General features: G+C 37.3%; 4 protein-coding genes across 17 annotated transcripts; 3 read left to right on the forward strand and 1 right to left on the reverse strand.

The window, feature by feature from the left end:
* Window positions 1-4417: 4417 nt before the first annotated feature.
* On the forward strand, window positions 4418-25770 carry ANXA10 (annexin A10). Its single transcript, XM_036382603.1, is given in 13 exon segments — window positions 4418-4435; window positions 9862-9871; window positions 9874-9942; window positions 11830-11924; window positions 15910-16023; window positions 18201-18291; window positions 18667-18746; window positions 21442-21495; window positions 21623-21716; window positions 23087-23182; window positions 23818-23876; window positions 24790-24912; window positions 25702-25770. Coding segments are annotated over 13 exon segments (972 nt in total).
* Window positions 25771-27689: 1919 nt separating this feature from the next.
* On the forward strand, window positions 27690-40679 carry LOC118686432 (uncharacterized). Its single transcript, XM_036382660.2, has 8 exons — window positions 27690-28384; window positions 30155-30238; window positions 30416-30649; window positions 31955-31977; window positions 32783-32928; window positions 33490-33581; window positions 33674-33769; window positions 34859-40679. The coding sequence occupies exons 1-8, from the start codon at window positions 27836-27838 to the stop codon at window positions 36497-36499; spliced, it is 2865 nt and encodes a 954-aa protein (XP_036238553.2). The 5' UTR covers window positions 27690-27835; the 3' UTR covers window positions 36500-40679.
* Window positions 40680-52858: 12179 nt separating this feature from the next.
* Window positions 52859-240581, forward strand: PALLD (palladin, cytoskeletal associated protein). 10 transcript variants are annotated; one of them, XM_036382775.2, is made up of 22 exons: window positions 52859-52992; window positions 58633-59679; window positions 114097-114275; window positions 116576-116642; window positions 117214-117319; window positions 118251-118346; window positions 120873-121014; window positions 122595-122618; window positions 131042-131161; window positions 131928-132246; window positions 200952-201644; window positions 215625-215760; window positions 218130-218231; window positions 218791-218841; window positions 220225-220446; window positions 225330-225479; window positions 229295-229389; window positions 234366-234498; window positions 235480-235687; window positions 236411-236576; window positions 237364-237497; window positions 238470-240581. In XM_036382775.2, the coding sequence occupies exons 2-22, from the start codon at window positions 58634-58636 to the stop codon at window positions 238640-238642; spliced, it is 4362 nt and encodes a 1453-aa protein (XP_036238668.1). In that variant the 5' UTR covers window positions 52859-52992; window position 58633; the 3' UTR covers window positions 238643-240581. The 10 variants fall into 10 exon arrangements, with proteins under 10 accessions (XP_036238668.1, XP_036238672.1, XP_036238671.1 ...); XM_036382779.2 differs by having other exon boundaries at window positions 131973-132246; XM_036382778.1 differs by having other exon boundaries at window positions 118272-118346.
* Window positions 240582-246132: 5551 nt separating this feature from the next.
* CBR4 (carbonyl reductase 4) lies at window positions 246133-256252 on the reverse strand. Of its 5 annotated transcripts, XM_036382786.2 has the most exons (7): window positions 256174-256228; window positions 255570-255680; window positions 254100-254260; window positions 253460-253580; window positions 252853-252989; window positions 252113-252247; window positions 246133-250744 (listed from the first exon to the last, which is right to left on the reverse strand). In XM_036382786.2, exons 2-7 carry the CDS (start codon window positions 255665-255667, stop codon window positions 250566-250568), a joined length of 831 nt encoding a protein of 276 aa, XP_036238679.1. In that variant the 5' UTR covers window positions 255668-255680; window positions 256174-256228; the 3' UTR covers window positions 246133-250565. The 5 variants fall into 5 exon arrangements, with proteins under 5 accessions (XP_036238679.1, XP_036238682.1, XP_036238681.1 ...); XM_036382789.2 differs by lacking the exon at window positions 255570-255680 and having other exon boundaries at window positions 254100-254241; window positions 256174-256252; XM_036382788.1 differs by lacking the exon at window positions 255570-255680 and having other exon boundaries at window positions 256174-256229.
* Window positions 256253-268885: the final 12633 nt, after the last annotated feature.

Below are 268885 nucleotides of genomic sequence, written 5' to 3' on the forward strand. Positions count from 1 at the left end.
GACTCACTATGTAACTTCCTGAAACATCATAGATATATTCTGCATATGCTATAATTTCCCATTTGTTTAAGGTAAAAATAATTCTCTCCAAAATAAACTAACTCTCCTGCCCAACCAACCTACGAACAGCTAGCCATCATTTTAAGAAGTCACTAAAGAAATAGTTCATATAGTGCTAGACTACAGCCAGTTTCTCTATGTCAGCAGAAATCTTAGTTCATACAAATATTTCCTTTTTATGGTGAATATATTTAATTCCAGATAGTCAAAAACATCAGTGCAAGTTTAGCATAATTCCCCAGTATCCAATTCTGTGACATTCAGGATTAAGAAGCACTCTGTAGGCCCAAGGTTTTTTTCCACTCGTGAAAACCACAGAAATTAGAAAATCCCGCAAACCCAGAAAACGCAATTCTAAATTATATTGGCACAACAGTGAAACCAGAATTTTACAGCCACAAAGTCATTGTGCTTCTACTGTTCCTATAAAGCTACACCCACCACTACCTCTCATTACCCACTGTCTCATTCAAACCCTTTTCTCTTCTTCAATAGTCTGTATCACCTCATGTGGTCAGCACTCTGTCAAAGGCTATATGCCAAAGGGGAGCTGGCAGTCACCTTCCCAAGGCACAGCATAACAGCACCACAGCCCTCACAGTTCCTTTCAGGAGAGGAAATGAAATCTTGAAAACAGAAAGGAAAGCCTGACAAACACACTGGAAAGGAGATATGATCAAATAAAATGCAACTGAACAAAAAAAAGAAAATTAGCAAATTTAGTAACTACAATCAAATGGACCAGGATGAAATGAGGTGCAGTGAAAAGGGCAAAAACACACCAAAACTAACCTCACAGATGTTGCAAAATCGGCAGAAAAAAAGAAAACATGAAGACAGAACACTGAGGGGAAGATATGAATGAAATGGCATGGATACTGAAAAAAAGATCTTCACTGAAGGGAAAACCATCAAAAGGCATGGGATGCCATGAAGTGCAGGGATATGGACCAAAGCTTGCCAAATTGACCCTCATCAAAATTTCAAGATTTCATTTCCTTTCCTGAAAGGACCTCAAATTACCTCCTGTGTACACATATCATGCTCAGAGCTCTTCTCAGAGAGAAGGCAGAACTTGGCCCTTGCAACCCTAAGGGGAATTTACAGATAGATAAGCATCCAGGTTCTTTTAGTAATATAAAGACTTGGGAGTTGCAAAAGGTAAAATTTGAGTCATAGGCCCTACAGGGATTTACTGCATTATGGTATTTGGCATCAAACATTCATTTAATCATGATGAGTAACATGCCCCACACATTCTACAAAGCTCCCCGAGACATTTTTCAAATGTCCAAGGCTGTAACTGCCACACTAGAGCTAGAGACTACCTTTTCACCCTTCCTTCTTGGCCTCTGTGCCATGCTCACACATTCTGTGCTCTGGTGAGAGCTAGAAATTACACCAGCTCCAGTCAGATTCAGATTTTCTTTCCACCACAGAAACTACATGCTCAGCAGCATGAAGTCCCATATTTTACTGCTTGCAGCTGTAGTAATACTGAACAAACATTTCAATTATTTTTCTACTCCAGAGCAATACCTGAAGATTATTATACCAATAATGTGAATTTTGTTTTTAATTTATATGCAACTGATATACTGGAAGCTAATTTTCAGGGAAAACAAAGGGAATAATTTCATATTCAATAATATTTACTTCTCACTTTAAATACATAATCATTTTTAGATTGATCGCTAATAAAAATTGATTATATTTCATTATTTTTACTCAAAACTTCCATTAAAACAACATTGAAATGGTCAGTTGCAATGTTTAAGCCTAAGCATATCAATGAGCAGGACAGGGAATGTTTGAGGAAGAAACTTTAGCACACATGAGAAATTCCATTGGTTGTAGGGACTTGAAGAGGAACCAGCCTCTTCATGCTTCAAGAAAATAATTAAGACTGTCCAAAAAAGAAGAACAGGTAACAAAGTGAGGGAGGAGAAAATTAACTAAGCATAGCAACAGGAAAAAGAGGAAGGAAAGCAAGCAAGCAGCCAGAACACTAATGAAAATCTCACTTGGCAACTGTGAGAGAATTGCAGAGATTAAATAGAGGTGAAACAGAAAAATAGGCTTTAATTTGTCCAGTTCATTTTGAACTCCAAGACTTTTTTTTACCTTCCCCTTGCAAGGTCTTTTATTTTCTCCAACTTTCCATAGTCTCCTGCAAACCAAGTGTTTCCTGTCTTTCCACATAAGTAATTATTGCTACTCTCTTCTGCTGTATTTTCAAGTAGTCTTTTGTTTTCCTTTTTCCCAAAAGTGAGATTGCCAAAACCTCTGGGAACACAACTTCTTTGGCTTTCCCCTAAAACAGGATAAGCTCCTCCCCTAGAAGTAACTCACACCTCTGACCTACTGAGTCTTGAAGAAAATGTGAAGGTGTGGCTCACTCCAAACACTGGGTCCATTCTGCTGAGCATTACATGGACAAATATATTATTCATTTCCTTGTTGGTAAGCCCTGCCTCTCACCTTGGGGGAGAGATGGCAGGAAAGTACAGCCAAAGGCCATTCAAAGGGATAAGGAGGTTGAAACATTTCTCCTGTTTCCTCTAGACTCTCTCACAGCTTTTCTCTAAAAGCTTAATTAAAACCAGAATCTAGTTCAGCAAACAATTAAGTGCTTTCATCACACTATATGCCAGGGATGAATATTTCATAGAACAAAAGGCTTTGAGTATTTATTTACACCCTATTGTTCTTAAAGATTTGGGCACTTGCAGACCAAAACAATCCTGTAAACTCAATCTGTTTCCTGTTGGACTGAAGGTTAACTGCATTACATTTTAATCACAGCAAGAAAATAGACACAAAATTAAGAGCCTGTAAAAAAGATAGGCTTAAATTATTCTTTCATTCATATAACTGCTTTAAAATATGTATCATCAGGAGACTGAAGCATACTCTATGTACCACCTTCAACACCTCTAACCGAGCCAGACCAGATTCTTTATGGATAACTTTTCTTACCTGTACAGTAGAACTGCATTCCCCAGCCACCCTCAAAGAGCACTCAAGATACAGAGATAAAGTATGTACTTGGTACAATTACAATAAAGTAAAATACCTACCACAGCCCCAAGGAAAAAAAGAGAAAGTAAAGGCATGCCACTGTGAAGCCTATGTTTTACATGTTTCTTTTTGAAAATCTTCCATTTCTAAGGTTGTAGCCTTTACACAACATGAGCTGACATGAAAAAGCTTATACCCAAATCACTACTGCTGTGTTTACACAAGTCCAGAGATAGCTTTAAATAATTAGAAGATCTGCTAAGGTATTACAGCTACAAAAAAAAAAAGTTTTTTTAATTCTTTCTAAAGTCTTCCTAAATGATAAGGAAAAAAATCTCCAAGCATGTTTTAATAAGTACTCCAAAGTCTGTGATGGATACATTAAGAAAACCAAGAAAGTTTGGAGTGATTTAATTCTGAGCTACAGTCACTGTACAACTACTGGAAAACATTACCCCTCTAGACTGGACTCAGTCAGCATAACAGTAGCCCATCCTTCCATTCAAGTTGCAGGACAGGATACAGACTGATTTGGCACCTCTATTTTTATGTTCCTCTATTTTATATTCCTTTTGTGGGGGTGTGTGTGAGAAAACTTCATGTTTTTGCAATGGTTTATTACAATAATACTTATTATAAGCAGATCACTATGGTATTAGCCATGAAGAATTAGTTTACTGTCAGTTGGATAGTTAGGATTCTGTGTAAGTCCTTGGATAAAGCAACAGTAGAGGATTTTTGATTTTGATTTTTGCAGGATTTTGCAAGTTGTAACTTGCATAAAAAGATGCTCATTTACAGAGCTCCACTAAGCCTACCTGATTACTCTGGGAGACATACAAGGGCTATAAAGCATCTTCCTCTGCATGCCACCTACAAATAGATACTAGAGCAAGTGATGAGCTGAGCAATTTCAGCACAAGGATGAAAAAAGGAACTAGGCCAGATCCAATCTGAAAAGTAAATCATTAACACAAGCACTTTTGGTGAATGCTTCATCCTATGACTAGCTGAGTTCTGATTCCTAAAATCAACACAGCAGAATAGAGGGTGTTGGGCTAATGACTCTGTTTACTTACATTATAATCACACTTATTCAATGAATGGTTAATGACTAATCACACAGTATATCCATAAAGCCCAAGGACACAAGGTACCAAGGTTCTGCTTCATTGTTACTTTGGAGCCTAATGTACTTGGTGTCAATTTGATTGGATGGCTTCTCACAAATCTCCAAAGCAGAACAAGATTTAACCAAAACAACTGTATTTTCTCTTGCTTTAAGTCTAGGGAAGATACTACTCCATCTCAACAGAACTTGAAGACTCATAGCAAAATGTATTGTGGAGATTATGTGAGTATAATTATTTGTTCTCTAAATCTTCCAAACTTTTTCATTCCTCTTGAGTTGTTGTCACATGTTGGTATCCATTTCCCTTCACTGGTAGAAATTAATCTTAGGGGAAGATAATTTATCTGTGATTTGGGTCTAATGCTGGTGAGATATATATATATGAAGTGTCAGAAACAAAAACTAAAAAGAAGAATTATCAGTTCCCATCTTCTAATTCCAGACCTTTCAAGAAAAAGCAATGCAAGCCTTCTTGTGAGGTCATTTAGGTGGGTTTGCACCTAACTGCTAAACAAGAAGCTAAATTACATACTATCACCCAACTGTATTAAAGATACAGACGTGAATTTTTCAGAAGATAGCTATTTCTGGCACTGTTTGGGGGGTATAATTTGACAAGGCCATCTATAGCCGCATAAAGTAACTAAATAACTTAATCACTTCTGAAAATTTGTTTTGTTCATAGCATGAAAAATATTTTAAAGTAAAAAAATACTACCTCTACAAGAGCCACAACACAGGAAGAGTTATCAGCAATTGTTCCCCATCAAAAAGCTGTACAATATATTAAATGGCCTCACTAGAGCTCTTTGAGGAAAAAAGGTTATAATGAAACTTTAAATCTCCATTCTGGAAACTGTTGGAGTTACTATTTCATGACAGCAAAATATGAAATTTCTCTCTGTACCTAGCATACTGATAATCATGTTCTCTAAGGATTTTCTTTCAATTATTACTGACATGAAAAATGATTTGTTCCTTTCAAAGGCTTTTTACATGTACATTCCCAACCAACTTAGAAATCAATATGGAACTTTCTAAAGGATAAATATTTTTCCCTTTCTTATTTTAATATAAAGTATAATTGACTAATTATTCCAATCTTTCCAGGAAAGTATTTATTCTGATGAAATTATATACATAAAGCATATATTTGCTTTTCTAAAGTGATTGCTATTTAATCAGGATTAGTAATATGGTTGGTTTTCTGCAATTTGGGATCTTGCATCCTTGACTAGACAGTTAAGAACTTAAAAGAGAATTTCTTCTTAGTTTCTTTTTTTCCTCTTTTAGTTACAGTGATTTTGTAATCTATTCCTGGTAATTTAAGAATGACAGAAAGAATACTACATCTTAAAAAGGTAGTAGATCAGATTCTGTTGGAGAAGAAATACAGTTTCTTTTCTTCTACTGATTTACTGCAACCAATTATATTTAAATAATTGACACTGCATCTGCATAGAATATGTTGCCTAAAACTAATGGCAGTACCTTCTAAAATAACTTACAGAAGAAATATTTTAAAGCCATTACAATCGGCAATTATTATATTTGCAATAACAATGCAGTATTTTGATAGCATCATAAAGAAAATCTAATAGATAAGAATTTAACTGCAGCAGATGTTTACAATGTTATGAAGCTTAATATAATGCAACTATTACATATTAGCCTAATGAACTACTTGAGAAGAGGGGATACAAGTTTCTAATTCTGATACACTGAATTATATCAAAATACTCAGAAAAAATGGTTTTAATATCAACTCTTTATTCCCTCTTCTTCTAAACACAAAAAGGCACACTGATAAACCCTTTTTTTTTATCATCACAGAAACAAAAGAGCAGAGAAGCAACTGTAGACAATGGGGAACTTATCAGTCCCAGGAAAGTCAGAAAAACCCGACTCCAGGCTTTCTCTGAAAAGTATTGGGATTGGCTCCCAGGTTAGGTGAATTTTTACTGTTTATTCCACTTTCCATGTGTTATGGAATGGAAAGAGAGAGAAATTAGGTATCTTCGTGAGCTAGATCACTGGATCCTAGGAACAGACTTCCCTACTGAGGCATCCAGACAGAATGAGGACATGTAAGGCAGAGCTGCATGTAAACATTCTCCCCTGAATGCTGCTGGCATTTCAATAGCAATTTGGTCATGGAGCAGTGGCAGTTTTCTTTAAAGAGACTCAGCAACAAAAGAGCAGAAAAATCACTCTAGCAAACCTCAATCAAGAAAACAGGGCTTCTACAGGACTGAGTGGTGAGACATAGCATTAATTTCTTCTCTACTCTTCCTAAACACTATCCTAGATTGCAAAAAAAGTCCTAGAAGTACACTTTGGACTTAGAGATATTTTTCAAGGAATTCCAGAATTTTGAATATACCATTAATTCAGAAGCATAAGAAAAATTTAGAAAAAAAATCAGAAGTATTACTTTCAAGATGTGCTTTGTTCTTTAAGATGATCTTTATATTTTATGCTTTCATATCCATAATTACATACATTATCTGTGAACCGTCAGATAGGATGGAGTCCTTCAAGATCAACAATGAGATGTACAAACTATTAATAGCAGCAGTCCTGCCAGATTCAGCAATTCAAGACATCATCCTTATCAGAGATTACACACAAAAAACACCCTATAATCATTTCCACAGGCAAAACTACCAGAAAGTAGACAAGATGACATCTATGACCTCTGAAATACATATACAGAGAGATAGAAGGCTTTGGAGAATGAATTTGCTATGCTTAGACGTATCCCTTCAACTACTGTATCATATATAATTGAAATTAAATGAAACACATAGAATAAACTCAAACCAAAATACTAATGAAATGTTTATTAAATAAAGTTTCACTCAAACGATATCTTTGCAAAAGTATAGCTAGCTCATAGCATGTGGTTAGCTAATAAAGAAAACATTTTATTTTAGTAGACATCCCCTATGGGAAATATTCAAAGGAGTATGACTTCAATTGCTTGTTATCAGCAGAATGACTTACTGAACAAATATTATTAGAAGGTTGTTCGTACTTCAGAATGCTTTTCCATCACAAGACTGAATTGCCTGAAGTTTGCACATCATAATTTGATAAAAGCAGCCTCACCTTTTACTGATACTTTTGTTGAACTGCTTATGACTTTGTAAAAAAAAGCTGTTACTTGCTTGCTTTTGCACAGAAGGAAGGTGAATTGCAAGTATTATTTTCCAGAACCACTATAAATTCTTCAGACTGTTCCAATCTTTTTCATTGTTCTGATTCATTCCACCAACACCACACAAACCTGTCTGATCAGCTTAATTTGGAATCACTTTCTTACAGGAAAGTTAAAAGAACATATGCAAAGCCAGAGATATGTATAGAGTGCCCACCTGGGCTACCTCTGTAGAGACAGATCTGCAGTTTTGAATGTGAGGGTATCCTGAGATTAGAGAGAGGAATAAATATCTTAATTAAAAAAAAACACTGAATCACTTTTGGAGATAGACTTGCCTTATAAAGTGCTTTGACACTTTGTGAGGAAAAAAGCAAGATGTTTTTTATTCTTTCCTCCTGAAAAACAGAGATCCTCTTCACTAGGATGCTGCAGAGGAAAGACAGCATGAAAACCATTTTTCCATGTTCACATACAGCAGTTTGTCTAAACTAACTCACAAAAAGGCTAAATTGCTCTTGGAAATTACTTTCCTCTGATGCTTTTTTGAAGAGATTTTCTTTGTCATGCTGAATTCTAATTTTGCAATGAGAGCTCCAGAAAAATGATTAACATGTTGTGAGTATGCTAGAATCCAGATATCAAAATTAAATTGTACAATTCTTCACATCCTTTCAGTGACTGCCCCCATTTCCAGAACAGACATTTCCCCCATTTTCTTCAGAAAATTTGTCTTTGTGTATATTCATCAATCAACCTGTTCCTAGCTGTAAGTTTGAACTTTATAATGAATTTGAATCATATTGGTAGAGGACTGCAATCTCTTATGAAGTTCTGTGGAAACACTGTTCACACAGTGAACAGTGGGGGGGGTGAGGAAACTGAATTCTATTACCAATTAAAAAAATCCAGCAGTTGAAACTCAATAGTCATTTATTCCATTGCCCTGGCATTAGCCAAATAATACATTCAGACTTTGGACTCAGTCATGTGACTGAGTCATATTTTATTTAGCCAGTGGTTGTCTCAGAAAGGACCCCATGGCTTGTTCCTAGATGGAACAAGGTGAGGAAACAAACTGCAAGTACATAGTGAAACAGAGACAAAAGAACCAGGAAAAAAACCCCAGTTGTTTTTATCTGCAGTGTTCACAGAACGAGTCAACACCCAGAGCATAATGCAAGTTCCTTTATCACTCAATCCCACATTACTGAGACTAATGGTTGTTTGATAATGTTTACTTATTTTAAAACATTTTTATTGGAGACATTGCTGTTAATTTCTTTATTAGAAAAAAATTATAGAATTATTAGATTGAATAGAGAGTCAGTAGGCCACCTACCCCAGTCTTTGCTCATTAAGGGTAGGAACCAAAAGCTCCCTGAAATCAATAAAAATACTTTCATTTATACTTTCTGTGAAATTAGGATAAAGCTCTCATAGTAAGAATATTAAAGAGGGCAAAAATGTCCCTGCTCTTCTCAACTTAAAAGAAGATTCCTGTTACTTGGTCACAATTTGTTTTACTTGTGTGGATGGGTTGGAGAGCACTGTATTTAGAGAAATTATATTCAGTGAACATAAACTTCTTCTGAAAAGAAGAAAACCACAATGCAATTTTCACTTCTGTGGATTTAACTTTGCCATGAAGAGCAATTTCTGCTCATCCCTGTAGTGAGCCATCTTAAGGCATGAAGAAGAGAAATCATGAGATCATACTGGTATTTTTCCTATCCCTTCCAGAGCTTAGGGAAGCAGAAGATGTTGCAGAAGTACAACAGAAATGGCCATAGACTAAAAACTGGTCATCCTGAGTCAGAGTCCAGTACTCTCACTAGGTTCTTTCAGTATCTGTCAACCGCAGTTATTTTCTTCTGTTTGTATTGGTCTGTGATCCTATCAAAGTTATTCACAAATTTCTTAGAATAAGAAAAAAATATATGAAATAAACTATCACTGAGAATGAGCTGACAATAATTAAATCAGTTACAAAGCAACTAGAAAAATTGCATTGTCTTCTACATGTCAAGCTCAAAACTATCTCACTTGGCAGTGAGGTAACATCACTGCTTTAATAAATCACCAGGTTTGTGAGCAACTTATGGATCTCATTCATCATTTCCTCATTAGTCCTTTCAAATTAGAAATACCATGAGGAATACTGAAGACTGTCATGGATACCACAGATTAACATTGAAATATAAAATAATACTTTTTAAATGGGTTTGCAAAAGGATTTACATTTTAAGGTAAATCCTCACCTTTTACTATTGAGGCCTTACTGATGCTAGGGGTAACTTCCTCCAATATGGTCTGTCTTCCTATGGTCACCTGCAAGTTTAAGTTCTGTTTCAGAAATCAAAAACCACACATCCTGCTCCCCATGAAGCAAAGACAATTTAAAGTTATGGTTATTGGTTTGCAGCAGAATTAGGTATATCATATTAAGAATGTTAAACACCTCAAAGTCTGCTTTTTCCTTTTGTAGACACAAGGAACAATCTTCCTGCTCCAAATTTTAACCCTGTAATGGATGCCCAGTTGCTAGGAGGAGCCCTACAGGGAATTTGTGAGTATCTTGACTGATTCGAATGCAAATTCTCTCTTTTTCAGAAAGCTCTCATAAAGCATTAGGCAAAATATAAACTCAAAATTGTCACCGCTTATCTGCAGAGTCTTCAAGGAACCACAATAAGACACACTGATGATGTCCAAATAAATAGTTCACATTTACAGGAACTAAGAGTTGATCAAGATTAATCTAAAATCCATACCAACACTTAGACTAATGAACACTTCATTGAGAAAACAAGAAAAACAGAATTCTGTGTTGCATCACTAGAGTGAGGGCTAAGAAATTAAAGGATTTTAGTTGTAACTTCAACAACTAAGTGTTACCAAGATCTGCTAAGTCTCTTATTCAGTCACAAGAAATAAAAACAGATGGAGTACAAAGTTTAAAGAATTCATTACCTTCTCAGTTTTTGTTTTCAGTGTTAGTTCCAAAAATCTTTTGTTCACAAAAGGATTTTGCTCAGTTCTGATTTTTTTCTTTACCTATTGAACTTTGTTTGTATTGCTGAGGGTCAAAATATTGATTTTTTTTTTAAGTCTTAAATGTCTTCTTCACTTGAAAACTGTTCTCTGTATCAGCTTTTATACCCCTTGGGCTTTTCACAAGATTGTACAGCACCAAATCTCACATGCTGTTTTCAATTTCTTTAATGAAAATGTGAGGACTCAGATTTAATGTCAAGTGAACCACAATAAGCATTATTCATCAAGGGGAATCTAAAGTATCTTTATGACCAAATTGGCTACAGATGAAAAGTTTTAAACATCTTCCTACACTTCAAAGAGTACTTCTAAGATAACATTGATAAAATATGAAATATTTTAATGTTGCTAATATATGAAAATATAGAGATTATATTCTTCATCTAATACTCTAAGTACAAGTACATCAACCTTAATTTTAACCTTCCTATCAAAGTACATGGAACAAAGTTGTAATTTAAAGGACAACTGAAAAAATAAATAGTTCATCTTCAGAGAAGGTAAAGTCACCATATACTTTACAGGCACTGACATTGACCCTTAATCCTGCAAATGGCATTCATACTTATGAGGATGTTCAGTCACCCTCTGCTGATACTACACAAGTTGTATATTTATATTTTATAATATTCCCTATATCTGGACCATTCTCAGTTTTTTACTAGAGAGACCATATAAGCTGTAAAGACTCCTAGTGATTATTTTCTGAAATGCAAAAAGAAAACATTATGTACCGTATCCCAACCCTTTGGATGCAAAAACAATTTTAAAACTCAAAAATAGGTTTCAGAATATGCTAATAATATTTTTAAGCAATAATACTGATTTCATTATAGAAGTGTACTAGTAAGTTCTACCTATCAAGCAAACCATCATAGGTAACCGTCAATAAAATGCTCTTTTTTAAATGGAGCAAGATATCATTTTTAAAACTTTATACAGTTCCTCTGAAATTATAACTGAGTTTATCAACAAATGGTTCAACAAATTTATCATCCTCATAAAACAGATCCCTAATTCTTAAATGACAATTTAATCAATATCAACAGAACACACCAGTAAGACTTCCAAGGCTCAGCCACAAATCCTGCTACTGGGCCTAGATTTGAATCCTTGAAAGCCTCTTTTATTGATGCTTTCAAACCCACTGAGCTGGTGAGAGGTGATGACACATCTAGTAATAACAGACTGCTTCACCTTCTAATGGTATTACATCAGCAAGTGCAAGACACACAAGTACAGTAATATAACTGATGTTAGTAAATATTAGTGGGATATTAGTCTATTGATCAGCTTTTCTAAAATTAGTATAATGTTCTTAAACAAAACAAGAACAATCACAAATATAAGTAATTAACACCAGTTTGTTAATTTAGAGCCTGTGTCATTTCCTTTTCAGGTTGTGAAAAGGATGTGTTGATTGAAATCCTAACTCAGCGTTGCAACTCCCAGCGGCTCATGATTGCCGAGGCATACAGAGACACGTATGGCAGGGTACGACAGAAACGCTTGGTGCTTTTATTACTTCTTTCTGTCCTGTGCAGCTGTCAGCCCTTCTCTCAGGTCACTCACTGGAACCCCAAGCCTGTCAGACAGCTGGCTGGCACAACAGGTTGGCACACAACTTGCTCATTGGCTATTGATACCTCTGAGGGTATCACCTTGTCATTTCTACAGCAGAAGTGCTGTCTGCCATGCAGTTAGAAAAGAGCAGGAGAAGTTCCTTCTTCTACAGGCCATTCTTCTCTATTGACAAAGCTAAAATATCTGAACAGACTTTCTTCCTTTATGTGCTTTTTTGGAATAAATAATAAAATAGTATTGAAACCAAAGAAAAACACCATACACAAGAGTTATAGGCTCTTTACCTTACTCACGTAATGATTAATGTTCACATCTCAAGCACTGACAGTCTCACACCTCATTCCATATAGTCCCATGTGTACATTAAGCACAATAGTCATCTGACCTGCTTTAAAGGTATGATCTTTAAAAACTGATTAAAATTTTTTAAGACAAAAAGTTATCTTTAAAAACTGTATTTTACCTATATTTACTGTATATAACAATGGAATTTTTGCTATCTGAGTTCTTAAACATACATAGAGATATATATCCTCATTCTATTTCCAGATCTATTGTTGCTAACCAAATAACTTTGGGTAAGTTGCAGTGCCTGCATTTTCCTTAGTTGCTACAGCTATACAAGGACAAAAATAATAGTAACATCCCTTGCAAAATTCTTGTGAAAGTCATGAAAAGTACAATGTAAAACTAGATACTATTTGATTAAGTTGACTAGACATGCCCTTCCCCTGAAAGAAAGCAGACAAACACTTAGAAGAAAATCCATTTTCTTCATTTCCTGAAGCCTGTAAAACCAAGGGTTCACTGGAAAATTCCTTGCAGGCCAGTGTCTGCTTGTCATTGAATCAATCAGCATGAGTGAGAACAATGAGTTTGCACAAATGCTACCACAGAGCCATTTCCCTTAATTAGGGTTAACTAGAAATGGTTCATTCAAAAACTCCACATTTTATGGTGCTTTTACACCTCCAATTCATTAACCAGCAGAATACATTTGGGTGGTCAAGTTTTCTAGAGACAACCTTTGTACCAACTCTACACTAAAAAAACCTCAAAACCACTGACCCTTGAATAAGCTCAAACACCCATTTACTGTCCTAGAACTGGAGGAAAAAGAGCTGGGTTTAATCAGTGTAATGGGTTGATTTTGTATTGTTACTCATCTCCAGGAGATCAGTGACTTTATTTGGACTGTTAAAAGAAATGAAACACACAATAATTGCGATGTTTTAGACATAGCCTTGAATGAATAAGTATATTTTATAGAGACCATAAAAGAACAATAACTGACAATCACAGCTATGCACCTTCCAGAGACCATGACAATGATAGAAATCAGCACCTAAACTATTAAACCTGTTTTTTCTATTATGTGATATTTATTAGATTACCATCACACATGCAATCCATACAAGTTCAGTGTTAAGTCATGCAATATTCCTAGGTTTTAATGTTACTTATAGCAAACTAAAGTATGTCAAGCTACCCAAAGGTGCCTGTGACATGAAGCACCCAAGCCCATTCTTCCCAAGTGTTCATTTATCTCCACCACTGGACAGTCCTTCTCTACTCCATCCATAGCAGCTGGCTGGTTTCTTTTAACCTTTTCTCTACAGTGTTTCAACAGGACCTATCACTTTAACAAGGGAAAATATTTAAAAACTTTGTATCATGTTTTTCTCCTTAATTTCTATTATCTGATACATGATGATCTAGAAATAATACAGTACCACAGTAAAGACTTGGAAATGTCCTTCGGGAACACAGTTATTTCATATTCAGAGAACAATAATTGATTTGCTCACCACTAGTCTAACTGGCTCTTCTTTTCAAAACAAAAATATAAAAAAATCAGTAAGTGCCTATGAAAACATATCACCTTTAAATTCATACCTCTTTCAGCCATATGAGTTAACAGGAAGTGCTATAAAGGCAGTGGACACAGATCTAATGACCTAGAAGAAAGAAAAAAGCCAAAGATGTCAGATGTCCTTTTTAAGAATCAGTGTCTAAATCTATGAACAATAATAGAAGGGATAGGCAAGAAAAGAGTTTTCATATTCTAGCAATGGGCTACAGAATACTCTAAAAAACATGGAACATACTCCAATACACCCACAATTTTAATTCAAATGAATTCATTAGGCACTGGGTACACTTCACAGTGCAAGATTCATCATGATACTCTTGACAGTTCCTTAAAAAACCCTACCAGGAATGTGATGTATCTTACATCAAGTTGGGCCAGTTTGCACTTTGAAAGAATTTAGCACACATGGCACTTCCCTGGCTGCAATTTGTCCCGCTGGTCATATTGAATTGAACAAATGCACCATTAGGCAAGCCCAGTTTATGAGTGGTAAACATCACAGGACAGAGAAGAGATGTGGCATGGCAACAGTAGTTTTAACCTTCTCAGTTCAATATATGGTAAACCTGTTGGTCCCATCCTTCCCCTCTTTATTTCACTTCAGTCTGCTCAATATGGCAGCCACCATGCCCATTCATTAGACAAATGTAAACTGAGACACATAAGGAAAGAAATATTAAAATTAAAAAGACCTGAACTAGCTGCATGATTCAGACATACAGAGAAGTTTTAAGATTCCTTCTTACAATTAGGCTCAAAGGATTTCTTGTAGCAAAGATGATTAGGAAATTAAAATAGTGACAACTTAGAGCTGTCTTTTATTTTTTCCAATACTTCCCTTAGTTCTGATTTCCGGAGTAATTTTTAAGTAGTATCCATTTGTATTATTAATTCATTTTCCCACAGGCATGTTGTCAGAAGTAAAATGTCTTAATGAATTAATTTCTACTCCATGCATGATTTAGTTGCTGTCAAATGAATCTAAAGTGCATTCACCAAAGACTGTGTATGTTTCTTCATCATAAATTTAATTTTTAAAATGCATATGTCTTCCTTCATTGCTACTCTAGCTATTAAATTAATTATATTCAGAAATATATTAATATCAAAGTACAGGCCTGAAAAAAAATACAGCTCTGGAAATATACTAGTTTATATAATGGGAACTGTTTCTGGCATGCCTTTCAATTCAGGGAGACTAGAACATCTTACAGGTGTCTAGTGCTGCACACACATTAAAAAAGACCACGCAAGTGTCCTTGATCAAAACCAGTAACTAATTGTAAGTTAACAAGCTTTTGGCATTTGCAGTGTTTTGAAGAATGCTACAAGGAATGGGGAGGACAAGGAGGAAACTCTACTCCATTACTTAGCTATCTGGCAAGAAAGAACTGAGAAACATGAGCAGGAGGAAAAAGGGGGTCCCATGTTATTAATCCAGTATCTATCAAAAGTAGTGAACTAATTTAGAATGTAAAATATAACTGAATTGAAGTACATAACCTTCCAGCTATCCAAAGCTGATATTTTCATGTACTAGGAGCAATACAGATGATTTTTTCTTAAATTATTCACATGGTAACATTACAAAAAAAAAAATCAAAAGAAACCACCTGTGTTTTATGAGCTTGATCTTCCAAAGGTGCTTACACCTCTCAGATTCACACAGGGAATAAATTAAGGGAAGCTGCAGAGGCTCTGATGTGATATTCAGTTTTCTAAGACTTGAAGTAATAATTGCACTTAAACATCTACATTTTCTTCTCTGTTCTAAGAACTGAAAGCAACAATCCATTGTGGCCTACTGGCTTGTGCACCTATTCTCATCTTGCTCATACTAGTAAAATAAGCATGTACTACTTGAACAACTTTTTTTTATTTTACTTAATCTTTGCCAAAATTAATCTTTAACAGTTCATCCTAAATCATTTAGGGAGAAAACCATAATAGTTTTTTAAGCTGTCTTAGTAAAGTGTGACTATAGAGATAATCCTGTGTGTGCACTTTCTTTTTCTTTTCAAGGATTTGATAACAGACCTAAAAGAGAATCTCTCTCATCACTTTAAAGAAGTTATGGTTGGCTTGATGTATCCACCTGCATCCTATGATGCCCATGAGCTTTGGCATGCCTTGAAGGTAATTTTTATATTCAGAATTGCTTAGAGTAGCAGTCATTAATTAGAGTGCTGAACACATATGATTTTTTTTTTTTTTACATTTCATTGGTTGATAAACTACTGAAAGTTAGTACACTGGAGTAGTATACTACCACTTAGTCCACTAGTCAACAGAAATGCAGTGCTATTTCAAGTTTATCCATCAGTGTGCTAAAACCAGCATAAATAATATTTTTGTCACAGAACATACAAAGCCCATTTAACACCCATGGTAAACTCAGAAAATGAATAAAGATTTATACAGGGAACCATAAGGTGCTGGGTTTTGCAAGCATTTACGTATGCTACAAACCAAATTTATTTCCACAGCCAGTGCCATGCACTCAAGCACCACCTCTCTGACAACCAATACTGCTTTAGCAGAAGATGCCTCTGTAGAAACGCTTACAAATTACTCTGTGACAAAGTGTCAGAGCATACTGCACAGTCAAGAGGGCCACGATACACAGAGTATCACCATACAAGTTCAGAAGGCTTTAAGCATTCACCCAGAGTAACACCATACCTCATCTGAGGGCTTCTAGCATCTGCCCATACACAGTAACACCATTCCACTTCAGAAGGTTGCAAGTATGTGCCCTTTCTGTTTTTTAGCCCAACCTTTTATACCCTCATGTTCATGCATTGCACCTGTGTTCCCTCTGCTCCCTTTGGTGGTTGGTCAGTGCCCCTGGGCACTCCATGGCTCATTGCTGTCAATGCTGCTCACCTGCTGCTCACAGCTGCAGCCCCCTGGGGATGAGGCTCAGCCCACTCCCAATGACCACAAGCTGTGTGCAGTTCTGTTTCAGTATAGTAACTCCACTGAAACAGAAATGATTTCCCATTTAGAAGGAAATGTTTCCTTTTCTTCCCTGGATCTGAGACTGCAATCCTCACACAACTGAAGTTTGTGAAAAAAAAAACAACATTTTTTCAAACATTAGGTTATTTAATGGTGAAATTCATTCCTACAGGGCATTGTGAAGACCAAAACCAATACTTACTTCATAGAGGACTTCAATATATTCTTTGAAACCAGGTTGATTGCTGGCTATTGAAAATAATTCTTCTAAGGAAATTCCTGAATTACCAACTCCTAAAAGACAGGAAGGCATATCAGAGTTCAACACTGTTTTCCTTTTCTTTCCATGGATGTTTGCTACTGTCTGCTGTCACAAGCAAGACAGAGATTACAAGACTTTGGGCAAGATGATTTATCTTGCCAATTTTGAGAATTCTGCCCCCCCCCCCCCCAAAAAAAAAAAGTTACTAGTTTTTTCTTGTTCTTCAGATACTTAAATAAATTTTTAGAAGTACTGGTATGTCTTTATTATAGTTGGCTTCAAAAAGATTGTGAACTATCATTGCTAAAAAAGGAATCATATCTTTCATTAACATTATTGACAAAATTGAAAGTTATTTTTTCCTGAATGTGGGTCAAACTTAAACTTTTTTACAGTACTCTCTTTTGGCCTGGATCCATATGGCCAAGGTAAAAAAAAAACAACCCATGTGTATCTATGGGCTCTAATGCTCTTCCTTTATCCCAAATGCAAAATATTCATTAACATTATCCATGTGTATGTCAAAAGCAGCATATGCACCACATCTTATGTCAATTGAAGTTTATAAAATTAATTCAAACTCTGTGGGAAAATACAGTGATTTGCAGCACTGCATGTACTCCATGATGCTTTCCTTTAATACCAAGTTCCATGCTAGATATTGTGCACTATAGTATTCCTAAATAAACTATTAAAAAAAAAAATGATGATAAGAAGAGAGAAGACCAACATAATAACTATGCTTATGTCTACTTCAGATTTCCTAACACTTGCTAGGGATGTATGCTCAATCTTTGCATCTGATTTCTTTCAGCAAACAACAATTCTTACTAAAATTCTAAAATTATTCCCGTTATGTTTCTGTCAACACTAGTGTTGCTTCATTTCCCACTTGCTAAGGTACATGCTGAAATTCAGATTTAGAAATATATTTGAAATATTTTAAAGTAATTTGAACGGGTAGGTTATGCAAAAGTACTACAGAAACTGCTATTATTTTGTTATTTCTAATAAGGACATCACTGCTTTCTCCTAAAAATTGGGGTTTCTACTACACATCATCTTTTCATATTTACTTCTTTCCATACAGGGAGTAGACACAGAAGAAAAATGTCTAATTGACATATTAGCCTCAAGATCAAATATGGAGATCTTCCAGATGAAAGAAGCCTACCTAATGCGTAAGCTTTTTTACCAAGTGCAGAGTAGCAGTTGTACTATGTGTGTTCTGGAGGTATTAGCACACACAAAGGAACAGAACTACAAAAATACAGTACAGACCAGTACAGCCTGGTTCCCTCTCCACATCCTCTCCCACACCTACATACAAAAGGCTGAGGCAATGTGGGGGGTGGGCAGGCCAGTGGGGACAGTGGCTGAGGGCCCCCAGCAGGGCCAGATGGATTTGCCAGCCCCACAGCCAGGTCCTTGTAGAACCTGCCCAGGCAACACTGGAATAGAGTAAGCCTATTTATCCTTTATTTGATAATCTTCATTTGTACTATTCAGAACATGTTCATTTGTGATTAAGATTATATGGTTTTGGTTTAACCTAGAATATAATTCTGATCTTCAACAAGATATCGATTCTGACACTTCGGGTCACTTCAGAGATACACTCATGAACCTTGCTCAGGTACTGTAAAAACAAGAACTGTGACTTTCATTTCTAAAAGATTCATAATTACTTTCAATAATATTTGATAAGTTTTACATTTTAAGGTGACTGTGATTAAAGATAGTTCAATAGGGCTGCACTTTTAAACAAGAAACAGGAGGGAAGATGATGAAGAGAAACTGAATTCCTTCATCTACTCTGACTTAGACTTTGGATATCAGATGGAAGCAAAGGTAAACAGATTATTTTATAAATTCCTATTGGTATTCACCTGCCGACACTTTGCTCCATCTGTCTCATCTCAAAATGTGTCTACTTGAATGTACAAATGTGATTGTCATTTTTAAAAGCATATGTTTTCTCCATTATCAGAAAACATCATAAACCAGTCAAACATTATGTGAAAATAGAGATATATTCACATTTGACTAAGAAATAAAGAATTAAAGAGTTCACTGTTTAAAATATAGTGCTCTTTGTGCTATTGCATGTGGTAAATCACAAAATGCTAGCACAGAAGAAAAGGAAGTATCACTTTTACATACCAACTTATGCAGTTTTACCAGTCCATAGTTTATACAAGAGAGTGGTCATCCTTGTCATTCTCATTGCAGTCACTGTGCTCATTATCTTTAAAATTTTTTGTAAACCAGACTAACAAATAATAAAGGACTGCCATGGGATAACAGCATACATAAGGTGTATCTGTACTTTTAAATACGTGCATGTCTGGGGAAAAACTGCTTACACAAATTTGAAATAACAGTAGGCTTCAATGAAGTTAAAAAGACAGAAGTTTCAAAAGTAGAAGCTATAAACAGGAAATATTTTTTGCTCATGCTGGATGTTTTTCCCCTAATAATGAAAACTTTTCCTTGCTTAAAAATGAAGAGCAACCTTACTTAAGCAACCTCACTTCTCATAATTATTAAAACCATGGGACATATTTACCTGTCAAATGAACCAAATTTAAAAGAATCTCTGATTATATATTACTACTCCTAATTTTCTTAAACTCTAGGTATTGATAAAGAAGCCTAAAATCAGAAATTTCATGTCTAACAAAATCTGCTATTTCACTCAAGATAAGAAGAGTTGTAGGAAATTTCAAGTTGACTCAGTTATGAAGATTGTTAGTCAAATCACTCATGCTTGCATACCATCTTATATTAGTACTCAGTGATATTCCATTAAAACCCTTTCTAATTCTATAACCATGGAACATTTCCCGTGCATCCTTTAATGCTTTTTTTCAGAAAACCTCTGCTTTGATTTCTATTAAATCAAACTACTGAGACAAGTAAACATGCTCCACATATGCAGAGCTAACTATTGAATTGCTATAGTATTGTATTTATGGTTTTCATGTCCAGCCTGAGGCAGATTAGATTATAATAACCATATAGGTTATGGTCCTTTCTACAAAATTAACAGAGATAAAAGAGTTTCAAATTCAGGCTAACTAATATTCTAGTCTAAAACAAACAGATTTTATTATAATTCTCTTTTTTTGGGTATTAACTAAAATATGATAATTTTCTACAATTTAAAACATAATTACACAAATGTTACTGGAGAAATCAGGCATTTGACTCATGTAGAGTATTATTACAGTTATCTTGTTGTATACTGCCCTGTCTTTATTCCCTTGTTTTCTTGTGTATGTAATTTTATGCAGCCATTTCATCAAATTCACTTCAGATAATTTATCCTACTACTAGAAATTTCACTGAGTGAAATTCTCACCATTTAATTAACATGTAAATTAACATTTTTAACAAAAAAGAACTATAAATAAATCATTCTACAAGCTGACAGCCAATACCTAATTTTAATCCTTCCCTTCATATATAAGATAACGCGACTGTAAATTTTAAACAAAATTTCTTCAAGCACATGTTATTAAGGCAGAAAATACATGAGCTCCAGATTTTTCTGAGTTCTGCAGACAAGGCTGATTTGTATCTTTACAAGATGACTATGGTTATAAAAGCAATTCCACAAGTAGCATGTTCTTCTCTTTTTCTGACTATATAATTCAGAACTTAGTGTGTTTACTAAAGAATTTAGCTTGGTTTGTGTAACTGAAAAGCTAGTGAATGTATGGGAATTTTAGAAATATTCTTTTAGGGTTTATGTATCAAAGGTGTCAAACCATTTTCTAGCTCTGGATCTTAATTTTCGACAATCATGAGCAAGCAAAATATCTATTATTTTATGAGCTTGATCTATGGTTTGTGCAGGAAGAAAAATACATTGAGAAAAGATTTTTCTGGTAATATGAATATTGATAAGAACTAATCAGTATGGCAAATGTTACTCCTATCCTTATTTTCCCCTCAGAGTTGCATATTAGAGTAACAATATAACATCCATAATTCTGAAAATGATGGTGAGATTGTGGTGGTCAGGTAAAAGATTTAAAATAGGACTAAAAATGGGATAGGTTTATCTACCTTCCCCACTTTTCCATCTCACAAGACTGTTTTTTAGTCCAGAATTCCTCTCATTAAAGAAAATTAAGACATAATGGGACAACTTGAAGATATTATCCACATTTGCAAATTCAACCACGCAAAACACTGATCCAACCTAAAGGCCTATATATGTTACCTCAAGAAATTCAACACAGCTTCATACACAGAGAACTTTATATTCCTACAGTGGTTTAGGATTTAACTTTTGAAGAATATGTATCTCTTTTTTCCCTCAGGGAACAAGGATGGAAGGATATGCAGACCCTTCTACAGCTGCTCAGGATGCAATGGTAAATATGCTCAGATCTGATGTTCTCAAACATTAAAAAAAAAACAGAAAACAAATGTTGAAAAGTGATTAAGGATTTACTTTAAATATTTTGCTTTTTTGTTTTTTCCATTTTTCTGATTTATTAGATTCTGTGGGAAGCATGCCAGCAGAAGACAGGCGAACACAAAAACATGCTGCAAATGATTCTCTGCAACAGGAGTCAGCAGCAATTGTGGATGGGTAATCCAGCAGTTCAGCTGTTTGAATACAGAGTGTAAAGGAAAAATGTGACTTGCTAAGAAAGCCATGCTTTGCATACCAAGACAGTCAGTGTGCAGCAGGACATTAGCCTGAAACCAAGTGTGAACTGTTGCAGCTCTCAGACTTGCACTGATGTGAATGGGAATTTGGAAGTAATGCAAAACTGAACTTTGCCTGATGACTACTGACAGCTGTAGACAGAACAGGCAGGCATCAGGATGCCTAAAAACCCAGAGAAGAATGCATGACCAAAGAAAGGCAAATGTTACAGCTGCACTGAGTCTACACATGATACAATAGGATGAGGGAGATTTTTCTTAACTATTTTATCCATTTTTCTTAAGCAACTCTTATGAGGGAAAACACTTAGGGAGAGCTGGAAAACATTTCAACAAATGTTTGCATATGAAAACTAGAATGTGTGGAAGCTTTTCCCCAGAAGTTTCATAGAAATTTTTGATGGGAGCACTTCAGTGTTCACATCTGCTCTCCGGTAATGAACATAAACACATAACAAAAGGGCCATTTTTATTAATAGGAAATCAGACATAGCTACAGATTGCAGGAAATTTATGTGAGCTTATCCAAATCTTCCATTGTAGAAAATAAACCCATTTCACCTGGTGGCAAGTTTGAGTTTCTGCTCTGCAGTAGAAAAACAGTCTGTCTGCTGACAAGTTTATCACTGTGCAGCCAGCTGTATTTCTTACGTCAGCTTCCCACAGTAGCTTAGGACTACTTTGCTATCACAGATCAACAAATTCATTCAGCTGATGATGACAGGATTAACACACCTGCTCTATGTTCTGCTCTCTTCCTGAGATCTGAGGGCCCTGCCTATACTGCAGTGCTCCGTAAGTTCTATAGTCAGCAGAAAAAGAATTTTCCTCCTTCCATAATGGAGAAAGCACAGCCTGGATATTTGTGTGTGTGCATATCTGCAGCGAGCATGCGCGTCACGCGACTCCTGGCTCCTTGCCACCATCCACGAGCCTTGCCAGCTTTAGCCAAGCCAAGCAAGGAAGTGTCTTACTAGCAGGATGTTCTTACCAGTGTCATAAACAGATGTTGCTAGATATGTGGCATGCACTCATTTTATACTCTAGGCTGAAGAATCCAAGGGGGAATGGCCTAGAAGCCAAGTTTCAAGCTACTCATTTAGGTTGCCTGACCTGGGCAATATAAACATAATGAAACACTGAGAATAATAAAGGTAAAAAATAAACTCAATAGTTATAGTACTGGGGAGAAGCAAGGAAAAAAAAAAAAACATAAAAAGCAAGTTGATTGTTATTAATGAGCTAGAATAAAACAAGATCTTTTTTCCACCCTAACCCTTCCCCCCCAAGTTTTCCAGGAGTTCCAAAATATCTCTGGGCAAGACATAGTAGATGCCATTAATGAATGTTACGATGGATACTTTCAAGAACTACTGGTTGCAATAGGTAATGTAAAGGTATTATTTTTACTAGCAGCAATCTCTTAATAAATTCTAGTATATTATCTCTTGTGCATTAAGAATATTATTTTTCTGATATTTTATCCACTTTAATCTCCTATATTATGCAATTAAATTTTCAGAGAAAATTAGGAAAGAATATTTTAACTACTTTCCCCTGTTAGTGTAAATCTAAAAATGTATCTATGGAGCACTAGCTTCTGACTGAGCAGAACTAGTATCTACTTTATTTGATAATAAATTTTGTGAGATAACTGCATTTGCAACTGATTGTACATATATTAAATAACCAGCTATGTTTTCAGGACTTTGGTGGTATATAAATTAGTTTCAAGCTTTATGTACATTTATCTTTCATTTATAGAGTAAGGATAGAAATATTCCTACAAATAGAACATGTGAGTATATTCACTGATATTTAATAGGCCCTTTGAAGCAACAGCAATGAGGACCCACCACCAGACTTTCAAAATTATAAATATGGTTGTACTAATGAATATAGCTTAATTTAACCTGAGGCATGGACAGCACTACCCAGATTTTTATTTCAAGGAGCCCAAAGCCTAAAGAAAGTATATTATAATAATCTTCTGTTTACCTGTTGCAATTCTTCCCTTCTAGTTCTCTGCATTCGTGACAAGCCTTCCTACTTTGCTTACAGGCTTTATAATGCAATTCATGTAAGTAGTCATTCTACCTCACATTTGCTAAACATAAGATTCCCTTTTTTTGTTGTTTTTGTTTCTTTGATTGATTATTCTAAAACCAGTACTTACAAATCAGTCTCTTTAATCTTTAGGTGTGACTGTGTTTTAAAACTGCACCTACGTAAATTTCAAAGCAGTAGTGCCTAAGCAACTAAGCAGCAGAAGTGCCTAAGCAGTAGAAGTACAAGTTTAAGTTCTCAGACACCTTAAAAATGATCTATCTGGTAACTGTTGATTTTTTTTAATTGAAGACTTTTTTTCTTTGCATGGAAACTCCCCCTGCTGTGCAGAACTCAATGTGCATTATTCTTACTATATAAGTCTTTGTCTGTAGAGATTTAATAAGTATGGCTAAAACTTAAATTAATGTTACATGAAGACAAATGCTTATATTTCTTTGTAGGACTTCATGCAGATTATTTTTTGTGTAAGCGCTAACTTCTTTTGACGTTTTATTGCCACTAGATGTCCCCATTCCTCACAGAATTATATTATGAAAATTTATTTAGAAACAGTTAAAATAAAACACATCTGAACAAAACCTATGTAAATTCTAAAGCTATGGTTAAAAATCTCGCAGAATTCACATGAGGCAGCAGTTTTTGTGAAATTGATTACTGGCCTCATTATAGTTTGAGTGGACTCTACAACAACAGTCAACTGCTACTCAAAAACTGAATTCCTAGGAATACTGACAAAAGTTTGTCATATTTTCCTTTTTTAAAAATTTCAGTGCATGGATAAACCACTGGCATTGAGGGACCCCTTGTTACTCAGTTACATGAATTCTGTTATTTGAGTATATGAAAACTCAGTAGAATAAAACCCTAGACTCTTTTAACATCTAGGATATCTTTATGGGTATTTTCTTCTTTTTTCACTTTAGGACTTTGGGTTTCACAATAAAACAGTTATTAGGATTCTCATTGCCAGGAGTGAGATAGACTTGATGAACATACGCCAGCGATACAAAGAGAGATATGGGAAATCACTCTTCCATGACATTAAAGTAGGTTTTTACAAACTTCTGCATATATTCAGCACTGGTATCACACAGACTGTAGCATTCTGTTTAACCATTTGGTTTAAAACAAAACAAACAAAAAAGCAAGGTGTAAAAACAATAACACATTTTCAGTGCCTCAGTTTGATTTGAGTAAGTGCGAAATTAATTCTCAACTCACTCTCTGTGATTTTATCCCTCTCCAATGCAAGATGTTTATAAACAGGGCATGGCAGTGTGTGCTGAGCAAGAGTTTGTATGAATGGTTTCCACACTAATTGAGAACATCTTATCTCATGTTGATCTGTAAGGCTAGGCTGGTACCACTTTGGTGCAAAACTGAAGTAAATATCTGGTTTTATCCTTGTGCTTAGGTAGTACCTTCACAAACCCTGTTCCTCTTGTACTCCTGGTCTGCATCTTAAAAAAAACAAACTTTGAATGTTTTAATTTTACAAAAAATGTCTCATGCTAAGACACTACATTTTTATGTCACTATAATCCAACTGCAAGATGTGCAGCAACTTTATGAAATGGGTCATGAATTTTGGTATTGAACTTGAGAATTAATAAACAAATTTGATCAGCCTTTCAAAGATAGATGGTTTCTAGGTGCCCAAGCAAGCAAAGGCCATGGCAAGTGAAATTTAAAAAAATCTCAGCCTAGATTTCTTATGAAAACAATGTAATGTTTTACAAGACCTCATCATAGTCTAGTTCTTGTGACACAGCAAAAAAAGAAAAATTCAGAAAATGTATAGTCACCGAAATATCGATTTTTTTTTTTCTTTGCAGCATTTTGCTTCAGGGCATTACGAGAGTGCTTTACTTGCTATCTGTGCTGGTGATACAGAAGATTATTAAGAAGATGCACTCTGAAGGCTGTGCAAACCTATTTTAAATAGAAATTGAAGCTATATGCAATGCGCTAACTGTAAGAGATCCCTATTTCATATAACAGAACAGCAAAATTAGTAATGTACATTTGCTAATATTAAATCTTTCTTGAGACAAGAAAAACTGTTGGCAGGAACATGGTTTTATCCCTAATTCTAATTAATATTTCTGATTTTATGATTAATGTAAATTAATGCAACAAGTGGCAAAATGACTCAGTGCAGGCATTTGTTTATCATTTAGTGTCACAACATCCCAAACATTCATCAACAGGCTCTGGAAGAATTTATTCACTTCCACACTAGAGAGAAGAAAATATTTTGCTTTATTTACTTTTAGCAAGATGATTTCTTTCTTTAAGGATTTTTTTCTTTTCTTTCCTACTTCTTAATGCCTCGCATTTTCTGCTCTTGAACATTATTGTTTTAGTTACAACCACACTAAGCATCTGCCCCATCTATTATCAGTCACTCATCAGAGTGCTTTTGTATTCTCTTTTACTTTGCTCACATACTTAATGACCTTTCGCTTATTCTGCTTGAAACAAAAGTAAAAATTAGAATCAAGTACTCCATCCATTCCAGTGCCATGAACTGGGAAACCTGGAAGACGAAGCGCTACTTAACTTCAAGCAGGAAAATTCCAGAGGATTATAATCTCTATTCCATTTTTACCCATCTCATTTTAACCATTGACCTTCAGAGCATGGAGGTATATCCAGGATGCCCTAGGCGGCACAAATCAAGAATTGATTTATCGTGGGTAACTTTGCACCTCCTAGAGAGGCCGAAGGATGCGGCGTTCTCTGGAGCACCCGCGAACAATCTGACACAGCAACGAAGGGAAGGAAGGTGGCAGAGCCCGGCCTCGAGTCCTCGCCCCACGGAAAAACGTGACACTGCTTTAAATTCCCCGGGGCTGTTCAGGGCATCCTATCCTGGGCCTCCGTACCTCCTGCCAGCCTCTTAATCAGGAGTGAGGGGAAGTACCACACTTTTTAGTGCTCACTAAAATATCTGCCCGTGGCTATTCCTCCGCCGCCACAAGGTGTCCAACTGGACACAGACCCTCTGGATGTTCTTAGAGAGGTACTTTCTGCAGGTGCAGCCCGTGTGACTGAATAAAGCACTGCTACAGAAAGGCACAGATGCCTGGTTGCTTTTGTGCCGTTTGCGCCTGTCGCTTCCTTCAGCCTCTGGACATAACACTAATTACAGCGCGTCTGCCTTCTTTGCAAATACTGACATCGTGTTGCTAACATGTTGATTTATAATAAACTTAAAATTTCTTTCGAATCTCTCTTGAGTTTGACTCATTTTTCCAAGCACTTCGGCCGGATAATAAACTTGTTAGGTTAGAACTTTGGGGCGAACGTGGCTGGGAGTACAATAAAAAAAAGGGGGCGGGGGAAGGAGACTGAGCTGAGCTCTGCGCCAGTTGCTCAGCACTAACATCATTCTAAACCGAAGTTATGTTCTGACTTTGCAACCTGTAGCTGGAGGTAGCTCCCAACAGCCGTACCTCGGCGTTGCGGAGTCACTTGGTTTCATCTCTGCAGGTTTGCAGAAAGGAACAAGGACACTTCCCGGCAGGGCAAACGCCCTGAGCTCCCAGCGCTTCCCGAGCTCCCGTTCCAGCACGTGAGGACGGAGCTCCGCCCACAGCCCGTCACAAAATGGCGGAGGCGGCGCTAGGACCGCGCGGGCGCCACGGCGCGCCGGGTAGGAGGCGGGTCCCAAAAACTTCTGTCCCGCCCCCTTGGCCTCGCCTGCTTTTATTGGACAAGGGTGATGTCAATCTCAGGCCTCCGCCTATCGCCAACGCTCATCTTCAGGTCCCGCCTCCCACAGTCGGGCGCCACTTCTTGGGACGTTGACGGTTGGAAGCGGCGTTTGGAGCCTGGTGCTCCCGGGTTCTTTGGCAGCCCGGCCGGCAGCCCCCCTGGTGCCGTCGACCTGGAACTGGAGGGGCACTTGTACGAGTGGAGCCCGAAGAGCAGGAGCGGCGGCCGCTCGACCCCTCGCCGCCGCCGATGGAGGCGAGCCTGACTTGCGCCGTGTGCCTGTCGCTGTTGGAGGAGCCGGTGACGCTGCCGCTGTGCTCGCACAACTTCTGCCGGGGCTGCGTGCTGGAGTGCCTGGCCTCGGCCGAGGCCGCCCGCCTGCAGCAGCTGCAGCGGAACCCGGGCCGGGCCCGTCTCGGCCGCGGGGCGCCGGGCCCGGGCCCGGGCCCGTCCTGCGCCCGGGTGCCTTGTCCTCTGTGCAGGAAGCTGTGCCTGCTGCCCCGCGGCGGCGTGGCCGCCCTGCCCGTCAACACCACCCTGGCCGAGGTGGTCAAGCTCTACCGGTCCGGCGCGGCGGGCGCCGCCACGGCCGGGGAGGCGGCGCTGGGGTCGAAGCCGGGATCTGACCCGCTCTCCCTGCAGGCGTTTGGGGGAAGCTGCCAGAAACATCCGAGCCGGCCGGTGCAGCTCTACTGCCGCATGTGCCGGCAGGCGGGGTGCGGGCAGTGCGTCTCCGAGGAGCACCAGGGCATCTTCCACTCCGTCAACCTCATAGACACGGTGTACCAGGAAGAAAAAGTAAGTGCGGCGCTTCTCCTCCGCTCTGGGGCCTGGCTGGGAGGTTGGGCCGTCCCCCACCGGGCGCGGGTTTTTACTCAAAAACACGGGAAAAGCCAGGCGTGCTGAGCAGGAGAGAGGCTTGTGCTGCTTTGGGGCAGTAAGGAGTTGTTGGTGACCCGCCGGGTTGTGCCTTTCCCGGCTGCCGTCAGACGGCATCCGACGCACACGGGACCAGGCAGTATTACAGGAGCAACAGATCTGAACCCAATCTACCAAAGGACCTGGAGAGTTATTTTGGAGTGATGTCGGAGTTTTTTTTTGATTCGGGGGGGAGGAGTGTTGATGTTCGGGTCGGTTATTGTTTTTCCAAGTGCAGGAAGATCCAACAACTCCAAAAAAACACCCACAGGTGTTTTGTTTATAGGCTCTCTAGCTGTGATAGGTAATTTGGGTCACAGATAATTGCATATTTAGGGATAGATAGTTTGAGTGAGTAATAATAAATGTATAAGCAAGATGCTTTGCAGTTTGCATAAGAAGGGAGCTGCCTGCCATAATGGTTGGTTGCCTGGTTGTAGAAGTTGTGATTTTTAACAAAATAGGGACTGTTTAGGTAGAATGAGCTTTCCATGCCCTGTGCAAGTTGAGATGCAGGGTGGCAGTTCTGTTGCGCAGTAATTGAAACAACTACAGGGCAGTGATGAGAAGTACAAGTATAAAAGTTTAAATACAGCACTGACTATTATTTAAGACAAAAGTTGCTTTTACAGTGATTTTCTTCCTGCCTTTCACCTTACCAATTGTATGTCACAAGTGGGAACCAGGGAAAAGCAGACTTTGCACTAAACATATTTAGTAAATAATGTAAAGTAGTGATTCTGTAAAAATGTAGCGATTCTGAGAAATAAAGGAGGAAGACTCAGTGATAATATTAGTTTAAACTCAAACTGAAATGTATTGATTATGAACAGCTTTCTGCTTTAGCAATGTGAGGCATAAAAAGAAAAAGCGTGTATCACACAGCTTTTTGCCAAACTGGAATAACACCATTAAAACTCATATTGTGATAAATGTATGGGAGGGGTTAAAAAAGCCTGAGAAAAATAATGTTATGGCTATGAAGTAGTCATTCTATCAGTATGCACTGTAGGTGAGCTTAAGAACATTACTTTGAGAAACAGCAGAAGAAGGTTTGTGTACTGATCCAGGGAAGATTTAAATGTTATTAAATGATGTTCTGAATCACAAGCTTTTTTATTATATTGTTCAGAATATCACAGAATTGATAGGGTTGTAAGAACCTCCGGAGATCATCCAGGCCAAACCCCTGCCAAGCCAGGGTCACCTGGAGCAGGTGACACACAATTGTGACTAGGTGGGGTTTGAATGTCTCTGGAGAGAGAGAGTCCACTACCTCCTTAGGCAGCCTGTTGCAGTGCTCTGCCACCCTCATTGTAAAGACGTTCTTCCTCGTGTTGAGGTGAAACTTCTTGTGGTTTAGTTTATGGCCACTGTTCCTATCTTCTCAGTGGGCACCACTGAAAAGGTCTGGCACCCTCCTTTTGGCACCTGCCTTTGAGATACTTGTTCTCCAGACTAAACAGGCCCAAGCTCCTGCAGTCTCTCCTCATAAAGCAGATGCTCCAGACTCCTGGTCATCCTTGTGGTCATCCACTGGACCCTTTCCAGTAGCTCCTTGTTTGTCTTGATCTGATTCTAGATAAGCACTGAAAGTATTTATGTTAAGGAATGGATAAAGTTGTAATAAATGTTTCAATTATCTTGCAGTTAACCTTCTTTAGCACTCTGAAACAAATGAGGATAATGAATGAGAAGCTGCTGAATGAGATCTCAAAACCGAATGATGCAGATGTGAGTTACAAATGCTGGATATTCTCTGTGGGTCTTTGATTCTCTTCTCGTGGTAGTTTATTCACAACCTGGAGCATACAGGTGCTCCTTGTGGCATAGATGTGCTCTGAGCTTACTTAGAGAAGTGACTGTGTGTGGACATTGCTATTGCATTTACATCTGTTCTTGTGCTTCTAGATGACATTGAAAAACGATGTGGAGATAATTGAGCTGAAATTTGGAGAAATTTTCAAAACTCTAGAAGTGAAAAAACAGCAATTACTAGAAGATGCTGGAAATCAAAGAAGTAAAAAAGAGAAGGAATTTCAGATTTGGAAGAAAATGAAAGAAACTCACAAGAAGACCATTGATAATTTTTTGAAGGATTGTGAAAAGCTTGTCCATGAGTGTGATCCTCAGTGTTTCCTAGAGGTGATGGCATTTTGGTTTTGATAGCATTTGCCTAAAGAACTCAAATAGAGCCTGCTGTATTGTAGATAAGATTATAATTAATCAGGAAAAACAAAGTCAACAAATGAAAAGCATAGATTAAAATTATTTAACACTTCATACTTTTTTGTAACAATGTTTTTCACTTTTAGAAAAGTTTGAAAAAGTTTTATATGCTGCTTATCAGTGATTTTTACTCTTTGCTTTCCTAAGAAGCTGCATATTGCTGATTTCTGCAATATTTTGATTTCTTTGGTGCCTCCAGATAAATGGGGCATTAAGAAAGTATAGAGTTTGACTAAGTGTCTGGTAAAGGACTTGTAAAGGAAAATGTAACTTTTACTTGAAGTAAAAGTAACTCTCAATTTGGAAAAAATACTGTGATTCCGGTGATTATTATGTCACTAATCACTGCCACATCTCTCTTTCTCAGCTTACTCCTTTTCTTCCTGTTGTTCCTCCTCCCCCTCTTTTCTTGTTATTCCCCATCCTGTTCTCATCTTCTTTCTCCTATGTCTCCTGGTTTGATTCATATTCTGCCTGTTTCTTCTGTTTCTCTTTTGCTTTCTGTTCTTCCTCCACTTTTGCCTTTGATTCTTTCTTAACTTCCTCATCTTTTTCCTCCCATTCCTCCTGTTAATCTATTTCCTCTTTCTGCTGTTTGTTTTCTTTCACTTTCACTTAGCACCTCCCTACCTGCCCTCCGTAACAGTGCGTTGGGTTTTTTGGTGTAAAGATCCAGTACAGTGAGATCACCAGGTTTTATAGGGAAGCAGCTCTAATCCTGTCAGGTCTTTTCATTACATGTTTTTTGGGAAGTCTCATGTGACCAGAAGAAGTGCACTGCACTTCTTGCCACCATGATCTGCCTGATTTAAAACTAGAAAACAGCATTTTTAGTAGTATAATAGCATATTGAGAGCACATAGCAGAGCCTTTCCTCTCCAAGAAATAGAAAATAGTCCTTCATTTGAATGTTTACAAGTATTTGAACTTCTGAAACTGCCCAGGTGACAATATTGGCCATAATTTGAATGTCTTCATTTGGCTCTGAAGGAGTTTTTTTTGTATTTATCACAAGATATTACAAGATAAAAAATTGTCATAGACATACTTGTTTAGGTTGGGTTTTTTATGTCTGGTTGGTTTTTTAATATTATCAGCATTATTTTCTATAGTTCTGTGAAATAAAGACATACTTTAGTCTCTGAAGTATTTTGATAAAGCAATAATTTCCTGATAGTTGGAGAAATGCTCATGTCTTACAAATTCTCATTTTATTTATAGGTTGCCTGTGGCTTGAATTCAAGGTATATTTTTTCATGTTTTGTTAGTTCTCTAGTTTTCTTCTAGATTTTTAAGATTAAAAACTAAAAAAATAGCTATATTTGATATCTTAAGCAATTTTAAATGAAAATAGTATTGAGTAATTAAGAGATTATAATACTTTCAGATTTTTGGATGCCCAATATTACAAATTTTAGGGAATGTGTCAAGAATTTGAGTGACATACTATCTGAGATTAGAGATAATCAAGCTTTTGAATTATCTCTCTAAGAAAAAGCAAATATAGAAATTCATTAATAGTTGGGGATTAGATATTTTCAGATATCTTATTTGAACTCAGGAACACTGAAGCATGCTTGAAACTTACAGAAATCTTTCGGTGTAAGAGAGTGTGTAGAGTTTCTGCAGTACCTTTGGTTTTGTGTTGGTAGTGCACATACCCATAATGTCTTCTAAGAGTTCTTAATTACATTTCTGAGAACCTTTTAACCTCTATTTAAGGAAGAATATTGGAAATGGTGTTCTTTAAAATACATTGTGTTTCAGACTAAAATTAACAATGCCCTCTGAAAAAGGAGTATAATTCAGATTCAGACAGTGTACACTAAAGAAAGTGGAGGGTGTAACTTTTCACTGACCTATCAGCACTACTTCTTGCAGTTTTCATTGATTATGAAACCTAATTCAAGTGAACAAGTTCTAAGAAAAAAAAACTAGAGAACTTGAGATTTTTTTATGTGAGGCAGGTATAATTTAGCTAGCATGTAAGCATGAAGAAAAATGTTCAAATTGCATTTTTGCAACATTAGGTTTTTTTTTCTTTTCCAGAATGAAAACTCAGCTTGATGTGATGAATATAGCATCCAACTGGGAAAAACCACCAGTGTATATACCAAAGAAGATAGATATCAAGTCTGTGGTTAATGAAATCTTAGCATTGGAGTTAACACCTGTTGATGCAGGCATTGTTCAAGGTTAGGAAGAAGGACTTAATTAAGACAAGATTTGGCAAGTCTAGAAATCTGGAACTTGTGGATCCAATTGCTGATAAACAACCTGCATGGCAAACACATGCAAGAAAGCATCTGAGCAAATGAAATAGATGCTGAATTCATGGGGGGTTTTTAAATGGGTGTTATGAATGTACTTTCTGTAGCAGGTTTCTAGTCTGTGTGTTTGCAGCCTGCAGTACTTTGGATACCCAGCCAGCAGTGCCGCTGTCAGGAGTGTGTTGCTGAACTAGCCAGGCGTTTGTTGTGGTGTCATGCCAATGTTGGCTATGCTCACATTAGGTGCCTTTGCCTCCCAGGAGTAGGTGTTATGTTTTCTGTAAGGCTAGGCATTTCCAACATTTAAAAAATGTATTAGACAGGCTTCTTGCTGTATATCACAGAAAATTCAGCAAGGACTGGGGTCTCACTTAGGGCACTATGTTTTTATTCTTAAATGGAATCCATTTAGGTGCATAGGAACATTTCAGTGTTTTCTATATTTAATATGTTGTTCATCACTATCCTTGTGTTTTTTTCTAATAGAGCTACCTTATGAAGGAAATGAGACCTCAACTCTATTTAACGATACCTTAAAGCAATGGCAGGACCAGAAGAATATACCCAACACATTTCTTGTAAGTTATTGGCTATGTGTTCTTCAGCATGGTACTATTTTGTCTGTTTTGGCTTATCAAATGAAATATGTCTGCTGCAAAATATTTTTCAGCCTGTAACAGGACAGGATGAAGCAGACGGTAGCAGGATCCCTACTCGCTTTATGTCAATATCAGAAATGTCAGCATTTCAAAATATGAGCCATGAGGTATGATTGAACATCAGTTGTAAGTATGGCTAAGTTACTATTTGTTGTGATGTAACTTTCTAAATAAGCTTCTAACATGTTTTTCAGTTTCCTCAGTAGAAAGTTACCCTTGCAATTCTAGAATGAAATCTTACTAGGTATTAAAGATGTCAGAATTGTACCTTTTTTTTGCCTTTAGAAAGCTGAAACTTAATCTTACTACTGACTTCAAATACTTACTTTTATATTTAATGTGGCTTTTTGAGTCACATCTGTAGCTTTCTAATCCAAATAAACTTCTCTAGTGTCTATTTGAAGAGGCAGTTATTTGCCTGTATTCTGTTTCCTAAAGAATAGAGTTCCATCTTGTAAGAACACATAATCATTTGACATGAAACTGAATTCAATCTCTTTTTTGTTTCATTTCAAATGATGCGGTTATGCAACTAGATTTTTAATTTTTTTTTTTTTTTTACTTACTAGCAGCTCCATGTGGGTGGCTCAGTATTGTTCTGCAGAGAATGATTCCAGTTACAGTTAGTGAAACATGGCTGGCAGTGAATCACATTATGCATGTTGTGAGAATACGAGCGGCAGATGAGTGCATTTAAAAGTTGCTTAGGTCCTTTAAATATAGAAAATTTTTTTCTGCATTGTTTTTGAAAATACCTATTTTCTATTGCTATTAAGAATGCAATTATATATAATAACAAAAGAACAAAACCCCCACCATCTAACTTAATTTCAGATGGCTATTTTTCATGAGAATTTGATTGAGAATTTGTTGATTAATATCTAAGTTAGTGTTTTATATACTTTTGGTTTTGATTGTGACTTTAAATACAGTTTTCTGTAGTCTCCTCTTTCAAAACCTACTTTGTCATCAGGATTCTATGTGTATCTTGTTCAATTGTCTTTAAAGCACTTTTTTCTGTAAGGACTTGTGTCCTGTTGCCTTCCAGTAGCAATGGAAAAATACATTAGAATTCTCTAGAATATAGGAAAACTTTTCACTTTTCTTCAGTCTTAGTCATACATGAGTTTTATAACCTCTGAATCCACAAATACCATGTTGGATAATGTGATTTTTTTTTTTTTCTGTAATTCTAGGAGCTACGTTACAAATACTATATGGAACTTCAGAAGCTCACCAATGTGTTTAAGACTCAAAAATTCCCTGCAAACAAAAAGTATAAATTTGTAACTGCTGAGGCCTTCAAGGATAAGTCCTCAGGAACTTCTTTTGTATCTTCACCTACCAAAGCAAATAAGACAGATAAAATAAAAATGGGAGCCCTGCAAAGAGGAGGTGGCTTTGACAAAGGAAATTCTTCTGGAAGCACTGCTCACAGCATCCCATCCACAAGTAATGGTGGCTTAAAATTATTTCATGAGGGAAGTGGCCAGGAAGTATCTGGTGTAGCCTTGTCAGAAGCCTCTCCAGACTTGTTAACTAAAGAAAAATGGCCAAGACAGGCATCAGCAGGTACTGTTTCCAAGGAAATGAATGCAAATTCTGGCACTTTATTGGACTTAAAACCAGCAGCAACTGTGGCTGTTACTGTTTCAACTTCAGAATCTGTAGATGTTTCAGCAGAGAGACCTTCAGGTGTACCTTTTACTTTCAGTGCATCTAACAACTCATTACGAAGAATTAGTAAAGAGAGAGGTACATTTTCCTTTAAAAAGCAAGACAAGAGATGTACTTTCCCTCAGTTTTATTTAGGGAAATGTGATAAGCTGGATAAGACAAATAACCAGGATAAATATGGTCCTGAAGCCAAAAACGTAGTTTGTGATGCTCCAACAAGTCCTAATTTAGTCTCACCAGAAAGTGAGAAGCCACACTTGTTGTTTCCCTTTGGCAATTCAGAAAGAGATTGGTTTGCAGGATCGGAAGCTAGCAATTCATGTAAGGTGTTACCATCATCCTCATTTTTCACCCAATCTGAGAAGCCATCTGACAAAACATTATCTCACATGAGGGAAAAAACACCTAGTGCAAAGGAACCTGGAGGATGTGGTACACAGAAACCATCTGTCTTAAGGGAGCAAAAACCTCACACCTCAGAATCCAGCACAACTGTAGCTTGTGGTACTTCAGACACCAGCACCGGAGCTGGGGTGAATGACGTCTCCAAGACCCCTCTTCTCACCAATAATTGTGCATTTCCTTTCAAAAGTAACTTTCCATTGCCTTCATCAGTATTTTCATTTGGAGGCATTCTCAGAAATACCTCTGATTTGCTGACTTCTTCTGTGTTTTTTTCTGGAAACAGAACAGAAAAAATTGATAAGGAGAAGATTAAATCTGACAAAACACTTCTAAATCTAGGGAAACCTGTAACTTCAGATTGTGCAGAGCCTGCGTCTCTTCAGAGTCATCCAAAATGTGAAGGCTCATGTTTGCCTATGAACTCATCTGAAAACACTGAAAGTGCAGAAAGGCTTGGTGATGGTAACACTTCTTGTCAGCCTTTATGTTCAGGAGCCCTTCCTGTTGAATATGAGAATGCGTCTTCCACTCAACTCCCTGAAGCAACACAGCAACAAAAAATGGTAAAGGATGAAGAAGCTGTTGCTGAAAACAACTGTTTGTGTCCTAGAAAGGAGGATGAACCTGAGCCTGTACAGTTTCAGAGCACAGCTTGTTCTGTTCCTGGCACGTGTAATGATCCATCTTTAGGAGGTTCTGTGCTTGCAGTAAGTGAGACAGGAGAAATGCTAAGAGACAGCACTTCTGACACTTAAGAGCTAAGTCAAACATCTGTCTCTACTGATACCAGCCATGCATCAGAATATTTTTCTGTTGCTGAAGACAAAATGTCAGGTAGAACAAAATCAGATGTGAAGAGAGACTGAAAAGGAAAATAAGCTGGAATGAAATAAATGTTACTTAACACATTAAAAGGTGGGCATAGTTGTGATTTTACAGCTGTTCTACCCACTTCTCACCAATCAAGGTGTATCTGTGTCAGAAACATAACTGCTTATGAGCAGTACAATGCAATGAAGTGACTTTTATAGTATAGTCGTTATCTCAAGAAACAACCAAAAATGTCATGTCCTGCTCAAGACCAAAGCATAGCCATAGATGTTGCATCTTGAAGAATGCAAACCTTCTGGGGTATGTTTGGGGGATGGGGAGCTGAGGTGTCCCAGAAGGTGAGCTGGGGGAAGCCTCAGTGGCAGGAGGCAGTTAATTGCTGTCTCTGTGCAGTACACTTGCACTTAAATGGGTAAGAGAACAGCCAAGAGCATTCACCTCACAGGCAGGGGAGGGAGGAGAGCCGCAAAAATAAAGGATATTGAAGGTGTTACTAAAAATTGTTTTACTTATCTCCCCTTGGCTGTTCCTTTTTCTGTGATGTGTTTAATGTATGTTGAAGGTGTAAGTTCAAGTGTAATTTCAATAATTTCTCTTGTGCTTTTGAAATGGAAGCATCATATCAGTGTTCTTGTTACACATTGCAGAAGGGTGTTGGCTACACTTCTGAAGTGCTGCTTTCAGGAAAAAGAAACATCACAATTGAATTTCAGCTCTTTTTGGCAACAGTTTGGGGATACTTGGACAGATTAACTTGCTGGTTTATTGAAAGCTTTTGGAGAACCCAGCTTTTAAACCACAAAAACTTTATTTTGACATCTGTGTGTAATAATAAGAAAAAAGGAAAACAGCATTTCTTACTGTATATTAATGATTTGGAATTCATGGAGTTTTTTGTCTGAAAATCAATCAATCAAAAGTAAGGATAAAAAGACCACCTTTTCTACTTTGCTGGCTATCTTGTTGCATCCAAGAGATAACTGCTTTAGTTATTGGAATCACAGACAGAAGCACTGTTTCAGAATAAAGGTCTATTTTGTTTACTGTTCATGCTTCAGCAAAAGATGCTGCTAGGCTTTAAAGAAATTAATTGTGTATTAGATAGATATGTCAACTGGCAGTATTAAATCAAAATGCAGAATGTTTAATATTCCTTCAGAAATTTTCACTGGCAACTAGAAAAATCAATTTGCAAATTACCTCTGTAACTCTGTAAGAAAAATATTACTTAAATTCAAATCTCTGCAGTGTTTACTAATATACTTACTGTAACATAAAACTTAGAGAAACCATTCTTTCAGGAAATTTTGACCTAATTTCATTTGTGTTCAGTTCTTGGCCTCAATTTTTCTGTGGCAGTGCATTCCTTTATTAAATGTGCTTAAAATTATTAAATATTTCTGCTATTTATCACAATAATACAACTTTTTTGTCTGCATTATAATAAGGAAGGTGGTGAAAATTCTCTTTATGCTTAGTCTTTTAGTTCTTGATGTTCACCTCTTAAATCTTACTGTCTTTCAATTTCTCCTAAGATTGTTTTTCTGCTGTTATCTCTAGACATTCCTGTCATGTTCTGCATGTGTAAGAGAGAAATGTTAATTCAAATCACTGGAAGACAAATGCTGAGCAAGATGATAATGGCAGTGTCACAGGTGGCAGTTGGTCTTACTCTAAGAAAAGCAAGAGAAATTGAACAATTTTAGAGTCAGACGAGGCCACCTGTAAAATTCAGTGCCAGAAAGTTGCAGAAAATGTTTTCTTCTACACTGACAAAAAAATTCCTAATGAACAAGGGTTAATCAGAAACTATAAAAAGTTTCTGAAGCTTAACATATTTTCCACCTGTCTTCTGTTAATTTCTGTTATTTCATGAGAGTTTGATAAAGTCCTTCTTTTGAGAGTTTGACAAAGTCTATCTTCCATGCGGATACTTTGTCTCTTAGTGAAAAGACACTCATAAAGCAAATACTTCTATATACTACTTTGAAAGTAAAAGTTGTGGGTGTGGGGGTTTGCTCCAGTTCTGGGGCTGCTTTTCAAGCATTGCTGTCCAAGTGCCTTCCAGCGCAGCATTCAGGTTTTACAGGGCAGATCTGATTCGCGTAGAAACAAACAAGAAGATCCTTGCCCACTCCCTGGGCCATACTATGCTGACCCAGAAGGGAGCCCTTCCCCTGTTCTCTGAAAATGCTGTGAGGTGCAGAATAACCTCTGGGTCTTAGGCTTGCCTCCTCCTGACTACTGTAAAAATTAACCCTTTCCTGGATGGAAGCAGGACAATCAGTGATCTTGGGCGAACCAGAGCTAATTCAAAGAAATGGGATTCAGAGTTGTCCCTAATGCATATTTGGCTTTTTATCCATAGAGAATAACTTATACCACTGTCTTGGTCATCATTATAAAATTCTGTGTAGCAGTGAGGACTGATGTCAAAGCCTCACTTTCCTAGGTTATCTAAACTTAGGTATGTATGTATATTTTTTTCAGATTACAGGTAAACAAATAGGCAGTGTTAAAGTGAAGCATTTGTCTGAAAATACTACTGAGAAATTTGCCCTTGCTGGGAAAAAAACCCAAAAACAGACAAAGATTTAAAAAAAAAACAAAACCAAAAAACCCCCAAAGCACCAAGGAAATAGCATATTTTTCTAAACTCAGTAATTTGTTTTACACAATTCTGTATCTTTCTGATTCCTTAAAATACAGGGGATGAAAAATAAAGCAATTCTACATGTGGTTGAAAAATTTTATTCATCAAGCTTTGCAATATTGTTATGAAGCTCTCTATGTATTTCAGATTTTGTAAACTAAATCTGCAGGCCAGTTTGAAAGCTTTTTTAGTGGTTCATGACTATACTACTTGATGATTTAATAGAAACCTTGGAAAGCAATTAAAACAGTTTATTTTATTATGATAGCTAAAGTACTTGTTGAACATGCTTCAAGTCTCTAGTGCTGTCCTACTGAGGCTAACCTCTCCAGCTGTCAGAAATGTGATGTTTGCTCAATATATGTCTGAGAGCTATAATAACATATAATAACATATAATAATATATATGTCACTGCCTGGATAAAAGGTGCAACTGAAAGATCAAGTACAACTATTTGGTTTTGTAACTATTAAAAAAAATAAAATTTATTAAAAACAATTGTTTAGTTGACAGTAGAGCTGCTTAAATGTCAATATTTAAAGGTTAACTTTCTAAAGCAAACTTTGCATTATTTTGTATTTTTTGGTTTATTATTTTATTATTGGTTATTAACTAAGGCTTTATTCTGAAATTGTATTTGATAACTCAGATCTAGTAACTTTCTAACATAAAGACTGATGGTCTGTGTGGTAAGACTGTTTTAAGTACTGGTGCTTTGGTTAGTTTTCGTTCTTCAGGTAACATACTTCAGTTTCCCTTTATAGTTTTCTTCCAGCTGTTTAAATGGCAGTAGAACATTCTTATTTGGACCATCACAGTTCACTTAGACTTATTTTGGTTTAATAAAAACAAAGGAGCATTGTTTCCTTTTAAGTTTCTTTAAAAGTGAAGTATATATTGTATTCTAAAAAATTTATTACACCCAATAGATTTAATAAGCAGTGAAAAATCCTTGAGTGCATAGTAAGCATGTTTAACCTGAAGAAAGAAAAAAATCATTCATCATTTACCCTGAAGAAAGAAAAAAGCAAATAGATATGCACTGGAACTGTTTCATTGTTAATAAAGCCTGGTGTGTAGGTAGAGTAAGGATGAAGAGAGCATTTGGCATGACCTCAAATACTGACACAGTAGTTCCCTGGGATCACTGCAGAGCAGCTATAAGCTTAAACTAATAATGCTGCAGAGGCTCATGTTTCTATAATTATATTGAGCATATAAGACTCATCAGTAGTATTAGAAAAGATAATTTATTAATATTATATTGAGAACATGGTATCAACTGTTTGAATAACCTGTTGCAAAGCTAAACTGGAACACTGCCGACAAATTTGCTAGCTAAATTGAGCAGGAGATTGTGTGAGCTTTCTATCAATGATGAAGACCCTATGTTTTGCAAAAAGGACCCCTAATTACTGAAAAGTAACTTAATAAACTCAGTTCCTTGTAATTAAGAATGCCACGTGGAGTTTTTTTTTTTAATACAGGCAATAGTTTGTTGAAATACTGGAAACATAGAAGATTTTGGACTGGAAAGGATGTTAAGGGCCATGTAGTCAGTCACCTGGGTTGGTGCAGTCTAAGGCACAAATCCAGGCTGAGCAAAAACTGGATTGAGCCCTGCAGAGAAGCACTTGGGGGGTGATGGTTGATGAAAAACTCGACACAAGCCAGCAATGTTCATTCACAGCCCAGAAAGCCAACAGAATCCTGGGCTGCATCAAGAGACGTGTAGCCAGCAGGTCAAGGGAGCTGATTCTCCTCTTCAACTCTGTTCTTGTGACTCCCCACCTACCGTAGAGCATCCAGCTCTGGTATCCCCAATAGGAGAAGGACATGGAACTGTTGGAGCGAATCCAAAGAAGGGCCATGAAGTTGTTAAGTGGAGGGGATCACCTGCCCTCTAAAGACAGGCTGAGAAAGGTGGGTCTGCTCAGCCTAGAGAAGAGACAGTCATGTGGACACCCCACAGCAACCTTCCAGTATCTGAAGGAGGCCCACAGGGAAGCTGGAGAGGGACACTGTCAGGAAATGCAGTCATGGGACCAGGGGAATGGCTTCAAACTGCAATAGTTGGCTTTGATTAGGGAGAAATGCATTACTGTGAGGGTGGTGAAGCACTGGAACAGGATGTCCAAAGAAGTGGAGGATGCCCAGTCCCTTGAAAGTCTTCAAGGCTAGGTTGGATGGGACTTTGAGCAACCTGTTCTAGTGGGAAGTGTCCCTGCTTATGGCAGGGGGTTGAAAAAACATAATCTTTTAGGTCCCTTTCAAGCCAGGCCATTACAGAATTCTATAGTCTCAACTCCCCTGCTGTGGGCATGGACATCTTTCACTAGGCCAGTTCAAGGGGTGTCTCTCAGGGCTCTGCCTTGGGACTGGGGCCTGACAGTGCCTTTAGCAACGACACCCAGGGGCACTGAGCACCCCCACATTTGCAGGGGACAGGAGCTGAGCAGGGCAGGGGCACCATGGAATGAAGGCATCATCCAGAGGCACCTGGACAAGCTTAAGTGGAACGAGAACCTCATGAGGTTCCACAAGGCCAGGTGCCAAGTGCTGCACCTGGGTCCGTGCAATCCCTGAGTCACAGATTTTTCCAGATCAGAAGAGACTTCCAAGTCCCTCATTTTAGTGCTCCCACCATCTCCAGAACCAGCACTTGGTTGGCCCTTGGGGCTTTCCCGTGCCCTTGCCCACTTCCAGGAGTGCTGGCCAGAGGGGAGCACACACAGCCTGTGCCTCCTCCACAGCCCTTGTGGGCAGCGTGTCCAGCCGCTGTGCATGGGCTCCACTGGCGAATGTCTTTCCAGAACAAAGAAATCAACAGCTGTAGCAATTATAGCAATCTATACTTCTGTGATGCCTTGGCCAGTTTTTCCTGACTTCTACCATTGTGTAATAAGAATTTCTTCTGGTGTTAAAGCTAGGTCTGAAGGGGAGTCATATTTTCAGTGTAGTGTTCCAAACAAAAAAATGTGAGGACTTTTTGCTCCATCCTGGGTCACTGAACAATACAGAATTTAATATAAGTGGCCAAAAGGATAGGGTTATTTTCAGCCTGGAGCATGCCAGTGTTCCATCCATATAGTTATGTACCAATATAGGCATCAGTACAGCTACATTTACACTTGCAGCTGATGAGCAGCAGAGGGAGGAAGAGCTGCAATCTATAAGCTGTTTAGTTTTCCCTGTTCAGTCTAACACTGTAAGTATTATCTACTTTGTTGGTATTTTCTGTTTTCTCCTTCTTTTCTTTGAAATCTGACAGTAAATTGGAGATTTCTTCTTTCCTCTCAGCATGTTCCCATTATCTCTTTACTGTAGTAACAATCTAAAAAAATAGAATACAAGACATTGTATTAGTTTTCTAGATTTAATATAGCTATACAACCTTGGAAACCTCTTCAAAATAGCAACAAGAACTAGTGCTGAATCTACAGGTCAAAGGGTGATGTAATGTCACTGAGAAACACAATTTTTATTTCCATTTGTCTAACAGCCATTGGGCAGCAGATTAATAGTATGTAAATGGCCTGCTATGGACCAAAGAGTTTTCATCATTTATGTAGTTTGTGTCCAACTCCTTGCCCTGTGCAGGACACTCCATGAATCACACCATGTGCCTGAGAGCATTGTCCAGATGCTTCTGTACTCAGACAAGGCTTGGTGCTGTGACCCCTTCCCTGAGAAGCCTGTTCCAGTGCCCAGCCACTTCCAGCTGTGGAACCTTTTTCTGATATCCAGCCTAAACTTAGGTATGTGTGTATATCAGTCAGCTGCCCTGACTCAGCTTCCTGCTGTTTCCTTGAATCCTGTCCCTGGTCACCACAGAGAAGACATCAGTGCCTGCCCCTTCACAAGGAAGCTGAATGCTGCAATGGGGTCTCCCCTCAATCTCCTCTCCTCCAGGCTGAACAGACCAATTGATCTCAGTTTCTCAGTTACTCCACATACAGCTTCCCTTCCAGACCCTTCAACATCTTGTTCCATCCTCTGACTTTCTCTAATAGCTTAATGTCTTTTTTATATTGTGGCACCCAAAACTGCACACAGTGCTCAAGGTAAGGCTGTACAGAGCAGGACAATCCCCTCCCTTGCCTGGCTGGTGATGCTGTGTCTGATGCACCCCAGGACAGCGATGGCCTCCTGGCTGCCAGGGCACCATGACTCAGGTTCAATTTACCATCGACCAGGACCCCCCAAGGTCTCTTTCCACAGTGCTGCTCTCCAGGCTCTCATTCCTCAGCAATCACAAAATAGCAATGCATCACCTGCAGCAGGTCCTGCACTCCTTGGCTGCCACTGCTGAGGGGCATTACTGAGCAGCAGAGGCCATCACACCCAGTGGATGCATACCTCAATCAGGGACCTTTTTACACCTTACTGTTCATCCTGTGAAGAATGCATGTTCATCATCATTGCTAGGAATTTAATAGAAAGAGAATGTACTGAGATGTGAGAGCTTGACATAGTAAGTACACCCTCAAAAAGCACAATATGGGTCTATTGTGTACCTTAGCATGTTGAAGCATTCTTTCCTCTTCTGCTACTCAGCTGGCCCAACATAATCTACAATATACCTATTGAGAAAAATAACTTCTCACAAGTCTCAGCTGATGCCAAGCTGATGAATTGCTGTTATGCCTAGAAAACTCCTCAGATACAGAATATGCCTCTTTCACAAACTAATTTCATTGAAGTGATCTGAGTTGCACACAAAACTCTTAGTATGGAAACATTACCATTATAGTAGGCAAAGTTTATTAGTATGTTCCTCTCTATCTTCACAGAGTTAATTCCACCCCCCCCAAGAAACCACAAAAATATGGACATTTAGCTTTATCTATAGATTGTTCTTTCCACAGCTGAAACCAGACATTTCTGCAGTACATTTTACAGAATTACTTTGGCATGTTTCCAGGAAAACCTTTACCTTATTTATTGCAGACCGAAAATTGTGTTTATTTTGGTTGTCAATGCAAAGCTTCTTCAATTGTTTCCACTTTTTTTCCCCTATTCATCTTTTATCCTTTTCTGATTTTGTTCAAGGATTTTGCTTTTGAATTCTATTGATTGATCAAATTACATATTAATTATTTATGCAATTTTAGCTGAGAAATGCTAAATGTCTTCCATAAATTCCAAGTTCATTGCTTTATAAACCTGATTTATGTTTTCCATTTTCTCTCACATAAGATATTTACAAAACAAATCATAGTAAGTGCATATAGCACCAGCAGTAACCCAGTGGTACTGAAACATATCAAAACACCATGAAGAAAACATGTCCAAGGGTGAAATTACATTAAGGCTTTGAGAACTCTTGATTTTTGAGTAAAAGGATACAAATGTACTTTACCAGACAAGTAGGTTAATAAAAAACCCACACAAAGCAGCAGAGATAGTAAACTGATTACATCATATATTCAGTCTAAAATACTTTTTCTATTGTGTTTTTCAAAGTTTTATAAACAAATTTATGTTTTCACTCTGTATCAGCTACTATAAAAATATGACATTTACAACAAACAACCATTTGAAAAGAAAAAGATTAATCACTCATTTGCAAATTAATAATGATGATGATGATGATGATGATGATACCTAAAACGCTGATTCCCTCGTATGCATTTGCCATTCCTCTGTCCTGTCCCATTTTGTGAGTATTACCCAAGAAGCAAAGTACTCGAAGTTCTACCTACATAATTGTGTAAACAACCCCACCTTTAGGCCTCTATTCCCATAAGAAATGCTCTGAAAAGATGTGAGGGCTGCCAGCTCAGTAAAGGGCCAATACTGACCCTTTGTTATCACTATATCAGACAAGTGTTAATACACAAGCCATTGTTCTATTTGCCCTTGCTTTTTCTACAGTTTAAATAATTTTTCTGCTTTAGCTCTACTCACAGTTCTGCTGTATCTGAGGCTTGCCTTTTGCAGCTTTCCCTAAAACCCTCTAATTTTCCTTCTAATTTTGTAGATTCTCCCACATGCATCACTAAACAAACACCAGATTGAAGAGATTTATGATGAAGGCTTGTTAACATTTTGAACTGTACTTCTGAGGAAATGTGTGTCTGGATGTATTAAATAACAATCATTCAGATGCCAGTGTACAAGGCAGAACTTAAAAACCAAATTAAACTTACACAGAGAGATCACATGATGAAACACTAGTTCGTGGAACATACATCGTGCAATTTAACAAAAAGTTAAATTTCAAAAAGGCTTAGCAAACTATCCATATAATCATGTCCAAGTATATCTTTATTCCATCTTTATTCATGCAAGGTACAGGAATAATATTAAGGCTGTGAAATCAAACATTCAGAAATCAAATAATGATGAAGGGAAAGGCTTTGTCATGTAAACCTTATGCAGCCTCTACGAGACCTTCGCAGTGAGGCAGACGTCCAGTCTGTACAACCATGAGTCTGAACAAATGTACAGTCTGCTTTCAAAGCTGTTACATTTAGGAGCTTGAAAGACTTGTGGAAGGACTGAAGCGTGTACTAGAAAGGCGTTAGCTTCTACTCGACTTAAAACTGACCAAAATTTCAAGTATTTAGTTAAAAACATTTTCAAAGTTACCAAAACAATAGCAAAGTATCAAAACAATGATGTCTACTCTAATAATAGTGAAATACTTAGAATAAAAGCTCTATATTAAACATTAACAAAAAAAAAAAAAAGAGTTTAGATGAAAGAACTTTCCTCAAACCGTTTCAAAGTTTGATACAGACAAAAGAGAATCAGCTTCTTTCCTGGATTTCTGATGGGACATTTTTGGTGAAACTCACTTACTGTCAATAACTGCTCTATTTCCTCTCCAAGAAAATTTATTAGAAAATTCTCTGCACTTTTATTTTCTCCTTGATTTTCAAAATATACTAATTTTTCTTACAACTTTAAACTGTGAGATTGTCCTTATCATTTCCTTTTTGAAAACAAACTGTAGATGCCATCACTGTCACCTCTCAGTTCATGTAGGATTTTTAGGAGGGGTGATTTATCTCCACATATTACATTTTGTGTATATTTGTAAGGAAAAATCTTATGAGCTTTATTATTTTATAATTATTTATGATTTTATTTATTATTTTAAATAACTTTATACATTAAGTCAATGAACTTTGAAAGATGGCAGCTAACTATTCTTAAAAGTTTTGTCACATTATATTTACTAATTTACTTCATAAGGGTTTGAAGTCAATGGATAGCAACAACCCTAAGCATAGTCTCTGACATCTCCTCTGTGCGATTCCCAAAACTGCAAACTCACTCTCACTCTCACCAGTACAAGTGCACAGAAAAATGAAGAGCATCAAACATGGCTATGCAGAAAACCCTTGGGGCTGGAACCCCTTCACTGCTTGTTGGAATACTGCACCATCCATTCAATTTGTAGAACAAAGGTAAGGAAAGAGTTCTTGGTCAAACGCAGCTAAATGTTTTCAAAGGAGAGGTGCTAACTTCTATGGGATCTTGAGGTAACCAATTCTTATGTTTAAAAACTCACAGACAGCATTTCCCAAGGCAAAGCTTTAGATGTTGATGATTCCTGAGAGTCACTCACAAGACTGGTTTCAATTTAGGATTTAAAATGCATACTGCAGGAAAATGCTATGAAAAACAGAGATAAGAATGTTGTATTGGTTTGTTTATATAGATGCTATATATTAACTGATCACAAAATTATGCAAGATATTCTCATACAGTAAGTACAACTATGTCAAAATAATACCATTTTTATGTTTTCTAATTCCTGAATACAGTGTATTTACATATTGTAGCTGTAATATAATTTTTCAATTATATTATATATATAATTATTACATATTTAATCCATGTATTATATAGTAATTATTATTCCAGTTCCATATAAAATATATCTAACACCTCTTCTAAACCTGCTTATATCAACACAAACTTTACCTCTCCAGACTGTTTGGATCTGAGAGTGGAAACAAAGGGAATTAAACAGCTTGTTGTTTGGTTTGTTTTGGTTAGATCACCCTTCCTTCTCTCTTGTTATATAAAGAAAAACCTGGATTGGTTGGCTCTGTTGGATCCTAATCTTGCCCACCAGATATGCCTGTATTTCTATCTGTACCACATGTGCAACCATACAGTCAATGCTTTTGCAAAATGTTTTTCAGTAACAGATTTATTGCCTAAATTCTCTGGGTTATAGCCAGGTTTTACCATTGCCCAAATTTCAAAGCAAATAATATATGTACTAGATTGCTCATATGGCATCTTAGAATTTTAGAGTCTTTTGGGGTATTATTACAAAAAATCTCCTCTTTCATCTGCCAGGTTCTTTGGATTTAGTCAGGTTTTGATGACAAAGCCAGAAATTGTATTCCAAACAGTCTGAAAGTGGTGTTTCCAGTAATCCTTTTGGATGAATCATTGTTTCAGTGGCTCTCTCAGTTATCTCACTCATGCTTTTAACTCTCAAATGTGTACTTGCATCATCATTAAAGGGTGATTGTCTTGGTTCTCTAGGCTGCTTCGTCACAAATCTGCATTCTTTCTCTGACTCAGTGAATATTTTGCATGATTATCAGGGACATTTCACTTTTTAAAGAGAATTCATTAGTTCACTGGTCCATCAGTCTGACTCCCTTTTCTAGACTAATACCACCAGGCTCATGTAAGGACCAGAAAATTGCTGTGTGAAGAACCACTGAAATTCAAATGACATCTCATTCATCAACTATGAAATACATTAAGTTAAAATTAATTTTTCCCACTTTGATACAAAAAAACCCAATACAAGGTCCACACCTGATGCTGGAGAATTTAAAGCACGTAAAAACATATCTTTAAATAACTGCATACTTTGACTCTTTATCTTGATTCTAATCAAGATATCAAACAGGACAGAAAGGGGGTGTGCACATCTTATCATGCACTTTTCATGTTTGATGGCAAGTAGAAATTATCATGTTTTCTCTGAAATGTATTTTTTAATGATTTTTCATCACTGCCTTCTAAATGTATCAATTTGCCGCTGCAATTTATTTTTTTTCACCAGAAATAATCACCTTTTAAGAAAAAGAAAAAGCTGGATCCTGTCTAAACAGAGATGGTGTTTGACAGCTTGTTTAACTTAAAAAAATTTTGACTGTCAATTTTTCCAATCTGTCAATGCCAAAGTACCAGGATTGTACCCCATCAATGTTTAGTCACTGGCTCTGAAGCTATAATGCCTAGTGAGAGATGGACTTATCAGTACAAGATCAGTACTCTGTCAAAATTCTAATTTTTGCTTTTGACAGAACCAGTGGATTCAATTTTGAGGTCCAAGCTCTAGAAATTGAATCCAAAATGAAGACATATAAGCATTCTCAGTGCTGTCACACAAGTTGTCCTTGCCACTGAAAGGCTCCTTCTTCTCTCACAAGCTTGGAGGCCTACTTTGTGTCATTCCTAAAAGCACCTATTTTTAAAAACAGTTTGTTTGCTACATGATTTCTATCTAAAAGGAAATTTTTAATATATAATGCAATAATACATTTCTGTTTGAAGGACACAGACTCTTTAAACACAAGAAAACCCACCTGGTTTTAGTTTTAAGGTGTTAAACATTTGCTATGGTAGAACACACCCCTCCCAAACTCTAAATGCAGGCAATTGTATTTTCAACCAACATGAATCAGTTCTTTGTCTGATCTCTTTTCATTTCACAACAGAAAGAGAGAAAGGAAAAATTCTGTTATATTTTTACATGGTATACCCTATCATAAAACAAGAAGTAAGTTGCTGTTGCTTGTCTGTGTGTTATTCACCACGTCTGCAATATTTCTGCCACCACCTTTTTCAGCACCTGTCTGTTGGCCAATCAGAAAAAAGCAAAAGGCCTGAAGTCTCTCCAACTCCAGGGAAACTCTTTCCAAAAATATCCCCAAGCTAAGTGTCTCCCTAATAGGAGCTACTGACTGACAAATCTCTCAGCAGTTCATTCTAAATAGCCAGCTGTGTTTTAACTTTTTTTTTTTTTTTAATTTAGTCCTACTGAAGCTAACAGTGGAAGTAATCAGCTGTTCCATGTTCCTCCTTCAGCATTCATTCCTCTTTCCAGACATATGGATGTCACATTCCTGCACATTTGTCTTTGTTAGTGCTGTGACTCTGGCAGCAATACACAGCTGTCTACCCCTGTCTGGCATCAGACATGTTTTTTGGTGGCAGGTGGAGTCTTCCTACAGCAATACATTTGGCATAATCAAAAGACAGCATGCAATAGCTGCTACAAAGGTAAAGCAATGTAAAGTTGCATTATGAAAAAAGGAGAAAGAAGTAAATATTTATTTTCCTACAGATCAGCATCTCACATTTTGTTGAAAGGAGCACATTCCATTTTCAAAGTTAATCCCCTTGTAAAGAAAGAAGCTTTTATCTGGTATTGAACTTCAGCTCTGTCTGTGCCTGCTCAGATCAAACACATTTCACATGCTAAGAAGGAATCCAAATACATGACTGGCTGTGAATATAAACATGTAAAATATGCACTGTAGGCTTGCAGCTAAAATTGATCTAATAGAGATCATTTTCCTCACGAAGAGGAAAGTCTAAATCTTAGCACATACAACATAAAAGGATGACGTGATGCTATAAAGCATTTTTCTCACTGCCCAGCTATGGGAATTTTATGATATGCATAAGTGCAAGTAGTTCTTATATAAAAGAAAAAATCAGCTCTGTTTGAAATATAATCTTCACAGAGGTAGGGGTAATATCGAATGTGAATAGGACTGCAGCACTTAGAATTAAGCAGTTCTATACTAGAGGGATGAGTAACTCTTCAGATACAGCACAGGTAGTTATAACATATGTAATTAATTTTAAAATAAAAGAATTGGTAAAGTCATAATGAATATGACTAATATGTACAGCATACAGGACAAAATCAACTCAGAGAAGAGTAACACTTAAAGCATTTAAGTTAAACAAAACTGGGCAGAATTAGAACTAAGGTCTGTATATGGACTACTTAAAAGAAAATTTTAAGAAAGAGACTAGTGTTAACTCTGCTTTGCAGAGTCAGGACAAAAATTAACTATTTAACATTAACAGGTTGCTTTTCTTCTTTCAAACAGCTTGTTTAAGTTAGAGCATTACTTTTGTGACACAGATTTTCCACTAGAGTGTTTTAACTCTAATTTATTTCCCTTCTTTTATTTAGAAAATTATGTAATACTACAATTATGTAATACTACACTAAGCTGATATAGCTTAGATTTCTTAAACTTATCATATAATTTGAAATCTTTACTTGCTCTTTACTTGTACTATACAATCTTATATTGCCATGTGCTACACTGACAAATTCTATCCTTGCTTTCTCTATCCTTATGAGATTGCATTAGTGCTGCCTTCTTTAACCTTCACTCATTTCCCTCTTGCTTCTTAATTCAACATGAAATTGATTTAAGTTTTTGTACTAAAATCAGCTGTAACACATGCTTGCTTAAATTCTTATTTGTATACATTCCCAAATGCTAAAATCTGGAATGGCCTTTGTACTTGAACCACAGAAGACTGCCAATTCAGAGTTTGCTGACACCTCATTTCTTTTCTTTGACACCACTAGATAACACGCTTTAAATATTTTAATACAACCGGGCAGTGGGAAGGCCTTCTCCAGGCCATGGCACAGCGGTGAGCTCCGCCGGTGCAGTGAGGCCTTAGCTCCATGGCATGGCTGTGAGCTCCGCGGCTGCGGTGTGGCCGCGGCTCCATGGCACGGCTGTGGGCCAGCGGCTGCGGTGAGGCCGCAGCTCCATGGCACGGCGGTGAGTTCCGCCGATGCGGTGCGGCCGCAGCTCCACGGTACTCTGCACAGCAACACATCCCGCAGGCCGAGCTCGGCCCGTGGGCACCCGGTGCCGCCACAGCCGCACAGAGCGGCAGGCTCCACGCTCCCTGTCCCTCACCACAGAGCCTCACCCTGCCTGCCCCGCCTGAGCAGCCGCTCTCAGCAGCACCTCTTCACCGCCAGCACCGTCGCCATTCAGCGGCGCCCAGTAGCTCCTCCAAACCCGGAGCCCGTCCGCGTTTTCTCCTCAGCGCCTCACGCAGCAGAGCGTGTGCGGGGCTGCGAGTGAAGGGTCTGGCCAGGCAGCGAGGCAGGCTCAGGAACCAGCGTGTCATGGTGACACGGCCCTGAAGGAGTCTGATGAACACAGAGCCTGGCAAGAGGCAGTCAGGAACCAGCGTGTCATGGTGACACGGCCGTGAAGGAGTCAGATGAACACAGAGCCTGGCAAGAGGCAGTCAGGAACCAGCGTGTCATGGTGACACGGCCCTGAAGGAGTCTGATGAACACAGGGCCTGGCAAGAGGCAGTCAGGAACCAGCGTGTCATGGTGACACGGCCCTGAAGGAGTCTGATGAACACAGAGCCTGGCAAGAGGCAGGCTCGGACAGCACCGCCTTTCGCAGGGCACCGCCCGCTCCGCGGTAACGTGCACAGAGACATTTCTACCCTGGGCACCGAGTTCGTAGGCAAAGATCAAACAGCTTTGCCCTACGTGTCTTCACCTTTGTGATAAATCCGTGAGGGCACAATGTGCTTCACAGCCGCAGATGCAAAAGTGAATTAATCACAGCGCACAGGGATGCAAACTCCTGACATTTTAAAATTCCTTTGACATTTTAAGGGATGCTGGGGGCACTCACCAGTCAAGTAGCTGTTTGTGCATGTGCTCCATTATTACCTGTTGGGCTAATAAAGAGACAGAATGATCATCTTGAGACAGAATGATATTCCAAGTGTTCTAGTAGTCTTGAGATAAGGGAAGCAGAATGACAAGTTTCTCTTGAGGTAGTTTGCCTCATCAAGACCTTAGATAGACTATAGATCCTGGACTGAGAAGTGTTCATCTCTTTCCCAGTTTACAGAATGGAATTAGTTCTTTGTGAGTTACTTAGCCTTCCTTTCTGTTTTATGGTTTCCTTTCCTATTCGCAGCTGTGGTAATTCTAGCAAGTTGTACTATTTTCAAAGTTTATTGATGTGTTGTTACTTGCAGCCCCTCAATCTCTTTGTTGATGAAATATTCTGTAAAAGAAGGCTGGGTGTTATTATTACTGTTCTGTTATTAGTTTAATTTGAAAAATTGCTGTATTTCTTCCAGACTGATTACCATACAACTACTAGGAAAAGCTGAAGGCATATAAGCTTTCCCACTGCACTCCCAAGATTCTCAGAGAAACTTGGAAAAATTTTATTTGAATATCATTGACACTGCTTGCTACATTTGACACTTCCATACATATATGACAGGTAGATACTTCCAACACACTCTATGAAAACATAGATTAGCTCTAGCTATGTAAAAAAATCCGTTTACTATGTATTTACAAGCATAATTAAATGTTTTTTGCATACTGAAGGAAAACTAAAGAACAAAGCTATGTATGGCATCGAACTACAGCAAGACATTGACCCAGTCTGTTTAAGCACAGGCAACCAGATTATTTTTTTGCTCTTTCAGAGGTGGAAAAAAATGTCTGTTAGTAACTCAAAATAACTGGAGGTTTCTGTGGCAACTGGTAAAGGAGGTTGTATCTCTCCCTGCTGCTTAAAGTAGAAGCAGTTCTGAGAGATTTCTATTTGAAGTTTGCATACTGGTGTTTGACTTCAGGTCTTGGAAAGGAGATTGCTTATCTACTTGTATTTTATCTTGTTGCTATTTAGAGTAAGAAACAAATTAACAGGGACCATAACAGAGGCGCTCTGCTTTCTCAGGTAAGTACATTAATCATTTGAGCATTATATATTATTATATTTTTTATTTTGGTTTTATACAATTAACGATGAAAATCTTTTGCATTATGTAACATCTTCATCAGATCAAATGATAAGCTTGTACAACCAGAATAGTTTTATGGGTTTTGGGATGGGATTTGGAAGGACTTGAGCTGACTAGTGTTAGAAACTATTATTAAGGTTTCAGGGAAACTGCAGCTGCATTCCATCAAATATATTGGTAGTGAAAACTGTTATCTCTGTGGAGTTCTGTTCATCAGCTGAATTTTCCATAATACTGCAATAGGAATGGAGTGAGCATATTAGCTATATATCTCTAATCTTGCTTGATGCTATTATTAATTTTAAAATATTATATGCAAATGCTAAATTGTTACGTCATTACATATTAAAGTGTGTTTATCTTACAAAATGTGTAGCTGTTCCAAAGTTTTAGTCTGTTTGCCATTTGTTTATAGTGATTTACTGCCTTTACTGTGTTTATAAAGGAGAGCACACATTGTTTTTGCAATAAAAATGGAAGATCTTGATTCTGAAATATTCAGTACACATCAAAAAATATAAGCATTCCCTAAATCATAGAAGAAGAATGTTGGGAAACTTTATTCATGGCTTAATAGAGCTTTAATAAACCTTGCCCTATTTTCAGGTTATGAAGACTATTTCATTAACTGTTGAAGAGGAATTAATTGAACACTAATCTTTCACTTTCTGGGCAAATGTTTCTATCATGCTGTACAAAAAGTATTTGGCATACTTCATTTACAAAAAATAATACTTTATTTGTATTCAGAAAGCTAAATTTCTTTTCAAATATCTCTGCAGATATCTACAGGCAGATATATTTTCTTCCCAGAAGTGAAAATTTAAACACATAATTGCACGAACCAGGATTTCTTCCACCCACTCCCTGTAGAAAATGCTGAAGATAGCCCAAGGCAGCTTGTTGCTGTTTATATGCAGGCTATTTTTGACTCCCATTCCAAGGTGGCAAAGTTTTGGTTATTTAGTGGAGATTCTGGGTGCCTGAAAAAGGACATTGATTTTACTTTGTGGGGTGACCGCTTAAAAATTAGGCGTACAGTGGTTAACTCTTGGATAACCAGCTCCTTCTTTGTGCACAGTTTTCAGCTTGAAATTTTTAGAATCATGGTTCTGTTCTTATTTGACACGCTGAAATCACTGTAAAATTACCTGGAAAAAAATCCTTTTAACTAATTTCACTACAACATGGTAAGGATCTCAAGCTGCAAAAATGGGGTTTGTATAAATTGTGAAGCATTCCCAGTCCAGCAGTGAGTCTGTTCAAGCTGTGATTAGGGGACAGAAATTGCCTGTATGAAGATGCCAAGATGCTCTATCAAGCACTGAAATAGGATGTGTGGTACTGGCACTTGTTAGTACATAAAGATGGTCTGGATCCTGTAGGGAGCTCTGAGTCTCTTGAGCTCTTCTGTCACAAGAGTACATCTACTGCACATTGTTGCCAAGGAACAAATTTGAGTAAAAAATGCAAGGCAGTATCTAGAAGACCTTGAGCTAAGAGCAAATGCCAGTGTACAAAATGATTTCAAATCCGAGAGCAGATATAATGGATGCTGGCAGAAGGGACGGAGGTCTGTAGCATCTCTTTGGAGCTATAATTTCTTCTCTCCACTCTGGAGCATGTGACTCCCAATAGGTTGCAATCTGGCAGAAACCACATTGCCCACACATTGCTTTTATTTCTGGAAACTATGTGATAAAGTCTCTAGATTAAACTAACAGTCTTCATGTTTACTTCTTCCTTTCACTGAGTTTTAACAGAAATTATGTGCTTGAAAAAGTGCTTTTGGACAGGTTTTTTTTTTCCTTTTTCCTAGGACTAAATTCTCACAGGAGTTTTAATGAGGTGAAAGTACTTCCTTAACAGAATTGACTCTGTTACTCATTATGCTCTACAACTCTATAGAAACCAAAAATGTACTTTGATTGTTGCAGTGTTAATACGTGTGTCAGAGTTGTGGGGTATTTTTAAAGCATACATGTTTTCCAGGGATTTTTTGTGCCTTTTCTGAAGGAGATACTTCTTTTCTTTTATTATTTCACTTGAGATGTGAAAATTCAGTAGGTTAATTTCTTTATACAGTGTATTATATGGTTACAAATTATTTATCAATTATTACAAAAAGTTTCTGTATTTCTACTCATAAATCCAAAAATGTTAAGGGTCTTTTCCAACCTAAATTATTCTAATTTTTTCTTTTCTACAAGATTTTAAGGTACACAAGAAGCTATTGATTTTAAACTATTCTTAGCAGAAAAAGGCAATTATTTTATTTATTATAATGAAAATAATGCTGTTGAAAAAAATTAAAAATCTATTACCATAAAATGGTGAAGAAAATGGAATGGCTAACTTCTCTGAATTTCTGAGTAGTAAGCACAGAGAACTTTGTGCCACTTCCAGGCCTAACGTCGCTTCTGCTGGAATTCCAGATAGTGGCAGTCTGCTGAAACATGAGTTCAGTTACCAAATATAGATGAGGGGGGTACGAATTTCATGGGCACAGAGGACGGATGTAACGCACAGGCCACAGTCTCCTCGACTAAGGACCAAGCAAGCTTCAGTGAAGAGCTGGAGCGACTTTAAGCCTATTCTGATAGAGAAGGAGAAAAACAACTTTACCTACTATTAATTATACTTGAACTCTTCATATTGGCCTGCTTATTGTAAGATCTGTTTTATATTTTCTGCTGATCGTGATTGTTGTGTTTGTGGAGTAATTTTGCAGGATTTCAAAATTCAGAGAAAAAGTATGTGCCTTTTTTGTTTTAAAAGATCTTACTAGATACATTTCATCCTTCGTACGATTCTTTTGAAGAGATGGGTCCTGTTAAGTAATAATTGGGTCATGTTAAATCATATTTTCTTATTTGGCAGGTTCTGCAAATTCAGGATGTTTATTTTTTTTAAATGAGTCCTTTATTTTTCTATGTTTTTCCATATTTTACTGTATAAACCTACAAAACTTTAATTTGATTAGTTACTCTTTTTTTTTTCTGAAATTATTGTAATCCAATACATTTCAATTTCAATATTTACCATATGATTCTTTAGAGCATCTGTATTGGGTTTTGAATAGGTATTTAAACTGCATGATAAAAAATGTGGGTTTTACTTGGGCTTAATTTTGAAATATTTACAAATAGGACCCCATAAGTAGTCTGTATGTAATAATGTTGATCTGCATGCAACATTGTAATTTATGCTTGTGTCTTTAAATGATACAGTATATGGCTTTGCAGGTTACCTAATGAGTGTGATGATGAAAACTGTTATAAATACATTGTAGTCCAACTTGGAGAAGCTAGAAATAGCATTCAAAATTTCTAATTATGATCTTATAAGCTACTTGATAGGGTTAGTGATACTTCACCTCCAGTTCACTGTGATTACAAGTTGCTCTAAAAGAATAGTGAGTTTATGTATTACAGTATGGCTGAAAAAAGTCTTTCTGCTGGAAGCTTCCATTCAGCTCCCTAAAGCTAGACATATGAATCCATTTTCAGGAACCTTCTCACCAAGAAGGCTTATCAGCATTAGAAATTGCCAATAAATCAGCACGTTTAAATCCATCAACTTTATCTAAATATCCAGGTATAGGCTATTCACTTAATTTAGACACCAGGCTTTGAAAATTACTATATATGTAGCCATTGTATTTTTCTAATGACAAAGCTGAGTATTGGGAAGAAATATGTGAATTCATAATACTCTAATTTTAATCATCCTGTTGGGTGGATAACAATAAGTAAAATTGTCCTCCTACCCATGAAACAGCCCATTGAAACATTAGAGCAGCTCAGTGTTGGAAGTCAGGGAAGTTTATCTGAGTATGTAATGTGTCACTTTGAGATGTGAACAAGCTAGGAACCCACATGTGTCAGATTTAAATAAAGATATAATTTGAAGCACAGATATTTACATGTTGTCTGAATAGCACCTTTGTTCATTGGAATACAAAGGTTTTTTTTTTAAATCTAAGATTAAGGAGGAAGAAACTCTGCAGTTTTAACTCTTGTTTCCCTGGCATTCCTCCAGTTTATGCCTGAACAGCTGAGCCTCTAGACCAACTGTTTGCTGGGCTTCTCAGATTCTTTCTTTAAAGCTGCTATGTGGTAGTCAGTTATACTGTATATACTTTTTTAGATTTTGTTGACAAGAGATTGGCATGGTTGCTAAATTTGTTGCCCTGTAAGCACAGATAACAGGAAAGGAAAACGTAATCCCAGCAAATAATAAACTTATCACTGAATTCTATAAAAACATTTCTCAAACTCTAAATGCTTTGGGTTTCTTAGACTTCTCTTTTATGCATTGAGTTGTAATCTGTTGGCAAGACAAACAGGCATATCAAGAGATACATATGCTAAGCCAAGAATTCCAATCATCTATCAGTCACTTAATGACTACATGCTGGGTAAGCCCTGGTTTAGTGACTACAGGTAATTGGAGCCTGCACAAGCTGATGTAAAATACATCCGAGTGCATCGCATGACTGTCAAGCCATTTCTTCACTATCAGTAGAGAATTAAAGGAAATTTTCTCTTTTTAAATCTTACGTAAAATTTTTTATTGTAGAAATTATCATTAGAATAAGAGAATTTTTCAGGGTAATTAAAACCACTGATGTTCAATTCAATTAGATGCTCTGCAGAAACAATAATTATGTTTCAGATCTCATCAGCCACAATCTAGTGACCAGGTAGACAAATACATTTCAGCAAGGAGATTTTCAGGCCAGTCCTTCCCCTGGGGAAAGCGTGGTTTCCCTGATGTCTTGTTTCTTGTTGACTTTAAAGAGAATGCTCATTCTAATTCTGAAGTCATGTTGGGAAACTGGAGAGGTATAAATGCTTCTCTGCTTTGTGAAACTGGTACAAAATATACATTAAACACTTCCATTGAGCAGGATGATATATAGGTTGCGAAATCTATTTCTTCAGTGCTTTACTTCTAGCATATGGTAATTTTTCAGTGTTGAGGAAAGTGCTACTAAATTGGTAACAAGTTAAAAGTGTTAGCACAATAAGTAAAATAATATCAAACACATTATCAACATTAAACAGAAAGGATAATTTGGAATTTCTAATCCAAATATCCTTGTGTGTATCCTCATAATGGTTTCAAGTTGAACACTTCTCGCAGAATTTGATGGTTTAATGTCTGGAAGGCAATGTTATGGGAAAGAGAAAAGTAAATATATTCCCAAAATCTTCACAAGGCTAAAACCAGGAAAAAAAAAAAAAGAAACATAATAGAATTGATGCAAAATAACCAATCAGATGTGAAATAACAACATATATCATATTGATCCAGTGGAATCAATGTTGTGCTAGGCAATATACAGGCAAAGGATATCTTCATACTTCTGAGGGAAGGTTCATAAGAAAAATTACTCCTAAGTGCTCTCATTTCCATCTAGACAATTTGCAGTCCTGGCTCATTCTAATAGAAAACAAGGTTTATGGTATGTCATACACCATTATGTTCTGCTTATCTTACAGCTTTGTGTCTAGCTTGTGGGAACTAGGATATAACTTTTTTCATTAAGGAATTGTTCTTGTGTCTTCCAGGATGCAAGACAGAGGCTGTGGCCGGGCATTGCCTCTTTCTTTAATGCTGAAGGAGACTTACTCTCCAGAAAGAGACAGCAGTAAGGGATATCCTGAAAATATGTCAGAAGCTTCATCTTACCATGACTTTTTCTGTGATTCCCTGTCAGACACACAGAATGGTGAATTTTCAAATGAACTTTCTGCCTTCCTTACCCAGGAGGAGATAAGTAAGAGCCTTGACATAGCTCGAGAAGCCATTGCCAATTCCATGGAGGAAGATGAGAACACAGTACCAGACTTTACTCATTATCTCAACACCCCTCTTTCAAGCCCTTCAGAAACCCCTTCTTTCAGGGACACCGACCTGCATGAGCAAGACACTGTAGAGACACCTCAAGCAAGCAGTTGGACTTCATCTGCTGCAAGTCATGCTCTCCCAAGGAATCAGAATGAGCAATCCGCTGCACCTCAGACAGAGGATAGTTTTGTCACAGTTTCTAGGGGACAAGCAAGCACCTCACCTTTTCTACCTGCTAGTCCCAGCTTTGTCAGAAGCCTGAAATTTTCAGAGAAAGGTGGTGCATGTATGCCTAAGACAAGCCCGAACTCTGAATCAACATTGCAGGGAGAAGCTCCTTTCAGGAACAAGCTGTGTGACAAAGCTGCCACATTCATAGAGGAGTTATCATCTATATTTAGACAGGCAGCAAAGACAAGAGGCCGTAGTCCCGATGGGGACTCTTCTTCTCCAGACAGTGGATACCTGTCACCTAACAAGAAACAACCAGCTTTAAGTACCTTGGTGAACCAGGAGTTTGACAAACCACATCAAGAGACTGAGCCTGAGGAAAAATTACCTGGACTTCATCTGAATGGAGAACACTATTCTGGAAGGAGGAGCATCATGGAGAGCAAAATGGTCCTGTGCCGTCCCTTCATCAACATGGAAGAGCATGAACTTTCACCACCTCTATTCACTCAGAAGCTCCGGAGCCAGGAAGTTGCCGAAGGAAACAAAGTATTGCTGGAGTGCAGAGTTGCTGGCAACCCAGTCCCTGATGTCAGGTAGGTGCTAAGTCACCAGATAGCGTCACCTGATTGTGGAAGATACCTAAGGACAGGTATGACACTGACTTGCTTAGAGGCAGTCACAGAAGAGCAGTTAATCATGTAATTTTACAAAGCACAAAGAATAACATATTCTAGTGTCTTTATTTCACTAGAATGTTTCAGTCTGTTTGCTTAGAAAATTAAATTCTTCTTGATTTAAGAGCCACATGGCAAAATTAGAAATAGAATTGGCTCTAGCAACATTCTATGTGATTGTTACTTCATCAATCTGGGTAAAAGAAGAGACAGCTTGCTCCTAAAGAGCATATCTCAAGAAGGTGATACAGTTTTTACTGCTGATTAATTAGAATGTCTCCAAGAGCCATGTAAACTGGTTTTTTTAATTTTAACTCAGGCAGAATCATAAAATAAGAAGGCTTTTAATGACTGAGGAAATGAGTAATGAGAAACATTGCTGACATAAGAGTTGGTTATTGTAAAATCAAGTATACTTTCAAGTAATCACATCAGCATAAATTAATTTGTAACTTCTGTCTTGTTTCCCTTTTGACACACATAATTGTGCTATGTTAGCAGCCTGTAGATACAGCCATTACTGCATTGTGGCAAATATGATTCATGCTAATTTTTGGGCTCTTGCAAAGCTCCCTGACAGTCAAATTAATACACTTTCATGGTCCATTCCCAAATTGGTTTTATTAAATAATTATTAATAATTCTCCATCTGGCAATTGAAAGAACTTACTAATAAAAATTACTTTTTCAAAGTTTCCATTGAAAACAAATTTCCCCCTTCATCTCTATTTCATTATGGATCCTCAAGAGAGGAAAAATACGGCAGCTGCACCTCAAAAACTACTAATTTCGGAAGTCGATGCACTTCTTCTGCATGTCCTTTCTGTAGTGGCAGCGACTTGGCTGAAGAGGTCACTCACACACAGCACGGGCGGCACAGAGCCCTCAAGTGAGCGCTGCTGTGGAGCCAAGAGAGCAAAACCAAGGCTCGTTCAGGGGTTAAGAGACAGCAAACACTTGAGCGATGTTTGGGGGAGACTCCAAAGTCTGAATCTTGGGGAAAGGAGGGGGTTCTTTCCAGATGAGAAAGCATGCAGAAAAATATGTTATGGATTTTTATCTATAAAAGCATTACTGGGAACTGATAAACAGTTTCATAGTATCATCTAGGCGCATCACTGTCCTTCTTCTTGGATATGAAAAGGAGTTTCATGGTGTATCCTATATATATCCAGTAAATAGTTAATTTGCTGCAGTGGAAAAAGACAAGCCTATTTAAAACCACCCACATATTGCAGAGCAAGTGAAGAATGTCTGTGCTACTTTCAGAAGTATTTTCTGCAAATGGGAGTTTTATATGGTTTAAAAATAAAGCAAAACATCAGTGATACAATAATAGTTGACCATTCTCTTGTATTTTGGTAATGAAAATAATCCAGTTTTCTAAAGCACTTTACTTAGACTATTGTTTCATTAGACTGGGTTTCTGGGTTTGTAATATATGTGGAAAACAATCTTCAGACCATAATCATATGAATTCAAAATATTTACAGTTTACTGAAGAAACGGGCCAGAAAAATAAATGTGTAAAAGATATTAAGCTCTTTGTGAAGGTTTCTGAATAGGAAGAAGGTAGAAATGGATATTAGGAAAGCATTGTATTGCATTGCCAAAAGAATGGAACAAGCTGAACAGTTCCCTGGTGTGAGAAGTGTAAGAGCGAGCCTTTTGGCACATGCAAAATCTGATCAACAGGGGATGCAGACAAGGGCATGAGCCAGGGCAGCCACAGGCTGTACATTTGCATATAGCAATAAATCTGTAGAAACCAAGCTTCAGCTCTTCTGGTTTTCCCCAGAAAACCCAGTTTCAATAACATAGCCACTGTAAAGGCTGGTTTTGGAACTTTGTGTAATAAGTGTGATTAAAGCAGAAAGCAGTTGGGATTTTTGTGGGTTTTTTTTTTTTTCAGTTTTATTTTTGCCTCAGCTGGGAAGAAAACTGGAAGCCACATTTCCTAAAGTCATAAGGAAGTAACAATAGTTTAATGATGACAAGAAACTCACTAAATTCTTATTTCATGAAGCACTCAAAAAGTTGCCCAGTGTAATAATGAATACAGCTGATATTTAAGCAGCATCAAGCACTGGCAACTATGAAATCATCCAATTGACACCAGAGCAAAAGGCCTTCAAAGGAATCTACATAGGCTTTTCTGGTCTTTTAGCATGTTACTGCTTTGCTATGCCTCATATTTTAGCCTGGACCCAAGTAATCTTTATAACTGGTTCTCTTCCCTTTTCATAGCTTTTTTGTAGCTAAACTTTCTTAGTCCTCAGCCTATACAAAGTTAAGCTAGAATCCTTCTCTATCCAGATACTTTTCTTATGAAGATAAACATAACAATGTTGCAGAACCTTAGTATAATTGAAGAAAACATCAAATGTAGTGTAACGACCACGTGTATATTTGAAGGTTATTTGGTTAGGAAAACCTCTTAAAATTTAAGTTCCTTAGATGTTCATAGCCATACACAGCTGAAAGTGAAACAGTAAGTGTTTATGTTATGAGTGACAAAACTTGACCATAGTAGCTTTGTACTACAAATAGAGAAAAAGTATATTTTGACAGGAGAACTTACAACTAGAATCTTGGTGTTGAAATCCAAAAGAAAATAATCAGTTACATTTCAAGTATCATTAATGGTTTTTTTCAAAGTTCAATGTCTAACTTACTAGTTCTACTAGCAGAAAATCAGATTTTTTTAAATGAATATTTTGTCACTGGTCAGAAGAATTATTATATTTCTGTAAGATTTCAGATTCCAGCCTAAGACCTAGGAAGGTACATAGTGATTTGAAAAGTTTTAGGACATCTGCCTTCTAAAGAAAGTCTAAAACACGTGAAATATAAGTTGAAACAAAATATCTGTTACTCTCAAAACCAATTTATCAGTCAGTAACTGTCCTTCAAAGTGCATCAGCAATGCTGTGTTTAAAATACTCACATTAGCCTTGAGCTAGCTAAAGCAAATCCCAGCTGGGTGTGACTTAGACCTCTTCAGCATTCGCCTCACCACCTGAATATTTCATTGCTTCAAAGCCTGGAGCTGTAAGCCATGATTAATGTATTTTCTGAGGTCTACCTTGAGCTGTAAGCTGTGATTAAAATATTTACAGATATTCACCCAGCTTCTGTAGCATAAGAGGTATTGGAATTTTTGTACAAAATATATTCCTTTTTCCACAGCAAATTGATGCAAAAAAAAATCCAAATCAAAGCAAAAAATAAGTCACTTTCCACATATTACATGACAAGAATGAGGTTTCTTTGCTTTAAGGAAATAATTTGCTCTCATTATAATCCTTTTCTTCTCATAAGTTCTGTTTGCCTAGATTTGACTGTAACAATACCCAAAATCCCCACCTAGAACCATTACTTGCATGTAACACAGAACCATTCTTAGAAAATACAGAAACAAATGTAAAGTACAATTTAAATTTATAATAAAACCAAATTGTGTTGACTTCTATAGCTTCAAAATCTTACCCAGTTTTATGGTCTTTAAAGGCCTTGAAGCCTAAAAACGCACAATAAACTGTGGCACCACCATGCTCCACCCATCAGGCACATATGCAAAGAAAATTCAACATCAGATTAAGTCATGCTTAACACAAATCTACACAGCTGTGTAAAAACCCAAGTGTACAGGGTTTTAGTTTAGTGATTAAACTACCTACACAGTAGTTGGTAGTTTTAAGTCTTGGAAATTTGGTAGTTTTAAGTCTTGGTAAGAGGTGTCCCAGATGTAGTTTCTGCTTCTTTGCTGGACTTGATTTGAGGTAGGAAAATCTGTGGTTTAGAGATAGAATTTAGTTGTATTTTTTGAAGTCTCTTATGAGTAGTTTTTGTAGTTGTAGTGAAACACCAGTGGCTTGGTGGGGGATAGAGATGTTCTACTAATGCTATAGTGGCAAGGCTTTAGTAGTACTTATTTTTATCAAATGTGAATAGTTATTTATGTATGTGTGGTAATGGGAAACACTTGACCATTCTAGGTATCCTTAGTTAAAAACAAAACCAGTTTCATGAGTGAGAAATTTTAATGAAGATATTTTATGATGAATTTGTTTAAAATATTTGATAATTCCATTCTTGTTTGCTTGACCCAGACCAAAATTTATTTCTGAACAATGAAATGCCTAATGTGTCTTAAAACCAGAGTTTAGTAGATTACAAGCATTATGTTAGCTACAGTGATTGCAGAAATAATTCATAACACATAAAAAAGATTAGGATATATTCTGCGTGGGAGGAGAGGGCTCTTGTGACTTGAAAATCAGTAACAACTATATGTATTATTCTTATACAATAAAAAAATCAAGTCCTGTACTGAGCTTTGAGGTGATTTTACCTGAGCCCCAAAATGTCATATTTTGCTGTTAGAATTCATCAAAAATACTTCCACAATTTATGCAATTGTTTCTGCTCCATTATTTCAGTGTTGTTATAAGTCTTTATTAGTATCTAGGACAGTGCAACAAGAAATAGTGGCTTTTTTATTACGCAACCTTTTGTAAATAATTAGTGTCTCCAGAATATCTTGCATTTATTTCCTAAGGGTGATAATTCATGAAGTTAGTTGTCAAATTGCTCACAAATATAAACACAAATTTTTCTTATATTCTCCCCATATTTTTCTCTATTAAAATGTTTTCCCAATAAACATACTTTTTTACACAAATCTCCCATAGTCCTCTATTAATCTTTTCAGAGCAGAATCCTGCTAATCTGTCTTCTTACTAGCCCTTTCCAAACAGAGGGTGCTTGTTAAGAATGGAAGAATATTCTTGTAACCAGGGAGTTCCTTGGGTCAAAAATGTTCTGTTTGCAGATCTGGATGTTTTTCTGTGTATGGAGGGAGCATTGACAACCATCTGAAAGTATTAACAGCATTCTTATTGCTGAAATTAAATAAAAAAATGATGTTAGCCACTTTAATCTGGCAGTACACTCTTTTAAGAAATCTTCTCAACAGTAATATGTTGTCATTTAGAATTTTATTTACACTCAATGAAGATAAAATATCTTCAATATCATTCCCTTTCATATCAATATGAAAATTATATTTCTGCATCCTCAATGTTTTTCTGTCACAATAGTTTTTTTATTTCTCTTTATCAAAAATGTCTTCTTTACTTTTGTTGGACTTTTTTCTTCATTTGCAAGTCAACATAATAGCTATATACAGTTGACCTCATTATTCTTTTAGCCCTTCTTCCCTTCTCATTTATTTCCTTTTATATTCTTTTATTATTTGAGCATACCACGCTATTCTTGTGTCTTTTGTTTGTTTGCTTTTGCTGATTTTCAGGTAAGGCCTAGCCATTACCAGGCATCCCTGGAGTTTGAATTTTATTTCAGAGCAGATCTGGAATGTAGTGTTGAAAGTCACCTCAGTGACTTGTGAAACTGCTCCTTAATTCTTAATTTTTAGAACAGTGTTCTGGACTAGTGGGCTTTGCTGGGGAATCGGGGGTTAATAACCCAGCACAAATGGTAAAGTTATTGCAGGAGCTGCCCATAGGGATTTGTGGCCTGCAGGTATTGGGTAGGTAGCGTGCATCTTTCAGATATTTCCTTTTCCATTCTCCATTCATTTTATGGCAATTAGAGGCCACACTCTCAGGATTTTCTGCATCTGGGGAAAACACACAGTGAAGTTAAGGCCTGTGTAGGTCATGTACCCACCTGCTTTAAAAAACAGTGTGGCCTATCTGATCAACGCTAGTATGCATCAGTTTTCATTACTTGTAAGTAATAGCTCTTTTACCTTAGAACCACTTGGAAAGAAGATTTGCCATGGTGCTCGTTAAGAACAGCATTTGGGAGACTCCTATTGTATATGATTGTCTGGTTGCAGAGAGGGGCAGAGCTTAGTGCCATGTCGGTGTAGCCAGGTTGTTACTCTATAGGAGTGACTGGTTACAGTCATTGCCTGGTTGTTACTCCATAGGAGTGACTGGTTACAGTCATTGCTTGCTCTGTTCGTGGATGTGCCCATATGCACTGCTGGCCAAGGTGCTTTTCCAAGCAGGGAGAGGTATTAGGACTGCTTTGTTGATGTACCACATGATACTGGTTTCTGACATGGTAGTGTCAAGGGCAGTGAGGGTCATTAGGGATGTGCACTTCAGTGTTGGTCATTTGGCCTGGTCTTGTCCGATACCTCTGGGCATTCATCAATAGTCATACCCAGCCTATAGGAGGAACAGAGGAGGAGGATTTTCTCCAGCCTACCACTCCCTTTCCACTCCTCTTTCAGGACTGCTATAAAAGATTTTGAAAATTTAGGATTCTCTTCAGATGTTAAGGAAACCATCTTTCACTAAATTGTTATGTCAACCCATAGGCTCTGCTTTTGTCCCTCCCTCGCCAGAAGGGGCAGGGGAAAGGGGAGTGGCTTATTTCGAGTTTAATTTCCTCCTGGAGTTAACCCACAATAATGATAACCAAATGTTTTGTTTGAGAGGGTGAGGTTTTTTCCCTTGCTTGCCTGTCTAACACCATAGAGTACAATATTTAAAACAGGTACCTGGAATGAATGCATGGCTCTTTCCTATGTGACATGATCTTTACAAAGTTCAGACTGTGATAACAGGATAATTTATATGGGTCTTATTAAATAAACAAATTGCTAGAAAACAGGCAGAGTAATCCACTGATCCTTTACAAAATGAGTATTCAAAGATCAAAAAGAATGTGTGGATGTGGTTGGGAAGGTGGCCTATGGGGACAGAAACTCTTTATTTGCTGGGTTTTGTAAAAGCCCCAGGGAGGATCTGTAGATTCTGGACACTGGGGTTATTCTTATGTTTCATTTATATATTGTCTCTCTAGAATAGTTTTGACTACATGATGTAAGCATTTCCTCATCTTTGTTATACAGGCTCTGTGGATCACCAGGCTCTCTTTCTTTGGAACTGTCATTTTTCATGAATGTAGAAATAGCTCTTGTAAATTTTGGGGTTTGAAAGTTTCATGCTTTTGTTTTGGTTTTTGTGCATGGTTTTTTTCATCCTGAAATTGGAAGAGTAAAGCTTGTTAGGTGCATAAAGACAAGTGCTGCAAGAGGCAGTTGCAAAATCAAAGGGATAGTTATTGGAACTAGAATTATTCTCTTAAACTGAAATTAGGAGAATTCCAGCTCAAGTACTTTATTTTTCTCTGTTTGTGAATGCCAGTGTCTCTGGTTTAGTTTTTCTGATTGCATTAGTGAGATTTTAAAAACATCTCAGTTCACTTTTTTATTCTTTTTATTCTTCTTTTTCTGCCTCTCAGTAAAAGAATGCAGATCTAAAATTCCTTGGTAATGCCCCCAAAATAAATAAAGTATGGACTGGTATTTATAAAAAGACTCAAAGATTGGATGAAAATGTTATCAAAATACTTGATGGCTAACATGAAAAGCTTTAAAGTAAAGTAATAAAAATTATGCTGCTATCTAAATAGTAGAAAAAACATAAAGGACTCTTGCCATGTATTTACATAGGAATAGGATGAGACTTGGATGAACTTTAAAACAATGTGGCACCACATGTCTTCAGAAAGCTCTTTCACTACACAAGCTTTGTCCATGTTAAACATTTTTAGTTTAAAAACAAAATTTAATTGAAGTAGTTTTAAAATACAGATTTTCCAGAAAAGTGGGGCTGAAACGGTGCCAGAAGCAGAATTCCAAGAGGCTGCTTTTACTTCATGTTTCAGAATTTATTTGTATAAATCTTATATGCTGTCTTAGGGCCTTTCCAGTATTGTGCAAAGCATCAACAGTCAAGAAGTCTGGCAGTGAGGAAATACATTAGCAATCTGCTTGTCATGGACTAATTGAAAGTGATCTGTGAAAATTAAAACTAAATGTAGCGGCTAAGTAGAACAGAGGCAGGATTGAACTGACATGATTTAGGCCTATTTTACTAGTACTGAAAGAGAAGAAAAGAGTAGTGAGGCTTTTCACAGAGAAGTGTTTGAAGTAAGTAATTCTGGCATCGTTACATATCAGTGTTCAACAGGTATGAAGTGCCATTCCAAATACCATTTAAAATATCATGCTTAATACACTTTGACATGCTTGCTGATTAGCCTAAAGGCAATACCACATCTTGGGTGGTTTAAACCTTCTTAAGGGCAACTATAGCAGTTTATTAATATTACTTAAACAGGACATATCTTTTTAAAACACAATACATTGTTTTATAAATATAAATTAAGTAAATACAAGTATAACTTTGAAACTTGATTATTTAAAAATTCTTTCTAATAAAAAACTGTCATGTCTGAAATACGCTGTGTAAATGCATTCTTGGCAATGTGAAAGCTACCTTTAAAGACATGGATAATGAAATTGAACAAATAGGATTTCTCTGCAAAATTCATAGCTGAAAATGTTAAACTTCGGTTTGGGCTATTAGAGCTGGCAGGGCTTTGAGGGAGGTAGGAAAGGCTATGGACTAAAAGCTTATAATAGAACAATCATAGAAGAAAAATCATTAAACAGCAGTGGATAATGAGCTTATTTTATTGGTTCTGGAACCCATGTGGAAAGTGTGTTTTTTCTAACAAGTGTTATAGTTTGATAGGGCTCTGTTAAGTGGGCTGGAACTGTGGTTCATTTACTAGTAAATGGACTTGCCTTTCCAGCCCATGCAATGGTGAAAGTGGGAGTAAAGGAAATTCCCTTGTCCTACTATTCCCTGTAACATAGGAAAATAAACAAGTAAGTCATGGAATTATAGGATATCCTGATTTGGAAGGGACCCACAAGGATCTTCCAAGTTCAAGTCCTTCTCATAGTATCCATATTTCCTTCCCTGAGCAAAAAGATATAAAGAAAGCAGGAAAGTTAAAGAGTTAGCTATGGAGGTTTTTATACCTTGTACAATTTTGCTCACATTTGGAGTGTGTGGTGGGGAAAGAACATCAAGTAGCCTTTTATGTTGTCATGAGTTTTCACATTCCACATGCTTTAGAAAAAAAGTAACAATTAAAAGATTATTTGGGATTTTTACACTTTGGGATATTTAAAATGATGTAGTTATGTAGTGAAGAGATAGAATTTCCTGTAAGATAGCAGAACAAACAAAATTTGGAAGATTAGCTTTGTACAGAAGAAATCTTTACTAAGATATCTTCCCCTTAGAGATTTAAGTGTTTCTTAGCTTTTGTCATCAAGAAAAATTTTCACATGTATTAATTTAAGAAATGTGCTTAATTTCTATTTCTGTGCCTCTGTAAGTTGCCGTATCTGAGGTGACTCACAAAAGGGAAACTGATCAGTAGGAATAGGAAAAAACTGCAAACAGCTGAAACACTGAGGGATTTGTTTAAGTATTGAAAACTTGAATCAATATCCATATGATGTCTTTCTATAAATCAGGAAATTAGCATACTTCTTAAATAAGTAGCTAATCTGGATAGAGAAAAGGTGCTGTTTTATTTAATATATCAAGAGGAATAATTCAACTAGATAATTTCACCTGTATTTACAAAGGGAAAGTTTCAGAAGGACTGAATGCCTGTACTGCATGTTCAAAGTGTGTGTTACTGCCCTGTCTCCAAGAACCTCACTCCTTCAAGTAGTGTGCTACCAGTTGGTGTGATGCTACTCAGCATAGATGAGTACACAGCTCAGGACTGGGAGTAGTATGAATTTGAATAGATCTGACTTCCTGTGGGAAAGGGAAATAAGTTAAAATGCCTGGGGATTGGAGGGAATTAACAGATAGAATGACTCCTAAAATACTGAGGTTCTTTTTTTTTCCAGCTACCTGCAGGTCAAAACAGAGGCTAGGATATTTAGGATTAGAATCAGGATAGATTTTAGGAGACTAACATTTTTCTGCCACAAATCTGTTATGAAGACATATCTGTTATGTTTCCTTTAGTCTAATGCTAATATGCTGCTTGAAATCAAAGTGATTCATTGTTTCATGTTATTAATATTATGTACTTGCAATTCATGCATACATTAGCATTATAAAAATAGCTTACTTTGCAGTTATGAAGTGCCTTTCACGTGAGCATTGCAGTGCTTTATAAAAACAGTTTGCATAATATGTGAACAGCTTTTCTTTATCTCCTCTTATGTGATAAAGTTGTGCTTTTCAAGTGGCCAAGGAAAAAAGTTTAGACAAATAGAATCCATCTCTCATTTATAGTACAATTGATGGGCACCTATTACTAACTGTAAACTCTTTTAATATCACAGAGAATTGCTCTTAGAGCAAGTTATTCAATCTAGACTACTCGTTCCCCATTTTCAAGTGAGAATTTATCCCCATCTTTGTGAAAACCAAATTCAGTTCTGTTTTTTTGTGAAAGGCCCTTATTTAGGTAATTTTTATGGGACATGTTATGAATATCCTATGAACTGGAGGGAATTCACTTTTCCAACTGAAACACATTACCTGATAAATCTATTATTGACTCTGTTTTGTACAGAACCTTGCCAGATCTCCTTACCCTCCACCATCAATGAAACTAGCACTTGCAGTAATCTCAGTAGACCTAAGTATGTTTCTTTTTTTATTTTTTTTTCTTAAAAAAAATTAATCTTACTAATCTTAACATTTGCATCAGGGATTATTACAACCTGAAACCCAACTCAGTGTTGTAATAGGGTTTATACAGCTGCAAGAACAATCATGGGACAAACAAAAGCATAGCAGTCTAGAAACAGAAGTCCTCACTTAAGTTCAAGTTCTGTTTACACCCAGTTTACATGGTGTTCTATTAAGTTTGCTTTCCAGTCCACAGGAGTTTTGTGAAACAAGCTGAAGGCAAAACCATTGTTCTGGTGAATAGGTTGCCCTTTTCTGCCTCAAGAATTATAGGACTAGTACCAAGGTACGTAGATTGGAGTAATTTATCCATCTTACTGCAATTCAAAGTGAAATGTCTGCTTTTTTTTACTGAAATTTGCATAGTGCTGGCTGGCAACACTGTAGCTGCACTTTTGGCAGCTATCTGTGCTTACCCATGCAATAGCTTCATTAGATAAGGAATGTCAGAGACAAAATAAGCAACTCCTGATTCCTTAGAAAGGCTCTCCACACAGCTAATAAAGATTCTTGGAATGCAAATGTCTGACAGTGGGAGATACGAGGAACCACAGACCCTATGTGTGGCTCTTCCCATATATGACTAAGGCATTCTGTGAATTGGCAGTGCCAGAAAACTGCACTGCATGCAAATGAAATGAAAGAACTGAAGAAACAGCCAGTGCTTTGGAATGCTAGAGAGAGGCCTAAGGCACAGCCTTTACTGGAACTTGTTCTTTGCTGGTACAATCTGGTTTTGATATCTCTCTTAGGACTCCCACTGCTATCATCAAAAATCTTACCTCCTGCTCATAAGTGATGAAGCTGAGGTTATTTGGAGCAGATTTAGAAGGAATACTACAATCTGACTCCTTTTCTGCCAGTCACATTGTCTTTCAATAGAAATATCCTTTACTTGTTTCCACTAATTAAACCTCAAGTTGAACATTATAAAAATACATAAACATAGAACAGAAAAGATGAAGTTCCTAGTGTTTTACTGTATACTTTCTGTCTATATTACTAATGGAGTATTCTGCTTTAGAAATTGATTTTAGTAATTTACAAAAAAAAAAGAGATACTTTTTTTTTGTGGTAAAGCATTTAATGCTACTATCTGTGCCTATCCTTTTTTTGCTTTTCCTAAAACCTGTATTTCAAGTAATAGCAATTTATTTTCTCAGAAGGGCAATTATCTCTGAGAAATAAAGTGCCTTCATAACCCTTTATGTCGTTCTACCAAGAGTCTTCATCTCTCCCTACTGATTCCTTAGGTGTTCAGTAAATTTTCTCTTTCACAGTATAAAGTTCCACTCATACATAGGATACAGAATCTAAATCTAGGGATATTTCTTCCTCAGATTAGGTCTGGTTTTCAAATATAATTTTGGAGATTGAAGCAGGCTATGGAAACTCAGCTGCAGGTGTGTTGATTAGAACAAGGAAGCTCCATCATGTCTTGCAAGGTATTTTACTAAGATGCTAATTCTGCTCCCACTAGAATACAATTAAGACTTTCAAGTAGTTGTACCTGTACTTTAGCCTCTTGCTGTCTTTTTGTTTCTTTTTAACTGCCTCAGCTGAGCTAGTACATTTAGATACATGGAACGTGGGCTGTCCTCCATTTCCAAAGAGTGATGCTGATTTTTCTTGTCTTCCCACAAATAGAACAAGTCCGCCCTCAATATGAAGTTCTTGATATGTGAAATGTGTTAAGACTTTCATCAAAATGCTGTTCTGTTGTTCTTAAGAAGAACTGTTTCTTTTAGTTGCTTAGTAAGTTTTCAACCTTTGAATTCTTTTTTGGTTCCTGTTGAGTGAGTAGTGCACAGGGCATAGCTTCACACCATTTTATTTTTGCCTTGTATATTATATTGGTTCTATTTTCTTACTTGCTCATTTACTCCTAGTAAGCAGCACAAATACAGTTTCTTAGTACCTTTCCCTGTACTCAAAATGGAAACCATCTAGTTAGTTATATAATCTCACTCAAAATAGTTGGTCATATAGGAGGCATCTAATAATAGTCTTTGAACAGAAATGCTTTTTTCCCTCATTGGTCATTAAAAAACTGTGACTAAATTCATGGCTGACTTAAAAATAAGTAAAGATTACAAGATCCATGTGGACATTAAGAATGGAAGCATCCAAAACTTTGAATATGTGAAATCAATTCTGAAAGAAACTGGAGCATGGGAGCTAGTGGGGGGTTTTTAACACTATTCCATTACCCATTCTGTGTATATTACATGTATATCTTAGGTGTAAACATGGCATTGAACTTTTCATTCCAGTCTTGAAAAGTGTAATGATAATTCTTAACACCCACTATCTGAAGTAGAAGGGATTTCAGTGGCGACTTAACACACATGTAATCTTTGCTATAAAATAATTGTTTGCACCTTTGTTTAGAGTGACAGTAGGCTATTTAAAATGTGGAGTTTCTTTTTTGGTTCTTTGTTCTGCAGTGTATCAAGGGCTAACATAATCGTCTCAGGGGGAAGACACATGACTGTCAATCTCATGGAAAGTCACTTATTTTACCATAAAGAACTGTGCTTTGCTTTTCCTTTAATAAAAATAAAAACAGCAACAACAAAGCACCAAAACAAAAGAAAACCCAACCAGCCAAATAAAAAACCAACAAAACCCAGCAACAATGGAGCAAATTGCATGGTATATTGAAGATTACTGAAACAAACATGATGGAAATTAAAACGAAGGAGTAGTGGTTGACATACATGAGCATATTTCTAATTCATTTTAAGAAGATGCTATTTATTCAGTTTTAAGCATAGATGTTTCTGTGAGGACTTTAATTAGTCATTTTCCATGTTTATTTCAGTGAATGTAGGTTTCATATTGTGCTTAGTGTATCACCAGTATTATTTGAACTGTATGGCCCCAAAACAAAATATATGAATAAGTGCAAATGAGATTGTCATCTATTTGAAATCCTATGAGGCAGTTTAAAGAACTACTGTGTTGGTTTTGTTTTTTTTTTTTATAAAAACAAAACTATTTAACACACAGTATCAAATATTCAATCTGGCACATATCATCTTGACTTCCTAGAAAACCTTGTATTGTGGGCCAAAGGGAAAAAAGGAGGAGGAGAACTTCTGAGGCTTCTACAACGCTGCAGGCAGCTGGTATTCTAAAATTAATCTTTCTTGCATAAGCTGAAGCAGGGTAGCTTCAGCTATAAGATCAATTATATCAAATGTTCTGCTAGGTTTATTTAGTGAATCTTACAGAATAAAACTGAACCTTTTCTCAGCTTGCTGAAGTACGGAATGACAAAATCTGTGAGATTGACCATTTAGGCTGGAGGGAGATTAATTTTTGATAGATGCAGTTCTTCTACATAATAGCTCTGGGAAAGTTTTAAATTATTCCTGCTAGTTATACTGCTAGTTATTCACAGTTTGGCAGGGAGGGGAGGAAAGCACTATTTTAGTTCTGCCTTTAATGCAAGCTCTTGCACTAAAGAGTTCTCTTAAACCCAAGGTCCTGAATAAATAGAAAAGCATAATATGTAAAAAAGGACTCCATTGCAAAGGGTCTTGTTTCAGGCTCATGATGAGTCTGCAGTCATATTTTGCAATGGCTTGGAAGTGTCCACTTTTCATTTGGTAGTTAAGTAAAGCAAGAGGAATTTGCATGGGCATGGTAGATTGACTTTGAAGCCTGTCAGTGTTTAAAGAGAGCAAGCAAGAGACAGGAAGGTTCCTGACTGTTAGTTCAGTATTCTAACAATCTTTCATACTTTAAAGCTTCAACAAAGCAAGCATGTTGCACTATTAGTTCCAATTTCAAAATGCCCTTTATCATAAACACTGTGCTATAAGCAGAAAGCTAGGAGACTGGTTTCAAGGATCTTAGAGATTTACAGGTCTTACAGGTACTTTCCACTTATTTCTCAAGTCTTAAACTCTTGTAATGAAACATGGGCACTAGTGAGAAATAAATGTGGAGCAGGGCAAGCTAGTGAACAGAAAAGAGCTTTGCCTTCTTCCTGATATAATGAGCTTACAGAACTAAAGAAATCTGTAGAACAACAGACCTCATGGTCCCTCAGTTACTGACTCTCCTAATAGACCACAAAGATATCACACAATGCAAAAAAGGCAAGTATCACTCAGGCCTGTAGGGCATAGCTGGTTAGATGGAGCTTGCGGTTTGCATTATTATTATTATTATTATTATTATTATTATTATTATTATTATTATTATTACTATTACTATTATTAATATTATTAACTACTACTTCTCTAATCTTGTGAGAGTGTAGCCATTTTCACTAGACTTGAGTTTTACTGCATTTTTGTATCTCTACTGCACCCTAACTATAGCCACCTCTCATCTGGGATACAGAATTTCATGAAGTCACTCTGTTGTAGAGAATGACTATGACAAGGCTGTGGTGGTTGTCACCAGAGCATCAAGTCCCATTCCAGAGCTACCATTAGAGTTTAGAACTCCTGATCCCTTTATTCTGTCTTTGTTAACAAATCTGCCTGTGCCTGCTGAAGTCTGTCCCACACATACAGACGTTGTTGTGAAAAGATGGTAGTCTACCATGCTTTCACAATACACCATGTCTCTCATGCAAACCTCTCTATTGGCCCCTTGACGTTTAAAAAACCCAATTTCTTCCAGGAAGACAAATCAGAGATGCTCTGTGTAATTTCACTAAATCCAGCAAGTTCTGTAGAGAGTCTCTTGTCTTGGTTTGAAAACAAAACTGGTTTTTTTTGTTGCTTTTCTGCAGGAACCAGGGAAGGAACTTGATGTGAGAAAAACAAATTACAATTGTTGCAAGTTTTTTAAAATGTATCTGAATGGTTTTTCTTATTTGCATGTGGTTATATTATTTCTAGATTTTGGATTTAGAGAAATAAAACTATCCTTTTGCTTAATATTTGAATCCATTTCACTTTTCTAATTTTATGTTTCATGAAACCTTATAGCCTGAGAACCCTTTGAGAGCAGTCATCATAGATCTAACAGAATACTTTTGATATTTATCACAGCGTGAAGGCAAAATGAAGAAATGCTGAGATTTAATGATGTTTTTCTTCAGACCAGCTACTAAAAAATACCAATGGAAAAAATGTTGATCTGTGTTAGGGCCAAATATTGGCTAGAAAGGAAGTGTTTTGATTACATTGTAGTAGTATGAAATATTGCCTAAATAATGAAAGGCAAAAGGCCTCTTACTAAATAATCTCTTTGGCCATCAGCCAGAACAGGAAATTTTCTCTGGGAGAGTGAAGGTATCGAGTAACTTGAAAAGTAATATATTTTTAAAGACACTAACTTCATTTCACACTGCTTTCTAGAATTAGATTGTCACCTTAAAGAAGAGAACTTCTTGTTTGAAAAGTCGACTGCAGTCTAACTATTTTTTTGGTATTTATTTAAAATATGCTTTAATTGGATAGGGAAGAGGGGGGAAACTACAGAATACCATTGTTTTAGTAAGAGCCTTTATTACTAGTGAATAACAGTATACTGGGAAATATACCAGAGAACAGCATATATTATTCATGACTGTAGCAAAAATGCGTCACCATAAAGTCAAACACTCCAATACCATATTTGCAGTATTTCACTTAACAGAACTGACACTTGGCACAGTCAATGTCAGCAATAAATCCTGAAAAGTTCAGTGATGGGTCCTGCAATTATAGTCTGCTTCTCCTGTTTATTCTACCAAGTGAGTTTGTTCACTGTTTTGAAAGTCTTTGTGGCAAGACCATTGCATGAATGAATCTATACAGGACTAAGGCAGGAGAAGAAGCAGGAATGAAGGGCGAAGGCTGTAGATGGTTGGAGGGATTACAAATCAGTCTTGAAAGGATTTTGGTTACTGATTGAACCTTTAAAAGAACTGTTATTTATTGTACAGAAAACTTCATCCTGCTAAAATTTGAGCAGTGAAAAAGGGTTTTGCCCAAGACAGTTGGAAATTGTTGTCTACTATTCTACCTGTGGGGACAAACCTACCACAATATGTTATTATGTACTAAAAAACGTCTGTTTCAGGAAGCACACCAGTTTAAAATGCTTTTGAAATGTTTGAAATCACTACCTGTACTACATTTGTTATATGAATTGTGATGGTGATTATTTCTTGTCTCAGTGAATAATTGAACAATCACAATATCCATGTAGTTCATGGTGAAGTAGAGGGAGTTAAGACTTATACAAAAACATTCTATTTCATCAAGGCAGCTTGATTCCCTCTCTTGCTCAAGTAGGATGGATGTTGCAACAGAAAGTGTCTTGGAGGAAATGTGAGATTCCTTCTTCTTTATCAGTCTTGTGCAGGAGTTCTACCATGGGTAACATGGCAGAATCAACATCAGTCCTGCTAGTTATGCATGCATTCTGGTTCATAATGCCAGATACTGGAATGACATCACATCATAAATTATTTCTTTGGGGGCATCCACACCTCCCTTAATTATTTCTATCCTTTGAAGACTTGCTGATTACAGCTTCATTATCCCTTAACTTCAAAAGTCCCAACCCATTAAAAGGTTCTGGGAAGGATTTTGTGACTGCTAAGGGTGTGGGATTTTTAGGTATTTTCTTTTTAAGAGAGGAATGAGCAGAAAATTGGGTGTTTCGTTTGCCTGAATTAAAAGAAAATGGTGCCTGGTAATATATATATTTTCCTGCCAGTTCTTTAGGGCATATTTTGAAATTTGATACAGGGCAACCTTTGTGCTAGAGATGTGCCTTTTGCCACTCCTATGAAAATCCACTCAGAGCTGGCCAAGTTGCAACCTGCAGTTCTTTCTGGATTTGTATGTAGTTCCATGATTGAGGAATTTTGCCCTAAAGCAAAGATTATGTACAGTATTTGCTATGTTCATCTCAGAACCCAATCCAAGAAGCATAAACCTTTACAGGGTGGTGGATTTCTGTGCTCTCCATTACGCTGGGACAGTTTGAAGAGAAGCCTTGAACAGGAGTATAGGGTGCACTGAATGACAAGAGGCCACTGTCAGGAGCTGTGAACAAGCTGGGAACTGACCAGATAAAAGCTCTTGAAAACCAGGGCGAGAGGGAAGGACAGAGTGCCTGGTTAAGAATGTTGGAATTGCAGTCCAGTAAGGATAAATGGAAGGAGATGAAAAACAGAGAAAACTGAATGAGAGGTCAGGAGGCTGTGCTAGGAAATGTGAAGTACATGGTTTAGGGCTACCTATACAAAAAGATAGAGCCATATAAAGGATGGGACCAGGATGGGTGGGGACAAAAACATTCAACTCTCACTTGCTGTTTAATAAGAATTTCTCATGGTAGATCAAAACATCCTGATGTGATTTCATGCCTTTTGTAATACTGTATGATAGAACTTACCTTGTTGGCTTGTTCCAAGAAGCATAAAATTGTCTTGAGTTCTAAATAATTATTGAAGTTATAAAGTTAATGACTCAAAATGTAGAAAACCAAGTTTCACTCAAACAGTACACTGCATGATGTAGTTATATAACCACATTCCTCCCTGCGTCCCCTTCCCTGCATGGTCTTATTCAGCAGATACAGTAGAGGGGTAAAATCAAGAAAGGAATTGTATGGGATTCATAGGTTTTTTTGTTTCTGGAGCTGGAAAACTAGGTATTGAATGAATATGCATAGTTATTGAACGAATACTGAAGATTACACATGTTATTCTAGGTAATGAGGTCAGTGTTTTCAGCTGCAACTGAAACAAATAGAAATTCTGCTCTAAATACATTCTGCATTATTTTCTCTCTGAATAAACCAGCTCCTAAATATTTCATATTGAATTTTGCAATCCCCTTTGCTAAGCACTGATAACACTTTTTATATCATTGTTTATTCTGAAAAGGAGTTGCTTATGAATTGTTCGTGTAGAGGGAAATAAAAAGACAACAAATACTTATAATAGTTTTTAAAGTAGGTAGACATTATGTAGCAAAGAAGTCCAAATGTTGTTTGATGAAATCAAGGTTCTGAAGGAGATAGAACAGGAATAGACATGGAATATAAAGTTAAGGAAAATGGAGAGAGAGAGAACAGGCTCCTTTCAGTCTCTCAGATCTTTAGTCTTGCCCCTCCTGTGCTATTAGTATATGTTGGAAAAAACCTGGTAATGAACAGTCCCATCCTTTCCTCTCCCAAACACCATTATCTGCTCAGCTGATTCTCTCGAGTATGTGTTTGCTATTTGGCATTTCCTAGCATCTGAGTGCTTAACCTCTTAGCAATGCTTTTTAATGCACTAGGCTTGTATGCAATGCCTTTTCTTTCCAAATATAATACCAAGAGCTCAGAACCCTCTGTCAGTCATTACTCATGAGATGCAAAGTCAGCTTGTCAGATATACAGCTGCTCCAGCTGACTTTTTAAAAAAAGCCAATAAACTGTAAAATTATTTTTAGAATGATTGTTTAACCTGTGGTTGGAAAAGATTAAAATACACTACAAATTCGATGTGCCTTTTGAAAAAATATGAGGTATCATTCCTCCAAATCTGCTAAAAAGAAAGGCCAACAACAATGGTATGGAAATAAGTTTCTACTAAATGCGTGGTTGCGAGGCATGAGTTGAACATTCTCCAAGTACATAAAAATGACCAGTTTTACCTGTGGGGAGTATTTTATCCACACATTTTATTCAAACAATACCCGTTCTTATCAACCAAAACCAGGTTCAGTCTTGCTAATGGGATGAATTGGCAATGACTCCTGTCTACATAGCAACCAGCAAATATTGTTCCAGTGGTCCAGAGCAGGCAGTGAGAGGCGGGGCACTCTGGGGCAGCTTTACTCATGCCCATAGCGCTGTGCTGCAATTCCTCCTCCTGACAACCCCCTTCCCACTTCAAGGATGTGAACATTTTTGAGTATGATCTCATCTGGAAATCTCAAATACTTGGCAGTTTTATGACAGGAAAGTATTACAAAGTGCTGAGGTTTGCTTCATGAAGAATTTAGGTAGGAAGCAATTTTAATTTTCTGTTGTTAATGACTTACAAATATTTACCGAAAAGCATAATTATGCTAACTTATTCCTAATTTCAGTAAGAGTTTGTGTGTGCAGTATTTAAAGTTTGCAAGTCCTCATTGTCCTTAGGGCCTCTTAGTGGAAGTGCACTCAGCTACTTTTTATTGTTCATAAACAGGCAGTGACTAGGAAAAAAAGAAATCTTTTCACAAGTATTGTTTATTAGATTTTAAGATCTGCCACCTAGTAACACATCTTCCATTTTGTTTGGAAATTCTTCATTTTGTTCCTGAAATGCCCTACTTCACTCTGGATAGAAGAATAAACTGTGAAATACTATATTGCCTCCTTTTCCTTTTATCTTTTCTTACTATGGAATATACTTCTTTATAAAGAAAATACTTAATGTATCCAAAGAGGTGAACCATATAAGTCAGCAAGTATTGGGACATTTAACATGGGTGGTTTTTATAGGTTTTCAATCATTTAATGGTGTTTTTTGTATAAAAACCAATTTCTGTTCTAGAGACTTCCATCTTCATTTTAGTTTAAACCCAGTATTTGAGTTTTTTGAGTAGAAGTTTTAATAGGTATATATTGCACCAGTGAATAGGATAAATAATAATATCTCAAACTTTTTGCACATATGGTAGGGAATCTAGGTTTTAAGTCCTTTGGGGCCAATAGGGAAAATGCTACCTTTACTTTTGGTTTAATTTTTCTTTTAGAAATACAGTTATTTTTTGGTTTGGATACTCTTTCTGACTTGAGGAGAGAGGTGAAATTACATTGTATATGCCAATAGTAGAAACAAAGGTCCAAAAATATCAAAAATACAAAAGTAGTTTTTCTTCCAAATTCTAAACTCAAATTTTAAGCTGAGATATTTTGAATCGAAAGAGTTACTTGAAGTTTAATTTTTTTATCATTCTGTGTAGGTGTCTGACTTCAAATTCATGAAATAAAACCTGCCACTTTTCATACATGACTCCAAACCAGTAGGATTACATTCTCGAAAGCTGTCTGCTGTGGCCCACTTTCAATCAGTACTGTGGAGGTATAGTCTATCAGGTGTTTTCTCTTGAAGTCAGAAAGAACAGTTGTTTAAATCTGCAGTGTCCATACAAAGTTTAGCGCTTATGCAAATTTTTAATACAAAATAATTTCCTATGCCGTAAAGTCATTCATTGTGTGTAGAGCATGTCCTTGTTCTGATTCTTGCTGATTGTACAGATTTCCTAGTGATTTTAATAGGTCACTTAAAAGGATCGGTCAACTTCATCTGAAGACCAGAAAGATCAGTGATATAATGGTTTCTGCTCAGTCCTTAAACATGAGTTGCATAGTTAAATTTAAAATTGGTTGGGATCTAAAAGTCTAAAACTTCAATGTCCACGCTGTACTGCTGACAAAGAATATTAAACAGATTTTTCAGTAGAAAATGTTTCTAAGCATAGGGATATATTGATTTTACTTAAATCTCTTGCCTTGAATACTTCCCTGAAGTTTTGTCTTTACACTATGCTTTCTGCCTCTGTTGGTTCTACTCTTGAATTTAAAGTGAGTTAGTGTTTACCCTATCCAGAAGACTTTTTGTTGAAGGGCTTGCCAGCATTATGTGTTCTATGTAAGAGAAGATCATAGATTGAAGCATTTTTGGATGCTTTTAGAGAAAACTAAGCTGGCATAAAATTTAGGGTGTTTAAGTTCTAATATTTATGCTTGCTATTTATGACATTATCATAAATATTTATCATTCATCATTAGACATTAGTTCTCTAACATAAGTTTCCCCATGACGATCTTGACTTTGTGGAGACAAAGGAGTAAAATGAGTGTTTAAAGACTATGAAAATTAAGAATATGTAGAAAAGAAATCAGTAAGCTTCCTTGCAGGTAGAGTAAAAACAGTAGTCACAAAGCATTTTGTTTTCATGTTCTTTCTTGGAGGAACTCAACCCCGTAAGGGTCATCATACTTACTTGTACCAGAATTGCATAAATATGGTCTTCATAAGACAAATTTGGTTTGAAATATTTCAGATTAGGACACAAGGAAGCTCTTGTGGTAGCAAGAAAGCAAGAGCTTCCTTTCATATGAAATGTGTGTCATCTTACGGCAGTAATTCTTCCCCTCTTCACTATGGCAACACCAAAATGATGTCGTTATATATTGCATTTATACATGTTTGATCTTGACCTTCCCATAGAACACTTAGAGAAATTCAAGCCCTGAATTGTATGGCTTCCTTTGGATCCAAACGGAATTGTGTTATTTTAATTAACATTTGTAGTCTCTGATTTCCACATCTTGATGACAGAGTAGCATACCAGCAGAGTGATAAAATAAGATTAAAAGGTAGACAAACTTCTGTTTTTATTAAGCTTGAATGTTACAAAAGAAGAAAGGAATTTGATCATGGAATGTTCTTAGATTAAAGATCTTAATAACAAACTTCCACAGTATTTCTTTTACGATATTAATTGTTTACCTCTGGATTTGGATGTATTAGGAACTTAGATTTTTGACTTGTGAACCATTTTAGCTTCATAGCTGCAGAAACCTTGAGTGCTACCAAAACTAAAAAAGGCAAGTGTGATTGCATACCTAAATATTTCACCTAAAGACTTCTTTCTTTCCTTTTTTTTTAGTCAAAACATTCTTATCTGCTTTTTTTCTAAGCTCCAAAGGCATAGATAGGGTTTGCAGAACTGCATCATGAAAAGTTGATTCAGCTTTTTAATAGGTAGTTATCTATTATAAAGTAACATCTACCCTAGGCTCAGGAGAAACAATTTCAGTCTTGGGAAAGGTGTACAAAATGAAAATTCTGTAGTAAGCAGTTAAGTCTTTGGCTTTTTTTTTTTCTTCACTTTCTGACTACAACTATTTGTATTATATGCAATAGCATCTCAGATTAAATGTTTATATTTTTTAAGCTAATTCAGTGAAACTGATTGCAGTAAATAATTTCAGCATGCTTGAATTCAACTTGTCTTTTGGAGTTGCGGGCATTTCAATGATTTGAGTACATATCACACTGCCATATTTGAAAATGCAGGGGAAGCACTTTTTGGGCTTGAAAGAAAATTGGCAGATAGCTCTTATTATTCCTGGATATTCCCTCTAAATTAGAGTGTTAGAAGGTGCTAGTGAGCTCCCATGATCTTATTCCTAGAAGAACCTACATTTATTTGGGAGGAGGTGCAATCAACATCAGTAACCTCTACTGAATATTATCTATTTTGTATTTAGCTTTTCCAAAGTAGCAATGTGCACTCCATGAATACATCCCTCTTTTTCCAGAGAGTATTGGAAGTCCTGGGCCTGAGGGACTGCTTAAAGTTCTGCCTTCAGAAAGCCATCAAGGAGGAAAGGCCATGTCACATTCTGTAGGAGTACAGGGTGTAAGGCAGAGTGCTGAATTGGTAAGCAGGAACTGGGCAGGAGTTACTTTTGCATTATGTATTAATAATAAACTGGGTGCTTCTTTGTATGGATATATCTATAGTCTGGTCTGGTAAGTACTTTAATGTACAGTAAGTTGTCACTAGGGATATCTGTTATATTCCTGATCCCGCCCTGGCAATGAAGGCTAGAAGTGTTTTCAAAACATACTGCACAGACTGGTTGGGAAACTTATCAGTCAGCAGTAACCATACCCATAGGATTTTGAAAGCAAATTTTGTTTTTGTTTTTTGCCAATCCTACAAGGCAAAGCCCTATGCAATATAGCACTGGGATCTTCTCACAGGGTAGGAGATAGTAGGGACTTGGCATTATCAGTATGGAAATAACTTTTCTAGAGACTCATATGAAATTTTAAGATTGCTATGAATGAAGCATGAGTAAAAATGCATATATAAGCACCAGAAGAAACAGCCTAAGTGTTAAAAGGATGGCCTCAAAAGATAGTAAAGAAGATAATTCCCAGCCGATCATATGAAATGCTGTCTTACTTGTATCATAACCCAAAAAAGCCTCAATAGGTCTTTAGCATTTTGTCAGTGGAAGACTCTGCATTTTGACAACAGAAGGATGGAAACAAGATTGTAGTATGTGCTTTTTCTTTTTCTGTTAGCCCAAAAAATAAGAAATCTTATAGCAAAAGACTTTCTATAACAAAAAAAAAAAAAAAATGCTGCTGAGCAAGAAGAAACTTCACAAAAACACAAGAGCTTGATAGCCAGCATCCCTTGTTTTTCATGTTGCATAAGAGTGATCCTGGCCAGACCACTAAACACATGTTTTGCTTCTTGTAAATACGTGGGTGTGAGAGTATATGTTCAATCAAGAGTGGATGAAAGCTACAAGGGAATGACTGTGTCGGTAAAATCAAATTACCTGGAGACACTGCAAATGCTATTTTATCTTCCATAAGATTTTGCATAGAGATTTGTTATACCAGTTTTCTACACATCTACCTAAAATTATGAGGGAAGCATTTAATTTTAGGTAGGCACAGCTGAGAAAATCATACTGAAATTTCATCTCATGAAAAATAGAATCCTGAAAAAAAGTGTTAATTTGATGCACTTTGTTCTGCAGGAATAGTCTTGGAGTAAAGGAAAAAAACGCAAACATCTGACTGTACCACCAAGTCCATGGTACACACCACTGCAGCCAGGGAGAGCAAATGCTATACAACTTTTAGGATGGTCAGTGTTCCAAACACTTGAAAGTGATATCTTAGAGTCTCATTTTATGAAGAGTGTTTACACTGGGGACAAATTAGCATTTTTGGTATAAGAACAAGAGATGCATGTAGCATTCCGATTTAGAGCTAAATAATTTGTTAGCCAAGTCTTTCTCAATGGTCGCATCTTTAGCTGACTACATATTGACACTAGCAAGCCTCAGATTGCTACTCTTTCTTAAACATTCCAGCATCCATTTTAAGGAGCACTTCAAGGATGCTGGAGGAAGTTGTTGGTGTTTAGTCCAGATGTTAAACTGAAACTTGTACAATATACTAATTAATAGATATCAGTTCCATCACCTTTTATTGTGGGGAAGAATTATGTAATGTCACATTTTATGTGGCTGTCCTTCTAGCTGGTGTGGTATCAGCCTGTCTTCTCTGGTGATAACTGAAAACTGATAGTCCAGTCTCCAGCATTATCACTGCCATTAGGTAATGTTATGTAAACACACATTCTTAGAAAGGAAAGCTGCAAGCAGGTGTACTTCAAGTGTAGCTCAATTCCTGGTTTTATCCTCCTGTGTGTTAATTTGTATTCATTCCTAAATGTGGTGGGCAAAACTGTAACCAAAAAAATGGAAATGTCAGATTATATTTTTTTAGCCAATTGCAGGACGTCTCATCGTGGATGCTTTTAAAAGGATGTCTTTGGCAGAAAGATTGTCAGCCCTTTGCAGATTACTTATGCTCCTACAGCCTGGATTTTGTGTCCTGTGTAATATATCTGTAAGCATACTGTTGTTTATACCTAATCCCCTTTTAAAATTTCACTTGACTTGACTTTCAGAGCCTTGTTGATACCATTTTGCCAGATGAAAGTACTCGAAGTGTAGCACCTTCATTCCACGCTGTCCTTGTCAGCAGCAGGACAGGCTCCCTCAGACGCCTCTCTACTGCACTCTAGTGTATTGCCCGGAGATTTCCCCCATCCTGTGCTAGCACACAGTACTTCCAAAATTCTCATGACTTTTGGGTGTCTAAAGGTATTTTTTCCCCCTCTTCGTTTTCCATACAAAATAACAAACATTAAAGCAAAATGTAATATTCTGTGTTTTGCTTCCTCCATTGAGATTTGCCATCTATTGAGAAGACTTTTTAGTGACCGTATGTTAATGATTGGTACTTCAAACTGCCTGCTTTCACTTGTGTTCTGATGCTTTCAGAGATCTAATGCAGCTTTTCAGAATGAGTCACCTGAAAGAAGATTTCGATATTTCCCTGCTTAACTTTGAGTTAGTGTTACCAGTACTTAGGTGCTTAAAAAGATCTGACCTTTGGGTAGCTTATCATTGCATTTCTTTGACTAGGGAGTGGTGCCAATGGTGCTAGATATGGTTTGTGGTGGCATTGAGCTGGGATAGCCAGAACATTTGCATGAGAATCCATATTACATAAGGGGTGCAAAATCTAAAGAAAAGTAATCTCTTCAGATGGAGACAGTTTTGTGCGTGTCCACAGCCTGTGTCAGTCATTCAGGCTCCTGTGTATGTAACCAAATTCTGTCTGAATACAAATAGCTGTTAAAAAAGTAAACTGAATCCTAATTAAACCTGTCTTTTTCTCTAGTGAAAACTTCAGAACATACACTTCCGTGTTCTAACTAATTATTTTTTTCAGGTAGCAAAGGCGGGATTGCAAAAGGGGAAAAGCTGAAATTCTCAGCAGAAAAAGTCTTTAAGCTTCGTTTCTGAAAAGCACTATGAACAGAAAGAAAATAACTTTTATTTCTTATATATATTTCAATCTTATGTGCAGTTTAAAAATATATGCATATATCTAAAGGAAAAGTCTTGCTCTCCTTTTAAAAAGCAGTGCAGCGTTAACTATGAGCTGCTACCAGGAATTTGCTATAGAGAAGCAAGTTCTTGAACCTCTGACTGCATGATATGAGTTTAATAATGGATGTGGACTATTTATCTTACCTATTGGCTGGCATCTGTTTTTGGGTTTTTTCTCTCTTTTCAGATCTGATAAGCATGGAAAGGAAGCCAGAAAACTTTCTTGGTTTTGAATGCATATTTACAGAGAAGGTCTTCAATATTTTAGTACAGAGATAATATAATGCTGGCAAAATTGAAACTGTGCAGTTTGAGGTGCTTTACATTAATCATATCATGAGCTCTAAGTAGCTCAAAGTCTCCATAGTCTTGTCCAGTACTTCAGTTGTACAAGATACTACTCTCATATTTTTAGTCAATGTTGTATTTTGAAATACATGCATTTTAATATAAATTATTTTAGATATGTACTAGCAATTTTAATGAAAATATTGTTCATGCTTGTGTGTATTGATCTGCTTCCTCTTTATATTAGAATATTATTTCATATCCCCAGTAACTTGTATTTGGAGCAACATTCGCTTTACTCTCCTTGTCATTCAGCAGCTTGCTACTCTTCCAAAAAGCAGTAAAATAAGAGGGAATACCAAGTGGCTGTCTGTGAACCATCTAGAACCAGCCAGGCTCATCCCTTCCTCCCCAGACTAGAAGGGTGAATGCAGTTCAGCATGCTACATACAGTTTTAGAAATGCCCAAGTTTCCTTCTGAGGATGTTTCTGTTGAAAGGCATTTACTATGTGAGTTCTCCTAGAGACAGCTGCCCTTGGAACAGAGGAGCTGATGATGGAACACTGGCACAGACAGACTTTACTTGGTTTATGTGCTTTTTGGCTATTTTCAAAGTGGTTAAACTGCATATAGAAAATGGAGCACTATTACCTAACAGCTTTAATTTCTTTGTAAGGCTAGAGCATAGCAGTATCTTTCTGCCTCCACCAAGTCAAGAGCCTCAGTGTTTGTAATTGTGTAAATAGATAAGCAAGTAAATGTAAATTTATTCCAATTCCCCACATGCATGGATCACTGCAAGAAGTAGTGAGAAATCAGCATTAATGATATCTATGTTCAGTGTAGTAAGGGGGAAATATAAGGAAAAGGAATTAGAAGTTTTTCATTAATTTGCTACATACATGAAATTAAATGCTTTTCATTTTAAATGAGAATTTGGCATTTTCAGTGGTATCCAGAGGGGAGCTTGTGAATATACAGATGAGATGATCTATCTGTGTCCTGAGAGCTCTGACTGGTATGTGGCCATTGGATGTTACTTCTGGCACTGTGTGGGCTTGATCATCTGATGAGTCCCTGGCACAGTAATCTGTGTAGCAAAGATCTGTGAAGACATCAAGGACTTGGCAGCATTGTCTGTATCCTAACAATACAACAAGCCTCGATTTGCCAACAGGTATTGCTGCATGAGTTCATTCACTGAAGGCAGAAACAAAAGCCAGTTTTCCAGTGAGAGGGGAAGGAGAACAGTCTTGCCAGCTGCATTACTCATTAGTCCTTTCAGCCTAGCTTAACCCTTTTGTGCACAGTGAAGCTGGGAGACAGCAAAACACATTCAGGAGTGTTTGAATGCTTTGTGGATGCCTTCTGCATTTGTTCATCAGCTGCTATAGAGCAGCTGGCCATGTTGCAAGAAGGAAACTCAAAGAATGTGTTTCCAGAAATGCTTGGGCAGTTTGCCCTCCAGTTTGTGAAGCTATTGTTGAAGGTATGCAAAGATCACAGATACTGCATTGAAGAGCAGCAGGGTATCTGCTGATTAAGAAATTTGTGAGAGTGTATGCATGGAGTATCCATTTTTCACCATAAATCCTATTTGCCATGCAATTAGCTCAGAACTTGCATAGCAGAATGATGGGAAATGTGACCGGGTTCTACCATGCAAGTCTCTTTGCTTTTATTTATGGATACTCATTACTGGTGCTCATCATACTGAGGGACTACAGAAAAACCTTAATTTTAAAGTTAATTAACAATGGCAAAAAGAACCTTGAGTACAGCTTTGCCTACCACTGGCTAGAAACACTATCAAATCCAAGTGTCAGCATTTATGTACCAAAAATCCTCTTCTTCAATGTTTAAGCAGTGCATTAGAAGGGAAACAGCATCATATGTTTAGTATGATTTTTCTGGAGGATTTTAATTTTATTTTTCAATTTACCTGTGAGTTCATTTCCTGAACTCATTTTCCTCTGAATTTAGGAATAGAAATATGTGGTTTACCTCAAGTTACTTTTGAAGAATTACTGCTGCATGGCTAATCCATCTGAATAGCATTTTTAAGATTTTTTTCAAATCATGAAAGGGGATTTGTACCAGAAGTAGGTGAAGCAAGCAGCCTGGTAAAACTCAGCCTTCACTCCACAGCTATCCAAGCAGCCAAAGCAAGCTTGAATCTATATAAAAAGTATTGATTGATGTTCAAGTGAGGTCTGATCCAGGCGATGCATGAACTGGGACCCCCTTACGATCCCGTCAGCAGTCTCTGCTAGGTGATCTATTGGGAGGTTTTCTCCCCACCCAAACCTAATCCTTAGTGTTTGTGCCAAAATGTCTTTTCTGGAAATCATCCTTTGAGACATTACATAGTTTGTTTAAAAAAATTACATGTCAACTCCAAAGTGAATATGCAAAGAATGAGATTTTATTTTTAAAAATTTTTATGAATAGGTATACTTTTGGCATGTTATTTAAATTTACTTTTAATTTCATTTTATGTTGATATTAATGCTCCCTTTATGCCAAATGTTAATTCCTAAGTTATTTCTAGTCCCTATACTCTATACTCCCTATAAATATAATTTATGGTTTTTTTGTTTCTTTGATATAGGAAATATTCTAACCTTAAAGAGAAATATAACTTTTTAATACAATATGTCTCAAAATATAATGTCACAAAAGTATGAGAAGGAAGAATTGTGACTACTTTTGTAACTTGCTTTTAAAAGACCAGTAGTGATAGTTCTCTTTCTATGTAAGTAGAAATGAATACTGCTCTTACCCCATAGCAGTTGGATATGGATTTTTGGCTTACTTAGATTCTACTCTTGTCTAACAAAAAGCATTTGTACAAAGAATTTATGTTTTCTGTTAAAAGTAATCCCAAGAATCATTGGGGTTTTTGAAATCTAAGTCTTGGTATTCTGACTATAAGAACTCCAAGAGTATTGATTAAATTTAACATCAGAACCCAGTAAAGGGTTTTTTTTCCTCCAATTCATCTGCTTTCTTTATGGCAGTTTATAAATGCTGGCTAACCATCAAATCTGTTAAATGCTTCTACTGCTTAGTAAACACATCTTGGAAAAATGCAGCATTTTTCACTTGGCTTAAGCTAATCACTGTGTTTCTTTAAAAGGAGGTTGTTCTTCCTATTTAAAAGCTTTTTTGTTGCTGGTTCTCAACATGCTGTTTGCTGATAATAGAATGATTTATTCTTTTATGCTGAGAGGGGCAGGATGGTTATAATTTTGCATGGGTTTGTGGTAAATAATGCAACTTATTTTTTAATTGGTGTTATGTGGCTTTCAGGGGATGGCAGATGCATTGCTGTCAGTTAAAGCCTTGATCACAGTTCAAGAACTGAACCTTTAGGATGCAAGAAAAAATAGGGGGGATCCTTTCCTGTGTCAGCTACACTTTATTTAATTCTATTTTTTTCAAAATGCTTGTTTTTTCAATGTTAAATATAATTTTATTTAAATGGAAATGCGGCAGTTGCTGGATTGTTTCATTTACTGTTTCTTTCACTAATAGATGCTGCATAAATGTATTCTTTGAAGGACCAACTAAAATGTGATAAAACGATGCCTATACTTTGAAAATAACTGTAATTTAAAAAATAAACCAGCAAACGAAAAATCCCACCAGAATACGAGATATGTGGTGGGTGGAAGGGTTTGGTCCTCACAAACCTCTTGCTGTATTGCTACATTATTATTTAACTCCTGACAGTTACTAGATCATAAGATAATGATTTTGGCATTGCTCATATTAAAAACAAACAAACAAAAATACATTAAATAAACCCAGAAACTATGCTAAGAACTAATATAAATAGTTCTCCTTCACAGACCCTGTTCTTCAAAGATTCCTGCAATTGCAAATGAACAAGGGGAAAAGAGTATATTGTAGAGGATTTAGTGACAATTTTGTTACTTTAAGGAAAACTACTTCTTCTTAGTTTAAACTCAAAGAAATTTTTTATGAGCTTCTTCTTACTTTGACTCCTTGTTTCTTAGCAAAAATGGATTGGTGGTCAGTTGGCAGCATTATCTGCTGACATCAGTATGTATAGAGAAGGATGTGCTGGTAGTGTTGGAAGCCTTATTTTAAGAACTGATAGCAGTTGCTCAGCTTCCACAGAACACAACAGTTGTATTGATGTTTCTTGGAGTCTGGTCAGTTGTCCCAGCCATTTGCCTTGTCAGCCTGGAAAGAAAGACTGTGACATGCCTGTGGTTCCAGTTTCTTTAGTAATGTGACCATGGATTTTCTACACTCTGCAATTCCTAAGAGCAATAACCTCAAGCAGAATATCTGAATTCTGTTAATCATATGGACAGTGAATTAATTAAACAAGTAGATTAGTTGAGTTTTGGAAATGTTTGGTTCCCTCATCTCCACCCTACCATTATCCTAGTCCATGCATCCTTTTAAAGTACTTTTATTTAATCACTAAGCAATTAAAATTGAATCTCTTTCAGGGCTAATTATTATATACTTATCCTGAGATTACAGTGGATTCCATAAACAAGGAAAAAGAAGTTGGTTCTGGGAACAAATACTTCAGCCAATTGACTTGTTTGGGCTTGGGAAGCCTGCATATATCCCACTTAAATGTAAATGAGTTTCCATTGAAATCAGATATAGCTTCTGATTTGGCAAGTAATCATTAATGGTTAATAAAACAGTTTATGGACATTTTGATTTTTGGGGAATTCCTGTTGTCATTTAAATGGCAGATTCCTACATTTTCCTCTTGCTCTGAAATATCAGTCATGTTACTTGACTAATATTCAGGCCTAAGTACAGATGAGGATGATTTTTATTTGTGTAATTGTAGCAAATATGTCTTTCTCTCAGTTTATGTTACGATGCAACTATGGAGCATTTGGAAAACCAAGCTTGTCTGATCATATATTGTTAATGTCATATGGTTACAAAGTTGGAGAGCATTTTGCTTATAGGTACCATTAGTTTTAATAGTTACTAACTTTTAAAATCTTTTGAATTTTTTAAAACTCCCGTTTAGGTGTGGTGTTAATTCTGGCCTTGGATTATGTGGAAGAAACCTAATTAATTAACTTATTCTGAGATATCTGAATACATGCCTGCTTATACAGTTGCTTCTAATATCTTGTTCTTCTTCATCTCTACAGTTTATAAGCAAATTAACAATAAATAGAAACACTGGACAACCAAAGACAGAATTATGTATATTCTTTTGTCTTTAAAATAAGAAAATATTCATGCAAAGCAAACACTATGAAAATTTTGTTTTCCTCTGATTCAAATCATATTATCTGTGAAATTTTATTGAAAAAAAAAAGGGGAAGGAGGGAAGTTATATTTACCTGAAATAAAAACTAGCTTAAGTTATACCTCTGAGGCAAAAAAAATTTAAAACACACAATAAGTCTAACTTTCAAAAAAGCTTAATTGCTCTTTAGGCCTTTTTAGTTTTGGAGAATGAAATTTCAACATTAAATAATTTCAGAACATGCAAATACTTTATACATTATCTTTACAGAGTAAAAGTTTATCCATAAACCTATGCCACAAACCACTTTTTACTTTTTAAAAGAACATAAGTTTTTGGGAGGAGAGGAGAGAGCAAAGGAGATTATGAAAAAGCAGGCTTTGGGTCAGTAGCCACAGAAACCATGATAAGGATGTATGGATAAAAAAAGCAAAACTTTTAAATATTTTATAATCAAAGATAAAGTCAGCCTGAGTCATCATTTAAACAATTTAAATATGTGGATACTGAAAGGAAAATGTTTGATTTAGGAAAATGCAAGCTGTCTGACCTCAGGCTTCTATCTTTTGCATTTTTCACCACTCTTGTCTCTTTTATTAGATTATAGCACTTGTCTTGCAAGTGCTCCCTCCATCCAAAGAGTGTGTAACCTTTACTGCTGAATGCCAAATTTGCATAGGCTATATTGGAAACACATTTATTTGTGTGTACAGCATACATGACACTGAAGTTGTTAAATTGCCCTATTTACCAGAGTATGTGTCTAGTAAGTGCTCAAAAAAAGACAGTAAAATGTCAAAGTAAAATTTGTTCTTTCCTCTTGGTACATGGCTACTATTTTATTATACTCTTATCTTTGGGAGACCAAAAACCTAAAAGATGGTGGCTTCTTGGTGCAAGGAGTCCAGGAGGGTCTGCCATAACCTTTCTGAATAGGCCTTCCCATACAGTAATATGAGAAAATCTTGATGTTACTGCCAGCATTCATACTGTTCTTAGAACATGGTGATCATACTTAAAGACTCTTTAAAATCTGTTCTTTTTTGCTGATTATAATTTAAATGAATTTATTTAATGCTTCAAAAGTTGCTATAACCATCTAGTCTGAGTACCAATCAAGTTGTGATGGCTCTATCCTACCAGTCAAAGCATTTCTAGCACAAAGTGTCTCATTTCTGCATGTAACAAGAATGACATTTCAATCAAAGAATTTTTAATGTATATCTTTTCTTCTTCCTTCCTTCTTTAACTAGAAATGAGAACAGTTGGAAAAGAAGCCAAATTCTGGTAGATCTTCATCAGAATTTGAATCTTGCAGCTAAATTGTTTGTAGGCAGAAAATAAGACCTTGCTTGGAGCAGATCAGCTGCATATTAGCAAATATACAGTTATTGTAAGCTTCCTAAATGTCAAAGGGTTTCCTTATATTTGAGTTAAATAAGAGCAATATTAGCGTTGTAGTATTTTATGCCAGTAGTTCCCAAAAAAATTCAATATTCTAGTTGAATAATTACCCAATAACAAATAAATCCAGGGTTTGGGGCTTTTTTATGTGTTGCATGTATGTAGACATCAAAAATAACAAGAATGTAGTACCTATGCTAGTAATGATTTTTTGGCTGGATAAATATTGTGGAGTATCAGATACTGAAATACTTAACCTTAATTTATCATATAATATTGGAATTTTGTGTTGTCTGGATTCAAATTCTCCAGAAAAGAGCTTTGAGTCTGGTTATGACAACAGACAGAGGAAAAGAAGGTGACAGTCCCCCACTGTTCTTTTGTTTGCTTGCTTTTTTTTGTCTTTATGTTGGGTAATTTTGCTGAATTTGTATTCTTTCAGGCCTGTTCTTTTCCACAACAGCAAAATAAATTCAAATGTTTGGACTAAAACTGGGTTTTGGACTAACCTCCCTTTTGTGGAGTCTGGATTGCATAGCTAACTAAATGTGGGTTTATTGTTGTCCTCTTGAAGAGTGTTTTTCAAGTTAGAACTGTAATTAGCCAGTTCAGCAAATTCAGTGCAGCTGATGTTCAAGATAGGATGAGGTGTAGACTAAAAGCCCTCAGGAAATCTTATCTGTTCTTGATCTTTCCTTACTTGTGAAATTTGTCAGGTTAAATTTTGGCTGGCAAACTTCGAGACAGCAGAGGAAGCTAAGCTTTGTGATGCTACCAAGTACCCACAGGAAAGTACATCACACAGTAGAACTGACCTTCCTGATACAGAACTTGGATTTACTGTAACTTTTATGGCCTTCTAATATATTGAAATTCAGTCTCTAGGGAATATGCAGGAAGGCAAACTTAAATCATCATAACTTCCCTGCATTCCAGATGGTTTCCATAGGCTTCTGAGATTTACCTTCAACATAAAATGTATTTGTAGTTTTAAAATTTATCATAAAAAATTTTCCACTAGTAGCTTTGGAAAAGAACTGTCATTTCTTTAATGTAATGGGAATGAAGGGAAATGTATTATATCTGTTCTATAAAACCTAAGCTCCTATCCAAAGCTTCATTATTTTTACTAAAGGATAAAACAGGGGTAGGTCCACAAGTGCTGACCCTGGATATGGAAATCACTATGTCTGAGCTACACTGTCTCCCATATTAAGGAACAAAGACTTGTGTAAACAGGTGGCTGATTTATGCTGTTTAAATTTGCACACTAGAGTGTATTTTCTAACTAGTTTCTGCCTTCTTTACCACTGTTACTTCTGTTGTGAAAATTAGTATTTCAAAACCATTTATCATTGAAGTTTCCCAGTTTTGTTTTTCCTAAATACCCAGCACCACATCAAACACCTCAGAATCATGGGCTAAATTAATCTGCATGAGATTAAATTAATTGCAAAATTGCTTTGAACTTTCTTTATATTGTAATGTTTAAATTAAAATTTAATTAAACACTTCACAGAGAGTATCACAATAAAAGTATGGCTTGCATTGTTTTATCTTACAGTATTTTGAAGGGAGTTCCTTGAGACTGAAGTACTACTAGACTGAGTAAAGATTCTTCAGAAATGTTAACTAATCACAGAGATTCTTCCTGAGTTTATAAAGATTTTTAGAGGTCTTCAATTTGATTTGACAGAAAGCAGGTTAAATACAAGTACTAAAAATAATATTGGGGCTATCAGTTGATCAGAGCATGGTGCTAACGATGCCAAGATTGTGGGTTCATTCCCTCCATGGGCCACTCACTTCAGAGCTGGACTTGATGATCCTTATGGGTCCCTTCCAACTCAGAAGATTTTGTGATTAATGGATTATTAATATTTTTCCTTAAATTTGTTCTTCATTTGTTAATGACTATTTTTAAGATTTTTTGAAAGCCCTCAATTTTGAAATCAGTATTCTAAGGGTTTTAACAGAATAAGGAAAGTCACAATAGTTACATTATAGCTTTCTGGTTATTCAGGAAGGATTTTATTTTTTTTAGGTGGGGTTTTCTTGTTTGTGTTGTCTCATAGGTGTTGATTTTCCTTTTGACATAATACTCTTCTGCATGTGCAATTTTTAAAAATAATTGTAAAAAAACAGGGCAAATTTAAACTATATAGAGATTTTTATATTCCTGTTTCTGCAGTAAACTTGCAGTATTTGCTATTTTGAAAATCAACACTAACAGTAGCTGGAAATACCTAGGATTGGAATTTAGGAACTTCTGGGCAAGCAAACGTGACACTGTTTTTTCTGGTGTGTAGTAAACTATGTTAGCAGTTTCTGGTTTTTCTCTTCAGTTTGCAAACAAATGCACACAGTGTGAAATGCTGCTGGCTGCAGTATCACTAAGTAGATTGCTACTAAATCATGCATTTTGTGACGTGTTCTTGTAAGTGTACAGCTCCCCAGCTACAATTTAAAAGCTCAATCATATGAGCTGCAAGTCACAATGGAATTTTTTCTCTACCTACTCTTGAGATCAGAATCTTAGGGTAGCGACACTCTCGGTACATGCGATAAGGAGAGAGAATGAGGGGAGACGGATCACTACTTGACTTCCTTCATGTTATTTTTGGATATGACTAGCATTCCTCCCCTTACACACACCCTCTTTTCCCCCAGCCCCCATCTCTTACACGCGTTACAAGCTCATGCAAACACTCTCACGTACTCTGCAGCAGCAGCAAGAGCAACAGTTGGACTGGAGCCAGAGGACTTAAAGTCCGCTTCCTCATTGCCAGCAGGCTTTGTTCTTTGGACTCAGTCAGAACTAAGGAGAACGTCTTCATTGCCGGTCGTGGTGCTTGGAATTTGGCAGCTCAGCTGTCTATTAAATTTTTCTGTGCTCCTCTGCGGACTAGAATGAATTTAGAGCAGCAAAGCTAAGAGCCGGGGCTAGTCAAGAAATCAAGGACCCAGAGACCATCAGCTCTCAGCCTCTCTGCGGGGGTGGGGTCCCTCTGTGCCACAACGGTAAGTGCCATTCTTAAATGTGTATAAAGGTGCAGGAAACCATAAGGTGCTTTAGCTTACTACAATAGGAGAGGGGGGGAAAGTACGAGTGAATCACACAGTGTGTGCTGTTATAGTGGTCTTGGAAAAGTGCCTAGCAGTAAAATGTTCCTCATTTTTCCCTTTCCAAGAAGCTTTATAAGAATGTATCTATTTTAACAAAATTCGTAAGTGTCTGTACAATTTTGGAAAGCTTTCCAAAATGGCTTTATTATTAGGTTTTCTGCAAACTTGTTTTGTTTTGTTATGTGTAGTACAGAGTAACTTTAACTGGCATAGTAACTCATTTGTTTTAAGTGCAAGAGCTGAACCTGGGAAGTAAAGGTGTTCCATCACAGAGGATAGGAGTAGAACTAAAGTTCAGGAGGATGGGGAGGGTAAAGGGATGACATGCATCCCAGGACTAGTTTAAAGGCACCCAAAATAAGTTTGTTTTAAATGACTGGCATTCATTCAGAGCAAATCCCCTCCCCCTTCCCTTCCCACTATTAGGAGCAAAGTGAATCTCCTTTTAAAAACAAAAAACTTTGAGAGTCTACTGTTCTAGAGCATGCAAGTGAAAGCTAATGTACAGTGTAAAAAGAGTGTAGGTTTGAATAAATGACTCTGAGAGAGGACAGGAGTCCTGCAAAGGGACTGCTTTCTTCCAATATGCAAAATTATTTCACTGTTCTTGCTTTTTCAAAGCACTACAACTGCTGCCTTATAAGTTTATTAGCAAAACGGTTTGCTTTGTTACAAAGACTTTTTTTTTTATCTCTCCGTATTGTCTTTAGGAAAAGTTTTATAATCGTCAGAACCGAGGCAGGTTAATCCAAATGCATTGCTTTCAGAAATGCCATCTAGCTGTCAAAGGAAGTTCACTGCAGGGACCCATTTGTTTTAAAAGTACTGATAAGCCCTGCTATCAGCATGCTATTATGTCTTGCTCCGTGGGTTATCTTAATAAAGTGATAAATAAGAAACCCTTGAAGTCCAGAAAGTCAACTGTATAATAAATTTGACAAAAGGGGACAAAAAGACCAGGTGACTGAATGTACTTACATACTTTTAAAGCTAAAAGTCCAAAGAAACCTTACTGGGACAATCGATCTTAAAAGGGGCAAAAATTCCTTTCCCTTGCCTTAACTCTGGCTCCATCAGTTACTTCAAGTAGTTATTCAAATATTTTTTGTTGACAAAGTGAGAGTTCCCTTCCCTTTATCCAGTTATTAACTGCTGGTGATCAAGTATTTGTGAAGGTGAACCTTGTCACATGAAAAATATGCTGAATGGGCAAATATGTGATTGTGTGAAGTATAGCAGTCACAGTCAATTAACTGTTTGTTTGAGGTCTGTGTGTTTGCTTTTTCTAATTTAGAAACTCAAAACCAAAGCTTTGTCATTCTAAATTTCACCCTTCATTTGGGAGAATACTTAGGTGTGGTAATTGTTAAAAATTATCTGCTAAATTATGTTTCTATGGATTGACTGTGAAACAGTGCTCAGCAGCACAGTGTGCAATTAGTTGGGATGTTTGGGATGTTTAGTACGCTCTGCTTGCCAGGTACTAGGGCATTTCTTTCTATAGTAGTTACTAGCTCTGTTTATGGTAAGTTATTCACTGAATGGGAATTATACACTAAAACTAGTAAAGATTGTGTTTCAGAGCTAAAAATGGAATATTGTTTTCCTCAGTTGGACCCCCCTCTGCCAATGGCACCATGTCAGGTTGCCTCAGCAGCTGCTTTCAGTTTCACAATTTACATGGGTGCTATAATGACATTTTTTCTCATTGATGTGGTGGAAAAATCTGACATCTTTATGCTGTTTTTCCTGCTTTGATATGTTAAAGTATATTTTCTATTGACTGTGAGGTTTGGCAATGAGTGCTGAGTTCAGAGATGGGCCTGTACCAAAATCCCTGGATTCCTACATCCATGGAGTTTAAGAAGGTTAATAACTGGATCCAAATGTCTTGGCTCTGGTCTATTCCTGTTTTAAATGCACATCACTTTGGCCACATGTTTAAATTGTTTTTTGAGGTGATTAAGACTGAAAGAAATCTTTCAGGCTCCAGACACAGTTTTAAAGAGGAAATGGTATTTAAGAATCTTACAGTTATTTAAGCAAAGCTTGCTCATTTGCTGTTTAAATGTGACTTTTAGGAGCCCCCAAGGACCTACATTCCCTTTCCTCTGTTATAACTTTAGATGTAAGTAATATTTTGGAACTCCTTCTGAGATGTGCTGGGGAAGCTAAGGTGGTTTTGTGCCTGTCCTTTCTATTTGCTTAAGGAGACTGGTGAAGAAGGCTAGGAGCATACATTCAGATAATGCAGATACCTCAAAATGGTTTTTGATCCTAAGTGATCTGCCTATAAGCTGTTAAGGAAGTGTCGTATATGTATATACTAAACTGCAAAAAATTGTGGTGGCCTATGGTAAGAAATACTGTAATGTGGTGTAGGAGGCTGCACAAATTGTTGCTGAAATGGTGTATATTCTGCTTTTTTAATTGATCAGCTTCTCCTACTCTGGCTAGCTTAATGGATTTAGTGGCTCTCTGTGACTACAATTACATATGCATCTGCCAGCTGCTTGTGGTATCCCTGCCTCAACAAGAAAAGCTATTCTTTGTCTGCGTTGGCTCACTGTGCTTTGTGGCACACAACACTGATTTATTAGGCAGTAGATGCATTTTTTTCTTGAATGATTGAACTATGATGTCACTTTTTGTCTTGGCTCTAACCTTTTAGAATTGGGTAGGTTTTTTGTTTTTTTTTTTTTTTTCCTGCAGACTATTCTCTTAACACTAGGAAAGTGGGAAATATCTCAATGTTCATTGCAGAGCAACTCTGTCTACCCCAGCACATTCCAGGGCCACCAAATCATTTGTGGTGAGAGTGATTCAGATCTGGTTAAGATGATTTAAAAGAGAGGTTATGGGCATACTGCAGTTGTGCATTTAAGAAAATACAGAGTTTTTACTGCCTGATTGAGACCACATGGCTCCAACTTAGACTTTTCTTTTAACATGGAAATCATTGGCTGGATGTACTCAAACGATTTATTTTTTTTTTTAATTGCCTAGAGGCTGAGAGTTTGGGTCATAGCATTTAATGGTAAGGTCAGGGTTAAAACAAATAGTTTTTAGTGTTCCTTTGAATAAATGAAAAATAGTTTTTTGAATATTTTGCATGGGTTGAAAATACACTTTTCTTAAAAGAGAGCGAATGTATCTCAGGAATTCTTTTGGACACTACAGGCTAATTGGTGACCTGATTTGAGAGTGAGAAGGATAGAGATAAGGGAAGATCTCCCTGTCATAAATCACAGTAAATATGTTCCACTCCAAATATATTATGGAAAATACCAAAAACAAAAAGGAAAGACCTTTTTTATTGCATAAAAGTTAATTGCTTACTCAGCATTTTGTGCTGCTCTTAAGAGGATTGAAAAGTTTATATAAGTAAACTCTCTTTAAATTGTTGTAACTTTCTACATAGATAGTTACAACAATTAAATATCCCTACTGTGAAGAATGAATTTGTAGTAATCTATATTCTTTTAATGTATATTCTTTATTCTGAAAATTTATTTCTTCCTTCAGTGCTTTCACTTCTTTCTTTTCAATTCTTATATTTCTCCCATAAACTGATGCATAGCTTTGATGTAAAGCTTTCATCCAAATAAATTTTCCTCAAATGAGGGTATCAGATTATGAATGTTATTTTGTGTGGATACTTTTGAAATTAGTAAAAAAAATAGTAAAAAATTCCAAGGTGTTTCAAACATAGAATGCAAATCAGAAGTTACAGCATTGAAAAATCACTGTTCATTCTTGCATCTGTTTGGAAGGTGAAGTAATGATAAAAGGCAATTCTTACACTAAATCACTGTAATTTATCTAGAAATAATACAGGAGTAGTATTCTACAACAGGAAACCAAATAAACAATTGTTATGAGCTTTTTGCTGTCTTTAAGGATTGGGATGATAAATTTAGCTAGGGGGAAATGGGAAAAAAGAAGAAAATATCGATCATATAGCTCTGTACATCCCTTTCAACTAGTTCCTTGCTTAACGTTACATCTCTCTCAAATTTACAGACCATGCATGAACTTTGTTCTTAACTTTAAAACGGCTAAAAACTAAAAAAAATAACCTAACAAAACCCAAACATTAACCAGAGTTCATGAATCAGTGTTAGTTAATTTCTGCCTCACATAAACTACAATGTAAATGTTTAAAAGTTATTTCCAGATTTTTGTAACTTTGAAGTGTGTAATGCAGGTGGGAAAGCTTTTATTATTTCTGAGTAACTGCTGTGAGAATTAATCAGAGGTCAAAATATGTACTACAGTGCCTTGAAATTCCTGCCTGTGGTATGTTAATGTGTTGTGTTCAGTTTTACTGAGTTAATGCATATAAAATATGTAGAATCAACTGGATTTGGTTTTATACTACACAATCCGAATTGTACTGTGAATAGAACAGTACAGTCTTTCTACAAATACGCAAGAAAGCATGGCCTTTAAGATGCCCAATCTCAAAAGACATATCTTGTGCCTGAAGTCCTTGACAAATTCCAGGGCTCCTCAGTGCTTTACAGATCAAGTGAAGCAAAGGTGACAAGATTCTGCTGTGTTGTATAGGTGGGAATATTCCTGTGTCTTCCCATACACTCCAGAACATCCTGTTCTTTGAAACATCTTTAGGCCAGCTTTTATAGGGTATGTACATATACAGTTATTCATATGTTACTAGATTGAAAGTTGTCATTCTTCCTAAACTATGACTACTTACAAGTTTTTCTGACTGTAATGCTGGTGCAGTCTACGTTTCACTGTGCATATGTAAAATAGACACTCTCTTCAGACAGTTTCTCAATCAGTGGAGAGAGGCACATCAGGAAAGGAAATAAGAATCAAGGAATTCAAGGATTTACAGGGGTCACAGCAAGCATATATAAACTCAAGTCATTGCAAAGAGGAGTAAACCTTAAAGCAGTCTTGAGTATTGACCCTCAACCTGTTGGATTCCTAGGGAATTTTTGATTTTACACTCAAACCTGCTCTTTGTATTGTTTCATATTTCAGGCATCATAACGGTTGTGAAAAATACGCATGGTATTCTTTGAGGCATTGCTGGCTAGGCTGGTGTATGTCAGTAGGTAGGAAGAATCTTGAAAATTTGAAAATAATCTTGAAATGAGTGTTTGGAGCAAGCAGGCAGTAGTCAAAAATCTGAAATAGTCACCAGAGTATAAAACATGGGTACATGCATGGTCTAGGATCACACCATATTGACAGCTGTCAAACATGGATGTAAGCTTGCCTGATAAAGCTGAAACTAAAGACTGAAGTGAGGGCTGTGTCTTGCAGCTAATGAGGTGTGTAAAGGCACTTCAGCTGCTATCTGAACAGATAGCATAAGTCAGTCATTCTTATTTAGAGAAAGGTGATGGCTAGTCCTGAGACCTGGCTGAGGAAATGAATGTAATCCTCCCCTAAGGAAAATTGCTTGTGTGTTGTAAAATGCACAGTACTGCAGCTGTTTACCCTAATGACAGGTATCTCATTGTATAAACTGAGGAAATCAATGGAATGAGATTTCAGTAAAGGAATGCTCTGTGAAGGATGCTGAGGAAAAAGTGGCATAAGTTTTGGGAGAGCTGAGGCTCCAAAGACAGGCAATTTTCCTTCCCCACCCTTTCTTTCCTAAATCTGTTGTTTCAATGAGACCTTTTTATACAGCACACTTTAAATCTGTCCTAGGACACCACAGATGTTATCCCAGAGTCCAAAGTCTTGAATCTTATTTTACGTCTTTAATGGATAACTTTTTGCTATATCTATGATTCAATTTGCTTCTGAGGTAGGATATAAGAAAATAGCCTGCTACAGAAAAATAACATTCCTTGTAAATATGATGGCTATTTATGTAGAGATTAAGCTTTTTTTCCCATGAGCAACTGTGAAAATTATCTTTGATAATATTACATTGTGAATCAGAACAGGTATTATTAGTCTTGTTTTGCTAGTTTGTTGGAAATTAATTCAGAAAGCTTTCAGTTTCCTACAGACTAATAGGCATAGAAACTAACTTGTTAAAATGGTGATTTTTCTATCCATAGATACATGAAATAAACAACAGTTGCAAATGTCTGTGAATATAGGGCATCCTCATCCATTTGAATATAAATCATCCTAATCATCAGTTTGATGATAACAGTTTCCATCATTGACATCGCAGCATTCCAAGACCTGTTGCCAGTATTGAAAATAATGGTGAGAGTAGGACTGAGGTGCTTGTTCTCTACACCCTGTGGCACTCTGCTGAGTGTTGCCAATCTCTGCAGTCTGACTAAATTCTCACTGAGTAAAATTTGATGCTGTCATACTTAATGCAAGGCACTGACTAAACTGCTGACAGCTTCCTTGCTTTGTTGTCAGTTACTAAGTTGCTGACCTGACCCAAATGAATCACGTATTTTAGCTTCTGCTCAGCAAACTTATACTGACTGTGTCTAGCTTTGAAATAATCAAGAAGAAAAAGGTAGATGATAGTAGGAATAGTACCCATAAAAAATGGAATCCTTTTGTATTGTCTATGTAGAGTTTCATTTTACATTTAATTTGATCTAGTTTAGCTAATGTTGCAGGTGCCAATTAGAAGTTGATCTCTACAGCTTCTATCATGTAGTTAACTGTCTTCTATAGGCATCATTTAGTTGGCCTATAAAATGCACAGTGATGCCAATGTATGTCAAAGTTCATGTGATAGCTTTCTACCTGTCCAAACATCTAAAGATGTTTTCCAGTTTTCAAGGTAAACCAACAAGTTCCATGGTTACCACTTCCATGTGTTCAGTATGAACAAGACTATACATCCTGAATGGAGGTTTCCTTTTACTTATTGATGATTTGCAAGTTATTAAGGTTTTGTAATTTAATATTGTTGGTTTGTTTTCTGTGGACTAGAGTGGTTGGTCTTAAACAGTTTTCATCTTCTTCCCCTTTTTAAGTATTATGGCTTTGAGAAGAATTATTACTTCTTCATCTGACATGCATGTTGTCAGCCTTGAGTTGCCACTAACTCACCACAATCATGTAAAATGCAATTATGTGTAGACGTCAAATTGCATAAATGTGATTTCATCCTTATAACTTTACATCTTTTTTCTTACTTCTAACTATTTACAGTCCTTCCCTCAAAGTTCAAAATGGTATTTCACTGGAAGGTTATGCCTGGCAATTCTGTAATAGGTACTCTTCCCCATGAAGGCAAAATAATGACAGCATGCTTTTTGAAAATTCATTTCTGGCTAAAGGAATATAAGCAATACCTAAGAGTGGCATTTCAGTTATAGGCACTATGCATTCCATTTCAGCTAGACAAGGAATTGTGTTAATCCTACAAGCCTCAACAGTTCTTTGTGTCTGAAAAATGTTCAGCATTTCACACGGGATTATTAAATACTTTTTTTTTAACCCGCTCTAACCATCTTCACTGCCTTTAATTTTTTTATTTTCCTTCCCTTCCATGATCTTCTTAATTTCCTATCCAATACGAGAAGTTGTGATTTCATTTAAGCATAAGTCGACATAAACCAAGTCATGGTATGTGGTCTAAGTGAACAAAGTTACAGCTATTTACCGGGTTTAGGGGCATGACTGCCTTCAGACTTCATGGAAGGTGGCCACATAATATCCTTCTGCAACAGGTAAGCAGACCCCTAAGAATGAAATTCCAGTATTTCATTGGCATGCAGGGCTGTATAATAACTAACATCCATCTCTTCAAGCCAATCTGCTAGCTTCCAAAAAGATTGAATAATTTTATGGCTAACAGTACATCTGGTAATGCAAGGTCAGAATCTGCTCATATTTTAGAAACAATGCATAGAAGGTGGCCTTCGAGTTAAGACAGTGAAAACTGAGTTCTGAGATGTGTCTTATTTTCTTGGGATACAGTGGGCAAAGTGCTTAACCTCCATTTCTCAATAGTAAAACATATCTAATTATCTCACGTCCAATTTCTGTTTCAGTTCATTGAGCTTTTCTTTAGAGAAACATTTTTATTCAGTTCCTGCAGACACAAGAACATTCATTGTGCAATTAGATTCTGTATAGACTGTTGTTAACAGGTAGTCCAATGCTTATATTCAATAAGATGTGCCACATGCTAGGCACTGTGGAAAATTATGGTGAATGTTCTTACTGAGAATACACATAAGAGTATGCCCAACCTAATGGAATGGGAAAAATGTTTGGGGGAGGAAGTGGAATAAAAGGAGGGAGGCCTGCTATGCTGCTCTAGTGGGCTCTTCCAGCATGCTCTAAATCTGGGGACAATCTGAATGGAACCAGGCATGTTGTCTCTAATACCATATGTGTGTTTTCTCTAAGCACTATACTTTAACTCTGCTCTCATATGCTTTGTGTACGACTACTGTACTCTCAGTACAGGGCTGGATGCATTTGAGGACAATTTTCAGTATGTTTGGGATATCTTTCTGTAACTTTGTTTAAACAAATATTTGAGGATGCTTTATGGGATATAAACCAGGCAGAGTTTCCTGAATTAACTTTCAAGTCCATTTTGGAGGGAAGATTTGTATCTGTGTATTTCCATGCAGAGCAAAATCCTTTAGCTACAGGGTGAAAAATACAGAGCAGCATCTCTGCTTTGGAAATCTAACATTATGATTTTTGGGGGAAGAGATGATAATCTTTGCATGAAACAAAACAGCAGATCAATTAATTTTTTTGCTGGCACAACTACAGAGACGAGCAGAAGGGGTCTGCTTGACTTACTGACAAATGAATTAGTGGAACAATCTGAAATGCAGATAATGTCTGCTACACTTTGACTTCAGGGTAAGATGTTCCAGGCCCCAGAAGGAAGTTGTACAAAACCAGTCAATTTAATTACCTGTCAGAATAGAAGAAATTATTGCTCAGTGTCTGGCTTTTCATGCCCTGAAACTATAGGAGCTCCTGTGTAGTAGCTAGTTGAATGCAATAAGTGCGTGTTTCAGGTGCTGGGGGTTTTCTTCTCTTCAGTGCTGAATTCTTCTGTGTAACATGTTTCATAGTTCTGTGACAGTGTTCTGAAAGTATAAAATTCTCAAAGGGTGTTAAATGAATGGCTTTATCTGGTAATCATTTAAACTTGAATTACAGTAAAAATTAATGAAAGCATCTACAGTAATATTAAGCGCAGAACTGCAGAGCCAGCTATTATCAAACTTTTTATGACTGTACTTGCTCATTCATCACATTTATAAACTGTTCTTTCTTTGTGCTCTGACGCATGGAAACGGCTTCCAGGTTTTTTGGCATTGGAGGCAAGCTATTGCAGTGGAGATCAAAATGTAGAAGATATTTCAGAAGTAAAAAAAACTTGCCGTGAAATATGAAACCTAAAAATACAAAAATGAGAAAGTTATGTGAAAGGTTAAGGTTATAAATGAATGCAAGTTGATTTTTTACTCCATTTAATTCTTTCTGTCACTTCCTGCTTATATCACCTACAAATTTCAGTGTAAAGACTTATGAAATGCAGAAAATGCAAAAAACTCGTATGGGAGCATTTTTCTTCTGTATCTTTCTGTATCTGCTCATTTCCTTTTTTGTTTTTACTAAGTCATAATAGAGAATTGCATTTGTAGATATGTCAGAAGACCAAATAATTTTCCCTTTCAATACATTTTAATTAATTTTGGAAATTGTAGACCAGATTGTAACTCCTTAGAATCCACAGGTCTTGATTTGTGATTTTTTTTTTGTCCGAAACTAATGAAACCCAGAGAGATTACAGATATATTTACAACTATATATATGTGAAGCAAACAACCACTTTCTAAAAATAAATGGTATCATTTGGGATTAAGAACAAGTGGGAATTTGCAACTATTTAATTATTTTGCCATATCTCATATTTAATGATATTGAAATATATATATATATTATAAAAATGTTGAGTTATTGCAACTTGAAGGTATTTTCAATGCAATACCTTTTTCTGCATTATATTTGCAGGCTTTTATAATTAAATGTTGGGATCTTATAGAGGAGAGTAAATTCCAGTGATGGGAAGAGAATTTAGCCACCTGAAGTTGAAAGTATTTTGTTGTGACACAATATTGGCTATGCTCTGAAGGAAATTTATTTCAGTTTCAATATGTAATGGGAGCTTGAAAAAAATTAAATATTGTCAAATGCAGCCATCCAAGTTGTTGAGTGATGACATTCATTACTGAAATACAGAATTGTAATTGGAGTGAAGCAAAGAGTTCTTTTGACTCTTCAGCTGTGCCAGAAAGTGCATATTCTGAATTTTCAGGAGAATAGAAGTTTTCAGTTTTTCTGATTTATCCTTCTTCAGTGTAGCTAGCCTGGAAGACAGTAGAGTTATTGCTTAGGCACTCACAAAGAGGCTCTAGCTATGTTGGCCCAGACTGCATTGGATCTCACAACCTCTTTTCAGATTTATCCCAAATGTATGCCTGTAAGTGCTGGTAGTATGCATACATGTGGCAGGAATTCAGGTTTAGTCAAATAGATAATAAAAAATATTCTTCTATAAACATTTAGATGTCAGGGACAAAATAGTGCTCCAGAAAATGAAGTGAGAATAAGTTGTCCAAGAAGAGATGATACATTAAGAATCCAAGATACATTAAGAGATGATACATTAAGAATCCAAGAAACTGATACATTAAATATTGTAAATGACTTGTAATGCAATGAGTTTTCTGAATATTCTGAAGAAAACTGATGTAAAGAATCTCACTAAATTAGCTTGCAGTTATCTAATGAGTCCAACAGCCCTCAAAAATGTCTTACAAATAGAAGTGTTGAAAATTTCATATCTTAAATTACATGTAATTTATTCCTCGATTTTTAATTCATGCTTTTTTCACATGTATGAACATGATCATGTAGCTTTTAAATTTATACATATGTCCAAACTCACTAGTTTAAAAGTTTCTTGATGAAATGAATTATTTTTGAATATGTAGCTTACTTGTCACAAATAATCAACATGCCTGTTGTAGACAAGGTTGTTTGCAGTTCATAAGACATAAACGGTCCTTGAATTGCACAGAATTTTCACTCTTTCTTGATCTGATGATTGCAAAAATATAGAAGAAAGGGAATTATCTATCTACATCTATTTGTCAGTTAAATTGCAGCTTCTGAAAGTGACACTTTTATTGCATAGGCTAGTGGCCAAAGAGGGAAAAGAAAGTTCTGTGAAAGGTTTCTGAAAATGTGAAATCTGTGTGTTACACCTACACCTGGACAATTATTTTGTCTTCAGAAAACATCTAGTTAAGATGAAGAATAATAATTACTTTGTGTTTTGTTAATGGAAAAAGATATGGGCAAAAGATAAATCTTTTAAAGGGGTAAAGATAGATCAAAATAGGATGTGAGGTAGGGTTTAAGCTTTGGGCTTCAAAAATGGAAAATAAGTTATTCAGCATGCATTTCAGCATTCTGTTATTTCAGAAGGTTGACTATAACATAAACAATACTGTTTTAGAAGAAACTTCTTTAAGAAATATTTGTTCATTCTGGTTACAGAGGTAAGCATACAGATTTTTCCTTTAATATTGACTGCTTTTTGGCCAGTTAAAGAAATATGATCTCCCTGCTGTTCATGTTGAATAAAAACAGCTGCACAAAAGTCTTTGATCCGTATGATGAAACAGGATTACCTGAAATGTGGTATCTCATTTGGATACCATTGGTACATTTGCGAAATATCATTTGCACCAACCCCACAGTGCAGCCAACAAGAGTCACTTCCCTGCTTTCTTTGTTGCATGGCTTAAATGTACCTATGAGACTTTGAAGCCAGCTCAGCAACAAAGCTGCTAGATACTTTTCATTAGTTTTATGTTCAATATTTATGTATCTTTCTTATAATAATCAAAGTTCAAAAAAATTAATGAGCATATACAGTTTTATAAAAAGTAACTCCTGCAAAAAATGAGTAGAAAGTAGTGAACATTATTTTAACTTCCTACACCACTTGTTATTACAGAAAAACACTGTGCAAAATCTGAAGAATCAGTTAAATCAGTTAAATTAACGTACACTGCTTATAATGTAACACACTTTTTATTATAAAATTGGCTTCTGTGGTTTCATTATAGAGACATTTTTTAATTGCTTAACTGAAGGTTCAGCCAAAGCACCAGCATTTATATTCAGATTTTTTCCTTAGAATTACAGTATATAAATACTTAAAGTATGTATGTTTTTATTGGTAACTCTCTTATGAATTACTTATACAAATAATGAAATATCTATTGCACAAATATTGGGCAGTGTGTAGAGAATTATAAGCATCTGAATAATTTGATTCCTGCAGTGTACTCTAAATCTTTTATGAAAAAGCTGATTTCTTTTAAAAATCGGGTCAAGTTCTTTAGGTAGTAATGTTTTATAGTCTGGAAGTGCTGCACTGCTTAGTTTCAATGGAGAAAAACAAAATGGGAGTTAGACAGTATTGTGATGGAAATGCTGACTCTGCCAGTATGAGAATGTCAGAGTATTTCACTTTGACTTTTCTTGCTGGACATACTTAACACCACTAAGGATAAAATTACTTTTTAATTTACAGCTTATCTCTCTGCACTTTCTGTAGTGGTCAGAGTTCCCTATTATAATTTCTCCCTAAGGCTATATCTTAAAGTTTCACTTCAGCTGCCATTTTAAATTAACTTTTAAGAGTGTGCAGAGAGGAAAACCTCTCTATTCCTCAGTGACTCTCAAAAAACATAAGTTCCAGCAGGATTATGCATTAGAGAGAACCTTGAACTGTTTTTCTTAAGACCCTTGTGCTTACTTAGTCAGTGTACTGTTCAACTCTGTTTATATTTTGTTCAGGGTCATTAAAATCCCAGACACACGTGCTCCTATGTATTTCCATGCATGGAGGATTGTGAGGGCATAAAGAAAAGAGGAGTGAATAGAAAGGCACATTGTGTGGCTTGCTGCTTGATGTCAGTGTGCATGAGCTGCTGCTTACCTGGCATATGACTGTCCTTTTTTGTTTGCTGTTCTGGTTTTGCCACAAAGTAGCCAGTAGAAAAGCAAAGAGGGTTTGAAGCATGAAAAATGAGTACCTAATCATTGTTCCCCTACTACCAAAATATCTCTTCCTTGTCTGTTGACTTTCCAGTCTAGTGATTGTTTCACTGTCTGCCTTAAATATTTAATTGCTATAATTTTAATATACAGGAGATATAATGTAGGTGTAAACTAAGCGTGATTGAAGAAAAGCAAGACAAAGAGTGGAAATGCACACAAGAAAAGAAATGGTGGAAAGAGAATGAAGAAGAAAGTAGGAGAGAGTAGAAAAATGTAGTGCAATTTGAAATTGAGCAAGATAGAGAATGACTAATAAAATTGATTTCAGTTATATAAAGTGTATATTACTTTTTTTTTTTAATTGGTTAGCCAATATCTGACATCTTACAGTAGTTTCTTTCAAGTAGTTATTTTTCAAGGGGGCAGTTCTCTACAAATTTGCATGAACTGTAGCATGGCCTGCAGGAATGCACCCACGGTGCAAGCTGGAAGACTTATTCTGGGGACTGATATGTACACACATCTGCAAACCCTTTTGTTGGTGTCTCTGTCTGGTTTTTTCCTATTTGCACACTTAATGCATACAGAGAACCTGCAACAAAGGGATAGGGAAATGAGTTGATGATTTCACGCTTGGTACCCAGAAGTTATGAAAGAGGTATCTTTTAAAACAATGATCTCTGTGTAGAGAATTTTCTTTTTCTCAAAGCATCTGCCATGCGTTTGTTCCTCTGAGTTATTTTCTTTCAGGCTGGGTTTGGTTTGGTGTATTTTAACTCTCCAGAAGTATTTCTGTCTTCTCAGGGCTAGAAAATAATCCTCTTATCCCCAAGAGGATCAGTAGGCTGGAATAGACTGGACATGAGTTAATGCTGCCCTAGTTAGCATAAAACTGGAATTTTCTTGTAAGACTTGCTTTGTGGTTATTTTTCTGTGTCTAGCCATGAGTCCTGGTTTCTTTGGCTCATTTTCCCTTTGATAGTGATTTGTTGCTTGCTTTAGTGATCCCTTCGCAGTAAGAGGGAATGCTTCAAAGATTTGTCTTTGAATCTTTTTCAGTCCTTAGGAGCAGAAAATTCTCCTCTATGATTATTCTGATTGTAATGCAGTAAGGCTGACTGCACAAAGATATAAATATATAAAAGATGAAAAAGTGGCATTCAGTCTGTGTTTGGGAAAAAAATACTTCACTTATTTTTATTTGATGACCCTTTTTTGAATTCACAAACTCTCTTGATCTGAACTGGCAACTGGAAAGTTATTGCTGAATCAGTATTTGAGTATTTTCTTATTCACCTAATTTTGATGTAATCACCAAAAGAAATTCATGACAAGTAATCCTCCTCTTTTATCAACCTGTACACAGAAAAGAAAATACAATTAGAAACGGAAAGAGAGTACAACTAAGCCTCTTCCAGTGTTCACTGTTTGAAATTCCTGTGCTCTTGCCAATTGTAAAGGTGAATTCTTCTTTCCGCAATAAACAGTGGAGTCCCGCACCAGGTGTGTTTCCCATGCATCAAACATTGCCTTAATGACAGCTGAGGTAATTTGGTATCGAATTGCTTACTCATGTGCTTTCCTCTGGGGCAGGCAGTGTCTGATGAAGCAGGTCAGGACTCGTTTTCAGTATGACACTGATGTGATACAACAAGTCTTAATCCCAGCTAGTGCTGAGGAATAGCTCCCACTACTTGAGACTGACCATGTGCATGTGTATGCACAAATCAAGGGACAACGTAGAACTTGTCCTCCTAAGAAAACAGTTTACTTATTAAATGTTACCTGACAAAAATATATAAATGGATTTTTTTTGGTGTTTTAGGTTCTCATGCTTCAGACAATTTCTTAAGCACTTTATGAACATAGAACTTAGGAAACAATAGAAAGCCATACAGCTTGCATGAAACTAAAATAGGATCTGTCTGAGAAAATAATTAGGCTTGGAGGAGAGGTTTTCCTTTGCAGGATGTTTCTGGAAAGGAAAGAAAAATAGAACAAATGGTTATGCAGGGCTTCATATTACAGGCTCTTGTCTGTGATTGTCTAGAAATTGAATTAACTTCTCTCTTGTGCATATTGTTTAAAATGCAGCTTAGGAAAGGCTACACAGAGGTTAAGACTCTGAAGGTCTAATAATCAGAAATAGTAGCAGAGGTCCTCACACTGGTAGAAGGGACGACTTGTGACAAGAGGAAAGGAGGGGAAGAGGGGGAAGAGAAATGTTAATTTTGGCAGTAGAGCTGACAGAATAGATTTGTCTCCAAGGCAAATAGTTGTAAAAGTAGGCCAAAGGGGTCTGCTGAGTAAACAAATGGAAGTTTGTTAGTTCTTTCCAAAAATGATACTTTCTCTGTGCACTATCTAGGTAACAGAAGACAGAAAAAGAACTTGTTAGCATTTTAATTACTGAAGACAATTGCATATAGCTTAATGCCACTACAAACTGAGGGTTTTGCCTTCAGGAATAAAACATCTATTGTTCATTAACACAGAGAGCTTGCCCACAATTATTATGTTGTTAAGGGGAATTGTGTTATGTTATGTGTAAACCTGGTGGGTTTCTTAACTCTGCATTCTGTAATAACCATGACATTTCAAGTTTTACAATGCAATATTTTCAGAAGGCTGCTTTAAACCATTTTTTATTTATTTTAATTACATGAAGTTTGTAATTAAAAAGAACAATAAAAGTGAGGCTGTTCAATTTTAAAGACTTCTCACTGATAGTTATTTTATAGTATCTGTCATCCTGTCGTGTTGCATGCTTTTCCTAAATAGGTAGGAACTCCTTGAGGTTATTTTTGTTTCTGGGGGTAATGGGAAGTCATCTGATAGAGGGGTAAAAAATTTAAATCTGAAGTATTACTGGAATGTAACTGCAAAAATTCTCTCATCAACACATACAAATTAAAGGAAAAATACCAAATTTTTGTGGCAAATTTTAAATATTTAAAAATATTTTTAACAATTTGGTCATCTTTTACTTTGAATTGACTATCCATAAATTTCTGAGGTTATATTTGTTAATTTTTTTAAAAAAACATACTAGAGTAGAAAACTAAAAGTTTGGGGGGAAGATCCCTTTTGAAGCTTGTTGTCGATTAATTCCTCATTTTGTTCTTGTTAGAACAAGATTTGAATGTTGGGGTGGCAGAGGAAGAAGAGGAAAAGGAGGGAAGGGAGAGGACATAGAAAAACACAGATTAGGATTATGGAATGAGAAGAAGGGAAGAAAGAGTGGTAAAGATCAGAGTCAGTTTGCAGGACTGAAATGGGAATAACAGCCGTGGCAAGGCTGGGCAAAATTTATTTTCAGGATATAGGGACAATCTGAGAACAGAAGACTGGTTGCTCATGAGTGATTTTCTTTTAATGACTCTCCAATCTGTCTCTGCTCCCTGCAAAAATGCACAGCAGATACTAAAACCCAAGAATTACTGATTTCTCATACTTGCTGGGCTGCCAGAGATAGAGATAAATCAGGGCATAGCCCAGGGTAATAGGACTACCTGATATCAGGGCATCAAACAGAAAAAAAGGTGGGAACAGGTACGTTCATTGCAGCAGTATGGGCTGAGAACACAGAGTAGTTTACACTGGCAAATGCTTGATTGACCTGATGTAAACAAAATTATGCTTTGCTTTTACATACTTATAAGTCACCCTAGATAAGTGTCTGTTTTGTCTGTACCTAAATCCATCCCTTTTGTTGGGACGTACCTTTTTGGTAGTGGAAGATGTATTACTTACATGCATAAAAATCCAGCCCTGGGAAACCAGTTTATGTTCTTGATCAAAAGCAAGAGTAAACCTATTTAAAGCGTACCAATATGAAACCTGTGCCATGGGATCATGTTAGGTTGACTGGGCAAGATGGACAAAAATCCCAGAATCCCAGAATGGGTCAGGATGGAAGGGACCACAGTGGGTCATCTGTCCCAGCCTCCCTGATCAAGCAGAGCACATGGCACAGGATTGCATCCAGACAGTTATTGAGTATCTCCAGTGTGGGAGACCCCACACCCTCTCTCTGCAATCCCTTCTGGTGCTCAATTACCTGCACAGTTAAGTTCTTCCTAATATTCTGGTGGGACTTTCTGTGAATCAGTTGCCTGTTGTCTCTTGTCCTGTTGACACCACTGAGTAGAAGCTGTATCTGTCCTTTTGTTACCCTCCCTTCAGATATTTCTATACATTCATGATGTCCCATCTCAGTTGTCTCTTCTCCAGGCTGACCAGGCCCATCTCCTATTCTTATATAAGAGATGCTCCAGTCTCTTAATTATCTTTGTTGCCCTCTCAACAGGAGCTCCAGAAGCTCCATGTCTCTCTTGTCCTGAGGAGCCCAGAGCTGGACACAGCACTCCAGGCAAGGCCTCACCAGGGCTGAGTAGATGTGCAAGATCACCTCCCTTGACCAGCTGGAATGTTCTTCCTAATGCACCCCAGGACACCATTGGCCTCTTGGCCACCAGGACCCTGCTGGCTCTTGGACAGCTGGGTGTCCACCAGCCTCCAGCCCATACTGATACATGATTATTCCTCCCCAGGTGTGGGAATCTGCATCTGCCTTTGCTGAATTTCAGCTGGTTCCTCTCTGCCCATCTCTCCAACCTGACAAGGTCCCTCTGAAGAGCTGCACAGCCCTCTGGGGGATTGGCCACCTCTCCCAGCTTTGTGTCATCAGTGAACTTGCTGAGGAGGCACCTTCTCAACCAGCCAAGCCATTGATGAATAATACTAGGCCAAATATGGACCCCTGGGGGACACCACTAGTGACAGGCTTCCAGCTAGACCCTGTGCTACTGATTGCAAATTCAGATATTTTGTGTGCAGAATCAGCGGCGTTTAGGTAGATGGGAGTGATAAATTATATCAAAATGGATTAGACTGTGGTCAAAACAAGCCAATACACAAGTTATGCAGGAAAAACTCATTTACCAAAACAGGACAGGAGATAGTTTTAAAATGTGGGTGTGTTGTGTACAATTTTATTTGTATTCAGATATGTCTCCCTACCTTTTAAACAAAGTTTATTCTAACAAGTCATTTCTTTGTGAAATACTTTCTTTGTTAAACACTTCAAAGCACCATGTGCTGATTTCAGTAGCAATTTAGATTTTTGCAGCAGAGTGTAATGTCTTCTTGTGTGCGATGAGCCTGAACCAATCCTTTATATTCTTTTTGTCTTTGTCTTTCTACGTGTGTGTGGGCTGCAGATGGTTCTGTGAAGGAAAAGAGCTCCAGAATTCCCCTGACATTCAGATCCATTCTGAAAGTGGAGGACTTCATTCACTAATTATAGTAGAAGCCTTTGAAGACGACACTGGGCGCTATACTTGTCTGGCTTCAAATTCTTTTGGTTCAGATAGCACATCAGCTGAAATATTCATTGAAGGTAAGAGATAAAATAATAAAATACTTGATGCATATAAGAAAAGATAATTAAGCTGAAGTTCACTTTTGGTTCTTTATCTTAACATTACATTCAGTATGGTGATAATTTTATGGTATTCCTCTGCTTTTCTTTAACAAACACATTTTTAACATCAAATAATATTAATTCAGATATTTCTATAAATGTATCAGGAATCACTGAATAGATTGCTATTTATTTAGGGCAGAAAAGAGATAAAGAATGAAATAGGAGGAACCAACAAAAACTTTGGCAAATCATTATAAGCTGTACTTTTGTAAATCACTAGTTCAAGTTTTGACTAGTGATAGTAATAATGATTTTCCTGGTAGCAGTAATCCCCATCTCAGTTTTGACATATCTGCCTCCCTCTGCAAGTATATCTGGCTGCCCAAAATGATTCGTCTTTAGTGTCATCTTTAGTCATGTGTAAATGTACTATAATCCATTATCTTTAGCATACTGATTTTAAGTCAGATTAAGGTCAGTCATATTGGTTTTGTCCACAAACAGCTGCTAGTTATTGTCAAAATATTTCCTGACTGCAAAATTAGTAATAACTCAAGTATTATTTTCTCTGAGAAAATTTAATGATGACCATGAGTAAAATTATTAAGTTATCTTTTAGTAGAGGACTGTATTTCAGGCAAGATTATCTTAACTGAATACCAATTTTTATTTTATTTCATACATCTCCCAAAAAATTAGGTACTACATATTCTTTTACCTTTTGTAACTCATTAAAGTTAATTTAAATGGTCACTTGAAAGCATAAAATAAATTAACATAAGAAATAGTCACAAGAAGTCTAAATAGTGACACACTAAAATTATTAAATAGATTTTTATTAAACAAAAAAAACCCCTTTTTGCTCTTAATTAGCTAAATCATTACATAGCCTTTATAGGATTTATTTCATTATGCTCTCTATTCTCAGAACTTTTTAATATGCCATTGGGATATAATAGCAAAATCCCCAAGACCTTTCTGAATCATAGAGATTCTAGTAGGAGTTTTCTTTACAATAGTAATCATGATTTCAGAATTACTCAGGTGTAGTACAAATGCATACTGCTGTGTGAGGTTATAGGGACAGGAGCAACAGTAAAAGATGAATAAAAGAATTCATTCTCTGACATCTGCCAGTCTTGCTATATGGAAGTCCTATCTTGAAGTTTTATAACATGTTACTTTGAAAGAGAAAGACTTGTACAAGTCATAAGGCTCATCCCCTGTCATTTTTAAGGAAAACAGGTTGTCACACAAGCAGTGCTTTGTACATTAATAGACTTGATGACACTGATGTGTCATACTTTCTTTTGTGCAGCAGGCCCAGCCATGCAAGACCTGGTTGTTCTGCGTTCTTAAGAAATCCTTTCATGTAGACCTACTTTGATGACTGGACATTTGCTTCTCTCTTCTCATCTGTTCTATACTACTTGTTGCTTTGATTTCTTTTACAGCATAAACTTTGTAAATCAATAGGGTACTTGGGTGTTTTAGTCCCAGCATTGTTACATTGGAATCTGTCTATGCTATACTGTGCATATTGATTATGAAATGCTTATGGTTTGCATTAAACATACAGCTATCCATATATATGCACAAATTCCTTGAGGAATAATATGTACTGCATAAATGTCTAGAATAAATGTGTGAAGTATCTGTTGTTAGGAAAAATTAGGACAAAGGGAATAAGTGCTTTCATATTTTTTTCTTTAAGTAAGCTCGGGGTATTGCCAAACACATACATTATATCAAGACTTCCACTGGCAAGAAATAGCAGAAAATAAATGTTATGTGTAGGTTAATGTAAATAGTCTGAAATGTGGACATCATGGGCAGCAAGTTTAGTCTGAAAATGTCTTGGTACACTGAGTTGCTCTTACTTAAGTTTGAAGATTTGTTATCTGTATAAGCCATATGTTTGCTTAAGCTTCAAATTTAAAATTTAAGTAAATAAAATTATACATTTCCCGTAAAGCAATAGTGCTCAGCATTTTTTTCTTTTCTGTCTTGGCCATATTTGTCTCAATATGAAGGGAGACAGCTAGGAGCCCAGGGAAAGCAGTGTGCAATTAAATTGGCATGGTTATGATTTCTGTAACTGTCTAAAGTACATAGTTCAGTCTTTATCAGATAAAAAAACTGCCATAGTTTGTTACAGAGGGTTCTCAATTCTTGAAGTGAAATGCAAAAGTATCATAGTTTTTCCTTTGGAATTTAAACATTAAATAAATCAATAAAAATATATGAGATTATTGAAAAAACTTCTTTTCCAGGTGCCAGTTCTACAGATTCAGAGACTGAAAGTTTAATTTTCCAGTTAAAATCTGGAGCTATGCCACAGTAAGTATGTAAAGCATTACCAATATTGTGTAAATGTTCTTAATAAGGGATACTGGAAAATCTTTGGTTTTACAATCCGAACAAGCATCTGGGGTATGCTTGTGTATGCCTTGTCTTTTTTGTTTCTCTCATGTGATATAAATGTGTAGTATAATAACTGTAAATCGTATTAATTTGCTTGTTCTGTCAGAGAAGGCTGGCCTCACTCTGACAACATATTTGTTGATGCCAACTTTTCATATTCAAAAGTAAACTCAAGTTAACCAAATTTTCATTTGTAGTCACTCATCCAGTGCCTCCAAAAAAATATGTAGAGGACTACAATTAAAGAAAAAAAATAGTTTCATCTTAAATCAGTACTTTTTATTGTGTGAGGAAGTGCAAATTAGCCAAAGGTTGTGTTCTACTCAAGCTTCATTCATCCATCTTGATCTTAAGCAGTCATGTTGATCTTTTCAGTTGATAATAACATATTTAAATATGTAGAAAGTACAAGGTGGCTTATGTATGAAAAACTAACACATTCTCATTTCAGATCCTATAAAATGCTTCCTGGGTTTCTATTTTTCAGGGCCCAAAAGAAAACCACTTCTGTTTCTTTGACAATAGGATCTTCTACACCAAAATCAGGAGTGACCACAGCTGTAATTCAACCTATCTCCATGCCCAGTCAGCAGGTATTTTTAGACAATTTTTAAAAAAGTAAAAGTCTGAAGAAAACTTCAGATTTTCTTCCAAGATTTACAATGTCTGAAAAACTGTCATTTTGAGGAATCATATTGTTAAACTATAAACTTGCATTACTATGTTAAGAATTATGGTTTTTAAAAATTAAGTATTTATCCACTGAATGGGACATAAAAGTAAATATACGTATGGATTCTTACACAACATGTAACATAGCATTTAAGCAGCAGACAGATGTAGTGATGATGAAAATTACAGAGTTTATCACTTAATAGTGACTTGTTCAAGTCCTAAAAGAATGTACTACAAATGAATGCCTGCAATATTTTATAGCAAAAGTTTTAAATTTTGTTATTAAATTTAATATTGCTGACATTTCTTTGGGCCCTTTAGAGAAAAAGAAATTTTACTATCTAAATGTTAAATATAGAAAATCATGTTCATTCATTTGTACTAAGTCTTTAATACCACTGTAGCTAACTTTATATGTTTACATGTAAATCGTAAAATACAAACAAAATTAAAATCTCTGTCATCCTATACATGGTAAATTCTTTTCCCTTCCTTGAGCTAACCTTGATAATCTTTGAGGCACCTGGATTTATTTATCACTGCATCAGTGAAAGGATGTAGGAGCAGGAGAAGCAAAAATGCTTCAGTGCAAAAGATATACTTGAATCTATTAACAGGAGTCAAATCCTCAAAATACGTTCAGGCAAAGACAATTGGACACAAAATTCTTATTGGAAGTACAGAAGCCCTCAAGCATGCGTTTTGATTTCAGAATATAACAGATGTGAAATAGTGATGTTTTCCAAGAAGTATGGTAGAAAGAACAATAAGATTGCACATGTGAGAGTTTGCATTTTTGCATATACACGGGGGCCGTATATTGAAACTAGTATTCTTTCCATTTCACAGCTTTCTTGCATTGCTTTGCAGGCTCAAAGCCCTACTTCATACCTGCACCATCTGGATGGATCCAAGCCTATCTATTCTGCACCTATTTTTACAAAGGTATGTTTTATCCGTCATGATTTTTATATCATCCTCTTGTAGTCCAAAAGAAAATACCAAAATTATGTATCCTAATGCAAGAAGGCTTGATCAAGTTCAAGCTTTTCAGTATCAATGACTTCCTAAGAAAATACTTTTCTACTGCAACAGTAAAGTTCTTATGCATTCTACTAGTGGATTAAAATGAATATTCTGTATGAGTTTTCTTATGGCTGTGACTGCTCTCCATTGATAAATCTTTGTAAAATATAGCAAGGTAAGTACTAATTACTAATAATAGTCTTGACAAAGCTTCATTCACAATAATTTATCCACTGATAAGAACAAATAACACAGGCTTTTAAACTCTGATTTAGAAAAAAAATTGTAATTTAAAAATCATAGAACTACTTAGGTTGGGAAAGACCTTTAAGATCATCAAGCCCAACCATCAACCCAGCACAACTAAGCCCACTGCTAAACCATGTTGATAAGTGCCACATCTACACGGCTTTTAAATACCTCCATGCATGGTGGCTTCCCTGGGTAGCCAGTACTTGGCAACCCTTTCTCTGAACAATTTTTCCAATATCCAATCTAAACCTCCTTGTCACACCTTCAGGCCATTTCCTATTGTCCAATTGTGTGTTACTTTTGAGAAGACCTCAACCCCCACTTCATTACAAATTCCTGGAGAGCAATTACATCCCCCAAGCCTCTGTTTCTCATGACTAAACAACACCAGTTCTCTCAGCTGCTTCTCATAGGATTTATGCTCTAAACCCTTTACTAGTTTTGTTGCTCTTCTTTGGACGTGCTCCAGCACTTCAATGTTTTTCCTGAGGGGCCAAAACTCAGCATGGGATTCGAGGTGCTGCCTCACCACTGCTTAGTACAAGAGCCAATCCTTTCTTCTGCTGATCATACTTTTTAGAAGAGAAGTTTCTATTCAGAAAATTCTATTCAGTATTTCTCAGGTAATTACTTAAGTCAATATTTATCTTCATGGTCATCCCAAATCAAACTTAAGAACCAGGAATTAGGTAGCAGCAAAAAAAGGATGGCATGCTTCCCTATCTATAAAATACAGCTTCAGTTGAAAATATTATTTCAATTTGCCTCAAACAATGATTTCCATAGTAGTAATTATTATTTAATCACTACTTGCTGAAGCCAAAATGAAGCATTTCTGGTTATTACTTCAGGAAAACATTTGATTAAAAATTAATATGGACAGCAAATAGTTTTGCCTGGAGATAAGAGTAAGAGTAAGCCCTGCTCTCTACAGCTGTCTAGCTTGGCTCCAGCGTATTCCTGTCTCATGTCTAGAAAGGTCTGATTCTGTCCCTCTTAATTCTGCACCCATACTGCAGGTGTCACAAGAGGGTGAATAGTGGAGGTGCAGGAGATTAGAGAATGTGGTTACTGCATGGTTGGGAGGCAGGCAATTTCCAGGTAAGAGTGGGAAATAGAAGTCCATCCCACATCCAGAGACTACCAAAGCAATCAAAATTCTGCTGTTTCTTCCTAATGCTCATATCTCTTGTCCCTGAAATTCTTTATTGAAGAATTTGAGCTGCTTAATACAGTTGGGACATACCAAACCAAAGAAACTAATTAAACAAGAAAACAATCCAGAAACGAACAATAAAATATAAACTTAATCCAGTGTCCTGACATAAATTTCTCCCCATGCAAAGTTCAGGGAACAGCTCAAAGATGTTCAGGTTTCCATGTAACAAAATTCTTATGTATTTGATTATCTAGAGATCTGTGAATATAAACTAGAATAACTCTGAGCTTAGACCTAACTTCAAGTGCTTTGCTGTAGTGAGGTCTAAAACTTTGTCAATAAATTGCAAAGGAAATAAGACAGCCACTGCAGAGTAAAAAGGACTCCTTGATTTATAATATTGGGATAGACAACAAAGGTAAAAATAGTGGCTATCATCTGTCAGTTCTGTTACTTAAAATATTGTGTTTCCCTCTGGTTGCAGCTCTTCATTAAAGATCTAGTCTCTTCCAAAATTTTTCATGTGTGTACAGTGATTTATTACAGCCAGAGTACTGTCTCAGAAGCTATCCATACTCTAGTTAATATATCCTAATCATATTGGTGTCATCTAATTTTTCTTCGTTTGTTACATATGGCTCAGATGAAAAGCAGCTCCACCTTCTAGAGCTGGACCCAAAAGCAGCTCAGCTACTCTCAGGCTTAAGTCAACCAATAGTTCCAGAATTTTCATTTCAATTTGTGGAAGAACAAAAATTGAAAGCTCAAACTACAGTGATCTGCTTGTGTTAATTTGAGCAATTAAATACTTCTGCACTTTTCCAGTCTGTGGTCTTTTTTAAGAATGTATTTGTAAATAACTTATACAATAATTTTTAACTATATAGACATATTAAATTCAATCAGAATGAAAGAAAATGTCTATTGCAAAAATGTAATGACACAATAAAGTTGAATTACAAAGGGAAGAAAATACTATTGTTAACAATGTAAAGTGCTTCTGGTTTATTTTAATTGTGATGTTTACATTTCAGGAGCTACAAAATGCCACAGCATCTGAAGGCCAAGTCGTAGTATTGGAATGCAGGGTTAGAGGACCCCCTCCCATTCACGTTAAGTGGTTTCGACAGGGCATTGAAATTCAAGATTCTCCAGACTTCAGAATTCTCCAAAAAAGTAAGGCAATGTCATGGTTTAACTTCAGCCAGCAGTTGAGGACCACACAGATCCTCATTCATTCTCCCCCAGTGTACTGGGAAAGTGAATTGGAAAGTAAGAGTGAGAGAACTCATGGGTTGACATACAGTTTAATAGGGAAAGCAAAAGTCTCAGAAGCAAAGCAAAACAAGGAATCTTTTCACCCCTTCCCATGGGCAGGCAGGTGTTTAGCTATTCTGAGGAAAGAAAGGTTCCATTACCTGTAAGTTGTTTGGGAAGAATGTTGACTAACTCTGAATGTTACCCCTTCCTCCTTCTTCAACCAGATCTATATGCTGAGCATAATGTCATATGGTTTGGAATATCACTTTGATCACTGCAGTTTACTTGTCCTGGCTGTGTTCCCTCCCAATTCTTTGTGCATCTCAACCTCCTCACTATCAGCAAGATAAAAGTAGCAGAAAAGGCCTTTATAAAAAAGTCTCTGTATTACCAACACTGTTTTAAGCACAGATCTTAAACATGGCCCAATACCAACTACTGTGAAGAAAATTAACTCTACCCCACTTAAACCCAGGACATTTTCCACTCCCTTATTCCATACCATTTATGTCATGCTCAGGTCCCATACTAGCCAAGAGATGCTCATGCACCACCATTTCTCATCCTTTGGTCTAGTACACAGATAGCATTCCCTTAGTCTATGCATCATCCCTGTAAAATTTCACAAAACCTACTTTGACTTCAGTTAGTCCATGTCTTTGGGCTCCATCTGTTGCAATGATACTCAGAACAGGAGAGGTGGTGTGTTGCATGGACTTACCAAGCACCAAAGCCAGCCCAGGCCAGGTCATCACTGCCCTTGCACTGCTTCTTGTGAGGGCTTCTGCTCAATTGTTTCACATTGTTCCTGGTACAGGAATTCCTATAACATGCAACTCAAATCAGAGGTTACAACAATTTAAGAGTATTGCCATTATGATCTTCACCCATGCTCCCACTGGACCCTAACATTGGATTTAATATTACAATTAACTCCTCTCCTTGTTTCTAGCCCAGCTAGCAACAAGAGATTCTGGCTGTCTTCACCTCAGTCAATTCCAGATGTAGTGGACACCATTCCAAGTGAAAGCCAACTTGGCCTGCACTTTGCTGCCAAAGGGGCTGAGGAAAAACACATTGATGATGTGATGCCACACAATTGTGGCATCCCACTTGGCTGCCTTTGGCTCCAGTTCATCTTGAAGTTCTAGCATGTCTGGCACAGCTGCACTCAGCCAAAATCAGCTCAGGCAATAATCTGAAGTGGCTGTTTTTAATACAGAATGGAAAAAGATTGTGAAATTAGTCTGTCAGGATTCAGTTTTGGACAGAGTCCTTTCCTCTTCCCATTTCAGTGCTAATGGCTAGAAGTAATAACTGAACTGCTGCTACTGACAAACAATTTAAATATTGCTGATTTTGTAATGTCTGTACAGGTTCTCTACTTATTTACAGTATTTCAGTATAATATGTTCATTCAGTACACTGGTATTTATTAATGTAATCTCTAACAAATTTTTCTTGTTTGTTTTCCTTCCTTGTGATGTGATATGCAGAGCCACGATCTGCAACTGAACCTGGTAAGAATCATATGAAAAAATAATCTCTTGATTCACTAGCTCTTTGAGTTTGTACTGAAGCCATAAATAGAAAAGTGTTTCTGCTGAACAGCAGTAAGCTGAAACCCCCTTAAAGACAATGCTGCTTTATCACACCTCCCATACTGTACTCTGTCCTTTACATCAATTCCTTTATTAGTTAAACAGTAAATTCCATTTAGACCAGCAAGGGGAGTAAATGGTTTGCTTGCTACTGAGGGAAAAAGGACAAGTCCCACAAAATTCCATTACCCAAATGGTACTCATAAGAATTACATAACACCCGACCACTAAGTGCTAGTTTTACCAATCCAGCTTGGCAGATGTGATGTGTCTTAAACACAAGTAAAACCTGATCCTAAAAAAAAAAAAAAAGGCAAAAAAGGCACTGACTCAATTTTTCTAGCCTATTCACAAGATAAAAGTCCCAGATTTCAACAAGTAAAAAGTGTTCTTCCAGCTGCAGGTTTTCTCTGTCTGCTTCATTTTCCCGTTATACATCATTATATACTGGAGGGAAGTTCTTGAATAGTAAGTGGATGCTGAAAGACTGAGAATGTTTTTTTAATGTTTCTAGCTCAAACATGTAGAAGAGAAGACAGCAATACAGTCTGATCTTTGCTTTAAGAGTGTGGCCAGTTGTGCTTGAATATTCTTGAATTCGGAGAGAGTTTTAATTATGACACTGAAAAAAACAGAAAAGTTTTCTATCTTAGATCTGAGTATTTCCAAAGAGTGTCTCTGAAGGATGCTATCAGTGGGGGGATGCTTTAACTCTGAGGGGTTGAATTGATGGCAGGACAGACCTAGCAGCTGAGAGATATTTGTAAAGTAGCACTGTGACTATGAGGATACAGGCTAGGAAAAGTGCAACTTTCTTTAATTTTCATGGAAATGAGAGGAAGGAAAGAGGGAAAAATCTTTTCTTTGTCAGCTATTCATAATTTTCTTGCTACTTCACAAAATTGTTATATACCTATTTTGCCTCATGTCCATTATACATATATAGGCTGCACACACATACAGGTGTGCATGCTCTATCCTAACAGTTAATACTGTTATTCATGGTGTGCAACATCATCAGCTCTAGTATTAGCTGATGCCCTGAATATGTGTGACTGAATGATTTCATTTGTGGAGGCTGGAAATGTGAGCCATACAAAGGAAAAAAGAGTATTGGAAAACCAAATAACCTCTAATGAGGAATTAAAATATGTCCAAGTGCTAGCAATGGACTATTAGTATTTTATAGTCATAACACAAACTTTAGGGTTTAAGTATTGTAAGTTAGGATACAAAACAATTTGAAGAGAGTTTCAATATCATATCAAGCCTTTGGATATGAAAATAAATAAAAGATAATACATTTGTGTTGAAATAAGTTTAATTCTATATCTTAGAATATTTTCCTGTAGTACATATTACAGAATGAGTTTCCCAGTTTAGCTGTTTTCTTTATATCTTAATAGGTTGACTTTTTTCCCCTTCTCAGAGGAACATTTCGCCTGTAAAAATACCAAAATCTTTTCTAGATTTAATCTATCAACATTATCAGAATCATATCTGATTCATTCTTACTAGGAGCTTCTTTCCTAAAAAATCACTTGAACTGTGTTCAATTTGTCCTTAAAAATGATAGATAGTACCTGAAAGGAGTGAAATTTTACACAAAAGTTTCTCCAAAGTATAAATTTACCAGCCTATCTTAGAGTTTTTATATCCAATTTAAGACTCTTCTGTCAAAACTGATAGTCATGAATGTTTGTTTAGTTTTGGTATTTTATTTTACCCTTTTCGCCCTCTTTAATAAACCTAATGTGTATAATGCTAGATGAACCAAATATTTTAGAGTAGGAATGCAGCATCATCTAGTAGAAAGGAGAAGCACTTTTTTCCTAGAAAGAAAAGGTTTCCTTTGTGTGAATAGTTGAGTGCTAGAAGATGTTTTTCACAAACTAATTTTCATATTGTTAGTTGCAAGGTTTGTGTAGCCTCTCTGACAGTTATTGCTATGGAAGAAGTAAGTATGTTGGTATTAGCTCATGAAACTATTAACTTGCTTTCTTAAGTGCTGCCTGAAATAGGAAACAGAAGGTGAGATTCTGAGTCCAAAGACATCATCAGTTTGCCAGCCCCCTCACATACCTGCACAATCATTTTGAAAGTGCTGAACATTCTCCTTCCCATTTCTGGGGAGCTTGCTGACCCTGAGAGAAGATACCTGAAGTCTTCTAAAGGGTACTAGGGAATGCATTCTTACACGAAAGGTGTATTTCTTGAGCCTTCTCAAGCAGAGAAATGTTATTTAATGTTGAGGTATCTCATACTATTCTCAAGAGAGTTGACAAGACAAAAATAGGAAGACATCTCAGAACAGTTTTGGTATCTGTATTGTTGCAGTTTTATAGACATAACAGTAGTGAATGCCTGACTGCAGTCTGGCTGGTTTGTTGTTGGATTATTTCTTTTTTCCTGCTTGTAATTATGCAATATGTATTTATGAGCACCTTCCTGTGCTTTCGTTCTGTGAAAGAATTTCAGTTTGGTCTTTTGTTTTCCCTGGAATCATGGAGCTAAGTACTATACTATCCCTTAAGAATTGTACACTTATTTTTTCCTACTAAGCCCTATTAAATAATGTAGTATCCTAAAAGTGCAGTGTCTTACACACTACAGAAATTAATGGCAGTACATTTACTGGCTTATTTGTGAGGAATTGGCACTGTGCGTGCATAGGGAATGTAAATAAAGTTTGGGCAAAATGTAAATATTTCCTTTTGGCATAAATAATGAGCAATGTTTTGTATATTAGTAGTACCCCTAGTAATAAGTAACACTGGGTTTTAGGATGTCATGAAAAATCTTAAAATTTGTACAACAGGAAGCTGGATATGGGTATCAGAAATGTAATAGATGCAGCACTGGTTTGTGATGTAATTTAAACTCTTAGAAGCCAGACTAAACAATGCCTTCAGAGGAAATTTTTCATGAGCAAACACATAACTGCTATTCAATGCATATGGTTAATATATATGCAAGATTTACATGGAAATGTGCATATGCTAGATAAGTATTCAGAATTTTGAAAGATGGACATGTTTTCTAAAAATTTTTTGAAGTGTAAAACATCCATGGAATTTTACATATATTGTAACAAGTTGTAGTATGACTTTAATTGCTGGTTGTCAACCAAAATCCAACCATCAATAAACACCATAGCACTCAATAATAACATTGGTTGTCCTTTGATAGGTCAGTACTAATGATTTAAAGGAAAAATATTCAATGAACTCACACAGGTAAGAAATTAGGAAGCAAAGGGGGTTTTTTGGCTACTTTTTTTTTGTTACACTCTATCTACTCTAATGTGTTTTGCACTCCTTTTTCTGTCTAGACAGAAATCAGTTTGCATTGCAAATCCCTCCAGATTGCTTTGTGATTTAATAGCTAGTCAGATTACTCAAAGCCAACATCGCAGTTTGTCAAATTACCTGTTCTGTACTTCTTTCTTGGATATTTTGACTTTATACTGATTGAATCCTTCAAAAACAGGCTGCCTGAGAATGAAAAATCCCATGGAATCACTTGCCAGCTGTTGATATTTTGACCATTACTCAGCTGTCTGGAGACAGCCACAAACTGTATTGAATTACATTAGAACAATTGTCTAACAGCATGTAAGAAGAAAAAGTGTATGAAGTAATTTTGCTTAAGTTGCCAGGGAATTGCCACATATACATGCTTTTTTTTCCTAAGCACAATACTGTGTATGTTCACAAAACACATCTCAAAAGATAGTCATCACTTCTCTTGGATTGTGCTTTCTTGTTTCCTGTTTTACTGTTGTGTTCCAGTCTCCACTCTAAGTATCTCCTTTAGAAATTCCCTCCTATTTCTACATAACATTTGAAACTGAAAATACATGGCAAATGTTACAGAAATCCATACTGCTTCCCTGCACCAAGAAAATCACCTTTCTGGTAGCTGATGAAATTCAAAACATAGAAGGTTTGGTAGGTTAGTATGCACGTGCGATCCTTGCACTCTTTAGAGAAAACAAGAGAATTACGACTAAGGATCTGTCTTCTTTCACTGCTGAGAAACAAACAAGGGCTTGGAGAGAGAAATCTTCTATGAGCCATATTTCAAGAAGTCAGATTAAGAGAAAAACTGAAAATAGGCTAAAATTCCCCTTCATTCAAGGTGGTCTGATCAATTTGCATATTATTGCTCGTCAATTAAATTTTCAATTGTACTCTGTGCTCCCAAGATACCTACAGAATTCTGTCCCTGTCAGTCACCTCATCTGAAGTCTGACTGCTACAACTATCCTTGCTTGTTGATGCTTCCAAATTCAAAGTAAACAACTGATCTGTTTTGTACTATGTGATTAAAAAAACTCCACCACTGTCATTCCTCTCCAACTGTAAACATTTAAATCTTTTTGGAGTGCATTAATATTCATAGTTATACCTAACTTAACTTCAAAGTGGCTTGGGCATCTACAGTATCATAACTGCCTTAGAGTAAGCTTTAGCATAAACTTTTCCTTGACGGTGATAAATGGATTAATTTCTCCTCAAACCTGAACAATGTTTAGGGGGCTAAAGTTTTTTTGCCATAGGAGTGTTCCCATTTATTTAACCCAATCTGGCTAGATAGCAGACATCTTGGTTATTGATTAGATATTGTGTAACCTAGGCTCTCCACCCTAAAACTGCATTTTATTGCTCACAATCACATTTGCTGTTGTTCAGTTTTCTTATCAGTGTTTTATAGGTGCTGTTTGAGTTATCTTCAAACATAGTCAGTTTTTTGCATCTTCTAAAAATTTTACTCTTCATTCCTTGAGTGACATAAAGCTTATTAAATAAGCCAGAACAGCTGTCTGACTGGATAAAGGTGTATGGGATGGCGATCATCAGAAACAGGCAAATTGAATACATTTTTTGTTTTGTTATTGCAAGCTACAGGTCTGCTATACTACTGTTTATTAGGCTACTCTGCAATATTCTTCTCTATTTTCACTCTTCTCTATTCTCTTTCTATAAAAGACGCACAGATACCTATATGAGATACTTATATAAGTATCTCATATAGGTATCTGTGCATCTTTTGAGATATATGAGATACTTGTATATATGAGATACTTATATATAACCTGGTGGGCCTATTGCTTTGAGTTTAACTGGAGTTAAACACTTGTGGAACGTGAAGGAGAACAAGACACAAGTTGGCAGGGTTCTGTTTTGTTGGATTTTTACCAGGAAACCACAACTGTGACTTCCCACTGTCCCTGTGTATCTGAAAACTTACGGCTTTGAACTTACAGCTCTGGAAATTGATCTGTTTGTTTGCATGGGAATGAACAGCTACCAGCAAGGGACTGTACTTATTTCCCTAGCTGTGTGTGCATTACAGTGGGGGCAGTTAATGGTCACATTCAGAGATGAAGTTGCAGATAAAAGAACTGCTCTACCTTTAATGTAATACAGAGAAACATTCTGAAGTAAACACATTGCCAGTAATAAAATTGTTAAAATGCAACAGTTTTCTCTCTTACCAAAGTTTATTCTTCCTAATGGACTCATGAGCCATAAAGGGAAAGAATTGCTGTGTAAAATGTAATCGTTCTTTCTAAATAACTGACAAAACAGTCAAGTACTTGCATGCCTAAGCATTTTACATGTTTCAGTGAACAAAATGCTTTTGTATTCATTTAGTCAAGTGTTAAATATGTTTTAAGGCCCTGAGAACAGCATTTCAGAGCTGCTTTCTGGAACACATTTCTGTGATGAAGTTATTTGTCAGCTGATGAACACCAGGAAGTAGAACAGACATTATTTCCCTAAAATCTTCTGATTCTGCTTAGCACAGAACCAGAAAGTAAAATAATTACATAAGTCAGGATGTAAAGGTAGAAAAATACTCAGAACACTGAGTATATCCAGAGCATGCTATGGAAATCTTGAAAGAACCTTTCTTTTGCCAAATTAGTATTTCATTTCTATGTGTTCCACAGTAGTAAGCCTTTTAGCAAGGGGTGAGTGATTCTTGGCTTGGAGGAGGAAAATCGATAAAGAAGATAGCAATGTGTTGTTCACATGTGCTTTTTGCCCATGCTGCCTTTTGATTTGTTCTTAGGATTTTCATGTTTTCAGTTTAGCCAGTTTTCTTATGATTGATCACAAATGTGTTCCAGTTTGTTTGTCTGGTTGAAAAGACTAAATTTTAATCTCTTATTATTTTCATCATTAATTTACTTTGAATTTTTTTACAAAGATTGCTGCAATCTACCATACATAATTTTAAAACATACCTCGTCAGTAAGCAAAGCACATCATTGTAGAATTCATTGGAATTCTTTTGTCACTGAAAAGTGAAGATCTTCTCATGTGATCATTTTGCACACTTAAAAAGCTGGAAGAATGTTATGCATTAATTAGCTCCGGTCTTTGAAAAATAGGACTTCTGCAGGGTGCTGTGTTTTATATTGCCTTTGACCTCATTCAGAGAGCAGTTCTCAGCCTGGTGGAATGATCTTCTTTTGCAGTCCTGAAAGACCAGCTTTCAGCATTCTGCTGTTAAATGAACAGGAAACTAGAATGCTGCCTGTATAAGATTACATCCCCAGGGTCAGTTCAGTCCAGGAGTACGCACGTGTGGTTAACAATACAGCTTCAACTGCTTATGACACACCAAGGCTCTAAAAAAAGCTGATCTCAGTAGTTCAAAAACTAGCTTGTGTTACCCATTACTTTCCTGATAAGACCTTTCATGAGTCATTAATCTTCATCTGTGTTAGATAAGATCCAACGTGCTACAGTGTTACCAGACATGACTCTTGCAGCTACACAGAATGACTGACTGGTTTGCGATGCCAAAAAAAAGGCATGTTCTGCTGTCTGAAAACCAACTCTGAGCCAAATATTTAGTCAGTCATTCATTTTTAGCCCATTTCCAGTACAGGAAACTTTTGGATACATTGTCATTTATAACTGGAAAAAAATCAAAACTTTTTTGTTAACTGTCTAAATGAGAGAGAGGTCTGTCATTCCAAAGGGGAAGAAAAAAACCAAACAACCACTATTTGAAAATGTTTTCCTATTTGAACTATAAGAAGTGAAGTTGACCTTACCAAACCTCTTCTACAGAATAATTTTCATATGGAAGTTATTAGATTCTAAAGTGCTTTTCCTCATTTTACATTATGCTTTTATTAGCTGATTTTGTGATAATATATGGGATTGTAAGTGTCCATATTGCAAAGTGCATTTTTCTATTTTTTTAAATTCAACTGAACATTATAAAACTTCCCTGCTTTGGTTTTGAGACTAAAAAATCAGCAAAGACAAAGAAAGTCTGAATTAAGTCTTAATTAAGTCTTAATTAAGGAGACCAGCAATGTAGCATTGTCCAGGTATAAAATTTTATCTGTATGTATCTGTATGTTGTGTAAATAGTAGGATTATTTAAATTATCTGTACTGTGACATCTTTAAAAAACCAGTACCATTACAAGTAGAGATAAAATAAAGTGACTTAAAAGAAACTGGAAAAATATGCCTAAACAGTTAAGTGTGCCCATTATAAATGGATAAAATTGATTTTGTAAAAGTTACTGTAAAACCCAACCAAATATACTTCACACAAATTTTCTAACAGAAATCCTGGTATAATCAAAGCCTATACCATGGCTTATCAAAGTAGAATGAACAAATTTAAAACGGCTGCAGAATATATCTATCACAGCATTCTGAAGAGGTTTGGGGGTACTGTTTTTTATTATATTTTTAATGCATCCATTCTCACTGCTGTGCAGACAGAGACAGAAATTATTTTCCCAAACTCTGCATAAGGGGAATATTTATGCATCTGGAGTTTTTAAGTCTGGTTAGTATAGTGGTTAGAAGAGCTAATTGGAAGTGGTGATAAAATGTTTTCTAGTTTTACTGGAAATGGGATTTGATCTGAATGTTGCATTAAATACAGAAAAAAAAATCAGAGAAAGAAAGAAAGAATTATGTGACATTTTACTGATGGTATTATTTACAGACACAAAAAGCGCTTGCAAAGATAATTGTTTCTGGAAACCATTATGTTCATTTGTATTAATCAGTACTATCCTGCATTAAGAAAACGTTGAGTAGGTAAAATGACTGCACAGACTTGTAACTGCAACATTACTATTCAAGCTGGTTTTGAAAACAGCTTGATGAATTTACTTCTTTCAGATGCAAAATGATTTTCCTTAAAGCCATTTATGTTGGAAGTTCTTCTGCAGTTCTCACAGTATTTCTTCGTAAAAGTCTACTTTCTGGTGTCTTTTTAACATACAGTGTAAATAACACTACACGGTCCTTTAAATTGTTTATGATGCACTTTATTTTTTCTGTTTGTTTCCAGAAGAGATATGTACACTTGTAATAGCAGAAACTTTTCCTGAAGATTCAGGAATTTTCACCTGCACAGCAACAAATGAACATGGTTCAGTAACAAGCAGTGCACAACTAACTGTCTGCTCAGGTATGTGACAAAGAGGAGCTTTTAGTCATAAATCTTACATAATTAATTTACCTGTGAAGTTGCCAGTCTGCTTTCTTTGTGGAAAATGGCTGTTGTAAGACATGGGGTTTGTCAACCTCAGTGCATTCATATAAAGCAGACCTAGTGTTTCTTATGTTCATTTCCTGGTTTAATATTTTTATTAATGTGAAATATATTTTTGAAGTTCTGCCACAAGCCTGGCATATCTTAAACATTAGGGTTCAAGACTAGATGGCAGCAGAGGCAAAATTAAAGAGATGAAACTATGCTACTAGAGATGGCCTTCTGTAAAATAAAACACCGTGACATATGTTTAGTTTTGTTTCCATATATATTGTCGTGGGATGCACTAACCCAGCTGCCATTGCAAACTTGCTGTGTATACATGCATTCTTCAGCATTTTTAAATTATTTGTTCCTCAGTGATCCTGAAACTCCAGGAAGAGGAAGTCCTGTTTTAGCTGTTGTTGTCCATAGTTGTCAATCTCAGTTAGTGCCTTGATTCCTGAAATAGATTGAGAGAGGTCCCTAAGGTTTCTAGTTGTGCCTTTTGCATGAGGCACACTCAGAAAATAAATAGCCACCCATGAATCTAATTCAGCATAAATTATCAACAGGAAGACTAGAAAAATACCTTTATAAAACCAAAGATATTTCACTTTTAAAAAACTGAAAATACACTTTGTATTTACCATGTACTTTGTCTATGACTCGTTGAAGAGACATTCTTTTTGATTTCTTTTAGCCAACTTGGAATGCTCTAGTGATGATTTCCATCATTTCTCACCAGTTGAAATTCCTCCAGTTGAAATTAGCTCTCTTGAGCTTCCTCCCAAGAAACTTACAGATACTCACCAAACAAACAACACTGAGTTGAGACCTGGTGTGATAGACCTTCAACAACAGCTCAATTCGTCTGAGGAAAAATCAAATGGCATTCATCCTCTTCATGGAGTAAATGGAATGATTAACAGCAAGCCAAATGGTGATAAATCCATCCCACCTCCAGCTGTCTTGCTTTCACCCACAAAGGAGCCACCACCTGTGCTTGCCAAACCAAAGCTGTGAGTATTTTTGAGTGTTTTTGTTTCCTATAAACGTGATATTTGTTGACAGCAAATTTTTGCCTGAAGCAATTTAGCATTAGACAAACGGACAGTCATGGTGCCTGTCCCTTGAACAGTCTTCCCGCTGCTGTGATTTATGTGCCAAAGAGCTGAACAGAGGAGACACTTGTTTCCTTTACATAGTGCTACATCAAAGGGAAGTACATTCCAAATCCCAATGCCTTTAGAGAGGTTTAAGATAAAGTCACGAACAGAAACATTCTGTAGTGGCTGTTGCTCCGTGCCTTTTTTTCCCTATTCACCATACCTAAAGATCATAGTGGCCTGAGATTTTTGGACGCTATTTCTGTTTCAGCACTGGTTAGGTCTTTTTTTTTTCTGCGTGTGCTTGAGTTTGTGTAGTCAGTGGATATTCAGGTGTGTAATGTTTTTATTTCTTATGTTTATCGATAACGCATATCTCGTTCTGCTTTCAGCCAGATTACAATAGCTCTCTTATAGCTAAAAATCTGAGAAGGCAAAGCTCTAGGAAAGGACAGAGAAATGAGTGGTAAAAAAGTTACAGCAACATTTTTACCTTTTGTTAATGATGATACCTTATGCATAAGCAATATTATGCTCCCTGTTCACTTATAGTTTGATTTTAACATTGCACAGACTCCTCTTTTCCATCTCCCTCAAGGATATTTGGAATGGGATGAACTAAAATGCTACTTTATTTCATTTGCATCAATAGTTGGAAGGAATTGTAAGTTATAAAAATGTGTTTAAGAAGAAGCATGAAACATGGTCTTCAAGCTTAAGCTAGGTCATTTGCTTTATTCTGTGTTTTCACAGGAAACGTATAAAATATAAAAATGCTGTTATTTTAGCACTCCTGTTGAATTTAAATATACAAAACCACATTTGAGACAGTGAGCTAACAGTATTCCCTTTCTACTCACCTCTTTTTCTTTCACTTGCTCTTTGACATTCTAAGCAGTCTTTGGCAACTGTAGAAGGGAAGGAGGAGTGGAAGAACTAGAAGGACAGAGTCGTGAAATGACAGTGTATATGGTGGTGGTTGTGCATATGGGAGAGAGGTGGTCCTATACCCAGCATACATATCTGTTGCAAGACCCACTCGTGAAGAAAGGAGATAGTGGCTCCAGCAGAGCAGTACAAAGAAATTTCACCCCAGATCTTTCTTTCCCAGAAGCAAGGTTGCCTGAGATAAGGGAAAGAATGTGGTGTAAACATTGTATAATGTTCCACTGCTATGTGTGCAAAATTTGGTTTGTTTTTAAACATAGAGTCAACATAAAATACAGTAACGTGAGAGGGATGCTATTGCAAAAGTCCCTTCAGTTGCTGATGTTCAAATTGATGACCTTGGAATCCCTAGTGTAATTACACTTGATTCCTCTATTTTGCAATTAACAACACTTGATGTACAAGAGCCTGATCTTGATTGCAGTCAAGAGCAGTGGAGGTCTGTGCTGCTGTCAGAAATTGAAATCTTGCCTTCTCCTCAGCCAAGTATTTTGCTCTCAAGCACAGTTATAGCATAAGGAAGGGAAAGAGTGCCAACAAGAGGTGAAAAAGAAATGCGTGACTGCAGACACTTGAAATCAGCTTTCAGCATTTGGAAAACTGCTTCCTTAGTAACAGTGAACAAAATAATGACATTAAAATTAGCTGAGTAGTAAAGTAGCTCTCTCAACCGTGAGAATGATCTCTCTTGAAAAGAACTCATCTATGGAATTGTATCTGTCCATAGAGATGATAGAATCAGCACATTCTAGCAGTGTGCTAGAGCGAGCACACTTATTATAACCTTTTTTAAAAGATATATAAACTTCTAAATTGCTAACTATGGAGAGAGCTTTGAGCTTCTGAAAATCATTAATAAGTTTATTTTTCAGGAAGACTGGTTTTAAATTTCCAAAATAATCTTTTGTTTTCAAGTTTATCATAAATTATAAATTACTTAACAGGTTTATCAGTGAACTCTCTGAAAACAGTTTCTTCAGCCAACACTAAAAGTAATTGCAAAGAGTTTGGGAATGATAGGCTGGTTTTGGTTTTTTGGTTTTTTTATTATTATTTTTAATTTAACAAGAGGGAGAGACTGAGTACCTTCTTGAAGTATGAAATACATTTGCATCTTGGCAATGTAGCTGTAACCAACACCTATAAATAATGATTTATCGCAATTCAATCTAATGCAAGAGTGGACATGCTGCAGAGTTACTGTAGCTGTTTTCAGGCTTGAAAAGTGTTTTCAAAGTCCTAAAAAACATTCAGATTGTGGTTACAGACAGTTTAGTAATCCTTAAGGCATCATTAGTTGTTGCTTCAGTCTGGTGCTAAGAGTATTTAAAGAGTTTAATATGACAATATAAAAAATTTCTGGGAAAAATACATATAGAATTAACTGGGGAAGTAATCAACACCAGATATTTTGCTAAGGTGAAATCTAGAAGACATTAATGTAAATATGGTTAAAAGGCACAATATTTCATGCTGTCTTTTTTGCAACATTAGTTTCTGTAGAGTGAAAGGACTATTGAACTGAGACAAAACCCCCTGATTTCTGTGATTCTGATCTCTGCTGCAGTGACATATTTGAGGAGGTTGAGCTATTACTGTGCCTTGGACTTTTCAGTCCATAATGGTGTAATGCACAGATGAGGTTTCAGAAGATCCCCAGCAATGTATGTTAAGATATTTTGCATCTCTCAAAATGAGGCAAATGGTGTTAATAGTAATTTCAGTGTGAAGTCTGCATATGAAAGTTCTACCTTAAACCCCTTATAATCCTCAGTGTGAATGTCTGCAAAAAAGACACAAAGCTGTCCTGTAGGACTTTACTATATGACATGTCTATGGTTTCAAATTAAGAACTTCCATTCAAGTGGCTTAGTATTACTGTTATTTTTTCCATGTGTCTGTTAAAACAGTAAGAGAAAAAAAGATGGTGTTCATATGGTTACTGGAGGTACCTGTGTGATGTTTGTTGGCTTTGTAACAAACCTTCATTTTAAAGTTCATTGACTCAGGGTACAAGCTTAAAGGGAGTTTATTATTTCCATAATAATTGTATTTGATATCTACAAGCAATAAGAAACTTTTTAGAATACATTGAGAAGAGCTGGATAGAAAAACAATATCTGAGAATAGGCAGCAGTTCAATGATTCATGTAGCTTTACATTTATGAGCAAAGGTCTATCCATATCCATTTCTTTTGTTTCATCTGCTCTGCTCTTTCAAGGTTGATAAGGACCTTTGAATCTTTATCTTGCTGGTAAAGTCTACCCTCAATTAAACCTTGATCTACACATACTGTAGTCAAAATTACTAATGCTAACTAAACTTGCTAAAACGTAAAGCAGGATAACTGCACATAAAGTTAATCCCTTGATAATAGTACAAGTCCAGACCATTTTCTGCATCTGTTTTCACAAGTAATATATGGATGTTTCATTTGTAATTATTTTTTTCCTCTCATTCTATACCAATACATTTTTAACAGAAATGGAGTTAAAACAAGGAAAAGTTTAGTGGAGCATTTCCATTTCAATGATCATCAGGTACTTGGACTAGGGTTTATAATTTACTAATAACAAATAATACATGAAAATAGAGGAGGCTTTATGAGAGAATACACTAAGAAATAGGATTTTTCCCCATTTTCTCAGACTCGTTTCTTATGCAAAAGTTGCAAATCCTGAAAAGGAATATGAAGTGTTATAATTTCTCCTGGTACACCTGTGTACTGAATGCAGCAGATAACAGTAAGTTTAAAACAAGGCATTAGTTGTCTTTTTTTGGTGATCTTGGATCACTGTGAAAATCTCTGAGACTACTGGAAGACAGAAGAGAGGAAATAGGAAGTGTTATGAAAAATAGTTTGAAAGTCACATTTCATTGCCTATTTCAGATCAAGGAATAGCATGACCCAAAACCAGTGGCAGTTATTGCTGAGAAATTTCCTTTTTACTTGTGTCTTTGTTAACATAGTGTCAAAGGGTAATCACAAATGAACTTTAAGCCTTTTAAAATCTGCAGCAATAGAAGTCTGAATATCTTTCTAACAATAGATGTGAAAAACAAGAGAAGTTAAATGTGATACACTTATTTTTTCAGGTTTTTTCTCCTTTTGGCACTGATGTTTTCTGACCCAAGGAGGTGGAGACACCTAAGTGTACATCCTGCCTACATAAAAGCTAATCAGTATTTTAACCAGAAAAGTCAAATATCCTTGAAACAGTAATGAAATACATATACTGTTTGTGCCACCACCATGGTATGCACACAGGACCTTGGTTTTTTTCAGATTTGTACTTTAACACTGAAAGTAATCCAGTTTATAGGAGAAGCAAGGACATGAGGGAAATTAATAGAATCATAGATTGATTTCAGTTGGAAGGACCCTTAAGGATTATCTAGCTCCAGTCCCCCCTGTAAGGGACACTTTCCACTACACCAGGCTGCTCAAAGCCCCTTCCAGCCTGACCTTGAATACTTCAAGCATGCAACAGCTTCTCTGGGCAACCTTTTCCAGTGTCTCACCATCCTCACAGTAAAGAATTTCTTCCTATTATCTAATCTAAACCTACTACCTTTCAGTTTAAAGGCATTACTCCATGTCCTATCACTATCATTACTCCTATATGTCCTGTCTGCTCCAGGTTTCCATAGGCTCCCTTGAGGTACTGGAAAGGTTGCCCTAAGGTACCCCAGAACCTTCTCCAGGCTGAGCAACCCTGGGTCTCTCAGCCCACCTTCACAGGAGAGGTGCTCCAGCCCTCTGAGCATCTTTGTGGCCTTCTCTGGACTTGTTCAAACAGATCCGCGTCTTTCTTATGCTGGGGACCCCAGAGCTGGACGCAGCACTGCAGGTGGGGTCTCAAAAGAGTGGGGAGAGTAGGCTTCCTCAAGCTGTTGGTCATGATTCTTTTGGATATGGTTGGTCTTCTGGGCTACAAGTGCACAAGTTCAGCCACTTGATTGAGCCTGTGCATTTTAAGCTTTCAGTTAAACACATGCTTTAAACTTGTAAAAGTCTTTAGTGCCTCCAAGAGTGTTGTTCCTCTCTTTTCTGACCGAGAGTTGCTTTATAGCTCTGTTACCTCTCTCATACCTTTGTTACTGACATCACCAGCTCCTCAAGGTACCAAGAGTGGGATTTTTTCTAAGAAAAGGACACCAAATGCTGGGGCTGGGAGGTAGATTATGTATTTAAGGCAATTTGTTTTTTTCTGTAACAAGGTTGAATAGAACACTGTGCCAACAGTTTATGATACACCTTTGAACCAGAAAATATAGCAGAAAATGTTGTACTATCCATCTGCAAACAGTTTATGGATAGTTTTCTGGTAATCATAAACTAAAAGCATTCAAATGAAACATTTTGATTTTTTTGAACATTTCTGTTGGGTTTTTTTGTTTGTTTCTTTCCTTCTCACCTAAATAACTGGGTAGGTTTAATACATGAAATTATCAAGCAAAGAAATCCAAGTGGTCAGTTCTTCTAAAATGCAGCCTTTTCTGGGAGGTTCTCATTGTGCTTTTGGATAGAGAGTTCCTGCAGAAATATTCAAGGATTCTCTTGGTATCTTGAGGATAGAAATCTCAAACAAAATGATTAAATGCATCCCTGCATGCTAATCCTTGCAGTCTAATGATCACATGTACTTAATTTTTACATGGCTCTGAATATGCCATGCAGCCACATTTCCCTTGGTATTCTTTCATCCCTGACCATGTAAATATCCAGTCTACACATAATTTTGAAATTGCAAATGTATCATCTTATGCTGGTTATGAGGAGAAGGTAGATGAGAAGGGATATAGTTTTTGTTTTGAACCACCTTTGTTTACTCAGTCTTGATACAGCTAAACCCACTTGCCAGGACTGCTCGCACCAACTGTAGAAGGTAGAAGATGAAGCTGAAAAACTGAAGCAGATGGTGTTCATAATTTTGGATTTCAGGAAAACCTAAATTTTAAAGTCTCAGTAATAGTATATCTCTCATCTTTGCCTTCTGAGTGAGTTTCTAGAGAAAGGTCCCATCTGATTCAGGCAAAGCACTTTTACCTAATACAACAGAAGATTGCACTGACACTTCCTTTGGCACCCAGGTCTGTTGAGAAATTTAAAAAAACCTTCTGCATACAGCACTTAGTATTCTAATCCAAAATGAGAGACTGGAAATCCTTACTCAACTGAGTAAGGATTTACTGAGATATGACATGGAAATTGATTAATATTGAAAAATACAATATTTATTTTAGAAAATCTGCTTGTCTCTTTTGTACAGGTTTTGACATTACTTTTTATGATGGTCAAAGTATTAGTCAAAAAATTGAAATAAAAGATCAACCAATATCAGTTTGTGAGACAGAGAGAGGAACTGGCCAAAGCTTGTTCTGTCAATCCTCACTTTCTTTGGAAAGTGTGTTTAGTAGAGTCTGAATAGATAAATACAAAGTTCCTTTTGATAACATGAACTTCAGAGTATTCTGGACACCACAGTTCTCTATGATAGACAAGCATAATTATGTGAATAGTAGTTGGGTTAAATAGTTATTATGTTAGAATGGGATTTCAAAACTACGTGACTTCAGCTTGAAATTTCCAACATTATGAGGACTGATTCATAATTGTTTTAATATTCTTTCCTTGAAGAAATTAAAAAAAAAAAAGTAATTTCAGGATGTATTTTAGCAAGGATAACTTCTGAATAGCTAATTTACTGCATGCTTTTTAATATATAGCCAAAAAAGTAGCTAAACTATCTAAACACAAATTTGTTAAGGTGCTGGCTACCCTCAAACTCCCAGTGCCTACTCTTTAGTAAACTTTTTTGTGGAATTTACTTTATCATAGAAACCATCTGCGATTAGTCCTACCCATCTACCTGCAGTTGGTCATGCCCATGCTTTAAAAAGATCTGCAGAAGTGTGAACCCATCCTTGAGTAAGGAGACTTGCTGGACAGGGTGCTAGCTCATGAAGTTTAATAATAAACTCGCATAGTTATATAGCAACTTGATTTTATTATTTTTCTGTTCCCTCCTAACATATGACAGATTATTTTTTTTATTAAAGTTATGCAATTGTCAGATGGTTTCCATGCTTTTTCTACCTGTGATTGTACTACTAAATTTTTCTTGTATGTCATTTCAAGTTTTAATCCTTGTTCTCAGGTATATCTACCAATACCTCTTTCGTGTACTTATATTAACTGTGTTTAAATTTTCTGTGTTAAGAAATGTTTTCTGGTGACAAAAATAAGAGGTTGGAACTCAGTGGCATTTGCTTTTTTCTAGTTCAGTGCATGCCATGAAACTTAGCTACAGAATTTACATATGCTATTTTTTTCTGTCATAAACAGAATCAATAGAGGTAACTAAATATACCAAAGAAGACCTAAGAATTGAGCAAGTGCTTCAGGTCCTGCTCTGTCAGCCTTATTCTTGTCCTAAGCAGCGTTATTGCTCTCTTAGAGGTTTTATGGAGGTAGGAATGGAAAAGGCTTGTCCAGTGGAGGGAGTGTGTTCCTGGAGTAGATATCTGTCAAGGAAATAAACTGACTCTTTCTAGAACACTGAAAAAAACATGTAAGAGACAGTGGCTGGACCACTTTCAGAGGCCCTGTCTATATCCTATAAGAAACACCAAATTGGAAGCACAAGTCTAGAATTCAGCTGCAAAGAAGAAGTTCAGTATTTGGTTGGAAATTAGACGTAGGGAAGCCAGAAAAGACCCCAAAGCTAAAGGCCAGGATAGCTGTATTTACACACAATAGTTTCACCACTGGTGTAGGAAATGCATTCAGGGGATGATGAAGGATTAGCCTTGGTACCAAGTAGAACAGTTTTTTACTGGAAATATAATCAGTCTCATTATTTGAGAGCCTTGATAATATATAATATATATGTATTGTCTAAAAAAACTCCAAAAAACTCATGAAAACCTAACTTGGTTGATATCTGGAATGTTCTAGAATTCCTGCCTGTTACCTTGTGTCAGGCCTTGAGGTATCCTTGCCAAAATCTGCAGTGTATTTATTAAGAAAAATAATTAGCATATATGAAGCTAATGGAATTGGACACCTGGTAAACTCTGAGAATTTTGCTTCCAGGATGAGATCTTGACAACCCTCTTATAACCTCTCAAAGGCATTGCATTTTTGTTTCTTTTGACTAATTCTTACAAATATTTTCTATTTTCTCACTGTTATTCATTTCATTAAAGTCAATTTAGTACAAGTGGTAGTAGTTTACTCAGATCCTGTTGCAGTTGTTCATGTATTTCTGCAGTGAAAAATGGAAATGGGAGACATATGGATATGGGAGTAATAACAATTCAGAGGGAAAATTTCTCTTTTCTTGGATTAGAAAAGTGCAATTAAAGGAAAGTCTTTCCTAAAATTTCTCTTTTCAAAACCTTTTCTTAAAATGATTGTAATAGAAAAAAAGAAGTTAAAGTAACTGGAGCTTCAAGTAGCTTTTCTTTCATTCCCTTTCCATCACTTGCTGTTGCTCATGCTTTCTCTGTCATACATGCTCTCACTTCTCTCTCTCACTTTCTTTCATTCTGATGGAAAGACTTAACAATTAAGTCTTCACAATTCAGACAGATGAACCACTGTTAGCATAAGCTTCACCAATTCAGCATAAGGACTGCTTTGCATTTATTGCACTATCATGTCTTCACGAGACCTCAAAGGGTTCTTAGCAGAATCAGAGGAAAAACTCAAATTTTCCATTTCAAGTACAATAATGTCAGAGTTCCTGTAGAAATTCCTTTTCTGTGAGTTTTGTTGAGCTTCTGCATTCATTTTCCTGCTTGAAGGAATTAAATACTTGCATGATCCTGACAGATTTATAAAATGCAGATCAAATTTCTTAAGTTCTCAGTGGGTGAGAAAGACAGGGTAGAAGCCTAAACTTTTAATGTGAAAATTCTGATTAAAGAGGTTTCATTAAAGACACTATGGAAAATTATTTTTGATAACTGGCAAGTTCTTTGTAATATTATATATTTTTACTGGTTTGCTTTAATAGAACTGACATTACAGGGCCCTGTATTTTGTTTTTTAGAAATTACTTTGTTAACAGTATCCTTAGAGTTTGAATCATTAAGTCATTTTCTTACCTATTTGAGTGAAAAATCCATTCTGTTTCTTTATTAATCTCACCTATGGTGTTCCTCCATAACCGTGTTCTGATTGGTTGTTCTGATGTTCTCGGTTTGTGCAAGTGCTTATAATTTCTCTATGTCTTAATATTACATTTTTAATACATGCCTGTGAAAGAGTTAGTGTGTTAACCCTCTAAAAATCCTGCAGCTGTGGAATTGCTTGTAATCTGTTACAGCTTCCTAATATGAAAACCATCATATAGCACCTATAAAGTCTACTGCCTACTTGGAACTGGCATATAGGGATTAAATTTTTGGTAAAAGCAGAGCTTCCTCTCCACTGCATGCAGAAATGGATGTGATATCAATGTACACACACAAAAGTATACTTGCAGTTCCTATTTCATCAATTACTAGGTGAGATATTTTCTTATTGACAAACCAGCTGTTTACCCAACGAGCTTACCAAGGACCTGGTTCTAGTTTTAAATATATCTAAATAAAGTAGAAAAACATTAGAAATCTATCTGAACCTGCAAGTGGTATATGGGATATTATTTAAAATTTCTCGCTGATTGCAGAAGGATACCTTCTCATTATATAACTTTCTGCTTATTCTGTTGGTGTTAGAGACTGACATAGAACCTGGAAGTAAATGCTCTTCTATACTGTTGTGTGTGTGTGCAGTATATGTGCCAAACTTTAAGAGGTACTGATCTTATGGCAATTTATCTAAGTTTATCTCTTGCACTTTCGTAAAGTACCTTGCCAGTAAATGCATTGTGCAAGCCCTTTGGCATTTTTTCACCATTCCTATCTGTACTTGTTTCCTTTTTAATTTCCCCATGTAACTGATTTCTTAAACTAAGGATTTCTTTGGTTTTTTATTTGTGCTGGCAAGTACAGCGCAATGTTACTATTTTTTCAATTTGGAAGAGAATGAGGGAAGTAAGCTTGACTAAGCTTAAAGCCCATAGAGTCCTAATGAGAACCTGCATTCAGAGTACTCGAATGTCACCTCTTGATAGTTCAGCTTCTATGATAGGAATTGTGTAAGCAAACCCTGTATCTCTGCAGAATCTCTCCAGATTTCAAGAATAGCAGTAGGTATGCAAGTGGTGATCTGGTCAAAGAATGCAACTTTGTGGTGTAGAGGCAGAATATCTGATAGGTATTCTCCCTTCAATTGAATAAATTGAAGCAACAACAGCACATTCCAAAAGGTAAAGCATAATGGAATGGATTGCTGCTGTTGTAGTTTAGGGAAAGTTTAATATCTGTTAGATACCACCCTTCTTTTGAGAAGATGACCTGTTAATACTCACAGAGAGAAAGCTCAAGCAGTCATAAGTGGAAACAGCTTTATTGCAGCAGATTGCTTCTAATTTCACCTAAAGGATGAAGGCATCTTTGTTTTCCAGCTTTCAGAATTCACTAGTAACTTTTTCTGTTTTGTCACATTTGAGAAAAATGCTTTTTATTTTATAATTAAATATTCAAAACATATAAAATGGGAGACATTACTGTAAAAGTCTGATTTTATCTTTTGACAACCAATTGCTCCAACATGCATGTTAATTACATCTTTAAAATTCATGAATTTTCATAACTTCTTACAGGATAAAATTGTCATTGGAGATTATACAGAAGTGAGAGGTCCTCTGAAGTGCTTCATGTTGTCTTTTTTAAATTAGTATCTGTAGTATTTTAAATACTTAGGGAAATAGTTATATTGACTTAGATGTTACTCAGTAGCTAAAATTGCTTAGCATTTTTAGTTTTGGATATACTTCAACTTCTGTTTACTTTTATAATGCTCACTGGGAATTAACTCTTCCTCCCTGAAGTAATGTAAGATAAGGAGTGTTTTCTGTCAGAAGCAGAAATTCACAGCTATCATGAATTTCTTGGTTCCCTTGCTAATCATGTTTACTTAACTCTCAACACAGTCTAAAATGGACTTTAGTGACATTTCCAGACTTTGTTATCTAGTAAATTCTTGTCTGAGTGAAGTTGCCAAGTCAGCCCCTGAAGACAGAGCTGTGTGACTTCAGCTTCCACTAAAACACATAACATAATGCTGGTTATGAGCAAACACTCTGGAAATGTGCATAAAAAAATACTCCATGTACAGAAGCATCCTTTCAGCAGCCACAGCCATTGGGATTATGTAATGAGCCTCCTCCTTTCTTTATTAAAGTCACAGAAGAATTTGATGATATGTCACAGCAGAGGACTGTAGTACTGCATAGAGAACACCTGAGTCAAAGCAAAATATTTGGGGGGTGGGGCAAAAAAAGCCTTTATAAATGTCCCGAATTACAAATGGCCAGCCTGGCTATTGCTGTAGTACAGGTAAATATTATGTTCTTTTTTTTTCCCTTCTATGTGTTCGTTTAAATGAAAGACAAAGAGTTGCTAATTAAATTAAAAACAGCATGGTACAAATGAGAAGGTCCCTGAGACAGGACTCTGCAGTTTTGATACTTTTGCTCTGTCTAGTTTATTTTTTCTATGTGAATATTTGTCTCTTGAAGTAGAAAGACAAGAGGCGCAAGAGCATTTGAGTTTTTCTATCACTAACTCATAGGGCTTCATAATTGACTGAAGTTGCAGTAATGTGTTTTATTGCAGAAGGCCACAGATACAAATTTTTGAATTATATGTTCCCCAAAAATATTTTATAATTTCTTTCCATCATGAAGTGGTAGTTGCTGCACATAGAGATCGTTTGCACATGGATATCTTTGTCTCACACTTCTTAAGATCCATGCTCAGAGATTGTCAGGGTTAGCCCCTCTCATTATTCCTTGGTTGATAATTGGATTATGTGACAGGGATCCCAAATGCCTCGCTTCCGTATTATCCAGAATTGTAGCCTTGTCTGCAGCATCCCAAGGACAGATTAACCAATTAATTACCGATTCATTAGGTCATGGAATGTAATCCTTTTTTAGGCCACTAAGGTCCTTCAGGGAAAAGGACGCAATATGACTTCTGATTTTGAGTCAGTTGCTGGAGCTGGCTTTGAGGGTCCTTCCCCTGGATCATCATTGTCCACTGGCTGATTGGTTTTGGTTGTGTGTTTCCCATCTCTCAAGGTAGGAGCAGCAGCCATTGGTTGAGGGTCACAGTCTGGTTTAGCTGTGGGCTTAGGCTCACTGTCTGATTTAGCTGCAGCCTGAGTAACTGGGATGTTGACTGCAGCCTGAGTGACTGGAGTAGCTGCTGATTTATCTCCCTGTCTCTATCTGCTGCCCTACAGTATTTAGCAGTGTGCAATAAGCATATGCCAGCTTATTGCAATGAGCTTTTTTTTTATTAGAATCATCACAGCACTTTTCTTTCAGATATTTTCCCATTTCATATGGGTTTGTATTTGTTCATATGGAAGTCCCAGGTTATAGGGTCAGAAAATTCTTTCGGGGTTTGGCCCATATCCTCCCATTCTCCACACCACTCAGGATTTTTTTATGCTTGGGTGCACACCTGGGTCAGGCATCTCATTAGTTCTTCTGGACATATTAGCCCTCATTTTAGACAAGTTGCAAACTATATACAGGAAGCTTATTAGATAAAATACCAGGAAAGTGGTCTCTTTAACATTCAGGGGAAATTGAACATCCCCCAAAAGTGACATAACAGATTCAAAGCAGAAGAAGGGAAGCAAAGGAAAGGCTGAAAAGCTTCATTCCCTGCTCCTCTTCTAACAAATTGGGTGCAATTACAAATAAACTCCTAAAATATGCTATTGCAACTAGGACACAGGGTAGGATGAAGAAACCATAAACCATACATATCTTGAACAAACTTCACTACCTTTTTTAATTCCTTATAAACCATTATTACTATGCTCAGCACAACAGCAACCCAAACCCATGCCCCTCTATTGTAAAAGCTATGTGTGTCAACATTGGAGCTATCTCCAGAGAAGAAAATAGGCCTAGGCACCAGAAAGGTATTAAAAAAAACCTAGGGACCAGAAACACATGAAGGCTTTCACCCAGAGAGACATAATGAATTTAAGCAACATGGCTACTGACTCCTTTATCCCACTACAGAGTAAATGAAACTAAAATGCAATCAGTACAGGTTTTTTTTCCATTTTCTCAAGCCACACACTGGGTGCCAAAAAGTATTTGTCTTGATTTAGGGCAAATTTGGGAGGAAAATTCTGAATGGGGTTTTTTTGGAAAGCAAATTCAAGCAGCCCTTTTTTCTCATTGGTTTGAGAAAGATCTCTTTGGAGAAAAGTGGAAAAAGCTGTTTATTTAACAAGCAAAGTACTCACAAACATGAAAAAATGAGTAATGTTAAACAATGTAACCTTTCATTGTTTTGAGGAGATGGCAAATTCAGAGAGAGTCTTTTTCCTGGGGTCTAGCTTGGCGTAAATTTGCCAAACTGAAACTCAAAATGCTGGAAACTTTAGATTTAAGACATGCCTTTGAATATGAGTATGGGAACTTGGAGAAAATACAGGCTCACAAGTTTTACTTGGTAACTAACTGAACTATCTGCAAGAAATGCTATGGGACAAAAAGTATAGTTCATCAAAGGTAGCCAAAGGACAAAGAAAAGAGGTTTGGTTTGGGGTTTTTTTTAAAGTAAGCTAAATATACAAGTGGATGAGCTTCCGAGGCTTTGATGTAGCTGGCTTTTTAGAAGAGGTTTGTTCTGCCAGTTCTGACCAGGATAGAGCATGCATGTCAAATCCTTTTCTAAACAAGCCTCTCTGATTTCTTCCAGAGAACCAGCCTTACTAAAGCAAGGCAAGGTTAACCCTTATTTAAGAAAAGTATAATGTTATGTAAGTCAAGAGAAAGAAGGAGATTGTAGCTCACTGAAATGGTGCTTCTAACAATAGACATTGATTTAAGCCATTAAATAAATGATGGCATTGTTTCCAAAATGAGATAAGGACAATTCGGAATAAATAGCAAACTTTCAAGTTACTATAACAAATGATAATTTCACATATAATCCGTTAGGTTTTCTAGAGGATGAAATATTGAAAATATTCATTCAGCAATTCATAAGATTTTATAGCTGAAGAAAAAAAGATTCTGGCAAAATGGGAGGTACATAAATATGTTTCTTTATATTCTTTTACTACAGTCATACAATTAGTACTGGTATCAGTAATGGCTAGAAGTAAATTCTTAGAAAATGTTTACCTCTCTGTAGTAAATCTTGGTATAGTATGTATCTTATGACAAAAATGAGGACAAAAAGATCAGTATTGAAAGATTAAATCTAATTCTTCTGAAAATGCATGCACATGGTACAAACCCCTGCTGAAATCACATCTAAATCCCATTTTATACTCAAACAATGAAAGAGCAAGCACTGGATTGCCAGGCCTGACCAGGCAATATTTGGACTCAAACATTTTGAAACAGTGCTGTGGATAATGATATTCTGTAAAGCTTTCAGATAGAGTTTAATATGTAATAACAGATAAGCACGAGTATGATTTTAGTGAAAACATTGTGAAATCAATGACTGGGGATCTGGACAACATGAACGTAACCTATTAAAGGAAATATTAGGGATAGGAAATAGCTGTTTATACTCAATTTGTTGCATACCACTTGTATATTTCATGTTTACTCATCCATGGAATGTTTCAGAGAAAACATTAACTTTTTGCCAAGGGAAAATGCAGTAGAGCGTTATTTAAGGACAGAATAACTTTTTTAGGAGTCCAGATTTCAGATGGTAACTCTGTCAGCTTTGGATGTTGGCTGTTGGTTGTTAACCTTGTGGAAAATAAGCACAGATTCTGTGAGTACTCTGTACCCATTTGCCCTTATTTCTGTGGGAATCCATACACTTTTAAACAGTAAACAGTATATTTGTAACCAGTTCTAGTTATTGCTTTGTGCCACCTAGTATCCTCCATGAATTAGAATCTCTTTCTAATATGGTCAAAGGCTTTCTCAAAAGCTGTCAGAAAGCAGTTGGTTTTCAACTCAAGTATTTTACAGCTTTAATTTGTGATTAGAAGGAAAATTATTCACCTAAACTTCAGAAAAAGTGAATGAGAGAAATATTCTCTCTAAAATGAGAAGTATTATAAACATAAAACATCTGATATAAATGCCAAAACAATTTTGAGAAGCCAAAGGTATTTTTGTAAATTTTGTTATAGTGATCAATGTCAAACTTCACAAATATCAAAACCATAAACTTTCAGAGCCCCACTTTAATTTGAAATGACTTGACTCTGATTTTCCTTGGATTTACTGGAGTATCTACTTAATACCCCTTGTATGTGGAGATTCTTGGAAAGAGATCTAAAAACCCAGTAATATTGTAGTTTATTTTAGCCAGAAATTCCAATGGATTTTGTTCTTGTTTCATACAAGTAAATAACACTTTTTATTTTCTTTTTTTTTAAAGGTATAGACTTCTACAAGATCCTTTGAAATGAGCTGTATATATTAACATGAAAGAGTTAGAAAACATGAAAGAATTAGAAAATTAGAAAGAAAGAGAGTGGGTTTTTCAGATACTAATAATTTCATCTCTTCTAAATGTTTGCAAACCATTGTAAATTTCTGTAAGTTCTAAGCTCCCAAAAGATGATTCAGTCTTGTGCTACTTGAAGAAGAATCCAACTATACCCTTTACCAGTCCTCAGAACAATGATGTTACACACAGCTTGTAGAATGTGGAAATAATAGGGTTACCAGATCCTTCCTTCTATGTATAAAAATTGTCTCAAATGTAATTGGATGAGGTCTGTGGTTATGCTATTGGGTAGTAGTGTACATGTGTGTGTGTATTCCCATGATAATCCTTTTTGAAGATTCCTTTACTTAAAAATATTTTGCAGTACTCAAAAGGAAACCTCAATCTCTCCAATTTAGAAACTGTGTATGATAGTCATTGAGCTAGGCATAAGGTGTGCTAAATGTGAGTTCACTTTTGATTTTCTGGTGTTCACCTGGAAAATACTTCTGTATTCATCTTAGTTTTGGTACAGGTTTTTTGGCTGTTGCTCTTGGTTTTTCCTTATTTGACCATTGTGCTGAAGATGCATGCCTCGAGCTAGTTGCATGTTTATTGATGGAATAGATACAGCATATTGCTACTCCACAAGTATTAGTATGTTGTGTGCTTTTAATTCTTCACTGATTCAAACTTATTAAGACTGGATCTTTTTCTCTTGGCTTTGATTGCCGAGAACTGTGTCTACAATTACCCTCTCTACATCTTTGTCTTTCAGGAGCAAATCTGAACAACCCACTATCTCTCCAGTGGGGTAGAGTAGGTGTCTCACTGGTGAGGCTCATTTCACATGGTCATTTAGAGGTCAGTCTTCACACAGAGTTCACACAATCTGTTAGAAGTCAGGTTTTAGGTATCTAATCTAAGCTTGCTGGAACTGGAGTTGACTTTGTATGTAAGTCAACTTATATATGTAGATAAGCATTATTCATGACAAAATAAGGCTGCTAAAGCAGCACAGAACATGTGAAATGGTGACAGTGCATTTACAATTTGAGTTTCTTGGCAGTTCATAGCTGTAAGGTTATTTTTATATGTGACTGTTTTTAAATGAAAGAAAAAATCTGTAGCTCTAAATGCAAACTTCATTTGATAGGCTCTTGTTTTACCAAAATGCCAGATGTTTCAGGTAGAGTGAAGCTGACTCTTTAGAACTGGTTTGTTCAGCTCAGTCAGAGACAGCCTGCCAAAACAAGGCAGGTTAACTCCAAATCACTGCAAACATGCTCTGGGAAGGAGGAAAGACACCAGTTATTTCTAGACCAATTAATTACATACTTTAGGTTACTGTTTTTAGTGGGTGGTTGTAATAACCAAATGACCCACAAATACTCCATGGAAACCTTAGAAAAAATATTCTGTTTGAAGAATGTTTTTACTGTGTGCTGTACAGCTGTGATCTTTCAAAGAACTTTTAATGCTAAGAATAATTTCAGAGCAAGTCAGTCATATAGCAAGTGAAGGAGGTATTTTAAACTTGCTGTAGCAAGCATAGTTTTCTTAGATGGATGGGAGGAAGGACTGAAATATTTCCAGTCTTCTATAGCTTGTATTGCTTTTTATTTCATAGGGTTTTTTTATGGATTCTCAGTAATAGATATTGTTAGTGATATGCATTCCTGGAGGCCTCTTCTGCTTTGGCCTACTTTCAACATACTAGTACAGAAAAGATGTGAGAGGATTAGTTTAGGCTGTAGTCTCATGTATGCACTTCCAACAAGCATAAGTCAAAGATGCCATCACCCTCTTCTGGCTTTCCTTCTGCCAGGCTGGTTCCATGGATCTTCTTTGCTTGGATCAGGTAAGAGTAGCCCAGGATGCCATGCCTGGTGAAAAGCAGTAAATGCAGCAGATGCCTACATAAATGCTTGTGTTGGCACTAGGGTGGAAGCAGTGGGCAGTGGGTTCTGAATAACAGTGACACCTTTAAACATCTCTGTGTGGAGCTGTGACTTCAGAACTCCTGCCATTCCAGTAATGATGCTCTCCTGCTCACTAATTCTACTGAAAGAAACATTATTGTTGCTCTTGGGTTTTTCTGTTCTGTTGTTTTGATTTTTCTAGTTCATGACAGTGCAGTACAAATGGTTTTTAGTTTAAGAGTAAGGATTTCTGTCCCAGGATTTTTATCCATGAGTTCATCTGCTCCTTATGTTGCTGATTTTTGTTTCTCACTGAGGATTTACAGTCCCTTGAGGTTTGGTAACTGAAAAGATAAAGCTGCAGTAAGAAGTATCCTAGAAAATCAGACTCCAAAGAAACACCTGCAACTGATTTATACTCTCTGTTAGTGAGTTTCACCCTAGGCTTCAGAAAAGTATGAGGGAACGCTAGGTCATTTGGAGAGTTGTAGAAACTTACACAGGGACAGAGCAGTGTAAAATGATGTTTCTTTCCACATATTTTGTTGCTCTTTTTCCTTTTCCTGCCCACCCCCTGTCCTGTCTCACTCCACTCAATTTTTGTCTCTTCAAACATAGTAGCCTCTCCCCAAATTCCTTCCATTTTTCTGCTATTTACTCAAAACCAGACAATCACCCTAACTATGAAAATTAACCAAATGTAGGTTCTCTTCAGGGTAAGCTTGTCTTTCCTTCTGCTGTACAGTTGTAGTGCTATTGGGAATCTTGCATCTTGTACTTTCAGTAAAAGTTTTTTTTTTTCCAAATTTATGCAATGCAACGTCAATTGCAATGCAATGTCAATTTTGCTTCATAGGTCAACTAGTAATTTATTTGAGAGAGAAGAATAAAAATAAATTGTTTGTTTCTGAGGTGACGGAGATAAATCACAATAGTTTATTAGAAATATTATTTATGTTACATGGCAGTCAAATTGCACAAACAATTGTGTCAACAGAGAGGTGGGAAACTATAGCAATGGTGCCTAGAGGGATGATGAAGTGACTGAATAAGAGGGAAACACTCAAATTCCTGAAATTACTGATGGAAAATGTTTGTGTTCCACTTAACATTTCCATTCTTTGTCCCCAGCTACATGTTGGTCTCTATCAGATTGTGCCAAGAGCAGCTGTGCATGTCTGAGACACTGAAACCTCTTTACAGTGTAATGAAAACATTTATCTTCTATTAACATCGTAATAATTCATATGGAATTATGATTTTAGAGCCATAGAGACACTTGACAGAATTATGTAAGGCATCAGATTGTAAAGAAAAATTGCATGAAACAGTACAATCTGAGGCAAAATAAAGTAGTCAGAAAATATGGCAAATTCTCTTTCCCAGCAAGTAGATAATTTATATTTTATGATTGCATTTCTTTTTCTACAACTTATACTTGCAGTTGAGTGTTTTTCTCAGTATTAGAGAAAAGTAAACTAGATCAGATAAATTAGGATGCAGTCATGCCAGCTTTTTATCTAAAGCCTGGTCCATGTGCAAAAATGTTTGGAGCTTTTTTTGTTAGATGTCAAAATTCCATCACCAAAGGATTTTTTGCTTTTAATGCTAGAGACCAGTATGCAATAGTCTGAGCTTTTGAGGCCAATGTTGAAAATGGGTCTGTATCTGTGTTTTTCTATTCATAGCTCTGCTTTTGGGGAAAAAAAAAGGAAACCATTCTTTTTTAAAAGTAAATGTAAAATTGCGTGTAGTGTTTATAGTAGCACTTAGTCTAAATATCCATAAAAATGGTTGTAGGGTATCAGTGTTTGGGTATTTGTGAGTGGCTGCAGCATGGACCCATGTGAATTGATATGAGCTGTATGCTGCAGCTGGTTTTTCTCATTTTAAAGGTATGACTCTAAAAGTATTTCCACAAAGCAAAAAAAAAAATATAACTAAAAAAATGCTTCTACAATGGCTTTCTTTTGCTGAAGTGGCAATGTGAAAAAGGATTTTCCTGCGCAGATTAAAAACACTGGGTGCTCCAGCCAGAACAATCGAGCATTTCAGAATGAATTATACTAACTTGCTGAACCAGACTCTTCTCCCTGTGGGAATGTATTTGTTTGCATATATTTATCAGTCTACTTGGAAACAGAATGAGAAACATTCATGCATTGCCTTTTAGAGAAGAATCTGAATGGAACTTTTTTGTTATTGTATTAGGGGGAAAAAGCATCCTAGGGAGGATTGTAGCCACTTACTGTAAACTAGGAAGAGGCTGTAAAGGTGCTTCATCCCACTGATTTTTCAAACAGTGTGAGTTGCTAGTTCATCTTTCCTTTAGATAATTCCATGCTCCAGTTTAACAGTGAAGCATACTATAACTCCCAGTCTCCTAGTTTAAGCTCCCTAAGGGAGGTATTTCAGGAAACCCTTACTTCCTTGCAGTTTCTTGACTGTCAGGCTATTTTACTTCTTTATTTTCACTCATGACCACACATGAAGCACTTCAGACTTAGTCTGATTGCTAGGACTTTAGCAACAAATTCAAATGCTTTAAGAATTGAGAATTCTTAAACTAATGGCTCACTTACTACATTCAATATTTTAACAGCTAACTTCTCATGAAAGAACTTATTGGTTTGTTGAAGTTATGACCTTATGGCTTCAAAATTAGTTAGGTCTGATATTAACTGTGGTGCTTCACAGGATACAGGTCTATCTAGCAAGCACACACAGCAATTACAGCTCCTGACAAACTGCTGGAATTCTCTTCCCTTGTGACCGGAAAAACTGTTCCAGCAGTTGACATAAAGCAAATGCTTACCAGTCACTGTGCAAGAGGCTGCTTGCAAAGGCTAGGGGTGGTTCACACTGCTCTGGGCACGCAAAGAAAGCTATATTAGGAGCCTGCTCACACATCACTGATGTTAGTAAGGAGACAAGTTCTTACAGTGGTTGTTTTGATTATTCATCTGCAGAGCTCGAGAGCACTTCAGGGTCCAGGTGCCCCATCAATACACGTTATGATTTTATCTCATGAAAAAACTCAGGGTGCACCATTCGCTCTTCTCAAATTGTATTTTACCATGTAAGAAGACTGATTTTCTTGGTTTTCTTCTACTTTTTATGTCCTTGCAAATCAATGCTACTGGACATTTGCTAATTTCTAGGCTAATTTTTAGGACATTTGCTAATTTTAGGACATTTGCTAATTTCTAGGTTCCTTATAGCTCCCACTACTACAACTCTGAATCGAAAACCAAAATACCAATACAGACAACTTCAGCATAGTTTATGCATCCTCTTCATGTCAAAAGCCAAAAATATTGCTGAAAATAATATGTAATCACATTTTCCATAATGAGGAAAGTGTCCTGCTGTACGCTCTTTCAAGAGTATGCTGAGAATTTAGGAATATGCCCTCTTCATGTAAAGCTCTCCTTCTGTTATGTGAAAAAATGTATGAGGCAACTAGAATGACAGTTCCACTGTTTTTGGTTATTTATTTTTACTTTCTAATTAATCTTACTTATACATTCAAAGGGAAGCTGGTGCCTATCTTGTTTAATTGTGGATGTCTGCTTATATCTTTGCATAAAGATTTCAAGCAAGGCTGTTTGCTTTCCATGGCTATGAAAATATATTGGCAGGAGTTTTAAAATCTTGAGGAGTATTTGCTTTTCAGTAAAAGCAGTAATGGAATAATATTCATTCACTTTGACCCACTATCTAGCAGATTATAAAAGCTGGTAGAAGTTTTTAATAAGGAACAATGCCAAAATACTGATTGGTGAGATCAGGTAAATAGGGAACTAGGGAATAACACAATTTTTAGTGACCTCCACATTTTGATTTATTAACTGTTTACACAGAAGCTGTAGATTTTTCTTACAAACTGCAGTTGTAACCATGCCATGAGGATTTTCTGCTCTATGCTTTGGCTGTTCATTTTCAGGGCCACAACAATCTCACTAATATAACCTGTGTAACATTGGATTTATTTTCATGTGCTTCCATTTTACTTTTTACCCAAGCTTGTTCTCTATCCTAGGGATCAAGAAATGGTTCAGACTGTAAATTATTAATCCAGTCCCATTTTCAGCCATACATAATAATTACTTATCTCCTTCAGTTATTTTTCATGGTTTAAGAAAAACCCAAAACCAACAAACATTTTTGGAGTGATATACCTCAACCATGAGGTGGGAGGATAGGAGAGCCTTAGCTTACATCAGGCAGACAAATCAAAGTCAAGAGCTGAAGCTCCCAAAGGAAGGATCTAAACAAGACAACTGTTTGACAGTGTCCTGCAGAATATCAAGAGTGACATCACATCAATCTATGTTCTGGACCAAGTATGAAGAATATTCCTGAAATTTATTTGTGGTCAGAATTACTCTCATGAACTGGCCCAGCATTACACTTTAGTCTTAATGTATCCTGAAGGGTTAGTTGCTATGTAGTTGGAAAGGCTTAGAGAAGTTCTTGAAAACCTTTCAAGACAGCTTCCCTTCCCCCCTTGCCTTGTAGTGAGACAAGAACCTGTCTCATGGAAGTTTAGCCATACAGACTGCCCTACAGGTCTCTAGGTCCAGTGACTTGAAGGTGATGTAACTGTGGTTTAGATTTAAGGCCACTGCACACAAATTAGTTTAGTTACATGACTGAGTAATATTTTTTCGATTTGAGATGAACACTTCCAGAAACAATTGTATGCTTTAATTCATTATTCAGTAAAGATGAAGAGACACCAGCCACTCAATAGTGACTCTTTGTAGATGGAACCTGTGGCTGCCTTATGCAGCTGATGTTGCCAGACCTTTCAATGGCACTGCAGAGGGACAGAGCTGGTGGTGCTGAGGGGTAGAATAGGCAGTGTGTACCTTGGCAGGTTTCTCTCTGCAACTATAATTATCAGTGCATTCCCAAGGTGAATGTCATTTCAGTGAAGAAAGTTTGCTCGAGTAGGTAGGGTAGTGTAAATTACCTCTCCCTCCAGCAACAGAAATGCAGAAACCAAGCTGTTTTGCCAAGTAGGGATCTACTTCTGCTCCTTGAACTGCTTGTTGCAGGATTAAAGAGGGAATGGGGCTTTTTGCTGCCCACATATCTAATATCCCACAGATGTTTTGGAGAAACAACAGCAGAAAAAAGATTATCTACCTCTCCAGTTTTGATCTGAGAATTCAACATATGTTTAGTATCCTCGAATGTTTATTTAGTCAGCCATTCTACACCATATCAGGGAGACTGCAAGATCTAATGGAGCCATTGCTGTCAGATGAAGTTTTTTTAACTTTGCAAAGAAGGATCAGAAGGAATTTGTCTCAATAGAGACAAAAAGGGGTAATAAAATCATACTCTGGTTCAGAAATGACCTAGCATTCTTAAGTAGGTGGAGATCTTCTCAATGAAATACCTGTAACCTGCTTCTCAGTGACCTTGCTATCCTTTGAGTTTCGTAGTTTTCTCTAAGAAGTATTTTATAAATTCTTTATGCATTGTTTGTCCAGTCTCTAAGTGTGAAGGTTCACAGTTTTTTGTTCTCTTCATCTGAAGTCTCGGATGCCAGATACATCTCAAGGAGATACATGGCAGAATCTAGTTCCTTCATGTTGCTGCAGTGGGTAGTTTTTTCTCTGGATTATGCTGCACCAAGGGCCATACTTTGCCACAAAAAGGATAAACCTATATTCCTCAACCCCCACCTTACAACTTCTCCCCTTGCAAAGGCACCAGCAATCATGCAGCCACTTGACTAGATCAATTAAGTAGCTGATACAGTTGAAAAATAAGAAAAAAAAAAAAAGTTTTTTCACCAGAGCACTACCCTTTCAGTATTGGCCCAAAATAACAGTGAAACTGCATTTTTAGTGTGGAAGGTGGCTTTGATACATCCTCAACAAAAATCTTTTACGTGTCACTCTTGGTACAGAGTATTTTAGAACAGGGGTTGTTGAAATATAAAACTTACAAGATATCACTGGCTGTCCTGTGCAGTGGTACCTTAGGAAACTTTCTTGAACAATGACTCACTAGCAATACTTCATGGTAACATTTATCGTGTTGATTCTGACATGACTCCCAGCAGAATAAAAATCTTGACATTGATGAATGTCTTGAAAGGTTTACAGGAATTCTTTAAAACTGCAAAATACCAGAAAATTTAACCAGAATATATATTAGCAGAAAATCAAGGGTGAAAGAAACCACTCAGAATTTCCCATTTTATTTTGTGCCATTGTTTTCTGTCCAGTTTGTGGATTTTGTCGTATGCACATTATATTCTCGTGTGAAGGATTTATTGATCTTCATTAGCAAGTCTGTTTGGACTGGTTTGAAAGGTAACATTATTAAACTGATCAGAAATATTACGCCAGACATTCAGAGTAGAACAGTCTGTTTTCTGTAGTATGACTACATCTAACACCACTTCTTAAAGTTGTTTGTTTTGTAAAGCACTTTCATACTTTAAGAATATTTTTCAAAGTTACACTATCGGTATGGATCCACAGAATTCTTTCTTTGCATTTCCAGCTGCTCTATAATAAATTCCATCTGTGTTTTAACTATATTTGTATTGATTTTTCAGCTATGCTAGCTTATGTCTGTCCTCTGTCTTACTGACCCTAAAGTCAACCAAAGTGGTGGGCATACAGCCAATTTCAGATGGCATTTGGTTAGTTTACTCCCTTTTAAAGTAGTTTAGGAAATGTTACTCAAATATTTCTCTTTTTGTCAAGACTGTTTAACTTTCACAGTTTCACCCCCTTTACTCTGAATTTCCTCCTCAGTATTTTTCCAGTTCTAGGAAAAGGGATTAGAAATATACCTCACCTCTAGCTATTTTCATTGTAGTTTTCTTTCCAGATTTCTAGGGATTTTTGTCTAGCTACGGGGTTTTCTCCCTAATCCTTGGTTTGGGTATAATTTTGCTTTGTACTACTTTGCATTTGTCTTGTAAGACATAGTTATATAACCCCAACACATAGCCTAAACTGGTAACTTTAAAGGGAATTAGGCTGTGCAAGAAGTGCAAGATCAGGCATTTGGAAAATGGTCCAGTGGAATTGTTTTCTTTTCCCTGTACAATGAGTATTTGTCTTAAACAACTTCCATGGCTCTTGGAAACTTATTTCACTTCTCCTTAGGTAATCTATGTTCCATTAGCCTTTTTTGGTCTGAAGCCAGTTGATTCCTGTAGGCTTTACTAAGTGTAATTTGCTTTTTTTTTTCCTTTTCTTTGGGTTTGTTGGGTTGGGTTTTTTTTTCCTTTTACCATTTTCTGAAATTTTTCAGCTTTTATTTAGTGGCTATTGGTTTGGGGCTTTTTTTTTCATTTCCCATTCTCTGAAATAATTCATGTTTTTGTTTCCCAGATCAGTGACCAGAATTGCAGCTCCTTGTTTCAAAAGCCCAAACCTTTACTTTATTGTAGAATGTATGGGACACTGTCCAGGCAATATCTGATTAAAGTATTATAAGAAAGTATATTTAGTGATTAGACTTATCAGACTTATTTCATTTTTTGAGAATCACATCCCAGATCATGTATCACACCATACTATTGATAATACCATTCTTCTGTCAGTGCTATTTAGGGCAGGTTTCTTCTCATAGCTTACTGGGAAATTAAAAAAGAAATAAAAACATTGTATTGCCTTTTACATACCCGTGAGACTGTTTCCTCACTTCTCTGTGTGTTGTATTCTCTGGAATGTGTACTTGAGTAAAGGAAGCTATATAGTATTTCTTAGAAGAACAAGCCAGGAAATAGTGATGCAAATAAATCAGTCAGACAGGCAGGGTTTTGAAGAGTGAGCTGGTGTAGTTACCTAGCTGACTATCCAAAATCCAAAAAAGAATTGCAGTTCTTTAAGGTGGGCTGAGGGGGGACAAAAGGTCCTTAAAACACACAACAGAAAGTGCAAGGAAGAGCAAGTAATTTAGAGTAATAATGAGATACTGGCTTCCTTGTGCCAGTGAAAAGACCTGCCAGCAATAAGGGGAGTTTATGTGCAGCAAATAGTTCAGAGGTCCGTGCTCAGCTTTGCTCCTTTAGTTGTTGAAAAGTCAGGACACGTTTTGGTGTCGTTTCTGTTTCTGGAGTTGTTTAAACACGGGTTTCTTTTGTTGTTTGTACCTATTGATATCAGTAGAATGTGAATGGGTAAATAATTATACACCAGGATAGCTGTGATACCATGAATTGAATTTGCTGCTTAAGGATGACTGCTGCAGTTGCACTTGCCTTCACAGTGGTTACCTGCAGAAGCTCATGAAAATTTCAGCACCTCTAGGCTCTGGCCTGCAGCACTCCTTTTGGGGTATATCTTCTCAGAGGAACTTTGAGCTTTCAAACCTCACATCACAGTCTTTGTCATGTTCTCAAAGCTGGTGTCATGTGTTATTTAGCTTTGTCTTAGTGGTCTCTCTCACGGCCTAACACTGTAAAAAGGAAAATATCAAAGCACCTTAGCACCTATGTTATCTACTCTGTTTCCCTTATTAATCTCCTATAATTTTAAAGTCTAGTTAAAAATTCAAGTAGGACCTTAAAAAACTGATTAAACCATGTGAAAGCAAAATATCATTCATAACAACTCATGTAAGACAAAAAAAACCCCCAACAAACTGCCAAAATTTGGGGCTTATGAGCATGGATTTTTGGTTTTTTACAGAGCATGATTTTTTTAACACATGGAAACTGCATACTTGCAAAGTTCTTGTACCTAATGTAAAACCTACACAGATAAATAGAATTTCAGTGCTTTTAAGAAATTCTGTGTGTCTGCTTCTTCATTGACTTTTCAGAATATTTTACCACAGGATACCCCATGATAGCTGTTCAACCTTGTTTCTAAAGATACTTCCAGTTTTGTTTTTATTTAAATTTTCACTTTAACAATGAAAAACACTTTTTTGGAGAAGAAACATATGTAGAATACTTCAGAGTCTTCTGGATATCTTCAGGTTAATATTTCTATCCTACAACAGAAGTGTAGGACATTTTATTGCATGTTTTAATTGAGGTTAAAGTGAAAACCACCTTTTAAAAATAGAATTGCATAGTGAGAGTGGTAAAGTTTTTATCAAAATTCAAGATGAAACAACAGAAATAATTAAATGTATGGCACAATCTTTTTACCATTTATGGTCATGGGAAAAAAAGAAACGGGAAAAAATGCACAGCATTCACTGGAAACTAGATAGCGAAAATGAAGTGATTAATGTGAAGTAATTTAGATTAAGAAGAATACATCTTAGGAAGGCATCCAAACCTGCAGGTTTATGTCACACATCACAGATTTTGCAAAACTGTTCCAATAATCCTGCTTGAATGAAATGTAGCATTTTAATATTCAGGCTTACTGCAGTATAAACATATTTGTCTTACAGTACTTTCTTGAAATGAAGTTTTATGATACTATATCCCTTTGCAGTTTATTTTCATCTCAGCTGAATAGCTGATGTGTGCAAAACTTGATGCTTCCCAAATATAAGAGTAAAAAGTCCAGAAAGAGATACATGGTGCAAACTCTCAAAAGATTTCTGTGGAATTTGAACCTGTAAGACTGGGTCGAAACCAAAGTTAAAACTAATTTGGACAAGTTTGTTCATCCATTTCTACCTAAACAGATCTCAAAAATTACATGAAAATGAGTTTATAAAGTCAGCTACAAGTTACTTTCTTAGTCTCCTATGAGTTCCTTTAATCTCTGTTCTGTCACCATACAGCACCTCACAACTTGCCCTGTTGTCATCTTGAACAAATGTTGGGAATGAAAGCAAGATAAAGTCCTTGCTTTCAGTTCTTATGCCTTTTATCTGTGAGTCAGAACAAGATGTCTAGAGATATCCTGCTAAGCCAGGAGCAGCCCAGAGATCCCCTGTAAGCCACTCTATGTGTGTGATTCATGGACTTCTGACCCAGTGGAAAAAAATCTGGCTGAAGTGATGATGTCATACTGAACATGTCCAAAACTGAATCTTTGGTAGCAAGGGATTTTGCTTGTTTCTTTTTAAATAAAAAATCTTGTGATCAAGCCAAATATAGGCACAGTTTAGTGCAGAGAAAAAGTCTGATTTCTGGCACTATTCAGATCATGTAAAATAAATTAATTCTCTACAGAAGTGCTCGCATGCTATAATGTCCTTAAGATGTACCAAGCACACCCCTTTATTTAATTTCATCTTTTAAACTTCAGTTTCAAAGGCACCTGATTCCTACAAATGTAAATGTTACAAAGTGGTGAAAAGCTGATTGCAGGTTCTTCTATCAATGTGCTGTGGACATCTTCCATAAAAGATGATGTTACACTTCCAAGAACACATTGCAGCTTACCACAGACTGAATTCTTCCTCCATGGAAACTATGGAAAATCTCCTGGTGGGTTTACATTTGGTGTAAGCAAGGGTTGTGCTGGCTCAGTGTCTCTTTGGTTGCCATACAGAGAGGAATTGCTGATGCAAGATGTTTTGGTCTGTAAACAAAGTATCGTGCAATGGTGAAAGAGCTCTCTTAAAAAAGCATTTTGTTGCAGTGTACAGTGTTGGAGTGGTTCATGATCCACTAAGTAAGGAGAAACACTAGTCAACAGCTTTTCTGTGTATTTTAGAACAATTGCATTCCTCTTTCTAAGCCAAAATATAGCCATCACCATTATATAAATGTAAATCTTTCTTGAGAAGTCTGGTTCTCTTCCTTCATTTCCTGTAGCATGTTAGCTGCAGCTTATTTCAGACTGTTTTCTCTTAAGCTCCCAGAAAATGTAAACAGAGCATAAAAATCTTGTCTACAAATCTTCTAAAAGTAATTCTGAACTCCCACCAGGAGTACATTACCCATAAAATCAGTTGTTGCAAATTACTATTGAAGTTTTTTGAGGGTTGTTTTGTTTTGTTTAGTTCTGGTTTTATACATTTTAATGTCTAGGAAGAAGAAACCTGATTTCTAAACCAAAATTAAGTCTTTAGCATGTTGTGCTTTGACATCTCCAATCTTCATGATGCATGTCTTTTTGTTATACATAATGGAGGGTTTTGGTTCCTCAAAGTTCTGTTTAACTTGTGAGCATCCTTCAAAGGAAGATCTTACTAGAACACTGCACCAAGAGAGCTAAAATTCTTTTGTGTTGTTAATTTTGTTACAGTGCTGCTTTATTCTTTGTTTAGCACTTCTGTTTTGCCCAACAGACTGAGATGAGTCAAACTATGGAATAAGACTGAGAAGTTTTCCATTTTTAGTAAGCTTCAATTTTTCATTTCTTCATTTCATTCTGCTGCTCCTCACAGCAGTCTGTGCTTATTTACTATTTACCACTTGCAGATGTCACTAGCTATCCTCTAACAAAGTCATTCATTATACATTTCTTTGTAAAACCAGACTGAAAAATGGTCATCTACTTGCAGTTGTGTTTCTGCTGCTGTTCTGTGTATTTTCTTCATTTTGATGAAAACATGTTGGTAAATTTTTTCCAGATCTAAATGCAATGGGGTTTGCCAGCTATGCATATGGAGAATAGTGCTTCCTCTTCCCAAGAATTTGTGCCCAGCTCTCTCAGACATGTGCATTGTCCTTGACTGCTGCTCTAAATATAACTTTATGCATGACTTTTGACCACTCATAACTACCTTACATTTCAGAGTAGCTTTCATACAGGTCTCTCCCAGCATAAGTTTTAGTACTTCTACACTGAAAATTCTGACAATATTATTTTGATATGGCTTTCTTATATAATTAATGTTGCTTCTATGGGTCTATAATCACAAACACATGCATTAAGATTAAATGATAATTCAGTTGAAACTATAAACTGATGTGTAGTAATTCTTGTTGGACAGTTGTGCTAATGAACAAACTGGCTAGTGTACAGTGAGCCTGTTTTATCAGTTAAGTCAATGCACAGACTCATACTTCGGCAGGGAATTTTTTGAAGATCTTTATTAAAATGTATCATCAATATGTGTATCTATACATTCAGAATATGATAAGATGTTTAGTCTGAGAAATATGATTTTGTGTTATTGAATATGTTTTACAATATCACTAAATGTTTTAGTGCTTATGCTATAATGCCAGTAGTTTTTATTACAAAGCTGAACATTAGCACGGAAAATCAGTTTTAATTTACTGATAAAATGCTGACTTTTTTTCATTGTTTTCATATTTCTTTAATAATAGTAAAGATTTTTGAATTCAGTGTTTCCAAGCAGCAGGTTGAAACAGTTGTTGCCAGTACTCTAACCTTGGTGAGTGGTTGTGCACTGGTGCTGAATACTTTCATATTCAGACAATAAAACTACTCAAGTCTGTTGGGTTAATGATGTGATCTTTCAGAGCACATTTCTGTTCCACTGCTCATGCAGAGCCTTCTAGTTTTTGACCACATGAAACTGCAATAACATGGATGTGGGGCAGGACAGCATAAGGGCACCCTCTGGCAGAAGTGAAGGAGAGACAAGATATGGTGCTGGTTCTCTGAGGACAGTGCTTCAAAACCCTGAGAAGGAGGCTGCCATGGCTCAGTCTAGTTGGACCTGTGGATTTATTGTGAGCTGTGGAGTAGTTGGAGTGAGGGGCTTCACTGGGGGAGGTGAAGGAAGCACAAACTGGCAGGTACTGAAAAGAGAAGATGGCACAGGGAGCATTTATGCTCTACTTGCATGGAAATAAACTTGCACATTTAAGATTGCCACTGGGGTCAATGGCAGCAATGTAGCTATCTGCAGTATTTAGAGAAACAAAACCTGTTCTTTGAAACCTGTTTCACCAGACAGAGAGAGGACTGGAACTTTCATTGAAAATCAGTTGAGTTGTAACTTCCAGACCTCTGGGAGGTCATCCTCTCTGCAAGGGTAGAAACCTAAGCTTTCATATGCATTTATCTTAGATTTTTAGATTGCTTTCTTGAGAGCATTGCCAGTTTCTGTTGCAGCAGAGACAGAAGAAGAGCAAATGTAGAACAGCACGTCAAAGGTCGAAGGATATGTCCTCCTACCCTGACCACGTCTCTTGTGGTGTCATTTGTTCCATTCAGATGAATTGATGTCAGATGACAGGGCCTGGACAGTAAATTGCTTGCAGAATCAGCAGTGAGTTATTTGTCAGTAGCCTGAACACCTGCTGAAGATGATGGAGTAGTTCTGGAATAAACTGGTACTTCTGCAGCCTTTAGCAGTAGAAAGGATGAGCTCCATAAGATACCACATTTTGTTTTAAATTACTATTTGACAATGCTATATCTTTGTGACCTTAGTTTAATTTATTCTTAAAATATTTCTGTAGTTTGGATTTTTATTTTAGCATTTTCTTTGTCAGTTAGGGATGTTTTATTTACATTAATCTTGAAACAGACTACTTGAAACCTGATCTTTATGGGCATAAATTCTCCTAAACTGTTCCTATATGTTTCTTATTTTGCTGAAATTGTTTGGTTTGTTTGTTTGTTTTCTGAGGTGAATTTTAGCATGCTAATTTAAATATGTAATGTAATCATGATGTCATCAATATATTTATTCTGTTATTTTATTAAGCTGTTTCCTAATGTTTTTCTAGTTTGAGAGTTTCTCACAAGTAAACAAACTTGCTCAGGCCTCTGTTGAGGGCAAGAATGTGGTATAAAAATACCAGAGTCAGTTTTCTGTTGAACTGAAAGTACAACTGACTTGAGTGCAGCTGGAGTCTTACAGGAAGGTGGTTATAAATGAACCTTTGTCTTCTCTGTAATTATTTTTTTCAGGCACTTGTGTCCAGGAGCAGTCACTATTGCCCTGTACATCAGTGACTTAAAGCAGTGCTCTCTGTTCCAGTTTACTACTTGTTTTCAGCTTCAACCAACATCCTCGAGAGCTTGCAACAATGGAAGGAGTTTTAGCATTATTTAAGGACTTGTTTTCATAACTTAATACTAGGGAACCATATTGAGAAATACAGAAATGCTTCCAGATTCCCACGCAGAATTAAAAAGTTTGACATTTAGCTATACCTTCTTCTTTGATTTTTTTCAAAACGTTGTTTCTTGTCACACTTCATGAAAGGACTGTTTCAGAACACTTTTACTTATTTTAAATCACTGCTTTGTCAAGAGTTTTCCTTTTAAGGTGTAACAGCTCAATAAGCTCCTTAGTCAGATAACCAGATCTCTGTGGATCAACTTTTGTCTCAGCTGTCAGTGTGGACATATTCAGTATATATTCTCCTGAACTGCTGTCATTTTCTCATTTAAATTTAAAGAAAGAAATCACTTCCTACAGCATTCCTTGATCTTTGGTAAAAAAAAAAAAAAAAAAAAAAAGAAAAGGCTATCACATAAATCTACTAAAAAATCTAAAAGATGTGAAAAAAAAATACAGTGACCAGCAGGACTGAGTTTTGGTTGGGGTTTTGTTTTTTATTTGAGTGTTCTTCCTTGCTTGTTGTGGCTTCTTATATAGACTTGTACAGTTTGACTGTCAGCTCTTTCTCATGAAGTACCTGAAGTGCTAGTAAAACTGAGTATCAAGCAACAGTAGCAGCAGTAGGGAGTGTTCCCCTAGCACATTTCACTGTCTTCCTGCAGGTTAGCTCCTCTTTATAAGCCCTACTTTTAAAAGTTTCGGGATATTTTGAGAGTAAAGCTAGTCTTGCTTTGTTTCTTCACGTAGCATAACAGAACAGTAACTTTTTAAAAAGTAGGTAGCAGTGTTGAGGGATTCCTTTTCTCTGCAGAAAGCACCAGTGAAATCCCCGCAGGACACGCTGTAACCTGTTCTAAAGAACAACGGAAAACACGACAGGAATCTCTGAGTTTTTACACTGGAACTTCATCGCTTCATTTTCCTTTGTCTCGCTGCCAGCGGTTTGCAGCCGCAGCCGGGGCGGCTCGGGGAGCGCTGCTGCTCGGGAAGCGGCGGCGGCCGAGCGGACGGAGGGAGCCCCGGCCGGAGCCCGGCCCGCCCGGCCCGGCAGCTGCTCCTTACATGGGCATGGCCGCGGCTCGCCCGGGGCCCGGGCGGGGTGGCCGCTGGAGCCGGGCCGGGCCGAGCCGGGGGCGGCGCGGCCCGGGGGGCTCAGCCAGACAAAGAACAGTCCCGGCAACCAAATAAGGAAGTTGGAGCTGGAGGATTTCAGAATAGGAGCGGAGGGGGAGATGCCGGGGAAGCCGGGGAAGCGGTCTGTGTGCAGGGAGCTGCTCTCTCCTGTTACCAGCGGAGTGCTGAATGCAGGGGATCGAGGCTTGTCCATATCCTTCTGTGATCTTCAGCCAGCCTCAAGCTGTGTTTGTCATATTTTCTCATGTTTCTGAAAGCTCTCTACAGATTTTTGTTTAGAAAGGAGGGGTCTTTGGCAGCCCCGTTGGTTAGCAGACTGAAGATAAATGAGTCATCCTTTGCCAAGGGGAAAGAGTCCCATTGCAGATAATTTTAGGCATTACAAAAACATGTTATAAGGTTTTGTCTACTGTAGTGTTCTAATGAAAACTTAGAAATTCATCTAGAAAGGGTACACAGGCACCTCTGAGAGTCAGAGGTGTCTTTGCAGTTAAGAACAGTAGTAGAGAAAGAGAGAAAAGAAAGAAAATAAGTGCTAGAAAACCCTAAAACTGTCCTGGTGATTCGGATAGAAAAGCATTTCATAACAACATGAAATATGGAAAAATGTTCTGGGATTTCAGAATTGCAAGTTAGGTACTGGTTTAAACATAGGTGTAAAATTCATGCCCTGTGATCCAGTGTCTTGGGATGTTGTTTTACCTACCTATATGGGCTGAAGTTAAAAGGTCTTATTCCTGGTGGAAAAACACATGGAACACCATTCACTTTTTCACTTCAGACTCAAAGCAGGAAGAATCCACACAACAAATATTCCGAAGGAAGAGCTATAATCTCTGCTGAGTGTGTGGAACCTAGAATAGAGAAAACTAAATAGCTGGGGGCACAAACTTCAGCAGTAACATTTAACATACTGGCCTGGTTTGCTCTGGTTTGAAAATGTAAGCAACAGAACGTGTCCTAAAGTCACAGCCTTTATAGCAAACAATTACATGCTCTGTGAGCCTGACATCCTGATGAAAGGAAGTAAGTTATGCCTTGATCTTGAAATTGTGACACGATCAGCTCATAAACAGCTACTGAAAAACATTTTAAATACTGTAGGGAAGCCTGGCTCAGAAGAAACAGCTTCTTCATCTTTCCTGACAGGCCTTACAATTACAGCAGCTGTAAGTTACTGAAGTGTAACTAATTGAAAGATACAACACACTCACTATTGCCATATCGGGGCCATTAAAGAAGGGAATGTACTGTTGAGATTTGAGTTCAGAACTGGGAAGGACTTACAGGTGACATTCAAACTGCTGCGATCCTCTGTGACTTTTTTTAAGCTTCTAACAATTTTAGCATCTGAAGTGCAGGTAGACATCTCATAAATCCATGGCAATGCTTGTAAAAGTGAGTTTCAGTATCACAGCTGAAAAGTGTTATGTCAGCTTTACTATGAAGTAAAGCCTGAGCAGTGAATGGGGTTTTTTTCTAGGTTATATTTTGTTATATTTAATTTCCAGAGCTCTCACACAGTATCAGTAGTTCTGCAGGCCAGGAAATCTCATGGATTACTCATGGGACCAATCATGTGGGTACTGAAATATCTAGGAATTTAAGGAAGTCATTGGGATACCTGACTTCTCCATATGCTTGTTGTTCAACCATCACTGTTCCAGTTCCTTATTAGAAAGTGCCTACATAGTAGACCCACAGTTCTCCTCTGTGCTGTCATAGGGGTTGCACAATAAGTCTGATCAATATAATTTAATTTTTTTACCCTGAGGACCTTTGCTATTTTAGTCTGAAAGGTGAAATAGTGGTATAACAAAGAAGACTTGAGTGTGAGTCACTTCGTCACCACGTATGTATGCACAAATGCAAGCATAGGTGTATTTCCACAAAAATGGTAACTGCTGCCTTATGAAAATTGACTCAGTAATAGAAACTTCTAATTTTTGTTTTTCTGTTTGTACTGTTAGAAGTTTAGAAAAAATTCTTGTTGTCGTTGTTGTTGAATCCTGTTTTCCTAGATCAGAGACTGCAGTATGATTTGCTATCAAGTGTTGACCCTAGTTGTGTTTTCCTTTTTGCAAAGCACATAACTTTAATAGTGTGTATTTGCAGAGTTAAAAGTGATGGGATATGTTTGCCTAAATATTCTTTCTTGCAACAAACATGTGATCTTTTATTTTCCAGAAGTGCTAAGAACAACAAAAGCCACAAATAGCTTGATACTTCTAGTTCAGACATGGTGAATTTCACCAAACAGAAATAGGACCAGACAAAGCAATTTGCAGTTACTACCTCAGTGTTTGCCAACACCAGCCAAGTTAGGTAGAACAGAATACTTGAAATAGTGCTAAATGCTTTGGACTGGCACATGTTTGGTAACTACCATTTCAGAGGTACAGTCAGTCACTTTTGGCTTTGGGAAATCCTAATTTTGCATTCTGGCCTTCTGAAGAAATCTCAAACTCTCACACATTTCAAGAAAATCAGTGTCCTGCTCTGGCTTGGGAATCCACATTCAAAGCTATGCAGAAAAGCTTTGACTTTTCTGTCAAAGTTTTATCCCACAGTATGGGAGGTGATGTAGTTTTATGGAGATACTTTTTTTTGTTTAAATTAAATTTTAAAATTTGCAGTGGTTGGCATGCCAAAGCTTATTTTGCACAGCTAGTGTAAATGGGATGCATTTCCCTTATGTAGGAAAAACAAGGAGATTGCTGAACTGTCCTCCATAGATCATTGAATTCAGTAAGCTGCATGTGAATCAGTTTGGAAGCTTGTAAACTCTTTCAATTCCCTCTTCTGGTCAGTCCTTTGGGTTTACTTTACTGACATTTCCATCTGAGTTTAATGATGTTGGAACTGTAATATGATGCAAAGCTGCATTGTAGCTAGCTGAATACTATTTGGGTTGATTTACAGGCATGCCTATATCCTCGCATTAATTTCCAGATTTTAAGACCAAACAAATCTCATGTCATGTGTGTCCCTCCCTAGAAAGCACCATTTGAATCTCGATCACAACTTCTTCCTAGATATCAGAATTTTTTAAGTTTCATTTGTTGTATTTTTATCTTTTGTCAAAATATCCTGTCTTGATTTTAAAAAATTGAGACTTCTGGTCTTAACTAGTGTGATCAGAATTGCACACTCCAGTATAGCTTTAAATGTCTCAGTTAAGTCAGCAGCTACAATGCTAAATTTTTATATATTATAATGAGGGAAAAATCAAGGAGGCAAAGATAAGAAAGGCAACAGAAGTGTAGGTTTTTTTATTATAGCACTTGGAAAACAACAGTTGTTTTTATTTATAAAAATATATGTATGCTATTAAAATACACTTCTTTCACTGAAGATACACTGCAGGCAGAAAGATTGTTTTTAAATGCTACAAATTATTCTGTAATAGTTTAAGAATTTGACAGACACTCACATTGAGCTATTTTCATTTATTTTCACTCATTGCTGGGATGTGATTACTTTGTTAAAGGTTTTCTCCCTGCATTTTCAGTTTTTCTTTCCTGAAGCCATCCTTTTTAGTTTTCAAACTTCAAACAATACTAATTTCATTTTATTTATGGGGTGATTTGAAAAGTAAATCTTAATTTTGTGAAGCTTCTCAGAGTGTGAAGGAATGCTAGCAAGAAAACTTCAGGCAGTTTGGTGTTTGCCTGCTTTACTAGTGATATCTACCATTGTCTTCCCTGGCCCACAGAAATTACTTGTTTGGCTTCTTCATTTTTCCAAAAGCTGTTTGTTATCATTATAATTATGTTTTAATTATTTTTTAAATATTAGGACTTAATTGGAGTTGTAGGCAATTGTCTTTTTATGTGTGAATTATTTTCCCTCATTTTGGTTTGCTAGTCATGCTGTTGATATAGTTGGAAACTCCTTAAACCAGAAACAAATGTTCCTGGAACTGGAATTATAGGCAAAGTTGTTTACAAGAAAGAATCACAGATCATATTAAGTTAAGCATATGGTTTTCCTTCTTTTCTCTTTGGATCTTTATCTTGCAATGTGCCTCATGCTTGTTTCCCAGTAAGCTGAGCTTCATTTTCACTTTCCATGCCCAAATATGCTGTGGAGTCAAAGATAAGTGTCTTGAACTCAGCTGCTGTGCACAAGTTGTCTCTGCTTTCATCTTCCGTCCCCATGAACTGAACATACGCATGCACACACAGACATAAAATTCTTATGTGCAAAAATTTTAAGAGTTGTGACAGAAGAAATGTTGGAGAATTTAATGCATGTCTTTGATGCAGTATTATCTCAATCTGTTATAATCAAATACAAAGGAGAAGGTGAAGTTAAGAGATGTGAAGTCCAGGTAATGTTTTTCTATCACTGACTTTTCCTACTGTACATCAGTCTGCCCTTTGTTGTGTGTGTTGCATTATCTGCACCTGTTACAGGCCGCAACAGAACTATGTTCTGCTTTTTAGATAAAGTTCTTGACAAGCATACCTACCAAAAATCATAGAGAGACCTGACCAGCCATGAGTGATACTCCTTTTATCTTTGTGCTATCTTAATACCATGTGTATGAGCTGCCATGCTTCTTCCCCAGAGTCATGTGCCAGAATTGGAAACAGGGTACTAGTGCAGCGCCAGCCTTCTGACTGCCAGGTCCTGGCATGCCACTCTGCTCTAGCAATGGGGAGATGCTTCATTTTCCCCACCCTTTTTCCTAATTGGCAGCATTCCTCTGTTCTTCCTGTTGTGTTCTGGAGGGGCTGAGTGATGTGGAGTGAGTTCTGAGTCCTAAAGAGGGCTTAATGGTGAAAAGGTGTGACACGGGTTGAGTAAGCAGAGAAATTTTCAGTCCTACCTTGTTCTGCATTGTCCACTGTGGAATGAAATTTCTCAGGTAGAGATCTTGCTCATTTTGGAGGTTCATACCAAAGTTTGGAGGTTCATACCAAGTTGGGAGAAAAGAGTTATGGTGATGTTCTTGTAAACCAAACAGATTTCCAGGCATCCAGAGCTGATCTATAATACACACTGATCAGAAACTGGAGCCCAGAGAAGAAAGAGGATCACCCTTGCTTTCACCTGCCCTAAAATTTTTTGCCTGTTGTCCAGGATGTTGAGCAGAGCTGAAAGGCAGCATGTTCATTCACTTACTTGCTGCTCATGAGGTAGTAAATGAAAGTGATACCACTGATCACCTCCATGGGCTAAGCATGGAATTGAGAATAGTGATTTTATAGATGCATCTTTTGAGATTATCTATCTTGTTTTAAGCAGATGTTGAAGTAGACGTTACTAGTCATTAGTTCTGTGCTATGATTGCTTATAAAACTGATGTTGGTGTGTAACCTGTAAGAAAGCAATCTGTGTGGATCCAGACCAAGTGGCTTATAGTAGGAAGTGTATGAACCAACCATAGAAATCTGACACTCTTTATCTCCTTGTGGGAAAAAATAAGAAAAAAAAAAAAGAGGAAAAAAGAAGAATTATCTACCTTCAAATGAATGCCTTAGTGGAGTATGTAGTAGTAATTAATGCATTTAGAGTAAGTGACACTCTGGAAGGTTTTGTATAATTAGATCACAAAACAATTAGATTTTTATATCATATAGTAAATTTTTTCTGATCACTGATGCTACTACTCTTTGGCAGGTGAAGAACACACAGAAGACTATTTGTAAAACAGATAACTGCAGTGCAATAGCATGATTTTTTTCTGAAAAAAGTTTTAAAATCAGTTTAATCTTAACACTTGGGGTCTTGGTAGTGATGAGTAGTGGCATAAGTGTTAATTTAAAAGAACACAGAAGTGTTAAAGGACTTAGAAGAACAACTTGAGACATCGCTTCTGCAGTTGTACATTAAACGTCGCAATTCCACCCGCTCTGTCATGCCGAGGAAGATGATGCGGCAATCGTGGAAACTTTTGCCTCGCAGAAAAGCTAAAGTAAATTCTCTTTTGTGCAGCTATATGGCAATATGGAAGAGCCTGAGATGATTCTCAAGGCTGTTGCAGAAAACTTGCCTTCTCAAGGTTTTCTGCTGGCTATGGATGTTCCTGGAAGGAAAAAAGTGAGCTTCCAGCCTGGGACCCGAGCATTTTTTGGCAAAAAGTGTACCACAGAGTCACAGTTCTTGCAGCTCCGAGGGAGTAACTAAGGCTGCGGCAGCGGGTAGGAACATCCCGATGGCGACTCGCTGAGGGAAGCCCGCGTCTCGCTGCCGTTCCCGGCAGCCTGGTACCGCCTCCCTCCCGCACTCCTCGGGGCGCCCGCGGCGGCCGGGACTCTTAACGTGAAGCCGCTGGAGTGGGACGCGCCGGCAGCGGCGGCTCTCAGTGAGTCACGGCGCGGAGCGGCGCCCCGGGCCCGCCCTATATAGCCCGGGGTACCTGCGGGCGCCGCTCCGCTCCGCCGCCTCCCCGGGACACCGGCGCTCGGCTATGTGAGAGCTCCCGCTCCGCCGTGCCCAGGTAAGGACGGCAGCGTACTCTCAGGAGTTCGCGGTGACGTGTCTTCTTCGGATGAGGTTACCTCACGGCAGAAGCGGTGATGGGAGGCGAAAGGTCAGGGAATATGAAATCATGCTGTAATCGGACCGGGCTGACCGCCTTTCTTTCGAGTATTTCTACTTTTGATCTACACTTTCTTGATCTTTTAGTTTGCCTCATCGTCTGTAGTCGCATTCGAGTTTGGCTGATGCACTTTATTTGCTGACCCAGGCGGTCCCCTTGTGTTTCCAAAGGCAAAAAAAGGATGCTTTTGTGGCGGCAGCGGCTCTGTGCATCTCTGTAGCCCAAGACTTGCTAAGTCAGTCCTTAACAAATATGATAGGGCAGAAAACTATGAGTGCCTTCCCAGCCTTCTTTGTACGAGACATCTGTAGGAACCCAGTGATAGTTCTGGGTGAAGAAAATTGGTAATGGGCAGGAGACTTGATCTTTTAGAAGATTTACTACAGCTTCTTACCCAAATGAAACCAAACATTGGAGTTTTGGGTTGTTCTCTGGAATTCATACGTCTATAAGGAAGACATATTTGGTCATCTAGCACTTAATGTACTCTTGTAGCTAAATTTTTTTGTCTAATGTTTATCACTGCTTGTTGAAAGGAATTTGGTGTTACTTAGTAACTTTGTAACTTAGAGGTTTTTTCCCTTCTTTTTCATTTCTGTAGCACACATCACATATTTGTTTAAATTTTAGTAGTGAAGACAAAAAAAAAAGGAAAAAAAAAGAAAAGTTTCCTGGCAGTAGGCACATAATTAGAAAGAAGGCTGGGAAAAGTAAGACAGGCCTTCTTTATAATGATGTGTTTACAGAAACTTGGAAAGCAGAGATATGCATTGGCTATCAAAGAGAAACCAACGTCTGCTATTGGAACATTTAGGTCAGCTTTATATTAAGGAATATGGCACTGCAGAGCACACATCTAAAAATAGGAGTGGACACAGTCAAAGTTTCATTAGGCTTTGAGGTCAAGAAACTGTTTTTCCATGGTATTCTGTGGCTGTATTGAACTGAAACCATGATTCCTGTGAACAAACCTTATATTTCTGAAATTAACTTTGTGAGATGTATTACATGCTGTGCAGAAAGTTTTATGTTCACTCACGGGTTTGTGTGCACAGAGGTACACTGGCATTCTGGGGTGGGAAAAGTTTTGATGACGTTCTTTAAGAAAGCCCAGCAGTTTCCAGACATCCAGATCTGGTCGGTGATTCACAACGCATACCAGACATAAAAGGATTAAGATATAGAATTGATAACAAGAGGGTGGAAAAAAAAAATCATAGAAAAAGTTCATCACATGCCCACTGATTGTACCTAAACCACTTCACTATGAAAATGAGGCAATCTTGTGAGAACCAGATTCTGACAGAGATTGTGTTGCATCCTGCTTTTGGTTGGGGAACAAAACCTGAAAGAACTGTCTGTGAAATTATGTTCTTTTATTGATTTTCCTGGCCAGAAGGAGAAACCCTGTGGGAAAAGGTGGGGGCAGAGGGATAAGAGTTTGAATAAAAGAAACTGGAAATGTGGGGTAGGAGATATACAGATGTTCTTGCAATGTTTGAAACACACAGGAATATGCAGGTAGGATATTGTTGGAATTGGGAGTGTCTCATTTGGATAAACCAAATCCTCATCTTTGAGATAGGGGAAATCTGATAGTGGATCTCATATTTGAGATGAGATTTCTTTCATCTTTGAGATAGTGGAAATCTGATAATCACAAAGTCAGAATTTAACAAGTTATCACACGCTGCAATCTGACATAGCAGTTTTCCTAAAATTGCAACAGTGGATATATGGTCAAGCTTTGTTAGCAGTTGGCAGATATATGTCACGTAACTTTTCTTGCTGCTTTCTGAGTCAAGAACATTTTTGCAGTAAAAAACTATCCTGAAAATTTGAAGTGTGTTTTAACTAACAATTAAAAACTATTGATGTAAGATAAATGTTTCTGTGCTCTTAAACTTACTGAAATCCTAGAAAATTGTCTATTATCCTCAAAGTGTTCTGAAGTTTCTTTCTTCTTTTCTTTTTGTTTATATTACTGGCAAAGCTCATCTTGCTGTACACTCATGCACCAATTATTGTGGGCCTATTGACTAGCTCGAGCCTACTGTTTTCTCTTTGCAGAGACTGTGTGATGATTGCAACATAGAAAACTGCAGAATTTTTTAAGCTGATGTGATGGTTGTGGAGGGCATCTAACTGCTCCACAAGCAGGAGTGTGATTGCAGTTTTGTCATCCACTTTGTGGTCTGTGTGACTACAGCAGCCATTTCTAATAGCTATGTTAGAACAGCATGCGTCCTTTTTTGTAAGGACACAGTGGTAAATCTGATGAGTAATGTTCAGCTGTTGGGCTTTAGGCATTGGAAGACCAAGGAAGCAGTCTGCCTGGAACTGACCTGTGGGATGCTGGTCAGTCCACTTATATGGAGAAATTCTTCTTTCTCTCCTCTACAGAATTTCTTCCTATTACTCTGTTTCAAAATGATCCATGAGAGACTTACCTTACTGAACTTACCTGGTTCTCAGCTGGGCAAAGGAAACCAATCATACTTGTAAAATCATGCAGTTGATGGAAAATATTGTGTTCCTCTAACAACAACCTAATTTCTCATCTGGTTCTACTTAAATTAGCTGCTTTTCAGTTTTACTCATGCCAACATTCATGTGGATCCATGTGCCTGGGAGCAGAGTAGACTGTCACTGAGTGTGATGTCATATATGTAGGTTTTCTCTGTGTGTATAGCATAATTTCCTGTAGATTATGAATATTTGTGGACACTACACCTGAAAGACATGAAGATAAAGGTCAATGCAAAGAAACTCTGAAAGGTGAAGATAGCATATGCAACATTAGTTCCATCATTTCAAAACAAAATATTTTATATTATTGCTATGTGCTTTTTTTCATTTGCTGTTTACTGTCCAAGAAAGGAGTCTTCAAGTATTTGGGGGTTGTTCTGTACCTTAACTGATCTGCAAAGAGTTGGTGGCCCTAAGGAGGTTTTGTTTTCCCCAAAAAAATTTCAGGATTACGTAGAACATATAAATTGACTGATAGTCCCAGATATATTCTTGAGAACATAATAATTGACTGGAAATCTTTTATCCTGAGAATATTATTTAATCAAAATATGCCTGTGGACTTATGTATTCATGTATCATCTTCCATTGGAAACATTCCTCCTTTCTTAACAGCTAGCATTTCAATGCTACATTAAGTAATAAAGTTCCCTTTAGAGAGAAGTGCCCACTCAGTAATAGCAATACTCAGCAATGATTTCGTAGCAATAATAGATGCATTTGGAAGAATATGTATGGAGTAATTACTAACCAAATTATAGGATGCATGGAAGACTAATTTAAACCTCTTAGCTGCAGAAGGTGAAGAATCTTGTGACCACAAGTGTCAGAACTTATTGGAGCATTATAGATAATTTAACAGTTTGGTATTCATATATTAAATATATAATTATCATAATTAAAAACATAATTATCAAAGAAGAAGACCCAATAATTAAGGCAGTTCTTTTTAGATGTGTAGTCCACTTTCTGGGTTAGCGCATGAATAGAAAATTTAGGAAATACTTTCCTCCACATTTCTGTCTAGACACTTACATGGCCCTTATCCCACCTGCTTGAGACATTCTAATCTTTGCCAAGGCAGGAAGTTTGTATTTCCTTTATTGAAGCAGAAAGTGATTGTAATTAGTGTATTGTGTATGGCACTCCCCAGCACTTCCCCCTTCCACAAAGGGAAGGAACTGTAAGAAAAACAGCACTTATTTTTATATAAATAAATAAATATAGTGGGATCAATTTCTTGCTGGGATTTTTCTGCCTTGTTCACCTGTGTGAGGTGAGTCAAGAAGCAACTAAATCTGCTTTCTCTAGTTTTCATAGTGTGCATATCTCTCCAGTGATAATTTGAGTAAGAAATCTTTCATTACCTTAGATTATCTTAAACCATTGTTTGTAGCAGTTACTCAGAATTCTTTCCAGTCCTTCCCAGGACATTCTTCTGAGCCTTGGAAATTGTATTCATTCATATCAACAAAATATTTTCCTGTTGAAATTTCTCTTTAAAATGGGCTTCAGATTTTGTTTGTTACCAATTTCAGAAGATGGTCTACATTATGTGTTGTAGCATATAACACAGGATAAGAAAAAACAATTCTTCTAATTATTCTCTTTGAGAAATCAATCTGGTATCACAGTTCACTGTAGTGTATTTCAAGCAGAAAGTGGTAATGAGGGGTTGAGTTCTTACTTCTTCCTTCATAATATGGAAGAGTTATTTAGTTGATCTATGCATCAGGAGCTTCTACACTGCATTGCCAAAATGTCCAAGTTCTGGTAAATGTTCATAGGATGGCACATAACTTATTTGTTCTTTTGGGATTGTTTAAAGTAAAGGTTTTTTAGGAAAATACTATTATTTCTAGACATGATGTGTCAGCCAACAGAAATGTACAGGAAAATATTTTTTTGGTTTTTATTGGCAACATGGCTACATTTTTTTTTTCCAGACTTAAATGTAAAAATAGATTAGCACACAAAAAAAATCCGTTTTAGTGGTGTTAACGTTTATACCAACCATATAACCCCATTGAATTCCCAGTAAAGGCTGATACTTGTTCTGTATGCTACTGTACCTATTACAACAACACAGAACCTATTACACACACAGAGGTGTGTATGTAAATAATGGGAAAACACAAGGTATTACATTTACAACATTAATATTAAACTTTTACCATCTCAAGTGGATTTGTTTGAATCCTAGCATTTACAAAATTTCTGTTTGTTCTCAAACAGAAGGTCAAGAAGGCTGATGACATCCTGGCCTGTATCAGCAATAGTGTGGCAGCAGGACCAGGGCTGGGACTGTCCCCCTGCACTCTGCACTGCCGAGGCCACACCTTGAGCACTGTGTTCAGTTTTGGATCCTCACTTTAAAAGTGACATTTTGATGCTGCAGCATGTCCAGAGAAGCACAGCAGGGCTTGTGAAAGGACTGGAGAACATGAGGATTGGCTGGGGGAGCTCGGGATATTTAGCCTGGAGAAGAGGAGGTTCAGGGGGACCTCATTGCTCTCTACAAGTGTCTGAAATGAGGTTGTGTTGAGGTGGGGATCAGTCTCTTCTTCCATACCTGCAGTAAGAGGAACAGAGATAATGGGCTCAAGCTGAGAAGGGTGAGATACTGATTAGACATCAGAAAATAAAAAAAATTATAAGGTTTAGTGATTTAGAAGTTACAGTGGTAGTGCTGGGTGGATGATCTTGAAGATCTCTTCCGAAATATTGAACTGTAATAAAGATTCAGTCAGCTGGATTTAATTTTTAAATTGCAAATTAAAATGAATTCCTCTCCTGTGATGAAAAGAAGTGTACATCAGAGAGCAAGAAATGCATGCTGGCAGTATCTGGTAGACAGGACAAACTTCATTAGGAGGTCCTGCCTGGGCTCTAGTGAATAGAAAAAGAGAATGGAATATTTAGATTTTTTTGTACTTCTGCTATAGATTCATTTAAAAAGTATTTCTCCAGCCACACTGAATACAGAAATCTGGTTTAAATCAAGACCCACATGTGTTATAGCAACTTTGCTCAGGAGAGCCAACCTGCTGGGTTTAGGCCAAGCTTTCAGCTGAGCTTGTTCCGACCCATTTTTGCACCTTACTCACAACATGGAAAACTTATCCTTAAAAATAGCATAATTATTTTTCTGTAGTTGGATCTTCAAATATTTTTAAATTATTACTCTATGGCTGAATTCATTCTTCTGAATAAGCTGAATCACAGTATGAAAGCACTCACTAGAAACATAATTGTTTCTTCAGTTCTAAGTGCCATGTGTGTATGTACATCCAGATGTGTGTAAAATGTTTCTAACTTCAAAGAGCAGATTATGCAGATTTCTTTTATGAAAGAAGATAATGCAAGTCTGTTTCTGTGTGCATATGAATCTCATGGTGTGTGAAAATATATATGTGTGTGTGTGTCCTTACACACACACATCTACAAAATCTCTGTCTTATGAGGGTACTTTGTTTAAAGCAGCTATTAAAGTGAAAAACTATTTTAATAGCCAACTTTGGCCAGCAAGGAGATTCACCAAGGCAACATAGAAAGTTTTGCACAAATGAAAGTAGAGTTTCCTTTCTCAGAAACCCAGTGGTGCTGTATTTCTTTTAGCCCACCTCACTCTACTTACATTGGCTCTGAAATACAAAGCCTTGCTTTGCAGTGTTTGAAGGTTTCAGGAGGGCAACCTAATTTATGGTTATTTTTGTTCTGACCCAAGATCTAGTGAATTTTTTAGTAGAAGTGAAGCTTTGAAAGTCCCAGGGGCAATCATATTTTGTGGATGGAGTATTTTCACGCAGTCTGTGTTTGTGTGTGATTTGCATTTCCTGTTAAAACTTCTACGGAATTCAATAAAGACGTGAGTTACTTGGTATTGCATTACTGATGGTGAGCCTGTTGCAAGATGATGCTGTTTATTTCTGTGCAAATCTGAGGTGCCTAAAACCAGAATTACATAAAGAATATTTAAAGGGAATATTGATATCCACACTTACAGAGGTGTTGGTGCATATAAAGAGATGTCTTTCAGGCATTTTAATGAAAAGACTGCCTGGGTTTCAGAAATGTTCATCTGTATTTCTCAGCTGACAAGCTACCAGATCGTATTTTTCTCTATAAACTGCAGATTGTTTTTTTTTTTCAGAATACATATATTCCTCATCTGACATGGCCAAATTCTACTCTTTTTCTGCTTCCAACGCTACCTGATAATTTTTGTATATCCATGGCAATTCTCACGTGCAGGAGTTCAATATCCTTGCTAATAATGCTTATTTTTTCACATATAACATTTGTAGGCAATTTTTTCAGGCAGTAAATAGATGGCCATATTGCTTGGCAGTGCTCTAGGAGAAAGTCTTGATTTCCTATAAAACTTCATCGTTTTCCTATCTTCTTCAAAATCTGGAGATCTGTATGTGATGTAAAATAGAGAGACACCTCTTCTATGAGTGTCTGTAGCATGTGAAATCCATAAGGTGAGACTGTGGAAGTTCACACTATATTGAAAGTACATTGTGTTGTCTTATGAGTCTCTAGAATGTTACATGTGGTTTCCATTCCTTTTTCTTTAGTGACTTTTGGAGTTTCTGCTAGAGATTTTGCAGTTATTAACTGTTTAACATTTCCTTAAGTGGTTCATCGGGAATTTCTGGAAAATTATTGCTTCTGTTTTCTGCTTTGTATTAAAATACCTAAGCCTCTTTTTAGGTTTGTTTGTTTGTTTGTTTGTTTTTGGTTTTAAAAAAGAGAAAAAAATCCTACCAGTTGTAATTCAGAAACACTTATGCTTAGATGTTGTTTTTGTGGATATGCAACTGAATTAGATGACTGTTGCATGCACATTTTCCACATAGATGGAGAGAAAAAAGGCGTGTCTGTTAGGATAAAATCAAAATGATATGTCAACATTTTCTAAAACAATGGATGAACTTTCAGCTATTGACTTTGAGGTTACATCTACAGCTGTCTATGACCCATAAACCACAGCAGCTTGAAATGCTTCTGTGACTTCAGAAATAAAAATTATACACCGATTCTAAAACTCTAGGTTCCCATGTCTCCCATCCTTTCAAAAGTTAATGGTCGTGTTGATGGATAGATATACAGAGACAATTAATATCAATAATGACATTTGTCAGAATCACATGAAATACCCAGAAAACAGAGGAGGAGGCCCAGAATCAGGATCTCTGCCAGGTTTCCCTTGCTCTCCTACCAGTTACATGGCTACCAGTTACAGCCATCAGCAACCAGCTGCAAGCAGCACATGAGCCTTCTCTGCAGCCCTGGCTGGAACCTCTTGCACCACTCTAGTCCTGATGTCAAAGGCACGCCGTGCGCTGTGCGGACTGGTGCGCTGGAACCATTCTGGCATGGTGAAGCTTAGCACTGACTACATGCATCGCAGTTAGCCCAAAATCAAGGACTTGGTTTCAGCTCTGTGGAATCTTTTTGGGAAGGAAGCAGCGCTTTTTGGAGCAGGAGCTGATATCTTACGGGAGCAGAGGTTTGTGATTGTCCAAGTTTCAGAATACCCAGCTGGTGTGTGGTATCTCACTGGAAGTTTTCTTCAACAGACGATCCCAGAGCTTCTGCAGGATCACAGAAGTATCAAGAAATTTAGATCTCAGAAACATGCACAGAAGTTTGTGGATGTTCTGTTTGTTACAGGCTGCAGTTATTAATGAGGGTATTAACATGTAAGCACAAATGTTATGAATTAGTTTCAGGTTCTTTTGGTATCCAGGTCTTGAGATGAAGTAGGCCGTTTGTGCACTTCCTCAACAGATGTCATTATCATCTGTGAGCATGGATCTGTGTGATGAAATATTTGGTTCAGAAAAAGTATAGAAATCTTTAATATTATATTTAACATAGTGTTTTACAAAAAGGCAAATAGACAAAAAAGGCAATAATATACCTCTGGTTTCATCATCTTCTGGCTGCAGTTTGCTCCTTCTACAAGTTGCCAGACAGGGCTATTGCATCCTCACTTTTACCAGTCTTTGAAACTGTTTTGAAACTTCGTAATGTTAACATTCCTGTTGGGCACAAACTTTGGACTTTTTTTGTGGTAGACTGTAACTGGAAAAGAGGAGTGACCTAGGGACAGTTAATTATAATAAATTACAAGAAAGCTCTGTTGACCACTGAGGCTAATTGTCAGTTTGTGACTAAAACACAGCACTTGCATTATGTCCTTTTTTGGGTTAAGAAGATAGATGTTTGTGCTTTGAGCATTACTGCCTACAAATGCAAGAGACAGGCCGTGTTTACTGAGTGAATTCTTGTAAGAGTACTGAATCAGAGGAACTGTTTGCAATGCTAATATTTGAAGGAACATGCTCATTGATAAAGAGCAGAACAGAATAGAATTGGAATGCTTTTAAGCAGGAAGCTGATCAGCAGTAAATGAAAGCTGAGGGAGTTGAGTGAATTTGAATGAACATACAGAGCTCTGTGATGCCTAGTATTTTTGCTTAGTAACCTCTCTTTTCTCCAAAAAGATTTATTATGTCTGCCAGAATTTCCAGTACTGGCAGAGCAAAGTTGATTATGCTGGGTAATGGAGGATTGACTAATCAGAGTGAAACTGGGATGTTTGGGAGAGAGTTGTAAAACGTGTGAATTTCTTTCTAATTAATGGAAAGGCTAGGGCCCCATACAAAGAGTGATACAAGACAGAAGCTGCTTGTGTGAGAGATTAAAATTTTCATAAGTACATAATTAATTAATACTTACTGTGCTTCTGAGTTATGGAAATTCTCTCTGTCATCATTGATGGTCTTTTTGATAGAGGTAGAATCACGGAAATTTGCTGTTAAACTTCCTGAGTTACCAATGTTACTCTCTGTGGTTCGTTTTTGAAATTGTTCTCAGATGCTTTCTCTGTTTAATTACCTCAGATTCCTCAAAAGTTGTGTTATAGGTTTGTCATGGTTTGACACTGGCGCAATGCCAGTGCCCCCATGAAAATACATTCTCCCTGGTTTCTGCTGTGAGATGTGACCAGGAATAAGCAAAGCAGGCCCCCACTTAGAAATAAAGAAAAGAAACTATTAACTAAACTACAACTCTAAGTAACAAGAAACACACAGGGAAAATGAGAACCTTCCAAAAACATTTCCTCCTCCCCCCCCACCAAATCACCAATTCTCGGTCCATCACCACCCTTTAAATAATCAATTCTCGGTTCATCAAGAGGAGAGGAGTCCTTCTTGTGCCATAGGCTTCCCCAGGAAATACCGTTGAAGCCTCGTGTGTTTCCATGTCACTCGTGGCACCGCCCGGAGAACATCTGCCATGGTGACATCTTCCTTCCATGTCCAGTGCTCTCACCACTGAACACGGACCAGAGCTGCTTCTAGGGTCGTTCTTTTAAGGATGCTTTATTCCATCCCAAAAAGAGCACAGTCTCACCTTTGGGACACCTGTCCCCCCCAAATTTCACCCCCTGGGGCCGAGGGGTCTCAACACTGAACCCTCTTGGCTCTGAGCCATTGCCTCCCCCTGGATGCAGTCTCTGTGTCACAAGGAACATGGTTCTGTCCATGGCTATACAAGAAAAGTCCAGCAAAAGCCACTCCATCATCTCTTCCCACCTAAGTTCTTCTCTACTCTTCTGACATCTTTCACTTGCCCAGACCTTCACACTTGCACGTTTCCTTCTTCCATTTCATCTCTATCTCTCTTCTAGGAAAGGTTAATGTTCTGGTTAAGGTTAAGGTTTTCATTGTCCAAAAAAGGGTTAAAAACTTGGGCTCTGCCTTCTCAGGAATGCCCACAGTGGCCGGACACCTTCTCACTGCACCCCTCCTCTTCTCCTTCTCAGCTGTGCTGCCAGCACATGCTATCAAGTTTCAAGGTAGCACAGTCCCAAGCACAGGCTGTACTCTCTCTCTCTCCTGGGGAGGGCTGCCCGATGCCTCCTGGTGCTTCTCCCACCCTTCCATCCTCGTGGGCCTCTTCACCTGCCATCTCAGTCCAAGGCCCGGCCTACCTCACCCGGCCGCATGGCTCCCGTCCCCACCCAGCAGCAGCTGCTGGACAGGGGAGAGATCCGAACTCTTTCCTCACTGGAACCCAAGAGAGCTTCCCCCGGGAGCACTCTGCTTTTAACCCCTGTGTTCTCAGAGGCCTATCCATGGGCCCAGTGGCCACACCAGGTGCTGATATTAAAATCTGACCACCTATTGGTGACCACAGCATATCCCAGTAAACTTACTTCCTCTCAAACCACAACAAGGTTGTTCACTGCTTTACATGAATTTGAAAATGTCTTTGAGAGACTTGTAAAGGAAGTAAGGTACTAATATGATCAGTTTCTCAATTAATTGCCCTTAATTTTGAAAACTTTACAGTTTGGTAAAATCACTGACCAATGGTGAAGTTTGAGAATAATTGAAGGTAACTGTGACATGCTGCATTAAGGACAGAAAAGAGGTAGTGAAATAGTTTTTTGGATACCAAAGGACATGAAAAATGTGTTTTCCTTATTGAGAAGCAGTTCAGTGTTTCAGAATTTTCCTTGGATGCTCTTGGATGTACCTGTTCAGGCCTAAATTAATGGTTTGTCCTGTAAATTGCTGAATGTGCCTAATAGTCTTGTTATCTGTAATCAGGTCTTGCATTGCACAGACTCGGGTCATATGGGTATTGCATGCTGATGTACAGGTTGGGATGTTGTGTGGACAGGAACATGTTTAAACTAAACTCGTGCTTTTGGTTTAATGAAACCATTTCAGTGCCTTTTTTCAGAAAATATTACTAGTCTTGCTGTTATGATAGTACGCATTGTCAGTGTTTTTGAATAACTGTCTTTCTACTCAAATTCTCATTGAGGTGCTAACTCTTAGGGTTTATCTGTGGCATGTTCGGATTTTTTGTTCCCCAGTAAAATAAGGATTTCATTTACTGCTTTTGGTGAATTTACAAACTGGCCTAAATACTGAAAGATAGGTAAGCCATCAGAAATAATAGTGTTGTACACCATATCCAGGCTAAGTCGGGCAATGACTGGGAATAACTCAAAGTTATAAAAGTCTTTAAGAACTCTCAAGTTTACTTATTTGTGTTTCACTAACTCTAAACTTTTCTGTTTCTGTTCTATAATAAGTATGTATGCCTAAGTAGTTCAGAGCACTTGTTGTGGTAGGAATATTTATCTAATTTCACCAGCCTTGCTGGTGAATTTAACTGCTTCCTTCAGCTCTAGTTTCATGTTTCCTAGCCCAAAACAGAGGGAAAAGCAACATTTCTAAACTGTAGGTGAAAAGTACTGCATAGAATTAGTTCAACTGGTTGCTAAGCCAAAGTTAATTAAGTGATTATTAGGTGGTATTGAAGGAGATACCTTCTGATTTATACATTTCTAGGCATTTAAAACTGTTATTCAACTGATGTGTCTTCTGAAACTTCATTGTGTGAGCTGTCTCAATATTGCATAGAAAAGACCTTTAAGATCATCAAATCCAACTATTAACCCAGCACCACCACCATTAAACCATGTCCTCAGGTGGCATATCCACACAGTTCACCATTAAAACATGTCCTCAGGTGGCATATCCACACAGTTTTTGAACACTGCCAGGGATGGTGACTCTACCACATCCATGGGCAGCCTGTTCTAGTTTACAGCTTGTAAGAGTTACGTATTATTGCTACCTTGATCATTTAACAAAAAAAAGTTCTCCTGAGCTTGTGAGAAATTCTGCCATACCACTTATTTCATTTTTTGAACCAGATTATATCATTCATCACTGTTATTTAGACTACCTGGATTTGTATGCCATGGTAAGCTTCTCTGTGGTCTGAGTAAATCTTGGAAAAAACTCTAGAGTGACACCAAAGGCTAGGGAGATAATATCCATCCAAAAAAGTCTCATACTCCTTTATATATAGGGACATCTTCCAGGCACAAAAGAAAGATTTCTGCTTTTTCACTGCTTAAATATGCTAATAAAGGCTGATGCAAAAGGTAGCATATTCAGACATTGTAACAAGTTTTCTCGAAAGAGCATTGAGACTGATTCACTTCAGTCACAAATGCTGATCAGGTGCTTTCCATTTTTGTTGCTACTGATAGGACTTAACCTGGGACCTGAGTGCAAAACCTTTACATGTCCAAGAATTTTTATGCCATTTAAGTAACGGAAAATAACTGAGATACTTAATTCTTCTTAAAAAAATATTACTCTCAGAGCTAAAACAAATATTTTTAAAATGTATTTCAATACATGGATGAATTTTAAACATAAATTTTCATATTCACTTGAATGAAGTTAAATTCAAATGAAAGTTGCCTGATTTTCAGAGCTACTAATTACTGTTGCTCCTGTTGGTTTCAATGGTATGTCTGTGTGCTTGAACACACAAGCTACTAGTGTGAATTCCTGAATTCATTTACACAAATTTGGAAAGCAGTTGTAGCTTGATTTTTCTGTGATAAAAGAAAAAGATGATGGATTCAACATGTACGTGCCCAGCTAGCACATCAGTTCTGCTTGTGGTTGCTGTATAGAGTAGGATAACTTGCATAATAATAGTGGTGGGATGGATGAGTGAGAGACTTGCAGTTGATTTTTTTCTGTTGCAGCTAATTTTAGCAGCTGTTTTCTCTGATTTTGAAATAACACAGCAACACAGTATGATAGTTGAAATCTAAGAGTTATATCAACTTACTTAGCAGGACCTCTGTTGTCCAATCAGCTGGTTTTGGTGAAGTTTTATTGTAATAAGATTCAATCAATGTTAGCTAAATATAGGTGCCTTATTATTTTCAATTTTGTTTTAACTTCATTCATCTGCTTTTCCTGATGTTTTCTCAAAATTTGGCATTAGTTGAAACCGCTGCTAAAATGATCATTTGGAAAATGAACACTGGCTAATGCTAATAATTCTAATACCGTTTTAGAAAAAAGAAAATCTAGTTATGGAGCAAGTAGCCAATTCATGTATCAACAAAAATACACAAAGATGAAACTGGTCAAGTGAATATTTTTATTTATACCTTTGTCATTCATGCAATCAAGTCTTAAGCTACATGTCCTCATTTTTAGGCCTGGACTGTGTCTTGGTAAGAGTGTAGTATTGCACAAATACCCCTACTTGAAATCTTTATATAGTTTTAGCAATGGAAGTAAAATTTTCTCCAGTTTTTCAATGGGCACTCTAACCAGTTTGAAGTTACTTTTCTCTTGTAAACTAAACTTTGTTTAAGTCTCCATTAAAGACTTCATTCATTTTTGTGGCAGTTGAATTAAAAATGTATATGTGAAATAAAGCTTCATGATCTTATTTGCCGTTGAGAAACAGCAAAGTCATCCATAGAAGAATGGATGTGGAAGTTCATTCTTACTCTTCACAATTACTGACTAAAGATAGGCTTTGCAAGCCCTGCCTTGGCAGTGTGAGCTATGAGAGGTCCAGCTCTCAGCGCTTGTTCCTGGACAAGCAGCACTTTGCTGTTGCACCAGCAGAACCCTTCAGGTGGCTGCTCTTTAGTCTGAAGGAGTGAACAGACTCAAGACTTTAAAAAGCCAAACAAACAAACCATCACCCAAAACCAAGCCACAAAAAATCCAACCAACAAACAAAACCATCAATTTATCCAATTCTATGTAGACTTTTACTTCACTTGCCCTTTCTCCTAGGGTCCTGAGCTGTTGTGCCATCACAAATGGCAGTGAAAGAACAGGGTTGGGCATAAAGAAGTACTAAGGAATGTCTTACTAAGGGGACAGAGAATTCATGGTATTGTAAGACCTGGTGGTTCCTAAGTGAGAGCAATCATAGTGATATTCACTGTAGCTCAGCTTACATTTATTTTTTGCATACCTTTACTAGATTAGTATTTTCTTTACTGAGAGCCACTGATGTAAACATGGCAACAATTACTGTAAATTTTTAAAGACTGTTTGCTGCACAGCTGCAACTAAAAGCAGTAGGAGCCACTCAGTGAACTTCTCTCAAACTTTTTTGGAAAGGACGAAGCAGAGGACGAAATGACCTACCATGACTTTTTGTACTGTGATAAATACATTTTTGTGTTCATGTGTGTGTCTGTGTGACAGTGCCTCAATAAATTATGTTCTCAATAAAATTCCATGCCAGCAAATACAGCATGCAGACTTGAAGGGGAATGGGATTTTTGCTCAGCAATATGCACATTAGAAATACAATAACGGGAATTTATTTTTACATTAATTACAACATGAACATAAATTTCTCTGGGCTCTTTTCTTCTTCATGTGCTATGTGGATTGCTTTTCATCCCTCAAAGTATGGCACAATAAAGACTAGCAATCCCAGTGATGGATGAGAAAAACTGAGTGCAAGGACTTGTCTTTTTCTCAGAGGAATCTTATAGATCCACTGGGTTTTGCTGCACATATAATTTATTTTCATTGTGTACAGTCAAAAAGTCCTATTGTTTTGGTGAAGAGCTCAACCTATGTGGGTGGCAACATCTGTCTCTTAGTAAATAAATATAATATAATATTTTACAGTCATTAATTTCATCAAAATAGAAGATCATGTCTTTTTGAGGAACACAAAGAGTAAGCAGCAAATGAAACTGTGGTAGATACTTGTGTCTCTGTCCTATTTGTATCTGTTGGATTAGGCCTCTGTTTTTAATTTGTTGGTTTCTAGAGGAATTTCTGAGTCTAGAGAAGTAGCATCATAGAAATTAGGACTTTTTCCTTTTCTTTTTATGGGAATTATGTACATTTTACAGATGTCTTTTCTTAGACATTATGCAACTCCCTTGCTCTGTGGTTGGTGACTTTTAAAAAGTGGTATTCACTAGAGTTTCTTTTCAATGTTGTACTGGGAGATCCAGCTTCATGTTCTAGCCCTTTGCAGCTAACTCCTGGCCTTATATGATGATCCTCACTGAAGACTTTGTGGACACTTCTGAGTGTTTAAAGCAAGATGTTAAGTTGCAGAGAGGTTTCCTATTAAGGAAAAGTGATGTAATGTCAGTGGAACACTGCCAACTTCTCTCTGCTCATTTTATTTATATTAGCTGCATACCAAAGAAAATGCTCCATAAAACACGAGTGAGTGCTCCTTTCTATATTTAGCCAAGCTAATATACTAATACCAGGAGATTATGTTTATATGCAATTGAAAGATTTATAAAAAGATTTTGGGGTATCTTACAGAAATAAAAGAGGTTGAACTTGGGAAAAGTAAATGCTAGATTTGCTCCCGGTGCATAAAAAAGACTAGGGTATTTTTTTTACATTTGTACTTCCAAGGTATGTATTTCTGTGCTGAAAAACATTGTTTAACATTTTAATTGAACTATTTTGCTGATTGTTTAGGGAACATAAAGTACGAGGAAGTTAAGTACATTGATCTGAGTCTTTTTAATCTAAGCACTGCAGATGTCTCACTTTAAACCAATTGACAAGATTGGTGTGATTAAAACCGAGCTTGACATTCCTGTTGCAGTCTGATCTTCTGGTCTGAAATATTCACATTCCTCTTCATACAGAATACAGTGTGATACTGTGCTTTTTTGGCAAGGTTTAAAATTAGTTTGGCATATCTTTGTTCATCACCTTCTCTGACTTTCTTTAGGACTGCTTTTTAAATGAGTAAATGAGTCTCCTTTTAAATTAGTAGATTTTTTTCCTCCTGGCTTTTGTTCAACTCTTTGTTCTACAGCTGATGGTGTTGATAAATAATCACAAGATTTCTTCCTGACTTTAACAATGTTACTTCATAATGCTGTTAAACAATTTGACCTTTTCTATTAATTCTACTCTGACACTAGCTGGGTGTGGTAGTGTTGGAACTATGGATCCTCCCTCATACTAATTCCACCTAAAAGAATATTCCCCAGCAAGAGTACTGAGTACATTTGTTAAGTGATAAATAAGAGCTGTCATACTAGTTAACTAACTCATAATGTATATGGGGAAAAAGGTACTTTAATAAATTAAATGCTAAGTCTAGTGTGATTGTGAAACCATGTGATTTATTATGAGTTCTTCAGTTGTCTCATGAGCTACTAAGTTGTGGGTGGGCGAAAGAATTTTGTGTAGTGTTATTTTTATCTGCATTACTGAGGATGCATAAAACATTTTATGTATTTTCTGTTCATATCTGAGTTGTCTGTCTTCATTTTGAAGCCTGTGGTTTATTGGGATGACTTCTAAAATGCTTTTGAGGGAGTCTTCATACATTCTGACATTTAGCATCAAATTTACACACTCTGAACTGCACCCTGGGGGTTTCCCTGGCTCTCTAGGAGGCTGTACTACTTTGTGAGATGCCAAAGAGGAGTGATGAGAACATTTGCCTATGTATCTCCTTTTGACTAGAAGTATTAGAGCAATGTGACATCAAACTGAAGGCCAGTAGAAAAAGGCAAATGATCTTTTAGTCATATCACAAATCAAATATTACTGTTTTACACATCTGGAGCTTGTTTCAGCAATATAAATCTGTCTAATGTTTAGAAGATTTGAAAATGATTGCGAGATTCTGTTGCTATTTCCAAGTATGCAGATCTCTTCTCATTCATTCTGAGTGATTCATTGGGGAAGTAGATCATGCTGCTAAAAATCATGAGAAAAAATTTTTAGTCAACCAAGGGTCGAAAAACATTTCCTGCAATTATGAAATATATGAAACTAGGACTTTTGCCTTACTGATTCCTCTTAATTTCAAATTAGATTTTAATCATTAGACAAATTTAAACCAAACAAAAAATCTTGAATCATGAGATGCCATTTCTAGTATTAGGCTCTTGCAGGAAAATGTTCTCCCTAGTGTAGAAGATCAGACATAACTAATCTGTGAAGTATTGCCTGGACAGTGTACTGCAAGAATTATGTGCTATCAAAGTTTGTTTCCCCATTTTTTAAACTAAGGCCTTGTGGATTACTGATTATTTAAGTAACTTGAATATTGAAGTCTTGAAATTCATTTGGAAAACTGCAGTCTCTGAAGGTTTATGAAATGACCAAAAAATGGACAGCTTCAAACAACGCTGCCTTTAGGGCGTGAGAATGTAATTAGTGTGGTAAGTCTGAGTGCATGGACTCATTACAGTCTTGGCATGAGAAAGAGGATGACTGTAGGGGAATATACTTGTTTTCCTCCAAACAGAAATACTAAGCAGCAAAATCTTTCTGCAGTTCTGGGTGCACACTTTCCCTGGTATATAGCACAACTAGTTGGAGAACTTAAATGTCCTTTCTTTATTTTGTACCTTTATGACAAAAACTACCAAATTTTTAAATTATTTTTGGGTTTTTTCTAGATTTTTGGCTTTTTACTTATTTTTCTGCATATTTTGTATGATTTGTCTAATCAATTAGCTAACCTCAAACCATCCAAATGCTTTTGTTTTTGTGTACACTTTCATTGAGTGCTATGCTTGAGGTTTCTACCTGAAACAGAATAGAACTAGGAGGATCCTTCAAGTGAGAAACAAGGTCAGTGTACTGTGTAAATTTTATTTGTGGCTACACAGTAGTTTAAGTAAACTGGCCCAGAGACACAAGGGTCACGCAGGTTTGAATACCTCAAATAACTTTCCTTGAGTTCATGGTAGAAAACTGTAGTAAGTGAGGTTATTTTAGACCAGTGTTTTCCCAAGAATGAATCATGGTTTTCCAGAGAACGAAGCATGGTTTTCCAGAGAAGCTAGAATATGCAGTGAGATAGAAGGTAAAGTCATGAATTTTGGTACACCCTAGGTAGGCCTTGTGACGCTCACATGGGGTGGTGAAGATGTGCTGGTAGCCCAAGGGAAGAGGCAGGGAGGCAGATGAGAAGGCAGACCAGCATTATACCATGATCTGAGTGTTGCTGAGAGGAACAGGATCATGTGGAAATTCATAGTGAAAAAAGGAAGAACCGTATGATCCCTACTGATGCTGACTTTAGTGCTTCCAATATTATTATTGTCAATATCCTTCTGTTGTTGAAGTAACCTGGAGGTCCCAAATTACATATTTCGTATGAAACTATTGGTCATTTATCAAAGCACAGCCTGATTTTTCTCTTTCTCTATCTCAGCTGTTTTTGAAGTAAGTTACACTTGGAGTCCAAGCTGTGGTGATACTTGTAGAGAAGTATCACAGCAGCTTGGACTCCAAGTGTAATTTACTTCATGTTGGATTAATTAATTAATAAGTAATAATAATTAATAAGTAATTTACTACTATGTTGGATTAATTGTGAGAGATACGTATTACAGCTTCTACATCTTGCTAGCACTTAGAATGATAGAAACAAAGCATGGATTACTTTTTACTAATTTCAGTTTACTAACAGTGATTTACCAATAGTTTCCAAATGTAATTTTAGTAGTCTACTTATGTGAAGGAAACAATTTATGTATAGAATTGTGTAACAGTTTGGGTTGGAGGGGACCTTAAAGAATAATTAGTTTCAACCTTCCTGCTGTGGGCAAGGAACGTGGGCTGGAATAAAGTACATATACAATTCAATGTAAAAACCTTTTACAACAGGGACAATAAGGACAAAACAAACTGCTGTTGGTCAAGATAAACTAAATGAACTTTATTATAGGAGTAGGTAAACCACTCTTCTTGTCATCCATTCTGGAATGTTCATTTTAACATAAATCTTATCCTAATAAATATGGAAAAATATAACTTGGAACCCTTAAATCAGACAAGTGCTGTTTCTAATAGTCTTTCTCAGACAGTGTCCAGATTCAGGCTGAGAAGGTGCGTGAGTCATCAAAATACTGAGTCCATAAAGAGTGAATCTTCATAATTGTCAGACAAAATGGTTTTAAATCCTGAGAAATATACTTTGTAACTAGCTTTTTACTGCTGCGATCAGACTGATAGCAAAAAAGACGTGTTTGTTTTGTCTGGAAGGTTTTTACTGCAGGGCAGATGGGAGGAGTGGAATTGATTTCTAGAGGTCAGCTGCAGGCAACCAAATAGGAAAATCTGTACTACAACATAGAAATAGTAAAATTGCTAACTAGGATAGGTCAATACATTGTCTCTGAGTATGTAAATGTTTAATAATATGCAAGATACCCTATTTTTGACATATATTACACATCAGTATGTTGTACACTTTGAAACTGTAAAGAAATCCTATAAAGAAAACCCTGTAAATCAAATAAAATAATTTTCAGTGTATTCATTTAGAAAGAGATGTGTTTGACTTACCAGAAGTTGACAGACAAAATATAAAGCCACAAACCTCTTGTGGTATACACACTTAGTTTTAAAAGCCTCTTAGATTGTATGGTTTGACTATCACTTCATGGTAGTTTATTCAGTGTATAGCCTACGTTGGCAAATAGTGCACAGAAACAAGGATGGCTCCATAGAGTGAAGAAACATGCTGAGGGTGTTGCATCTGCACACTTCAGGGTCATTGAGCTTTGGGATTTTGGTTTTTCCTTTTGGACTAGCTCTAGTCTGTTCCATGGACTCATAAGTGTCTCAGGTTGGTTAGTTCATTTCACCTGATAGGAAAGGAGTTCATGTTCTCGAGAGGCTTCTCATGGATGCAAACCAGAGAAAAAGGAAGTGGGAAATGGTTGGAAATTTGTTTCAAAAGCACATTTCCGACCCAAGCGAAAACCCAGATGCAGATATGTCCTTACTGTTCTCTTAGGAGAAGTGTCAGGTTCCTTGTTTTTGGCTAGTTACCATGCTGGTCACAATTTCATTTGGGAAAAAATGAAATATAGTTCTTCCTTTTGTTTTCTCTGTATAAGATGGCTGGCTGCTTTCACTGGAAGCTAAGCAAGATTCAACAGTTTTGGGAAGGAACTAGCCATTCATACTCATTGGCACAGTATTTGTCTATAACAAATGTTTATCACCACATGTTTGCCTGTATGATTCCTTCTTTTTTATGTGATTATACATCACTTAAGGTGCAACTTAATTCATAGAAGAAGTCTCTACTATATGTCTCCCATACTCAAGGTTGTTTGCTGTAGTAAAAAACAAATAGTACCTGAAGTGAATCATCTTTATGGAATGTATTTTCACTCTGAATACGAAAGAAATTATTTGCTATGCCATTTATGCGTAAGATATTCCATTTAAGCTTTCCAGAACAATATACTGTACACTTAGCTAGCAGTTTTAAAATAAAAATCTCACCTATTACATCACTATATCTCTTTATGAGCAAAATTCTGTTTAAAATTATGTGTTGCCATTGCAAGAAGCTAATTCAGGTTGTATGTTGGTGTCCAAATTCGTGTAACAACCGGATGCATTGTTGCTCTTTGTGGTGACAAGGAATGTAATAAGTACTGGTCAGGTCTATTTAAGTGTTCAGGCACATAATATATTCTGACTACTTAAAAGCAGGTTTTGACTGCAGTGACATCTGTGTACTGTAGGTGGATTTTGCCTCTGCTTCGTAATACTGCTGAAAGATTTTTTGTTTGTTTGTTTGTTTTAGCCAAGTGGAGAAATTATGTTTACAATACCCTTGCAAAAAGTAGCATCCCTTCATATCTGACGGTGCTTTAGCAAAATTTTGGGTATCATAATTTTTCTTGTCTCTTTATACATTGGGGATGACACCTTTTAAAAAACAAACAAAAAAGTTCAGCCTCCCAACTCGCAGTTCTGAAGTACATGTCTGGCTAGATAAGGTGTGACAGTACCCTGTAAATTATTTTATTTTGGGGGATATAGCATCCTCTGCTGTACCAAGCCTAAGTTATAATTGTGTTAGGATTGTATTGGTTGAATAAATGTCACAAAATTTCTGGGCAAAGCTGCAATGTTATTTTCAGTTTCCAATGCTCCTGACTACAAGGCTGAAAGATTTTTACTGTCTTTAGCAGTTGGTTTTACTTCCTGGTACATCTCCTTCTTCCATAAAAGTTAGTGTATGTTGTTGAGGGGATTATTTTTGTGTGCACAGAAGGACTTCAGGAAGAATGGTGTGGAAGGGGCTAACAGCAGGCCTGTTAGCTAAAGGAGCAAGAAGAAGCTGAGAAGTAAGAAGAAGCTGATAAGGAGCTCTCTCCAAGGCTCTAACCAAGGAGACTGAGAGAGGAAAGATAAGAGAACCTTGCAGCTGGACGAAGCATTTTTAGAAAGTTAGTTGAAGTCACTATAACTTCTCACCAATAGTATTATGTTGACTTATTGTGGCCAATAGTAAAGGTAGAAGAAGCATAAACAATTGGAAAGTGTATAAAAGTCAACCATGTTCACTAATAAAGAGTTGCCAACTGAGACTGCTTGTGGTCTCTGCTTTGTGTCGTGACCACCTCGACAGTGACAGAATGGTATAGCACTAAACTCTTACGGCATTAAGATGGGGCTGACACCTAAAGTAAGTCTATCATATGTTGTTGTAATGGAATTGCAGAAGTATACAATTATTTCATTTAAATACCAGTTCTTATGTATTTATTTCATTTTCAGTTGTTCCTTTTCATATGGTGGTTTAAGAATAGGGTACCTCCACTAAGTTTCATAAACTACTGATGTGTCAGCTGGTAATATCCCAGCTTTACATGAGGCACCTACCTGCTCCAATATCAGACCTGTTTGTGAATACAGAATAGCTGATAAAAGGACCTAAAACTTAGGTTCTAAAGGTTCTAAAATACTCACAAAACTAGAAACTTAGTTTTGTGAGTATTTTTAATAGAGAGTTGAAATTTTAATTTTCCTAAAAGCACATTGTGAGGAACTGTGGGCTCCCTTTAATGGCAGGACACGCAGTAGCTGCTCAGTTTTTTTCCCTTTTTAATATATTATCCATTCTTCCTCACAAAGAAAATCTCTTTCAATAGTACAAAGCAATCATCTTATATGTAACCCAAAGAACACACCTGACAGTTACTGGAATGTTAATATCGAAGACCTGGAAATTCAATTTTAAGCCCACTGTAACAGTTATTGAGTAGCATAAAAATCAGCAAATCTCCTAACTCTGGTGATCAGTAGTGATAAGATGTGATGATTTATACAGCATCTTGTTAATCAAATATATTAAATTTAAAATAAATATGTGAATTAAAAAAGACAACTGTGCATGTGTTGTTCCAGTGAGAAGATAAATAGTATTACGTCTTTTTCTTCTGTTCACTTTTGGTTTTAGGCTAACACAGTTTTTCATACTTAGATTTTTTTTTCCAATCCATATTTTCTTTGAATATATACCAGTCAACACAGAACATAATTTAGTATAGCATAATCAGAGTCAGAAGACCTCTTTTTCTGTTTGCAGGCCAGTTCATTCCTGCATTTTGAGTAATTATTTCCTACACTTTGGGTCGATTCAGCTGATTGGAACCTGCATTGTAATTAATGTCTCGGTGCAATTTACCTCTTAATAACATAACACTTTTAGCTTCCTTTCTCAGTAAAACCTGTTGCCTGTGTAATATTTTAGCTGTTATATGTGTCACTGGATAGCCTGTGCATTCGTTGTGCCACACAATTGAATTACCAAGCCCGACAGATTTTTGACTACCAGACCGATTCTTATGATCTAACCCTACCAGAGATATGAAGTTTAGCATTTTTGCTAAAGCTGTACTGTATCTTTGTGACTTTTGGGAACAATGAATGTGCACAAGAGCACCATTTCCTGTCTTTCTGTACCCAAGCTAAATGTGTTATCTCACTGGTGCATGTTCTGAAAAATGTCCCCGCAGTGGTATTGAGGGGTAAAAAATGGTTCCTGTCTCTGAAAGAATGGCTCGTGTTTGCTGAATACTGGCACCCTCTCTACTGTTGGTTTCCTTAGCACAGAAATTACCTTGATGTGTTTGACAGATAATCAAAACAGAGTGGAAAATGGGCACAGCTACAACTGCCACTTTTTAGGATAGATAGAAAGGATTTTAACAGCCAAATTACAGCAGGACTTCCTTACAAAAGAGTCCACAAACAATGCAGATGGTTTACACTTCTCATTTGGGTGTTTGAAGTTTCTTAGATGAAAAGTTAAGCTCAGCTTCACAGTGTGTGCTCATAACACAGTCCCTGTGTTAGTTCTTGCATCATATTTCTTCTTCTAGGACTGTATTAGCTTACATTGAAACTAATTATAAATGCTCCTGTATATCAACCTGAAATACATAAAATATTTCTGTAAATCTGCATTTTCAGATTGTTAAGCTTTGAAGGGAAGGTAATAAAAATGTTAAAGTGTTGCAGCTGCTGGAAGTGGTTCCTAGTTACAGTTCTCCATCAAGTTACCCAGCATGAGGTTTAAATTGTAATGACAACCTGCATCCTCCCTGTAATGTTAGTATAGACAAAATATACCTCTGAATATTTTCATGCTAGAACCCAAACTGGTGCTGGTTTCTGTGTGTTGTTGTTGTTGTTATTCCTCCATCCTATCCCCTCCATCACCTGTCTCCCCCCCATTTTTATTTTAACTGATAATTCTAGTTGTAGCAATGTAAGACTAATTCTAGTCTTACATAAATATGAACCCTTGCAGCATTTAAAACAGTCCCTTTTTTTTTTCCTCCCACAGTCTTAGGGACTGTTCAGTCTCAGAAAACCTAAAACTTGTCTAAATGCATTTGTATTGATACAGCCTGGAGGCTGTCTGTGTGTTGAATGCATAGCAGTTTTTGTTAAAAGAGGCAACTATTCTCCCTGTAATTCACATTCTTGCCTTGACATATATGTACATCTTTAACATTTCTAAAAATAAGCAAATATTTATTCAGTGGATATTTCAGTCTGAGTTACTTTTGTATTTTGAGTATTTCTTTTCAGTACATCTGGTAATTAATTCACTGGCAGATTAATTTAGGTAGATTAATTTAGGTTTTGGGTTTTTTCATTTTTAGCAACTCAGGAATTGGTAAGTTTGGTGGAAAAATTTAAATTGTATTAGGAATTTTGTCAAGAGTAGAATTCCAGTAGATTGCTATCACATTTTGGATAAGTTGGTATGTATATTTTAGTCTCTTAAATAGTAGCTGTCAGAAGTAGTTAAGAAAATTACTAATTTTCAATAGGTACTAAATCAGCAAAATGCCCATGTTGTACTTGTAGAAAGCAAATTAAATGTCTTTAAGAGCTACCTGGCAGATTTGTCCTAACAGCTGCTGGGAACCACAGATGCAGAAGCAGGTATCCAGTTTGGCTGCCCAGGAGCTAGAAAGATATAAATATATGTGATACATTCAAATTTTAATAAATTAAAAAATTATGGAAAAAAAACTCATCCTGGTATTTATTGTATAAATACCAAAGTTTAGAGATAAATATATCTAAACGTACACATATACAAAGTACATCTATACATAGAGAGCTGCTGGCATTGAACTCAGTGAGAAGAGCCCCTGCCATTTGATACAGTGTGATAGTGACTGTCTCCCTTTTGGTAGAGCTCTGGCATAATTCTGAAGCAATAGTATTGAGTTAGAAGCTAGATCTTCTTTGGAAGGTAGTTTATGGAGATGAGTAATTGTTACCCCAAATATACAGGCATTTTCTGGCATTGTTTTTGAATCTTAACTTAGAAAAATAGCTCAACATTTTTAAATTGTGCTTAATTCTGATCATTTTTCATTTAAAATATTCCTGTACCTTCATTTCAGTGGTATGTTTTGTATATTTCTGTAGAACTGCACCATCTGTTTCTCAAAAAGCAGGTCACTGATAGGATTGTGAAGGGGCCGATCTGCTTTTGCTCAGGAATGACTTGAGACAGAAGGGAGCTCGTTATTCTTCCATACCTGAGATAAATAGGACTCTTTCTTTCAAACAAAAATTGCCTTTCTTTGTCTGTTTTCCATTTTATTTTATTGAGATCAGGAGGTACAAAATTTGGAATTTTAAAATGTTATAGAAAACGTCACTTAGTCTTGGTTCTTTACCTGTGGTCATTTATTTCCATTTACTTTGTGTACTGTGTTGTAAAACACTGACTAAATTTCAATGTCCTTGCATACTTCATGGTAGGCATGACTCAATAGGGTTCATTTCATATACAAAGGCTTCAAGGCTACAACAGCATTTCTCTTCCTTTTGGGAACTTCCCCTTCCAAGAGAGGTAGTTTGGATAGAAGGGCTTCCATATGAACTTTTGTGTTTAAAGGTACACAAAGTTGATGATTAAACTGCAAGCAGTAAGATGCTTCCCAGAAGAGGGACATTGTTTCTCTAAATAAGCTTTGTAATGTAAGATAAAAGTAAAGCTGGTACATACCCTAATACTGGGAATATGTGAATGAGCCTAGGACAGAAGTTAAGTGTGAAGGATTTACTGCATTCCTGGGAATGCCATCTGCTGTAATGTTATCTGCAATTCAGTAGCCAGGTCTTGTTGAGACTTGGAGAGATGTGCAACCACTACCTATGTTGCTCCTTTACTCCACTCTGTTCAGGCACTTACAGTTCCTGATGGGGGTTGTTACCAGTTTAATTCTCAGTCACATACTGCTCTGTTTTCAAAGCAATGTGATACAGAGGTTATCAGGAAGAAAAAGCATTATGAAAGTGGGATAAAAATATAAACCAGCCTATTGTAATTTAAACCAAGTGCATACCTCAAAATATGATTTCTCAAGTCGCTATTAAACTGTGGTGTAGGTATTGGCAACCATTGTTGTCCACCAAGAAACCTAATGTCTCATGTCCCTCCTCTTTGCTTTTAACATCTGTTTTCAAATGTTTCTTGCTGTCCCTTAGCTCTGAAAGTCATCACCTTACTGAGCATGTTCTGAGTGCCCAGTACCAAACCCATGCATGGAGCTGCTCTCATGGCTCAGAAACCTCCCCTCTGTTGTAACTGATGTCTGCTTTCATTAACATCTTACTGCCTTGCTGCTTGCATTTTGGAACTTTTTTAGCATACCTATCAGATCATCTGAAAATGTATTTTAATATCTTGGTTAATAATACCTGGTATTGGAAAAACATTACGAATTCTAAAGCAGAAGTTTTGAACATATTTATGTAGTACTAGGCCTGCTTTTCAGTGAGTTGATGGAGTTTCTCAATATTCATTTTACCCTAGCTATGATTTTTTTCTAATTACTTACCTTTATCATTTACTGATTGAATTTGCTAAGAAAGTACTTTTATATGCTCATTCTTATATTGTTATAATTAATTATTTGGCAAAATAAAAAATTCCACATGAGAAAATAAGTTTATGCTCTATTGTTTAGACAAGCTTGATGTGTTTCCTGAATGCATGTGTGCCCTTTAAAATTACAAAACACATTTCAACTAATTGGAAAGAGGATGTAATTACAATTAAATTAGTTTTCCTTGTAATCTCATCCAAAACCCAAACTCTTTTAATTCCCTTCTTTGTTTCCCTATTAATGAGAAATTAATAATTTTCATAATTTTGGCAGCTGGGCTCTCCCTGCCTTTGTCACAGCAGAGGATCTACCTGTGTAGAACTTCCACCACTGATGGTGTCATTCCAAAGAAACACTGGTGAATTGTTATTGTTTCCTCTCCTTTTCTCCTTCATAATGACACATCTCTAGAATACCTCTCCTCAAGAAAATGGCAGTGTCTGATGTTAAAAGAATAGCTCTGAGGTAGAGAACATGCCTTTGCAGACAAGGATTGTGCACTCTTACGACTGGCATGAAAATTTACTCTAAGCTGGTCTTCGTGGTTTTTTTGCCCCATGGAGTGATGTGATAATGGTTGTGTTTGCATGCTATTTTTTAAGCAAACAAACACTTAATTTAGGTGGATTCTAAGCTGACCAACAGCTGTTCAACCTGAATCAGTACTGTCCTGGGCTAATAAACCCTGATTTACAGGCATGTATATTTCTGCAGCCTCAAGTCAAGCTTAGTGGGAGAGCTGAGCAACCTCATTTTTGCCTGTCATCCTTTTGTAGAGATGCCCTGAATCTGGTCTCTGCCTGTGCCTGGCAGGGTCAGCAGCAGTGCAGGGCAGTGCTGCAGCGCTGCACTTGCATTGACAAGGCCATAGATGGGCATTTGTGGGATGCTGCTGGCCTGGGCACAGCGCCATGTGACTTGGCAAATGCAAATAAAAAGGTCTCAAGACATGACACTCCTACTTGCTTTCAGCACATGTTGGATAAACATAGTAGTGTTGGAGACAGCTGTTTCTTCTATATTCAACACCTCATTTACAATGCTAAATTGTCCCCTTTTTCGTTTTTTTACCTTAGTCTGTCTGTAATAAATAAAAAAAAAAATTGAGGATGATTATGATGAAAAATAAAATAGCTATTATTTGTTAATAATTTTAGAGGTATTGGACAGTAGGTCTGCAAATATTCAGGCCAAAAATGCAGAATGAGGTGAAAGTAGTAATCCTACAGGGTTTTCTCTGTCCAGCCAGAAGTGACCAGAACTGTTGCTGTCATCAACTAAGCAAGTCAAATGTCGACGGGAACTAAAATTGTGTTGGTTTAACTGATTTAAATAAAGATGAATGTTAAGTAATTTCACAAAAATAGAATAAGTTTCAGCTGGCATCCTGTGGAATGAAAAGTCAAACTGATAGGGATTAAGAATCTCTATTATCAACATTAAAAAATTAATTTTAAAATTTACAAAGTGAACTGTAAACTGTTTCAAATGTTCTTGTTGCTAATTTAAGTTAAAAAGTTAATCTCCTTTTAAGTGCTGCAATTTGTATTGTTAGTGAGACATTGGTAGAATTGAACTATCTTTACAACAACAATACCAAAGAAAGGCAACTGTTAAGTACAAGTTACTCATTTTTCAGTTTTCTGCCCTAAAACAGCTTGCTCCCCTTTTTCTTATCTAAGCAATCTCTTTTGGCCAGAGATCATAAGCAGAATTATTGTCAGAAAACATTTTCTGGGAAATGTAGATGGTTGGAATATCAAAATTAATCTTCAAGTGGAAAATATGATGGTATTACCATTTCTAATTTTGTTGCTATCAACAAAAGTATATTGTTGTACCAGAATCATACATTCATATGCCATGCATTAGGCAAACTGCTTCTAAAATGTCTGCTTAGATGACCTAAATTATATATAAACAATGACATACTTGTATACAATAAAGTATTTATATATTAAATATACAGAAAAGGTATATGTGCATATGCTGAAACTTTGTGGATATTTGGAGTATTGAGATAAAGTTATGTTTTCCATCAGAAAAAGGACAATTTCAAGCAAGCTAGTCTGATGTATTGTCACATGATAGACCACAGTTAATTTTGAGCTTAATGTCTTTCAAACAGCTGTATTGAGACCAAAAAACCCCCCAGTTCTGATTTGCTTCAGTGCTGAATATTTTACTTTTTTCTTTCATTTTTTTCCCCTTAATTAAGAGTTCTGAGTGCTCCTGCATATTAACTTTTTTAGTCTCTTCTTCCAGTGAATTTCTGAATTTCTAAATTAAATTCTTACTTCCATTTAAGCTGATAGCCCCAGAACTATATTAAGTATCTACTAAGATTCGTCTCAGGACCTACAGTTGAAAATAAAACTGGGGAGAAAAAGTGAGACTAAAGACCTGGGGAAGCTCAGTTCACAGCTTCCCTAGGTTACAGATGTTTCTCAGAAGTCTTTGCTCATCTACGTACATGGATGGTTCTAACACAGAAGTTGGTCCCTTGTCTCCAAGTACTTCATTAAAAGTATGGCTGTAATTAGGTCTGTCTGATTGGCCCACAGAGGCTACAGTAGAAATTCAGCTACGGCTGAAGTTGTTACTTGGTAAATATTTCAGCCTTATCATTTGAATGGGGCCGTTGAAAAAAAATCACAAGAACCAAAAAGAAACCTTGTTAAGAGTTTCAGTGCTTTTACCTTGAATTCCATTATCTGGATTGTGCCTTTAAAATATCCTAAGTGCTTCACATTGCCATATAATTTACCTTTTTGAAGAATTGATGGTTCTGTTAAATTCTATTATGCATACCCTTTTTCCTTCATCTTGAGGACAAAAAAATGGACTTTTGTAGCCATGTGTTAACTCTGAAGAAGTGGGGCTATTCAACATGTGTAAATGCTTTGAACTTTCCCTCTCTTTCAATTTTCCTGGACCATAGACCAGTGGAACTTTTACCTCCTCTCCAGCCAGAATTGCATGTCTGATCATCTTTTTGTCTATTTTTCCTTCCCGCAGGGACCCCCAAAAAATACAGCAGCTGCAGAACCAAATTCGTCTGGAACAAGAAAGTGGACAGTGGTATCGTCACCAACAGCAACCTGATCATCAGCACCCTCCCTCTTCTCCTTCCTTTCCTCCTCCCCCCTCCTTCCAGGAGCTTGAGTCCAGCCAGTCTGCCACCTCTCCTGTGCCAATGAGTATTCTTAACTCTCATACTTCCCCAACCATGCAGTCTTCCAGCTCCTTCAACTATGCTCGGCCTAAGCAGTTCATTGCTGCCCAGAACATCAGCCCTGCTTCAGGTTACGTGACTCCATCTTCTGGGTCATCCACATCTAGCCTTCCTTCTCCTATGTCTCCAACTGCTTCTCAGAAACAGTTTGGGAGAGTGCCAGTTCCTCCCTTCTCTCAGCAGTTTGCTCCAGAAGGGGAATATGCCTGGTCTCCTTCTTCTCCATCCCCTCCACCCCCACCTCCACCTGTCTTTAGTCCAACAGCGACATATCCAGTGTGTGATTCCTTTCCACTTCCACCTCCTCCACCCCCTCCTCTTCCTTCACTTTCTTCACCTTCCCACAGCCTGTCTCCAACTCCAAGATTTCCTAATTCCAGCCAGTCTCCAGCAGCTTTTCTCAGCTCCATGCTGCCATCCCAGCCACCACCCATTTCTGTCAACGCATTAGGCCTCCCGAAAGGAGTGACGCCTCCGTAAGTATCAGCTGATGAGCTCCTTGATGTACTGCAGATTGTAAAGATTATTGCACTTGCTTCATTTGTACTTTTCTAGGGTCCTTTGCTGTTAGCAGTTATCTGAGAGGGAGAGATGTGTGAATAAATTGCAAGTGCTTCTGTGCTCAAGATGTGAGATAGTTTTTTAGCCCTCACAGAAGTGAGATTCTGAAAGAGCCCTACAGTAGGAGCACAAAAGATGAGAAGCTGAAGCTTTAAACTGGAGTTTGAGAACATGTAAAAGCAGAAGCAAAAGGCTCTGCGGGCCCAGGGCAGTGAAAGGAGATCCAAGAAAACCCTTCTCATGGCCCAGTTCTTTTAAAGTCACGTATTCAGTGATATTTGCAGTTTCTGTTCCTATTACATCTGCAGGTAGAGAAATTTCAAGTAAGAGTATATCTTTCAGAAGTCCTTATAGCTTTGTGATACTGAAAATACAAGGTATTAAAGTATGCATCTGATAACAAAGTGGCCATAACAGTTCATTGACTTCAGCTAGAGATTTTGTTCTGAGGAAGCTTGGGAAAGTGTTTACAGAGGGATTTAAAATAGCAGTGCATAAAAACAAACAGAATCCCTATCCCTAACAACTCCACTCACTTATTTTCCCCTTTTGTCTTCTTTAAAGGCCAAAATAGTATTTTGGAGCATGTTAGCTCCCATCATAGATCAGTTTTTCTTTCTACTGGCACTAGACTCTCATTCCATCCTTAGAGAACAAAGAGACATGCTGAAGAACAAAAATGAAAATAGCTGTATCCAAGGCTTATTTATAACTTTGTCCAGAAGTTTGTCTAAACATATCTACAGTATCTAGGTGACTTGCTCAGCTACATACTGTTGCAGTGGGAAATTCTGTTATTTCAATCCAAGATATGAAAAGGAAGAGAAAGAAGAAAGAGGACAGATATCTAAGTAATAAGTCATGTATCTGTTTTAAAAAGCATTTCTTTATCTTGATTTGTTTCATATAGCTCATTATGGAGTCTGGCTATGAAATGTTTTTAGGAGAAAAATTAATAAATACTGCAATTTGCCCTTGCAGTCATCACAGTTGTGATTTTCTGTTTTACTGTGTCCTTTGCACTGGCTGAGTTTTACTATTGATACTGAGCACTGAAAATTGCATGATTAATTTACTGACAGCTTGACCAGTAAGCGCAGCCCACTGAAGCCTGCTATTACCCTTGATTTTCCAAGAAAGGGTTCTAGTCCAGCTATACAGCTCTGACAAGAGCTGGATTCATTTTTGAGCCTCACCTCTGTGTGCTGTGAGGGTAATAGCAGCAGCTTGAGCCTCTGCTGTGTCCCTCTTTCCCTGTTACTCTGTGCTTATGGATACATGTTCTCTCTTGAAGCATTAGTTATGTTCTTCCTCATTCCCTTTGATCTTTGGACGGAGAAACAACTCTGCAAAGATTCTTCCCCCTTCACCATGCCCCTCACTTCCCCAAGTGCAGCAGCTAGTCTGGGTATGCACATGATGGTGTGTCTATCTATATTCCTCCTTCCCCCACCCAACAAGGCAGCAACCTCAGGGTCTGAGCTGAGGATGAGGTAGTTGGCTGTTTTTCTGCATTCCCTCAGGAAATAAAGTCCAGATGGGAGCTGGATCGTGTTAACTGTACTGAATGTATGTGTGTATAATTTATGTGTGTATATATATGTGTGTATGTATATATACATACACAGTGAGCATTTGTCATCTGAATTATAACGTTAAAACATGGTAAAATATGTACTGTGTGATGCAGAAAAGCCATAATCTATTGTTATATATCTTTGATGCCAATTTTTCCCTGGCTTCTTCTTTTTCATGTTACTGTGTAGGTTAATGTCTGGTGTGTCTTGCTGAGTAAATTACTTTGTTTCCCGTAATTCTAATACCACTCCTGAGCAGTTCTTCCCCTGGCCTCCATTTCCCACTCAGCTTTAGGCCTCTTCTGCTTTATGCTATAGCCTCAATTCTTTTTTTGGCCCCTTTTACTTTTTGCTTCTTTTCCTTTGTTTTTTGCTCCATCCTCACAAGTCCTCTTCAGCACATTTCTCTATCCGAGACATAGTTTCTGAGCTTCATACACTATTCCATAACTTCAGCCTGTAGTCTCACCATTTTGCCATGACCTCCAAGATCTATTGGTTGAAAATTATGATGCTGTTTCCTGACAGTGTGCTTTACAGACTGGGTGCAAGAAATAAATTGTTGCATTCAAAGTTTTGCTCAGCAGCTGAAATACTAGTCAAGCCATTTATCTTCAAAGACTTTGTCATTGCTAAATCTTGGCACAACCACAGATCTGCTCCTCAAAAGCAGAACTTGGTACGCATATTTTTTTTCAGTTTTGTGTTGTGATAGGAGCAGAATAAATGTTAAGTAATAAACATTGCAGGTGCAGGCAGTTATTTTTGGAAATGGTCAAAGGCAGCACCAGTAAAGTTCTCTGTAGCTGTATACAAGCCAATAGTCTTTGTTACTCCTCTTGGAGTCAAACCTTCCTTCATTAGCTTTCTTTGGTCATTTCCTTTCCCATGCATGTATCATATTTTTTCTACTGAAAAGAGAAATCTATCCAAGCAGATGCAGGACAAAGCAAGAGGAGCTAAAAGCTTTGGCCCAGCCCCAGAGAGATGACATGATTGGCATAATGCAATGAGTCCTGGGACTGGTGTGCCATGAAGGATGGTTACAGGCTCTTCAGGGGGGATAGGCAGGGCAGGAGAGGCAGGGAGGTTGGCACTGTATGTAATAGAGGGTCTGGAATGAATGGTGCTTACAGTTGGCAATGGCATGGTCAAAAGCCTCTGGATAAGGATTAAGGGACAAACAAGTAATGCAAATGTCATCATGGGAGTCTACTATAAACCTCCTATCCAGAATGGTGATGCTGATAAGTTATTCTTTAAAGAACTAAGGAACATCTCTAAGTTAACCACTCTTATCCTTATGGGGGACTTCAACTTGGCAAATGTTAGTGAATACCATACAGGTAATACAAGCAGGTCCAGAAGGTTCATAAACACCTGGATGATCACTACATGGTGCAGACACTAAGAGAGCCAACTCAGTAAGATGTCCTCCTTGATCTGCTGCTCATTAATAGAGAGAATCTTATGACTGAAGTGGAAATTGGTGGTTGTCTTGGCCACAGCAACCACAAAGCAATTGGATTTAAAACTTCAGACTGCTTAGGGAAAAAATGAGTAAGGTCCTCTGGGAAAATGTTTTTGATGGTGCTGGGGTCCATCACTACTGGTGACTTTTTAAGCAACACCTCCTATGGGCTCAGGAGCAGGCAATTCCAAAATGTTGGAAAAGCAGGTGAGGCAGAAGGCCAACTTGGCTAGGCAGGATCTTCTTCTAGAGGTAAGGCAAAAAAAAAGTAAATGTTTGACCAGCAGAAGCAAGGTGACATGGGAGGACTACAGAGATGCTGCTCTCCTCTATGGGGAGAAAATTGTGAGGGAAAAGCTCAATTAGAGCTGAAGCTAGTCAGTACTGTGTAGCACAATAAAAAGAACTTTTAAAAATATGCTAGTTGCAAAAGGCAGTCCAGAAATAACAGTGACTTGTTAAATTATGAGTATGTTCACCATACGAACAGGGACATAGACAAGGCAGAGAGGGTTAATGCTCTCTTCAGTCTTCAGAACCAGTCATGGACTATGGGGGTCTCAGTGCCCTCAGCTGAAGGATGAGGATTCTGAGAATTATAAACTTAGAGTCAACTCTGAACTTGTGAGGGAATCACTGCTCCAGCTGGATCCCTGTAAGTCTATGAGGCCTGATGGGATTCATCCTGGAATCCTCAAAGAGCTGGCTGATGTCATTACAAGACTTCTCTCAATGTCTTTTTGAACTGTTTTGGGAATCTGCAGAGGTCCCACTTGACTCGATGCTGGCTAATGTTGTCCCAGTTTTCAAGAACAGCATGAAGGAAACTACAGGTCTGTCGGTCTCATTTCAGTGCCTGGTAGAATTATGGAGAAGATTACTCTTGGAGTTACTGAAAAACACCTGAAGGATCATGCAGTCATTGGCCAGAATGGCTTCATCAGGGGAAAGCCCTGTTTCACTAGCTTTATTTCCATTTATGACAAGGTAACCCACCTAGCTGAGCAAAGGAAGCCTGTTCATGTAATCTCTTTGGACTTCGGTTGAGCTCTCAATACTGTCTTTCACGGTGTCCTTCTGGACAACATGTCCAGCATTCAGCTGGATCAGTACATCATATGATGGATGCTCAGCTGGCTCTTGGGTCAGGCACAAAGAATTCCAGTAAATAGAGTTACATTAGGCTGGCAAACAGTCACCAATGGGGTTCCACATGGCTCCAGTGTAGGGCCAGTGCTCTTCATAAATTACTTAGATGCAGAACTCACAGGAATACTAAGTAGATTTTCTGGTGATACTAAACTGGGGAGAACTGTCAACTACCTTGAGGGCAAAGAGGCCCTACAGAGAGATCTTGACAAATTAGAGGGTTGAGTAATCACCCACTGTATGAAGTTTAATGAAGGCAAGTGCTAGATTTTGCACCTGGGACAGGGCAACTCTGGATATACAAGAGGACTGGGTGATGAGAGGCTTGAGAGCAGCTCTTTGGAAAGGGACTGGGGGTCCTGATTGATGGAAAGTCATTGTGCCCTGGCAGCCAGGAGGGCCTGCTTTGCACTGGTGGGCATCAGGCACAGCATCCCCAGCCGGGAAAGGAGGAGGGGATTGTCCTGCTCTGCTCTGCACTCAGGTGGCCTCACCTCAAGTCTTGTGTGCAGTTTTGGACACCACAATACAAAAAAGACATTAAGCCATTAGAGAGAGTCAAGAGGAGGGCAATGAAGATGGTGAAAGACCTTGAGGGGAAGCCATATGGGGAGTGGCTGAGATCACTTGGTCTGTTCAGCCTGGAGTAAAGACAACTGAGGGAGACCTCACTGCAGTCTGCAGCTTCCTTGTGAGGGAAAGAGGAGGGGCAGGCACTGATCTCTCCTCTGTGGTGATCAGTGACAGGACCCAAGGGAATGGCCAGATGCTGAGTCAGGGCAGGTTTAGGTTGGATACTTGGTCTACACCCAAAGGGTGGTTGGGCACTCGAACAGGCTCCTCAGAGTAGTGGTAACAGCACCAAGGCTGACAGGATTCAAGGAGTATTTGGACAATGCTCTCAAGCACACACTGTAACTCTTGGGGTGTCCTGTGTGTGGCCAGGAGTTGGATTCAGTTTTTCTTGTGGGTCCTTTCCAACTCAGAATATTCTGTGATTCTGTAAAAACATTTCTAACCCTCTCTTCAATTCTGGTATTCTGTGGGCCCATGAACAGTAAATACCATGCTAATGTTTCAAAATTTTCCTTGGTTTTGAACCCTGAGATTCTGTGGAAGTGACTGCATAGCTAAACTAGTTTGAACCAATGAATATTCTTTCCAGTTAAATTTGGATAGATTTGGAAACATTGCAGTGGGAATTGTTAATTTCTTTGGAATGGAGTTTGTGGTTTGGTTGTTTTGGATTTTTTTTTAATAGCATGTGGTCTTACAGTCTTGTGTGTATTATGGGAATAACTACTTGTGAATTTACTACATTTTATTTGGACATTAATACCTACTAATCAATCTTTAAATATTTTAAGCATTTATTTGCAACAATATGGTGAGTGTTTCCCTTGAATAAATTTTATCTCAATTTTCCAGTAAGCTCTAGACACTTTATAGTGACCAGTATTTTCAAGCTGTGGCTATGGTGGAATTAATTGAACAAGCTTTGGCAATAACCTTTTTTATTAATGGAATAGATTTGGTAGACTTCAGGTCTTGCTAAAGCATTGTGTTATTAAGCAGAAGAAAAGTGCTGGTGGAACTGCATAGCTAATTAAGTACTTAAGGGAATTATGAGCACTTGTCAGTAATTTCTGAGGTAAAACTTGGCTGGAGTAAGTCTGTTGAACACTGTTCTTAAAAATCTCAGTTCTTTCCTTCTTTACCTAAAGAAAACTCTAGGGTTGGTGGATCTGTTGTATTCAGATTAGCTTTTGGTTACAAACCACTTTCAGGGAAGAGAGTTAATGTGACAGAAACATACAACAGAGGGTTAGTTCACAGTTAAGTTTGTAGAAGCTAGAAAATGATCTCACTGTTCCTAGAAAAAAATCAAAAAGTTACACGTGAAGGAATAGAGATAAGGATACCTAAAAGTTCTAGCTAAACACATAAATTATATGTTTACATGAGCATTTGTGAAAGCACAAGTAATCCCATGAGAAGGATTTGTTGACTACTTATTTAGTGAATATTTGCTTTTAAAAAGTATAAAACCTGCCAATAGAGGATGTGGAATTATCTTGGAGAAATGGGATCTCTTTCTAAGTATAAAAAATAAATATTGTTAGCTATACATATATCCTTTTGAAGACAACTTTAAAAATTAATGATTTTCCTTAAAGCAGACCTTTTCTTAAAGTAGATATCTTCAGTAATACTACCTTAGTTAAGAACAGGAAAAAAATATGACTGTATAGAATTGGTGAAAGAACATGAATATTGAGTTACTACTTTCTGGAAAAGGATGGAAAATGGAAAACCTTGTACAATTACCTTGTAGAAGGTAATTAAATAAGCTGCTTTTATAATTCTGCAAAAAATTTAACTGCTGTCTCAGTGACCTTTAGAACATTAAATCCAAATCATAAAGGAGATTATGTGGGAATCATGAGAAAAGCAAGATCAGAAAGAGATTGCACTTTTTTCTCTTTGAATCAGAGCTACTGGTCTGTTCTTGAAGCTGTGTACTGTGATTTGTCCATTGCATTCTGTCTCAAATGGAATTGAAACAAATATTTTAGTAATTGTCATGTTCCTTTAGTCAACTGGCAATGATGGTGACCACTCTGAGGAGAAATACACTTCTCTATCTTTTTATCTTACAGCCTTCAACACTCTCCCAGCACAAAAGCCAGCTTTCATTTTAGAGTAAACTGCAGGGCTGTCTTATGTAGATGGGACTTTCTGTAAGTTATGCTTGCCACAACTTTTTAAAAATGGAGGTTATCTACAGTAGGATTGATGTGAAAATCATGATGCATAGAAGAAAGTACCTTGATTAAGAACTCCAACATCAAACTGAGAAGACAGGTCAGGGTGTTTTCCTTGCTTATGAGAGAGAACTCATCTCTCTTTGCTGCCTATTCAGTCATACCTGGAGATATTCCCAGATAACATATTGGGAAAACATATCTAAAGGCAAGTATTGCTGTAACTGGAAAAATTCCAGAAAATATCAGAGAATGAATGCAATGAATATTGCATTCATTCTCAACCTCCAATTTTGTTAAGCTATTGCTCCTGTCCATTAAACAATTTTTGTTTAAATGTTCTTGAAAATTTTCTTTTCCCATAGCTTGGATAGTACTTGTGGCTATTATACCAACACATGAGGGGTTTAGCTGTGATATTAGACCGGTTCCTATTGGTTGTGCTAAGAAACAGCTCATATTGGGGACTTCGGTTTTGCACATGCTTATCATAAAATACATATCCATATCAGCTTTTCTGAGATATGATGACTGCATATTTGTTCCACTTGAACTTAGAAATCCAGGTTGTGCCCCAGATCTAATCAAATAAAGCTGTGCAAAAGTAGAGCTCAAGGAGGTAACATGGAGACACTCAGACATTAGCCAAAATAACAGTATCCTGACAGTCATTGCATCTGGAAGTATTAATTTTCAAGATATGCATAATCCAGTTCTTTTTCAAAATGGTATTTGCAGCTACTTAAGAATATTGAAGATGGCAGTGAACTGAACTAAGATAATTAGTACATGTATTTTCCTATTGAAAAGACAGAGAGGCTGTTCACAGCATGGCTTTGATGCTTGTTTTGGTCTGCAGGTTTTTCTTTTCAGGGGACTTAATTTTATAACTTCTTTATTTTAAACAGATCTGAATGCCACAAAAACATCTGTGAATGTAAAAGCCAGGTACAATGCTTGATAGCTGCAGAGACCTTAACCAGTAACACCACATCAACTGAAATTAGTTGATATTTTGAATATGACACCTTTTCCCAGTCCAGTGTAGCTTTTTCTTTGCATGCTTCTCACAGTTACCTGTTCTTCTAAAGATTTCAGGACTATGAGGATTGTGCCAGCCTTTTCTACCTAAAGCAGTTGATGCTTTAGTTATTTCTTCTTGACCGTCAGTTCCAGCATACTGGTGGGAACAATCAGAAATTCAGATTACAAAATAGGCATTTGATTTTTGATTTGATGTCAAAATATATGCACATCTTTTGAAAGGCAAATGGTGCTTATGTAGCTACAGTAACCAGTGCAGCATGAGGCAGAGAGATAGCTTGCTCAGGAGGGGAAGGAACTGAACAGGGGAATGAAAAAGTAGTAATTCTTCTTTTCATGAGTAAAAATGCATTTTTAAACATAAGCTTTAGAGGAAAAAAAAATGGAAGCAATCATGCACTTTGTAGGTGAGTTGTACTCTTTGTTATCTAAACATTAAGAGGGATCAAAGATGTTCTGAAATTTATATTGTTCATTTCTGTCTTAACCCTATCCAATGCTGAGACATGATTTATTTTTTTCAACCACAGTTTCAGAACACTGGTAGAAATAATTGAACTTTTGTTACATTTGTTCCATTTGCTGGAAGTCATCCTTAGTCAGGTCTGCTCTTCAGGCATTCCCTTCATTCAGATGCATGTAACATCACATTACTGGACACAGCTGAAGCTCCTGGTCTCCACAGCATGTATGACAAGATCAGACTAAACCAATTTTATTATACAGCTGCAGCTTCAAAGTTTGTGACCTGTTACAGTGCTGGTAGTAACTTTGCTTTTACAGTAAGTTAAAAATGTGTGAAGTGAGCAGGAATTAGCTGTATTTTTGGAAGGCTTTAGTTTGAAAGGAAAAAAAATACAGTAACTGTTCATTACCTCAGTACCAGAGAATTAATTTGGATTTCTGTGAAACTAAGCCATATTGGCTGCAAACAGGAATTTGTTCTTGGAAGGATAACAACAGCCAGCCTGTTGCCCTTGTTTACACTGTAAAGGTACATAGAAAAAGAGAGAATTGCATCCAGCATGCACTCCGTGTAATTAAAACATAAAAAGTACTGCTGGTTTGGCTTTCATTCTAAACAAATGTCAGGGCAAATATTCAAAACTAAGGAGAGCCAAGCCGAGGCTGCAAAAATCTTTGCTGTCAAAAATCTCTGTGTGAATTAAGATGACAGTTTTGGCAATTTCATTACACCCTTTCTGACCAAAAGAATTCAAACATTTGTGCTTTTATCTACACCTGGATTCAAGCCCCCACTGACTTAGGTGATGTGTATTTCAGAGGTGCTTAAAATCCATATGAGTTGCAGCCTACTTCTCGAGCCTGTTCATTTCTCTGCACATTTGTGGTGGTGGTTGTGTGCTCGAGACTGATGCTGTCAATAGCCTGAAATACGCTGTCTCTTGCTAGCTTAATGCAGCAAATCTGAAATTTGCCTGGGGCAAAGAATGAACATACGAATACATAAATGAATTGGCAGATTTTTTTTGTTTGATATTATCCCAGAGAGAAGACAGAAAGAAAGCTCATGCGTCACTGAGGACACAAATCTTTGGAGCTAAATGCATCCAGATAAGGGCATGTAAGGATGGTGGAAAATATTTGCAAAAGCAGCTGAAGAAAGTTTGCTGCCAGGCTGTCTTGCCATGTAAACCATTACTCAGGCTGAAAGGATCTGTGCTTTGGAAGATAGATTTACTAAAGTCCTTCTATTTATTATCATTGCTTTGTAGACATTTTGAAATTCATCCCAAGAATGTATGTCTTAAGAGTTAACTTGCTGAGGGGTATGTATGTATGCATATATATATATATATATATATATATATATATATATATATGTATACGCACATGTATCTATTTGGACAGTTTTTAAAGTGTATATAGTTAGAGAAAGAGATTCTGAAGAGCGGGTGGAAACAGAGCATCTGCAGGAAGAGCTGTGTTTCCTTATGCACTGCTTTGAGTTTTTTGTCCCAATTTAAAATAGTACTGAAAGAGGAAGAGAGGAGCTCTCCAAAGGTATTTGAAGAAATTGACCAGTGCTCACCTTTATTGTTAAATTTTTAAACCAACTGCTTCCTTGCTTAAATACTATAGGGACGATAATCTACTTTTCAAGCAAGTTGCCTTGACTAGGTCTTGGGTGACACTTCCACATGGACTGTGCAGAGCTCGGGATCATCTGACACAAAACCAGAGATCTGGAAGGTTGTTAAGGACTCTGCCTCTCCTGTTAAAAGTTCCCCAGGATCCCCAGTCCATTGCTGTCATATTTGCATACCTTGTTCTTAAATAAAATTCCTATGTAGCTTTGCTACATAACTTGCTCCAGCGTTTAAATGTCACTGTTGTAGGGTAGAGGAAGGAGAGTTCTACATTGTTTGTGTCTAAGCTAGGCCTGTTCTTCTTCAAGTTATTGTGACTTATCATCCTCAATGGACATGAACAATGATTAAATGCCATTTTCTGATGTCAGCTTTGTCTGATTTCTGACATTTCATTTGATTTGCCTATCTTCATTCTCCTAATTTCCTGACTAAATAAACAAGAATTTTTGCCTCTCTGTGCGTGACATAGTTTGTCACTATGTTTTTAAAACCATTTGGTAGTTTTCTTGTTCTAAAACTTTCCAGTTTGCTGTATTTTTCTTGAAGTGCAGTGGTAAAACTGGATTCAGTGTCTAATAGCAAGGAATAAAGGAAAACAGCTCAATTTCATGTCTTATACTGGGCTGCCCTGGAATTATATTTCTTTCCCTTTTGAAATAATACTGTTCATTTCCAAGTTTTAATCTCATAGATTCTCAAGAGATGCTTAACATGTTAATGCTAATTTTCCATTAGCATTACTATCATGCTTTGAATATTTTCCTGAGTTTCATCATTAGAACACCTCTAGACAAATGATGAAGATTATTGTAAGTGGCAGTTGTTACCTGCAAATGAATTACAGCCTCTGCAAATTAAGTGTCATCAACCAATTTGAGAAATGTGTTTCTCTATTTCACTTTTCCAATTAAGGCTGAAATCCTAAGCGCTCAACTTAGTATACAGAGCTCTTTGAAATGCTTCATTGGACTATATTATTTCAGTTTGATAGAAAAAGAAATCACTGGTTGTCTCTGAATAGCTGAATATTCAGACTGAATAGCTTTACACAGCCATATCATAGAAATTTCAGCCAGGCTCTGTTTCCCTGATTTACTAGGGAACTTACTGCAGCTCCTGAAGGCTAACTCAGAAGCCATAAACTGAAGTGTATTAAAGCTACTTCTTGTTGCCTATCTGCACGCGCTTCAGCCTGACAGAGAGATAAACATCAGGTTTGACATGATTCAATTTTCATTTTCTTATTACCCTACTCTGTTTAGAAATGGACTGTGATATTGTTTTTCTGTGTTTAGTGTGGATGTTGAACTTACTAACTTTAAATTCTCTGGGTACTCATTTCCCTGTGAAAAATGTGTGTATTTGCTTAGGGGGTTTTGTTTTCAGACATAATCAATAGTGCTTCAGAAAATCCTTTACTTGAAATCCACTCCCAAGCACGTAGCTCATTCTTCTTTTCATACACTGTTGTGACTTACTTGGGTGAAGTGTACATTTCACCTTTACAGCCTATTGAGTAGCATAAGCAAGCATAAGCAGGCCTTTTTCTGGAAAAACTCTGTTTATTAGTCAAGTATAAAATTTGTGAGAATGAGGAATGAAAGCTGTTTCTTAATGTATTACTTGAAATTTTCAAGGGAGGATGCATGTCTCCATTAAAAGCTGGCACAGGTGAAGCCAAAGGTGAAGCCAAACTTGAAAATTGCTGCCTTGAAGTTGGCTGATTTTTGGGTTGGGTTTGTTTTCTTTTGTTTGGGTGGTGTCGTTGTTGTTTGTTTGGGGATTTTTAATTTCTTTGGGGGGTAGGTAGTCTCAAAAGTGACAAAATTTGGTTTCATGGCAATGCTGGCCTAGGTGATTAAGGACTGGGAGGTGAAGGGAAGGACTGTAAGGGGAGAAGCAGCTGGCACCTGCCCACCCGCCTGCCAGCAGATGCTGAGCCTTCCTGAGGGACATTCCCTTCTGATCCACTCTTCCCACCATCTCCTGTCCATTTTCTTTCCATGTCTTCCTTTACATTTACTGCACCAAATTTCTGGACTTATTGAGGCATCTCTTTCTGGAAGAGACCTTATCCCTGTCTCTTAACATTCTCTTGGCTCCCTGTAGACGGGACAGTTTTCCTATCTCTTCCCCAAAACAGAGTGGAGGAGACTTGCTTTCTTACTGTAACTGAGAAGACCTCAGCTGAAAGCTGAGGGAATTATTTTACTTGGTGGTCACCAGCTAACAGATGAATATTTCTAGGGCAAGGGATGTAGTTCTATGTCTGTTTGTGAAATTAGGTAAATGTCTGCTCTTCTGCTGGGATTTAATGTAAAAATGCAGTCCTTGTTACAAGAACTTCACTGTTTTCACATTTTGGATTTACTTACAACAATGGAATATGAAATGTTTTAGTTAGGAATTTTACAACTATTGTCTTCTGCATCTATTCACTTAATTTCCTTCTTGGCTTTTGAGAGTATATGTGTATTTTTTCATTTTTTTCTAATGCTGGAAATTACCGTTGAAAGCACTTGCTGAAGAATGAAGTCTCTCTAACCATAGAAACGTAGAATTTAATATTATCCAAGAAAATTTGTTATCTATGATTCTTGTTTAGAATTTTGGCACTGGTAATTAAATTATTAAGTTGGGTATTGGAAATAAATTTGCCAATTACATGCTAGTCTGATTTTTTTCCTATCTCTGTCATCTGAATTTGTCTATTTACCTGATTCAATTCCATGTTTTCCATGTCATTCACATGTAATGGGGCTGAGCCCTATTTACTCAACAAGGTTATAAAGACCCTGTAAACTAATATTGAACCAGTTATCAGAGTTTTAAACAATCCTGTGTGACTTCACTGGAGAAATGGAGTGTGCCACAAGTTTCAAATGTGATAGCAATACTGATTTCTTCACAACTGTGTTAAGAACAGCTGATCTCCAGTAGAAACCACCCATGTTGGGCATTTCCAGCAATAAAGCCATCATAACATTACTGTAAAATGTTAAATATTAGTGCAGTCTGGAAAAATAAAATTTCCTGTGCTGTTTAAGAAAATGGGAGTGAAAATTGCTGGAAGTGCAATCCTATCCTGTGAGCTGGTAAGAGGAATAAATTAGCTCTGTGAATGCGAACTGCTAAATGGCTGCAATTCCACTGGGAAATCTTGCTGCTGAGAACTGCTTCACAAGGATGACTTTTCTTTTTCCCAGTGTAACCCAGGCTGTGAATGGCTCTTCTTAGAGCAATAACATTTATGTGTTGCCTTATGGGTATGTGTTCACAGAGATATGAAGAATAAACATTAAGTTATGCAGTTATTGCAAAGTTGCTACAAGGAATTAGTTAATAAATAACATAAGAAATTAATAATTAACTGCCTTGTCTTACATCTTCCTGATCTTTATTCTGGTACTTCACAGGAACCTAGTTTATCTTCCATCCCCACTTATCTAGTCATGCTTTTTCTTTCATGTTTCCTCTCATTTTGCTTTATTGCCACTGCTCATCTGTGAGTGTATGGTGTTTACAGCCACTGCCAAGCAATCCTGAGAGCTATTTTAACTAAAGCACAAATAAAGGATAGTTTCATCTTTGTCCTTAAACTAACCATTTAATCAGTAATGTGAGTTAGTAGAGACACTATAGAAAGAAAGATGTCAGACCTCTAGTTTCAAAGACACAATGTTGTTTTCTTCATTAATAACACTGATTCCAGATACATTCCTAAGTACAAATTACTTCAGGTAAAGCTCATTATTTTTTTGGTACTGTTTTGCAGAGGATTTCCCAAGAAAACAGGCAGAACTGCTAGGATAGCATCAGATGAAGAGATTCAAGGGTCAAAGGATGCTGTAATTCAGGATCTGGAGAGAAAACTTCGCTTCAAAGAGGACCTTTTGAACAACGGGCAACCGGTATAAAAACCTAAAATACCCTGGGGAATGGGAGTGAATGAGGGTGGGCACCATTGGTAGTTTCTGAGCTATGCTACATATAAAATAATTCTTGTAGATTGCTTTTTATGTATTTATAATTTTTAATTGAACTTTCAAAACTGCATTTCCAAAAGGAATGATACATTTTGTTCTATCATTCCTTCTCCTATTTGACAACTTTACTTGGACTCAACAAAGCAATGGAAGTCACCAAAATGGTGAATTTGCATAAGAAGCCTGCGCAGTCTGTACCTCCATGACTTTTTGAGCCTCAAGGGCCATTTGCTTTCGACTGTTCATTACTGAGTGGATGAATATGCACAGCTCTGATTCAGTCCAGGCTCATTCTACCTTGTGCCCAGCCACTGGATGATGGGGGAAGCAGTAGGTGGTAACTGGACATCACGGGAGGTACAAGGCAGTTCATCATGAAAAACAACCCAGTAGGAATCAGGAATCATTAGATTCTGCAGCTGGGGGGGGCTTTTTTGACTGATAGAATTTTGACCAGTAGAACAGAAATAACCCATAGTCTAACTTGCAGACTCAAGGGTTGATGAACTGCTTGAGGAGTCAAGAAATGAGGTAAAATGAGCATATCAAGTAATGGAAATGCACAGCCACAAAGAGCTCTGTTCCTTTTTATGCACTTAAGATACACATGAAAGATAAAATACCAAATTCTTCCTGCTCAGAGTTGATGAGAAGCAACTTTCCTAAGAATTTTTTACAGTTATTAAGACACTATCTTTGAAGCAGGAATTTCTTCTAAGAGGAAAGTAATTTTTAAAATGTAAACTGTCACCTCTGTTTTGTCAATAAAATATTTTTTTAAAAGTCTGAATACCTTGGGATGCCTTTGTGTCACTTTGAAAGGAAGTAGAATTTTACATTTCTCAGGACAATGCCCAGAATTTTACTAAGTTTGCTTCTAGGTCTGAGCTGTGAACTGTGGTGGCGTAGTTCAAGAAAGCCCATTGAGTCAGACTGTCTATCAACATTGCTCGATTTTGGTTCTTAATAAGGTCAATGGAGTGAAGTAGGGAGAATGTTCAGAGTGTCTGCTGCTTCTGTTACCTTTCTCCATTGACTCCACAGCATTTGGCAGTTTTCTGTAGCAGTTAAGCAAAATCACTGCCAGAGTGTATTAGTTCCTGTTTTTTCCAAGGAAGTGGGCTGAGAATGACTGTCAATGCCTATTTTGGAAAGTGAGGGAGATGTTTGGCCTGGGCAAATGAATGGAATGTCCTGAGAATGCCCACATGGCCCAAGGTATAAAAAAAAAAGAGAGACCAACTGTGATCAGATGATGTGGGTGCTTGAACTAAATAAACTCTGTTTTGGTGCTTGCCTTGCGGCTTTTGCCTTGCAGATTCCTGCTGTCTTGGGTAAATTCTGTATGTGTAATCATGGCAGTGGGCACTTGGAGTGACTGCAGAAGAAATATAAGTGAAGAAAAGTTCATGATTTCCTTAGATGCTTGTAACCGAGGCAACACTGCTACCTAGTTGCCACGAGTTTCAGCTTGCTAGTTTAGCTGCAATATGACATTAAGACAAAAATTAATTACATGAGATTTTTTTTTAAAAAAGCATACATGCAGTAGATGTAATATTTACAATTTCCATTCTTCATTCAGTTTTCATTTTTCTCCTTAAATGAGGTATTTCACCATGAAATTAATTTGTCTTCCACAAACTTGCATTTTTTTTGCAATGTTGATTTGTAGGAAAGTGTCTGAAATGCATTTGTAAATGCAGGAAGAAAACTAATAATGAAATAATTGGCTTATGCATTAAGATTTTCCTTTAATTTGTTTTCTCAGTGTAAATTGTCTTTTATAAGCTGTCTGCTAAATTTCTGAAAGAGTAAGAAGAAATAGAAATTTTAAAATCTTGAAGAATACATTTTTCTGTATTTTGGACAAAATATTCAAGTAGAGTAGAATCTCCTTATCATTTTGTGGCAGTGTTTTCTGCCTTGTGGTTCTAATGTAAAAACTGAGCAGAATGACTTGGATAAGATTTGGGACGATTTGATATGCCCTCTTCTGTTGGCCATGATTTAAGCAGTTCCTATTGCTCATTCCGACCCAAGTTCCTGGCATGAGGATGGAAACAAATGGCAGAGTCAGTGTAAGGGTTGCTTAAGCCAAAAGAGCCACTTGTAATACTAAAAAAATGCATTACAATCTGTGGTAGAAAATTTCTGTTAGAAATATATTGCTGCTCTCTTTTATCAACATTACTTTAAGCATTGCTTACTGTGTACTGCTTTGTCATTGGAAAATACTATTTTTTTTTCTTTCTTTTGCTTCCCCCCTCATGTCCTTTTTATTTTTTGTTCAGAGATTAACATATGAGGAAAAAATGGCTCGTCGATTGCTGGGAGCAGACAGTGCTGCAACTGTCTTCAACATACAGGAACCAGAAGAAGATCCTGCAATACAGGTGCCACATAACTCTACAGTTTCACAGGACAAAATGCCTTTCAGCTTTTCTCTTTTACTGACTATTGATTGTCATTAAAATAAAATCCTACATAAGACAATAAATATATACAAGATAGGATGGTTATTGATTACAGAAGTCATATGTTATCTATTAGTGAAATAACCTGGAGGATCACATGTCCATGGCTCAGTTTTTCCATAAGGCTGAGACTTCTCGAATGTCTCCTTTCTGCTCTAAACTCTTCTGTTTATCCTGTTCTGTCCTGACCTTTAAGTCTCTGAAGGCAGAAATGCATCTCCTATCTTGAAACCATCTTCTCTTTATTTGTATAATAGGCACTTTTTGGGTGCAGACCAAAACCACAACAGAAAGTCTGCTTGAAAGGCCAGGTACATGCTCTCCATTGTTTAGATGCCAGAGCTGCTATTCAGAAATGTGTAGCATTCGTTTGCTTATGGTGCTGCACAAAGCACATTCTCCTGATAAAAACTGAGGAACTGTCATGGATATCTCTTGGTTTTCTTTCTCCTCTTGATCTTTTCTTCTACCCTTGCAGGAAGCTCGCTCTGTTGGTGCTTCTGTAGTGAGTCCCATGGATATTCAAAAGGTTATCATTTTCACCTTTTTCTGTCTTGTTTTTTTTGTCCGTTTTTCTTTCTGTCCCCTTTCCATTCTGCTGTTCTTGGTTAATAACAAGAGGTCATCTAGCATTAATAACTGTGGAGAATTGGACTGCACTCCATTTATGAGGATGTTCAAGTTGTTCTGGAAGCCTGTGTGAGTGCAGACAGTTTAACAGCCATTATCATGTGCTCCACTATCTTTGTGCTGTAACAATAACATACACTGACATGATACTAACTGTCATATACTTCATGGTTTATTTTTATGGTGCACTTCAGGAAACAAATTTTAAAACTATCTGCAGCTTACAAGGTATTCCTCTGCTCTTCCATTTGTTGCAATTATCGAGGGTTATGATTAGTTCTGTAACTAATGGCAGAAGCATGTCATGTCATTCTCAGACCAGAGGCAGCAACAGGGGATGGGGATGTGAAAGGATACTTTGCATGAGATGCATGTTCTGTTCTTAAATACAAGAGTCAGAGACAATGGCCAAAAGCAATTTGAAAGAGTGTCTGAATTTCTGCTGACTGAGAAGAGCATTGGCTAATATTTTTTTCTCCTGCTTTTGAGCTATTTTACAGTCTGACATTATCACTCTTATCAGTAAGATTCCAAGCAGGAATTCTGCAAAGTAACAGTTCAAGAAAGCAAATAACAGTGTATGTCAGAAAATCATAACAAATTCAAGCAAGTCACTCAATGAACCTTTCTGCTCTTCTTGCTATATCTTCAATACAATTACGGTAAATTTTGTTTCTAAGGGAGGATCCCACACAAAGGGAATCATAGCAACAGGAGTAAAGGGAAACAACTATCATGGACTGCCACTGTTGCAATTTTCTCTTATTTTTCTCCTCATTTTTACAGGCAACTGTAAACAAAATAATTTTATCATTCTGGTTCAGCCTCTGGTAGAGTTCTATGCAAATAGCAGATGTGAACCATATGGTCTTCTAGCCATCTGGAAACAAAACCCACCCTAAATCTGTCTGTACCCTCAAGGAAATGTTAGTGTGTTCCTTTTGTCTTTATGAACTGCCTCAGAATACTTTTATTCTTAGAGGATTTTTTTTTTAAATGGAAAGAAAGCAACCAATGACTTTCTTTCCCCTTATAAATTAGACCTTAAGACAACATGAAATACAGTTTTTGCCTCATACCAGATGTCTCGATTGTTTCATAGGGAAGCTATTGGAGACAAGGATTATAGTGTTTTTCTTCAACAAGATACAGTTTCCTTTTATATGTAAAAACTTAATGGCTTGTTAAAGATTGGTAAAATAAAAAAATCCAAATATTAAGAACATATCTTCCTGAGCAATGTGTTGAAGCTGGACACTAATATCTACGTCTCATTTGACAGGAATATAAAGTCTCCAGCTTTGAGCAAAGGCTGATCAGTGAAATTGAATACAGGCTGGAGAGATCTCCTGTGGAAGAATCAGATGATGAAGTGCATCATGGAGATGAACCTATTGATAACAGTATGTCACCCTATTTTGAGATAAAGCTGAAGCACTACAAAATCTTTGAGGGAATGCCAGTCACATTTACATGCAAAGTGGCAGGAAATCCAAAGCCAAAGGTAAGAAAAAACAGTAAATCTTTCTAGAACTTCTCTGAAGAGTTCTGTGTTGGTCCTTTACCATCAGGCTCTGGACTCTATGGGCTGTATCTTACAGGAACAGGAGATATTCACACTTGAAAAGAAAATCTTCTATCTAGCATAAACTGCTGAATCTCTTTTGGCACAACTGGAGTTATTCAGTCAAAATCTAGTAAAAAATGCTACTGTGAGGCTTCTGCTCTCAGTTACTTCCTCCTGAGGCTTCTTCTCAATTATTTTACCTGGAAGGAAAGCTTCTGTCATTTTCAGAATTACCTTTCAGGGTACATTTGTGCACAGAATGCAGTGCAATGCTAGAAAGCCCCACGTAAGCTGGCATAGGAGTCCCAAAAGCCACCTCATCTTGCAAGCATGGGTAATTAGTTCAGGCATGGTAACATGATAATGCAAAAATATGTGGGTTTTAGTTCAGAAGCCAGCATGGTGTCTCTCATTCTTCAGCATCTACACACACTAACAAGACTGGATTTTACTGGAATGTAGAAGAAGGTGTAATAAAATACCATAAGCTCCCATATATCCCAACAGCAAGATGAGACATGATGGTGAGGTTTTAATGATGAACTTCTGAGGGAGGGTTGGGCTTGGGAAGCATTTCCTTGTAGCAAATGTAAAAGTACCAGCTGTATGATGTCAGTAGTCTGGAAGAATGCCCTCCTTGGATAGGTTGCATACAACCATTTCAAAAATCGCTTGGCAATCAACTGACTGATTATGCAGCAGGCAAACAGCAGCAGCTTCTTCAACTCCCCTGCCAAAGCCAGTGTCTTCCCTGAGAAGTTCTCACAGCTCTCACAGAGACCTCTTGTGGACAGGGGCTCTTATCTTCTTAGACAATATCAATGATGCTTTGTCTGTTATATAAGATCTTCACAGAAGCACTCACATCCAAATCTCTCATCCAGTGTAAGTTTTATGGGTATTCAGGATTTCAAACAGAGAGAAATGCAAGTGACTTTATATGCCAAATGATATATGTATATGATACTGTACAAACTGTTAATTTAAAAAAAAAGGACTTTATGAGGTAGCAGAGGAAGAACAGAGAACTAGGACTACATCTACATCAGCAAGGAGTGCAGACCAGAAGAAGAAAATCTCTAGAATGAGATCTCCACCCCTACACACGTCAGAAGGTTTTACTCCAGGCTAGCTCTAATCTCGTCCCACAGACTGAAGCAGATGCACACTAGATGAGTTCTTGGAGCACACTTTCTGGCTTAGTTTCATCTGAAAGGAATCCAGTTCTGTGCTCCAAGAGCACAACATGATGTGAACCACTACAAAGTAAGCGGGGTAAATCAGTATACTTGTATCGAAAAAGCACTCCTGCTTCAAACTGAAGAAACAGACACTGGGAAGATAAGCCCAGTCTGACTGAAACCAAACTTTTCATGTCTAGCCTTACTTCTGAGATGACCCTAGGTAAGAGTCTGTTGTGCTGAACAAGGGTGGAATGCAAATGGGTCTGTTGCTGACAGAAGTGCCGTGTGTGCAGAGATATTCTTTCTGCCTGAGGCTCATGACTAAGTTGCTAGATGACCTATTATGAGTCAGCCTTAGTCAACTTCACCATTCCCTAATTTCCACAGTTTCCAATTAAGGTGTAGTTTCTCTCTCTCATTTAAGACATATGAAAGGGGATGTCTTCTTTCCCTCGGTGGGGTGATAAGGATTGCACAGCCAAGAAGCCACATTCCTAGCACTTCCCCCAAAGCTTGCCCTTACAGAGGAGTATCTGATGAGAATGCCCTGTGAATTCACAGCCATGTTCTGTTTTCCTGCAGTGTCAAATTGTGCACATTAAGAAGGGATTTGCTCTTGCACCTGGAACTCTGGCCCTTTGTTCCATTCACTCGCAGATGCTTTGTGTAATTTGTTAAGTTGCTTGGATGGAACCAATATCAGTCCTGTTATATGGCTGCTTGTTAGCCAGGCTTCACAAATGTCCAAGACCGTCTTCCCCTCATCTGCCAGAGCATTCCAAGACAGCAGTTTTGAAAAGCTCAATGGCTGAGTGCTGCCCTTCTGCTGTCGTTTGTTGAAGCTGGAAGTGTTGCTTGTGAATAAATTTTTTACTCTGGCAAATGAAAAGCTGGAAATAATTTACTAACTTGAAGCTCCTCCCTTCTAAGTATTCTGTCAGGTCTGCCAAGGAATGGCTTTGGGAAGGACTGTAGTGTTTCTAAAATCTGGCATTCATTACAAGGGATTTTTCTAAGCAGAGTTATTGGCTTGATTATTTTTTCCCCTGAACATGCCATGTAAATTGAATACTGATGTGCAAATTCTGTCTTCATATGTATGACTTTTTAAATCTGAGCCTACTCTTTGTTATAACCTTTGGTATAATGTAAAACTATTTTCTCATTGAAATGAGAAACCTGTGGTGCTACAGAAGGGGCTATGGAATACTTCTTTTTAAGGGATTAATTCTCTTCAGAATTAAGACAGTGCCATACAAGAGAGTAATTGAGACACAAATGTTACATAAATCTCATACTGCTCACTCTTCACATGGCTGAATATAATTCTTGGTGATTAAAAATGCTTGTGCTGCCCAAGATCAAACCCCCCTTTGTGCTGTGTATACCATTGTATTCCTAGTCATTGCACACTGGTTTCTGAAAATCTGGTGCAAATAAAAGCAATCCAGATGCAGTGTTCAGTGCTTACGTAGTTTAATGGTACATTTATTGAAAGTTATCCTAGAAAGAAAATATTTCACTGCAAGGACCATTGTCTCCTGCAGTGGTGCTTTTTTACTTATTAACTCCATGTAAGATAAAAGTAATATTAAGAATTTATTGCTCATATGGGATGACAATGCTTTTAAACTCAGTTGATATAAGTTTTGGACAACATATACATGATGTTTGGATAGCTGGTTCAGTTAATATTTGTGTGTATTTCCATGCATGTCTCCTGATATTTCTGATAAGTGTACTGTTATTAAATAGTTACTACTTAATGCAGTAGATTTCCAAGCAACATTATGACACATGTAAAGCATGCAAGTTAAAACTCATTTTTTGCAGCAATGTTGTTTTAGCACCCATTAGCATGTGTATGTAAGTGATCAAATATCTCTTACATCTCCAGTAAGTGCTCTGTCAGCAGACAAGAAGATGACTAAACCTTTTGTTCAGGCCACAGAGCCTCTGCAAGGCTGCTGACAGACAAAATGGGAAACAAGTATAACCAGCTATTGAGGAAATGAAATCATTTCAACTTACGCATAATGCCTGTTAATATAAAAAAATCATACACAGTGATAAATGTTTAAGGAAAATTTTCACTGATTTTCACCAAAAAAATCCTCCATTGTTTTTTGTTAAATTCAAACGTATACCCTTAACTTTGCCCCAAGTGAGTGAATTTCAAGCTTTGAAACATTGCACATATGAAGAACCCACCAGATTAAACTCTATCAGGAATGGAATTGCACATTGCTCTGTCACTTCATTTTTTAATAGAGAGCCAGCGCCCTTTCCTCACTCTTAAGACCTAAATTCCCACTTCAAGAATGAGCTTAAGCAAAGTGTGTGTTTTCCTCATGCTAAATAGTCCCAGCAGGACCAGGACAAATACAGTTGTACTTTGAACGAGTTGGCCTCCTAAAAATGATGTAGGTATCTTCATAAGTGTCTCAAATGCTGAACACAATTGATGTTATGTGTAGTACACATTTCAGAAACAACAAGTAAATAATGTTCTACTTAAATATGGATTTGGGCAGCTGAGTACAGCCTTCCTAGTATAACATTTTTCAGATATTCCTCTGTGTGTGTTCATGCACACATTTACTTTTGATTCCAGCAGATATCAGTTTGGGATTTTACTTTATTATTATAATGTAAAAAAAAAAACTCCTGAAAGCTAGGTCAATTTTTTTTCCCTTCAAGTTTGAGGCACTAAAAGTACATTTTTTTCGTGTGTAATTCATGGATTACTGTAAGATATTATCCCGCATACATCACTTTTTTGGCTCACTGAAAGTATATATTGGGCCAGCCAGAGAATAAAATTATGTATCAAAAGTATTGGAAAAGCCCTCTGTTTGATAGCCAGTGTAACTGTTCTGTGCAGCTTGGAGCTGTGCTGGTGCTGGCATGCAGTTATTAAGGGATGTCCACGTGCTGCTTTGCTTTGAAGTATTTCCTATGACTTTGCAAAGCTGTCCACTTGCGTAGCTGGCCTGTCACACCGGGGTGACATTGTTAGGTTCAATCATGTCACTACACTGAGCTGCTCACTGCCAGCTGAGCAGCTCTATCCCCTCTGGTATTTTGGTCCAGTCCACTCAGCGTAATGGATATGAGACAAAACGGGTGTTTCAACAGTGAGATCATTGCTTCTATTTTATTCATCGCTGAATTAATTAAGCCTATCATTATCTTGGGGTTTTTTATTTTCTGAAAAGACGGCAAAAGCATTCTCAAGGTTTTCCTGCAACTTTTTCAGATTTAGGCAGAATAAATGTAAAGTTAGTGATCTCTGAAATCAATAATCTCTTCTTTGTAATGACATTTAGTTTCAGTTCTTGAACTGTTCAGCCCTTATGCACCTGTACATTCTGTTGGAAATTGTTCAGGCTGTTGTTTCTCTTTGGACCACTGATAATCTTGTAACTGTTAGTGAAAGTGACTCATAGAATGAGGAGTTGATCAAAGCAGTTTTCTTTTACTACCTACCAGAGAGTTTTCCAGCAGTTAGTTAGTGCTATTTATATTTTTGATATATTTATGATATTTTTTAGCAGTTCGTTAGTGCTATTAAATGAGAATTATGGCAATGAGCACCCACCTCTTACCAGCTGTGCTTTGCTTTTTTTCCTGTAGATTTATTGGTTTAAAGATGGGAAGCAAATTTCTAAACGGAGTGATCACTACCGAATTCAAAGAGAACCTGATGGAACTTGCTCACTGCATACTGCAGCCTCCACCCTGGATGATGATGGGAATTACACTATTATGGCTGCTAACCCACAGGTAAATGAAGGTTTGGCTCCAGAGCAAACATCCTTCTGGACATAAATCTTCAGAAAACTATCTCATCTCACATATGCATGATTTAATTAAATGATGAAGTCACAATAAAGTAAAGTATGCAAGTTAGATTTCTGTTTTCATCTTGCATCAGTAGGGTGGGACCTTTCTATCTCCAAGAGATTAGCAACTCAACAGTAGTTTTTTTTCCTATGGTTTGAGGTTTCAGGGGGAGGGGTATCATTTTTTAATTAGTCTTACACTAGTTGTTTCAGCTGATAGCATCTCAGTATTCTAACTGAGCATGGCTAGCACATACATATAAAGGGAGAAAAAGATCCAGTTTCACCAGCAGAAGTAACCCAGTCCAGAGATTTACCTTTCTTTTGTTCACCCTACTCACTGACTGAGGCCAATTTTTTTAAATGAGTGGGAGTATATCACACCCCAACATGCTTTACATCAGCAGATTGCAAGTCTGTAAGGCAAAAAAAATCTAGCTCTATTCTGTAGCAGTCCTGTGTTCATCTTAAACAGCGCTTTTCTGAAACACACAGTGTTACTGGCTTGGCAATGCCACTTTTTCTTTGCAGATTTAATACAAGAATTGAGGTACACAGCAGAAGCCCACTAGTTCATTAGACACAGCCAAACTATAGATCGCTCATCCTATGGAAGTAGCTTTTTCAATCCACTTTTCCTACACCACAGCAAATTGAGGGGAAAGAGTTGCATGTGAGAAACCAAAGCAGTAACATAACTTTTGGGATGTAATGAATTATTTTCTTCTGTAGTGCCAAATATCTTGCCAAGACTAGGCCTGCAAGCAGAATCACACTGTAGAATAACAAACTGTATCACTGAGACAGAGTTTAATCTAAGCAGGAGTGTTGTGCTCTGTTGTGCACGTTGCTGGGTTACTCAGCGTGATGCTGCCATTTTTGTCAGCTTGTCAGTCCTGCTCATACCTGCAGAGGGCTTGGGAATACAAGGGGTTGTACACACAGGCAACACACAGAGAGCAGCTTTTGGGTAGATTCTATGAACTGCAGTGCTTAAATATAGGTGGTTTAATTATTATTTCTACATATGTAGAAAAGTAAAGAATGTAAAAGAAATATTAATGAAGTAGCATAAGGCCGTGGAATTGTTCAAGCTGGGAGCTTTTACACATAGATGACATTGTTACCAATACTTGGTGCCACTTAAGTGGTGAAATTTCACAACAGGTTTAAAAATATATGCATGCTCAAGGTAAGAAATGCTCTGTTCATCTTCCTCTAAGTGTTGTCTCAGTGCATGCACAGAGTTTCACTGTGTAGTGTTACTGTGTGATTCAAAGTCTTGGAGAACTTGAACAAACTGCCTTTGTGTTTGGGCAGTGTACTCTGTCCCTGAATATTTACAGCCTACTTCGGAGCATTTGTTGTTCAGGATAATGTTCATTCAATGACACAACAGTGACCCAGGTTACCAGTTCTGGTCATGGATGGCACTACTTTGTTAGTGGATTTTTGGATGTACTAAAATGAGCTGGGTTTGTGTGGTTCCCAGCTTGGAGCTTGAAAAAGCAGCTTTGTTAAATGATAAAATTCTGTGCTTGTGCTTTTTTCCCCTCTTTGGAGAAGAGCCAGAAGCATCCTCCTTTTTACAGTGTAATTCCTAAGCAAACATACTTATCTCTTCCACTATTTGCTTGCTTTTACTATGCATTTAACAGCACAATGGAGGCAAAGAAGGGCTGTGAGTTAATGCACTAGCCTTTCACACTCAAAGATCTGGATTCCAATTCTTTTAAGTCATCCTGAGTGGAAATAATTTTGGCAAAGTCTTCTCAATTCTAATGGAAAGTTGTCCACGTCTCAAAGCTATCACAAACTTAGGCAAATTTGGCAGCCTTTCCTTAAGAGAGCAAAGTACATAAATATAAGGGAGCTCCCATCAGAACTCTGATGGACTGGCAGATATTTGCTAGGCTGCTTCTGTGTTTGGTCATTGCTATTGGAATCACCAAACTCTAAAGCAAAAGATGTGTTCCCAGCTGATAGAAATCAGTTTTATTAAAGCAAAGGAAGCAGTTTTATTAAAGGATTCAGTTCATAAAAGTTCTGCCAGTCCATGCCATCTCCTGACCTGGGCTAACATAGTAGGATTTATGTGTGAAATGCCTTGTTGACAGACCCTGGAGATTGTCCATGCTAGTTAACACAGCAGGCCCCATTGCCCATGGCATAAAGTGCAGTGAGCTGGAATTAAAGTTCTGACACACCACTGGGGTTTGTTGTAAAATTTGCCATAGAAGTTAATCCAGAGCAAATGGACCCTGGGCCTAGACAAACACGAAACCTTGCCTGGTTTAAGCCTTTAGTTAGAGATCATATCCCTTAACTGAGCTTTCTATGAACTCTATGGGCTCACATCGTGTTCTTATTTTCACCTTTCTTTTTATCCCATTCTCTCTGCTTCTTTGCATTACACACCCACAGTCCTCAGGCTGGAGTTCCCTTAGTTTCTAGGACATCATCTCATGAATTACTTCCCACTCATTGTTTCCATCCTCTCCATCCTGTGACCTTTCCGAAATCTTTGGCTTCTTGCTTAATCTTTCCTATCCAAATTCCTTATTGCCCTCTGTGTTTCCATTTGTGACACCATCATGTACTGGGATATGCAGAAATGATCCCAAACTATGTGTATTCATCACCTGCCAGAAAAATATTAATATGCAGTGGTACCCAAAATAGAAGTTCATTTGTTCCAGATGTCTTCAATGGTCTTGTAACATAAGGGGGAAAATAAAGCTTTTACATAAGGAATTGCTGTGGGTCTTGCACAATTTTAATGGCTTATTTTAATGCAGGGATTTTCCTTGCAGACTAAATGGGTCATGGGAATAGAAGTGGGACACAGACTTCATTTCTAAGGGAACACAAAAGTTGTTGCTATTTGAAGGCTGCTTGTGAGCCTGGTGAAATTGTTTTTTATGGGCTTTGGACAGTTCTTAAAGAATTGCTATTTGCAACCCCACAAGTATTGTGATAAAAATATTTGTCACTTCTATGCTGGCAGACTTGAGTGTGGAGCCCACAGCTTAGAGCTGAAATACACTGCAAAGCTGATGTGGATGTTGCTTTACTGCTACCAGCCCAGGAGCAGAGCTGTTATTTATTATGATCACCAGATGCTTTTACCCCTTACAGGGCAGTCTCATCCCAAATCTGTTAGGACTGCTGCTTGTGGTAGAAAACCTGCCTTCTAAAAGACAAAGTAAAAGAAAAAAGGGGGCAAATACACCAGAACCATGTTTTATTTATCATTCATTAAAAATACCCTGAAAAATCACCAATGTCCATCAGCACGTCTGTGCCTTTCAGTGCAATTCCTCAAACCAGATTCACTCTGCAGAGAGGACCTGTTATGTACCTGTCAAATTCTTTTGGCTTTCACAGTAATGAGGGGTTTTTGAGTTTTGGGCCCACCAGATCAAGTAGATCAATCCACTTTGGAAGCAGCAACTCTGTTGGTAACTAACAACAATCACCATGGGACAGCCTCTGCCCACTTGCCACACACAGAGGAAACCTCTTGCCCACATCAGTAACAGTCATTATGAACTTGGAACTTGATTGCCAGTGGTGTTAACAGTCTTTAAAAAAAAAACAACATGAATGTATTATAGTCACAGTCATTCCAGTCTGTTCTGTGTTAGATTGGAAGCTGACAAAATAGTAGGAAAAAAAAAAGAACAGATCAGGTTGAACATTTATTATTACATATTTTAAGTCTTTTAATGTTCCTTCTCTCTGTCATCCTAACAGGGCAGAGTAAGTTGCACAGGCAGGCTGATGGTTCAAGCTGTAAATCAAAGAGGCCGCAGTCCTTGGTCACCTTCAGGTCAGCCTCACATAAGAAGGTATTTGATGCTTTTTTTTTTCTTTTAATAATATGGATTTTGCAAAATAACTGTGGTAAGGTAAAGAATGTGAGGTGAGCAGATAAGTTAAAAACATGGCATTCAGGAAGAAATGTGACCTCTGCTGTCTGAAATTGCTACAGAACTTGTACACTCAGAAGTATAAGCAACCTCTGAAATGACATGAATTTTAAATATCTTTACATTTCCTTGTCTCCTCCTTTCTCTGTGGTGTTCACTAGTTACTCAGTATCTCAAATTACACTATCAGCTGTTGAGAAGGCTCTTGCCACTTAGGCTTTTTAAAAATATTTCATGTGATGAGGATTCTACCAGGATCCTCCATCTTCTGCAGCTTCTAGGAGGTGTCCATTTAATAACTGCATGCCAAAGAGCTTTATCAGATTTACATTAGAAATATTTTAGTATTTCAGTATTTAATGTTTCAGTTCAGTTTCTTATAAGGAATTATGAGTCAGAAATAAAGTATTAAACTTATTTTTGGTGAGTTTACAATTTTTCCCATATGAAGCTATGGGTTATGTTTTTGGACCATAGAAGGGAATTTTTCCCTTCAAATAATTTTTTTCTTTGCCCAAAGCATTTATGAGTCTGTTTAGCACAGCTTAGACAGCTTTAGATTGTACAAAAAGGTTGATTTTGGTTATCAGAACTGTTTCAAGGCAGTGTGAGGGCTCTGGTTTCTGGATTCTGCTGTAATAAGACGTGTTTTGCTTAATGCTTCCAACAGCCATAGAATCTCAATATTGCCCAACTAATATACAGAGTACGTGTAATTACACAGTAAGTATACAACCAGGAAAGGACTTCTGTAACAGTTAGTACTGTACTAGTATGTAATGTAGAACTGCTGCATGTAAAACAGGCTCTCTTCCCCCCTCTGGTAGCTATAAAGTGTTAGGAAGTGAGACTGGTTGGTTAAAAGATCTTGTCAGTCTTATTCCTGCATGGAACAAACTGCAACCCTGAAAGCATTTCCCAGCATTTCTCTGAGATGGCCACCAACTCCCTCTGCAATGTCACCTTGTGTTCAGCCCAAAGCTCAGAGTGCCTCTGGAGGGGAATATCCTGCCAGGCTGCACTGTGAGAACAGCACAGAAAAGGTTGGGACCACCTGCTGTAGCATCTCCAGTCACTAATGCACTTAGCACCTTCAGGTAATGGGTAAAAATGGAAAGTCCACATTAGTGCCTGAAGGGAAAAGCTGCCATGAAGAATCAGGTTTCAGCTGAATAAGTCAGTGCACACAGGGTGACAAAGGGGAAAGATCTTTAAAAGTAAAGATACTGGGAAGGTAGGTAGGGGTGAAAGCATCAAGCAGCTGCCACTCCTGCAGCTTCCTGAAGGACAAATGTGTGTGTCTCTCTTTTTGTGAGGGACAGAACCTCAGGTAATAATGGAGGAGGCTCTTTTCAATCTCTCCAAATGCATTCAAAGTCCAAGGCCACTTCTGGCTGGTATTTTATTTTCTAATGGAGATAGGCACTCAAGCAGCTGCTGTTGCTTTGGGTTGGGTGTCCAGTGAGTAATGAATTAGAAATAAGGATTTCTGTAGAGCTGTTTAATTAAAATTAGGGCAATTATTGGGGGTTCTTATTTCCTGTAAAATAACCATGTGACGGGCTTATCCCATTATCTTTGCTCTGGAAGAGCACTTTCTGTAAGCATTCAGCACAGAATCTCTGTTTAGTGAGTTCTCACTATGCCCATCAGAGAGTTTACCCAAAACTGATGAAATGGGAGCATGTAAAACCTTCCTAAGACAGGGTCCTGCCATTGGCTTTTCTAATGTAATATCCCAAATGACTGTTCTCCCATATACTCTGGTATTTGTCACATCTATTGCCATTGACTTTTGATAAGTAATATTCCTATGGCACTATGATATTATTTCTATAAGATTTTCTGCTTGAAAATAACAAAACATTTGTTTGCTTCTTTTATTACAAGTGTAATTATTAGCTTAATGGATTTTATGACTTGTTACATTGTTGACAGGCTTTTTCCTGAAGTATATTTAATCTCTTACAGAATGTGTTCTGGCAGAACTCTGGGGTTCTATTTCACTCTTAATGTAGTTTTCTGAAATTTGCTTAGCTGAAAAACATCACTTTCTTAGAATCACTTGATGTGGGTGGCCACTTTTGAATTTTCTGATGTGTACAAAGCTTGGACTCAATCCCTTAGATGACAAGGTGCTCAACAAACATTGTGTCACTTAACCATGGCAGCCAGAGTCCAAAGTAAATCATAAAATACATGAGATGGAAAGAAGATTTTAAAACTAAACATTCCTATCACTCTGCTCTCAATTAGGGGATTAATTTGAACTAATCTCCTTTATTCCAAATTAGTGATCATTACCACATGGCCAGTCATAAAGTCTTCTTCATCTTCTTACTGACTGAAATTCCCAGTGCATTGCACTGTACCAACCCATGGAGTGTCCCCTGGACACATTTAGTACATGATGTCAGTTCTGCTGAAACTGTTCTCTGCAATGTGACGGCCGCATTGCAACTCCAAAGAGCCCACAATGAATCCAAGTTATTCCAGGCTTTTGCAATTTGTCATTCCTAGACATCTGAAGCTACTTGGCTCTACTCATTTCATTATTTGTTTAAAACCACAAAATATTTTAGAATTGAAATGACCCTAGTTTCACCTCTCAAGGCAAAGGCTTAAAAAAGTCTGTGATTTTAAGGTAAACTTACAAAGAGGTAGAAATGCAACATCTGTGTTCACAAATTCTTGTTTTCCATTTTATTTAACATAAGTTCCCCCCACACACCTCCCAGTTTTGAGCAGTGCTGCCTTTTCCTGCAGCTGCAGCAATGAGTTGGTGGCTTTCACACTTCTGTGGTGCCAGGTCATCTGTTTGGCTCAGCTTCACAAAACCTTATGAAGCATCAGTTTCTTGTACTTTGTTGGCATCTAATCAACAGGATGCTTATCAATTATGTGGAGGCAGATTTTGCTCTAGTTGTTTGCACGTGCAGCACTCACTTGACTAGATACCTTAAGTTCTAGTTGGTCTTGCAGAACTCATTACTAAACAATATCAGTACACTTTTTCCTTGTTGCTCTCCATCTTCCATCCATCCACCTGCACGAGGCATCTATGTCTCCAAAACTGATCAGGAGCTCACCAGTTAAAGCTCAGAGCTGCTTGTGAGCTGCGATGCCGGACCTACGGAAGTAGCTTTCGATGTATTCAAGTGGCAAAAACTATGAGGTGCTCCAGACATGGATTTAGGCACCTAAAGAGTTACATGAGCTCTTGGTGTGTGCAGGGATGTCAGTCTGTGTTTCCCATTTCAGTGTCCAGTCCCACATTATTAGGCAGTACTGAGTGATATCTACACGAGCTCCCCCAGCCCCTCCATTTGCCCTCAGTTACAGCTGTCTGACAACTGCGATGATCATTAAAAAGTCAACATTGAGCTATTAATAAGAGAATACTGTAGCACAGGTGATGCTTGGCCAATTCAAACACAGCAAAAGCAGAAAAAAGGGCAACAACAAGAGCAGGGCAAAATAAATCAAGTTCAAGCAACTCTAACTGCAGCCTCAGTGGAGCAGAGCATGCAGCTGGAGTGTTTATCTACCATGCAGTAGTACAGCATGTTTTCCAAATGTGACCATTGAGGGTTTTAGGCTCTTTTTTGTTGTGAATTATTTTAACTTGGAGAAGTGACCTTGGGCAGTAGAAATGCATATGGGCACCTGTACTGCAGCATGGACACTGCAAACAGTGGCCAAAACAAAACACTGGCAGAAGTTAACAGGATGTGGGATTCAAATAAGAGAATTTCACTGTAATGTGTCATTGATAAAAGAGGTCTTTGGAGGATATTTGAGTAGCTCCTCTTCTTTGCACAGGATGTTACTGTAGGCAGCAGCTGGCTCCAGAATGGAACCCAATGGAGCTGATCAGGCAAGGACAAAAATGGACATAAAATTTTGATTCAAGATTATTTGATTACTAAATCACACAAATGGAATAATCTAATTTCAATAGAAACAAAAATCTAGTTAAATGAGGAATCATTTAGAAAAAGATTAGTTGGATCAAATTAAAAGCGAAGAATAGCCAATGCTGAAAATGAATCAAATGATATCATGGAAGCTTAAGGTGATTGATACTGTGTATGGGACAGGAGCTATTTTTCTTTCATTTTTATTATTTATCAAACTGTTTATGGCACCTTTATATAAAAAAAAAATCAAATTAAAAAAACCTAACAACCCAAGTTATTCTCCCTATTTCTCACAATTGAAACTCTCATTGTTTCAATTCCACAGTTTGGTGGCATTGAAAATATTCAAGAGTATCACATACAAAAAACCTGTTAAATGAGGAATAAATATATCCACAGCAATTCAATACACAGAATTTTCTGTACGGTCTTCACTAGTGCAGAACAAGAGAAGATAACTCTGATGTGAAAGGTCTCTTGTCAATTGAGATGAGTCAGCTTTCAGCTGCTGCTATTTGCTGAAAGGGAACCATGACTAATGAACAGTCCATGTACTTTCTGGTGTAATCAGCAGCAGTGAGGGGATTACACAGGACACTAGAAATGGGGAACTGAAGCTACATGCCAAGGCTTGCTAACTTGTTTTATTTGTATTTCAGTGATTTAAAGATGAAACAAAAATACTATAATTCATAAAATTAATTAATATTACAAGCTATTATTCTGTAGCAATATTGTTTTATAGGTCATAGTTTGTCACAAGATGTGAATTAAATGAAAGTAATTAAATAACTGCAGTGTCATAATTAACTCAGTCTGGGCCAAATGCTACCAGTGCATGTGTGTAAATTTGGGGTGATTATGGTATAGGTTAAAGAAGTGGTTTAAAATTCAAACCAGTCTTATAAGTGATTATGGTTCTTCTGATTTAGCAGAGAAAAAAAATAATTTACCTTTATTTCATGTTATTTTAAGACCACGATCTCGATCAAGGGACAGTGGTGATGAAAATGAACCAATTCAGGAACGATTCTTCCGGCCTCATTTTCTGCAGGCTCCTGGAGACCTGACTGTTCAAGAAGGAAAACTATGCAGGATGGACTGCAAGGCAAGTGTCATGCAAAGGGTAGCAGCAGCCTTTTGATAACATCAGCTGACTCAAAAACCACATTGGTTTCTTTACAAGGCAATTTTGCCTATTGGCAGTTTCGGCTCCTGTTAGCAGGGTAATTAATCTCATTGCTTATGAGTGAGTAAGTGGACAATAAAAGTTTCCCTCCTGTCCAATGAAAGTGCTTCAGGCAAATCTTAGAGCTCACAGTAAACTGATTTACAGAATTCAGCTACACAAGGGTGTGGAGGGAAGCAGCACACACTATAAAGACAATGTGGTTCTAAATTTTAAGTCTTTTTACTACTTGAGTTTTGAACCCCTGTTAAAAGTTTCAAACAGTATAAACCTGATTTATGACTCTGCTGAGCAGAAATAATTCAGGCTTCGGTGACTCCTATTTACTTTATGCTGACCTATTTGGGAGAAGCTGTTTGCTCTGAAGCTGTTCCCACAGCAAGTGGCACAGCTTTCAAGAGTGCAAGACTTGTCCACACAGACCCAGCATTAACCTAGTGCAGGTGGTGCTGTCACTAGGGCACACCTCAGTGGAATGCAGCTTCAGAGGTCAGTAGTTGGTCAGCTAACATCTTTTTGTCTGCAAGCTTTCCAACAAGAAGTTAATCTAGAAAGGAGTATCTTCTCATTCCACCTGAAGAGCAAACAATAAAAAGACAAAAGGTGTCACCCTGCCTTTTGTTTTGCAATGTATTATTATTTAGCTTCTAGCCTATCTACACACTGATCTTTTTTCAGTCGCACCCATAAGACATCATGGAATTTAGGGAGTTGGCCAGAAAGTTAAGTAAATGACTACAAGTGACTCAATGTGTAAATCAGGGACAGAGTTAGATCTTGAAATCTTTTGGTACACTTGCAGTAGCAAACCAAACCAAACTTCCTTGAAGAAACAAGTCAGGACTCCTCCAGTGTTTCATGTGGCTAAAACAATTTCCCACTGTTGTCTTTACACTCAAGGTTAGTGGATTACCAACTCCAGACTTAAGCTGGCAGCTCAATGGCAGACCAATTCGCCCTGACAGCTCTCACAAAATGCTGGTGCGCGAGAACGGGGTGCACTCCTTGATCATAGAGCCGGTCACAGCCAGAGATGCTGGAATCTACACCTGCATCGCCAGCAATCGAGCTGGTGAGAATTCATTCAGCCTGGAGCTCACTGTTGCAGGTAACATCTTCATGCTAAGCTTTCAGACTGAGCACTGCCAGCATAGTGTGAAAAAAGGAAACATGGATGATGTCAAATGACACATTGAGGGGTGGAGGAAAGGGAAGAAAAGGAAAAAAGGAAACCTGGCAGTAACAGAAGTATGGGATATTTATTATAGGTGAGCTATTCATGTTACATTGTGGCATAAGTTGTCTGGCATGTAATGTCTTTGCACACAGTTAAGAAAAGGGGGCTGCTGGCCTTGAGGCCACACCCAGACTATTTCCCTGGATGTTTCTTTGTAATGACAATCTGTGCAGACCCACGTCTACCCCTGGGCAGCCAGTGGGAATGCCTCGTGCATTTCACAGCACATCAGACTAATGCCACTGCAGATTTCTGGTACAGCAGTTCCTTCTTCAGTTAAAAGTCTGTGCTTTTGTGGAATATGGGGAGCACTTTTTACCAAGCATAGTGCAGCAGGTTTATCTAGTTGTCATGCTCTACATTTCAATTATTTTAAGACAGAATCAGCTTTTCATCACTCACTTTTCCCCCTATTAAAATAATGATGGGACTGTCTTCTTCAGAGGAACCAGGACTGAACTTCATGATTAATGAAGACAGCACTTACATTTCCTGCCACTTAGGTCTTTCATAATTGTTTTTGGCACACTGCTGAAAGAAAGGCTATGTTTTCATAGACAAATGTCAACATAACTGCAATCTTTATTTTCACAGCTAAGGAAGTACAAAAAGCACCTGTATTTATAGAGAAGCTTCAAAACACAGGTGTGACTGAGGGATTCCCAGTGCGACTGGAGTGTCGAATCTCGGGGGAGCCATCTCCTCAGATATTCTGGAAGAAAGAGAATGAGTCACTCACATACAACACTGACCGAGTGAGGTGAGACTGGCTTAGAATAACCTCCCCATGTGTAACTTCAATGATGATTTATCCTGTAAAACAAATAAAAACCTAAAAGGTCACATGAACACTTTGTGTAAAGGGCATCTCATAAATATTAACTAGTGATTGTAATAATTTATGACATTTACTCAAAACTTGCATCCAGCCTGGTGCCTGAACCAGAAATAAAACTTGACTTGTTTTCCATCATTAGATTTACACAACTACCTTTGCACTCTAAGCAAAAGACGAACTAGTTTTACTCTTCCTGAATCAAAACTACAGAAATTTGCTAGTGAAAATCAAGGTTCCAAAGGTACACTCTGTGCTTTTCAGCAGAAACTCTAATTCATAATTCTGCTGTACAGTTAAGCAACTAAGATTCAGTATTTTATATTTTAAGATCTTCCTCGAATTTCTTTATCCTTTCCACAAAAAGTCTGGGTAAGATCTCACGTTCCTGCTACTCCAGATGTCTTAATCCATAATCGTGAAAGAAAAGTTACTTCATGTGTATTTTCTTCTTAGTTTTCAATACAGGATATTAAACTGCCAAATTGTCAAGCATACTCAAGCATACACTTATTTTTTACACAAATTGTCAAGCATACACTTATTTTCCACTTGCTAAGTTCAGAGAAAGTTCTATTTTAATTAAAATTTTAATTAAAGTTAGACTGTAATCAATCTGTAACTATGATCGGGTCAGTTTATAATGCCATTTTAAAACAGTTTACACTGGTTTGTGATTTAAATAGTAATTTCCTACTTTTCTTTTGATTAGCATGCACCAGGATAACTATGGCTACATTTGCCTGCTTATTCAGGGAGCTACAAAGGAGGATGCTGGCTGGTATACTGTTTCAGCTAAGAATGAGGCTGGGATTGTGTCTTGCACTGCCAGATTGGATGTTTATAGTAAGTGGCTTCAATTTTCATGATCATATTAATCCCCCCAAAAGCAACAGTTCTATAAGTTTTGGGTTCTTCACAGAATGGTTTACACTGGTCTCTCTCTCTTTTGTTTATAGTTTCTCCTCAATAGTAAACATCTACTTCAAGACAACAAATGCTCTGTCAAAGTATATTTCACCATCTTTCAGACACCTAAAGCAAAACAACCTTGCATGCTTTCTGGTTTTGCTTCATACATTAAACGTAGCTAATTAACAACAGATAACAGCATGATCATATGATTTTTGTGGATCATTATTAGTATTGTTTTGCTGGCACTTCCCTAACCTTTTGTATTCTTTTGTACATTAGTTTGTAATACACCTGTGATAGCTACCAAAAGTGTAGTAGATGTTTTTATAGCTTTCTGCTTAATTACTCAGTTTGTTCCAAAGCAGCCCTGTATTTTCTTAAAGAAGTATCTCTTACCAGTCTTCTCATAGCAAGAATTAACTGGGAGGGGGAAGGGGAGAGGCTGATAAAGGATGGTTTCTGGGGTGGTGCTGGAAGTGGGAATTGTGAATAGGAGATTTGGCTCAGCATTCTTCAGTATACAAGGGGTGGCAATGGCAACCAGAAAATTTCATTTTACATGCAACAACTCACCCTAGAACAGGCCTGCTACATAATAGGAGTGCACAGAAACAACCTCCTTGCTGTCACCCTTCTCAGTGGCACAAGGAAATAGAAAACGATGCCAAAAAGTAACACAGACTGTTGTATTTACTTACCAGATTGGAAGGTGAAACTAGATGCTGAGAAAAAAAACCCAAAAAACAACAATGTGAAGAAATTAAACAAATTTACCTTTGATATAATGGTTTTCTGCTTCTCAGAAATGACTATCTCCTTCACAAAGGGTTGACTGAGCATCTGGCACACTCAGGTGCACCGCTCAGGAAGGCTAACACTTGTTCTTTGCTTTTCAATCTCTAGCTCAGTGGCAACAACCCCCTCAGCAGACCAAGCCAAAGAAGGTGCGGCCCTCAGCCAGCCGGTACGCTGCTCTCTGTGACCAAGGACTAGACATCAAAGCAGCTTTCCAGCCAGAAGCAAACCCAGTGCACCTGACAATGCAGCCTGGCCTGGTAGAGAGCGACGATCTGTAGATTCAACTGCCGCTTCCATCATTTTCTTTCAAAGCAGAAACACTGAAAGCCATTGCCTTGACCAATGATACTCCTATGTCACTTTATGCAAGGGCAGACACCTTCATGTACAAAAGATAAACAACAAACACAGTAACCATATATTCCTTATTCATTATACCAAATTAGAAGAATAGATAGATTATTATTAGAAATGTACACATTGCACAACGAATCACATTCACTGGTTCCTTAACCTATGTTGCTTCATAACCCTTTTCATAGAGGCCAAAATGCATCAGAGAGAAAGATTTTTCACTACATACCTTCGTAAGCAGTAAGTAGATGCTACACAGTCTTAATGGTGCAAGATGTTTTCTTCAAGGGTTATCAACAGTTCTAAAATGGCTACACACATTCTGACAGCTATGATGAACAAGTGCAATACTATAAGAATGAAACGGGAAGAGACAAGGAAAAGAAATGTAAGCAAATGCTGTATCTCTGCAAACTGCTTTCTATTCAACCATGAAAAAAGAATCTTTCTTTCAATGCTGTTAGTATGGACATCAATACCCTAACTTTCAATTCATTTGTGTTTTTCCTTTTTGCCATCTCGGAGGAGGCTTATTTACAAACACATAGCAATGGCAGTCTAAGCAGAAGTAATTTTACTTCTGCAGGCCAACAAAGAAGAGTTGAGATATAGTAACAATCTACTCCAGATTACACATTGGTAACTAGATGGGAAAAAATGCTGATAGTATAAACCACTGCAGTGAGTTACTGCAAGGGGTGGGAGGGACTGGGCAAGACGTTGAATCTCTCTGGATTTCTGGACAGCAGTGTGAACCTTGTAATACTCCCATTCAAGATTCTGAAATTCTAAAGTGAGCTGAAAACTAGAGAGTGTATGTATGGAATGTTTGACTGTTTAAAGTTTGTGTAATATGTATGGTATGAGGATTTTAGAAATGTATAGTAAGTGAAAAATGGATTGAAACTAAAACTAAGCTACAGATTTAAGTGACAAGTATACACCACAGGTGATAGTTTGCAAATCTGAGGAAGTAGAAAATGAAGATAGGCAAAAAAAATCCAATTTGCTTTTTGTTTTTTCTTCTTAATATAACATGTCTCTGGTAGATTTTATTTTTTCCTTCTCCTGACTGCAGGCAAATGTCAACTCTTTTGCAGGGTAGAGTCTGTGCACCATAGGTGAAAAGCCTGAAGGCTACTTACAGAATGCAAAGGCAAATCCATCTGGAAGTGGAGCCCCACTTAAGTCACACCTGACTGGGTAGTTTTAAATTAGAACCAAATGAATTTCAGTTGAATGGGAGGGAGGGAGAATGGATGGAAAAATTACTAGGCCTGACAAGGAAAATGAGTGTTTGATGGTACGAGCTACGATCCTTTGCTAGGAAAGGAAAACACTGTATTCCTTATATGAAGCACATATATGGTATCTTTCATTATTTATAATAAAAGTGTTGAAATCTTTTATCTCAGTTCATTTATTCAGAAGTCCTGTACTTAGGGGTTTGTTTGTTGGTTTTTTTTTTTTAATTTTGTAATTGTGTACACCATATATTGCATTACTGCTATACATGTATTGCTTTGTAAGGACACAAAGTTTGTTTTGTTTTTTAGTGACTAATAAACTTTAGCACAGAAGGTAGTACTATTCTGGTGCAGGATATGACTAGTAGTGGGGATGGTTAATCCAGATTAACGTCAGTCTGTCAGGTGGGAATAATCTGATTTTATTCTAGAAGTATGTCATATCTTTTGCCAAATTTTCCTCAACTGTGACATGCTAATTTACTTTTTTGTTTAGCTTCACTAGCATTATTTTGCCACTTTTTATTTGTATTTATAAAAATGTACTATCATTACTTTGGACTGTTGTGCTGATATAATGTGGGTTTAGCATCAATAAATATTACACAAATAGAAAGTTTTTCTTCTGGTAAAGATTAATAACTTTTTCGGTACAAGCATTCAAGTGTAAGATTTGGAAATTTTAAATATTATGAATACAGATTACATGAGGCCTATATGCAGCATCTAAAAACTACTAGAGTTTATCAGAATAATCTACTTGTGACCTGGAATCTTGTTTGAACAGAACAGAGGAACATTACTTATAAATTCTGAGAAACTTTTGCCAAATAGAGGAACTGGAAGATACTTTTTTTTTCAATAGGCTAGAAAATATGCAGGTCTGTTTTGTATTTCTAATAACTGCAATATGTCATCACTTACAGCTGATTCTAAGCAATAGACATGGTCTGAGCAGTGGTAAATTCATTTAAGAGTAACAAGACAATATCAAAATTGAATTTTAAAAAAATGTCAGATTTTTACTTACAATCCTGACTGTTAACTAGTTTCTCCTTTTTTCAATGTGAAGATACCAGGAAAGATGCAACATTATCCATTTTTGCTTTTGGGGTTACATTTCAAGCATTGATCACTACAAACAGGCTTCTGTCAGCAATTAAGTGAGCACTGACATTAATGGTGATAACTGCAACTGAAGTCACTGGAGTTGTGTCTGCTCACAGCAAGTTTGGCTTTGGCTTGGGGACTAAAAAACTGAGACATATTGAAGATGAGGTCATCATCACTTTTTGCCTCTGTATATATGTACAGACACACTTAAGTAGTAAATCACATCTCTAAGCAGCAACATTGTTTTTATGAAAACATTCAGCTGTGCTGTTACTTAGTTACCAGGACTGTTTGGGCTTACAAAGTCAGAGATAGAAGCGTGGCATAAGCAAGTTAACTTCTCAAGCCAAAAAGCAAAAATTCTTGGAAGCATCAAAGTAACTTTCAGAAGTTTAATCTCCTTCCACATAGTCCAAAGATAGATAGTATGACCTGAGAGTGTACTTTTGTCATTTTTTTAAGACTATAAAAACGAGCCTTGACTTTTTACAAGACTTCCAGTTTAGGTATGGGAAGACTTCTAATTATACATGAAGCTGATCAGTCCAAGCATATCCACAGCAATCAGAGACTCAATTCAACAACGATCAGGATGACAACAGAAACCTCTGTCAAGAATACCAGCAGTGAGGTGCAAAATCCCACATGCATGAAGGTTGTTGCAGCTGCCGGTGCACCTTAGCACACAGTGCCTTTATCCTACAGCTTTAAGGCAACAGCAACCATTAGTAAACACAATTTGCTTCCATCACAGTTAACTGGCAGTTGGGGATCAAAACCAGTCCAGCTTGAAACCCCAGTTTATAAATCATTGTTTCTTTCTGTATCACCACTTTCAAGGTCTATTTTAATTCACTTAGGGTGTATGCTAAGAAATGCCTTGATTTTCCACATCTGGACTGCTACATCCTCACCTCTGCAAGTAGCCCAAACAGATTTCATATGTAAGTACTTCATGAGCTCACATTATCCAACATGCCATGATGCTGAGGGGATGAGCTGCATGCTCTGACTGCATGACCCAGCTGCCAAACCCACACTGTGCACTACAGATAAATTCAAGCATAGACTAGAAATGCCTGCTTGGATTATGCATGTTGTCTAATTCACTCCCTCACCATTCAAATGTACATGCAAGGGATAGAATTTACTGACATTTATATCATTCTCCTGAACTAAAAGAAACAGCCTTCCCTCTGCACAGATTTTCTGTTTGAACAGAAATATGAGCACATGAAACACATCAGGCAGATGGAAACACAGTTCTTGCCCCAAGGAATTTACAATGTATTCCAGACAGCACACAGTATTCTTTGACTTGTCTTAAAGCTTGCAACTCTAACTCAAAATTAGGCCATTTTGCATTCTTTAACAGAAGTAATTAAAACATAAAATTATCTAATAGCGCACTCCATCTCTACTAAAAATGTGTTTGGAACATAATGCTCAGTCACATCTAGAGCACAAAAGCCAGACAAGGAGCAGCAGGATCTGCACAGAAATGATTTCAGCAGCCATACAGATGGAGATGAACTCCAACACCACCCAGAAGGAGAAATTTTGTGCTTTATAAAACAACTGCAGTGTAACAGGTAACCCTGGGGACTGGCCAAGTCTCGCAACTGCTATCACTTTCTAGTTCTGCAATAGTATAAATGGTCCAGAAACAGCTGCAGAACAAGAAAGCAGAAAAAAGTAACAGTACATGGACATTGCACAGAATGATTACAACACTTACAGAAGGAGCTCCACAAATCTCATCACACCAAATGGATTATGTTAGGACTTTTCTCCTGTGTGCTTAACAACACAGTTTCAGGGAAACATATTGTCATCAAGCTTTTTTGGACAACTCTTGGCCCAAGAGTTGTCCAAAACTCAAATACATCATAGAGTATTTGTAGAGAACTGAGGCTACAAAACCCAGACTGCCAAACAGGACCTTTCTGAGCTACTGCAAAAGGTGCTGAAAATAAGATAAGACTTGCTATACAACAGGAACACACCTGTAATCTATTGCACATTAAGGACCTCTCCCATGTTGCTGTCCTGAAAATTAGGGTGAACTATAAAATTATAGCTGCTCTCTGTTCTATATATGCATTCCAACAACAGAGCTACAAGAGCCTGCAAAGAATGGATGCAGTTCCAGTCTGCTGCTGACAGGAACATCTCACCATCAAAAATCATACATGCACACTAAATGACATCTAAACAAAACATGAGAAATTACTATATTCCTTCTTTTCTCTACAGTTGTAGGAACTCTGCAGTAGAAATTTACCAACTATCTGAAAAACTAGGATAAAAGGTCATACTGAGAGGATCACTGCAACTGAGAGCTTTTAACAGGTCATTGGCTTCCAAGTGTTGACAGTAGAGCCTCTAGCACAGAGCTGGAACAAGCAGTTGAGTGCATTCAGCATTAAAAATACTGAGCTGGGAGATCTGCAAGTAAAAATTCACAAAACATCAAACTGCTTCATTAACAAGCTTCAGCAATGCCATATAATCATTTTGCACTTATTCTTAAACAAACTGTTCAAAATCATGCAGCAATAGCAAACTCATCAGCACACTACACATGCAAGGGCACCTCAGTACCATCAGCCAGCAGCCTGGGAAATGTTGAGGAACACCCACACAACTCCATTTGTTCAGTAACATCTGCCCCCCCACGCTCCCACTGACACTGCCCTGGTGTGTGTGTAATGATCCCAAGGAAGCTTTGGTGGCTTTTACTTGGGTGCTGTCCCACTGCATTTGATACTGACATATTTGAACCAGCAGTTTTGTTATATACCATGAACAAAACATATCCCAGACCTTACCAGATATGAGCTGTTAACATAGAAAATAAAACCATAAAAATACCAGACCAGTTGTGATTATAGACATGCTGATCCAAAGATGTTTGGCAAGGTACAGGTAGCATTTTTTTACTAACAGACGTATCTACATCAAAATGAAGTCTTTAGCATATGATCTGAAATTGGACACAATGTGTGTATGAAAATCAAATATAACTTGGGACTTAGCAGAGTTCTTACTTCTTCAGGCACTAAGCACACCCAATGACTTCTCTCCACAACTACACTTGACCGGTCTTTTCAAACACTGATTAACTGAATCAAGTGGGAGCACCTGGACTTGAGGAGTTCATTTTTCATTTGCTTTACTTAAAGGAACTACACTGTTCTTCCAAAAAAATAAGTCACATAATTGCAACAGCCAATATACATTTCCAGGTCATGTAATACAACCTCGCACTGTGCAACACATGAAAGTAGGAAAATTTGTCTTACAGCAATAAATAATCATTACAATGTATATTTAATGTAGGTACTGATATAACAAAGAGATTTTGCAGGCTGGGATTAAGATATCCACTTCCTATCCAAATTTCACTGATCTCAGTATGAAATCCTTTCCATCTTTAAAAGTCATGCTTTACAACCCCCAGCAGCTGAGGATATATGGAACAGGATTTTACAAAAACAGTAACAGGGATGCCAGCATCAGCTTTGCATCTACACGGGCAACTCCACTTCCCTAAAACAATAGAGGTTTACTCACCCAGTCATCACCAATACAATAATGCCTTAGGATAGACTGCCCTCAGGAGGACACAGTGAAATCTCTTCATGGGATACAACCCTAACTCACTCAGTATGCACCACCTCAGACAACACTATATATTTCTGTTACCACAATCTACAAAAGCTGTTCACCACCAGAGCTCCTCCTTACAGCTGCAATATTTAAAAAAATCCCAAACCAAAACCACCTCATGAAATTTTGTGTCCTCCTACAGAATTTTACTGACAATAATCACAGATGGCTTGGGTTGGAAGGAGCCCTAAAGATTATGTAGTTCCAAGTCCCCTGCCACAGGCAGGGACACCTCCCACTAGACAAGGTTGCTCAGAGCCCATCCAGCCCATCCATTGCAACAGATGCCTCAAGAGCAAGAAAAGACTGTTTGTGTTAGCCAGTGAGCTCACTACAGCAGATTCTAAGTTACAAACAGATTTCTTAAGAGATAAGCAGAAGTCAGGCTCCAATGTCCTACCTAGGAAAAAAGATGAGGAGTAGTCCATCATCTTCCCAAACATTAGAAGAATGCAGAGAAGACATACAAAACAATTAACTTTCTAGGTTTACAATGGGCTTCAACTAAACCCCAGAACATGCAAATCACACTACCTATGAACTTTGAACTGAATCAAACTCAAAGCCAACGGAAGAACAATTTTAGGTTTCCTAACTTGGTAGTGACAAGGCAGGTCACAGAAATGACAGTGTACTGTCATGGTTGTGTACTGCAGTACACAACCTTCTTTTAGCAAGGATATCCTCTCTGAAGCAGGAACCCAGCTGAGTAAAAACTCAAAGCAATCATTATGGGTGAGTCAGAAAGAGGGTTGCTGTGTAAGAGGACTGCATGCTGAATTAAATGACAGCTGCAAAAGCAGCCACCCTCAAAACCTGCCTTGATGGTCTCTTTAGAAATTCTGTGGTGGTAGTGAAAGGTCATGTACAAACCAGAGAGATGGGGTGGGGCAGGAGAAAAGAAGATGTGAATAAAACACAGAGTAAGTTAAATACCAGATTTGCACTGCAGCCTTCTTTAAATGCTCCCAAAACTAGGTGGATGAAGCAAAGTTCCAATGCATGCCTGAAAAAACAGTTGTAAGAACAGGACTACAGATTCTTTAGAAACTGCAGAAACATGGAGTAGTGGGAATCCAGAAAATACTCTATTCTTAAAGAGAAAAAGAGGCAAAAAGATGCTAATATTCAAGAGATTATAGGAGACTTTAAAGCAACATAGCAGGTGAAGAAACATCAGATGGATAAGAGCACATTCTCTCGTTTCCATTAGGAATGGAATCACAGAAACTATATCTAATATGATAGTGCCCTGAAGTTCTAAAAATTCAATTGAGTAATCATTTTAAGTCAGTCAAGTGCAGTCTGACTCACAAACACCCATATGTAGAAAACCCCAAACATTTATATACAGCTTGGCATAAATGCTGCAGCACAAGATGTAAAGCCCAGATATCTGCTTTTAATCAAGGACAGTGACAAAACAGACATACCAGAATAATGATGGAAGTAAGATAAAAAAGATATTGATACAAAATATATAGAAGAGTCATAAAAATAAATATCAACATATTAAATCATCCAATCAAACACGGATTGAATTTCCAAACCTAGCAAGGTAAACTCTGTTATTAGATGATATTGGTACTCACACCTTTAAGATGGATATGCATAGCCATAGCTATGACATCTGAGATGTCTAAGGCCAGCAATGTAACTGTGATGACAGACAGCAATCATGAGTATGTTGGATAAATGTTACACTGAAGAGGCCAAGATCACTGTTTTAATATATTCTTTTTCATGCAACTGATCAGGGCAACCCAGCTCTGGCTGTGGTCACCCCAGTTGTACACGGCCTGACCCAAAATGCTACTTTCAAACAGTGATTTTTTTTAATGGTGACTTTTATTTCTGCATTTATTTCACTTTTATTTCTATTGACCAAGTTTATTAATAAAGACAGAAGTCCACTACCACAGACTTCCATAAAAAATAAGCAACATATAATAAAATATTTAAATTAAGCCAAAAAGACAAGTCAAAATTAAGATGCAGCCCAAGAACAACACCAAGATTGAATGTATTGAACTTCAGTACAACGATTTTAAATACACACAACAAATTACAATTTTTGTGGAGAGGGGGAAGCTCCTAGCATTTAAACATCAACCTTTGTAAAACCAGCAATCTAGCTTTAGGAGTCAAATTTAATCAGTCAATGAATGTAACATTTACAGCCAGATCGAGTTCAGAGGAATAATCTGCAAAAGTGCACTGGCACCTCAGGAACAGGAACTGTGCCTGTAGAAGGCAAGCAGATGATCAAATAAAAAGCAAAGTGCTCAGGGAAGGAAAACCCACTGAGGAAAAAAATCCCCAGACTCTGAACAAATCCCTATGATCAGTTTTTGGTACCATGGAGGAACTCGAGGAGAACTTCTGGAGGCACCTTGTTGAAGGTTTTACTCCTTCCTTTACACAGGGAGAGGTTACAGAGGAAAGAGTGACAAAGAGGAAAGATGAGGCTCTCACTCCCCAGTTCTAACTGCAGTGGGAAACTTCTGAGTGAAACCTGCCTCAAGTGACCGGAAGCTGGCAAACGTGACAGCAAGTTCTTGTGATTTTAGTGGGTGGGAAGGACCACTTGTTTTTTGAGAAGAGATTCCAGAGGGATCCAGGGAATTAAAGCCCAAATATATTTTTCTGTACATAGCAAAGTGCCAGAAATTGTTCTAAAGCCAAGAAAACAACAGGATAAACATACAGAGTTGCTTTTGCAAATGAAAGTCATGTTTGATAAACATTTTAGAGTTCTTCTAAAGAAGAACTTAAAAGAGAAGAGAGTATGGAGATCTAACAATGGTGCATACTTGAAATTCTAAAAGGCATCTGACACAGTCCCTTGCCAAAAACTATTAAAGATGCTGTGCTGCCAAAAGAAGTTGTCATATCAGTACATTGTTTGAAGATAGAAGACAAAGGGTATGAATCAGCAGTTGTTCTCCTCTAAGGATGTGCAGTGCCAATAAAACACCACAGTTCCTCTGTTGGGGCAGGCAAAGTGCAACCTATTTCTAAGGGTTCTGAGACAGCAGTTTCTGAATGCCACAGTGTATTCCAGTAACACTAAGTTAAAGTCACAAAGAGATTAAGGAATTAAAAAATAGCAGAATGATTTCACCGAGAAAATAGGTGTTAAAACCAGTAAACCAAACTCACTGCAGTTATTTGAGAACAATTCATGCTGAAAAAAACAAAAATTCAGACTTTTGTACATATATATGGAAATGAACTCCAAGTTGACCATTAATTACACAGGGCTGAGTTACTGTTCTGAAAATAAAAGTGCAAAGGTTAGGAAAAAGCAAAACACCTAGGCATAATTTTTGGAAACAGTATAAAACAAAACATAAAATAATTTAATTTTTTTAAATAGATCCACAGTGAATTCTGCAAGAAGTTCTACCTAGTGCTCCCTCCTTGAAAAACTCAAAGAGTAAAGCAAAGACAATTTAAGATACAAAAGAGCTCTCCAGCAACAAGTAATTAAAAGAAGTATGACTCTTCAGTACGAAACAGAAACAACTAAGGCAGGCAGGATAAGATAAGAAGTCTACAAATTCAAAAGCAACACAGAGAGAGCACCTGAAGGCTGTTTCTAATGCCTGCAGGCCTCAACCAGAGCTGCACAGTGGTGGGTTCAAATATCCCAGTCACAAACTGCTGGAGGTACCAGAATCTTCTAAGGAGACACACACCTGATCTGTTACCTACCCTGCACAGTCCCTACATCCCCTGGGCAAGACATCACACCAGGCCAGACAGATCCAGCATTATGTTAACCAGTTTTCTGTTCTAATTTACCAGTTCAAAGAAAAGGGGGGAGGGGGGAAGCTTTTTAAAAGTATGATTTAAAGCTACCAACACTTCAGTCTGGCCCTATGGCAACAGCAATAATAAAAACATAGTATGTACTGGAACTTTTTGAGGAAATTACTCTGTGGGGCATGCTGAGATTCTTCATTATTTCAGGTTTTAATTGCAAATATAAACTAAAAATTCATTTGCTAATAACTATTTAACAACTCCCTTACCCTCCAAAAAAAAGGGATAATAATAATTAGGGTCAGAACTTACTAAAAGAAAATTATTTCTAGTTTCTTAGGTTTGGCTTTTGGTCAAGAAATGTCACACAGGGTTTGTTTGTAAAATACCAAGGGCAGGTATGGGCAGCAGCCAAGTCACTGACATATTCCTACTTGACTAGTGAAAATGTACCAGCTGTCCTTCCTCACCTTCAGTGCCCTTGGAAAAAATTCACATCATCTCTGGCCAACTCCTTCTATCAAGGAAAAACATAATTAGCAATCATATTCTTGGTGCAAAGACACATATGACATGTAACAGCGATAACAGGAAGATAAGGACTCCTGGAAGGATTACTTCTATGGTATTTTATATTCCAAAATGAGTAGCACAACCAACTGTAAAATCTCCTGATCATACAAGTACTCCTTGTATTATTTCTCAATACATACCTGCAAGAAGCTTGAAGATGTATTGTTTTCTGGCACAAAGACAAAATTTCTCAGCTGCACAAAGGAAGAAAACCTCCAACTTTAAAGACACAGTTATCATCAGTGAGATCTCTTCTTTTTGTATTGTGGCGTGTGCCAAGATGGAAAGTAATTTCAAAAGCTGAATCAACATCTGGATCATGATGCAATGAACACCAGAGCTAAGAAGTGAAGGTCCTGAACCACATTCATAGTTTTTTTCAGAGACAATAAAAACATCAATTATCAAAAATTACTCAAGCTCAATAGAAAAGCCTGAGGTCAAACATTTGGTAAGTTTTCAGCAAGACAGGAAAACTCAGAATCATTTACAGCAGAAAAATTACTGTGCTTCAAAAGCTGCTTTGAATAAAATAAATGGCCATTTTATTGACTATACATACATATGAGGGAGCATCAACTTAAGAGCTGAACTGAGTGCCCATGAAGATACAGAGCAAAACACAAAACACCTTGACTTCATGCTCTGGAAGTGATACATGTTCTAAACATCTACTGAGTCCTTGCAGTGTCTTACAGAGCAAGGTCTGCAGCTGTAGTGTTCAGCAGTGCATGTGCAGCTCAAGCTGAGAGTATGACAGGATTAGCAGCTCCAGTTCTGTAGCAATCCTCCAATGGGCACACACCAGAGTCCCTGGATTGAGTGAGTGCTGTACATACATTCAGGAATGGAACCAAGTAGGCTTTGTCTTTATAAAAACACATTGCATATAATTAAAGCTTCTAAAGGCAATTCAGGTATGCTGAAGATCTAGAAGTTCCTAGCTTTGTAGTGTGAGGTACAAACAAACAAAGCTCAAAGGAAACTCCTTGCTACTTTGTAGGGACTAACTGATAAGAATGCAAAACTATGCAGTTCACAATCTTTGCCCTACTTGAAAAACTTGATGCAATCATACCTGCCACCCAATAAACATGTCTCTGCACTTTATTAACCTTTGTGTAACATGATAATTCAAATAAAATCTCATTCTATCCCAAATTAGCAAACAGGACTTTATAAAAATACAGTGCTTTAAAAACATATCAACACATTATTAAAGCTATCATTGTATCAAAACCAGATCTTTTTCAAATTGTTTCATACACAGACTTTGTAATACCAAACAGACTCTTTCAGGCAGCTAAACACACACATTGCACCTCACTGCTGCTGAATTTCTCCTCTGACTAAAAAAGACCAAGTCAATTATGTACATCAATCTTCAAACGATTTCCAACCCTCTCCCTTTATTTAGAATATATTTATATATTACCATCATGACATTGAAGCAGGCATTTATTCAAGGCAGTACTTAGGTCATAAGCTGCAAGCCTCCATCTACAACCAGAACACTCCCTGTAATATATGGGGATTCTAGAAGAAAGACAACAGCTTGTGCAACTTCATGAGGCTCTCCAAATCTTCCAAGGGGAATTGATTTCTTCAGCTGATCTTCTTCCAAATGAGCTGTCATCTCTGTGTGAATAAAGCCTAAGAGCAGAGAGATATATGAAGAGTTACCTAAGCTTCAGCTAAATTTATCTAGTGGATTTCCCACTGAATCTTACAAAGTGAAATCTATTACCAGGATTCAGCACCAGCTACCATTCTTCAAAGTCTCCCAAAGAAGTCCACATCATTTGATGGCCAAAACCACTTTCTTATCTAACCAATAAAATGCTTTTCATTTTTGGAAGCAATGATGCAATAACCAAAATGCAGAGATCTATAGAAGTCCGTTTAAAAAACCCAAACAAAATCAAACAAGAATGGGTAACTAAAATTCAATCCAAAAACTATATTTAATATCACTTTTCTAAAAGAAAAAATATACTCATTACACCAAAATGTTCTCAATTAAAATGTGAGCACAAAACGTCTCTGGCAAGAAACCCTCTCTGACTTTAAAGTGTTTGCATTCTATTTTAGAACTTATGGCAGTTCTTGCATAGTTTCTATTAAAGCACTCATTTGAAGAATATTTCTTGACATTTTTGAAGGACCTTTTTTACAGTTTTTCATTATCTGAGATTTGGTTTTCCCACTGCTGCACAACTCTACACAAAAGCTGCAGCTTTATAAAGAGCTGATCTTACCTGCTTTCTAGCTGCCATCAAGAAGGGAAAGACTCCCTTTTGCTTTCTACTGTAATACTCTGCCCCTTTATGATGGCTGTGGATGAGCTGCTCAACTCACTAAAGAATAAAAGTATTTTTCCTGCCTAGTTCACAAGCTGAACAGGTTCACGTAGAATTCTGAAAGGCATCAGAGGTAGCAGAAGGTGAGCAGCAGTGTACACAGTTATGAGTGGAAAAATTCAGAAAATATAGAAGGGGTTTTTCCTTAAGGGTGGCAGTTTGCTTGAACTAGATCATCTTACAAAATCACAGCCTTTGCTCACAGAAAAAACTTTCAGGACTTCCTCCTTTTACTACAGGGAGATAGGGGTGCTTTTATGACAGCTTTCTTATGGTCTGTCATGTTTCTGTAATAACAAACAAGCATCCTCTAGCTGGAGACAAGGGTAGCTCTCTGTCTCTAATTAGATCTAATCCTTCCATCTGCAAGGACAGCAAGTTCTGAAGAAGGATCAAAGAAAAAAAACTACATTCATTATGTAATAATGGACAGAGGAATAGGTAGATTCACTCTTCCAAATTTCTTGGTGTTCCCTTGAAAAGACTGAAGGTTTTCTATAAGAATGTATTATACTTCAAACAAAATACATTAAAAATATTTACTTACAAAGCTGAAGAAAACAATAGAAATTAGTCTTAAGTTACTTTCAGAGTACAAGAAATATCCACAGTCTTAATGAATTGCAACAGTCAAGGATGCAGGAATTTCTCAAGAACTAACCTGGAGCAACAACGTTGACTCGAATTTGCTTTTTTGCTACTTCTTTAGCAAGAGAGCGTGAAAATCCAACTAATCCTGCTTTGGTAGCACTATACACACTTTGACCAGGGTTGCCTTTAAGTCCTACAATACTCCCTAAAATAAAGAAACATCAAAGAGAAGATTAAATGGATAACTTGAAACATTGTACTCACTTTATCATTTTAGTTTTAAACTTGGAATGAAAAATGACATCACAAGAAGAGTAAAATATGCATGACTTTATGCACTTTAGCCTGCTAGGATAAGCAAATGTCCCAATTAGTTATGATTTTTGTATAATTCATGTATCTATGTTGACCAACAAGCACAAGGAAAGTAAAATAATTAAGACTTTTCTAAAAAAAGTATCCTTGCCCACATTAAATAAATAAAGAAAGAAAGAAACTGATTAAATCTATCAATTCTTAGTTAATTGCCAGCAGCTGGAATATATAGATATTGAAAGAATTGGTAAGAATAGCAAAGTTTCTTTTTTCAATAAAATATAAACTCTGAGGTGTTTATTACTGAAAAAAGCTATTTAGAAGTTGCTGAAATTACACAAAAGAATAAGCACTCATAAAGAAATGCTAAATATAGAACGTCTAAATCAAAAGGAAAACAAGTAAATTGTAACAAGCAATGTAATATGTTTCACCTGCTAAACATTTCTAGAAGACTAGTACACAGAACTCCACTGGCCTACACAAACAACTTACCTATATTGACAATAGCACCTCCCTGCTGCTGAATCATGACCTTTAGAGCAGCCTTGCATGTCAACATTGTTCCCAAAAGGTTCGTGTGAATCTGGGCTATCATATCTTCAGTCTTGGTTCTCAGTAGCAAACCATCCCTGACAAACAAACCAAAAAAACCCAAAGAATTCAGTGAACAACCCCCGATCATGTTTACTCATAAAAAAAGACAGCTGGACAGAATATTAATGGGGTGTATGTGGTTCCATACATTTGAGCATTCAAAATGACAATGCTGCAAGAACTACACATAGCAAAAAACAAGTTAGCCATGCTTCTAGACACAGAGCCTCCTTTGCAGAGTGGTATCAAGCACTGTTTTGGACCATTCTGGGAGAAAAAGTAGAAGAATAGAGGGGGAAGTCAAACTCAGAATGCAGAAACTACAGTGAAAGTTGTATCATCTGTTAGCATTTTACTGCCATCAGAAACAAAATATTGGCAAGGACTTAATATTGTTTTCAGATGTGCTTTTTAACAACACTCTTACTAAGCACAATGGCCAGAGCACCTTACAGTGGGCTGCCTGCATCTAGAATTACCTATTGTCTTGTCAGGAGTAACCAACCTGTTGATCCCAGCTGCATTAACCAAGTAGTTAATAGGACCCAAATTCCTCTGCATCTCCTCAAAAGCCTTTTGGACTTCTTGTTCACTGGATACATCACAGCTAAGTGCCAGATGTCCTGCTGTATTGAAATATATGTAATGTCACAATAAAAGCTGTATTTAATTCATAAACCTCCTTCAGAATGTATCAGCTCAGTTGCAAAACAGATGTTGAACTAGTTATAATTTAAGGAACCTATTTAATCCCCAGGTAATTAAATAAAGACGATTTTCAAGTATAGTATTCATTAGTTATGTGACAATTCCTTGTTTTATATATTTTGCCTTTTGGAGTCAGAAGTTCAGTGTGAGCAGACTGGTCTCAGTTCTGGCTTCTTCAGGAGCTGAGGATGACTCATTTCACACCACCTCTATTGTGACCCCCAAACAATTCCATTCATCTTAAAATTGCCATCATGCAGATAAAAAAGGTAATCTACTTTCTCGAGGACTATTGTGAAAACAGAATCAGAGCAATACAGCTGGTTTTTAATGTCCCTCAGCCTTTATTTTCCTTTCCATCTAGTTAAACAAGGAGGGTTTTTTTTCACGAGTCACCCAAGCAGGGAGCAGTGAGGGGTGCACAGCAGCATACGTACCACCAAGGTGACGGGCAGTGCTCTGGGCCACGTCCAGGTTCCTGGCAAGGATGGCCAGGCGGCAGCCCTTCTGCGCCAGGAGCTCTGCCACAGCTCTGCCTATCCCACGGGATCCTCCAAAAACAGCACACACCTTGCCCATCTTCAAAAGAATCCAGACACTGCAAATAAACCATCAACTTCGTGTCCAGTAGAGCAAGACATTAACTGCTGTTCTTGTCAACATCACAGCCTTTACCTGCTTGCAGCAGTTTGTAATCGCAGGCTACAAAATTAGTGATTTGGTTTTTATTCATTCATTTGTATTCTTTTTTTTATTCAAAATAAACAGCTGAACTAAATTAGACACCACCTCTACAAATGAAAGTTAATTCTTAAATATTATGAAGTATTAAAAAAAATTTCAAAATCAAGCACATAATCTAGCATTCCAATACTAGAGTTATGGCAACTCTTATTCAATTGATGAATTATGTGATTTATGTACCTAAAGGCTATAATGTACTGTTCAGCTGCTTATTCAAAGCTGATGTACTGGTTGTAATTATATTGTTCTTGCAACCACTATTCTTGTGCTGAAATCATTTAGCCTCAAGGTCTCACTCCATCCAAAGTATCTGTGCTGGACACCACCAGTGCAAATGTTACTGAGTATGATTTGAAACTATTGTATTTACACTGGTTTAATACTGTCAGATTGTGTTTTACCACTAGCCTGGGGTTTTTTTGTTTCTGCTTTTGAAGGCAGAAAAAAAGCTTTTTGAAATACGAAATTATTCTGAAGTAGCTAGCTTTGATGTTCAGAATGGAGTACACAAAGGAAGCACTTCTGTAGAATGAACTTTTATTCTGCAAGCTCTAGAAACCAATCAGCTGGTTTGGGATTTCCTGAGGAGACAGGGGCAGAATCAAGCAGTAACAATGAATCTTTTTTCCATACATTTGAATAAATCCTTTTTGAACCCAATTATACTGTCTTCATCCTGAGGCAACGAGTTTTATTATTTGTCGGAAAGTACTTCCTTTTGTTCTTAATTTGCTTTCTGATTAGATAATTCTATGCATTTCTCCTCATACCTTCCCCTCACTGTTTCACTCTCCACCTGTATCCTCTTTCAGGTCTATTCAGCTACTCCTACACATACGGAAGCTATTCAATACATCACTAAGGAGTGTGCCAGACCTTAGACCTTGCCCTTGGTCTCACTGAGCTCTATTAAACCCTTCTGGATGAGTGATAATCAGAAAAGCACATGGTACCAAGTGTGCCAGGCCACCACCAACTCATGCAGTGGCATGATGAGTTCGGTCTTCTGTGACAGAGTCTGAACAAGCAGACGGTCTGTCCTCTTCCCTAATTAAGTATTCACAAGTGCCTGAAACCAACCCACGTGTCTGCCTTCCCTGGCAACTTCTCAGAGCAGAGAAAGCCCCTTGTGCATTAACCAGGCATTCACAGGCAGGGCCTACCTGCAACACAGTACATACAGTTTGTGCTTTAACACAGAAACGCCACACAGGCTCCCTGGAGCTGGGACTCGGGAGGGAAAAGCTGCAGCAGGAGTCATGCCCCGCTGCTCCCTGGATAAATAACGGAAGGGAAAACCAGCTATACTTGGAGCAACAGGCACACGCACGCACCTCTATCACCTTCGCTCTTCTTTGAGCCAAACTTCGTAACGCGGGACGCCGGGGCTCCGAGGGCACCACCCCACAGCGCCCGGCGGCCAGCCCAAGGAGGGCCCCTTTAGCAAGGGCGAGCGGGGTTCCCGCACCCGTGCCCAGCCCAGCCGGGCGCCTCCCTCCTTCCCTGTTCCGCCCGTGGGGCTGAGCTGGGCTCCCGCCCGGGCCCGGCTGCAGGTGGAGCCCTCGGCACGGACAGCGGGAAGGGGCGCCCGCGGGGCACGCCGGGACCGCAGTCAGCGCGCTGCCGGTGCCACGGTGGCAGCGGAGTCGCCCCGCGCCGTCCCTACGTGTTCCCCCCCGCCCCGAGCCCGGCGCGGGCTGCGCCTGCCGCCCCGCCACGGGCACGGGAGCAGAACGTGAGGAGCGCGTCCCACGTGCGCTCCGGTACCTCCCGGCCGCCGGCTCGCTTCCCTCACGGAGAGCGGCTCCCTCCCCGGGCAGGCCGGTTCCGCTGCGCGCTGAGCGCAGGCGTCACGGCGAGCGGCCTGACGTCACCGCCGGGGCACCGGCCGCCGGGAGCGGCGGCGGCAGAAAGAGCCGGGGCTGCGAGCCCGGGGCGCTCCCCCGCCTCTGCGGCCGGACGAGGGCCCGGCCCGGCCGCTGAGGGGCTCAGGCCTCAGCAGCCTGGCACACGAGAGACCTCTGCTTTCACCTCACGCTTGCCGCTTTGCAACTCCAATTCACAGCGTCCGGCCTGGAGCTGAAGCTCTCAGTCCTGCCCTTGTCACCCTCCCTTCCTGCACAAAAATGTGCTTCATATAAAGATACAAACAATTAGATGAATCACGATTTTGTTTCTCTCATTTTCATGTATCCTTGCCCCGAAATCGGAAGGACCTTGTATGGGGTATCGCTATAGCAGAAGAGTTAAATTGCAAACACGTTAAGGTAGATAAGCCCAAAATACAGAAACATCTGTGAGAGTTCCTATTCAGGAACCAAAGCAAACTTCGTGATATGCAATTAAACTAATATTTAAAAAACTGTTATAACAGTAATGCTGTTTACAGTTATGAGCCATGTCTGATGATGTGCTGGAGGGGCTTCTGTGGACTCTCAAGTCACACACGCTGAGTAAATTTACCCCCTGAGGAATACTAATAAAAGCTATGGCAATTTTGTACAAGAGTACACTTCGGAATTTTTTTTGAGAAAAATTATTATTATTATTATTATTATTATTATTATTATTATTATTATTATTATTATTATTATTATTATTGTTGTTGTTGTTGTTGTTGTTGTTGTTGTTGTTATTTGTTATTTGTTATTATTATTTTCTGCAGAGTAATATGCTGAAATCCTACTGGAGTTTCTATGTGCAAACATACAGTTTTTGCTTTTGACTTGAAAGGTGTTTTTCAGGATTTCAGATTATATGTGTTTCAGGGGAGCTGTAGTGTATGTAATAACATTAGTTCTATGCATGTGGGATTCTTCTTCCACAGATTATTCTTTACATATAGAAAAAAAAAGCAGATTTAGGCATGGCAAACAGGTGGGCATCTGTAAGAAAAATAAAATATTGAAGAAAAGCTATTATGAGAATTAGTTTCTTTTAGTAAGTATATTTAGATTGCAAATGGCTCTTTTCAAAAGAGTGAATGAGATTTTGTGATACAATGATGTTTCAGATCATGCCATATTCTGAAAGCCTGGTGGCCCCAGTGTTAAAGAAGAAAAGGCACTGACAGATGAGGTTGTGACTCAGAATAGTCTCTGACCAAGATTTCTTGTACCCAGCATAATTAAGGACCAGGATAGCTTTTTCTTCAAGTAAAACTTACAAGCAAAGTAACACAGACTGCAAAAAAATGGTCCTTAGTGATGTTTTCTGAAGTTGTGTATACTACAGAGAAAATAAAATCTGCCTGCTGCTGTCCTTATACAATATGATGCTCATAGTTAACTGAAAAAAATTATAAGTAATTATGACTTTACCTTATTTCTGACCTGTGTCCTCAGCCATACAGCTGACCTACCCTTGTACGAAAGTTAAAGGTTCATCTGTCTTGTACTGTTAAGATTTTGCTGACACAGAGTAAGCATGAGTTTAGTGTGGGTGTTTTAAAGTGTGTTATAGTTGACAAAGTTAAATATCCTTTTCAAAAGTTCAGACAAGATTCTGTTTAATTCTTGTTCATTGACTTAGTGTTTAAAACCAGCTGTATGTTCATTCATTGGCCAAAGTGACATTAGCCTTTTTTTTTCCAGATGCCTGGTCAAATCATGAGATCAGATTAAGCAGAGTTCAGCTGAGCCAGTTTATTCACACTGATTTCCCAGTAAAGCTAGTGGAGTGCAAGAGACAGATCAGTGTCATAATAGTTACCTCCCCTTTTGGGGGAACAGTAGCTGATACAAGAACTTGATCTGATAGATCTGTTCCATCTATCATGACCAGATCTGTAACAGCTAGTTCAACACTGGTCATTATTATGCCTGCCTTACTATTAATGTGAACATACAAGCTAAGAATTCTTGTATGTCTGTCTGTGTGACCATGTATACACACACTTGGAGCCTGTCCACAATGTACAAAATGACACAGCTGTCTTTCCTCAAGCCTAAAGCAAAAATACTCTTCCTAAGAGAGTTATTTATTCCTTTCTGAAAGTTTTTAGTCATTCTCCCACACAACCAAGATACTGCTTTCAAGTAAGAATTTCTCTATTAACATGGGAAAAAACAGAATAGCTCAAACAGGAAATTATATTTGATGTATCTAAAAGCACAAAACAAATCAGAGCAAAATAGCACAAAACAGGCCACTGTAACTGAGGTCCCCTCTATCAGGTATTTCAAATTCCTCCTGGGTTTTGATTTAAGGCAAGATTTACGGAGGAACTTGAGTCTAATCATTAACCACAGTGCTGCCTGAATCTGTGGCCTCTTAAATTTCTGCCAAGAGTCACACTTGAAAGAGCAATGCTGCTCCAATGTCCAGCAGCATTTCATTCTGTTCCCTGTGCTGCTTGTGAAATACCTCCCACATTACATGGGTTTTGTGTAAGGCCAGGGACAAAGCAACTGGAGACCTGGCTGCACGTGTGCTCAGTCCTGTTGGAAACAAACACCTCTGGTTGGAGCACTCAGCCCTGAGAAACCCTGCTTTCAAATCTCCTCCCTTGCTGGAAACGTGGTCACTAACTTCAGGTTTTCACCACTGAACAAGCTTGTCATAGCCAGCAGTCTGAAGTGGTTTCAGTTTATAGGAACAAGAACACAAAATTAAAGTGGGCCAAGAAGATTTGACACTCAAGCCAGATGATCACTGTCCAGAAATGTAAAACCTTGCGGATTAAGCATCAATTGAAATCAACATTCAAGAAACTATTTTGCTTTTCAACTGGTGTATTAAAGATGACCTCCCTAGCTTAAGCAAATCTGATGATGGGGACATGTATCTGGGATACAGGAGTCATGGGCTTAGAACAGAATTAAGCCAGGGAAGAGCTTAAGAGGTTTCTTTCTTTCCAGGTCAAATGATAACTCCATGGCAGGTCACACAGTCAACACATGGCCATGCATTTCTTCCAGTAAAAAAAGGGGTGTAACTGGACTAGGTGCCTTGTTTTACCTGATCATTTTCCACTTTGCCTGGGCAGCTCAGCACTGAAGCTGCTGTCTCTTTTTTTTCCCCTTTCTTCAGGAATGCACTTGTCATTTAACTTGGGAAAAATCCAGTCTAGTCACTGATTTTATATATATACATGCTATACACACATACAAAATATATAAATAAAGAGCTAAGAAGTTTTATGTTGCAATTCCCAAATGTCTTTGATATGGCCTCAGCCTTCTGGGCAAGCAACATAAAGCTGAGATAAACTGCTGAGGGAAAATCCAACTGCCTTATTCTATGACAGAAAAAAAGCACCCATCTCCTCCCAGTATTTTGCCACTTGGCAGACTTTCCCCAACCACAGCAGTTCAGATATTTAAGCGGCCAAATTGCCACACCTTTGCTCTTAAGGGATCTTTTTTTATGACACTGCAGTCTGTTTTGTTTTTCTAGACCATGCAAAATCTCTGCAATATTTGTTCTTGTGTGATAACAGTGAACTTTTATCATGCCAACACGAAATGGATTTATACAGTTTAGGTACATTTTCAAAAAATTGAAAACTTCTTCCTCTTAAAAAATTTCTTTTTGGTACCTCTGTGAAAAGTATAAAAGCTCTGTGAAAACTCTAAAAACAAAACACAGCACCAAAACCCAGAACAAAACAAAGCTATCAGAACCTTGGCAAATTACCTAATGTTTTCATATCCTCCTGGCTAAACAGGTTTTCCCACTAGGACCAGGATTATTTCACACGTCAGTGTGAGGCCCATGTTTGAGTTAGCACGGTCACTGAACTGCTGCTGCTCCCAGTGAGCAGTCAGGCACACCAGGGAGGGAACAGAGAGGAGCCTGTATTATTGCTGCTTCATCTGCTGCTGAAATGGAGCACCTCACTTCAAGTGCTGCCCTGAGGAACCTGAAATGTTAAAATAAAACCACCTCAACGTCACCCACCCCTGCAAAACTGTGTTCAAGAAACGTTTGTCTCACATTCAGCCTCTGTCCCCAAGTCCTGTCTGACCACAGACACTGGACACTCCCACTGTGTATCAGTGGACTTTGGACTAAAGAGATCGAATCTAGGATCTCAGCATGTCCTGGAATCTCTTACTTCCCTCCACACATCCCACTCCTTCTGTATGCCACAGAATGTATCCTTTTTAGCTCCTAAATCCCAAGCCAGGACCAGGAATAAGGAAGAAATAACCAGCTCATCCATCGAGGGAGTAAACTCACCCCTTTCTGTACAGCACCTCTTTGACAGACAGTTTTTCAAAACTACAAAGTGCATCACACAGAGCAGTCAGCATCTCCCAGCAGGGCAATCTGAAAAACAGTCAAAGCTGACACCACGGAGTGACATGTCACTCCTAGCAGTCTCCACTGAGCTTTTTGTATAGAAAGGATATTTTTTTTTGGGTATTGCATATTTCATAAGCATTAAGAATATCACTGGAAGTCTGGTACAATAACATCCAAGAGTTTTGCAGAAGTATTTGAATACTCTAGAGTAAATAACTCTCCTCCTGTTCTCTTAGAGGCAATTTACTTTTAATTATATCTAATATACCCAAAATGAATTAGTTTCAGGAACAGCACTTAAAAATAGCTAAAAACCATTTATAAGCATCTACTCAAGGTCTTGCATAATTTGCTTTTATTTTACATATGAACATCCTTAACTTCTCCATTTTGCCTTTCATAATCTCATCCATATTCCCATTCACTACATATTTATATAAGCTGCAAAGTAAGATTCATAACAAAACATTCCAGGAATTAATTTATCTTGTAAAAATCTATGTTTAACTAATACTGCAATTTCTGGTGAAAAAAAAAGAGTATTTTTGAGAAGCATTCATCAGCAAAGGTTTTCACTCCAAAACATACAAAAACCTGCTCTCAACATTAGGATTAACAGAAAAAAAATTTGCCTAACCAGACAAAATTTCCTTTCTGTTATGGTGGAGGAAGTGTCAAGGTTTTCCTGCCATAATACATCCCTAATCATAGTCTCAGGTGTCCAATCTCCACAAATGGTATGGGCAAATCCAAATTGTTGCCCACTTTGGTCCTGTGATGCAGTGTCCTGAAAATTTGCTGCATCAACTCATATTTACAGTCAGTAAACTCTTTGCTTTGTGGAGGAGTGGGGAGGAGGTGGGGTGTTGGGAGAAATGGGCAAAGTCATAAAGAAGTGAGGGAATAAAGACAGAAAGATTTGACCAAGTAATTTGGACTGAACTCATTAGGGTGAGAAAATTCATCTAAAGGCCTATGCTGGAAGAATAGAAAAACATAGTTAATAAGTAACAAGAATTACTTCACCTCCCTTCTCATGAGAAGTTCTAAGGACTTATACAAAGCAAAACAAAGCAAAATCTTTGTTTCATAAACACAGTAATTAACATCCAGGAAATAGCAGATCTGAGATACATGAAAATGAAATACTTCAGTCATTCTCCCAAATACCTACCTTGACATTCATAACATTTATGAAGAGTTCAAAAGCTGTTTAGAGCAGGAAACTGAAGGCACATCCACAAGCACACACTGTTTTTATAGCCTCAGCTATTTTAGCATACATCCAATATGTGACCATGAATATGTTTTCAAGGGCAGCCCTAATGAGGCACAGATCTACTGAGTACAGGAATACCAACTTAATGTAGCACATCCACGCACTGACAGAAAGCAGCAAGTCAAGGGACTGAGTAGTCATCCCTCCATAATTGCAAATAGCTGTGATCCTAAACATAAGGACTTTCACTGGCAAAACTTCAGCTGATGGTTTGCCAGCAATGACTGTTGAACACACTCCATAATAAATGGCAACTGTGATAGTGCTAGTGACAATCACTCAGATCTCACAGACTGCTCACCTCCTTTATCTTCACCAGTATTATAGGAAATGTCAAAACCAATACTCTTTACAGCTTGTTACCATTTTGCAGCCTGAATCGCACTCAGTAATGCTCACAGAGTTTTCGAGGAACTCCCAACATTCAATTTTCTCTATCAGATCGTCCTAAATAAATCTGGTTTCATATCAGATCTTCTTCAGAAATTCTTTGCTGTCATTTCATCTCACTCATGTACTTAACTGAAGACTTCATCTTCTTGTGACATACAGAAGCCCTTACTGTTGTATGTCCTTCTAATAAAGTAGTCAATCATAATAATGCCCAATCATCTGGCTTAACGAGGTAAGAATTCGGTAATTAAAGATGAAAAGAAGTATTTTCAGATGATTGCTTACACCATTTTTTAATTTATCTATCACAGTGGATAATTTCTTTCAATCATTATCAGGAGAGATTAGCTTCCTTGGAAAAAATTAGCTATTGTTCACACCCGACTGTTTTATAAGTAATGTTTGATTATATAAAATGCATACCTACCTTATTTCAACAGCTGGGCTTTTTTAATCATCCCTCATCTAGGTTTTGATTTGTAAGAGCACCGTTTATGATGAGATTTTACTAGAAGTCAAACATTTTCTGAGCTCCCCATAAAAGGTCTGCCTGACAGCACACAGTTAATTGTGTGTTTTGCAGAAACCCAGGATTGCACAAGCTACCATCTCTAAAATCCAGAGGGTAATTTTGTTATTATTCCTCTATACTAAATTTATAGGAAATACAGTTGAAGAAGGGGGGAAGAGCAATTCAGATTAGTCTAGATAGTGTGTATTTTATCATATATTTTACCATCAAAAATGCTGAACAAAAATTCTGATTCAAAGCTACACAATACAGGCTGATACAGCTGTAGGGGTGATACAAGAGCCTGGTTTGATTTCTTTTTTCCAGAACAGGAAAAATTTATACCTATATATATGTAATTCCTAGATGTATATTTTAAATATATTTTTATGGTTTTATCCTTACTTGCCTAAATCTTCTGTACTTTTTCTATCCTGAACATAGAGAATTACTGTATACTGCACATCACAGGGGTGGATTATCCCCAGCCTGCTGTAGACAAGCTCTCCTTCCACTCAGAATCCAGCCTCTCTTTATCCAGTTTCTACACATCATGGATTTTTTTCTTGACAAAAGAAACACTCCCCATACGAGTTTTTTTGCTGGATGTAAAACCATTGATTGTTTATTTTGTTGGTTTTGGGTTTTGTTTTGGGGTTTTTTTGTGTTTGCTTAGTTTTGTTTTTTGTTTGTTTGTGGGGGTTTTTTTGTTTGTTTGTTTGTTTAAGTTCTTAGGGAACTCTATATTTGCCAGAAATGTTGAGCACTGAAAAAAAAAATGAACAAAATTCAGGAATGAAGTAAATTTTTCCAGACTTAACATTTTTTTAAAAAAGGTTCAGAGAGTATCCAAGCTAGTATTTACCTCCTAATTTTCACAGTGTAGCTGCTAAACCAGAAAAGATGGATACATGAAGACCATGCATTTATCAGAGACTCTGCTATTTTCCCAAAACCAGGTATCTGGCTTCTACTCCAGGCTGTCTTTCTGCAGCACAAGGGTCATTAGCCATGATATTTTAAGCTGAACCTAGAACTGCAACCAATCTTAACTACAATAGAATAGTCCATTGCTTTTATCTATTTCCTTCTATATGGATAATGCTTTTTTGGTTTTCTCTCTTCCTAGTAGACAAAAGAAGGAAGAACACATCTCTCTTTCCAGCTGACATGAAAAGGAGAATCTTTTTTGTCTCCAGTCTTTTCCCTAACACTGCCCACAGGCTGGAGATTTCTAATCACTTGAATTTGGGTTCCAGCGACTATCACTGCATAATACCAGAGAGCATCACTCAGATCATAACATCTCTGCAGAGTGTGCACTGTTTACATAGCACAGTTTATTTCTGTTGACTTCATTGAATCATTGTTGAATTTGAGGATGCATTTCATAAGCAATTATTCTGCTCTAATAGTAACAAGTAACACATTTGCTTTACAGACACCTCAGCAAAGCACTCCTGTCAACATGAATTGTCTCTCATGTGCTTTAAAATGTTTGGAAAAAAAAATATGGCATGCCATCTGGCTCCCAAGCACTCATTAAATCCATTGGAATATGAGTGTTTAAGGAAGCTAACATCACATGATGCCCACAAGAAGGAAGGAAATAAAGAAGGAAAAAGAAAAGAGAAGAAAAGAGAAGGAAAGGGAGGAAAGGAAAAGAGAAAGGGAAAGAAAAGGGATTTAGAGATGATACAAACAAGAAATAAAGGATGTGTTTACAATTTAATTTCCTTCAACTAAGGGCATGCCAGCCATTTCAGAAAATAAAGAGAGATGATAACTTCTGTTCCCAGGAGTTTTTGGTCCAAGATTACTTTCCAAGTGAAATGAAGAAGGAGAAAAAAAATCTAGCAGGGGAACAGAATGCTAACACCATAGAATATTTGGGTTCCTCAGGGGAAGAGTGCCCCCATGAACTGAGATTCAGAAGGCATGCTACAAATTTCTTTCAAGACTTGCCAAATCACTTTGCCTTCCCTCTCCAAATGTCAAGTCTCCCATCTTTAACTGAGGCTAATGATTGTCAGCTTCCCATATTGGCACAGCCCTAGGGAAACATCTCCCACTACATAGCTACTGTCATCTTCTGTGGAAGCACCTTTAGGCCCTAGAGTAGAAAGGACTGCACCTGCAAAAAGTGAATTGCTGGATAGATGCAGGATTAAAATCCCATCTGGAAAGGCATTCTCTTTTATTAGGGGAGCTGTCAATAATTTTGTTCATGGGAAACTTAAAAGGAGGTAGATTAGAAACAGTCAGGGGAGTTTCCAAAGAGATATAAGTGTTTAATTTCAAAAAATCCCAAAACGATCCAGTTTTGACATTAACTCTGTATTTCATGTAATTTTGCAAATAAATTAACTGAAAATTACTAAAAACAACCAGACTGTCATTTGCTGGCATATGCAAATGCTTTGCAAAAACAGAGGCATTTTTTGGTACTGTACACTTATGTTCAAGAGCTGTTAAATATATGTAAATAATCTGATAAATACATGCTAAGCAATTCTACTTATGACATGTTGGTCCATTGCCAGATGACAATGATGCAAGAAAAAAAACAAGCTGAAATCCTATGGAAAAGAGCCCAGGAAGTAAAGGGAAGGAGCACAACACATAACTAAATGTGATAAGAAGGGAAAAGCAAGAAAGGCCTCATCCAGAAGACAGCAGGCAACATCTACTGAATGACATGTGGACTAATGGTGGGTCAGTTTCCTCCATTGTAAGAATTGGGTAATGTTGTGCTTACTGACCTTATGCAGCCTCTCTGCATTTTCTCAACTCAGTGCATAACTATTTTTAGCAGCAGTAGTCTGCAAAATGTTTTATAACTCGTTTTGGCTGTAAATCTGCATCCAGTTGCAACATCCTTCATAGCTTTAACTGTTTCTTTGAATTCACAGAACTAATCTCAGAGCTGTGGGATTTTGTCAGCCACGGATTCCTGAATTAGAGGAATTGGCTGAGCCTCTGATGGAGGCAACCAAGAATGAAGAGATGGAACCTATTGAATGAGGCCCAGGAGGGATCAAGCTTTTATAGCAACAAAAGCTGATATTTTCAGGATATTTTTAATTTGCAACCTACAGGCATAAATTTTGTGAAACTATGAGGAAATTGGAGTCCTGTTTTCTTTTTCATACTGTTCTGAGATATAACCAAAGTTGTTATAGAGATTCAGGCCTGACTGGATGGGTCTTTGAGCAACCTGGTTTAGTGGAAGGTATCTGTGCCCATGGCAGGAGGTTGGAACAAGATGTTCTTTAAGATCCCTTCCAATCCAAACTATTCTATGATTCTGTGACTCACAAATCTACCAAGCTGAAGATGTTCCTTCTTGTTGTTCAAAAGAACAAGACCATTTGTTACACTAATTGATTATTCCATACAGTTTGTGCTGCCATGTAGATCACAAATGTCCAGTCATATGTTCTCCTGTTACCCAAACACAAAGTCCCCCAAACCCTGAGCAAGACATTCTACAGCTAATCTGCACATCAGCAGAGTGCCTGCATGAACAGCAGTGGTTGAGAAGTTTTCTAAATGAGGACAAAAGATTCTCATTCATGAAGCTGGAAATCTTCATGTTTTTACCTCAGTTTCCTTTAAAACCTGTCAGAGAATGACAGACTCCTTTACCATCAGTAGTGTTTTCATAGCTACCATCATAACAGGTAGGAAAGTCAGGAACAGCATAATCATCTCACCCCAGGCTCACCTCTGAAATCTTTGCAGAGTTTTTGCCAAACTAATTGGTGTTCTTTCTGTATTCTGCATGAAACTACAAATTTTTATCCCAAATATAAAAGGGAGATCTTTCATGGTGATGCCTTGTGAAGCACAGCTGACCTAGAACAGAGCTAGATGGAGTTAAAGAATAAAGTAGGTTTTTTTAAGAAGGCCTCAATGGATACACCTTGGGCAGCACAAGAGCCCAGCCCAGACTACAACCAAGATGAACCAAAATGGTCACAAAAATGGACAACCAGTCATGGGGTCTCCCACCTTCATAAGTTCTGGTCCATTAGCATATTGGAGTTAATTGTCCAATTCCAGCTTTAGGTTATGAAGTCCCATCCTTCTTGTTTCCTCTCTTCAGTCCACCATTGTTTATGCTCTTGGGCCTGAGATGTGGATCAGTTGTTCTTGGTCCCCAGCTAGAGAAGGAATTGTTTTGTCTACCTACTCTGTGAAGAGAGCTTACTGTGCCCTAATATGAAGCTCAGAACTACACACTAAAGCAGCTCAGAATCTGAAAAATATAAAATCCAAAACCTGAGGCATCAATGGAAGCTTCCAGATCCCTACTTTGGTTCAAAGAAACAAATGAGGCCTTCCTATTCCTCCCACAAGTTACTGGACATAGAAGAATCCTGAATCTCATTCAAAGATTTTTTTTTGCCCCCACCTTTTCCACTCACTGGGTGGTAATCTGTCCTCCACCAAGGTGCAGACAGCACCAGTGGCCTGTCTCAAAAATCAGCCAGTTATTGACCTTTGCAGCCTGGCCCTCTCAATAACACTCCAACACTTGCTAAACACTGTTTTTCACAAAGCCAGACCAGATTAAAAGGGTAAGTACTGCAATTCCCATTTTGTTTAATCAGGTAAAAATTGCTTCTCTTTTTTCCGGTTTGATTTTTAAATTTTTTAAATTAATTTTTTTAATTCAATGGAACAGTATCTCCAATTAGAATATGGAAAACACACCCAAACTCTCCAAACTCTCTTCCATCCTAAGTGTTACAGTATCCAAGAAATCAATTTCAGACTTGAAATGTCAATTTCATCTCTTTTTGCTCAATTAAAAAAAGCATAAGTAACTTCTCTTTGTAAGTAACATTGTTTTTTTTTTTTTTCCTTAGAACCACACCATTATATTTCCAGGATAGTCCAGAGAGAAAAAAAACGCTGGGATTCAGCAAAATGCCTCATCATACATTTAAGATCAAGTTTAAATCTACTCCTGTTATGCAAAGCTCTTGTTCTTTTTTGTTTGTTTTGTTTGTTTTTTGGGTTTTTTTGCTTAGTAATACTCCAATGCACTTAATCCTTTATGAAATGAAGGCCCAGGAGGTTAAGTGGTGCATGTGAAAAAGACAGAAAACGAGGTGGTTGGGTATAACATCAGGCTACATTATAAATAGCCACTAGACATGCTAGTTTTAGCTATAAAAAAGTAATTTAAAGTTATAAGCAAGACATTACATTCATCCCTTAGGGACCTTGTTTATATTTGGAATAACTATTTCAGCATCTAATATCTCTTCCAAAAGCATTCTCCTGTGTTACCAAATATAGCTGAAACACAACATAAGCCAGCTCTATAAGCTTTTGTAAAGTTGTCCACAGTGCTTTTAGTTAGAAAAATATGGACTTTCTATTTGTGTCTTCTGTATGCCAGACAGAAATAAGTTTTGAATAACAAATATTAACCAGATGTTGACCAGAATGTAATATGTGCCCTTAAAAAAAAAAAAACAAAAACCACCTATTTCCTTAAAAATGTTGTTTTTGACAAGATTGCAATAGAGAAAACATGTAGACAGATACCTGACAGATCTTCAGAGACACACAAACTACCAGTTTGGAGTACCTGGCTGGAGTTCCAGCCTCTGATGGCAGTATCTGATAAAGTCCAAGAATCTCCAAAGTACAGGTTTTCTAGTTTTCCTTAAATTAGTTCCTGCACTTGACAAAAGCTACTTCTTGGTGGATTTAGCCATTGCTCAATAGAAACAGGGCTATGGGCTAATTAAATCACAGCTGCACGAATACACTCTATTACTGCCAGTATGAGACTGATACTTCGTAGTCAAAACCAAACATGTTACACTGATTGGCAAAAGTAGGGAGAGAGCAGATGGAACAATTCCCACATTGTCTTGTTCATCAGTAACACACACCACAGAGTCCCCACAACAAAGGATTGCCAGTACAAACACACCCAGCACTGAGACACATCCCCCTGACTGACCATTTCCCATCAGTGTGACCTGTGAAGGGAGATGCCAGCTCTCACAGCCTGGCTTTGCCAT

This window comes from Molothrus ater, chromosome 4 (assembly GCF_012460135.2).
Source record: "Molothrus ater isolate BHLD 08-10-18 breed brown headed cowbird chromosome 4, BPBGC_Mater_1.1, whole genome shotgun sequence".
NCBI lineage: Eukaryota > Metazoa > Chordata > Aves > Passeriformes > Icteridae > Molothrus > Molothrus ater.

What these genes read in the sequence shown, in the direction of transcription:
- LOC118686432 (XM_036382660.2), top strand. Translation starts at nt 27,836, where the DNA reads ATGGAGGCGAGCCTGACTTGCGCCGTGTGCCTGTCGCTGTTGGAGGAG. An exon ending in ATCCTCAGTGTTTCCTAGAG is followed by an intron (nt 30,650 to 31,954) that starts GTGATGGCATTT and finishes TTTTATTTATAG; the next exon opens with GTTGCCTGTGGCTTGAATTC. An exon ending in ATATACCCAACACATTTCTT is followed by an intron (nt 33,582 to 33,673) that starts GTAAGTTATTGG and finishes AATATTTTTCAG; the next exon opens with CCTGTAACAGGACAGGATGA.
- PALLD (XM_036382775.2), top strand. Translation starts at nt 58,634, where the DNA reads ATGCAAGACAGAGGCTGTGGCCGGGCATTGCCTCTTTCTTTAATGCTG. An exon ending in CTTCAGAATTCTCCAAAAAA is followed by an intron (nt 121,015 to 122,594) that starts GTAAGGCAATGT and finishes TGTGATATGCAG; the next exon opens with AGCCACGATCTGCAACTGAA. An exon ending in CCTGGAGCTCACTGTTGCAG is followed by an intron (nt 235,688 to 236,410) that starts GTAACATCTTCA and finishes TTATTTTCACAG; the next exon opens with CTAAGGAAGTACAAAAAGCA.
- CBR4 (XM_036382786.2), bottom strand. Translation starts at nt 255,667, where the DNA reads ATGACTCCTGCTGCAGCTTTTCCCTCCCGAGTCCCAGCTCCAGGGAGC. An exon ending in CACTGCCCGTCACCTTGGTG is followed by an intron (nt 253,581 to 254,099) that starts GTACGTATGCTG and finishes ATTTCAATACAG; the next exon opens with CAGGACATCTGGCACTTAGC. An exon ending in AATGCAGCTGGGATCAACAG is followed by an intron (nt 252,990 to 253,459) that starts GTTGGTTACTCC and finishes TTTGTTTGTCAG; the next exon opens with GGATGGTTTGCTACTGAGAA.